The following is a 226,068-nucleotide window of genomic DNA, read 5'->3' on the forward strand; positions in this document are numbered from 1 at the left end:
GATTCGATTCTTGGAAAGTTTTGACTATTTTTGACTTGCATTAAAGCTGATCGATGGGGGCTCAGGTTGCATCATCCTTCATAAGAGAAACCCAGCTGCAGGAACAGCTGCTTCTTCAGTGATGTGGTGCTTCAACAGGCAGGTCTGGAGACCACACAGGGATTTAAACATGTGCAAAATCTAACCTCCGAGGGTATCCCTGTCAGCCCTCTCTGAAGTGATGCATAACGAAGTTACGCATGAGAACAAGGCACCCCCAACCCCAATAGCTCCTGTATCCTTGGACTCTACCAGACAGAGTCACTAATTGGGTCTGTGGGTCTTCTCTTCATGACAACGACTCGTAGGGAGATGAGGTGAGAGCTGAGACTCGAGCCATGGACTTCCATACAGGCAGGGAAGTGGGGGCTTCAATTACCCACAGGACTGACTGGGGGGGGGGAACCCCTCAAAACTTCTCTTCTGGGTTTTCAGCCGTACATCTAGGAGCGGGCACTCGCAAGGCTCTGGTTTTGTTTCCACCAGCCCAATAACGCGTGATGGAAATGTTCCTGCGAGAGCCAGGTAAGAGTATTTCCCTTCCGGTTCCTAATATCCCACTACATTGCCATAACACCTTGTTTCCTGTGTTCACTTGCTTTTCTAAAGAGCCCCAAAGGGGGGTGAACAAAAGCCTTTGCCCGCTTGGACTCCCTTTCCCTCTCGTGTGATGCTTCAGCACAGCTTTGAACGAGGCTCCGGTATCAGCCCCCAGGGATGTTGCAGGCTCTGTAGCGCAGTGCCTGAGTCATACGCTAAAAATAGCTGGGAAAATGTCAGCCTAGCCAAAGTCATCGGCTGATTAACAATGAAGTTTCATGGTTCCAGCTACCTCCAGATATGCTCCTGATCTTAACAATATATCTGAGGGTTTTTAAAATATCTAAAAAAGAAATTACGAGTACAGACATTATATTTAATGGGGAAAAAGAAGTTAGAGGTAATGCAGAAACAGCTTGCCCTATCCTTACCAGGGAGGTACGTGATCAACACAGTGATTAGGTAGCAAAGGGCTAGAGGGACTGTCCGGCTGGGAGCACAGCGTGGCCCTTCCAGCAAGAAAAATGAGAAGGAAATTAAAAACTGAGCAGGACTGAAGATGAAGCAAATCTTTGGTCCTCAGAGGCGATGCGGTACTGTGGCCATGGTCTCCCATGGGAGTAGAAGGTGGTCTGAGGACAACCAGAGGCCAGGCTCTGGGACATGGTGGAGGAGCAGCCGCCGCGGTGCCGGTCCCCAGCCCTGGGAGCTGGGTGGGCACAGGCGGGTGGGAAGCCCCCGCGTCAGGAGGAGTTGGGCTCGCCCAAGGGGGCAGCTCTGCTTTACAAAGACAGATCCAGTCAGTCTCCCTCCGGCACCGGCGTGCAGTGTCATCGCAGTGCTTGCGGGTGAGCGGCCGGTCTCTGGGCTGTGGTTAGACATGGGAGCTCGGCCAGAGGCGCTGATGGAGGCCGGAGAGAACACCCCAGCGCCAGAAATGTCTGTCTGCTGCAAGGGCTGAGGCCATATCTGAAAGGGCGTCTGGCAACGGCTCCTTCAAGAGCCTTGGAAAATAAGTAAGATGAAACTAATAGCTCTAAAAGCGAAGGTGTGCGGGGGCCGCAATGCTGCAGCAGCACCTTGTGACAGCCCCGTGTCCCTTGGGCCAGGCACACCCAGTGGCTCCCAGTCCCAACGTGGTGCAGACAGAGGCGCCGGGGAACAGAGCTGCAAGACCTCATCTGGAGATACGGGGGAATGAATCGACAGCGAGCACACTGGGCACCGGTGCCTGACAGCTATTGCCGGGCAGTGAACGCTTTGCTGGGTGAGTTACCTGTTCAGGTATGAATTCTGGAAAAGTCTTTGCTCCTGTTTGCTGATTTCTTACACAGGGGCTCAACCAAAGGCTGCTGCCCGCATGGTCAAGGGGAGAAGATGCTCGGACGTAACCAAGCTGTTAGAAACGGTGAGGACAAGGGTGGTGACACCGACACCCTGTCCAGTAACCAGTTTGCTTTGCGTGCTGGGGAGGGAGAGTTATTTCACTGCAGTAAAATTGCATCCCATCACATCCCCCTGTAAGCTCATCACCAGTACGGTGCCCAGGGTAGTTGTACTGGGAGTCGGGACCATAACAAAAAAGCATGAATGGGCACACTGCCCCTGCGTTCCGTCTTTAAGTCATCCTGTCAAGTAAATGAGCTTTCCTACAGTTTCTTTTCAGGCAGCGAGTGTGTTAAGTTACATGAAAAGACGTCTACCTAGGGTGAATAGATAAGCAAAACTGCCGTTAATGGCAAGGGAGGGAGGGGGGAAGCTTTTAACCTGAAATTTCTGAGGAGCTTTCCCTCAAAAGAGGAAGGAGATGCGACTCCCCGCCAGACCTCATCACGCTTGATGCAGCACAGCAGGATGCTTTCTGCAGGCACACACTGCAAATACCTTTCCCACCTCAGAAGTCATCACCTTCCCCCTGCACGTCGCAGCTCTGGTGGGCCCGTGAGGGTGAAACCACGTAAAAGAAACAGTGCTGGAATGTGGTCAGGCCTGCGAGAGGCCCTGGTGCCTCCGTGGCACGGATGTACCTCTGCGTCCAGCCAAGCACATGCTGACGGGAGAGGTTCTGGCACCCCCAGCGTTGCTCCCAGTGCTCCCCCCGTAAAGGCAGACCCACGGCACGAGCCAGTGGGTGGGAGGGCTGCGCTGCACCCATCAGGCAGGGGGGCACGTTTGCCACCCCATGCTGCTGCAGGGGTGTCCCGGCAGGGTTGCAAGTGTGGGTCCATGCCTTGAGCTGATGGCTCTGCGGGGACGTCCTCTGCCCCCACCACGGGAGCTGCTTCTTCCTCCTGAGCTCGCTGCCTCACTCCTATTAAATTTAAGGTTGCTGACGCATGGAGGAGCTACCTTCTTGTCAGCTTGCTGAGCCTCAGGGACAAACCAGCACTGCCTCCAGGGCGGATGCTCAGCTGCATGGCGTGCGAAACAGTGAGGACGTGCAACTTGCTCTGCTGGGTCCCTCCTCTGCCAGGTGAAGGTTTCCATTTCTTGCAGAGGAAGCCTGGCTCCTCTCTAAAAGCACCTCCCTCCCGGTGCATGGCAAAAAGCTTTATGTGCCCCGGTGAGGGAAGGTGGCAGAGGTTGCTTGACCCTGTTCTGGGATTTTAAATCTGTACCCCTTGTTCACAGTGCCATAGAAAGGTATATTTTCATAAGTGGAGTGCCCCCCCACTTTTCTAGCTCCTCTCCGGGCCTGGCTGCTATCGGAGTTTAAAGAGAGGTGAGAGAGCGGCTATACGCTTCCCAAAGAGGGGGCAGAGACTGCTTGGAGCACTCCGAAATGCAGATCTGCCGGAGCAAGGGCAAGGCTGGGGCTCGGGATCGAGCAGTACAGGAAAGCCTGTGGAAGTGAGCCGGCTGATATCTGAGCGAAGGCAATTATTAGGAAGAGGTTTGAATGTTCAAAGAGATGAAATGTTTAAATTTTTCACTGATGCTGCTTACCACTGAATTGTATGCTATGAAAAAGCAACTGTGACTGCCAAGGGACATGTAAATAAGTATTCTTCTGTGACCTCTGAGCTTTAGTAGATGCATTTTTTATAAGCTGAATAAATGCAAATTAGCAATAATGTGTACCTGATTTGGCAGTCCTTCCTCTTGCGCTGAGGACAACGGAGACGCAGCAGCTAACGGGGTATGCTCATCTATGCTAGGAGAGGCCTCTTCCTTCTCAATAATCAAAGAATAATTTTTTTTCGTGCCATCTTGGTGTGGTAATGTGCTTTCACCATCTAGCAGTCTTCCCCTGCACTGTAGCCCCATCTGTCATCCCTCATAAATAAGTTTGAAAGATGCGCTTGGTGAAGCAGGCAGTACAGCTTTATCAAATAAATATTTCAGGGGCACAGATAATGAAGTGGAGGGAGGCAGGGGGAAAGAAAATCGCCTCCACGATGGGCCTCGCTGTTCTGGCCATTGCCGGATCACCTTCCAGCTGAACATGTGGGTGAACATCTGGAAACAAACATGTGGGTACCTTGGCAGCATAAAGGGAGACTGGTCAAGCTGGGATGCGTGGAAACAAAATACCAAGTCATTAAATACAGATTCTGATAGTCCAGAGGCACATCTGAAATTCATCAGCACAAGTCTGCGGACGTGCTGATCTGCACCAGGTGAAAGCCGCTGTCCTCTTGCCCCTGGTGTCACTCCAGTTTCACCCTCATTTCACTGGCAATTGATGGAAAACCCCCAAGCCTCCAAATTATCCCTGCTGCCATGTTCCTTAACTAAGATGCAGCCACTAAAGTATCATTTGAAAATATTTATAATAGCAATCATTTTTTAATTTTGTCCTTCTGCAAAGCACAGATCAACACATGAAAATTGAGGTAGGTTATGGGAGGTTGTGGATTTATACTGAGATATTTGTATCTGGAGTATAACCTTACTCGGGGGGGGGGGGAGAAGGAGTTCCCTAATCCAGATCAGTATAATCCGCTTTCAGATTCATGCTTGATTAAAGCAAAATTATTCTTAAATAAATGTGTCTGAACATGGAATTATTTTGGAATGATTACACAGGTTATTCATTACATTAGAGTTTTGATCTTTGAACAAATTACCCAGATTCCACTGAATTTTATTTTATTTTTTCCCCCACCTATTTTTCTCCCCCTCCTTCTCCAATTACTTTGATACTCAGCCACCAACGAGCACACGGGAAATGCCGAGAGACTGACTTGCAGCCAGCTCATGAAAACCTCGCCAGGTCGGATCAATTTTTCTTTAGCACTGTTGTTTTTCCTGCTTTTTGGAACTAGCACTGGGCACTTTATCAAGACTATCTGAAGGTAAATGCCTCTCTGCAATCAGCTGGGTTTGGGTTTGGTTTTTTTTACGGGAAAGGTAGAGGAAAGAGGTGTGTAACTATTTTGCATGTTCTCCACCTGTGACTGGACCTCCTGTTTCTTGTATCTGTTAAATGCTGTGGGCTGCCTGCGTTACCCTCTCGTTATCCTGATGAGGGCCCGCACAGAAGAGCGCTCTTGAGGCCCTTCTGCATTAGGAAAGCACATTTCTGCATCTTCCGAGACAACTCTAAGCTTAAACAGAATTTCCCTTGTTGATGATCCCCTATTACAGGAAATTACCGACGAGGGTGGTGGTAATTCACGGATCCCTTCAGTGTTGCTCTCGCTCTGGTTCGTGTTTGGCGCCTGAAGACGTGAGAAGTTACCTTTTTATTTTGAGGCACACTTAACACGCTCACAAATCCGACTCAAGGGTGTCGGGTACTTTTGCAGGCACAAGCAGAGGGGTTGGGATTTCAAGCAAGTGGCAAAGCCGTGTTCAAGAGACAGTGCATTTAGTGCTGCGGCCAGCTAAACTGTTGAAACTTGCAGGGTTGGCTCCAAAAGACGTTTTCGACTGCATCATCGGTTTTTAGAAAAACAATCAGAATGAGAAGAAAACACTATAAAAATGTAGATGGGCAAGAAAGCCTGTGACTGCTTTGCTGAAACATGCATACAACAACAGGGCCTTTGGTTACCCAAAATTCGTCTGTGTATGTGTTTGTGGGAGCCTGTCTTCATCTTCTACAGCAATTTCCTTCTGTCTCAAGAGTTTGCTTCCTTTTTTTTTTTACCTTGCTGGCTTTTTTTTTTTTTTTAGGGAAAAATAAAATCAGTCTGATCAAGACACACATGACTTTCCAGTCTCTGAAAAGCTCTGTGTCTGTTCTTGCCTTGAGAGCAATTACACTTCATCTTTCAGAGCAAACCACAAATAAAATAAGTCATGAAGCTGTACAGAGAATAAAAAGTATTCCTGACTGCTTCTCTCAGATTTCAACAAACTGACTTCTGAGGTTTTTTCATTTTTTATATATATATACACGCACACATTTTGAAATATGTTAGGACTGTAGCTACTTTAATGATTATTTTATGTAAAATGGAATCAATCTTTTCTTCTCTGAGGCTGTCGTGTCAGATTACCTTCAATACTTTTCAACCCAAAGTTGTCTGACTAACTTCCTTGATTTCCCACAACTGGTTTTCATGGCTGCAGAAATCTCACTTCTGTGCATAGATAAGCTGTCGGAAAAACTGAGTTCTGAGATATAAAATAGTTATTTCTCCTAAATTACTTGTTGTAAAATTTTGGAGAACAAATGCTCGAGCCTCTATCCCACCTCACAAAACTGATATATGCAATGACACAGACTTTGATCTTTATGTGGAAGCCATCTGTGCTCCCATAGGAAAACAAAAATGACAATGTTTTATGGTTGTTGTTATTTTCAACCCTAATTTTCTGTTGCCTGCAGCTGCTAATTTGTAGAGAGCTGCGAGCTGCGGACTTCTGAGATAGTTGCTGCACACGAATGCTTCCAAGCGGGGAAGCGAGGTGGTGTGCGCTTCCCTGCCCACGCAAACACCAGGCTCGTGACATGGGCTGGGATATAAGCAGCACCACCATCATCTCCCAGGGTCGGAGTCATGGAGAAGGTAAAGATGCTTTAGAAACAAAACCGAATGTAGGGGTTGTGCATTAGCCATGTTTGTGATCTATTTGTTTATTTATTTATTATCGTCTTCTGATTTTATTTTATTTGGCAACTTCTGCAAGGGAACAATACCAAAGTCATCAGCAGGGGTTTCAAAGCTGTTAATAATGCACATGCATACAGTATACATAATAAGTTAATTCTACAGAGAAACTAATGGAGTTTATCAGTGGGAGACCTTTAGAATTGTACGGAGAGAGTTATTTCAGAGTTTCTAGCTGGTAAAAATGTTCACTTGTTAAAAGGCTGTGGCCTGTTGTTAATAGAAAATTTTCATGTTTTGTACCTCAACTTGTTTCAGCCTTGGAATTGGTTTAAGATAGATTATGAGTTACTTAGAAAAGATTTTTTCTTTTTGTAGATTGGTCTGCTTAGGGACTGACTGCTCTGTATAATTCATAGCTGAAGTTTTATGGGATAATGTTTCCAAAAAAGATGTTATATTTTCAAAAATACACTTAACTACTCAGCATAGCTGCAGACTAAGTAACGCCTCTGGTGCTCTACCTGTTGTGAAACAATTTCATAGTTAGTCATACCTAGAAAAATTAATGAAAGTGGTGAAAGTGGCTTCCTGTTGTGGTTATGTGCCACTAACAACTCTGCTTCTGGGATGCTGGGTAGAAAAAAAACCACCGAAGCAGCCTTTTTGTTTGTTTTAATAGAGCATATAATACTACTTTAAATACTTTAAACCCTGCTTAACAGGTAGCTGAGCAGCCAGCTTACATCAGAGGCTGTTGCCCTGATTCCAGTGGTGCTCCCAGGACAGTACAGTATTTGGTTACCTCGCTGGTATAAATCCAGACCTCATACTGACCTAGGACTGGTACAGGGCTTGTACAGGCACAAAACAAAATTGGGTGACCCACAGCTGTATTGGCATCAACAGTAACCTTGCCTAAGAACACACACATTGGCTTATGCTTTTTCTATGATAAATTACCATTTTTCTTATTACTTAACATTCCTTTCCACATTACCTCCAGCCCCTATATGATAAGGCGATGTACAGGTGAAGTTTGTCGCACCTGTCTCTCCGTAGGCAATTTTCAGAATCCCCATTCATCACCTAAAATAACCACAAGTGTGTGCTGCCTTTGGGGATGCAGTTCAATAATATGGTACTTGTAACTTAGGGCTCTGTGCTGGATCAGATCCTTTGGAATATCTGACTCTTCAAATCTTGTCCAAACCCTGTGACTGATTAACTTTGACAGGCTTGGGGCTGGATCAAGTATTTTGTCGTTTGGAGCCAGCACAGGGCTGGCATTACTACCGTGCTCTGACTAATTTGATGGTGATATGATCCTGTGTGGATCAGATTGGTACCACTGCGTGGGCTGGTAGTGCCAGACCCGGAGTTACTGATCTGCGGAGCGCAGCTCCTGAGTTAGGCTCACATTAATTACAAGCTGCATCTCGCAGGCAAGAATGGTCCGCACGGAGGGAGCTGCCTGTGAACAGCCTCGGGTCTCCACGGGGTACAGCCCCACGATCTGCCACGTGGAGAAACAGCTCCTGAACCGGGCAGAGGATTTCTGACGCTTCTGCGTGCTGTTTCAACGTCTTCTGGTTGTATAGGAAGGCAAAGCGAGGTGAGGTAATGCAGTGCATTCTGATGTGGGTGCAAGAGTAAATTGGCCCAGAAAACTGAGAAAATCTCTTAATTTGCATGTTTTTGATGTTGTGTGCGGAAATGTTGTTTGAGATGTTACGGGTATCTGGTTTCCTTCTGTGCCTTTATTGGAGGGTTAAGTGACACGTGCATTGCAAACTAAAAAATAAGTTAACGAGTTAAGTGAAGAGCTTGAATTCCTTTTTGTTCCATTTCATGTGCGTACACATCCAGTCATGATGGAGAAGTTGGAAAATAATGCAGTGATAGACAGTGGCACTCTGGGGATGCTGTGGGCATATGCATTCACTAGCCAAAGTACCAAGAGATTTGCCTTCATCTGAAGTTGAAAGCCACAGCCCCAAAGACACCACCCCTGACAAAAGGGCGTTGCCTAGAGGAGATAGAAAAGGAGACATTATTTCTATATTTATATATAATTTTCTCTTCTTTTTCCTTCAACCTTAAACCGCTTCTTTCTGCATTCTCCTTCTTCCATTTCTCTCATCCTTTCACTTTCATTTGACCATAGCAGAGAATGGGGTGAAGAATGATGCACCTTCCTCTCTTAGCCCCTGGCAGAGATTACCAGAATGGCTCAAAGGCACAGGTTTGCCCTGAAGTCCAATGTTATCAAGCAATGACTTATGAAGGGGTCACCAGTGACAGCAAATATTTTGCGTATTTGCATTCAGAGAGGGTATGGTGGGGTTTTGCTGGGTTTAACAGTGCTTTTGCTGTTTCCACATACGTGTATGGGAGTAGCTACCCTGGTGCTTTATACTAATATATTTCGATCCAGTGCCACAAAAAAGGGAAAGCCTGCCTTTGCCTCGGGGGGCGGGGGGGAACTGTGGGAAGACATTAGGACCTTCATGGATGCCTGGAAAGCAGGCAAGTACGGAGCTGGATTAACCTGGAGCCTCTGCAGTTTACAGCCACTTAGGCTAGGCTAGCTCGGGCTCAAAACACCTCTTGTACCAGAGCTAGGGCTGGCTGTGTGATGGGTGGTAAGGAGGCTGGCGAGGCTGGCCGAGCGCCCGGGCTAGCGCTGCAGCTGCTACAAGTAGGCATTTTGTGTGGAGACAGAAACTCTGATCCCAGATTCTCAGCAGCTGCTTGGTGGGCAGCCAGGAGAGGGATGGAGGGAGAGCAGCAGCCAGGAGCCTGCCAAAGAGCTGCTTTTGTCCACACTGCTAAATTTGGGTGTGACTTGCTGTGGCTTAATTACCAAAGAAACCCAAATGAAGACAAGCTCCCTGTAGCTTTTACCATGCAGCAGCTGCGCTGCATCAGCAGGCCTTTGCCACCGTGAAAAATAATAGTGGGAGCTGGTTTTTCCTGGGGTGGCAGGGTAAGGCAGCAAAGACTAAAGCTGTGCAGGTTATAAGCAGAAAAAAAAATTACAGATATTAGCATTTTAATCGGATATTACCTTAAAATAAGAGCTTTAATTTTACCTTGGAGGTACCTCAGTTAGATCAGTAGCATATGTGGCTCAGAAGTCTCCCAATTATTTCCGTCTTACATGTGAACTTTGATCTTCCTGTTTGTCTCAGTTTTCTGAGACATCTAAAACTGCAAGTTCCTCCAAAGTGTTGTAATTCAGGACTGTTGGAAATTCCATCATGGGAATATGACCATAGTATGTATACTGACAAATTCCTTTAAAAATAAAATTAGTGAATGGTTCACTAGATATTGACTGTCACCCTTCATTATTGGCAAATGCCTGTTATACATTATATATAAATACATGCATGTAGATTAATAAAATGTATCTATATTTACAAATGTTCACATTATTTCAGTGTGGGTTTTTTTTCCTTTGCATGAGTTATTACAATTTTCATGAGCCCAAAATCCTTACCACAAACAAAGCTGTTTGTGGGGATTTTTTTTTTCCTCCTCCTCTTGAAGTGTAATGTGTAAAATTAAACTTTAAATCCATCTGCAAGGTTCTATAGATACAGCGTAAGTTGCAGTGGCAAGCAGGGTGGCAGTTCAGCTGAGAGTACCTATCATCTATGCTAGATTTCTGTAAGGGTTAAGGACAGATTTGGCTATGTGTAGTAAAAAACACAGGCATGATCTTCTCTGCTGCAGGCAGATTTAATTTCTGTGGTGTCCTAAAGGCCTTCTCTAGAAAAAGAAAAACAAAACAAAAAACTGACTCTAACACAAATTTCCATCCCAAAAAAATAAGAAGTAAAGCTCTTCATACAGAGATACTTCTTCCTGATGATTTCTAACATCTGATACGTCACCCTTTAAACTGCAGTAAAAAATGTACGAGGGTTTTTGGAACAAAACCAATTTTAAAACTTCTGACTTGTTTAACAGATAGAGATTTCATTTTTGATACAGATCAACTTTTACATATCCTTTCTGCTACATCAGGGTGAGCAGAGAAAAGATGTCAGAATTACTATAGGACATTTAAAAAAACCTACACAAATCACTACAAATGCTGTTGTCAAGACCATCTTGGACATAATAGTCCATGTGAATTGCAAATCAAATGAACAGCAAAATAAAATATTAATTGTAGTGAAAGCTCTTGGCGTAGTCCATGTTGTAGTCCAGGTTGTAATCCAATTGCCATAGCTCTGTATGTTCATAACTTGTCAGGTACGTGTGACTTTCTCAACAGATTTCTTTTTAGAGCTGATATTTTCCATGACTGCTCTCAGTGACTGTTTTCCAGCAAAAGAGGAAAAAATGAAGAAATTCCTCTTCTCATTTTTTGAGGTCTGCACCACTGGTAATATCCACCTGAAAATGATCTGAACCGTAATTTTCTACAGAAACCTACTGCTAATACAGGTAGTCGACTGCAAGATTTGATTTACTGTAGGTAGTTTTTCCTCGGCAGTGGGATGGAGGGGAAATTGTTATAAATGACTGAAGAATCATTTTTTCGGTATTCCTGAGGGGCAGCTTATTCTTGCTGGCACCTCCTGGGCCCTTATCCCTCACTCCAAATTCTTCCCATACAGCTCCATCAGCCCAGGGAGTATAGAGCAGCTCCTTCCATAGGAGCCATTAGCACAAGACATAATAATCACGAACAAACACATGAAGTGATTCCCCAGCCCACAACAGCCATTTCTTCCAGGGAGAAAGGGAGGTGTGAGTTGTTGAATTCTGCAATACACCACTAGGTTTGCATTTTTTTATTTTCAATAACTTGCGCAATAAAATGTGCATGCTAGGAACGTGTTCCTTGGCCAGCAAGGAGCTGTGCAGAAACTGCATCAACTGTCTTGGTTTCTACATTCGTTTGGGTAGACACCCTTATTTGAGCTGTTCACTACGGATGTATTGTAGTACCAAAATAAACTGCTAATCTCTTCTGCCTACAGGGAGAAGACGTGGTTGGAAGAAGGTAAAGAGGACCCTAATGAAGAAATACCAAATTTTACAGGCTGGGACTAGAGAGGTGAGAATTGCCAGATTAAACAAAAAGTCTGAGGGGTTGTGACTAGATCCACTCCCTAACGTTCACTGAAGCAGGGTAACAGCTCCCCGTAGTGACCACTGCAACTCCAGCCGTGGGTGCTAAGCTGATGAGGCAGCATGCGTGGGGCCAGGTTTATTTCAACTCATTTCCCCTCAGCTACTGCCTTGGAGGGGAGTAGGTTAAATCCAGTCACTGAATGGAGATGGAATAGGTCTGAACTTCAAGTTAGGGACAGAGGGCAGTTGGGTTTTCTCATTTGTTTGTTTTGAGAGGAATGCTTCTTCACAAAATTGTTTCATACCTTTTCCTATGGTAATCAAAGACTTTTTATCTCCCTTCACCTAAATAGCCTCTTCCAAATTTCCTAAGAATTAAAGATTTATTATGAGTCTCGTGGACATCACATTGTCTTACACTGAGGACCACCTCATCCCAAAGTAATAGGTGTGCATTTCAAAGCATGCCACACACCTGCCCCTTTGGCCACACTCTTTGGTGAACACAGAAATGTATGCTTTCTTTTTTGATCTACAAAACCAGTAATAATAATTATAACAAAAACTTGCATGCTTTTTTCTTCTTTTAGGTTTCAGAGAGTTCAACGCACAACATAGTCTTGTAAGCTTATGATTTCATGTAGGCAACAGTGCTCTAAGAAACTGAAAGTTTTCTCAACGTTATTCAGGTCAGTGTTTCTTTACATGGATCATTCAGGAAGCTAGGACAAACCAATTCATGTATTTGGTTTTGTGAGGGTGTGTGGATCAACTGCTATGGCAAACCCAGCCTCCTGGGTTACACCAAGTACAATGACATTATTGATGGGGGATTTTAATGTGTTCAGCTGGAACTGATGTGATGTTTTCAAAGAAAGTCAGCTGTTCACATGCAGTGGCTTAACTCATTTTGGTGTTGTCAATGTTATTTTCAATAAGCAGGAAAGTAACTGGTAAACAGTTTATTACATGTCATTTAGATGCCAAATTAAGCATATTTTATCAGCATTTCAGGAACCATCAGTTCCTTTAAGATATATAACAGAAATTTAAAGTACCAATTCAGATACCAGCTGCCACACAATAAACTATTAAGCATTTAGTAACATAAAGCAAGATTCCTCCATGCTGTACCTTCACTGATTGCACTAGAGTTGTATTAGAAATTTATTTGGTGTATGCTGCATATTCTTATATTTTCACAAATAAATAGATATTATTATATTTTATAAGTAGAGGACATCTCAGAGGCTCTTAAAAAGAAACAGACAAAAATAAAAAAGGTAAAATGAAACCAAAATACACAATAATTTGTGAAATACTTAGGGTATAGTTGAACAATCACTACCTTATTTACCCTGTTGGTTTTGTTTTTTTTTTTTAAAAAGGTCCTGGTAAGATCATCAAGGAGTTCAATCTAAAAATTATGTCCCCCATTTGACCCATATTCAAAAGACTATTGTACATGTGGCACTGCATCAGAAATAAGTATCAAAGATAACTTGTTTTCTGCAGAGCCTGTTCAACAAAAGAGACATTAGTAGAAATTTATATTAACCTCCTCTTCATAAAACAAAAAAACCCCAACACCCCCCAAAATAAACCCCCCTCATCCCCATTTATACTCTGTCTCTGAACAGATACACCCACAAATGATGTTACCATCTCTATGCCAGCACTTGCCAAATCAACATCTTTGTTGACTCCCTCCATAATCACATCAAATTATTTGGTAAAGGGTAAGGGCCATCACAATTAAACAGAAGAAATGCCCTGAGGAGAAGGACTTGGGGGTATTGATTGATGAGAAGCTCAACATGAGGCAGCAGTGTGCGCTTGCAGCCCAGAAAGCCAACCGTGTCCTGGGCTCCATCAAAAGAGGTGTGACCAGCAGGTCGAGGGAGGTGATCCTGCCCCTCTACTCCGCTCTTGTGAGACCCCACCTGGAGTACTGCGTCCAGCTCTGGGGGCCCCAGTACAGGAGAGACATGGAGCTGTTGGAGCGAGTCCAGAGGAGGGCCACGAAGCTGATCAGAGGGCTGGAGCACCTCTCCTATGAGGACAGGCTGAGAGAGTTGGGATTGTTCAGCCTGGAGAAAAGGCGGCTCTGGGGAGATCTGATTGCGGCTTTCCAGTACCTGAAGGGGCCTACAGGAAAGATGGTGAGGGACTGTTTATCAGGGAGTGTAGTGACAGGACAAGGGGTAATGGGTTCAAGCTGAAGGAGGGTCGATTTAGATTAGAGGTTAGAAAGAAATTCTTTACTGTTAGAGTGGTGAGGCACTGGAACAGGTTGCCCAGAGAGGTTGTGGATGCCCCATCCCTGGAAGTGTTTAAGACCAGGTTGGATGGGGTTTTGGCGGAGGGTGTCCCTGCCCGCAGCAGGGGGGTTGGAACTAGATGATCTTTAAGGTCCCTTCCAACCCAAACCATTCCATGATTCTATGATTCTATCTCTGAGCCAGTTCTCAGGCTTCTGTTTTCAGCAACCAGAAACATTGCTGGAAACCCCAGCCTAATGGTGAGAAAAGCACCAGAATAAACTAACTACAAATTAAATTAACTTTGGAAATCATTCAATACACAAATGAGTAAACAGACAGACCAGGACCCTGGCTTTTCCCCATGTTTCCACAGGTCTAAGGTAGGTTCAGTCTCCATCTCGAATGGTATGTTTCTTCGATAAATAATTTCAAATCAGATTTGCGCTATTTTAGCATAACATAGATAACAAAAACAATGCACAGAAAAGCTAGGAATGTCATCAGAGGGTAAACAACATTTATTCTGAATTTAAGGATAAACAAACCTGACCAGTTTATGAATGGGCAAAGTTAGTTAAGTCTTATGACACATAATAAAGTATGTAAATTCAAGTATTTAGCATAAGTAATTAACAAAGAGGTTCTGGGGTAAGTAATTACTCAGTATTAACACTCTTAAGTCCAGCATTTCTCGTTTGTCCAACATAAGTTATGTTGTCCCTCAAGAAATCTGTCATCTCCAACTGGTACAAGTTATTAATGACAAGAGCCTGTAATGAAACCATCAAAATCTTTAAAAGAAACCCCAGTCCTTGCCAGTGATTTTCTTCAAACTTTCTCGCTCCTGTCATGCTGAAGCAGCGGTGCCAATGAAGCTGCTTGCCGAGCTGGTTCAGTGACTTCTCATCTGCCTGACTGCTGGTGGCTCCTCAAGGTGCTAGCAGGAAGGTGCAAGATGAAGTTGGATTGCTGAATCTGAGAGAAAGGGGCAGATCGTGCCATTACCAAGATGTATACCTCCCTTTTTTTTTTTTTTGTTCCCCTAGCACCTCACTGAAGTATGGTAACAGTGCCTTTTTCAGGGCACTGTGGCATTTAAAATATCAGCTGCTGTCAAATGTTTGTTGGCTTTCCACTTATGATAGTAACGTTACTCAGCTGTGTGAATCTCCTAAGGCATATTCAAAAGGGCTGTTGTTTTTCTTTTCAGTTTTATGATTGTCAGCTTTGTTTTGTTGTAGGAAATGTTAATGACTTCTTTGGAGTTTTAATTCTTCAGCTTTTTATATTTTTGTTCCACTGGAAGATAGGAGATATTAAAATTTTTATATTTTTATAATGATGTAGTTCCCACATTTAAAAAGAACAAGCTTTGTCAATTAGTTAGACCTAACAAACTATGGACTAGTTAGTCCATTGCCGAACTTTGTTACAATAACAGAATGATTAATCTGGTACAATATTAACAAGTAGTTACAGGATGAGAATATAATTGTATTTTATCTTGAACGGTTGCTATATGGTCTCATGGAAGTAGGTAATGTCAAACAAAGCTGCTTTTTTTTTTTTTTGGCAGGGTAAAAGCTTTGGTCAATAGAGATAGTAGAGTTGGTATCATACGTCTGGATTTTGCCAAAGCAATTTTAATTGTAAAGATGGATCATATATGGAATTAACTTGGTCATAATGGCTGGGTATAAAAAGAACCCACAGAGAGATTTCAGAACAAGGGGATAACAGTGAGTGGGATGTTTTGTAGCAGTCCATATGTAATTTTAAAATTCTACATGATCAATACTGTGCTAAAGGATCTTTACTGACAGTGTTTCCAAATGACATAGGGATTGACAAGATGATAAATACTGGTGTAAGGTCACTGCTATATCAGGACCCAGATCATTCTACTACTGCCCAGAGCTTATGCTCATAAACCAGGTATAAGGCAGAGTGCCAGTTATACCTAAAATAGTGGTGACTGCTTTAGAAAGCTCTTCCTGCGTGAAGATTTTGGATAAAATGCTCAGTGTGTTCCCAGTGCAATGCTATGTCAGAAAAGGATGATTCAGAGTGTCTCCAAAGTAGCAAAGACCTTGCTTCTAACAAAACAAAAATTGGTAAAGCTCTGTTAAAATACCACTACCAATTCTGATACCTATGCTTTGGAATTTATCAAAGTTCAAAGGATAGTATAGACATGACATGACAGGAGAGCTGGAAACTCTGAGTCTTATGAACTCACACCTCATGAAGCAAGGTAGGTCACAAACTGACGTGTGGGTTGTGGGCAAGCAGCTGCCTCACTTGTGAAGAGCCTGGTACACCAACAGTGCTTTAGAAAGAGTAAAGTAGTCATTATGATACCTAAGGATAGTTAAATATAACATCTTTATCTTATAACATGTCACAACAACCCCAGGCAACGCTACAGGCTTGGGGCAGAGTGGATGGAAAGCTGCCTGGAGGAAAAGGACCTGGGGGTGCTGGTTGACAGCCAGCTGAATACAAGCCAGCAGTGTGCCCAGGTGGCCAAGAAGGCCAACAGCATCCAGGCTTGTATCAGAAATAGTGTGGCCAGCAGGACTAGGGAAGTGATTGTCCCCCTGTACTCGGCTCTGGTGAGGCCGCACATTGAGTACTGGGTTCAGTTTTGGGCCCCTCACTACAAGAAGGACATTGAGGTGCTGGAGCTTGTCCAGAGAAGGGCAACAAAGCTGGTGAAGGGACTGGAGCACAAGTCTTAACGAGGAGCGGCTGAGGGAACTGGGGTTGTTTGGCCTGGAGAAGAGGAGGCTGAGGGGAGACCTTATTGCTCTCTGCAGCTACCTGAAAGGAGGCTGTAGTGAGGTGGGTGTTGGTCTCTTCTCCCAAGCAACAAGCAATAGGACAAGAGGAAATGGCCTCAAATTGCTCCAGGGGAGGTTTAGGTTGGATATTAGGAAAAATTTCTTCACTGACAGGGTGGTCAGACATTGGAACAGGCTCCCCAGAGAGGTGGTGGAGTCACCATCCCTGGAGGTGTTCAAAAAGCACGTAGACATGGTCTAGTAGACATGGTGGTGTTGGGTTGATGGTTGGACTTGATGATCCTAGAGGTCTTTTCCAACCTTAAAGATTCTATGATTCTATGATTTGCTGGAAAGCAGGGAACTGGTTTTTATCAACCTCCAAAAAGCTGTCCCTTTGTCATGGGAGACTGCCAGAATCTCACACAAGACTGGCCTAAAAAAGCTGTCATTCACAAGGAGAGAAAAAGTAGTAAGTGGCATATTCAAGAAGAGCTGTCACAATTATAAGGAAGTGCAAAAAAATGCATCATAGAATATGAAACTGTTTTATTTAACCTTCCTTGGAAATGTAGGTTCCTCATTCAGACTGAAAGCTTGCAGTTTGTTTGTCCTGAATTTGACAGTCTTCCCAGGCAATGAAAATGTTCTGGGAAGAGAAACAGGCAACTGGATATTATCTTTAAAGTTGATGTTTCCTGTCAGATACGCAAACATAAAGAATTCAGCTGTAACAGACCTCCTGGTAGGTAGGTAGCTTTAGGAAAAGCCTCTTGTCGAATATGGATAAATTAGAGAGTCACTGTCGAAAGCTCCTGGCAGAGGGTCAGGTGTTCTCCCTGCTGCCTTGCTGCATACCTGAGACCGTTCAAAGCTGACACTGCTCTTCTGTTCCACCTCTGGTGCACCAGGCTGCAAAACGAGCCGCTAGAGCTCAGTGAAGATCCACCCTGCTGCTCTGTAGGTACCCGGAAGAAATGCCGGACATTTCCCTTCTAAGAATCACCACATTGATAGGAACAGAATGCCCTGCTGCTAGCCTGTTATTTTGAAATCACCTTTAACTCCAGTTAAATTAAAGCAGAAACCAGTACATGTTTTCATTTATGGCACACAAAACAGGCAAGAAAGGTCACAGAAAGGAAAATGGTTTAAAAAAAAGGATGAGATTTTTTTCTTCTGCAAAGCAGCAAATCCAAAAATCTTCTGTCAGCATCCTTTTAATGGGGTGCAGGTGCTTATCTAGCCTATGCATTAGGTCACACTTTGTCCTCCTAAATCACTTTCATGCTGGTAAACATGCCCCCACCTTTTGTTGCAAATTCCTGGGGCTTGTTTGGAATTCTTTCGGATTTCTTCTCTCTCCTTGACCTTGAAATATTTTGTTTCCAGATTCCCTTAAGAGACATTTTGACATTGTCCTCCCGGGATAGTAAATGATATTTCTGGTGGCCTGGTACTGAATAGCTGCCTCAATCCTACAGAAATTAACTCTTTCCTACCAGGTAGGTTGTGTTCCAGTTCGGAGTAAAGACTTGACACGCGTTGGATCTTACACTTCATACAAAATGTACATCATACAGCAGGCGCGTGACACAAATGGGACTCATGTATGCAATCAATCCATTAACGGCTTTTGAGACTAGACTCAAGGAGTATGAAATTATTCTGGGACAATAAAGGGCTTGAGAGTGACTAACCTTGGTCCTGCCTTTGAAGGATAAAGTGGGGAACCGCAGGTAGCGGATGCTGTGATTTGATTACTTTTGTTCACAGACTCACTGGATGACGCAAAGCAAGAATTACTTTGATTCAGTTTGCTCACCTGCAAAAGTGCTCATAATATGTACTTGCAGGGGCATGATAAAAAGCGACATTATTTTTGAATGCTTTGAATTTATTCAATACAGAGTGTTATGGGCATATAAACACTAAGGTTTGTGGCACTTGACCACACACTGAGAAATCTCAGATACTTTTTTCCCCCACTTTCTGTTTCATCCCACGTCACACCTAAAGCAATGTCCTCAAGTCTTTTAAAGCTTTAGTACTATTTATAAAACAAAACACTTCTCACAAAAATCTAAACACCCACCTCTCCATGTATAAATAAGGTATTCATTTACTGCAGCTGAAGGCTCTAAGCTTCTAGATAATGCTGGCTAGGTGCTTCTCCATGCTAAGGTAAGTCCTCATGTAGGACCTATACAGGTATTGTTCCAACCTGAACAATGTACGCATGTCTCAAAGATAATTTTTGACATCCCGATATTTTATCTTTACTCCTAGTGGACTGAATGGCTGTCCTGAACTGCTAGAAAATGCAAGTTGGCTGCATCTAAAAAAGAGGTCCGTTGTGAGAAGGTCTTTTGGGGAATAAATGGTAAAATGTCTGCTTTATTTCATCTTTTTCCTGCTTGAGTACTGTTATTGTCCATTCGCCTGATGACATTGCACGGAATGGTTGTCCTTCTAGAATCATGTTTATTTTCTTCCCTGAGAGGTTTGTAATACAGCATTATAAGAAATAACTGCTTAGTTTGTATTGGTATCTGCTCCTGATTTCTTTGTTTTTCAAAATTGAATGGCATATGTTGAAGTTTTAAATCTAATGGCATAGAGATCTTTAAACAGTCCCATTCAGTGTTAAAACCACACTGAGGTTCCAACCTGATAAGTTTTTTCAACAAAACAAGTTGTGTTAATTACTCCTTTATTTGCATCTAAGATTTTTTTAAATTCTTATTGTAACTCACAGACCAGAAGTTCTTTATTTTGTTCCCAAACTACATGATGAAAGAGAAACTTTTTGATGGAGCACTAACATCTGAAAAAATACACAGACAACCATTTTACACGAGGGATAAAAATATGTGATGGGCATACAGGAGAAAATATTTGCATTGGCTTCAACAAAAAGGTCAGCCATGATAGAACACCAACTATTCTTCACTACTGTGAAAGCAGTAATCAAATCAAGTTTCCATTTTAAAATGCCTTGATACTGTCTACAACACAGCAACAAAAAGACACAATATAACCTCATTTTAAATGCCGTTTACTTGAGTGATGACATTTTATTTCTTTCCAGTTTTATTCAAATGTTCTGGAACACTTAATGGAAAATAAATAGGAAGGATGTTAGAAATTATGCTTTTGGTGTTCTTTATGCCATTAATATATGTCGCCCTACTTGCATCTAAACCTGGCTAATTGGTACTAATAAGGCCTGGGAGCTGATTTCAGTGCTTACAGTTTTACATGCATAACTGTCTGTGCCCCCTATTGAAAAGCAAATTAGGAATGGGAAGCAGCAGCAGTTCTCAGCCTCTGATAATGCTCTTTGCCTTCTTGAGTTCAACTGCACTGTTCACAAAGAAAATGAACTCCATCACCGGCTCTGACTGCAGCAGCGTATCATCTGGTTATTCCTTCCTAAAATGTCGGTGTGGCTTTAGTAGTTCTACCGCAGGTTGTTGGCAGTGATGATATCACTAGTGCGTAATGCCATCAGTATGCCTATGACAACACAGGGGCGTTGAGGAGCCTTGTATGTGTGTGTGTGACATCCTGCCTTTACTAAAGGAAGTTACTAGGAATTTTTGCCACTACTTTTAGCCAGGCTAGGATTTAACTTTCAATCTACTTGGCATGAAGGTTTTAACTAGAGCTGATTTAAAAAAACCACAAAAACAAAAAACTGAAATTTCTTCTCAAAGCTATAAGAAATGCGCTTGTTCAGAGATTTTCTTTAAAAATACTACCCCCTCCCAAAATCTTCCAGTTAAAAGGACAAGGTCATTTCGACAATACTAAAATTCAAAATAACCTGATTCTATGATAAATTCGGAAAGGGGGAAGAAGCTCTTGTGCCTTCCCATTTAGATCAGAGTCTCCTGCCTTCATGACAATGACGAATATTCCCCATGGTGCAGTGGGACCGACAGCAATACTATCCATTTTTAAGCATTCATCAGAGACGGTCACTTCCCTCTCCTGAACTTCTTACCTACACAGTACCGGCCGCATGACCGCTGCCTCAGACGAAGAGTCATTTCTCCCGTGACTGCGTGTCCATCTCCACCCGACGAGCGCCGGGTATCCAGCTCCACGCCAGCACCAGGTGATGAAAGGCTAAACACAACTGTAAAGCTACGGCCTGCGCGTGAAATGATTGTGCTTGGAACACGGTTTTAATATTTTCTTTGGGGTTTAATTTACTCTTCTCAACAACTTGAATAAACCAAAGAGAAGTATCTGGTCAGAGTAAGAGTTTTCTGACTAAAGGGAGGCCAGCGACTCAAACTTGGAAATCAAAATAGTGTTCAGAGCTGCCGAATGTGTTTTCAGCACAAATCCAAAAACATAGTCCCATGCTAGCTACTATGAATAAAATTAACTCTATTCCAGCCCAAATCAGCACACTGCTATACCCCCCGAGTGTGCTTGGCGTACCTGCCGAATATACCAGTTTACTTTATGGTTTTTCGGGCCTCAAAAGTTGCCCCCGACCTCCGGTAGCAAGGCACGACGTGCCCTTCAGCAGCACCGCCGAACTTCCAAAGCAGCGCTGGGCCCGGCGGCGAAGGGGCACGTCAGGAGGGGCTGCGGAACGACGGCAGTCCCACGGCCTCCCGCGGAGAGCTTCCCTCAAAGCCGAGCCCAGAGCCCGCTCTTTCTTTCAACACCCAGTTTTACAAAGTTCCCTGCGCCGCGGGAGAAGGCGGGCGGTTAAGAAGGGGACGTAGCGCTCTCTCTCTCTCCCCAGTGACCCTGCAGAATAATGCCCCAGGGATCAGCGATGGCTGCTGAAGGGACAAACCGGAGGCACGCGGGGGGGGGCGGCCACACCCCCGCCCCCAGCAGGTAGGCCCGGCCGCGGTAACGGCCGCGCTGAGGAAACTGCCGCTGCGGCGCGCACGCTGCAGCCCCGCCCCCTCCCCCCCCGCCAGCGCGCGGCGGCCCCGCCCCACCGTGCGCGCAGGTGCAGGGAGCGCGGAGCGCGCGCCCACCGCCCCCCCTCCCCCCCCCCCCGCCGCACCCGGCGGGCAGAGCGAGGGGTGGCGCGCGGGTGCCCGGCGATTCCCGCCGGCTTTGTGCGGGGAAAAGGGAGCGCGCGGCGGGCTGCGGGGCGTCACCGCCGGCGGGTGACGGAGCCGGGCCGGCCGCTGATGTCACTGCTGCCCTCGGCGCTGCGGCGGGTGCTGCCGGGGCCGCCGCCCCTGGCCGCTGCGGCCGCCCCTCCGCGCCCGGCGGTGGGCGGGTAGGCGGCGGGAGCCGCGGGGACATGCGGCTGCCGCCCCTCCGCCCTGCGCCCGCCGGTGCCCGCGGAGCTGCGCTGTCCGCCGCGGCGGCCGGGTATGGTGGCGTCTGATGCGGACGGTGCGTGCGTGAGTCACCGCGCCCCGCAGCCAGCCGGCCGGTCGGGCCGGCCTTTGTGTGCGCCGGGAGCATGTGGGTGAACCCCGAGGAGGTGCTGCTGGCGAACGCCCTGTGGGTGACGGAGCGGGCCAACCCCTACTTCATCCTCCAGAGGAGGAAGGGGCACGGAGGCGATGGCGGCGGCGGGGGACTGGCGGGTAAGGGCGGCGGCCGGGGTCCCGGGGAGGGCGGGGCGGGGCCGCGTTTCGCGCCGCTTACCTCAGCGGCTCCCCCGGGGTGGCGGTGGGTCCCCGCCGGCCGGGCGGGATAACGGCCCTGGGGGAGCGACACTCGCGCAACCGCCGTGGGGCTGCGGGGGACCCTCCCCCGCTCCTCGCCGCCTTCCCGGGCGGTGCGGGGACCCCTCGCCGTGCCGGGGGCAACCCAGCGCCCCTGCCGCGGCCGAGGGCCGAGGGCGGCGGCTGATGCCTCGCCCGGCGCTGTAAGGCGGTGAGGGGCCTTGGGCGCCGCGTCGGTGTTTCGGTGCGGGGCCGTGTGGATTACGCTAAGGTTCCCCTGAGGATTTACGCACTGTAAAGCTTTGCGCGGGTGATCACCGGTGTCGGATGCCTTCATACGTCAGGGTGTGACTTGCCCAGGTTCTCGGAGGATTTTATTTTTGAACCTCTAATGCGTGCTGTTTAAAATGAGACCAAGATGTCACTTGCAAACACATACCATGAGAACGGATTTGCTTTGGCTTCTCCGTATTCTTCGGGGTGTCCTTGTAAAGTATGATCCCTGAACGCTTTGTTTTCAACTGCTGGTAACTGGAGACGCTTTTGTACACGTTTGGGTCACGCGCATCTTGGTCTCTGTAATGCCGTGCATACACGTTTGTCGAGACCTTTCATCATTTTTAGGCAACATGTATGCATCTCTATGAACTTGGAGATACAGAACCTGATGGCGTTACCACCGGTCCTTCTTGAATTGCCAGAAAATAGTCAAACTCGTTCTCTGAAAAGCTGTGGTTTCTTCCTTACCCACTTGCATTGCAACCAGTACCTCAGGTTAATCAAAATAAACATTTGCTCTACATCTATGTTTGGTTCAAGATACTGTGCATATTTACCAGGAGATCAAGTGTTTCTTCAGCCTTTGAATGCTCTATGGACTTGTAAACAATTTATAATCTAAACCAACGCACCACCGTAAAGTGTGTTTTCATGTAGGCTCTTGAGATCTTCAGTCTTCTTCAATGTTGTTTTTTTGATAAACCACCTCATTCTTGCGTGGAGAGGGACCAGCAGCTACTCCACATTGGCTGTATATTTTATTTTTTTTTTACTCTTAAATCATGGACAGTGTTGGCAAATCCATAAAAAGTATGTCTTGTCTTAAAAGTTCACCCCTGCTGTGTATACCGAGAAATTCTTTGCAGACTCTTCTTTTGTGGATTACCTCCTGGTCTCTTAAGGGTTTCTTCCTCTATATTACTATAGGCAGTCTGACAAGGCATTCTTGTACCTTTCTGACTTTGTTATCTTTGAATTGGAGATAGTTTAAGATCCCCAGCCAATTTTCCAAATGTTTCTCGGTTATTGGGGAAACATTTTGGGAATTTGGGGTTTTCTCTTCAACCTGTTTGCACAGTGCAAACACAGCCTTCTTAAGTTGTATGTATAATAGTCTGATACCATTGTACAGAGGGAGAGATCACTTTTGAAGATTTAGTCCTTGAGTGGGAGTAGGATTCATAAATGTGCGTTCCTTTTTTTGTGAAGGTCAGATAAGCCACCAGCGTTTGGTAGGAGTTCAGAATACAGAAGTAGTTCTGTCTTTGTTTCAGCATTTTTTCCCACTTGGAATTTAAGTTTTTGTGCACTGTATCCATTATTTTAGTATGTGAATGCAGTCCATATAGTGAATATGAATTAGAATGCAAATGTTCTATGCGTATTTTGAAAACTCTTTCCGTGTAGCTTTTATTAGCACCTGTGCTTTGTGTGGAATTGCAGCTGCTGTGGCATGGAGGTAGTAGCAACAAGTAGCTAAACAATTTTTAGGGGTTTTGTTTGTTTGTATGGAGAAGGGCTGGAAAAAAGTTGTAGCTTTTTTGAGTGTGTTGCCAAAACCATAACTAAACAAGCACCCATTACTAGGACGCAGAAAGCTATCAGTGCTGGTAGTATTTAAAGGGCTGTATGGGAACTTGTCAGACCTTGCCATTTTAGCACATGGGTTTTTGACACAGTGGTCAACAAAAGGTGGGAAAGGAAGGAAGAAAGAAAGGGACATAGAGTGTCCAGGCCACTCCCAGCTTGGTAGGCACCGTAATAAGTGGAATTTATGATTATTTGTTTTTCATGGAAATACTGGAATTTTACACCAGTTGTTTTAACAGCTGTGGTCTGCCCATTGAGGGCCAAGGCAGGTGAAGGAAGCCAGTGGATTGTTCTTGGTAGGTAAGACTGGTTAAAAGCAAGGTATTGAGGGACCTAGCTGATCCTGAGGGTTCAGAATAAATAAATCTGCTGAAATGGTCAACAGGGTACATTGTCTGCAATAACGATAGCATTTGGGATGACCCTGTGGAAGTCCGATAGATGATAACGATACAGCGCTCATGACAGAGCTGAAGAGTATCTGGTCAAAAGCAAAGAAACAACAAAAAGGAGAACCTTCTGTGGGTTTTGGGTTTGGGTTTTTTGGTTTCTTGTTTTGTTTGTTTTTTCCCTTAATTGCCCTTTCCGTAGTGACTTAATGCTGAAATTTGCTCAGATATAATCTAAAAAGTTATCCACTCATGAATGTGGTATAAAATTTGGCCTGGTTGCTCTGTGGGAAACCAGATGATGTGTCCTTGAAGTCGACTGGAGATACTGTATGCAAGATTTTTCACTGTGGTGGGAGTGGTCTGAATTTATATACGCAAGAGAGGATGTAAATATAACTGTCACTTTTTTGTGATCTACCTTCTGCTGACTTGTACTCCCTCATTATTGACTCTTGAAGTCATTTGTCTTAAATTATAGAATGACAACTGACTTTCAAATTGGTGAAACTATGGGCTTGATGACACGAGAGGGCTTCGCTATGTAACTTAAACAGTCGTCAGACAATGAGAAGCATTGGTTCTCTGGCGTTGCCCTCAAATCTAGGTTTGCTGTGAAACTAACCAGTCAGCAAACTGATGACAGTTAAGTGTAATGCCCCTGTCTCCATCTGCAAACATGGCAAAGTTCGAAGAACTTTAGTTGGAGCCACACAGTAACACGGTTGTGTTGGCATGGCTGAAGGAAGAGATAGAGTGCTTTCCCGTGGGTGAATGGGGATGAGGGGAGAAGGCTGGGGACAGACCTCTTCAGGCAGCACTGTGGCTGGGTGCTATGACTGTGAAAATGTGGCTGAAGGCTGATGGCCACCCTCAAAGTGGCTGCCAGGGTCTCCGTGTTACCTGTCTTCTATCACTTACTACCATCCTGTGGACGGAGGTTACCATCACCAGAACAAAGTCCAGAAGACCAGATCTTTTAGGTGTTTTGACGCGTTTCAGTCTAAAAACAAATCCTTTATACAGCCTTGAGGGTGGGTGAAAGTAAGTCTCAGTAGCTTTACGTTGAAGCAGAAGAGCAGTACTTGCATGATCTGCTCTCCTGGATCCACTCTGAGTACACCAACCCGTTGCAGAAAAAGGAGTATCAGTTGCTTTGGAGGAAGGGGTGAAATATCAGCCCTTTCTGCACTGATTCTCTCCTCTTGGCCTCAATTTATGTAACTTAGTTGAACAGAGAAAGCTCTCATTTAAATACTCGTTTGAACACTGGAGATGGAGACTTTTTTTTGCACTTATTTTAATATTGGATTGTAACAAGTTAGGAGCATGATGATCCTCTTGTTATGTGTTGGGGTAGCGCCTAATTAGTGAGTCCCTAGAAGTCATCTCTGCTAACAAAATGTGTCTTTTAATAGTTTACTTTAGCAATACAGCTTTCTACTAAGCAGTGTGGATCCATTTTTATACTGAATTAAGGCCTGGACTCTTTTAAATTATTGTGTCTGTGTCAGTACCAGTCACATCAGTGCGGCTTTCCTTTGTAAGCCTGTCTTAATTGAAGGGTTGTTTGGGTTTTGTTTTACTTTTTAACAAAAGAAAAATGAGAAAGACTTATAAATTGGATCTTCATAGCTGTTCTGCAAACTCACATTATCTTGCATCACTGCATTAATCTTCCAGGACAAGACAAAAAAAAAAAAGTACTTTTCTACTTTAGAAGTATTTAATGGTTGATGAGCTTTCCCCATAATGAAATTATTTCATGCCTTGCACATAATGCCATGCCTGTATTTTGCTTCTGTGTGACCCTCACTCAAGAGTTTAATTTTCCTTTTGTTCACCAACAGGGGGAAGAAGTCTTTTCTTTCCTCTTACTAGGTTGGTGTGTTTTGGGTTGTTTTTTTTTTTTCAAGGTACCGGATGTTTTTAACCCTCTCTCCTTCACACCTATTCTGCTTCCTGCTTGTCAGCTCCCTTCCCTGGGCAGCCTGGTAGTTTGGCTGTATGAAACACTTCCTTCTCCAGAGGAAGCAGAGAACATGAACCCACATCTCTCCCATCATTTGGGCACTGTGCCCTGTATGACTGCGTTGCTTACATGGATGTAAGGATCTTGATCGTGTCATAAAGTTTATAAATAACTGAAAGGCTCATGGTTTTGTGTTATTAAGTATATCTTGCATTCTGATGCAACAAATAGGTTAAAAAATGTCTCTAACTGCTTTCTGCTATACTGTGGTAACGCTTGCCAAGCTCTTTTATTTGGAAACAATATTGCAAGGAATTAGTGAGACTAATAGTTGACGGCAGAGCAAGGTATTCACTTGGAGCTTACAGAAGAGAGGCTGAGGGTGTGGTACGATTAGCTTGTGACGGCTGTGCTCCTTCTGCGCGTGCACATCTGGGTGTGAAGTGGAGATGAAAGGTTTTTGTAAGATCTCCTTGAATCCCAAAGCAAATAAATTGTTCTTAGTTTGCAAGAACTGTTTTTAGGAGTGAATTATTTTGCGGATAGGGTATTTATGCTTACAGCTGGGACAGTGCAGGTGTGAGAGATTCAGTATGAATTTGTAAGTCCATGCGATGTTGCCAAAGATGATTCAAACGCTTAAGCAGAAGAGAGCAGATGGAAATTTGCTGACTTCTGGTGATAAAAGGAATTGATGAAGTACTATCTTTCTCCCCAGATATTTTTGCAGGAGGGGTTATCATGTAATTTCCACACTGGAAAGGCAGAAAGGAGAGGTTCTGAGCTTGGCTGGCTGATGGAAGCCTTCAATGTCAAATCTAATATAATTTTTCATACTGTGACAGTGTTCTAACTCAGAATACTTTCTGCAGCTTTGCTGGACAACACAATTAGTAGCTCAAATTCGGAGATAAGATTCTACCTTGCTCTCAACCTCTTAATTCGGAGAGTTGAGGAAGAGGTTGCTTGAAAACTTGTTTATACTTAAAATTTAGAAAAGCTTTTGGCCAGTGTATCATCTGCCTGATGACAGGATGGTACATGCTTTAACAGACTTGACACCTTCTGTGCTTGTTAACTCAAGCAGTTAGGATTTTGCATGTCATACTTGGTAAACTTGAGTAGAAAGCATGTGCTTTCTGATACTTGAAATACAGTGTTTATCAAAATGCATGCAATTAGCATAACTGACATGAGTGGTCAGCCTGTCCATCAGCTTTCCATGTTCATTTTGGCTCATGGGGTGGAAACTAGTCTCCTCTGTTCTGCTCTGTCGTTTGGTGTTACACCAAATCTGCTCAGATGCTGCTGAGCTTCTCGTTAGGATCTGCTGTGGGTGTGTTAGCTTCTTCACACTAGTGGATTTCCACTTCAAGAGGACATGCAGATGTCTGGGATTGAACTGCTGGCTGAGTCTCCAGATTGACTCACCAGTCTTTCTGTTGATGCTTTTGTGGGTGCTTAATTGGAAGGTGTCTCATTTCCTGCCTAAAGCTCCTCTTGATCTCCGGTTCTTACATGCAATGCAGTGTTTGCACAGATACAGTGCCTGAGATGTTACTTGGTGTAGCTCTGGTTTCTGCACTGTAATGCTTCTTGGTCAAAGGCTTTCGCTGATGTTACTTCATCTTTTACGCTTTGAGTGGTGTGACCCATCAAGGCCTCTGAGCTGTCATTTGCCATTTTTGCCTTCTGACATAGTGTTATTGCTTGGTACATGGAATTCAAGGATGGCCTGCTATTTGTCCCAAGATCTCTGTTTGTATGAAACCCTGCTGGAAGTGTCACACGGGATCACAATATAGAAAGCAGTAAACGTCTAGGCCTCTTAGTAATTTTCTGCATTATACCAGAGTTTGTATTGCTTACAGGGTTTTTGGTATTACTCTCTGGTCCCACACTGAAAGGTATAGCCAAAGTAGCACTTCTTCGCATCAGTTTCCATATTTCCATCCCTCCACGGTCCAGTTATGTATCCTTGTAAGAACAGGTCATATTTCACAGAGGTTTGGGCCCTTGACTGTTTCAGTAGTTCAGAGTTCTGTAGAATTAAAAAAGGTTCCACAAGGTAGGCCGATATATACTCTCAAATGCTTTTAAAAGTTAATTAAAGCATAAGTATGCTCATGTGATTGTTCTTCTTGTAAATATTTGGTATAGGCAGAATCCATTCAGCTTTCCCTGTTCTTCCCTAACATTTGTGACCTCTACTTTTTTTTTCCTTCATAGTATCACAATGTGTGTGGCTTTTTCCTGTAATAGACAGGAGTTGTTGCTGCCACTGACTTTGCTAAAGTATGGTGATACAAGGTGTAGCATTTGACTGAAATCTTGCTTTTCGTTAGCTCTTTGATCGCTAATCATACTTTTGATGTCAGATTAATGTTGATATTCAGTAATCTATGTTTGCATTTTGCCTTTAAATCTGGTGCTGAGGTGGGCTTAGGTTCTAGAGGACTTCTTCAAAATCTTTCCATCTGTTTTCTTTTCAAAAGAAAGGTTGTAAGTATCTTCTAGGCCCGATTTCTGATTGATCTTTTTTTTTTTTTCCCCCTGAAGTTTCCCGTTAGGGATGTATGAATTCCTGCTACAGCAGCAGTCTTTGTTTCAGCTAGGAAGTTCTTAATGGGTTTTTTTGGTTCTTTCCTCACAGTCCTGTCCTGGGCTTTCCCTCTGTGTTTTCCAGTATTTTGTTAGCCAAAGTTCTTGGGATTTTCTGTTCAGCATAATTTCTTTCCCTGGTAAAGTGCCTCCTCTGATAGCTTAATGAAATCTGATCTATCTGCCGGTATTCAGCTGTGCTTCAGAACTGTTCCTTAGTTCAAGCTGAATTTAGCGTGCACACTTCCGTTCTCCATTTGTACCATGGATTTTGTTACTAGATGCAGTTTACAATTGGTTTTCTTAGTTTAGCGGTGGTGGTTGTTGGTTGTTTTGTTTGTTATTTTTCTTCAATTGCTCATACTTACTTGATTTGTTCTTTAATCTTATATAGTTTATCTGAATCTTTTGTTGATACAGAAGTAGTTGATTAAAGTTTTACTCTTGGATGAAATCTGTTTAATTTGCTTATGCTATTCTGAGAGAATGGGCTATTTAAAAATAATTCGTTTTGAGTGAAATTCAGTGACTTCCCTGCTGTTTTGGTCAATGGTACTTGATCATGCTCTTTCTAAGTGTGGTTGTTTGTTTGTTTGGGCTGTGTGGGTTTTGGTTTTGGTTTTTCGGGTTGCGTTGTTTTGTTTTACAAACTTATGAGTAAATGTTTGTATCATACCTTCAAGGCATTTGTTAATTCCACCTGTAGTCTTCTCACTGTTTCTCCATCATTTCCTATAGTCTGATGTGATTGACATTTATTTTCTTCAGGTGTGTGACAGATATTTGGACAAAAACCCAAACAAATAATTTCCTCTGTGTTGTAAGCCTTCGCATACCTGTAACTGTCTAGCGTGTCGTGTCAGTGCTCATCTCCCTACTCAGCCTTTTCCTGCTTTTGTTGGGTTTTGTTTCAGGTCAAGTCTAGTGAGTTTGTTTCTGGGAACTGATTGTTTGGATGTGTTATTGTGTGAGTTCCTGCACCTGGACATTTCATCATCTGCAAACTGGGCCTCAGTGGAAATAGAGGCGATTCCTTTGCTGTGTGTGTATGTATCTATATGTAGCGATATAGATTGTAATGCACATTTTGGTTTCCTCTCTGTTGAAGACAAAAACAGCAAAGTTTTACAACCCTAAAATATTTTAAATGTGGCTTGGTAGATAACACTGACAAATGTGGTTACATCTTATTAGGATCCTTCAGCTTAGCAGATGAGGTTACAAAAAGTTACAAAGGCTGAAAGTCTAAACCCAGTCAGATTTAGGTTTAAGATACAGATTTTTACAGGTATGGTCATGAGTTGTTTGGACACCTTGACTAGTACTGTGATAGATGTTCAGCTGCTGATCGCTTTTAAATTAAGATATTTGGAAGATAATCTAATTCAATCGCAATTGTTAAACTTGAAGGGGGGGATGAAAGCTTTATCCTTTGTTACTGCTTTATGCTGCAGTAGTCAAGCCAGATCATCCCATTAGACCTTCCTGAGCTTTTTTTTCTTTTAAAGATTAGTGGTTAGGTTTTCAGTCTTCTCTCACTTGTACTCATCAGCCTGAAGACCGAAAAAGCAAATACTGTTTTTGCTGCTTGTCTTGCTAAATGTCAGCAGAGCGACAGTACTTCCTCAAACTCAATTTCCCTGAACGTGTTTGAAAACTTGTCTGCAAAGGAAACAGTGGCTGGGCAAATCAGTGCTCTGTGAAACTGCATTGGTAGAAAGAGCAACGAAGGCAGGTGTTGGGGAAGACTTCACAAATCTTAGGCCTTAATTTCAGAGGAATAATTAGTTTTTCTTGATACCACATTTCATGTCCATATAAACCAATACTATATAAACCACGTAGGAAGACAGTTATCAAATAAGTATTTAGAGGTTGTTTTGCTTTCATTTATATGAATGAACACCTATAAAACAAAACTGTATAACCCTTCATAATGTTCCAAGGGTGGTGTTCACAATGAAGAGGTTATTTTCATACATTGATGAATACTGTTACCAGGATTGGAAGCTTAAGGTTGTAACTATTTTTGAGTGGTGTATAATATTTACTATCCATTTAGGTTCTCCAATGAAATGAAATCAAATAGAATTGACACACACAGACACGCACGCTCCCTTTAAAAGGATTTGTCCATAGTATTACCTACGGAGTTCAGATTGTTGCTCTATGCTGAGTTTTGACAGACAAGTTCTTGGATGACCTCATCCTGTAATACTGAATGAGAGCGCTAATCACATAAACACGTGGACTGCCTTGAGAAAGAATGGAAGAGTAATGATTCATTATAGTTACTAGGAAAAACAATAGCTTGTACTGTACATTTTAGCTATGTGTTGTTATGAGCTATTGTGTTTATAGTCCAGGAAGCAACATTTAAACTATAGGAAGAGTTTGTTCATTCTCCAGGAAATCAACATACAACTGAATGCTCAGGGTGCAAATATGACTTAAGTTGATGCTATTGATTGAGGCTTTCTCAGAAATCAGCTGACATCTACAATCCAAATAGGTCCCTTGGCTGTTTCAGGTTTATGACAGGAGTTCATCATGTGTCCATCTTGTCTTAGTGGAAAGAGAAGGGGTCATCGGCACACTTCGAGTATTGGGAACCCTTTAAGCAGTGTGTGTTTCATTCAGTGTTGGAATGTCACAATGCCTGTTTTGAAAAAGTCTTACTAATGACACATGTGATATTGCAAGTTTTCCTAGTTGCGTTGTCGAGCTCATACACAAATAGGCTGCTGACATCCATGGGACTATTTGAGTGATAGCTCGTGAGCATGACTCCAAGAGTCGCAGTCTGACCTGTATTAAATCTTAGCTCTTTTGGAGGGTGTACTTCTGTATTTCCTACACTTGCTAAAATGATGTATGCTGTTTGTTCAGGCATTTTAAAGATAAAATCTCTTCACAGAAGGTGTCATGAGACACTGTCAGGCTGTAGGTTATATGAGCGCGGAGCTGGGAGAAGGATGTGACAGGGCAGGGCTCTGTTCTCAGGAGCCAAGTGAATAACACATACTTGTCTGGCAAACTGGAGGAGGGCAGGGTGTCCCTGGGCAGCAGTATCAAGCACAACAGTGGCACCAGCTGCAGAGTGACCTCCTTCCAGCTCTAGGCAAGGTTAGATGCAAGTTGCCTGTGACACTGAAGAATGGATGTATCACTGGCGTGTGCTGAAAGCACCTTGTGCCTGAGGACTGCATGATTAAAGCTGCATGGGAAGTGGCACTGATATTGCCCTGAGCTTTTTGATAGTGTTTGCTGTGCAACAAAGCCACGGCTGCTGGTAATTTTTAAGTTCTGAAGTATCGTTATTTATTATCATTCATAAACAGTAAATAAATTGGCTTCAGTGTTTTAATAAGGTGCGCTAGAGGTAATATATAATCCAGGTCTTCGCTCTTGAATATGTAATCCAATTGAGTTTGAGAAGCCTGTGTATTTTAGCAGATGAAACACCACAGACCCACAGACGTAAGATTGCTGTCAGGGGAACTGTAGAAAGGTGATGAAGACTACATGATCTTTGTATGTGTTTTATTTAAATCAAAGCGTGACTTTTTGTGGAAAAGGGTTACTGTTTGTCAGTAAGAAAATCCTTTTGTAATAAGAAAGATTGTTCATGTCTAAGGTGCATGAACTTGGTTTTCCTTTAAAACCACCAGTAATTGGTGTTTTTTCCAAGAAACTTGCAAATTCTCATGAAAGATAAAGAAATAATCACTAGTTATATTTTAAAAGAAAGGAAGAGGGAGAAATATTCCTGCAGCAAAGATCTGTGCCGTGGATATCCAAACAGCTGAGAATATTGTGACTTATTACAAGTATTTGAGTCCATATACTCTAAAGTGTGTGTGTTTTCAGTGGTAGTAACTTACAATATACCAAGTTGATTTTACTGTAGGTGATCCCTTGATTTCATTACCATTTGTGGGCAATTTGCAATCAATCTGAACTGTAGGACATCTGGAATGCTGGTCTCCAAAGAGCAGAGAGTGCAGTGGTGCTTGGAAGCATCTTAACTGGCTGAATCAATTGGCTTAGTTTTCAAATCAAGACCTACCTTTCTGGAAAATACCCTTTGGTCAGATAGAAATCATTTGGCTTAAAGGAGATCTGTGTTATGCAGGAGGTCAGGCTTCATGTAGTCATAATCTCTTCTAGCAAAAAAAAAGTCAGAAAATTTGTTGTTAATGTAAGGATACAGGTACAGTACATCGTAATTTAGTGCATGAATACAGACTACTAATCTATATACTTTGTGCAATGATTATGGGCTCCCCCCTCCAGCTTACAACTAAATGTGAGGCACAGTGATGTAAAATGTAGTATGATTTCTTCCTTCAGCATAAATTACATCATGTAGCTGAACCCCTTTCCAGTAATACCCTCTAGTGCATTGTATGTCCTTCCAGTAATATGATGCAAGAGCAATTGCCCAGGCCCCCTAGCCAGTTGTGGCTTTGTATTCCCTGGTTTCAGACATTACGTTTCACTGCTGTTCCTCTGCTAATACCTATATTTTACAGAAAAGAAAGAAAATACTGAACAATTTTCTGGGCCTTTGCTTTAGAATTCAAGTTTGTAAAAGAGGAAGCTGACTTTATTCGGAAAGCTGTATCAGACAAAATGAAGACATTATCCCTCCCTTTTCCCCTCCTGCCCTCACATTTAGGTATGGTCACTTTAGACGTTTAGCATGTGTGTCTGATGGGACTGTTCCTCTGTATAAGGTTACTTGTGCTTGTGTGCCTTCAGGATGGGGGCTGTCATCGGTTAGCCGGACTCTAATCCCACAAATTTTAACGTGTGCTTTAAACCTTTGCTCGTGAGAACTGCTTGCTTGAACAAGGGCTTGCAGATTTAGTATTCTTACATTGGGAATTCTTTCCCTTATTTCACTATGTAATCAGAAACCTGATGAAATAATGGGGAAAAAAATTGCAATCGGTATAGTCGCGTGATTTGATGCCAGGGTAATTCACTGGCTTTTGGCCAAGGACCAGTCTAATCTAAGGAATATGATTGTTTGTTGCCTGTTCTGTTTCTATAGAAACTTTTGGTTACTTATTTCTTAATCATGTCTCAAAAGGTACGTGCTATATGAAGAATTAATGAACAGTAGTAAAATAATTTTAAAAAAATTATTATGATCACTTCATGTAGAAATTCCTCAGAGAGATTACCAGTTTGAATTGCTGTGATTTCATTCTGGTTGCATCACATGTCTGTATTACAAAAAAACAAAACCAAAAACCCCCCATCCAAATCAAAAAAATCCAACACTGACCTACACTGCAAATTGGAACAGATCCTGAAGGACAGCAGTCAGGGCTAGTTGTATGATTGCAAGAGTAAATATTAATTGGCTTTAATGTATATAAGTACACATAAATTATTTTTTAAATATCACATGTATCATCTATCAAAACGGTTATTATATAAGCAAAATTTTACTGATAAACTGTCTGTTGCAATTATCTTGGTAAGATAGACTTTGAATTTCTGTGGGGTCATCTGAAGTTCTGTGAATTTTCTTCCTTTAACCTCACTGCATGGATATTTCTACAACCTGTTTCCGTTGCTGAAAAGGCAGTGGGCAACTCCCACTTACTGCACCAGTGGAAAGTATTCTTTCTTTTCCTTACCTACCTCCCATCTGTTGTTTCAGTGCTGGCTAGTTGTTTCTGTTGTGGGGTGGGGTTTTTTTATAGCTGTCTCCACATTTCTTGAATACACTGCTCTGTCCTACATTGTGTCTGTTTGGTGGGGCAGGAGGATGTTCCTCTCCTATCTCCAGTACCTCAGGGAGAAGGAGGTAGGATGGGAAGCTCCTCTAAACTTGATGTTGCTGCACTAGTCAATAGGTTTGTTCTGGCTCTCTGGCCTTAGCTGTGTATCCCAGTTTTTACAGCTGCAACGCCCTCCTATAACTAGAGGCAGAATTGGTAGATAGGGCCACCCACACACCAACAGATTTGGAAATATAGCAGGAGGAAAGAAACAAGCATATTTTTAAAGATTACAGGGACTTAACAGTGTAGCTGTACCTCAGAGAAGACTACGTTTGGCCAGCAAACAACTTCATTTAGGTATGACATCATGCCTATTGCATATTTAGTACTGTCAGTAGACATGTGAAGCTGTAAAGCATGAGGAATCTTTGGCGTAAGCCCTACTACATGTTTGCAGCAAACCCGGATGATTAACGCAGTGTAGCGTCTGGCTTGGTCTGCACTCCAGTTGAGCAATACTCTTGAGCTCAGTCGTAGCTGTGAAATGTGCCCACATGTGCTTTCTGGACCAGGGCCATACTGGTTTTGTGAAGCTAGAATGGAGAGTATATGTAACAGAAAAAATGTTTAAAAGAACATTATAACATACTGCAGTCTGCTGAGTTTGAAAGTATCTGGGAGGGCTGGTGGAGGATTCATCAGAGGCAGCTTGTCAGTGTACACCAGTAATCAAAATGCAGGAGAGAAGAGGGTTTAAGATGGCAACAGGAACAACTAAAGCTAGCTAGACTAATGAACAGTGGGATATTTTACATTAACATTTTGTGTTCATATCCTATAATCAGCAGACAGCTCTTTAACACTGCTTGCTAACAAATGACCTGTTGTTGTGTCCATACTTGTTTCTTGTCTATTTCAGAATTCTTGGATTAAAAAATGGTGGTTATTAATGCATCAGGCAGGAAGAGATTACATTTGATCTGGCATGTGAAGATCTGTATAAAACAAAATGCAAATAAAAAACAAAATAGGGGGACACAAAATCACTGATAGGGAGGGTATTTCCAAATATCAGTTTCAGTTCAGATTTAAGAGATCTACTAAGATGGAAAATGGGTAGTGCTTTTATATCTTTGTGATGCATAAAGCAAATCTGAAAGAAGAACAGTGAGGGAAGCAGTCTTCTGTACCAGTTATGACAGTGCAGAATGAGGAACTAATAAAACTATGACAGTAAAAGATTAAAACAGCCACTTGAAAGGAGAAGAGGATTTTAACAGGAGTGTTTTAGAATGATCTTTTGCTACATGCAGTTTATTTCAGCTGTTAAAAACCCCCTAATTTCTACCCCAATAAATTTTGCAGAACAAAAAAATCTTTGAAATTTCATCCATCTGTTTTCAATATGTGAATTTGCTGAGAACTTCAACATGAGAATTTAAATCTGACATCTCTGCAGGGGAGATGAAAATTCTTTGTGGAGTTGAAAAGGGTGAAAAATTACATCTTTTAAAAATAAATAGGGCTTCTTGTGGGAGAGAGTTTGGGTGGGTCAGAGTTTTGTTTTGTATGTAATTTCTTATTAAAATAGGATCTACAATTTATGGAAACACAGTTAGGAATTATTGTTAGCATTTGGTATGCAACTGCTGATGGCCCCTTCAGTAGCAAAGAATTTTCAAAGCTACTTTGGGAAAACAGTATGGCTTTGTCTTTCATCAGTATCCTTTCCATGGAAAAAAAATGCTTGACTGTTAGGCATTTTGATCCTTTCTACCCTAAGGAATCAGACTATTAAGTAGCATAATTATTTTTTCTGGAAGTCTTAGTTTTTCCTAGCTGACATTAGAGTTTTGAACCCTTTTAGGGTATATTGGCCAGGGTTTTTTGTTCGTATTGTGGTGGTGGATTTTTGTTCGTGTCTGTCCATCCCCCCGTCCCCAGGGCTCCAACAGTATATGAAACACAGAAAATAACTAAATAACTTTGTTTTGTAAAACAGCTACCTTCTGCTTTGCTTCAATTTATTTGCCTTTATGCTAGAATCAATGTATATTTAAGAGTCGAAGTCTTGCTGAAACTGAAGATTTTTCCCCATTGAGTCACTTTCCCTCTTTAGAACATGAGGCAAGAAGTGTGGGGATGAATACGAAGGTTTGCATTTTTCTGTGGAGGGTGAAATGGAAGGAGGGGGCTGTGGAGTCCTCTCCTGTGGGACATTGGGTGATCCATCACTGTGTATTCATCAGAATTTCCTGTTCCTTAGGTCTCCTTGTGGGTACTCTTGATGTCGTGTTGGACTCTAGTGCCAGAGTGGCACCATATCGAATCCTTTACCAAGCACCAGACTCGTTGGTCTATTGGACTATCGCCTGTGGTAAGGATAAACATGCCAGCATGTGGATTTTTAGTCTTCCTGGATACTGATAACTAATAGAGCATCCTGCCTGCTGAGCACAGTCAGGACAAATAAATGGGTCAGGATGAAAACCTGCTCTAGTGGTTAAATTAAGGAGCTCCAGAGCTGCTAATATTCCAGACCTTGAATGCCAGCATGTATGTGTTATGCACAGAAATGGCCATGGAGCAGGGACAGAAACCTCTGTTATTTCCTATCCTTCATCTCCCAAAAATGTTCCCAGACAAGCAGTCTAGTATCCATCCCTCCTCCTTACATGATGTCTTCCATGCCCATGGCTCACTCCTACAGCACTTCTAAAGTGCAGCACTCTGGGTAATGGGGTATCTCTAAAGAGTATAGTAGGAGAAATACCTGGGTTATAGCCACCAAATTACCCAGACAGGGCACCTGGCTTCCCTTGAAATGGAAACTGGGAAGGTAGTGCAACTCTAGCTCTCACCTGAGTACTGAATATTTGTGTGGCATTACACCATTTCAGGCACGGAGCACACCATAAGCTGAGCGTACCATTTGGAGGAGGGGAAGGAGTGATTAGTAGCCCACTGTGTGCATTGTAGCTATTTTTCCTTTTATTTCCTGTGAGTCTTGAGGACTCTTATTCCAAAGTGCAGTGGTTTACCTGTTAAATGCTTTTTTTTCCCCCTTCCCTGAAAGTTAGAGATATTGCTTAATTTACCTAAAAGGCCAATGGTGGCACAATGGTGAATGCTTCTAATATGCTAAGATAGGCAACAACTTGCCAGTAGTAGAGTTAAAATAGACCTGTAGATTAAAACATCGCAGCAAAAGTGTTTTTTAATCCTGAGTCAACAAAGCAAAAAGAAAGTTCTAGACTGTGATGATAAATTTGAGAACTGGGGTGTAGGTTTTGGCCTTATTGCGTGATCTGCTGTAGGTGAGACTGGGAGAGTAAGCAGTAAGATAATGGAGACAAAAAGCAATGGAAACAATGAGATGGGTTGTTACAGGTTGAAAATAATCAACCAAAGCTGTTTCATAAGAAGTGGTGAAAAATAATTGATGAACTGCAACAAGAAATAGATAGCTTTAAGAAATAGTTCATGATGATAGTGTGTCTGCACCGCTTGTCACTGCTCTTCAAGAGATGAGCAATTTTTCTGATGACAGTCCAGTTTATATATATATTTATAGCTCATGTATTTCATCATTGCTTCTTACAGCAGTGTAAAAGCCAGAAGAAATAAATTAGTCTTCAGACCACCTCCTGAGTTCCAGAAAGGGCTGGTTGCATCCAGTAGTTTTAAAGAGAAGCAGCAGTGGCAATCACCTGTGGTTCTGAAATATTGGTTACATATGCAGGCTGTTCTGTGACGTGATTTATGTATCCATACCACAACTAGAATTGTGAAATTCCCCTAGAAGTTGCACAGAATGTTGCATTCTGTTGCTTTCATTGGAGTTGTGTAAAACTCCAACGGTATACTGTAGAAAGAATATTTTCCGCCATCATTAATTGCTGAACAACAAGGAGAATGATTGGTATGTATTTAAGATGGTTGCGTTGAGTTCTTCTACAAATCATGGAAACACTTATGTGCAGACATGTGACAATTTGTGCCTGGAGTAAAGCTGAAGAACTTACTAGCAACAGCTTGTTGTAATTTAACCTCTTTCTAATGGCTGCTTCACATGAGCCCCTTCGCTTTGTTGGGTTCTGTAGGCATTAGTTGGCAGGTAGGTACGTTTACTTGCTAGTTCTGAGTAAAATGAGACAAATCTGTGATTTGAACAAAAAGATGACATAGCATTGATGCTATTTCCTACCTGGATTGAGATACTTTTAATCAAGCTTCAGGTACAGATGTTCCTATGTGAACACGTAATGTTTTGTTTATTTACTTCCTTAAAAGTCCTGGTTTTGACATAATTCTCTCAACATCCTTTTTTGGGGGGAACAATTTTTTTGTGAGTGCTTCCTTCAGGATGGACACATTGATCCTGAAGGGCACCAACAACTTTGTTCTGCAAGATGTTAAGAACAGGGTCAAAATGGAAGTTATATTTATTACGATCCATCCCAAGTAAAATAGAAGCAAAAAAATTTGCATATATAAACTAGTTCATACGAGAAGCTTTTTCATCCCTGTTCTGTACTACTTTACAGACTACATGTATGCTGATTCCGCAGTATCAAAGATATCTCACTTGACCCCTTTTGGTCTCCTAAGCAAACTAGGGTCATTGAAGTTTAGTTTATTCTTTCATCATTAAAAGTAAACCACCTCTGACAACCCTCTTTCCCTAAAAGATACAGCTTGCTTAGAGATCTTTCAGCACTCTTCTTTTGAGGAAGAGACATTGCAATAGACTTAGCCGGAAAACGATCCTTTTCAGCTTTTACTCTTGAAATCTTATCACTGTTTCATAATTTATAGATGTATATAACAGTGAAGAATTAGGAAACAATGGCAGAATATACAGCTGTTGGGGTTTTTTGTTAGTTCCTAACAGATGCAGGTGATAGCTCTGCTAACTCTTTAATGTGACATTGGGCAACTTGGTGTCGTTATTGTGATTAGAATTCTAAATGTAGGGGGTTTTGCTCATGATAGTGACATAAGTAGCTTGTGCTTCTCACAGAATAATCTTGAAGATTGTGACCTATTTATTATGAAATTAAAGACTATGGGAGAAAATTTTGGAATTTCCAGGGACACAGCATCTGGTGAAATATTGCATCTCTAGTTACTGGCGAGTTTTATTAGAGTCTTTTGTTTATGATTAAGAGGGCATTGACATTGGTGAATTATTTATTATGTGACTTTTTGGGGTTGTTTTTTTATATACAGGTTGCTCAAGGAAGGAAATCACTGAACACTGGGAATGGCTTGAACAGAATTTGTTGCAAACTCTTTCAATCTTTGAAAATGAGAATGACATAAATACATTTGTCAGAGGAAAAATACAGGTAGTTAAATATATTATTATAAATGTTGTTAATGATAAATGTGACTGTGGAAGGAAAACTGACAGGAATTCTAAATAAATTTGAACTGGTACTCCCCAGGCTGCTCCACCTTTTTGAAGGAAAACCAGATTCTAAGTAGCAACGTGTGTAAAATCTGGGGAAACTAGGTTTAGCGCACATAACTAGCAGCAGTGTCATTAAAAAAGAAATAATATATATTTAAAAATATATAGGCAGGGCTTCAAACATTATATGTCCTAAAATTAACTGCACTGTTGCTTCTGTCTTAAACTTTGACAGTTTTCTATGTAACTGCTTTTCCAGTGCAAAGCTCTAATATTTTTTTTAATGCACTTACAATGTCTCCTTACCCTCTTCTGTGCAGTTAAATCCTGTAGTGTTAGTGCTTACACTTCACAGAGGTGTTAGGAGTTGCTAGTTGGTTGATTGTTTTTTGTTTGCTTGGGTTTTGGTTGTGGGGGTTTTTGTTGGTTTGACTAGAATTTTTTTTGCTCCTTATAGGAGATATAGTAGCTGTCCTGGTAAAAAGTACTTTATCCATACTAAGAATTATCAAAAAATAAATATTTTGGTAAAAGATTGTTTGTAAGCAAAATTACTGTACTTATTTGGTATGTATTCTAAGCATTGGCTTTGTCTCGTTCCTCCTCTTTCATGTAGTAAGTCAACTGTTTTAAGAATCCCCTAGTTGTTTGTGTTTTACTAGGTAAGGTATCATCAGGTATGAGGGCTATAGATGATCATGGAAACCCCTTCTGTGAGAAGACATCTGTCCCGTGAATTGTAATCCTTTAAGGGAATCGTTACTTTTTAGAGTTGGACAAATATTAAATGTGAATGATGGTTCACTGTCTTATACTCTGTTTTCCTTGTAAATGGAGCAATTTGAAGGCAAGAAGTAACTTTCCTTTTTATCACTTTAATATAGAAGACAATAGAGAAGATTTATAAGAGATTGGGAAAATAAGTGAGTAGACCAGAACTTCCATATAGAATAGAAGGAACTGTAGTCTTTGAGGCATCAAAAAGCAGCTTTTCACCAGAATGCTGCCACTTCAAATTTGATGAAGGTATTCTGCACCTGAAAGTGTGAATGATTTTTCCATCCTGCCAGTTAATCTAATAGGAGATATTTCTTTATTTTCCTCTTGCTCTTTTCTTTTGCTCAAGATCCACTAAGAGGGGTCATAAAAGTTGTTTGATATTTTCCCTAATAAATAACAGAGTCATTTTTCCTTTGACTTTTTTTTCCTTCTTTTTAGAAGAAAATTTTCTGGTGAAATCCTATCCCTGTCTCCAGGGAGCATATTTACATGGAAGGGGAAAATTTTACAACTTATAGGTGCTTCACAGAGTTGTTAGCAGTATTTGAATTAGTTTGGTTAATTTAAAACAGGATTCTGGCAAGTGGTTGGTGTTTGGTTGCTTTTGACATAGGCATGGTAGGGAGCAAGGTCATCAGAAGGACAGCCTTGAATAAAGTAAATAACTATATAAGTAAAAGAATGAGTAGAAGAATAAGGGGTAATTAAAAGACTTTCTTGACATTGCAGTAACTGTTGTGGCCTCTGGCCCAGACAGCAATGGTAATAAGGATATCTGATACCCTACGGCAACTAACATGCTATGTACTTCTTTCACTCCCTACTAGGGCATCATCGCCGAGTACAACAAAATCAATGGCATCAAGGAGGATGATGATACAGAAAAATTTAAGGAAGCCATAGTGAAATTTCACAAGCTATTTGGGATGCCGGAAGAAGAGAAATTAGTGAACTACTACTCCTGCAGTTACTGGAAAGGGAAGGTTCCCCGTCAGGGCTGGGTGTATCTCAGCATTAATCACCTTTGCTTTTATTCTTTCCTCATGGGCAGGGAAGGTATGTTTTACAGTGGGATGGTGGTCTGTGCATCTTAAAAATTGTTAGGAAATCTTTTGTAGTTTGTTACTGTTCACCTGCTGAACTGCTGAGGGTGCAGAGACGCTGCTGAAGAAAAGAGGAGCAGGGAGCAATTCCCTGATTTGTCACACTGCTTAACTGTGAGCTTGTTCCATTGTTTGTTTTGTATTTCTCAAAGTAGTTATCTGTAAAACAATTGTTTTAGAGGCATGGTTCGCTTCAGGGACTCTGCCCAAAAGGGAATAGGGATGAGATCCCACCAGTTTTGGCTGCTTTTGCTCTTATACACTCCTCCAGTACTACTCTGGCAGACTTTGCAACCTCAAATGCCACATTTACTCTTGCACAACACCAGAGCATCACAAAGGGCTCAGAGGAGACCCAGGATCAAGAACTACATAGTGTGGATGCAACCAGCCTGCTCTAGCAGGGTGGAGGTGGGCAAGTCTGCAGTACTTGGTTATGGGCAATGGATCAGTCCCGGGTCTTTCTATTTAGCTGTGTAGACATACTCTAGTGAATGACTGGAACTTTTTTTTTTTTTTTTGACAAAAAGACATAAAGGTATAGTCCCTGTTTTAAGGACAATATCCTAACCTGTAGCTGTATTGGAATTAAAGCCAAGGATCTGTCATTACCGTAATATTTGAAACTTTTTAATGTATAAAAATAACGCAAGTCTCTCTGATGTGTTTAGACTATGTTTCTTTGCTTCCGTAGGAAAAGAGGACATCAGAGTCTGAGCAAGTGCTGTGGCAATGATAAGTTTTTTTTAGCCCACCTAGCTTTGTAATGCTGTTGTGTGGTTTTCCTTACAGAAATAAATGATATGTAAACCCTTTTATCTGCTATTTGTCAGGTGATCATAGTTAGTACAAGCTGGGTCTGTTTATGCTGTCCTCCCAACTTTTCAAGATGTGAGAGAATTTCAACTGAATACATTTTATAGGAAGAGGAAGATGAATGGTTTTGATTATGCTAATTTTTGTACTGACTCGTTTTTTCTGTTTGCTTCTGTTCAGCAAAGTTAGTTATCCGCTGGGTCGATATCACTCAACTTGAGAAGAATGCTACACTGCTCTTCCCTGATATGATCAAAGTGAGCACAAGGTCAAGTGAGCATTTCTTCTCAGTATTCCTTAATATCAGTGAGACATTTAAACTAATGGAACAGCTTGCCAATATAGCTATGCGACAGCTTTTGGACAATGAAGGATTTGAACAAGACAGGTCATTACCCAAGCTGAAAAAGAAATCCCCCAAAAAAGTATCTGCACTAAAACGGTAGGTAGCACTGGCTCTTAGTCATTTGTTTCTCCTCAGTCCTTTTACTTGCAGCATTTTGTCCAAAAGTTTTGTAATGTTGATGCCATTTACTGTTACTCCAAAAGGAGTGATTGATTCCAGCAGTGGCAAAATGTGAATAATTATTTAAATATAATTACTTGGTCTGCTGTTGAAATAGGAAAGGGAAAATATTTGAACATGAACATGTTAAAAAAACAAAAAAAGAAACATACTTGAGCCAAATTCTCATTTATTCAGAAGCTCTTTAGCATATCTCTTAGGTATCTGTTCTAAGGCCCTTTTATGTTACCAGGGAAAGGTAATAAAGCGATTTAAGTGTTATTAATAAATGTGCCTAACGTTCATAGTTGGTCCTATAACTGGAATTGAAAAATTACTCTAGATGATGAATTCTATCTAGAACTTATTTTAGGTAACAGATGCAAAAAATGACATAAAATTCTAAGGGATGAAAAATTATCTGGAAAATATTTCTTCTTCTTTCATAGATATCATACTACAATTTTGTAGTTTCTTGTTAATTTTTCATTATTTTATATGTTGATCATGTTAGTGAATCATACAGAATTGTAACCAGTGCTTTTTTTATATTTCTCATTACTTAATGACATCTGACATGCATTATATCACTTAGGTTTGTCTTTCTAACTATTCAATGTTTTGTACTGAATGCATTATCAAGACTAAGTCTTGAAATTGTTAACAAACTCTAGCCCTCAGGATTCTATCATGTTAATAAATGAGCATCAAAGCATCATCTTTGGTGTAATATTACATGGGGTCATGTGTTGTTTAATAATAAATGGATTCACTGCGTATATTCTCAGAAAGTAGGACTGAATGTGAAAAGATCACCTAGCTTGTCCCCTCTGAGAAGTCAGGATTGATGTATCAAAGTCATTCGTGGCAGAATTTTTTTTTCATGTATCCAGCACCGGAGACTGTACGTCCCTGTATGCAAACTATTATTTCCATTGTTTTGTTGTACACTCAGTACTTAACTGAGTTGTACGTTGCCAGTAACTTGCAATGATTGGTATAAAATATATCTTTAAATGTATTATGTATTTTTTAAAACAAGAAAAGCTTTCTGTGGTTTTTTTGTAGGGATCTTGATGCCAGAGCAAAGAGTGAGAGATACCGTGCATTGTTCCGACTTCCTAAGGATGAGAAATTAGATGGGCACACAGACTGTACTCTCTGGACTCCATTCAACAAAATGCATATTTTGGGTCAGATGTTTGTTTCTACAAACTACATTTGCTTTACTAGTAAAGAGGAGAACTTGTGCAGCCTTATTATCCCTCTTCGAGAGGTAAATATTTGTATTTGTAAATTTATAGGACAAATAATAAAGCAATATCCTATTGGAAATTGCATCCTAGCTTTGATGTTTTTTTCATTATTGGGGAAAAAACTCTTTTCATCCCTTTAATTTCTTGTGTGTATACTATTCTGATGTATTCTAAGTAATATTTAATGACTGTGTATTTTAGTTCAAAGTTCCTTTTACTAAAATTCACGGGGAATTTTCTCTGTCAGTTTTTACAACCCTCATGAGTCCTTCTGGTCCCCTAATTTAAATTCTGTTTTACAGCCCCATGGTACATTTTTTGTGCCTCATAGGGAGGGACGGATGATAAAACTTCCTAGACTGATGAGCAGAACTTTTATTAAAGAGTCTGTCAGATAAGATTTGCTTTTGTCAGATGTAAAAAGATTCATAATCCTAAGGATTTGAATTGTCTTTTCACACAGACTTGCAATCATTTATTCCTGTATATGGAAAATATTTGTCAGCACTTTTAGAAATTGGTGTGCTTTCCTTTTTAAAGCTGGCTGCTTAAAGTAGATGTTCAGTAAAAAGAATTTAAGTTTGATGCAATTAAAAAAAATTATGTTGGGGAGGCTTTTTATGATTGACTTGATTTGCGGGTTAATGGAAAAATGTGTAAAGTAAGTCTCGGAAATAGTAGCAAAGCTGATGTAACCAAGGACAGTTTGGCTAGACTGCAGAACCATGGAATATTTCAAGGCACTCTTTTCCCCCACAAATCATTAAGAGTAAAACCAAATGGTATTTGTTTGGAAACTTTGAAGTACAGCTTCTCCACAGCGTGTTGCAATAACTGGTTATTTGAGAAGAGACATTCGATTATGGTTGCACTGTTTGGAACTCCAAGGGAACAACGGTCCTCCAGGTAAAGTGGTGGAGGAGGAGAACAAAGTTTGCATTAACAGGACCTCTTTTCAGCAACTGCTTTTGATAACCACAGCCACAGCAGCATGGGATTCAAAGCAGCTCTCAAGCTTTAAGGGAAAGAAACAGCTGAAGAAACACTTTTTAGCTAATATCAATATGCTATTAGTGAAGGTCTTTTAAGGTAATGAATAACTAATAGATTTTTAGTTAACAGAAAAATAAAAGCAGGTTGGAAGGATAGAGAAGGGATTTAGCAGCTGAGCTGTTCATTGCAGTCTTTAAATACATCTTCAAAGAAAACGTTGTGTGAAAAATGGTTATCCTATCCTTTTAGCTAGAGAGATATTAATATTAGAGCACTAATATCTTACCATTGATCTCTATTTTTAAAAGGGTTAAAAAAAAAGAGCAAAAGTAAAGGTCCTAGTAAATCGAAATATGCCCTCTTCTATTCTGAAAGCAGTAAGACAGTTTTCATTACCTAGGAAATTGTTTAAAGTCATAAAAGCAGTGGTTAAAAGTACTTACAATTGTGATTTGTGTTTTTTTCAATGTATGAACTGCACAAGCTTGATTAACTGGTTTATTTGGTTTCCAGGTTAATAGTTGGTAATGTTTCAAACACACAGCTGTTCTATAATTCATCCACAGTGTATGACTTATCCCTGAGATTTCTTTGCGTTGAGGTGCTTTACCAAAAGCTCAGGGAACTAGTGCCCTGTACTCAGTGGATTGTGGTGTGAGTACTGTTTACAGGTTGGAGTTCAGTTGGATTAGTGACCATTTCACTAACACCTGAAGGCCAAACAGAAACCTCCACCTCACAGGGTTCAGTGTTTCCCTTTGTGGCAGGTTTCTGTGTACCATGAAAATACAGTTGCAGTAACTGTTGTTATCACAGTATGCAGCTATAATATAGTAGAACAGAAGTGTTATTCCAAAAAAGGCTTATTCACATATATTGGCAATAACAAGTAAGCAAAAGTCTCTGTTGATTCAGCCTGTACTGGTCTTGGGAAGCAGGAGAAGGACTCGAAGGTCCTACAAAAAAGCTCATAGATCTGCATCCCACAGAAGAAATTTTGCTTTACTAATTCTTTTAAAATAAAGCCTAAGTAAAATAAACTAAGCAGTGCAAAGTAGTTTTGCTGGAGAATGTACTGAAGCCAGTTGTTGGAGGGATGACGGTCTTTGTCTTTCAGACTTCTAAGTCCTTGTATCTAAATCTTGTTTTTTCTGCAGAGGGATGTCCATAGTGATTCAATATAAGGGGAAGGAGCATGAGTTTATTGTATTAAGATGGTTTCTTAGACCAAGTTACTTGACTGATTAAAGATCTTAAGCTATAGCTACTGTTTCTCCCTAGGTGACAATAGTTGAAAAGGCAGACAGCTCCAGTGTGTTGCCCAGCCCGTTATCAATCAGCACAAAAAACAGAATGACGTTCCTCTTTGCCAACTTGAAAGATAGAGACTTTCTTGTACAGAGGATCTCAGACTTTCTGCAACAAACCACTTCAAAAATATACTTGGAAAAAAATACTTCTGGAAGCTATATCAGCTCAGATGATGAGGTATGGGGAGAAACATAAATTGTTTACTAAAAGAAGGGAATTTTAATTGGGGTTTGGAGAAAGAAGCCAGGAAAAAACTTTTAAGGTTTTGTAAAGCTAAACCTTTGTACACAGAAATGTTACCCTTTTTGTATTTATGTCTTTAGCTTCCTTAAGTTGAACAGTTAAAATGTTACAATTAGGATATCAATTTTTTTCATGTTAGACCTAAGAGAAATCACCATTGCTGTGGAAGAGCTACTCTTAGTTCCTGCTGCCACATTCTGAAATTACAATGTATCTTGTTGGAAAATGTCATAGTTAACTAACTGATTAATGGAGTAATACTGTTTAATATCTATTGACTTGTACAAGTCAAAATAAAATTGTGGAATTTTAATAATTTAAGAGTTTCATATCAACTGATAATTTCCTCTATTCAAGACTTTAGCTGCTAAATCTTATCCTTTGACTCTTCAGAAAGCAATGTCTGAGCCCAGCAAGTGTGCATGTGCACTGCTAGCAACCTTTGGAACATTTGAACTAACAAAAAACCCCAACCCTGTCCTGGACATCAGATGGCCCTATTCTGAAGCACCTCCCTATTTACCTATGCAAAGTAAATGATTCTTAAAAGATATGATTAGATAAACTTTTCTCATGCACTTTGAATATCAAGGCTTCTGCTGAATTCCTAGGTTTTATGTATGAAATGTGAGTGCTTCATATCACAACCTCATCAGACCTGTTAAACCCAGCAAAATTTAGCAGTTCAGATCTCAAAGCAGAAAAGGTTTTTGTGGTGTATCATTTTGGTTTTATGTACGTAGATCTCAAATTCCAAATCTGTACTAAGCCATGCCTTAGTATTGCGCTGACTACCCCTACCCTGTTTGCCACATAAATCTTAAAAGTCAGTTTTTTACTTGCTGCTTTGATGGTGAGGTATAATTAGTGTGTTGTCGTAGTTGTGTACCAGAGCACATATGCATATATTTGTATAATGTTGAAACTTTGTCTTGCCTTTTGCCCAAAATGGATCTACGTATTCTACCTACTGAATTAGAAACACAAATTGCAAGTATTATTATTAAATTAATGACATGACTACAAATTTCAATTTCAGGTGTTTGGTGTGAACTGCTATATGAGATCTTACTGTGATAAATTTTCAAAGCTGTATGGAAGTCAGAAAATCCTTTTCCTTCAAAATATTTTTCTTCCAAATCATAATCTGTCAGAGCTGAATTTTCTGCAGAACTTTTTTTTTTTTTGAGGGGAACAAAATAATTTATTTTGTGTATGTCTGTGTAAACATCTATACAGATATAAATGTGTGTGTATGTGTACACACACACATAAGTATATGTTATATATAAATCTTACTTTCTAGACAGTCAAGGAGCTGCCTGGGGAGTCAACAGTCCTATGATTTTGACAGGAGACCAAGGGAGCTGGTTTAATTGCTTGAGGCTACTTAAATAGCAATTCTAATGACAAGATTTGATTAAGTGTGGGGGGAAACTATTGATAAACTGGAAACAATTTCATTTTTCTATACTGGTTTAATCTCTGCTGTCATATGCTCAGCCTGTGAACGTACCTGGGTGATTTAATTTGCTCAGTTTTTCTTAGCTGTCAGTGTGTATAAATTTTGAAGTAAAATGAAGTAAAAAGTCCAGACTCTGGCTCAGCCCCATGTCTGTATTGCTTGTGATGGCTTTCTACAGGTGTTTACAAGATCAAGTAGTTTAATTTCTGCCAGCCCTCATAAAAGCCTCAGCTCTGAGTCAGAGGGAGAGCGACAGTTCAATCTCAATGACAATGGCATTCCAACAGCAACTCAAGCTTTAATGACAATGTATCGGCGGAGGTCACCTGAGGAGTTCAACCCCAAGCTGGTAAAAAACACCTTGGATTGTTGTACCTTACTGAACAAGTTGTTAAATTATGTTGTCTTTCAAATACATGTTTCTGACCAGGAAGAGTTTCATTCTGCCACAGACAGTTAAGAGGCAGTATTTTTTACAGAAATAAAGCATTGAACATGCTGTCGTTTTACCAATACTACCAACTTCATTAAAAAGCAAAGTTGGATGTAAATGAAAGAGGGTTGTATGCCTTCTCTTAAGTACACCTGCTTCAATGATACTCTTTTAACAGCACCTAGGAAATGGGAGGAGGCAGCCCATTAAGAGGAGAATTGGACTGTAGCCAAGTTATTCCTTGCTCCCTCAAAAAGTTAGGACATTGCAGGCTTTTTAGCACGTAGCATTTCAGTGGGGCAGAGTGTTAGAAAGAGAAGCTGTATCTTTATGCCTGCCTGCCTTTGGTTTTAGGCTAAAGAGTTTTTGAAGGAACAGGCCTGGAAGATTCACTTTGCTGAATATGGCCAAGGAGTCTGTATGTACCGTACCGAGAAAACCAGAGACCTTGTGCTGAAGGGCATTCCAGAAAGCATGAGAGGGGAACTTTGGCTACTATTTTCAGGTAGGTATTCATTCGAACATGACTGTGGTATATAAGCAAAAGCGGGAGGGAAGAAGGAGTGTCAAGGATGTTTAAAGGTGCAGATAGTAAGCATCCAAAAATGTTTGGAGCAAGTAAGGCTGTGGTTGTTAGCAGGTGCCAGACTGGTTTAAACGAGAGTTCTGTTTAGACCAGTAAATACCCTTTCTCAAACAGGCTCAGATAATTAGGGAAGAATATAAAAAAAGCAGAATGCACACTCTGTTACCAGAAGCCAGCAGTCTAGGGGCTTCTAGATGTTCAACAAACACCAGCAGGCCTACTTCCCATTTGTTTAATCATTTCTGTATCCAATTAAGCTTCTGGCCTTCATAGCAAGTTGTTGTAAGGAATTCCAAAGTTTAAGTGTGTTGCATGGAATGATTATTTTTTTTTAATAATTTAAAAAAAAAGTTACTTTATCATTTTATTAGGTGCCCCCAGTATGTGAAAAATGGTGAGAAAATATTTCTGTCCGTCTTCTGTGCCATCAAGGATTCTCTAGATCTGTGTCCCCTTAGGCTTTTTTTCAAAGTTGAAGAACTTTATTCATTTTATTACTGGCTATATGTAAATCAGTCCATGCTTCAGGCTTTCTTCATAACCTTTCACTCAATGTATGCCTTTTCTAGCTCTGCCTCTCCCTGAGATAGTTGCCACAGCTACCCACACCATTTAGGATATGAGCACACCAGGGACTTTATATGATGAACTAATGATGCTTTCTGGTTTGTTTTCTATTTCTTCGCTAATAATGCTTAATCTTGTACATCTTCTCTTTGCTGGTGGGCATTAAAAAATGTTTTCAGAAAATATACACAGGAATGCACAGATCTGTCTTGTGTCTGATCGATAGCTAGTTTGGACCAATTTTCATGGTGTATGTATGATTAGTATTTTCCATGTGCATTGCTTTGTGCTACTGACACTTGATTTCCTGTGCTGATGAAATTTTAATTTCCAGAGAAGTTTTAAAGTCAGCAGTGAAATCTCATAGCAACTCTGTGAGCAGGCAGTAGTATCCCTGAGACAGGCGAACTGCCCTGCCTAAGAGGACAGAGTCATTTTCAGAAGCAGGAATAAAGCTCAGGAGTTCCTGTCTCCTGCTTTTGGCTGAGATATCATGCTTTTTGCAACCAAGCATTAATCTACTCCCTCCTCAGGGCAAGTAGCTTTCTCAGAGGCATGTTTTGAGTTATTTATGATAATCAAACCCACAGCTAGCTGCAGAGAGAGCTCATGAAACCATGTGACTGCACAGCCGGCTTGCTTTTCATGCCTCCTGTTTCTTTCTGGCTGAAAGAAAGAGAGGCTTTATCTTTTTCCTTTATTTTTTTTTAACCTCATTATAAAATGCCTCTAGAGGAGAAGACAAGGGGTGATACGTCAATCACCTAAGCACCTAATCACCTTTACAAAATAACATTTCATATTTGCTTTCAAAGTGCTTCTTGGTGATATTCAAGATGAAAGGGCAGCAGAAGATCATCATGTTGGGATACTGTAACTGCTAAACCTCGCTTTTTTTCTTCTGATTTTAATACTGTTCTCCCACCCCCAGGAGCCATTAATGAAATGGCCACTCATCCTGGCTATTATGAGGACCTAGTGGAGAAATCGATGGGGAAGTATAATCTTGCTACAGAAGAGATAGAGAGGGATCTGCACCGTTCCCTTCCAGAACACCCCGCATTCCAGAATGAGATGGGTATTGCTGCTCTAAGGAGAGTCTTGACTGCTTATGCTTTTAGAAATCCAAACATAGGATATTGTCAGGTAACTGAAATATCTTGGCGCTCCTTCATTTTCTGGAATTCTAGTTCTTTCCTTATACTCCTATTTCTTCAGTCACGTACACGAGTATTTGGCTGCGTGAAGTACACCCATACACGTATAATGCGGTAAGGGAAAGCCTCAATGCTGCAGAATTATGGTAATGCTGAGGTCAGGGGGATTTGACACAAGGACCTACTCTAACAGAAATATTAGCAGTGCGTGCTGAGAGATGTGCATAGTTTTCTGTAAGTATATTTTCTGCCCATGAATCTAGAGACTGGACAGAGGATAACAACAGAGCTCGCCCTGAAGCGTATCTACAGAAAATGACAAATGGACCCTGAAGAAAGGTTCTTTTCTTCTAAGCAAGAAAAAAACAACCAAACAAAACCAACAAACTTTAATTTTTCAGCCTTAAAGTTTTGCCTACTTATTCAAAGTATTAGTAGTAATAACCCTCCAGAATGTCCTTTACTTTTTTCAATGATACCATTCAATCATTCAAAACAAAACTTAAGAAAAAATAATAATAAAGCACCCCAGAAGATATCTTACACTGTGCATTACAAACAGGTGTTGGTAGAATTAATGCTGACCAGTTCATGGTTTTGGAGTTCTTATGCCTGTGATTCAGGTCACTTTAGTTTCTGGTCCCAAATCGTTCTTTCTTGCTATGTAACTTTATCACCTGGGCCCTTTTTTTGCCTTCTTACCTATTTTTGCAAAAAGGATAAGTTCATGAGTATTAAGAAGCCTGATTAATGTCTGACTGTTAAGATTCCTAGATACAACACGAGTAATTGAAAGTGCAAGCAATTCAAACAGATACCATCATAAATTATTTAATAACAAATACAATACTAAGCAATAGCTACAAAACCTTTTTGTAAAGGTTGTTTAATGGAGGAACAGTAGAAATACACTGTAATTCTGATTCCTAAAGCTGTCACAGAAATTGTTAATAGCCTTGGGACTTGGTTCATGGCATTCAGAATGCCAATTCACAGTTACAGTGAGAATTCAGAATTCAGGCACTAAAGTATTTCATACAGGGTAGACAAGAAAAAAAGGAATAGCATGGACTTTGACAGAATTGTAACATTGTTCTGAGTTTCAGTTGAAACCTTAGTTGCTGTTTCAAACAGGTAATGATCAAGCTGGCGTCTTAAAATGTTACAGGGTCTGAAATGAGAAGCTAATTCCTTAGGAGGCAAACTGAGAAGAACATGTTTCTGAAATGCTGCATTTCTTCAGACTAACAGGCCCGGTCAAAGGCTGTAAGCGAACAATTCAGAGGCCATTGTACACTGCTGCGATATTTGAAATGGAGTGAAACAGGCCATAAAAAAACCTGTCGTGTACACAGTCAAACATGGAGAGTAAGCAACAGCAAGAGGCTTTTGTTTCACCGTGCTCTGGTTGTTCGTGACTGACACAGTTACAGGCATTTGCCTCAGCTCACAGATGCTGTGTTTGACCTTGTCACAGGAGCAGAGAGCATGGGGAGCTCAGACTGCCACTGCAAGGAGTGGTGCAGCAGCGGCCATCAGTTGTGCCGTAGGAGGCGTTTTGTCTGCATCAGACCCAGATTACCCAAGAGCACCTATTGGCAGAATATCAGTGGCAGTGTAACTGGATGCTTGCAGACCTGAGTAGGCCCTCAATTATGAAAAGAAATCTTGATAAATTTTTTCTTAAAGAAAAAAAACCCAAACCAATAACCTAACAATTTTTTGTGGTTTATTTGAGGCTTTCTTAAGCCTGCATTTAAGCACTGGGAAAACACTACCTGCTGTTTTTATGGGAAAATACTTGAACAGTTTGAGGTTTGCAGGGAAAGATGCAGCTAATTTCCTAACCATAGTAACCACTTACCTGCCCAGTTACTGTGCTAGATATTGAATAAATGGGTCTAGCAATTTATATTTGTCTTTCTTTTAGGCTATGAATATTGTCACTTCAGTACTCCTTCTTTATGCAAAAGAAGAGGAAGCTTTCTGGCTGCTGGTGGCTCTGTGTGAACGTATGCTACCTGACTACTACAACACAAGAGTTGTTGGTATGTTATGGGGAAATTTTCTAAAATGACAGTACAAAAATTAGCCAAATTAATTGGTATTGTTTGTACTGAAACAAGCGTATGTGTAGATGTATGTGTGGCATAGATACAGCTGTGAATGCTAGTGGCAAGACAAGTTCCTCAGAGGCACAGAAGCATTCCCCGAACAGACATTGTGATAGTTAATAGTTTTTCACTTACTTAGGATTAGATGGCATTCTAAAGTGGACTTAAAAAAAGTAAATAAAAGAGAGATGGGAGGCTAAAATTTGAATTTTGGATGATCCAATTATCTAATTAAGGTAAGATGGAAACAGGAGCTTTGGCAATTTGCAGTAGAAGTCTTTGTGCCTATTTTACCTCTGATTTGAAAGGGCACGACTATCTGAAATCTATTGCTGTCAGGTGACAGTTTCCTTGTGTGTGTGTGAAAGTGAGTGGGTCTTCAGTTTATCATGGAAACTGTCTTTAGTGTAGCTCACACATGCTTGAGATACTCATTCAGCCTTAGATATTATTCTCCCTGCCTGCTTAAGACACTGATGTTATGGCATGGATGTGTATAACACACAGTTCTCTTGAAATAAATCTGAAGCCATCATATAGCTTCTGTAAGTGCTAGACCAAATTGACCCTTTGTTAGCTCATATGAAGTGTATAATTAAAACAAACAAACAAAAAAACTTATTACAGTTGAACTTGTATGCACAGCTCAGTAGTGGAACAGAATTTGTTATTTATCTGAAAGAAAATGTGTGTAAGCATCATGTAGAATATTCTCAGGTTTTGTATTTTATATCTAGAATATATGTATATATATTTTTCTCCCCTAAATGGTGATGTGGTCAGTTGCTTCTGATTTAATGGACATCCGACGTTAATTTATTTTCAACAGGAGCATTGGTGGATCAGGGTGTCTTCGAAGAACTGGCTCGTGACTATGTTCCACAGCTTTATGACTGCATGCAGGACTTGGGTGTAATATCCACCATTTCCCTGTCCTGGTTCCTCACTCTTTTCCTCAGTGTAATGCCATTTGAAAGTGCAGTGGTGGTTGTGGATTGTTTCTTCTGTGAAGGAATAAAGGTGATATTTCAGTTAGCGCTCGCTGTCCTCGATACTAATGTAGACAAGCTGCTTATCTGTAAAGATGATGGAGAAGCCATGACAGTCTTGGGAAGGTATTTATTACAGAAAATAAAGTCTCTTCAGTTTATTTTTCTCTTTGCTTACTTTTCTGATTTGTGGTGTTCTGTGTTGAAATGCTCAGTTTAAACCAGTACAACAGATGTAAATCTTTTACACACTTATAGTCCCCTTTCACCCATATAAGGTACTCTTTACATTATCTTAAAATAATGTTAAGTGACCAACAAGATATAAATTCTTCTTTCAAGACATTCAAATAAACTTCCCAAACCTGGTAATAGCAACTTATTTGGTTGATTATTTTAGTTAATTAAATAGGTTTTGTTACCTCATCTTTCACCTGTTACCTTTTAAATGCTGCTAAGAAAAAGCCTTGATCTCTAGGGAGATTGTTTTGGGAATGGACTAAACAGAACTCAGAAGAATTAGGTAGGCTCTTGAATGAATAGATTTCAGTGAAACAGGAGGCTGATAAATAGACTGGATTGAGTCATTTAATACAAACTAATGCTGCTGAGTGTAACCTCTAATTTCCTCGTGTTTGGTAGTAGTGTTTAGTTTTCAAGATGCTGCTGAAACTTTGGAAATTTTTTTCCTAGTAAGTTTCATTAGCATAGCTTTACTGAAGTCTGGTTTTAATTTCTTTGGAATTAAAGACAACTATGGTTGTGGTTCCTCTGAAGTAAGCCCTAGTGCTTGCTGAGGATTTAAGTGTTCTGCAGCTGCAGGGTAGAAGACAGATGATCTGCGGGGGCTGCATGGGTGCGAGGAACAAGCCCTTAAAGCCCCTTGCAGCGAGGCTGGGCAGTAGTAGGACAGAGGGTATGTAGACTGAAGCACACAGACCCTTGTTCCCATGGTGTCGTAATTCCCTTAGCATATTTAAACAGCCAGAAGCAACAAACCTGTTCGGTAAGCCCCTCATTTGTGGCTGGCTATATTTGAGCTATTTGTAGATAAGGATAATGAATTACCAGGGTTACCTCAGCCCTCTTTGAGAAAAAGCAGTGTTAGGATTTGTCAAATTACTGATGTCAAAATTTATTTATTTCATTAGTAGAGAGTGGCTTGATCATTTTTACATTTAATAATCCATATGTAACCCTTATTCTATTAAGCCTCAGAAGGGAGGGTGTACAAATGAATCTTGGGCTTCTCTTTTTCTTCTTTTTTTTTTTTCCCCTCACCAGATATTTGGACAGCGTAACTAATAAGGACAGCACTCTTCCACCCATTCCTCATCTTCACTCACTGCTCAGTGATGATGTAGAGCCTTATCCTGAGGTGGATATCTTCCGACTGATCAAGTCTTCCTATGAGGTAGGATGGGATTTCTTAACAGGAACTTGCCAACCCACACTAGTTCTGCTTTACAGAGGAATTTGATACTCTATAGTCTGGCTTTGCTTGGAACTGAAAGAACATAAAAGAAATTACAGACTCATCTCAGAAGTCTGATATGGGTCAGGGGAGAAGCGTTAGTCTTTCTTTTTCTTTTAACCAAAGCTTTTAATTGGAGCTGTTTGTATAGAAGTCTGCAGCATCAAAGGTGAGCAGCCCACAACCGAAAAGTTATTTACAAACAAAAGGCTGAACTTGTAATTCAAAAAAGGTTAATTCTCATCTAAGCTTTTTCATGCTTTTCCAAACTGAAATATTAGTGAAATCTATATGATTTCAGAAGACCTTTCTATTATCAGTGGAACTTTGGGTTTTTTACCTTTGTGGTTTGGTGGTTTTGGGGGGTGGGTTTGTTTGTTTGTTTTGTTTGTTTTTGGTTTTGTTTTGGTTTTTTTTTTAAGCAAGTGCTGATTATGGCCATGGACCACTAGCTTCTGTATTATCACCAACGCTAAAAAAAATTTCAGGTGAAAGGAGCTGGTAATAACTAATATCTGTAAAGCACAGGCCAAAGCCTACAAGAAGCCTGAGATTTGCAAACCAATTTCACTGCCCTTAAATTTTAAAAATAATCCATCAGTTAAAATACCCCTAATGATTACACTGACATTAATTTTTTTTAATAAAAAATAAAGAATAACTTTCAATAGTTGTTCTCCTTAATTTCCTTTATTCCTTCTGTTGACATGCAGGGTAAATTAGTATTTTTAGTTCAAGATGTAGGTTCATACTTGGCAATATGACAGCTGTTTCAGAGGCACTTCCTATGTCCCTAAAACCTCCTTGCTGTAGTAACATGATATGTATTTAACAAGGAAGTAGGTAGTCCTTAGTGTGTTCTATGCTGAAGGGCAAACTGACTCAAGTTAGATGTATTGTTCTTCTCCTTCACACAATGTTAGAATGGTGAGAAGGACAGTTCTGTGAAATTCTATTTCCCTTGTATTTTTCTGATTTCCTCATCATGAAGACAGTTTGCAGTGGCTTAACTGCTTTTAGATGAATAACCTGACTCCATGCAGAGACAGTCTGTCATTTTGGGGCTTATGCAGCACAGAACCTTGTAGCTCCTTCTAGATAAATAGTCAGCTGTACTCCAGTATAATTAGGCAAAGCAAATAGGATGGGGAGTGCAGAACTGTGAGGAAAGCAGGAGTTGGTTGCGAAGAGAGAATTCGTTTCAGGAGAGTCGTCATTGTTGGTTGATTTGATTATCAAAAAAACCCCCCAACAATTCAATAGTAAACTATCTTGATAAGACTTCATGGCTTCTATTACTCAATGAGTGTTACGTTCCTCCATTAGTTGTGTGTTGTTATTCCTAAGAGGTTTTCCCCCAGGATGCTTCTGTAGTATATGCAGGAGCTCCCTGAGACTGTTATGTGCATTGTAAAAAACAAACAAACAAAAAACCCTTCTGAAAATAAGACTTGGGCACTTTAGAGAATCTCCTTCCTAATGGAGTTGCATTCTTGATGCTTGGTATCAGATCTTCATGAACATAAGGACTGCTATACTGTCTCAGCTGTTGGAGATCCAGTTAGTCTAAATATCTTCTCTCTCTGTAGCAATTAACAGATATTCCAGGCCAAGCTCAAACTAAACCCTGCATAAGGAATTATGAAACAATCTATTCATAGAGATTTGCCAAGCAAGAAATTTCTGACTACTGAGATTATGGTTTGAAATGTCAGGATTTGTAACTTGATAAAGATCTTTTGAATTAGATGAAAATAAGTTATTGGGAAAAATAAAATCTAGTTATATATTCCTAAAGTCTTCATAACTTTGTCATGTGTTAGAAAAATACCTTAACAGCAGTTTTTTAAATAAACCATTTATGGTATGTCACATAATTAAATTAATTTCTCATATACATTAAAGGCAAGCTAAGTATTCCAAATATTAATACACAGACTATCCTGCACTTCTTTTCTCTTTTAAGAAATTTGGAAGTATCCGAGCAGATTTAATTGAACAAATGAGATTCAAACAAAGGCTGAAAGTTATCCAAACCCTTGAAGATACTACAAAGCGCAATGTGGTAAGTACTGAAATAATGTTCTTTGCAAAGATTAAGGTCAGTCAGTTTCTGAAATTTAAGTTAGCTTTTCAATGAGACACGGATTTCAAATCCGTAAACTCTTAATATTATGTTTCAAAAGGTACGAACTATCGTGACAGAGACTTCTTTTACTATCGATGAACTGGAGGAACTGTACGCTCTTTTCAAGGTAAAGGCAAGTGAAGATAAGATCATGTGCCTGCAGGAAATGCAAATGTTTATTTTTGATATGGGACTGTGTCTTTTCTAAAGACCAAGGTTGAGTCTGTGAATTACTTATTGTCAGGTATCTTAATACAAAATTGAATTAGCTGCTGTGCTATGGAATACACACACAAAAAACCCCAAAACCAAACCTCAAACAGTTTTTAAAAGCTCAGGAAACAAGTAATTCACTAAATTATTTGTCCATGGTAAAAAATGAATATATGGATGAAAACTATTATCATGAGAAAGCGAATAGATAGAGGCTTTTGATCAGTCTTTAGAAACTTACATATATGTGTCTCTACCTGACCCAAGTTTTGGAATTTAGCACAGAAAGACCTTTATTCTATTATCTTAGACAGTTAATGCTTCCATATTGTAATAGCTGATTTTTGCCATTGTTAAGGATTTAATGTATTACATGGAAACTTAGTGTCACAAAGTGATGTGTCTTTCTAAGTTGATTATAGAGCAATACCATTAGATCCACAAATTTAAAGGTGAGCAGTTAAAATGCTTTAGCTTCACCTTCATGCACGGTGCCTTAAAACAAGGTATTTTATTCCTCTGTTTTGTTATAACAGAGATTTTTTTGATATACCATGAAGAATTTCTTTCCTCTCAATTTCCCATCTGTAATGTCAAGTCTTACAATTGTCCAAATCCTGCAGTGCCTTCTTTCAGTCTTCTATGGAATCGAGACAGTCTCAGACATCCACCCCAGTGGATCACTGTGCAGTGCTGGGATCTCTTTCTCTAAGCTTCTGAATCGTTTTGAATTAGATTCCACCAAAATCAGCTCCAGAACTTTCACTGACTTCAGTCAGACAGAAAGAGTAGGATTTTGCATGGTATTTTTGAGACTACACAGTTCAACAAAAAATATTTCAAATAAATAGCTATTTTCGTATGCTCTGAAGTTAAAGATTTCATGAGCGTCCATCCCCTTTCTGACTTGACTCTGTGATGAGGTTGAAGGGGGTGACTAAGCACAACAAGCCAGTGTATATATGCAAGTCACAGCTGCTTGCTGCTCTGTTCAAAACAGGTATTTCATGTTTCATCTGCCAGAAAAAGTTTTGCTTTATCTTCTTTTGTAGAGGGATGTCTTTCTGTGGTGGGTACAGGAGAAACATCTTGCAGCATTGCAAGGTCTAGGTAGATGGAAATACGTCTGCTAGTCTTGTGTGGTTTTAATAATGTATGTGTATGAGTTGTTTGGATTTTTTTTTTTATCATTGATAGCAACAAGTTGTTTGCAGAGGTGATGACAATCTCACAGCATTTGCCTTCTGTTCAGGCAGAACATCTGACTAGCTGCTACTGGGGAGGAAACAGCAATGCTATTGACCGGCATGATCCCAGCCTGCCTTATCTGGAGCAGTACCGTATTGACTTTGAGCAGTTCAAAGGGATGTTCGCTCTCCTCTTCCCTTGGGCGTGTGGAACTCATTCAGATGTATTAGCTGCGCGCTTATTCAGGCTTCTTGATGAAAATGGAGACTTGCTCATCAACTTCCGTGAATTCGTGTCTGGGCTAAGTAAGGAGAATTCACAGTACTCTTAAAATAATCTGACCAAAACAGTTTGTTTCTAAAGGAGACCCAGTCCTTCGGAAACACAGATGTTATATTAGCTATCAGATGTAATGAGTTTGATGTATACCAATTTGCATAAGTCACCTTTGTTTTAAGAGCTGTTCATACTACTGTTCAGTTCATTTTATCATGCCTGTCACATTGATTCCCACTGGGGTTCATGCTGGTCTCAGTAGGAGCATCCACATTAACCAGTGGTATATCACACTGGGAGAAGGACCGCACATGAACTACACATCCATTAGCATCTGAGGATTTCTCTGACCGCTAACTCTCAACACGAAAAATTACCTGCAACTTGTGTGCTTAATGGTGCGATTACTTCTAATTTAAGTATTTCCTTTGGGAAAGTCTTCTGTATGTTCTGTAGTGTTCCTCTCTGTGACACTGCATTTTGTTATCTACTCCTTAAATTTTCCCTGAAAGTTAGAATCATAGAATAGTTTGGATCGGAAAATACCTTTAAGATAATTGAGTCCAATGGTTAACATAGCACTGCCAAGTCCACCACTAAACCATGTCCCTAAGCACCACATCTACGCGTCTCTTTAAATACCTCCAGGGATGGCAACTCCACCACTTCCCTGGGCAGCCTGTTCCAGTGCTTGACAACCCATTCAGTGAGGAAATTTTTCCTAACATCCAATCTAAACCTCCCCTGGCACAACTTGAGGCCATTTTCTCTTGTCCTATTGCTTGTTACTTGGGAGAAGAGACCAACACCCACCTCACCACAACCTCCTTTCAGGTGTTTGTAGAGAGCAATAAGGTCTCCCCTCAGCCTCCTTTTCTCCAGGCTAAACAACCCCAGTTCCCTCAGCTGCTCCTCGTAAGAACTCTTCCCCAGACCCTTCGCCAGCTGTGTTGCCCTTCTTTGGGCACACTCCAGCACCTCAATGTCTGTCTTGTAGTGAGGGGCCCAAAACTGAACCCAGTACTCGAGGTGCAGCCTCACCAGTGCCAAGTACAGGGGGATGATCACTTCCCTGGTCCTGTTGGCCACACTGTTGCTGATACAAGCCAGGAATACACTTCCCACTGACCGAAGTCTGCTGGCACCCCGCATACATGTGTCCCTGTGTGAGGGGAAGGTATCTCACCTCACGGTATGTATGCAGTGAGAAGTACTACCTGTATTACTTCTGAAATCAATAACCAAGGTGGCAGACTGAGAGAGAGAGCAGGATCGAAGTCACCTGAAAAGGAGAAAGTGGAGGTGCAGGTCAGATAGGGAGGCTGAATGTCGTTAATGGCAAGCTTTCAAGACATGAAAGTCAATATTGCAACAAAGGGAGTGTGCAAGCCCCAGGATTAACGTGGAGAAGCAAAGATGAGGCCGGAGCTAGCCACTCCTTTTTTTGAATATAGCAGGAATTATTCCCTCTAAGTGACCAACATCTCACCATCTAGCATGTGTTATTTCATGGCAACCTGATGTTTCCTTCAGCTTTACATTTTGATCCTTTTTCAGAGAAAAAGATTTCCCAATCTGGCTTTCAGCAACTCTTTGTAATGGTATTTTTAAGCATTAAGGCTCCAAATGCAGCCTGCATTAAAACCCCTGTACAGCAATGCTAACGCCTGTTCTCTCACAGTGCAAAATAGCTATGTGACAGTAAAACTGATTGCACATCTCCCCTTTGCACCTCCCAAAAAACCAGTCCTTCCTATGATGCAGTTCTGAATTGTATTTGAGGGACTGTTTACCAGGTAATGCTTAATGGCCTTTTTGAGACATGGCCCATGGATTAACTACTCTTGCTGCTTACAGGATGCTGTTAATCTCAATCAACCAGTTATTGCTTGAGACAGCATGTTTTAGAACCAATAATGAGTAATAAGAACAAGGAACAGTGTTGAGCACTGCGAACGGAAATGAATGTAAAATGCACAAATGTGGCTATAAGCCAACATGACTGAACTAAAATCTTCAATGGGCTAAACAATCAAAATTACCCATTCTGCAAAACCACATTTTTTTTCAGAAACTAAGCCCAACATGGCATAGCTTGGAAACTTTTTTTTTTAAAAAAGAAAACCCTCCCAAGCCCTTTTTTGTTTAAGCATATGAATGGTAGCAAGGACAACACAGCAAAAACAACATGGGTTTTTTTGAGCATATTTTACCATGCCCCAGGAATTTTTAAAATTCCACAAACATCAGCTGCTTCAGTCTGCCTCACCTAAATGAGGAATATCTTCTGTTGGAGCAAGATGCATCTGCTCAACAGGGGCCTGTGTCACCTTTTCCTTGTGGCTATCTGGAAAGCGTGGTCAGAGGATGGGCATTCTGGAGGTGACCTCTCTCTCCTTACTGTGTCCGAACAGCAGTATTGGACTCTGGCCCTGGTTATTCAAGTCTAGCTTTCCTAAAGGAAGCGTCCTATTCAAGTAGTTCTCAGAGGGTGGTGGTTGATGGCTGAAGTGGCCATGGCACCTGGAGCATTTCCATTTCACATCTCTCTCTTTCAATGGCCTTATTCCATGTATCCATAAGGATTTGTTCCCTCGAAGCCTCTCTTTGATGCTACTGACTCCTTCCAGGAGCTCCATGAAGAGGAGGTAAAAAGGGGTGCTGTGTCCCTTCGCATGGGCTCACGGCCCATTTTCTGTGTCAGCATTAAATTGTTGGGATATGAGAGCACTGTAATTGTAACTGGGAATCTCCATTTCCTTTCATAGCCCCTGCAGCAAATAGCTCAAGAACTTCCTACTTCAGGTGCCTCTAGGGCCTCAGCTGAGTAAAGATGGAACAACCTGGCGTGTTCTTCTGTACATTTACTCTGTGTCATGTTACTGTAAGTTCAAATAAAGGAGTGATCTTGTTGGGCTTGCTCTAGGAGTTGTGCTGCTCAGAAAGGGTTTATGAGCTGTTTGGGGTATTCATGAAGCAGCCCACCTGCTCCATCATACCACACTGGATTATAGCATGTCAGTTGTTGACTCAGGATCCCAGTGAGCTAGAGAAATTTCCACACAGACTCAGTGCCCCCCCGCCTCCTATCATGTTTTTGCAATACCCCTTTCTCAGCATGCAGCTCTTCTACCTCTCCAGTGACTGCTGCTGACTACAGCACTCGCCACAGCCTCATGCAAAAGTTGGCACTGTGAAAACTCTGTCTCAAGGAGTACCTGAGTGGTTTTTTGTTTTTTCTGAGAATAGCTTTTCTCCAAGCACAGGTTGCAGGAGGATATTCAGAAAGCAGAGTGTTAGCCTCACCATTCTTCCGATCCTTTCACGGAGCTAAATGTTGTACAAACCCTCCGCACCCACCTGTGTTCAAGAGAGCACCAACTGAAGCCAATGCTTTTACGTCACTACTAAGTTTTATATTGACAGAATAAAGTTCTAACCTGTTTAATTACTTTGTTAATGGCCTCAAAGAAGACAGGGGGAAAACTGTGCACATATGATGTTATGCCCAGGAAAGACTTTGACACCTGCATAGCGTTGACAGAAGAACAGTCAGAGCGGGGGCTCAGGGAAGGTTGTTCCTTGTACTTCCATGAAAAGAGGTGTGGTAGTCAGAGCAGGTGTGTGTGAGGACTGGTTGCAGTGTGAAGGTGACAGCTTTCACTGTTCCTGTTTTAGGTGGAAGGATTCAAAGGATGTAGTCACGCTGTCTTCCAAGCACAGTTTCTTCTCTCACCACGAAGTACATTTAAAACTTCTGGATAAAAACTGGCGGTGCATCATCTAAGACTTGTTGAAATTTGTTGGAGGTTTTAGGCCCTGTGACTCCAGAATGCCAGGAAGGAAGTATTTCTGGTTGGGACTAAGAATGGTCATGCTACCTCCCCAGTGCTGTTCACAGGCCCTCAGCAGGGTCATCTGCTTTGCTGTTCAGGGATGCAGGGGCCATGCAGGAGGCCACTGAATTCTCTGATCCCTGTACTGCAGCATGCAGGTCAAAATGGTGGCCTGAGCTAAGCTATCCACCCATGCAAAGGTCCCCCCTGACTCTCCATAATAGGGGCACATCTACCAGAGTTCCTTTCTTCTGTTGTCTTTATGAATGTAACCTAATTTTTTTTTTATTGTTTTATCTATCAATCCTCAGATCTTGGGTAGCCCACTGCAGCTGTCAGGCAGCTCCTGCACATTGGCAGTAGGCTGTTCTTCCCTTGGTAAAACTTTCTGACGTCTCCAGGGCGAGACCCAGAGGGTTGTATCTGAGAGACTCCAATAACATCTTTGATAGACTTGTCCTGCATTGTGTTGTCTTCATTCACGTATGTTTTGAGGGAAAAAGGGCCTGGCGTTAGGAAGCACACGCAGATTCATCTCAGGCAAAAAGCAGTAGACGGTTGAGCTTTTTCAGTTCTCTTCACATCTGGGGACAGGGAGAGGAACAAGCCTCCATGTATCACCAGATATCCTGTGCCCTGGATCCTATTTTGGTGAATGCATCCGTAGCCGTTGCTGGACCCCATCCTGTGCTTTGGTTATTTCACATCGCCTTTAGCAGCTGGGCACTTCACGTGGTACCTGGGTGCATAACCTAAGGCATAGTTTCACCAGAAGAGAAAGAGTTATCTGTACAGTCTGGTACACCAGACAGGAACATAAGGAGGTTTTGTGTTTAAAAAGGACCAAGTTGAAAGCAAAATGGCTAATGTAAGTGTGCTCAATTCTTTGGCCCAGCGTCTGTATTTACTGTAATCTTAAGCTTTACAGTAGACTCTGATTGTTAGTATTTGCCAAACCACACTTTGCATAGCAGAGTTGATAAGGTAGCCTGTAAGGTAAAATAAATCTCTGTATGACCTAATTAATGAAGGTTAATTCATTTATGAATTACATGTTATAACAAATTTATGAAGAAGTCTGATTATCAGTTATTTCAGTACTTTAAAATTAGCTAATATCCATTTAATTAATTGGAAGGAGGGGCTACAATAGACTGCTTGAATTTCATATAGCTAATTGTAGTGTAGACCAGAAAGGAATAGGGGTTGAGGTGGATAAATCACTAGAAAGTATTGCCTGAACATCAGCTTAGCGTGTGGCTAAGCTGTGATAAATGCTGTTTACTTGAATTTCTCTCTTTTTTTTTTCTTTTTTTCTTTTTTTTTTGTAAATATCTTATTCTTCTAAATCATGTGATGTTGTTATTGGATTCTCAGATCAGAAAGTTTGAAGTTGACATAAAAAGGTCTTAACTTTCAGCTGGAGGCCTTTCTGAGTGGTAACATGATGATCGTAGATTATTTTTGAGTGTTATAAAATAGACATTTAATGAAGGTTGAAGTACAAAGTTCAGGGTAAGGTGGTCTGTGTTCTCTTCTATTTCTGCAGCAGACCATATGATCTTAGAAGTCAAGTGACTGCCTTATGATCTCAGGCTGTAAAGGGAGTACAGTGCTTCCCAGAGTGAATGTAGCAGCTTCTAAAACAAAATGTTGTAGCAATAATAAATAGAATGGCATTGAATGCTAAGTATTAACATACTGTATATAATGCTGTTTAGGTGCAGCATGCCATGGAGATCTCACAGAGAAGCTGAAGCTGCTGTATAAAATGCATGTTTTGCCCGGTAAGTAAATGATGTTAGAATAGCTGTCATCTTATTGAGAACAGAAATTTGGAGCAGAGTTGTTTATGACTAGGTTTCCCAATTAAGAATTAATTTCTGGGAATTACTGTAGCTGTTTAGGCAGCAGTAAAATAAGAGACCTTCTACCATAACCAGACACGGATTTGGAAAGTCTGAAAGCACCCATCCAGCCCTCTATTGCTCCAGCCACTAACAGGCCCTTTATACGTCTCTTGCCTGTTTAGCTCGGGTTGGTGACTTCCTCCATGCATAACAAATACAGCGTTCTTCAGCATTTGTTACTGTAACAGACTTTATTTAACAGTGAAGCTAGCTTAAAATGTTCCTGGGTGCCCTGGCTACTCGTTTCTGTCCCCAGGCTTTCTTCTCGGTTTCCCCTCTGGGCTGATACGCCTGTTTGGAGAGGGAAGCTCCAGATCATTTCATAGATGTGTTTTCCAGGGAGCTGTACAAACTGTTGGACTCAGCTTAGTGAGAAAGGCAGTTTAGGGTGGAGAGGGAATGGAAACGTCTCAAAACAGTTTTGCCTCTGAAGAAAATGATATCCTGGAACTATATCCTCTCTGGCTTGTCACACGTGTGCCATAAAGAGCCTATTGCTGTCCTCACTGAATCTGCGATTTAAGGATGTTGCAACTATTTGGGTAGTTTAATTCTTGTGCACATTTACATCCTCTGGTAAAGATCTCTAAAAGCTTTGAGAGGACATTCACCTTCATGTGCTTTGAACATGTGCCCCTGATTGCTCCCAGCTGGCTTTGCTGGAGATAGGCTTGAGTGAGTCACTAATTTAACTGGAAAAAAAATACAATTTTATTGAGCTATAACAGAAGACATCCATTTTTAAGATCGCAGCTTCTGGTATTCAGGGACTAGTAAGCTCATAGCAAATCATGACAGACTGTCTCCAGCTAGGAAAGGGTTCATACCTTGCTTAGGACACGCTGAGCTGCATGGAAGAAAGTAATGGAAGCAGGTGTGGGAAGATGGGCAAGCTGGCCTCTGAAGGCAAACAGCTACTTGTTTGTTAGACAGTATTGGCTATCGGGGAGGAGGCAGTACAGGTCCAGTTGTTCATCTCCTGTGAACTGAAAAGAGATGATCCCTAACCCATCACAATCTCACACTTTTACTGCTAGAAACTGACGTTCTAAGTGAATCAATTGAAATGTGTTCTAGTTTTTAATTAAAGGGTGGAACTGTTAATGAAGTAATTTTATTATATTGCTTAGATCCATCCCCTGAGCAAGAAGAGCCAGACTCTGCTTTTGAAGCTACTCAGTACTTTTTTGAAGACATCACACCAGAATGTACACACGGTAGGCATCTTTTGTCTCAGGCATGAAAAGATGAGGTAATACATTTTAAACATCATGTCATTTTAGGAAGCTACATTTTTATTAGATTGAACTTTGTAAGTGAAGTATTCTCTGTAAAAAGAACAACATGGTCTTTGTAGATACCTTGATATCCTTAGCGGTGCAGGTGTGTGTACACTAAGAACTCCCCTGGATTGCGCATTGCACAAGTACCCTCAGAATAATGTCATCAGCATGTTGCAATAGAAGTAATTTTGTGATAAGTGCAGCATATATGCCTTGATGGAGAATGAGAATAAATATATTTGCTTTCCAGATATACTTGGATCGGAACTTAAAATATTCTAAAAAATGGAAGCCAAAAGATACATCAAAATGTAGTTCAGCAGTTTGAAATCTTTTTGTGCCCTAATGAGAACCTGGGTCTCATTGCTGTTGTCTTAAATTGCATTCTCTTTCTGGAGATATTTGATATTACGTTTCTCTCTGATTCAAGAAAAATATCACCCATCCTTTAGATTACAGGGGGAAGGAAGGTTGTAAACTAGAGATGGCAATTTTGAGTCCTGATAGACAAAAGAAGATGCACTAATATAATCGCCAAACATATATCATGCTAGAAGCTGTTTGTGTTGTGGTGACACAGGCTAATCATTGCACTACACAAACCAACCCTAATATGGTCCCTGTCTTAATATTTATATTACTAATCATATGGAATTTGTCAGCAGATTTAAGAATAAGCAAAAGTCCTCATTTAGTCCTATCCTTTTTACTCAGCATTTTCTGCAGCGTCAACATTTTCTTTATTTTGCACTGTACACATGAAAACTATGTATGTATCTAAAACCACACTGATCTCTCTCTCCCCCTGCCCCTCCACTTCCTAGTTGTTGGCCTAGACAGCAGGAACAAACAAGGAGTAGATGATGGGTTTGTTACAGTGAGTCTGAAAACAGACAAAGGTATGCATGGCGTCTCCATTTGAATTACATCTTTCATTTCTTGTAAAGATGCTGCTTTTGAAAATGGAAAAAAAAAAGTATTAACGTAAGGTTTCTTCATGGACTTTTCCTGCATCTCTGGGTAATTTGTTTGCAACAGGCAAGAAGAGCTCACAAGAGAATCGAAATTATCTGAGAATGTGGAACCAAGAGAATAAATCCAAAGCAAAAAACACAAAGGACTTGCCCAAACTGAATCAGGTACTTCTGATGACACTTATTTTTCATTAACTTTAAACTTTCTTCACATACCTATAAATATTCAATACATCAACACTGAATAAAGGTTTTATTTTGAGGCAGATACTTTTACTGGAGCACTAGTCAGCTGACTACAGAAGTTAGTTGTTTTCAACATACTGTAACTGGCGTTAGCTCCCAAAACGTACTAAAAATAAGATACACACATTAGGAATGACAACATTATTTTGATCTCTAGACAAAGGGTGATAGACACTGAATATCACCAGTTAGCTCACAATGTCTGATACACATTACCTGAAAGAAGCATTTTATGTTTTGTGATTTATACTGTCGGTCTCATTCCCCTTAGAGCCATAGCTGCTGAGGAGGAGACCCATTGGGACAGCTGTTTCCTCCAGAGCGTATAGGGAAGGTTTATTCCCTGGAGAACAATGCTTCTTACTTAAGGCAGCCCTAAGTAAATATCCTTCCTATTTAATTTGTGAGTTTTGAATTGCATCCAACTAAGTTACCACTGTCAATTAAAAGAGTGCTGCAGGTCTCTTATTTCATTTTTCATTACTTCTCATCAGTTTTATCGGACCCCTAGTTACACTGAGCATCGTTCCTACAAGAAAATCCACCAAAATGAATGCCAAGTGTCTCGCTGCTCACCCTCTGTTGCCCTCCTGTGGCTGCAGAGAAATAAATTTGTCATATGTTGGAGGAAACATCCAGCAGTTTGTTCTAAATAGCTTTGAGAGAGGCAACACATCTGGCTGCCTAGTCATAGAAAATGCTTTCTGGACTGCACCTAGATTATATCCAGTTTCAGTTTAATCGCATAAACTGTTGCATCATACCTCCATTCCAGACTTTTTAAACTGATTTGGTAGATCTCAGTCTGATTTGTTTCTCACTCTCTCATTCATGTTTCCTCCCTCTGTGTTTAGGGGCAATTCATTGAACTGTGCAAGACAATGTACAATATGTTTAGTGAAGACCCCAATGAACAAGATCTGTACCATGCGACCGCTGCTGTGACAAGCTTGCTTTTGGAGATAGGCGAGGTTGGTAAGCTCTTCAGTGTGCAGCCCACGAAAGAGACAGACAGCAGCAGTAACAATTGCAGCAAAACTATTCAGAGCGAGCTGTTTCAGAAGAAGGAGCACCAGCAGTACCCCCTTGAGCAGCACAAGCCGTTCCAAAGCAGCCTCATCACCAACGATGAGGAGGCTGTTTGCAGTGACAGCACCCTGGGCATGCAGATGGAAGACATTAAGCTCGAAGACTCTTCTCCCAGGGACAACGGAGCCGGTTCTTCCATGCTCATTTCCGATGACGATACAAAAGATGACAGTTCGATGTCCTCCTACTCAGTACTGAGTGCAGGTTCACATGAAGAAGAGAAGCTGCACTGCGAGGACATCGGTGAAGACACCGTTTTGGTACGGAGCAACCACACCACTTCTCTTCGCAGAAGCACGAGCATTGACAGAGACTGGGCCATTACCTTTGAACAATTTTTAGCCTCCCTCTTGACTGAGCCAGCGCTGGTTAGGTACTTCGACAAGCCTGTGTCCATGATGGCCAGGATTACTAATGCTAAAAACGTAAGGATGATGGGTAAACCAATAACTTCAGCCAGTGACTATGAAATCTCTACTATGTCGGGATAAAAGGCAGTCGGGTTTTTTTATTTATTTTTTTTATTCCGTATTTATTAGTACCTGGCACAGGCCCTGGTATTTTCAAAACATGATTGTTTTCACTAATGTGAAAATGTTGGGGTGCAAACTTAACTATCTTGAAGTATAATCACTCTTTCTGTGGGAAATGTTACACAAATGCAAATTTTATTCAAAATACTGAAAAAAAAATAACAGTTGTCAGTGAAGTGTGTGTATTATTAACCTTGCTGTCAATATAAAATGGTAAAGATTAGTTCTTAATCTCTAAATGTAAACTTAATGCCAATATTTATGTGCATTTTTAAAATAGACATATATAGAGATCTGATTCTTGGGGGGAAAAAAATGAACAAAACAGGAAGTACCTAAAATTTAAAGGGACACTCCCAACCTGAATAGGACCGCAGGTGAAATTAAGTTCCAGGCAACATCCCTGAAGGATAATTTTATTTCATAGATTTTTTTTTTTCCCCCAAAGAGGATAAAGTGTTTTAATATATGATTCAGTTTTATTTTTCTGAATCTATGAAAGATCAATTCAGTGACACCTGCCTGGCTCCTAACTTCCTCTGTCTGAGACTGGTATGCTCAGATAAAAGCGAGAAGTCCACCTCAAGCCGAGCTGGCACAGGAGGCGTATGCGGTTAGATGTGATGATTTCTGCTCCGACAGAAGGCAGAGCCCATTTGCCTTTCCCTGGCTTTTGCCTTTCCTCTGGCTGCGCCAAACCCAGCAGAGAGAAAAGCCCTTTCCCAGCTGCGGCCACCAAGGAAAGGTCTCCACCATGACCCTGCCTGGAACTGTGTTCCCAACCAGTGGACTTGGAAGCTTTGCTGATCTGCTCCAAAGACAGCATATGCAGGTCCCAGAACAGATTGGTAGAATCTCTTTTTAAAAATTGAAAGCTGTTTTTAAAAGTTAAAAAAAAAAATATATATATATATATACACTTCTAAGGCTGGATTTACAGCATATATAGCTTAGCTCTTAAAACTAACCTTTACCACCAACCTATTATATCCTTGTTAGATTAAGAAAATAAAAATCTGTATTGCATAAGTCTTCATTTACAACAGTGTAAAGTAGCAGTAATGAAAAAAATCTGCAAGATAATGTAACTGAATGTTTAAGTCTTACTGAGAACACTGTCACTTTATATAAAATGAATAGTATCCTGTATCAGCTTACTGAATAATATGTTAAAATGAAAACTGGAGCACCTGCACTTTGAATCCTTGCTTCTTTTATACAGATATTCAGGATTTTTTTTTTTAAATTTTGTTAGCTGTTTTTTAATTGATATTTGTTCGGTTCAGGATCATGCCTACATGCCTAATCTTTATTTGCTGTTTTGAGAATATTTTCTGTAGAATACTGTTGATTTTTTTTTATACTCCTGTATATTGCATTCATGTAACTTGCAGATTTTTTAGCAGAAGCTATGTTTAATTCTTTTGTTTTAAAAGAATGCTTTTAAACTGTCAGATGATGTGGTTTTTAACCACAAATAGGTAATGTGAACAAATAAAGTACACTCTGCACAGATTTGATTTTTAACTATTAAAGTCATGCTAGAGGGAAAAGTAGGTGATTGTGTTTTATTACATAGACAAATTACTTTGGATCTTCAACACCAGGTTTCAGAACAAAACCATTTGTTGTTTCCAGGCCTGGTTTTGTTTAACACTCAGACATGTTTAATTCCAGCTGCAACAAGCAACCCACACGAGCTTCTCTCACGCTACCCCATTTCATTAAATCATGTTCCCTTTTATGCTCACGTTTGGTGACAACAGTTGTTACAACTTTTTAAGACCCCCAGATATTTTATGACCCGTCTATGCTTTGCTCGGTGGGCATGCTTTTAAGGCTTTAAATATTAGAATGTGAGCTGAGATGCCAGCCTCAAAACCACGGCAGTGACAGGACAGACATAGATGTGCTGTATTCAGGGAATTATATTTTTGAAACTTACCATCTATTTGTGTGTATATAAAGTTAATTTGCAAAACATGGCTGTTAATTTCTTAGCACCCCTCATATATCCCTTGTCTCAGTTTACTGATGACTTTTTTTTTCTTTTGTTGAGAGTAGAGTTCTCTCCTTTATAATTTAGCCATATGTAGGCTACATATAGCGCTATGAAAAAGCAGTATAGTCTTTCTGCAGATGAGTCTATGCAGATCAGTTCACATATGTATCAAATAATGATACTCATTTGAAGCCATAATCACCATTTTGAAGGACATGACTTTGTTTTACCTTAAGATGCCACGGCCAGAGCAGGGTGCTTTATTGTAATGCCTGGCAGCTAAGTAAGTCATCACAGAAGTCTTCAACTCTAAGGTTTAACATCCTTAAGCAGACTGTTGACCTCTTTTAAGTTTGCAGATCCCTAAAATACTTCTCTTTTAGGTGTCTGCCATGGTAAAATGCATTTAAGCCTATCAGCAGCCTTCCACACACCCTAGAAATGCACAGACCACAGATGAAGACGGTTTCTTTATCTTAAAAGGGCTTGCTGGCTTTGCTCCACACCCCACCCGCAGGGCTGTGGGTACAAGGTATCACGAAAATGACTTTGCTGTTACAACTCCTGTAACAAGAAGAGGCATCCACAAGTGGATCCCTGGTGTAACAGGAGCCGTTGTACAAGGCAACTGCTGTTTGTTTTGCCCCAGTAGCCTTCCCGATCACATCAACAAAGCTCCTAAGTGTAGGCCAGGTCATCTTTAAGAATAGATTTGCTATAGGTAGCAGCCAGGTGAGCTAATTTTCTCCAGAGTTTTTTTGGGTGAGGCTGCTCACCTGATTAGGGCCACACCAAATGGCCACCTGGCAGTCGCCTGTTTGACGATAAGATCTGCTGTGACCTGTTCTTCGGTAGCTGAGTGGGAGTTGATGAGAGGAAAGCTACAGAAGAGTTCAACTGACCAGCAGGGAGTGATGCAAAACCTTTGAGAAAACGTGAGTGAATGTTTTTTAAAAAGTCTCCTCTGTGTTTGTAGGCATGCTATGCAAGCAAGTTGGTATGGGTTTGGAAGTGCTTATGTCTTGTGCTTTGTATGCTTTGTGATAGAGTCTCTTTAATCTGTGAGCTGTAGAGTTGTTTAGTTTAGTTAGGGCTGTTAGTCTCCCAGCTGGAGGAAAAAAAAGGAAGTTCTTTTTGGAGCTGAAATCTGTGACCGGACACTGACATGTACTGCTTTTCTAGCTTGGTAGGAGCCTGGGGGCAGCAGAGTGCTGCCTGTCTGCCAGGGACAGACAGCAGATGATGGAGGAGTGGGAGGTTATTTTATAGAGATTTCTCTATTTAAAACCAAAAAGCTATAAAGAAACATTCTTCTTGAGTTTTCTTCCAATCTGTCTTTCAATTTATTCAGATGCTATTGGTATATGTAACTTCAGTGGTACTTATTTCCTTCTTACAGCTCCTGAATTCTAAGTGCTAGAGCCAAGGGCTGTGTTTGAGATTTGTGAAGGTTTGTGTTACATGATTTTTGGGCAAGCAGACAGAAAGCTTGTTATGAGATGTACTAAACCTACTGAAAAATAGACATCAAAACTGTTGTAAAGAGAAGAGCACCTTAGGGGTTCTTCTCCAGTGATGCTGGAGCTTCTGTTATAGTAGATGTCATATGTCCAGTGTTGTGTCATTAATTAAGATGGCAGAGGCTGGTATGGTATATATGGTGTGGTATGTAAGGGGACTGTGGGAGAGGAAGGGACTGGCCTTAAAGCAGCTATTCAAGCAAAGAGATGGTGCTTTTGCTTGGAAAGCTGTGCAGCCAGCTCTGGTTCCTCAGCTGGGTGCTCTCCGACCTTCTGGATCCCTCCTGTTGCAGGGTCTTTGTTACTAATCTTTAATTTCACAGTAGCATTTTGAAACTGTGATAATTGGGTCTCTCGACAGTAAGCGTTGATACAGAAACCAACAAGAAACTAAAAAATACTTGATGCTCTTGTAAGAAAGTTGTCCTAGTTGGGCTTAGACCAAAACATCTGGGAAAATGAGACAATCCTGAGGAGCAGCATACAGGTTGGTAGGTTAGCTCAGCATATGGTGGAGCGTGCCTTAGTGTCCTGGCCTTTTGCGTAGCTAGAGCACAAGGTTCCAGCACCTGGGGTCTTCCTTCAGACCCTGGCATGTGGGAGAAGGTTGGTCTGTGACTAGAGCTCACCAGTTTAGATAGCGCACTGAGCATAATATTATAGCAAGAATGAAAGTGAAGCGGTTGCATCTATTAGCATTATCCTCTGGTTGGAAGAAAACATTGCTTTTATGCTATTTCTTTCCACTAGAAGAGAGTCCTGAGTCAAATGTTATGTACTTCAAGCAGCGATTGTGACTTTTAATGTTTATTTAAATCGCTGATTTATGCAGTAGTGAAAATATAAATTAACCTGACAGCAAATAATTAGACCAAAACTGTGACAGTGAACATTACACTGGAATATGGCTAATAATAGAAATGTGTGAGACACGCAGATATTGGCAGCGTCACTGTGTCAGAGGGTGTCAGTGCTGGGAATACAAGGGATGAAATACAGGAAGTTAGTCCTAACTGCAGGGCAAGATGCTCCCAGTAAACGGTGGCAGATAATGTCTCAAAGCATGTCACATCAGAAGATGGTTTAACTCTGGTTCTTCTCTTTCTGTGGTACTCAATATCTCAATTTAAACTTCCTGAATAGCTGCTTCCTTGTCCCATTTTCTAAAATAACTGGTATTTGCATAACTGGCCAACTTGACACTTGGGGTTTGGAGGAGTGGGATGTTTCTGTAGTGCAGGGCCTGTTCTATGCTTCTAAAGAAATAAAAATTGTTGCAGGTGAGATCTTGTAGTTCTCATGTAGTGGCACTTTGGTATGTTAATAGAAGCGTTTGGTCTCCAAAATTCAGGAGTGGAAACAAAGGCTACCTGAGAAATACAAATAGAACTGAAAAACCAAGTAAATTATTTAACATAGCTTGCATCGAGATGAAGGCATGGTGGAAGATACAGAGCTAAAAGTATTTTCTTGGTTAAAAAAAAAAAAAAAAGGCATTAAAACATATCAGAGTTTCTCTTTCTTTCTCCAGAGCTCTTTTCCAACTCCCAACTTTGTTTCTGGAGTTTTGCTCTCCTGAACAAAAATACTTGTACTTCAAGTTAACTCCATGAGTTAACTTCCAGGTTCTTCAAACAAAATTTTTGTTGGTTTTTGGGGGGTTTTGCTTGGATTTGACTGGTTTCCGGTTTGGTTGAGCTTTTTTGTTGGGTTGGTTTCTCTGGGATTTTAAAGTTTAAAACAGAGCTTCTTTTAAAGTGAGAATTTCAAGAGCAACTGAAATAAAGCAGTAACAAATCTTTACTGCTTGCAGCAGAGTATGGCAGCCTATCTGTGTGATCTTCCCTTACATTCTATAATCAAAACTCTGGTCCATCACTGAAGCGAGCGATGCAGTGCTCTTGCTAAAGAAAGTCTGCAAAACTACCCTCTACCTCCTTCCAGCCCAATGTGCTTTTCATACACACTGTATATCAAGAAAGCGAGGTCTACCTTCTGTGGTATGGACCAAAAGAACTCGAAAAAAGGGATGCCACCACCTTCCACGTTGGGTGTAGAGCAAAGTGAGAGGACAGCTGGAGAAGCCCCTCAGCTGGCAGAGCAGGAAGCCTTTCCTTGGACTGTGCAATGAGCTGTAGCTGCAGTTTCAGTTAGGAGGAACGGGTTGACAAAGGTTGGGGGAGTTAGGGAGTGTTAAAGGCCACAAATTCATAATGTGTGTCGATCTCGGACTTTCCCGTTGCACAACTTCCTGTTACAACAGAAGTAAAGTTTCAGGTGGATTTGCATTTAAGCATGTTCTTCTATGGTATCAGGCTAATCTTAAGTTAAAACCACACTTTTTCTATGGATCTCACAGATTTCAATCTTGTACCTTTCTTCTGGTGTTAGTTAAGGTACATATCTTGGATGAAGATTTAAAAACTAGAAAACGCGTGTGAGCCAGCTAGCCTCTGTGTCAGCTGTTGTAGTGTTTTCCAATTCCGCTTCTATACACACAGCAAATCTGGGCTACAGCGTTATTTCCTAATAATGCCTTTCCGAGGCACAACACAAGCCCCGTACAAGAACCACAGAGACCTCTAAACAAGTTTTTGGAGCTGGAGTGGGGGAGGGCAGGGGGGGAAACAACCACCAAAACAAAAAAGCAGATAGGATAAAGCTTTCTCTCATATCATGGTGCATGTGCATAAACTGAGAGCATGGCTATCTGGAAATTGTTACTTTTTCTAGCAGGCCGTAACACACTAATGTTGACAACATTTTGGAATTACTCGTTCTTTATTAGCTACCATTGTAAACACCTCTTTCTATTACACAGACATCACAGTTTACATTATTGCTTTTATATTGTGGTAAACAGAAATTTCTATTAGTATGCAGCTATCTAAGCACAGTGTGATAAGAAGAAACTGCCCACAAGCTGTCTTGGGCTGGTTTTGTTGGGTTGGTTTTTTTTTTCTTACCTAGAGAAAGACACTATATAGACTGGCACAAGAAACATTAGTCCAAAGATTGATCACCATGGTACTACAGCAACACAAGACAAGTTTGACAGAAACAAACACCAGGTTACATCTTTACCACGTGTTCACAAGCAGTATTTTCAAGAATACTGAGTGCTGAACTCCCACCTAACTAAATACAAACATTTTCATCATGACAATTCTTGAAGCAAGACTAACCAATATTATTTTTTTTTTGGTAAAATGTTTGTTATTTAAACTAGGATGGAAAATGAATGCTCGGGGCTTTGTGTCTGTGCTTTTTTTTTTTGTTTGTTTGCATTTCTTTTGTTTTTCAGAGACTGAAAATCCAAAACTATTTATCCGAGGTGCTTAAATTGGCCCCTTTTCCCATTGTCCTTTAGGACAAAATGCCCTATTCTTTACAGGGCTGTATCGAATGACAGAAGCACAACCAGTTTAAAAACACTATCAGTTTCTTCCTTCCTAAGTAGCACTGTCTTCAAATCACTTTCCAATCCAGTTGGTTACTTATGAAGCAATGTCTTTAGTTATTGAAAGACTAGATTTTACTTTTGCTTGTGGTAAACTACTTCTCTTCAGATTAATTTGTTCATGGAGTGGCACCATGTTTCAAGCAAACACTAAACAACAGAAGTGGAGGTAGTTTGTTAAGCGGTTGCTACAGGAACAACAACAAATTTAGAGAACCACCTTGTTGTCTTCAGTTTCAGGGTTTTTTTCTAAAATTACTATTGCATATAAGCTTTCACATAGTGAATGCTTTAAAGAGGCAGCAAGTTAGAAAACTAACAGTACTTGCAAATTCTAATGAGATAATACATATTTTAAAACATGACAGTTAATAAATAATGAGAGAACTTACCAAGGTTTAAGAGCTCTTAGATTAAACCATGAGCAACAAATTCTGATGTTAAACAAACTGATTACATCAGCTTGCAGAAAGGTGCCCTACCTCCATTTTGAATCTTCCATAACCTTAGGATTGTCACCCTACAACAGTTAGTATAAAATACCACTGACTAGTAAAACATTGTTCTTCCCTAAATACAGTTTTACCTTTTTCCATGTATTTTCTAGCTACCACCATAACACAATTAGCTTACCACTGGTGCAAAACAAGGACACCCAGTACTAGTCTACATACAGTGAGTGACTCTGAGGCAGGACTGGGCTACTTGATAGTACAAAACTACATGCAAATTCTAACCGGTTACTGGGAAGGTGTATTGGAGCCTAACATAAACATTCACCTTAATTACTACATGCAAACTTACGAATTCCCGTATACCTCACTCATCTGATGATGGTTTACTTTTTTCCTTGTATACTGCCACAGTTTATGCCCAGCTCACACTTTGACTTTAAAAAAAAAAAAAAAGGTAATGAAGATGCATCTCACATTGGGCTCAATCTACATTCTACACTAAAATGTCTCAGGTGTGTGACAGGAAATCTGAAACTTGATGGTTGGGCTTTAAAAGCCCCAGCAGTAGTTCAATCTCAGTCTCTAGCAAACATAGAGCCAGCCGAGTGAAAGTTTCAAGGCTGGAAAGAAGAGGGTGTAGATTATTTTTGCAATAACAATAAAAAAAAAAAAGTTGCAGACTCTAGCACAGGGGCTGCTTTAGAGAGATGGCTCAAGTAATTTTGTTACTTGCTAGCAAGCAGTAGATGAAAATAAAGAATTGAATCTTCTTCCCTGCTGCTGCTAAACGTATCGGGGTCACTTCTGAAATTCAAGAAGTCCGTCTCACATTGCTTGCAAAGGAGATCTACAAGCAACAGCAAAAATTATTAATGAAGGAAGACAAACATGACAGAAGCAGGGGCGAGAAATAACAGACAACCAACCTCTCAGCCACTGGGAGAGAGTCCACTTTCCACTTCCCCAGATTTTAGGAATGTCCAGTATCTACAGGGGTCAGAGAAACAGAGCTCCACCGCAGGACCTGAGTCCCAGAACACTCTCCACAGGATCTCTGCTTTTTCAGTGGTGAGAACTACATGACCCAAGTACCCGGGAGCAGCAAATAGCAGGCTTCCTGTGGTCAGCTGCGTATCTAACCTGGTCAGTTTAGCTGTTCAGCTTACAAGCCACAGCATAACTGTAAACACTCTCCCTATGAGCATCTTCACATTACTTTTTTTTTTTTTTGTAGAGTAGCATCAACCCAACACAGATGAGATGAACCTTTCTCTGCCCTGCACACGTTAAGAATTGTTTAACTCTCATCTATACCTAAGGTATCGTAAAAACAAAAACAGAACTGTGTTATCTCCTACATCTATACTGTCTACCCTGATCAGGAGCTTTCCCACAATTAAGAGATCACCAACATTTAAGCAACTGGGTGGATACAGTGCAAGAAGTCACTAGTTACACAATACAGACTCAGAATTACCGAGGTGGGAAGGCACCTCGGGAGATCACCTAGTCCAACCCCCTGCCCAAAGCAGGGCCACCTAAAGCAGGCTGCTTAGGACCATGGCCAGTTGGGGTTTGATTATCTCCAAGGAGACATAGTATTACATATTACAATAATGCATTTAATACTTATGTAGTGTAACATCACAAATTACAAAAAGGGAGTTGTCTTTTTTTCTTCTTGTGTTCAATACTTGTATTCTTCAGGAATTTCTTCATGATTAGTCATTGACTAGAAATTAACTAATTTACCTGAGATGACTTAAAAAAAAAAAGGCATGAAAGCCACCGTGTGCTATTTAGGTATATACCGAAAGAGTCTTTCCCAAGTAACTCAAGCTTCTAAGGCTACGATCTGGTTACCGAATCAAAATAAAACACTGATTGAATAAAGCAGAAGGCACTTATTTAATAGTAGGTTTTAGAAAATTAAGTGATGGTTATACCAAATCTGTTTAAAGTTGCTTTAAGCAATAATTAGTCACAATATAGATATGAAGTCCTATTGACTAGATTGTCTGAGGATGCTAAGATTAAGGAACACATTGCAGTTGCATCCCTTCCATGGAAAATACATCTTTGTTAGAGACTTGTACTCAGGTGTGAATTTGTTTTCACAAAATAGGGACTGCAGCTGCAATAAAGTTTTTTAATGAGTGAACTTTATAAAAGGACTAAACTAACTCTCTTGTACATCCCACTGAGAACACCCCATTAGCTGCTAAAAGAAAGGGCTGACAACAGATACAAAGTCAAGCAGCCTGAGCAGCTGAAGTCAGATTAGAAAGGACTGAAAATTTTTACAGGAGAAATATTTTCAGAAGGACTAGCTTTAGTCTGAGGACCTGATCCTCACAATAATGATTTGTAGTGGTGGTTCTTTGTTTGCAAACTAAGCTTTTTTCCAAGCATAGGAATTTGCTGGTACAAATCCATAGATAAAAAATACCCCCAACTTCCTTAGCCAGAAGTAATTTCTAGTAAGTACGTCAGTATGTTGATAGATTAAGCCTCTTCTCCAAAATCATAAGTGACTAATACACCCCCTTCGTGGACCTCTCCGTTAGACAGAAAGTTAACATTGATGAGTGAATGATCAACTAAATGTACAGAACAAGAACGCAAAAAGTCTAAAACCAGAGTAATTTCAACTAAAAGAACTTCTTAAAAGACAATTAACAGTCAAACCTATTCATGGAAAACATGATGCGGCATAAATACCTGCTTCATGTTCCTGCACCAAGAAGTAGGAAAGAAATGGTGAAAGTGAGTGATCCAGAGGCTCTTGAGATTTCTGGGTGGTTTTTGTGTTGGTTTGTTGGTTGTTTTTTCTTTTTTTGTTTTTTTCTTAAAAAAGCAGTCCTTTGGAGAATAGCATATAAAGACCTGTAAACAGAGGTTGATTGTCCAAGCTTTCTTAACTGAATTTTGATTTTTTTTAAAATGTAAAAAAAAAAAAAAAAAGTTCTATTGTTAAACAGTTTTTGGTGAAACATGCAAAACTTCCATCCAAATGCATAATTCCATTTTTGATGCAGAACCTCATAGACTGCAGAGGAGTTAAGGTTTCTTTGTCTTTTGTAAGGTTAGTATCACATCACAATCCAGTAGAAGTCCCTTAATTTTTTCATGGAATTTCTCTCTGTACTGGTTGAAGTGCATAATGCTTTCTGGTTCTTCTTCAAACCAGAACTTGTCAAACTCATAAACCAGATAACCTGTGAAGAAAATAAAATATAGATCTGCAAAAATGACCTACACAATTTTTGGACTTGATCTAGCTAGACCTAGATTGATCTTTAGACCCTATTCAATCCCTTAAAACAGGACCCATCCTGGTCAACAGCAAGCTTTTGGACACTGTACTAATGAATAAAAAATAATCTGCAAATACCAAGTTTTCAGACTGCAGTGTCTAATATATAGAAAACCACCCAAATTTATCCCTTAAATGTACATTTCTGCAGCATCAGGTGCATTTCCAACATCTGATCCAGAAGATAAACAGCTTGCTCTGGCTTATGAGAACAGAGTGGAAACGCACTCCAAAAACCCTAAACTCTATGTTGTAGGCCTCCCCCCGGTAGTCTGTACTAAAGAAGCTACAGATACTTACAGTAAAACTGATGGAAGTGCTCCATCTGCGGCAATCCAGAGACCACATTGTACAGATGAGACTTTAAAGCACCATTCTTAAGTAAACTGTATGCCATTTCTGTCAGATTGATTCCAACTATTGCATAAGAGTATCTGCAACACCAATCATAGGTCATGTTTTACCTTATGGATCAAAGGACTTAAAAGCTTCCCTGAAACAGTCACTTTTTCATATGACACCTGTTGACAAGCTGACTCCAGCCTGCAGGCCACTCTTCCCATTCCCTGGTGCATCCAACTGTGTAAGAGTGATTTAAAAATGCTAGTTTCCTATGTGATAGTATGGCAAATGCCTCCTTGAGGCAATATGTGATGCTAAGGCTAATTAACATAGACCTCAATTTCTGCATTTGAAGTCATTAAATCTGCTGGAATATTAAAAATTGGATATCAAAAACATTGTTATGATATAAACGGAATGGCCATCTCGACCTGTTCTTCAAGCTGAAAAAAAAATAAATCTGTTTTTCTGTTGCATGGTATAGAAAGCACCACAATGAAATTCTTAAAGGACTGTTAAGTGTTTCTGGGGGAAGGGAAAAAAAAGGATTAATTCATGTCAATTATATGAGAGTACTTAATTGATCTAAATGTCTTGGATATCCTATTCATGCCCTAGTTGCACAAGGTACTATTATTTACAATTGAAGTCATGAAAGCCTCCTGTTCTTGGTAGGTGATTAACTGGGGACTAGATGGATCAGATGATATACACAGGTTTACCAGCTTTCCTCTTCATCTGGCTGGTTTTAGAGCATATTTCCCTGTCAAATGAGCTAAATATTTTAATATGCAGAGTTTTCAAAAATGAAGTTAAAGTTAACAACAACAAAATATCTATTTGTATATACTTATTACAGAACAGAAACCTAGCCAAAAAAAAAGGGATCTTAAGAGATCTATACCATCCCAACACAGGATCAGTAAGAAGGTGAAAAATACATATTCATTTCTAAATCTAATCTAAACCTATTACAAATAAAGCTAACTATGATGTTAGGTGTTCACTGTGTTAACCAAAGCCAATATTTTGCAACATTTTTATCCCAACAAGTCTATTCTGGGGAAAAAAAAAAAAAAAAAGCTGCACACGGTTCCCAGCCTGAAATTGATTTCTGTGTTGTTTCTCACACCTTTCTACTTTGGCTCTTTTTTTCATCCGTTAACGGAAAAAAAAACCCACAGATATTTTCCTCTCTATTTTCAGGACACATACTTGGCAGTCTTCACATGAGCTCTTACACAGAACAAGCCAGAAAAAGGTCATATAGTGACTTACCCCAGCTTTGGGTGGTTTGAATGAGAAAGGATCTGGCGAGCTTCATCGGTGTAATGCTTACTAAAATACCTGTCAGTGTAAAACAGGATCTTTCATTAACTTTTTAAGTTTACATTAAAAAAAAGTGATCAACATCAAAATGTGTTCACCTTTAAACTAACACTGAATACTACTCTGTACTGAAAAATGGCACAAAATGAAAACCAAGGAAAAGGTAGCAAATTAAGTTATATTCAGCATGAACTAATACAGTAAAAAAAATCACTGTGATCTGAACATCAAATATGATGTTCACCCAAGTCCACAAACTAGCTTAACAAAGTTATGCAAACTTGCCTATTTTTCATTACAGTAATTAATTCAGGAATTTTAAAAGCTTTTGACAAGTTACTTTCTAAGTTATAACCTATCAAATCTATCGTACAACAAAAAAGTAAAGTGTCTTGGGTAACTTTCTGTTCCTCCTCTCGCTTGTTGGGCTCTACCCAACCACTCATTTACAGATGTGCAGCCACTAGAAATGTTGACTTATTTAGAAAATACTGTTTTTCACTGTACAGAATCCGCCATTTCTATTTGCTTCTATTTGGTCTTTATTAGAAATAGCACTAACTAGATAAAATACGTAGATATTGAAAGTAAGTTACAACGGAAATGAAATACATCTTTTTCACTTACACCAGATTCACTAACCCCAGCAGGCCCATTCCTCTGAAGTCTGTTTTGGGATCATCACCTTGGAAGCCAATGTCACACCACTGCTTGGTGATTCTGGCCTTCAGATTCTCATGAGGCATCAGCAAATTCCAAAGCTGCACAAATATGCTTCCATGTTATGCACAGCTGCTAAAGTATTCCACGTCACATCATTCAGAACGCTTGCTGCTGTACATTAGAAACCATTCCCCAAGGAACAGGATACAATCTGCGTGCTGTTCTTTTCTGTTAGCGGCAATCTGGAGTCACACTACAATGGCTTATTTCAGCAATTATGAAAATTATTACATTTACCATTAAATGTGTTAATTTCCCTTCACGGACAAAGCCAGTGTATCAATATTAAAGAAACAAAGACTTGTTTCACTTCAGAAAATAATTTATGCATCATTTTCTGATAGGACAGCTACAAACTGAAATACAAATTCTCGATGAATGCTTAACGCATCAATGTTGGGATCTGCATAGCAAGTTGAGACAATTATGAAATGCTGAGAAAATGACATGCTAATATATTTGCACAGCAGAAGCTATTTAAAAAAGCCTCAAGCAGTGTTATATTATTTGCTTGCTATTCTTTACTGTTACCTAAAATACATTACTGATAGTTTTTAATCTTCCAGCATTAAACTATCCTCTTTGACACTGACCAGGTTGCAGTAATAAGAAAACACATAGTGTCTTCTTTACTTACTAATTATTGGTTTACAAAGTTAGATATGTGCATAAGGTTAAATATCTTTTTAATTATAACCTGTTGCAAAATTATTTTGATACTAATGTGTTGTTATGTCTGATTTCACACAAAATAATCCCAGTGCAAGTAACTAGTTTACTAATATGTTTTGCTTTGATGTTATATTTTAATGTGTTAAGCAGTTCACAAGTAGAAAAGAAGCTTAAATAGGCTAGCTGGTAAGAATACTACCAGTAAATTCAGTTTATTCAAGCTGTTGGACTTGGAGGGGAAAAAACAAACAAACAGCTTTTGTATTTAAAAGATTATTTTCACCTCAATTAACCGTTCCTCATGTTCTTCATTATCTGAATCATATGGGACCTTCCTCAGATTTTCCACATTTGAATAAAGTTTTTTATAACCTGATATCTGCAGTAACGATATATGCAGATTGGTCTTAAACCTGAAATAATAACAAAACACCACTCAGAAGCTATTAAAAGAGGCACAGTTAGCCATAAATTCTTGCTTGAACTACCAGAGAAGACCTTTCTTATGTCAATGCAATGCAAACAATAGAAGTAGGAAGTGCTTTATGTTTATCTTTCAAACCACAGCATACTGGTTAAGTATACTGCTATATGGATCTTATTTCTACTTAAAAAAACCTCTAGCCAATTCCAGTGCTGCACAGACAGGCTCTATTCGCTTAAATTATGGAAGAAAAAAACCAAACTTGGCTGAAATCTGTGATGACACAAGAAAACTCCATGTATCATCCTGACCTCTGTACCTTCACCTACCCCCAAACTTTCTGCAAGTCTTAGAGTGAAACTTTATAGCTTCAAAGAAGCATTTCATTGAACTATAAAATTTTGACTATTCACAATTTTTTCTCTCAGTTGCTCATAATTACTGACACAGATGAATGCAAACATGAATCAGGCATTACTATACTCTCTTAAATATATCTAAGCAATTACATAGTTCATGTAATCAACCTATGCAATAATCATATTACTTAGAAATACGGAGTAACAGAAGGGACTTGCAAGATAGAGATGCAATTATCCCAAATACATGTCAATTAAAACTCTGCAATTTATTTTCTAGAACTGAAGAGGACATAACCATACCTCATTTTCTAATTTCATTCTAAAGATGTGTCAATGGACTAAATATTGTATCAGATTAAGCAACCGGAAGAACATGCCAAGAAGTTAGAATTATCTGCCATGAAAAGCTTAAGTTTGGGCTGCAAACATACCCTGTATCCTTCTGTTCAATTTTCTTTTCTTTCATTACATCTCTGACGCACTTCTCCACTTCAGTTTCCTCAACATCTACAGCATTTCTTAAAACCTAGAAGTTAACACAGTAAAAGTCTTCATGAGTAATGCAGAAATCTATCATCTACTTTGTTCTTATTTCTCAGCTTCTGTATACCTGTCATGTCTGTATTCTTTACTATAAAAGGAGAACAGTCAATTTATTGCAAATGTTTACAATAAATGGGCTCAAACTGCATATAAAGTATCTACAATAATTACATAAACGCATAATTTGTAACTTTGTCAGACTGTAAACAACGTTTACACAGGAGTCCCATAAAGAATAAATAAAAAACTGGAGAGTTGCTTAGTCTAGGTTCTTGTTTGCTTTCAAATGCTGAACTGAAACGTGTTCTTCCTAATCACAGAATCATAGAATGGTTTGGGTTGGAAGGGACCTTAAAGATCCATTTGAAACAAACACAGCTATGGAGAAGCAAAAGTAATAAAACTTCAATAAGGAAATAATGCTTCAGAATTAAGAGACAGTGAACTAACAAAGTTGAGGTTTCAATGCTGGGGTGAAATGAATTTAATGTAAGACACTGCTATTCTGCAGTCTTTCTTCTAGAGTAAAGGGCAAACACTAGTAATGGTAACTATACGCTGCCCACCTAAAATCACTGCACAACAATTTAACTTTGTCTTCTAAACTTATGGTCACAATGCATTCTTTAATACAATTCATGCTAACAGCAAAGCAGCTTCATTTCAGTAAAGGAAAAGGTTAACTCTTAAAACTGAACATTAATATATTTGATAGAATCGTTTAAGAGATGCTAGAAGACCCACTCATACTGTGCTCTACTGCAACAAAGATGCTTGTGGCAGTTACTAATTCTCTCTCAACATCATATTGCAGCGATCAGCTAGAAAAAGGGAGAACACAGTCACCTCACTGTCTAAAGAGGAAAAGTTTTGTTCAAGATCTACACGTTTGAGGGTTTAAATTGTTAGCTTATGTCTAACTGCTACAGACCAACTGGAATGAGCTTGTCAGTTAAACGTCTACCTCCAAAGTTGCATTACATTTTTTCAACAATTCCAGACACTATTTTATACACTGCATTTAATTGCTTTATCTGTATCATTTATCTATATCACACTTCCAGTTTCTACAGAAACAGCAAGAGACTCTTGTGACAGACAGAACTGAGCCTCTCCAACAACAGCAGCTCTGTATAATGACTTCTCTGACTTGCTGCTAATGGAAACAAAGATTTGAAGGGACATGGGGTTATTTTTGAGAAACCCTAGCATACAGAACCCAAAATGCTGTTCTCTCCTCTCTGCCTTTTATTCCTCTGCTTTCCTCCACCCTCAAAAAGTAAGCGCATGTGTTCTTCTCTGGGATCTGTCTCTGAAAGAAGGTTTTATTACAGTTTAATCTCTAGTATCTTTTACCTTATTCTTTGATGATTCCAGTGAATGTTCTGCAACAGAAAAAGAGTAAATGTCACAGCTAAATTGAACTGAAATGTTTTAAATAATTGACAATAGGCGTTCTTGTGACATGCAGGTATTATGAAATCTTGCATCCCTTTTATAAACGTAATTAATCAAAAATTACTCAAAATCAACAGGCATCAGGTAACAAAGTCTTAATTGACAATTTTTTGTATAATCCTCGAGTACAATGCTGAAAATACTCAGATTTTTTTAAAACATTGATCAATTACATATACAAATTCGAAAAGGTGTCAAGACAAAAATATGATTCTTGATATTTTTCCATTCTTAGACATGTTTTTGTATTTATTACTGATGAATAAGGAAGCAAAGTCGCTTCCTCAAGCTATGGTTAAAATGGAAAGCACTATAAGCAGTTTCTTAAATTACTATTTTAGACCAGAATTCTGCATCAAGCAGAACTGTGCATTTAATCACTCTCCCTCCCCCCAATAATGCGTTCATGTCTGTTCTGTGTGGCTTTTTTAGTAACAGGAAGGTAAAAACATACACAAAGCAGTAGTGGGAAGACTCTGGGGGAAAAACAGATGATTTCTGATTCACTTTTTGAAGCTACCTGGAATTACCTTTGCAAGCAGGCAAGGAAACTAGATCTGGCATTCCGATTTAGAATTCTCATAAAATAGCCAGGAAGAGGGGCAGGTGAAAGCATGACCTAGGGGCTGCGCACCGCTGTCGGGCCAGGTACTGGTTTCCAACGATTGCTTTTCACGACGTTGCTAAAGATGTAAGCCAGTCCCCCAGGGGAAGGTTTAGCATTCTTCATTACCTATGCTCAGCGTCCGCTGCGCCCCTGCCTTCGAGCCGTCAAAGATACGCTGCAGTTCGCATTTCTGAGTCAGCAGCCTCAAGATCCACTTCAGCCAAAACCGAAAATAGTTGCTGTACAGGAACCCCCAGAAGTACACCAACATCTTCTGCGTGAAGAAAGCCCCGCGCTAGCAGGAGCGGCGCGGCGGCGGCAGCCCCCTGCGTGACCGGCCTCCCCGCCCCGATCCCGCCGGCACCGCTCCTGAGGGCGGCTCCCCTCACCCGGCCCCACCACCACCCACCCCAGGCCGGGTCCCCCTCAGCCCCGCGCCCCCCTCAGGAGCCGTTAACGGTCAGCGCCCCCGCGAGACCGGGCAGCCGTTGGGCTGCGGCCGGTACGCCCCCCCAGTGCGTGTCCCCGCACACCGCGGTGAGGGGAGCGGACACCTGCCCCGGCAGCGCCGAGCGCGGCCGCTCCGCGCCCACCGTGGCAGCAACCTAGCGACGCCCAGCCGCCCCCCGCATCTTCCCGCCGGAAGCCGCCTTCCCCGACCTGGAAGTGATCGCGGCGGACTAGACGGAAGTGCTGGTTGGGAGGAGTCTTTCACTGTCCCGGTGGCTGTTACCGGCCGCTCCGGGGTGGACGAGCGCTCCCCTTTCCCTGGCTGTCACGACGTGGCTGCCCGCCCCGCTGGGAGCCGGAGGGAGGCCCGGGCAGGGCAGCCGCTGGCGGGTGTAGCTGCCTTCCCTCTGCAAGCGCCATTCCCGGGCGAGGGGCGATGGGAGAGCCGGCAGCCAAGCGCTGGCTTGCGCCGGTGCCTTGCAAAATACAGTCGGGGATCGCTTGTGCTCGTTTTAAGTGTGTACTTGCAGACTTGTTGCTTGCCTCCGCTGTAGCTGAAGGCAACGCTAATCCGAAAAAACGTTCTGAATTTAGTTGGGCTAGATGCTTTTAAAGAGGGGTGTTTGCCATGGATCCTGGTTTGCCATTGCTGAACGGAGGTTCAGCCCAAGGGTTTGGTTTAGTTCGGTCAGTACTTCCATTGTATTGTAATTAACGATTATTTCAGTAAACATGGGCTGAACAGTTCCATTGAGGACAGCGGAAGGAATTCCTATTCCTCTAAATTGTATGCAAAATTTGGAGGGTGGAAAGGGAGCTGACAGACTTGCTTGACCGCATTCTGGTACATTTTTTAATGTGAGGAAATTGAAGTACCTTTTGCACAGAATCAAAAGCCACACAGCAGGTCTGGTGGCCTGTGACCCACAGAGGTGGGTCAGAGGGTGGACCAACACATTTAGCACCCTCCCTGTGGATTTTTAGGCTTGTAGGGGTGCAGAGTTTCATGTGGGGAAACCACTGATGTGTGAACTTCCATTGTTAGCAGATCTGATTCCTACTTTTAAAAACTATGAGGAGAGATGGTGCACGTTAAGAGGCAGCAGGTGATAATTTTTTTCAGTGTAACTTCTTAAGTGAGTAATCTGACTTAATTGGAATGCTACTGGAAAAAAAACAAACCAATATTTCTTTCTATTAAAAAGTAATCTTACTTGGTGACAGGATGGCATGATGGTTCAGTCACATTACCTACATAGAAGTCAGTCCGAGGTAGCCAAAAACCAGAAAATACCTTGGAAAAATATCAAAGATCCAGTGCCTAGAAACTGATAAAAGAAACTGGAAGAAAGACATTTGTCTGCGTTGCAGGACTTGGGTAAGCTACAGCTCCCACCCAGCCTGTATGGGAAACAACTCTTGAGCAAATAATCCACATCAGGGGGGAAAAAAAAAAAAAGATTGCGCTACACCTCCCATCTGAGGAGTTGGCAGAGCACTGCTGCTGCGGTATTTAAACAAAGCTAGGCTGAAAGTCTGTCGTTGGGAGATTCTTGGCTACAGCAGCAGTGAGGTGTTAGTTTGATGTTGGGAAGGCGGAGGAGTTGTAACAACATGAAGAAATGGAAGGGTGGTCAGGTCCTTCTTAGTCTTTCTGCCTGCGTGTGCATTGCTCTGAGATGGTTCATTAGGAGCATGAGCTAGTGGAATTAACTTAGAAGTCCAGCAGGTACACCCATAAAGTGTGGGTCTGTGCAAACATCGAGAGAAGTTTGTAGCTGATGAGACTTTTGTTGATGTACACCAAAATAAAACCTTCCTATTGCTTCAAGAGTTTCACTTTCCATTGTGTCTTTTTATTCATTAAATCACTTCATATCGATATGAATATTTTTTTCTGTTATTTATCCTTCAATAGAAGTTCCTTTTTGTATGAATTGTTAAGAACCAAAGCAACTTCTACTATGGGTTTGGGAATTTGTTCCACTTCCTATTTTGGTTTATGACAATCTTAAACTTTACCATAACAATAAATACGCACAGGGCAGGATTGTTGTTTTCTCAGTCAGTTCTCTGCTTCCAGTCTCCAGGACTGATGTGTAGAGCATCCGGTGTTGACAGTACATGGCAACATACTTCTCTGTGTTATAATTAGACTTGTTGAGGTAAGCTTGAAAATTTTTAAGGTCTTGGTTTAAAGCACTTCTGAAATGTGAGGGTTTAAAAGATGCAAGTTTTAATTAGCCTGTACTCTTTTTTGTTCATACAATGTTTCTTTACTTAAATCTGTATTTTAAAGTAAATTCTGCAACCAGTTACATTATTAAAGCATACATAATTTTGACATTTTTTCCCACAGCTTTCTATAACTTGTTAGTAAAAAGGTATAGAGCTTATCTACTGTAAATAAGGCAAGAGATAAAGGTGATTATATCAAACTCAGTAATTTCAGGTGTGTTAATTTCTCCTTAGGTTCCAAATTTGATCATCTTTTTCAATGTATAACAAGCAAGTGTAAACACTTGACTTAAAGCCTCATCGGGTTCTTTACAGAACCAAGTGATCCAGCAGTGAGCGTGTTTGATTTTACACAGACGTTAGTACTTCAATCATGCAAGATGCTTCTGTATCATTGTGTTTGGTCAATTCATAAATTATATTAGGAGAGTCAAAAATATAAAGTAGTAGCTTAAGAATGAAAATGTTCCAGCTTCCTCTTTGTGTGTTCAGTAGTTGCCTTCCAGTATTGCCTTCAGAGAGATTTTGGTTGAAGGAAAGATAATGACCTACTGTTTACTTTTTTAAATCGCATTTCTCACGTGATAGCAGGGCAAATAAAAGCCGACTTTAACAAGCAATATCAGTTGGATCTCTACGCAGTCAGAAAACTTTCCATGGCAGCGACTATTACCTATTGTTACTGGTAGTTATTCTTTGTCTACCCTTGTAGATGAAGGACAGCTGCAACCCACATGCAAAATAAACCATTACTTGCTTCACCCATGGGCCTGTATTTTGTCAAATATTTATTTTAATCTTTCTTATCTCTAATCTTGCTTGCACACAGATGTGTGAAAATGGTATTGAAAATGTGAGACAATCATCTTAGCAAGAGAAGACATTCAGTTACCAAGCACGAGGACAAGCCTAGAAACTCTTTCTTGCAGGTAAGCCGCCTTGATGGAACTAGTCCATTGAATGACTTGCCTAGTGAAGTATTTGAGGTTACTCAGCAACATGTTCTATGCAGTATTTTTAAAGATGATCGGTTTGCCAAAAATGCAGGAAGTCTGCCACTGGGAGGTAAAACTGGTCTGAAACATTTAAACCCTCCCCAGAAAGCCCTGCACATCTTATTCCAGTTGTACATAGTCCTTGAGCATATGAAATAACTTATGAAGAGATATTAGAAAAGCATGAAGCAAGAGGGCCTATCTGCAAGTAGGTCCCAAGGCAGTGGAGGTTCATGACATTTTCAGTGATTATTTTGATGGGTTTTTTTGAGGAACAGTTCTTGCACTAAGCTCATTGTAAGCTAATGTGCTAGTCTAAGAAGTCAGCATTAAGTAAATGATCACTACAACTCATCATGGCTGAGTAACTGCATCTGCATGAGAGTCAGCCTTAATAAATAACATCTAATGCATTCAAGTGGCAGTCTCCACAGATGTTCCCTGTACAGTGTGTAGGTTTGTTATTAGTTTCTGGAAATACGTGATGGGTTTGTGGGGTTTTTTTCTTACTGGCTCTGAAAATAAGCTAAAATTAGGTATGTGTTAGATTTCTGTTATTCTTATCTTCAGTAGCCCTCCTGCTTGACCACATCATTTACATGTTCACTTTGGCTTTGCAACAGATAAAACACCGGCCAGTCAATTAAAAGGCATTTTAGTCATTACATGTGGCAAATTTAATGTTTATTTGTTCCTCTTAGTTCTAAATCTCTGTTTTACTGCACACGTGCCAAAATCTGCATTGATCCTCCCTGAAAAGTAGCGCCTTGAGCTTTTAGTTTGTTAACTTGGGGAGGGGAACAGTGATGAAGAGGCAAAAGCGTAAGAGGATTGAGTCATCATCACATTGGTTAATACGAACAATTACAAATACATATTCAAAGTGTAGCTTAAAGAAGATTTGTCAGTAAAAATATCAAAGTTACAGTCAGAAACAGAAGGAATAGGGAAGTTTAGAGTGAATTGGTACAGACCAGGAATAGTGAGGTCTAGCTGGAGGTTTCACTGTGATTCATGGAGCCATACTCAGATTTTTAATTCTCCATTTCTATTCTGATGCAGGCTACTAGTAGTCTCCTGCATTATTAATGAATAATAACATTTATAATTCAAATTAATTAGTAAACAGAGAAGTAAACCCATCCATATCATCGTTCAGATGTGGGAAGGTTACACTAACCTTGCAAGAGCAGCAAAGTGCAACTTGGGGAGTCTAACTTTCAAAAAAGGACTCAGTTATACTGGTGGTAATGTGAAGAGTGGCACGTAAAGGCAGCATTCACGTTAGGACTCCAGCCTTGTAGGGTTTTACACAACACTATTCCAAAAGATTTAGGATTTTGGTATAAGATGAGATGCAGTTGTTAAGTAAACAAATGGAGAAAAGGAGGGAAGAGAAATTGTATTAATAATACCAAATTATATAAAATACTATATCCTTTGGGTAGATAAAGTACTAAGTTATATATGCTAGTAGTAAGGAAATAGGTAACAGATTAGCTAGCCATCAGCTTACTGCTTTTGTCAGCTGACCAAGACCAGTATGATTTCTGAAGTTGTCCTTTATATCTTTGCAACACAGAACGGGAAAGTGTATTTTCTTTATCACAGGTGTGAAATGGGGGGGTAGATTTGTGAGCAGGTAGCGAACCTGTTGAAGTGAAAGCCATCAGCTGCTTGCTGATCACATAGGAAAAGGCAGGCCTTTTTTCTCATAAAACATAGGTGGTTCTGCTATAACTATGTCCCTGTAACAGATTCTGAGAAGCTCAGTAAATAAGATTTCCTTTCCCTTTTAAACTGTGTTCTAGAAGATGTATTCTCTAAACGGTGACTAATTTTTCATCTGCTTATGGGTCGCTGAGGACCTAAAAAGGAAAAGAGGTGTGCCTGCCATAGCGGGGAGGCACAGGTGTGAAGTGGGGCACGATGGCAGAAGTAAAGTACCTTTATCAGTGTACATTAGAATTTCGTCAGGTTAGATTTTGCAGCTGCGTTCTCTACTTTTTCTTTAAAGATGAACTGAAAGGCTTTGTTTCTTTATCTGTGCTGAACGCATGTATTAATTGTACACTACAGCTTGGCTTCCTGATACAATCTTATAAGCCATACGCAAACAAATGCGCCATTAGCTTTAAATGAACAAAATAGTCCTAACCATTATGATGTTGTGACTTGGGCTAAACAGTCCCTGCCTAAGTGCTGAGCCGAGACGGTTTTTGCTGTAAAAATACTGGCCGCAATCCAGAGGTTTTTCACTTTGGGTCCTAGCTTTGCAGCGGGAATTGGCGTGGGCGCTCGTTCACGAGACCAGCGTCTCCCGTGGGAAGGCCCGGCGGCGGGAGGAGCGGGTGCCACCGCTGCACCCTGCGCGTCCCTCCCGACGGGCGCCCGCACCCCGTGCAACGCCGCGGTGAAGTGGGAGGACGCGCGGCGCTGCCTCGCGTGGAAGTGGGGGGCCGGGGCAGCGGGGGAGGGCATACCCCGGCCCCTTTGTGCGCAGGGGACGGGTGGGCGGGCTGACACGCCCGGCCGGCAGTTGCCCGGGCGGCGGAGCCGAGGCTGGGCGAGGAGGCGCGGCGGGGGACGTGCGGGCGGGCAGCGCCCCGCCGGGAGATGCGGCTCCGGCACGGCCCGCTCCTGACGGTGCTGTGCCTCGGCGGCGCCTTCCCCCTGCTGTGGTACGCGGCGTGGCAGGGCAGCCAAGGTGAGAGCGGGCACCGGCCGCGGGGGGCGAGGCGAGGTCCCGTCCCGGCTGGCCGGGGCGCACAGGGCGGGCGGCTCGGGGGCACCTGCTGCCTGCCTCCCTCCCTCCCGCCGGGCCGTCGGGGCACCGCGGCGCTGGGCTCCCTTCACCCGACCGCGCCCGACGGCCGGGATCCGCCCGCCTGTAACGGCGGGGCGGCGGCACCGAGGGGAACGGGACCGTCCCGGCGAGCGGCAGCGGGGAGGTCGGGGCGCGGGAGGTGTCGGGTCGCCCCATCCCCTCCCGGAGCTCCGGCCCCCCGCGGAAGGAGAGCCGGTAACGGCTGCGCTGCCGGCGTGGGGCGCAGAGCCGGTGCTCAGCCTCCCGGGTCGGGGCGTTAGTCTGGGGCGGGGGGCTGCCCCGCAAACGCCCCCGCCAGCCCTCGGCTCGGCGCCCGCTTGGCTCTCACGGCAGCGGGAGCGCTGCGGAACCGGGCGCGCCTGGGAGGCTTGGCCCCGGTAGGGTTAAGGTTAAGGGTGCGGGTCTCGCCTGTTCCCCAGGGTCACGGCTTACGCGTGCCGAGTTACAAGCTTGTGTAACAGCTTACAAGGTTGGATCCTTGGGGCAAACCTCTCCGATTAAAAAAACCACCCCAAATCTGAGAAATAATTTAATAAAAGGTGCTATCAACTATTCCTGCATTAGGATGGAAAGAACAAATCTAAAGGTGATTGCCATAGCCGTCACTTTTTAAGTGTTCTTCTTTTGAACATTGCTCTGGGAGGACAAAGTAGCATTATCCATTCTGCAGTTGTATTTGTGCCTCATGTACAGTCGCTTTTCCATATGTATGTTTCCAGCACCGGAATGCGATGTTCAATCCAGAAAAAAAATACCTGAGGTTTTATATTTTGATTTCTAAATTGAAAATTACATAATATCTTTTTAATAGGTTATGTAGGTGGCGTGTGCTGGCTAGATCTACAGAAAGGCATGTCTAAGATTCTCTGAGCCTACATAGGAAAGACAAAACTGATGCTATTTTCTGACAAATCACTTAGAAGATCTCTCCAAATAGTACCTCTGAGGCCTGCAGACGTGGCTTCTTATGTGACTGGGGTGACAGAGACAGAGTGGATCTTTAAGTGCTTCCTGTGTGCACCTTTACAAAAGGTCTGGTCTTATCTGTGCAGAAGAATTAGAATAAGCCAATTTGTAATTTCTGGGATGAACACAGAGCTCTGACAAGCTGTTTGTTTATTTATATGAATTGTTTCTGTCACAAATAGAAGTGGTGGTTGAGATCTTGGCCCCGCAACGGGATATTGAGTGGAGTCAAGGCAGTGCCGATCCTCCCGCTTCTATCATTTCTTGTCAGCTCTATGGTTGATTATCTTACAGCACTTGTCACTTTGCTCAGTGGCAATCCTGCTAGGAGTGGGGAAGGAGAAACAGAAGTAAAAGCAGGGTGTGTCTTAAGAAACTAAGATCCGAGAGATGATAGACTGAAAGCGTTTGTCCCATCCGCAGTTACCACCCCTATCACCATGTTATCTTGTGACTTGGATTTTGTGACTCCTCGTTGCTGAAATTCTGTTTTCATTCTGCTTTCTTTTTGGCCTTTCTTTGCTGGCGTTCCATGCTGGGGTGTTCTGCTATGGGTTTTCTTTGTTGTTGTTAGGGTTTTTTTAAGGGGGGGGGGAGAGTGGTAATATGTATGTCGTGATATATATGTATATGTGTTGTTTTAACTTTTCCCTTTCCGCAGTTGTCTCCTTTTCCACAGTAAAGAGACTAATTCCTCTTGGGTGGTATCATTTTCCTGATTATTATTATTATTAGCACCTGTTTTCTTTACAAGCTTTTCACCATTACAAATGTAAATATGTAGCGTTCAGAGGCACATCCTCTCTTAAGCTTGGTAAATCTCACAAATATGTAAATAAAAGAGTTGATACTATAACTAAAGGAGGAGGTAACACCATGTGGTGAATGACTTTGCATTACGTTTATTTTGCTGGAAAGATAGTCTTTGCTCCTGAGTGGGGTTAGAAGACAGAAGCCTTCTACCCATCAAAAAAACCCCAGGAACAGCCCTATGCTGTTACCTTTTTCCACAGAGAGACGCATTGGGAGCAAACCCACTAATCCTCTATTGTTGTCACAGAGTATTTAAGAAGGTGGTTCAAAACTAATCCTTTTCTCTGCAAACGGGCAGATACCTCTGCTTAGATATTGTTAAACCTCTCTTCTTCCCTTCCGCACTGCTGAGCTTGCCTCTCCGTGGACATGCCTAGAGCACGGCAGGAGTCCCCACTTTTCTCACATCTCAAAGTACGATGTTTGTTTTCTTTCCTAATGCCCTTTTCACTTATCCCACCTGTTACTGAGAGGTCAAGTCCTGTCTCAGCTTGTCAGCTCCCATCTCTTCCACTTATTTGTCACATGTTCCTCTCTGGCTTGTTTTCTTCCATACATTTGTTAAATGTCCACAGTTTCCTTCTCTGCTTTGCCCATTAAAACAGGTAGGCTGCTCATCATCTTTGACTACAGCGTATCGCACTAAGCAGCAGTAGGCTGTAGTACTCCCTCCGGTTTCTATCTGGTTATTGTTTCTTGGATTGTAGTGATATTGGGATAGCAAATAATCTTTTTTTGTTTGTTGTACAACTAGGACAGGGCATACTAGCTCAAGACTAGTGGTCTTAAGAACTTCCATGATATGGAAAGTATATAATAGCCCTGTAAAATACTGTTCAGTTTGTCTGCAGTTTCAGACCCTTCAGCCTTTGAAGAGTAAATTGGGTATTGGTTCTGTCCCAATTTCTGTGCAAATGAAAATCAGTAGCTTAAGCCAGCAACCTTTAAACGCCTTATACTAAGGGGCTAGCTAGCTTGAGAGATTTGAGTTGAATCAATGACAGCAGTAAATTGGCTGTTTGGCTTGTAACTACTTGGTGCAGCCCGAGTGTTGACTTGCAGTTGTGAGATCTAACTTGAGTACGGGTAACTTGAACTGGCAGGGAAGATGCTCCTGCATCACTCGTGCACTTAAAAATGAAAGTTCAGAATCTACCAAAGTCGCTAGACTTCAGCTATTGTGGATAATGTTATATACATTTCAACTATCTTTACAAAGATGTTTTCATAGTCACTTTTTCCATTGCTTTATAAATATAAGCAGAGGTTTCATTTTAAATAGGTCGATATTTTTTGCGGTTAAAAAAGAAAAGAGATAAAAGTAATTACAGAGAAAATTGGTAATCACCAGATCTTCATCAAAGCCTGATACTGTCTAAACTTGCATGGTGATTCCTTCAACATCCTCTAGAGTGCTTGCAAACGCAGGCTGCTATTAGGAAGTAATCAGATGGACTGCTGTAGCAATACCTGTTCCACGTCCTGCATGGTTTTGCTGTGAGCTTTTTGGTCCCTCCCCAGGCCCCAAGCAAAACCCGTCTGAAGCAAACAGTTTGCATCTGGGGATAGGAAAGGCTGTTGTCAGGATGATGCAGATGTTCCTACTGTTGTGCAACTGAGTTACAGTCCACTTAATTCACCTGACCAGAAGTGTTTACTCTCATATAGATTTGTAGTTATGGAAAGTAGTATACAACTTAAAATATATAGGGATTTTCCCACACAGTTTTAGCTGCTGTTTTCCATGTAAATATTAATCAATGAGAAGTATTACAGGTATACAAAAATATGAAAGTAAATGTAAGGAGGTAGCAAATCTTGAAAAACAGCAAAAGAGAAGGCAAGAGCATATTATAAACTTGTTATGAACTTACATAAAGTTTCTCCAGAGGAAAGACTGTTCCTTTGGTGTCTTGGCTGAGCAGGAATGAATTTTTTTAGAAGTCACAGCAATGAGGTAAATCAGATCACCTCACATGGCAGCACTTCTTCATGTTGCTTGTAGGAGTTACAAGATTAGATCTCTTTGCTTTGTAACATATTGCTGCCTTTTTCACCTAAATTTGTGGGATCGTTTATTCAAGTAAATTAAAACTAAGCTATGTCTGGAAATAAGGAGAAAGTGATGCTAAAATACGATGTCACAAGGACCTACGCATGTTAATATATACGTGTTGATAAACTGGGGTTTCTTTAGTTATTCCTTTGAGGTGGGGTGAAGAAGAGAGAAACTGCACTTAGTTGCATTCACAGAAGTACACTTAGGGTTTATAAAATTGTTTAAGGTATTAGACTTTTCATTATTTCACAAAACTTTTTATCAGGAAAGGGGGTACAAAGGGTTAAAAAGGTATTTCTGATGAAAGTCTTTTTTTTTTTTATTTTTTAAAGCTGAAATATAGTAATCTACATGCTAGCCCAAACAGCTGATTACACATTTCTTTTATTTCCAGTAATCTGCCTACGGTGTGATGCTTTGCTTCGGCTGGCCAAGCCCCGCTCCTGCTGTGCTCCCAAGCGCAGGTCCCAGGAGATTCTGTCATTTGTGATGGAGTTCTTTGCAGGTTTCCTGCCCAGACCCCACTGGCACGTTCTGGCTCAAAGCTTCAATTAATAGTGGCAAACTGACAGATTTGATAAGGAGCCTTGAATTACACCATTCTCATTTCAGCCAATACAGCTTATCCAGATTTATGAACATGCAGAAGCCAATTTTCCTGCCTTCTCTAGGCCTGTTAGGCTGTGTTTAACCACCATTTTCCCCAGTTGACTCGTAGGCTACATCTTCCCTCCTTGCCTTCACGCATACGTTTCCTTCCAGTGGAACTGAGAGCGTACAGAGGTTATTGCCCATCCAGGTTTTGCCCCAACAGGCAGTCAGGCATGTGGCCGAAATGCACGGCATGGTGACGGAAGAGTTTCTCCAGCCCACTGGTTGCTTACTTAATTTCTTTGCGTAGTCCTGCATTTAGGTATTAAAAAAACACCCATACAACAACCTCAAATGAGACTTAAGACTTAGTATTTACTGATCCCAAATTTTATATCAAAATTCATATCCAAGACTTACAAAAGCTCTATAGTTTTACTGGCTCCTAAATGTGTAATTTACTGAACTAAGAGTCTGCTGCTTCTTGCAATTACTTCAGGTGGAATAGTGGCTGCCTTGTCCTCAAAAGTAGAGGAACTGAGTCATAAATCCTATAAAGATTCAGGTACAAAATGAGACTAGTTACTGTTGGGTTTCGTAGAGAAAGGGACAGGGAACATTTCAGACCTCTCTTTGTTTGCTGTGCAGTCTCTCATCACAACTTGTACTTAAACAAGTGTAAACATATGACCTTCACGCTTTCCTAATGTTGTACGCTGAGTCTCGATGAACAAAGTTTTATCCAGAAATATTTTAGTTAGTGGCTAGGCATTTAATTAAATGTGTGTATAAATGAGTGGTTGTTGCTACGTCAGGCAGAACAGTAAAAATTTCAAATACTAACCAGAACGAAGCAATAATCATTGCTTGAAGTGAATGAGTACTTTTTATTTATCTGATAAAGGCCATATTCAAATCAGAATTTTCCACTGCTATTAAGAACATATATCGTGTTATTAACATTACTATGCTAAAACCGAAATATACTAATTATGGGAAAACAGCATGCAATATCCGTTCAATTTATACATTTTTCCCCTTATTTTAATACTATTGCTGTCCTATATAGTGATGTTCTGACTGAATGTCTTAAGATCGCTTTTCACTACATTCTACTACAGGAAAAGACTCAGATCTAAAATGAGGATTGTTTACCAACATTTAAGAAAATATTATTAGAACTTAAGTTGTATTTTCTTTGAAACATGTTTGCTTATCTGTTTTCAGTTAGATACAGTATGTAAACGGTTCAGTAAAAAGTATTCTATGCCAAACTCAATAGCGAGTCCACGTTCATCACACAATTGAATGTGTTTTTCAAATTCAGTTATTAACTTTGATCTGCCTTTAAGTTTGTAAGGTGCTTGTTTGTTTTAATATGGAAAGCAATTCTGATTCTCTTCCTAGTGTATCCTCTAGGATATCCTCCACAGAGGAACCCTAACTTCCCCCTGCAAATTGCTGGCACACTGTTTTTCTGTGATGTCACTGGGTTAACGCGGTGTCGTCCCCCCCCGGCCACCACTGTCTGGAAGCTCCAGATGTGGATACTGTTAAAGACGAGTAGAGGCACTGGCAGAACACACTGCCGCCTGGTTCCTCTGCTTGCTTACACGCCTACGTAGAGAGCTATAAAAACGTGGGGAGAGAGTCCTCGCTGCACGTTAAGCCCCGTGCTTTGGCTTACCAAGCCTGCACGTTTGATACTGCTGCGTCACAGCTGGGCAAAGGTTTCAGCCAGCCGGCTGAGAATTGTGCCTGGCTGAAATTAATCTTTGCCTCCTCCTCGTAGCCTCCGCCATAGCAGTAGCCCTGCAGGCCAGTTGCCATCAGAGCAGGGACAGGACAGATGAGTGGAAACAATTAGAAGCTTCTTAACCTGCTCACTTAACCTTCCCTGTTCAGGTGTGTAAAATGAACCAACCTCAGCACTGACTGACTTCAGAGGCTCCTGCAGATTTAAGTTAGGCATTAAGACATGCTGTGGCCCTTGCACTCGAAGGTACCCCAGTTCTGACGAACGTTAAACATAATGGGTGAATGTACCCAGCGCAGGTGAAGCGGCTTCTGACTTTATGGTAGTTTTTCTTGGCTGTCTAACCCGTTGGGAGACACAAATAATTCTGTGCCTTAATCCTATAAACAAAATATTTAAAGATCATGCACAAATTCAGGAAGGTGTCCTTACCTGGAAAGGTGCTTAAATACCCTAAGACTTTAGCAAATTGTTGAATTTAAGTGTTTGCGTAAGAACTGGCTGTTCTGAACTAAGACAGAGGCATTGTTTGGGGGATTTTTTTTTTCCCCTCCTTACTCTGAGAGAACAAAATCTGAGCTTGCAAAGCATGTAACGAGATTGAGAAAGGTCTCTCTATTTTAGATCTGTTACAGGAAGATAACAAACCGCCACAGTTGTTAGTGCAGCGCATGCCTCAATGGTTTCATATGCTTCATTAACCTGAACAGCTAGCAGTGGTTCCAAGCATGGAGTATGACAAGATCTTTTGCAGTTAGTGTGCTTATAAGCACACTAACTTTCTTTTAAGGAGGGCAGTAACCAAAATTCAGTTTCTAAAAGAAAGCATCGTTAGATGCAATAAACAGTGTGGCTTGTAATCAAGAGATAGGAACAAGAGTCACTGCTAGACTTTGGGGTGTTTTCTTTCCTCTTTCTACCACTCCCAATTTTCCTTTTCTTTTTTCTTTGAATGCTAGAGATAGTGATGAATTGTTCCTCAGCTCTTAGATATTGCCAGAAATCAATTGTTAATAAAACTGGAAGCATTTATGATAATAGGAAGTTTGCATGCATGGAGCTAAGAGAAATAATCGACTTTCAGAATGAGTATTTGCTTTAGAGATTAGTATTGTTTCTAAACGGTTTCAGTTTCTGGTGCGGAAAGTTATATATAAATATATGTGTCTACTAGGAGATAACACAAGATTGCATTTAAAGCCATTTTAAGCATTGCCATCTCAGAATTACAGTAGCCATGAGTATATGTGACAACGCGTAGTAAAGAGTCAGAGGAAATGTTGTAGTAGAGCTGAAAATTCGTTGCAAAAGCTTTGAGCGCTATCGCTGAGTCCGGTTGGTTGTTGGGGTTTTTTTGTCCCCTGGCTTGTAGCCAGCGTAACCCCGTGGAAATTTCCTGGTGGGGTTTCCTTAGCCCAGCAGAGCGATTCCCCTTCAGCTCGCCAAGGGGAAAAGCAGCCTTTGCCTTCATTTACTTTGCGTAGTTTTGCCATAGGTCCTCATCTCCCTATTTTCCGGTTTTATCCTGACGCTCCCCGTTGGTGATAGAACCATTGGTGAACAAGGCGTTGCCAAGGCAGGCTGTGGCTGGGGACAGGCAGTGTTTCACCGTACAGCCGCAGCTCCTTTCTGCTGGCCCTCCTTGCCAGAGCGAGCTCTGTTTGTGAAAACGCCACGTCTGCTTCTTCCCAAGCAAGCTGTTGCAAGCAGCTGGTTTAGTTCTGCGTAGATCCTTAGAGACTTAAAGAGCAACGCTTTCCACACACGCACACCCCCCCAAAACCCATTTAAACTTAATGACCATTTAAATATTTAGAGTATTTAGCTTCATAACGCTTCCAATTTTATCTTCTTAGCTTGCTACAATTATATCAGTAATACTGGTCATGGCAGTGCCTTACTGCGCAGCAAAATACAAAAAGTTCAGTACTGCTTTCCAAACAACGCGTTTTTTGCCAAAGGTTTACTAACAGTTAATATTGCTCATTTACATATAGGCTCTAATAACACTTAGAACATTTCACTTCTGTTTCAAACTGTACACGTTTATAATAACAAAGTCATTCTTCGGTAAGGGTGAGTGAATACTGCATTGCTTTTGTCAAACCCTTGCTTCCCCAGCTGTCAAAATCGAATGAGATAAGCAATTGCTAAGAGTCTCGTTCTACTAACCGAACAGAGGCTTCAGTTCCGAAAGACTCAAACATGTGGTTTCCCTCTTCTGCCCTGAAGAAAGACATAAAGCCAATTACGAACGCCAGCTTCTTTGGGTGTGCTCAGTGATAGCCAACCTTTTATTTGCCAGAGGCATCTATGGTATTTTAGTAGGCTCACCTGTAAGTAAGCAAATAAAACTACAATTACTTGGCGCTTGCCAAAATGTCAGCCCGGGAGCGACACCGGTAGTTTTGAGTCACACTGACGCTGGATAGCTGCAGCAATTGTAAAGACAGGGACTCCAATGTTGTTATACATCTGCAATTTCTGTACTGATTCCTCCTATAATTTAGTTGTTGAGGGGAATTTTAGTTTGGTTTAGCAAAATCTTATGCTGTTACAGCACTGGAAATGTCAATGGAACAACACTTTCCAGCATTTAATTATGAAACACCTCCATTACAAAAGGATTGATTCCCTTTTCAGAAGCAGTAAGTTGCATCCTGTGATAACGTATATTAAGTTGCATCCTGTGCTAATGTGTATTTATTGTAAGATTGTGGTAAAACCTCCACTTTTTCTTGGCTCTTGATGCTATCTAACTCCTAATAAAGGCAACTGGAATTAAAGGTGCACATCCATTACTGTATCTTTAGTTTATACCTCTGAATTTGTCTTGGAATTGCAAGATAAATCTCCACTGTGTTTCCACGTATTGATGCTCTATTTGGAATCACTTTCTTGCTATGAAAACTGTACGATTAATGTCTGTCAGTCACCTAAATCAGTTTAAACCTTCTGTTTCCTTTTTATTTATATACATTCTAAAGCAAAAAGCTAAAGGTTGGATTATGGCATTGGAAACACAGCTGCAAAAGAAAAGCATAAACCAGGAAAGTGTATTCCTACACGGCAGTTGCTGAAAGGCTTTTTCCTTGGGTGCTCCAATAATTTAGCTCATTTGGGGTTCTAGCTCTGTGGCCTGATGTCTCATGACAGATTTGTATTGGAAATCTATTTTAACCTTTCCCCTGAAGTTGTTAAAAGATGGACTCTCCATCTGTTTCTTCATTTGACCTTCTGTTTATTTATTTATTCATTCTCTGATTTTTTAGGGGTTTTTTTTTTAGGGGAGCCTACTTCAGTAAAGTAGGACTTTCATGTTGTACGCAGCTGAATAATCCAGTTTTCCCCTCCCTTCAACAACGCTAAATTTACATTCACAGCTGCGTACTACGGAATACTCCTAGATATGAACGCCTTTCTTACAAGTTGAAACATTTTTAAGACTGTTAGAAAATTTTAGGAAGCATTCATTTTATGGGCATTTTACTAAACGAACTTTAAATTTTTAATGAGACCCATAATAATAATACTGATCACATGTTTACTTCTTTTTTCTAGCTACTTTCTTCCGAGAAGTTTTAAACTTTGGGGTCTTCCAGTCATACATTTATTAATTAAATTAAGGACTTGTGTTTACTGCAAATACAAAAACCTGTTTATCTAAAATGCAAATTAATTCCAGTTTGAAATTCCTCTGCAAGTCCTCACAAATTTGTAGTACCTTTGCATTTTGCTCTTAGTCTCTTTTACAGGCTAGAATCCCTGGGAATTCACTTTTGCTGGGAGACAATGGTGGGTCCCACAAAATGAGTCCTGCCAAGGATGGGACTCAGCCCAGTCCACAAATAGAACGGGAGAAGTGTCTAAATAACAGTATTTAACTAAAAAAACCCCTAAACCCAACAATAAAAAAGCCGCATTATAAAACATTTTTAAATGAGGTAGAAGCGCCCTCCTGCCCTCTACTTTCTTTACTTCCTATTGCAAAGTGAGTGACGTTATGGAAGTGTTGCCTTATATTAATTTTAATAAGCCTAACAATCTTTATTCACGTGGCAGTGAGGCAGTGGAGGCACCGACAGGTACGAGTCTCGTATCTCATCTGTGATGAGAACTTCTGACGGTATTTGCTGCTGAGGAAAGTGGATCTTTTGTAAACATCACATTGACGGTATTTGAGAATACTGTGCAGAACGGCAGAGGTGTCTGATAACCATGTCTGAGGGTACAGTGTTTCTAATATCGATATGATTGTAGAGTATTTCATCAAAGGCGGGCTACATATTATGAAGGTATCCTTCAATCCAGAGCACAGTTTTAGTTGTTGTCTAATTAAATACATCCACGAGTTCAAATAACCATCTTTACTAATAGTTCCTAATATAGTCCAGGCACTTTTTAACTCATAGATGAAGACCGAATACCTTAAGATCTGTATTTTACTCTTAATAGTGTTTTATACAAAAGGCAAGCCATTATGTAATTACACTCTTCAACGCGATAAAGGTCAGCAGGATTTGTCACTTAGTGAAAAATGCTGTTGGCTTTACTGGGTGGCACCTTCCCCTGCAACTCGTAGTCTTTCACCAACTTTTTCCTTATTATGGATGTCATATTCTTATTCTTGTCTTCAATTGCAAGCCTTTACCCAGCTGTGCTCCCAAAACTCTTCTTCTTAATACTCTCCCAGATTTCTTCATTCTATGAATAAACTTTGAGTGGCCTATTTTATTATTGTTTACACACTTCTGGTCACGTCTTCTAGACTGTCTCCTATTCTTAAATTTTCTCTTTATTCCCCTCTTTGAAAAGAAATTACATTCTCGTTGCAGGAAATGACTTAGACATGTACCAAAGCCAGCTTCTGGAACTTCGGCAAAGACTACTGTATGCTGAAAAGGAAAATAAAAAAAGATCGCATGAATTGAGCAGTGCCCTAGATGAAATCAAACGTGTAGTTGCGAGAAGAATGAACTCGACAAGAAATCATACAGGTTTGTGTGTATAAAAATGTACTGTGTTAATGCTTCGAAGTTTTGCGTGCTCGTGTTTCTTTATTACTGATGTGGGGAGAAAAATCATTGATTTGATTATATTAGCATTAGGTAGAAGCTTCTACTTTAAAAAAAGGGTGGGGAAGTAACCTGTAACCCCTCTTTATATAGGATTGGTTAGTAACTAAACAAGTAAGGAGAGGAAAAAAAAAAAAAGGGGGATACAATAAACTGCGGTGGTGTCAGCGTGGCAAAGGTGTACATATTGCTGACAGAATTTGTTACAGTGCTTATCCCTCTCTTGCTGCCAATTACAGAGCACTGAATAAGCTATTTTTACCAGCTTTTATTATGCCATTACACCCTGATAAATATTAGGGCTTGGCTACCCTGGAAGGCAGGTACACACCTCCTCAGATGTTCCATAGTCCTGGTCCCCCTCCTGTCCAGGTGGAGTGACTTTTGGGGGGGACGTTTTGGCCATGGGTACTCTGCCATCCTGCCAGTGGACCCCAGGCACCGCGGTGCACGTGGTGGGTGCGCAGTCTCATCTCAGCAGGCAGATCACATACAGCTGGGTGCTGGCCTGAACCCAGGAGTTGAGAAGCCCCATGAGGACTTGCTGGCTCGATACAGCCTAAGAATGTTCCCTCTAGAATTTAGTTTTATCTTGCAAGTAGTTCGTTAATAATCCCAAGGAAATGTGGACGCTAATTAAAACCTTTGGGGGGGTTTCTCTGTTTGCTTTTTTTTTTTTTTTTTTTTTTTTAGAGGGACACCAACATACAATTAAGTTTACTCTAGTGATCTGGCTTCTTCCCATTGTTTAATTAAACTTCTTACTTATTTAAAAAATATATTAGATCCTTGCCTTACAGACGGGTGTACATCCCCATCTATCTGCACGCTGTAGCTGCATACAATAAATGAGACAGTTTGTTTCTGTCCCCTAAAAGAAACGATGTAGTAGTGCTGGATCTGCCTTCCTCCCTGTTCAGACTGGAAGAGCTCCTTCCCCGGGGAGAGAAGGAAACCTAGAAGGGGCATCTCTGCGCTGGAGGCGTTCCACAACACATCCCAACTTCTCAAGGAGTCTGGATGCTACTGAAAACTACTTTTTAAAAAGCCATATTTGCATTCGGCGCAGCGGGCTGGTGTCAGATTAAATTAGGGAATTAAGCAGGACTGTTAGAGGGGAAGAAGGAGCAAGGTGCATTCCTGCTTTGTGTAGTCACCTTTGTTTCTTATCCTGTTCTTCCCTGGCTGCTCTTGTCCGTTTATTCCATATTAATTCAGTGGGACTGTTCAGATGCGTATAAACAAATGCTTGAGTGTTGGCGGGGTTGTGGCCTTACACGCTTTAGAACAGAGCCCATGTTGTCAGCCCCCAGTAGCCCCACATATGGGGGACAGAGTTACTGCCTAAGGCACGTGATAGCAGTAGAGGAGCCTGCATGTTCCCCTTCCCTCTGCTTTTCATTCTTATCGGAGCCAGCGGAATATCAGAAAGTATTAAAGCTGTCAATTCACAGGATTCCAAGCAGAAGTTTCTGAAAATCACTGAATAGTTTTCTTTTTATTTTTACCTGCTCTTCTGCTTCCCAAGCCACCAAGTTTTACTGCACAACAAAAAAATGAAAAGGTTTATTGTACACAATAAAACTAAAGTCCCTTGCCCGACCCTTGGACAGGTACTACTTCTGAATAAAAATGGAAATCCTCGAAAAGTTACGAAGGTGGTTTAAAAAAAAAAAAATTCTATGCAGCAAAATTCCGATATATCTAATGGCAAAGCAGAGTGGGAGGAGTTGTGGGTGTCTCTTTCATACAGAAATGTCTGGACACATATATATGTGTTTGGGTTTTTCTTTTCTTTTTTTTTTTAAAAATGTTTTCTGTAGAGTGGGAAATCTCTGTCAAGTCCTAATATTCAGTGGGAATATCTTTTGGAAGTTGAAAAACTTTAAACGAATATTGCCCATTCAGTAAGCCTCTGTCTTCCTTGATCTAAGCTGAATGAATAAAGCTGATGAGGGTCATTTTTAAGACCTGTTTTAAGTAACTTTGAACAGTAGTAAATCTGAGGAGTTATCTTAGATGCATTCCTTAGGAAAATTAACTTTCCATCTAAGTCAATAAGCCTTCTGTTGCTTTGCTGACTCTGAAGCTGGGAAGGCTGTTAACATGATTTTGTTGGCTAAAACTAATTGAGGTGTGTTCTGATATCACAACGTGCCCCAGCACCAGCCTCTTTGCACAGCTGATAAAGTATTTGGAGGAGGCACCCAGTGAAGTATGAATTACCTTAGATAAACTCACAGGAGCTCTATTTTTGGGGGTTTTTTTTCAGGACAAAAATACATACACATTGTCAGTAGCTAGCAGGGTACAGAAAAATTCGTAAAGATTTTAGAATTAAGTTGTTCATGTTTTTAATAAAGTTCTTTTAAAGAATTTTTACCACCACTGGAACATTCAGGAATGTTTCTATCAAGGAAGAGAAATTAGTAAATTAATGGTATCTGGATTTTACATGACTTTTTTTTTAAAAAAAGGATTATTTTTATAAAGTCATACTTGAGATATTTAAACATGAATAAATATTCTAATTATTTTAATCTTTATTTTAAGCTAGTAAAGAAAAACATAAATACTCCCTAATTTTCTCTTCACTGCTACAGTCTTTTGTTTCTCGACTATTTTCTAAAGGCCCGGATCTGGTTATCCTTTTAGCCATAGGACTTTTTATAACCTGAGAACTTCTGTTTGAGCCCTGAAAACCACCTTGGGTTACGTTTTGGGGAAAGCATTTAACTTTGTTAAGTAAGTTATTAATCAGAATCTATGTTTCTTTTCATTTAAAAAGTTCCTTGCCAACTGTGGAAGAAAAAAACCCCAACAAACCACCAACCAGTTTTTTCCCCTGCTGCTTTTAAAATAACTACTTATTGTGTTTGAAGATGGCTCAACCCAGCAATGTTTAGGCACGGAGAAATGTAGGCAGAATTCCCAGGGTGTTCAGGCTTGGAGCTTGGCAGGGGTGGGGACGGACGGACAGATGGACTGGACTGGGCAATTCTCAGTTTAATACTGCAGGAGGCTAATATATATGACATGTAATCACTTCTGAGGATAAGTTCTGACTGAATAACCTTGTGTGTGGTAATCTGCTAGTATTCAGCTGAGGAAAACAGTTGAAATAATAGGCTTCACTGCTGGCTTTTTATTTTATCTGTATATGTGGGTTTATTGTTTCTTTAAGATGATATGAAGTGGAAAGCGTTAAACCTCACCAGAAAACTGCCCATGCATCTTACAAACATGTACTACTATCTACCTCACCTTCGAGAATACGAAGATGCCATTTTTCCAAATGTTATTTTTGGGCAACAGAGAACCGGAGGTAGGAAATAAAATTTGGCTTTTATTTTCTATATGTTTGTATTTTATATTAAGTTCTGGCAATGAAGCATAACTCAAAGTTCAGAGTGGGTTTTCTCCCTAAACTTTATAATGTTGTCAAACTGAAAAAATTTTAATGGGGATGGCAAAAGCACTTTTACCACTCGCATCCCAATTTCAAGTCTTTACCCCAAAGTATGCTGATAAACCTCTTCAAATATCAACAAAAATAGCCATAATTGAAAAACAATATTATTTTTGGTTTTAGCCATATATTCATATGGCTAAGATGCGTTAGCTGACCTTTTTTTCTCACAAAATTAGCATGAATGTGGAAGCAAAGGAAAATTTATAATGCACTCAGTTTTGCTAAAGTTAGAAGCAAATGGAAAGGTGATGTGATCATTTAGAGGATATTAATAAATCTTCAATGTAACTTTTTCATCCACATGAGAAATCAGCTGACGTGCACAAATTATAATGAATTCCAATGAACTCTAATACAAATTATAAAGTTACATCATCTCCTAACTGTCATGTGATAGGTAAAAAGAACATTGAAAAGCAGCAAGCAAACAAGGAACTAGTCAACCATTTTGCTGGGTTTTGTATTTTGTTGAAATTTTGACTTTTTTCTAGGGTCATTTTATATAAAGAAACATTGGCAGCGCTTTTGATTTAGCTAAAGAACCAACTTGGCCATGCCCGTGACAATGGATAACTTCCTACAGTCTTCTCACTAGTAGGTGTAGTTGTAGCAGTGTTATCTAGTGATGCAGTTCTCACTGGAGTTACCCATAGGTCAGGGTCAGTCAAAAATGATTTGCCAGAGACCCTTAGAAAACCACGTACATTCACAAGCAAGGAAAAAAAAAAAAAAAAAAAAAAAGGAGGAAGGAAAGTAATAAGTAATACCAGAATGCTCCATGTTTATTTTTCATTTATTTGCACATGAAAATCACAATAGCAAGACCGCACTTTAACAAGTACAGGTTGACCTTCAGCGTGTAAAACCAAACAAAACCCCAGTGGTTGAGCAGGTTATGTGCTGGGAAGGAACGTTGGAACTTCAGCATTTTTGAGGTGACGCTGGCACGGATGATGAAGTCTGGAGCAAGTCACTAACTGCACCTGCTCCTTTCCTTCAAAGTCTGCTGCTTCCTTACCAGCCTCATGAGGCTTTGGTCAATAGGAATCTTCTGCAAGGACTAAGAATTCCACAGGTTTACTGAGCTGTATTAGGTCACTGATTTAGGTAATGCCCATACCAATGAATAAAGACATCCTGCTTACAACCTGCTTACAATCTAATGATGTAATATAGCACAGGTTTGCTACTAGTGGAGTCTTTGCCAGAGGCGATTTCAGTTCCTTTCTTAATAACAATAGCATGTAAGTTCCTTTCTTCTTCTTATTGATAATATCAAAGCCATGGATTCCTATCAATTACACCACTGAGACTTTTTTTTTGGTTTGGTTTTTTTTTTTTTTTTTGAGTTACACAGCACTCGCCTCCTGTGAGAACTTGCTGGTTAAGCAGTGTTGGTTTAACTCTTACTACCAAGATCTCTGATTCCATACCAAGAGCTAGCGCTAATTTTGCAATACCCACTTTTGAAACTAAGTAGCAGATAACCTACATGTTTGCCAGAGGTAGTACTATCTCCAGGTTCTCAAGTATATCCGGTCTACACAGCTATTAACACAGACACAGGTCTCTAACCTAAACTTAGGTGGAGGTATCTCCTCTTCCATGTAGTAAGGCAAATACTATCGCAGTCACCAAGTAAACCAGCGAATATTCATGGTTATAATTATTTTCTAACACGACAGTCCCATTCAGGTGTTCTCATGGTCACATCAAATCAAAATTAAAATGTAATTTCAGTTTCCCTTTACCTGAGGTGAAATTATGTGGCTTGTGGACTTCTTTCTTTGCAGTCTCACTGGTGATGGGTATTCCTACTGTGAAAAGGGAAAAACAACATTATCTGATTAGTACGCTGCATTCCCTGTTATACGAACTTCCTGAAGAACAAAAGAATGACTGCGTAATAATCATCTTTGTAGCAGAGGTAAGTTTGCGTGGAAAGGTGCGGTATGCTGATAAAAAGGCAATATAGAAATTTGTATCTTAGTGTCATGGCATAGGAGATGCTGCAAAATGCTTCAGCCAGGCCTTTGGGAGGAATTTCTTCAGGGCTGGAGGAGATGGTGAGCAATTAGTGCCTCATTCTTCATATGTGGAAAAAACCCCCATAACTCAGATGACTGAAGGGGAAAAAGTCTTATTACATTTACAAACAGAGCTGTTGCAGTCAGATTTTCAAGTAAAACCATAAGAACTCATTATTTATCTCTGAAAGTAAAGTACTCCAAGAATGGAAAGTAAATCTTCCACAGAAAAGTTCCACAGAACCTGGAAAAAGTAAACTTAGTCTAACAAAAGTACAGATTATTTATCTGCCATTTTGACATCATATATCTTGCAAAGTACCTTGGCATGCTGGAGCCTTGCCCTCTGCATGCATATTGCCATTTCTTGTGAAAAAGAAAACTGTTCAGACATGAACGTTCCGTGTTTAGGAAAGTAAACAGTGCTCAAGGTAAAGTCTTACGGGTAAATTATTTTTTTCTCATTCCAAAATGTCTTGATTACATTGGAAAAAGGCTACCAAAGGGAATTGGTGAAAGTTACTTGCAGGTAAGAAGACTGTGCAATTATTCAATTGCACTTAATATTTATTCTTCATATTTCTTTGTCCTTCCATAAACAACATTAAATTTCATACACATATCCATTAACAGTTTGCTTTTTTTGTTCGATCATCGCTTACAGCAGCTTTTGCAACTGTCATGCTGTCAAACAGAACATAGTTCACTTTACTGAGTTAGGTCATGACTTCACTTCTCTGTTTGGATCACTGCAATAAGTAGATAGGCCCAGTTTTACTGGTTGTAGTTCCTCTTGAGCTTACTTTTCAGGAGCTGAACTTATTTTACAGTTGCGTATTTCCCCCTGAAGAGCCCTGGCAGTGATGAGCTTTGCCTTGCTGCCATTCAGCAAAACCTTCTCTTACAGGGCTTCAGAGACGTCTTGGAGTTTTTAAGGGTTAATTTGTGAGTAGTACAGTTTCCCCCGGTGGACAGTCCTAAAGTGGCACTTTCAACAAAGAGTAGCTTGGGTTGTAGTAGCAGTCCATTTCAGCTAATTTAGGATTAAATTGTAATTGTTGTGAGAGCCAGTCTCTCCCCTTCCTCCTGTCCCCAAAGCCACGTGCTGGCACCTTCCAGTTCTCAGGCACGCAGGTTGATCATGCTGATAGGAGAAGTGATAAGAACACGTAATTATGAGAGGAGGGCAGGTTTGTTTGCTGATCACAAATCTACACCTTCCTTTTTCCCCAGAAAGCTTCAGCAGATCAAGTTAGATGTTTACATCATGGGTTAACTCAGAGTAACTTACTGACTGAAAGTGAGCCGGAAAGTTGTTGGTATTTTTTTTTACCACAAATCACATCTTTTTTACATATTACAAAATTTAAGCTATAGCTGGTAACAATTATTGGTGGATTTAAAAGAAAAATCTGAACTGCTAAGAGAGTTATCGCTTTGGAAATCACATCCATAAAACTTAGCACTGTTTAATGTCATTAACAGATGTTTTCCACGCTAAAACTGTTATTTTTATGGAACAGCAATAATGAAGAAGTATGTCCTCAAAATTTCCAGACTAAGAGCCATAAGTTTGTTATATTAGGAAGAAACTTTAAATAAAAATTTTAAGTATTGCTAGCTTTAGAAGATTTCGCTTAGGTGACTTTTCTCAACAGCCTCAGGCCTCTCTTGTGATTTTTGGATGATTAACCTGAGACGGCTGTTTTTACTGACAGTTACAGGACTCTGCTTTTCTAGCATAACTGAAAGCTGAAAGTGGAACAGAATTTTGTGCAGAAAATGGCTTGGCCTCCTGCCGGAGCAGTGAAAAAACCCAAAATGCAGAAACCATTGCTAAAGATCGTTCAGTTCTACTTTCAATTACATTGAAAGTTCAGTTGCCTTGAAAACCTCATACCGTCCTTTAGTAGAAATGCTGTTATAACATATTGCTTTTGTTTGGAATGAAAAGAATTAGAGACTAAAAATGAAGTGTTTGCATGTAAATATTCCCTGCAAAATGTTGCTTAATACAAAAATGGGTGACTTGAAATGAAACTCCCCCTCTTTTCTTCAGGTGAATGCAGAATATGTTAACAGCGTTGCAGAAAGTGTTAAAACCAGGTAAGTCCTATAAAGTGTAACACCAAACAGCTAGTAAACATGTTTTGAGCTTTTATGGAAAGAACTGGAGCATTTCAGCAATAAATTACAACTCTACCGTACTGAAATGGAACTGCTAAGAAATGAGGGAAAGGCGTGCTCTTAATATGTGTATCGTAACACACTGTGAAATTGAGAACAGAAAGATGGATATCAGTTTATTTTCCTTTTCTTATTTCATAAATAATGCTTTAACTAATCAGGCGAGGTCTCAGCTTAAGCCTTTGATAAATATTTACTTGAACTGAAGTCTTTTTCCCATGAAATTAATGATGCAATTCAAGGTACCTGAGACTACGTGTATTAGGTCCCCACTGACTTCACAGCCCTGCAATGTAGTCTGCTGTCTGTCGTGGTTTCTGGGTGGCTTTGTTTCCTCGTTTGCCTCTGTTTCACGAAGGCAATGGAATTTGGACAGCAATTGGACTATATTTATAATGTTAAATACTATTATATGATGGGAAACATGAGATGGGTATCCTTTGCTGTGCCAAATTAATGTAAGAGCTATCAAATGAAGGCTTGGTTCCCACTGCAGTTTTGCTTGCTATCATCTTTCTTTCCCGTAGATGTTTACAGCATTGTGTGCATGTTAAAAACCTTAGAGCAGCTTGTGATGCACTTAATTTTTAATGTTAGTGTTTTTTCATTAATTATAGAAAATGGGGAACTCAGTTCTGAGAACATCTATTAAAAACTGAAGAATAGAGGGGTTTTCAAGTATTCTGGAGGAAAAGGGAGACTTGATCCCCAAAGTTGATTACACATTTTTTCGGTGACTTTGAAAATGGAAAATGTAATCCTTGGAGCAGAAACTAGACCTAGACACCCTGTACCACTCCAGGCCAGTATCATTTTGGCTAGACTGTAGAATTAGAATTAGAGCAAGCGTAAGGAAGCTAGGTGCTCTCATGCAAGGGGAATAGTTGTGTGTAGGTCAACACAACACAATAGTTGTGTGTAGTGGATTTGGTTGTGAATTACTGCTGCGTTTTGGCAGCCATCTCAGGATTGCGAGTAAACATCTATAGATGCAGGAGGGGCAGGATTTCTGAGACACACTTCAGTGTTTTCTGTGACTTTGATGAGTTACAGTCCTGCCTGTTCTGATGGTTGTCAAAGACCCCTTCTTGGTTCCTAATTTGCATTCTATGTGACTTAGTTTCTTTGCTGGAGTTGTGAATTCCACTTATGGAAGAACAGACCTAACTCTGGGGAGCTGCTGTCTGTGGTTGCCCTCAAAAGTCTTTTTGAGGAACGGGGTCTCACTAAGCTTCTCTTCACAGTTTCCCCCAAGAAATCCAGTCTGGAGTCCTAGAGGTTATTTCTCCACCTGCTTCTTATTATCCAGATCTTTCCAACCTGAAGAAAACATTTGGGGATTCGGAGGACAGAGTAAGGTAAGATAGCTTTATAAAACCTAAGAACTTCTGCTAAGAGTATGAAGTGGAAAATGCTGCAAAAGTCAGCGTCATTTGAGCTGATAATGTTTTTGTATTTCAGACCTAATGGACCTCAAGTGTACTTTTTAAAAACTTATTACACAAGGGGATCTTGAGAAAAGCTATGCTGCACATCAGCTTCAGGGTGAGAGCCAAGGCTTCTCCTTTGGGTCTTGACTCTAGGCATGCCACAGGTTTTAAACCAGATGGATAATGCCAAGGGGTGACAGGCTAGATGGTATGGTCATATATATATATGAAAATGTTTTACATGACAGATAAGGAAGAGGCTCTGTGAAGACACAAAAGAAACCCCATGCGGCCCCTTAGCTAACTAGTAACAGCTACTGTGGGTTTAATTAATGGTCTAACTTTTGGTGATCATGGACTTTTTATGCTACTGTTAATAATATATCCTAACCGGTGATTTCATTCACTCGTGTGCCACAAATTCACCGAGACAGAGACTACAACCTAACAAAATTACTTAATTGTAAGTGATTTTCTTTTGATAACAAGAACTAATTTATCAGAAGCTACCCCAACAATGCAGCAAGAGAGCTGCCGTACTGAGAGTTTAGGTTGAAGGAAATCAGCAAGTGTATGTATGCATGTATATTGGTTTATAGATAAACCAACTATCTTTCAGAGCATAGACGAGTTTACATACTTATACTTAAGTTTCAGATTTGATTAGATTTGAATCAGATACACTTTTATGTTAATTCAATACAGATAAATGGTTCTCTGGTCTTTTAGCATTGATTATCAAACATCAGCTTCATCCTCTTGTAAAATAAAAGACTGTGCTTTGTAGAAAAAAGTCTGTGTTTACATTTAAACCGGAAGAAGTAGTTTATTGACCTGTTTTCTGTGCTGCTCATCAGTAAAAGCACTTAATTTTAGATCTTCAAATAATCATTGTGTGTTGATCTCTACTGTTTATAATATAATGAATAGAATCTTTAAGTCATTTGACATGAATATACTTCTTAGACATTTTGTTTCAGGCTGCATTGATACAGATTAAAAATTTTTGCTTAGTTAACATTAACTTTTATAGGAAAATCAAATTATTTACAAATGTTTACACTGATTATAGAGGAATTTTTATTCACTTAACAATGAGTTAGAATACTCAACCTTACAATTTTACTGTAGAGGAAAAAACTGCAGAGCATTAGAAGTGCTTTTATTAGAGAAATAACCCTTGCAACCCCCCAAAAAAGCTTATCAGAATTTGCTGCTTATGTTTAGGTGGAGAACTAAACAGAATTTGGATTATAGCTTTTTAATGCTATATGCCCAACATAAGGGAACATTTTATTTACAGGTATGTTCACGTTATCATTAAGTAGCTGCAATACATCTATACTGATTATTAGCTTTGGCAATTTTAATTTGTTTCAAAGGCCTCAATAAAAACAGCAATCTATTGTCATTCTCTGTGTATTTTGCCTGTGCTCTTTACAAGCATCCGAATATTTCTGTATTTATATACCTGTTGCAGCCAGGTGCTATTTGATTAAACCCATCTGTACCTTCCTGTCATTTTTGAGGTTGAATAACAAGGTAACTGAAGCATGAAACCTGTATTTGATTAGGTTAAAGTCAAAAGTTTGATGTGTTTTCATTTGGTGCAGCAAGGCAGAATAGTGGTGGGAGGTCCAGGTTATAGCTCATGTCACAGTGAACCAAAAAACCCTTACAGACAGTGATACTGGAGACAAGGTTGAACTGCAGGTTGGTACAGATCCTAAATTCTCCAGAGGATTTAGAGTGTTAGACTTAGGTTTAGCCATCATTCTAGATTTGTGCTAATTTGCACTCCATAAAGATGGCAATCACCACCAGAGATTCCCAAAATTTATCATGACTGTTCAATAATGAAACAGACCTATAAAATTTCACGTAGCTCACGAATGTCAACAGTTTTAAAAAGAGTTTGGAACAGCATTTTGCTTAGTTCTTAAAGTTTTCCTGGGTCTTCTCCTGCTTGAACAGGCCCCGGACTCTGTGTCGCGTAAGTACATCACAAGATTCCCAGAAGCAGAAGAGAAGACCGCAGGAGCAGGCATCTCATACCATTCTTGTCAGCATTTAACACAAATGCCTTTGAGCTGGGCTACTCAAGAGTCTACTCTCTGTTCTCAAATTTGGCATAGGCGCTCAGGAGACAGGTGGACAAAGAGAAGTGTTGTCTACTGAACACTTTAGGTTTACTGGAGAATTTTCCTGTGACTTTCATATATATATTTTAAGAACTCTAGCCAAGTTTACGAAGTGCACTAGAGCACTGAGGCATGGGAAACACGGTGAAAGCAAATGTTAAGCATAATGCCAGACGCTTAATGTCCCTTTCTGTTATAAAGTTCTCCAAGCATTCATGTTTGCATGGAAATGACTTATGTATTTGCGCTTTTAAAGAAATTTGAGAATATGTGTTTTCTCATCTGGGACATTAATATAAGGACTGAACTGCATCATTCAGAGCAAAGCCTGGATTGTGATGGTCTGGTGATAGTTATGGCTGCATTCAGAATTTTCTTAGAAAGGAGCTATGCTTTCCTCATATCCTTATCTAGTATATCCACTTCTTCATGTGTGTGTCCAGCCTGCAGCTGCTTCTCTAGCACAGATGCTGGTTGGCCCAGAAAATTCTCCATAGAGTACAGCTGAAAAGAAGGAAGACATGCTGCCATAAAGATAGTTATCATCTACCTCCATTTGGAAGCCTTATACTGAAGGAAAGCAAATAACCTAAAAATCCCTTTCCTCAGCCTGATGCAAAGATTTGCCTCAGAAATCTGAGGGAAAATTTGAAATAGATTAGATTTTATTTACTGTTTTGTCAGAAATAGTATCATTTGGGTGACCAATACTAACTTCTGAGTTTTGAGAGAAGATAAGCATACATAATTAGTCTTGATGTCTACAGAACAGTTGATGTCATGAGTCAGGCAAGATCTTTGCTGAATAAACACATAAACGCTCATGCTAGGATATTGCTGAATCAGGATTTAAGCAAGTAACTTTGTGAAGTCCATTGAAGCTAATGGGGTTACACTGGATGAACCTTACCCACTGATCAAACATAATCTTTGAAGACAGACAACAAATCCCATCAGTCATCTCATCTTTTCTACTTGAGGCATCTCTTCTACTTTGCCTTTCTTTTTTCTTTTTTTTTTTTTTTTTCCCCTTTTTTTTTCCCCCTGAACCAGCCTCTGCTCCTTTCAGGCTTTTTTGTGAAGTTTTCTTAATCAGTAAAAAACTAAGAGAACTTTGAAATACTTGTTTCCACTTTTACTGTACTTCCTGGAGTCCACCAGAGCTCCTTGAGACATTTGTAATAACATCAGAGACAAGATAATGGCATCTTAACATAATGATAAAAGCAGGCATTCAAATCCCAACCTAGTAGTGAGGACATGCATATTTTTCTTTGTGTCCCTGTAGACTTAGTTCATTCTGAAGGAATTAAACATTTCAAATCTGAAAGCATCTTTGAGAAACTCAGGTACAGCAGTTTTTGGGAAGAGTTTTCTATTAGCAGTCAGATGAACTAAAAATAAAACATTAAATAAATCTTTTGGTTATCTTCAGTTAAAATCTGTTATAAACTTTAAATTTAGTTCTATGCTTTTTTTCACCTCATGAGTTTTTTCCTTGTGGAGGCTGGGGGAGCTTTGTATATTTATATATAACAAATGTATATACTGGTAATACATATTGCCAGCAGCACTTATCTTTACACCATTATTACAGTTTCTCTAGTGGTTTTAAGGCCTGAGCAATAGCTCAGTGAAGTCATTAGGACTCTTTATATTGATTTTTTTTTTCTTCCCTCCCTACTAGACTCTAGGTCAAGCCTGTTACTTGACCTAGAGTTCCTCAAAGGAATAACTTACATGAAAGTGCATTTTTAGCTGAAATTTTCTTTATGCTCGTACAAAAAAAAAAAAAGGATCTTTAGGGAATGAACTATTGCAGGTTTGTTTTCTGTGGAAAATGAGAGAATAAGATTTTTCAGCTTAAGTCTTCACATATTCACCGAACGGTGATTCAAAATATTAAAATACCCTAATATAATTTAGAAAGGAAGATACTTTCCTGTCTGATGCCTACACTTGCATTGTATGCTACCACTTTTTTGTTGCTTCTTCATTTTTACTTCTCTTAGATAGATAACCCACATAAGAAGAACGAATGGAAACCCATTTATTGTCTGTCATTTAGGGAATTTACATAGCCTTGCTATTGTGCATGTATCTTTTTTCATCTCGAAGCACTGATGAGTGAAGGGAAATTAGCTGCGATCAGGTGTTCTGCTGGCCTTCTCGTGGCAATGGGGCAAATGGACTAAACAGTTCATATCTTAAACTTCCTGATCCAGCTGTGTACAGCCACTGCATAATCTCCTTTGGTCAATAAGAGCATATGAAAAACAAGTGGCTGTTAAGCTGAAGCCAGAAAAATTCAAATTAGAATTTGGGTACCACGTACTAAATGTTCAGGGTAATTACGCATAGTATAACCCACTGGAAGAGAACTGGTACTGAAATCTCTAAGCAATGACAGATGCTCTTCAAGACGATGTGCTTTAGTTGAACACAAATTACGGGGCTCAGTACAGGGTTAAATAAAAAACTTTTAAGGTTCTGCGCTACATAGGGTATCAAACTACATTCTCCAATATTCACTTTTAACTGTCGGCTTCAGAAAAGACTGTTTCAGACTTCTCACTATGCAAAACTACTTTCAGTTCATAACCACACTCACACGCACTTTGCATCACAGCCTCTGTATTTTTTCATCTTTACTACTTTTGTACGCTTTCTTCTAGTGTTTCTTGATATGGTGGTCTCACTAGATTTTTGAGATACTCCTCTCTGCCTTTCATTCTTTTTTGGGTGCCCCTCAATTTCTCTTTAAGGATTCTCTGAAACTTTCTTTGATTCCTTGCCCTTCTCCCTTTACATCTAGGATAATCCTCTTAGCTCATTTAATTTCATGCACGATTTCTTGTAAGTTGATGTTTTGGGGTTTGGGGTTTTTTAGTTGTTCTGCATAACTGTCACCTCAACTCAGTCCCCAGATCTCAGAATCTGTTAATAAGCATTCATCTCGATCAGTTTGTCTCCATCTATCTATTTTTCATTATCTTACCATCAGCAAAAGCTGACAGGGTCAAAACAGATCTCTTAATCTTGTCTTTCAGACTTCATTCTACTTCCTCCTGGGTTGACTGTTGACAACACATTTCTACGCCCACCAGCCCTACACTTATAGTAATGGCCAAATGCAGCTAAAAGCTGTGGGTCTGCTCTCTCATGCTCTTGCTGCTGACTCTGCACTGAGTCAGTTGAGGACACAAAACCAGAAGGAAACCATGCGCGCTTTTTTTTTTTTTTTTTCTCATAGCATTAATTTTCTACCTATTTAGCTTTCTGAATCAGATTCCAGCCCCACCAGGCAAGCGCCAGGGCCAATGAAGCACAGCAGTTAGTGCAAATTAACTGTATCATTGCACTGCACCCCAACAATGTTTTCCTGAAGGCTTACTCTCCTCTTCCTGTGTTTTTCATACCCATATGGAATTCAAACCCTGAATTACTTCCTCTGTAATTATTTCTGGAATCCATTTACTTCCTTTGTGTCATTACCTCTAAACTCCTTGTTTGAACTCGTTATCCTCAGCTTTAGTAACTGGAACAGCTTCTGGCTTCTAAGTTCCCCCATTCTTCTCTGAACGCCATGCAAAAATGCAACCAAGGCCTTTCCCATTTCCTTGATGGATGTCAGTCCCCTTTTCCGAGCATCCTTTAGCTGGTGCTACAGCTGTATTCAGTGTCAGCCTTTACAACACCTTGAAAGCTCCATGTATTCCTGTCCTTCAGTGTGCTTCACAGCATGTTCCTTCTTTCATGACTAGTATTCCCTGAAACAACTTGCTTTCTACTAGGGTCTCAGTATCTCAGTCACCTTTTAGGTACAACAAAGTCTGCCCAGGCTACTCTACGGAGGTTTTAACCATCTGCTTTAGACGCCTCTCTTTTCAAACAATTTGCGCTTGCTGCTTATCAGTGCTTATGCAACTTCAGTACAAACCGTCTGCTCTCTTCTTCCTTAATCTCTATCTTTTTGCTGAATGTTTTCTTTTAAGTGAGATCTCTTTAGGGTAGGGAGTCCTCCTTTCTCAGAAAAGTGAGGAGGACTCATGGTGTTATAGTCACTCACGTAAATAAATATGTAATGAATTATACTGAGAGAGAGATATATGTGGAAGCTAAATACCAGTAGTGTAGTTTGGCACATCTTCAGCACACACTGTACAGCAGTCAAATCCAATGCAGTTATCACTTATGTGTGGCAACATCACCACCACTTGCCTTCTGGATTTTTGTTGCCTTTTTTTTTTCCCCCCAGCTGGAGGATGATATTGTAGCCAAACCTGATTATATTCAAAGTATAAAAAACTTTGCTGCTAAACAGTCCCAGGAGTGGATGATTCTCGAATTCTCCCAGCTTGGATTTATTGGTAAGTATTAAAACTTCAGCAGGGTCAATTGGATTTGGAGCTGTGTATGTCAAGTAGGTCTCGCTCGAATTACATTTCAAAGCACAGAAGGACTTGCATATCAAAACTTCCTTGGTTCTTCAGGAAAGCTCCCACTGAAAGTCTTTTACTTTCTGCGCTCTTTAAAACTGTCTTTTTAATGCAGAGTGTCCTCAGCATAGGATCTAGTAGCTGGGTTCCCATAAGAAGCAAATTGTTCAACCTCGGGGCACTATGTGCCCCTGTAGCATGTAGTCATCTTCTCAAGAATGGAATTTGAACAATCTATAAAAAAATCTGCTTCCTTTGTGGAGCAGAATGTGCATCATTGGAAAGGTTTTTTATTATTTTTAGTAGTAAGTTTCTTTTTATATTTTGTCTTTGGTTCTAATACAACTTACTTGTGGAAACACCTTATTAGTGTTAGGTCAAACAAAGAAATGTAACAAAATCTGCTAATACAAATAACAGGAGAACTAAATGAACAGCGATAGTATTTTAAAAGCAACAATTTTCATATCTAGGTCTTAATTTAAAGATAGTATAGTATTGCCAGTGAAATTGCACGCTCAGCATTTTGAGGAATTATTCAGACTTCATTTCATCTGACACACCGATAGAGGTGACTGGCAGATTTGGGTTTGGAACTAGGATATAATGGCGTGCTTTATTAGTCAACTGGTTGACTGCATGAGACTATCTCCAGGTGCGGACTGGAAATCTTTTCAAAATCCCCACAAGCTGGAGCAAATCTCCAAAGCTGGGAGTCTGTGATGAAATTTCCACTAAATAACAAAATTACATCCATGTGTTTAAGGCTGGAGTAAACATAAAGCTGGTGATTTTTGCACAGCAATAAAAATATCTGAATATGCAACTTCTTGTCTTGCTTTCAGGAAAATTGTTTAAATCAGAAGACCTGCCACTCATAGTGGAATTTTTTCTCATGTTCTATAAAGATAAGCCTATAGACTGGCTTATAGACCACCTGCTCTGGGTTAAAGTGTGCAATCCAGAAAAGAATGCAGTAAGTATGTCTATGAATTTATGACCATAAGTAATATTTAAACAGTTTCAGTGACAAAATTATTTATTTTCAACAAGCGGAACAGAAATCTCTCAAACCTGACTTACTTTGGAATTTGTGGGGACAGATCTGCATAGAGCGGCACGGTGTTTGAGCCCGTTAGGGCATTTGGAGAGGCCTGACTCACAGAAATTCAGATTTTCCACACCATCAGCCTCCACTGGCTCAGAACATGGACAGGACAAGCTCACATCTGCCTGCAGCTGGTCACATAGGCAACCCTGCAGCACCAACAATGAAGAAAAATTTGAATATGTAAACCTATGTGGACTATGGCTTCTCGTAACCTTCTGCTGACCTTCTAATATAAAAGTCAGTAAAGCATACAATTTTATAATCACAGTTGTTTTGAATTTGTTTCCTTTCTTTTAGGAAGTAGAACATAAGTGTTTTGCTCTAAATCTTTTACTAACTGGGAAATAAGTTGACTGCCTGAAAAAAAAAATGCAGGGAAACGTGTAGATCGAACGATCTAAATGATACTTTTCACTCAAAATGAAAGAAACAGTTGTGTTGAATTGCAAAAAGTGCCATTTCTGGCACTACAGGTGAGCCCAATGATATGTTAAGTATTTCTTTATGTCCTTTTGCATTCTTTCTCTCACCGGTCTTTGGTGCTGGTCACTACTCACACTCTTCTTGTATAACAGACTGTGCCACAGAGGACTGACCAGAGTTTCTGCTCCTTCTTGGTTTTTAAAGTTCAAGAGTTGTATTTGATTAGTGTAGCCAGTCCCCACTCCAGGTGTTTGCACATGTTGTTTTTGTGTTGATAAGGAAGAAGAGACAGATAGGAGTTGTGCAGAGCAGGAGCGTGATGGAAGCGGAACAAACAAGTTTTACCGTGTAGCAGAGGCAACTCCTGGGGATAGCGGAAGGTCTCTGGTTTTACACTTAGTAATGCCACTGAGGAGTCTCGATTCCCACTGCATACAGATAGGAGTAAGCTTTGAAATCCTACCCCATGGGTTAGGCTGGCTCATAGGAGTTAGAGTGAGCCTCAAGTACCTCTAATTTACGTTCTTGCCTGCCTGTGATAACAGAGTAAAAAACAGATACTATTATGTTAACATCACCCATTCCAGATCTGTCTAACGCGTGCCAACTTCCATCTGATAGATTAAACATTTTGTTTTCTAAGTGACCGTTCTAGCTTCTAAGACCTGATTCATACCTGAACCGAAGCCGTGTTCCTGAAAGGCAGGCGGCTCGCGCGAGCCCGCTCCGGCCAAGCCAGTGCAGAGTGGTGTCACCAAGTTTCTAGTGAGTTTCACTTCTGCTATTGCAATTTCAATTGCTGTGGGTAGGAAAAACCTGCTGAGACAAGTCAGTCTCACGCTGCCCTTGTGTGGGAATGACCAGTGGCAAGACCTACGGGGACCGTTCATGAGATGCAAAAATGGAGGCTGAAAGAAGGACAGAGATCCCAGCTGCTGCTGCTCCTCTGCTTGACAGTGGACGTCCCTAGAGGCGCCAGAGAAGGCAAGCCGACAGAAATCCTCACGCTTTCCCCTTTCCGAGCAACTAAGAGTGTCACTAAGTGATTGCACACTGTGCATCACGGGAGGGTCAATGAGGCACCTGCTCATGGCGTTTACGTGCCATGCTGTGGTGTGGTGATGGGTGTTGGGCACATGTTCTCAGCCTGGGCTGAGTATTAACATACCAAGATTGAGCTACATCTGCTCACTGAGCTGGAAAAGACAGTTTGTGATGATGATAGCCATTGGATCTCTGCGTGGTTCAGAAACTTCGTCGTGTTTACCTCCTGTGAACCATCATCCAGCTCTGGGGTCCCCAGTACAAAAAGAGATGGGGACCTATTCGGGCAGGTGCAGAGGAGGGCCATGAAGATGATAAGAGGGCTGGAGCACCTCTCCTATGAAGACAGGCTGAGAGAGTTGAGGTGGTTCAGCCTGGAGAGGAGAAGGCTCTGGAAAGACCATATTACAGCCTTCCAGTACTTAAAGGGGGCTTATAAGAAAGACGGAAAGACGGGCACTGGAACAGGTTGCCTGGAGAAGTTGTGGATGCCCCATTCCCAGAAGTGTTCAAGACCAGGTTGGATGGGGCTTTGGGCAACGTGGTCTAGTGGAGGGTGTCCCTGCCCATGGCAGGGGGTTGGGACTAGGTGAACTTTAAGGTTCTTTCCAACCCAAACCATTCTGTGATTCTGTGATCATATGCAGCGGCATGAATCTCTCAATGTAGTGGGGACTAGCAGGCTGCAGAGATGAGAGCCCTGACTCAGTGAGGAGCTTTATCTCAGTTTCTGCACAAATGACCCCACCAGACCTGTGCTATGGATTATTCTCAGGTGCTACCATAAGTATTGCTGCCGTAGCATAAAAGGAGACATGCTAGAGACTGCATTATTGTAGGGGATGAACCGCAAACCCTGTCAGAAGAAAGATTACAAATTTATGCTCTTATAATGATTTTTTTTCTAGCAAAACTGTAGTGTGCTGTTCAAAGAAACAGCTGCCAATAAATCAATTTGCATGTATTGTGTTTTTACATTGTTTTGCTGAACATCTGCTGTGGACAAACATAAAAATACTTAGTTCTTTTTATAGCCTTCCAGGTGGTTTTGAACTTTTAATTAGCACTAAGGTGGAAAACATCAATCCCCCATGAGTTTCAGTGTTTAAGCCAGCTGAGTGAAGACTTTATCACTTCCAGCTTTAGAAAGAATTGATGTAGTTTATGTAACATTTTTCTTGTATAGAACTGAAAGCACTTGATTGAAGAGGTAAACATGTTATCCTCTCAAATCTAAAGATGTGAGACCTGGGATACAGAGAAGTTAAATGATCTTCCAAACTCATACAATAATTCTGTGGCAGAACCAAGAGTAGAACCTAGGGGGTCTCATTTTAGCTCTTTGCTCTGTTCTGTGCCTTGATGCTTCATTATGTGTCATTAATTACTGTAGCACGTTTGCTTCATTGTATCAAACTATGATGCTCTTTAGATATAGAGCAAAAATTACATTTAAAGAAGTAATTTGCTATCATTCAAAAAAATCAAGAAACTCAGAAATTACTACCAATTACGGTTATTTAATTCCCTGGTAGATGTCATGTCACAAAGTGTACTAAGATGGACAAGCAGGATTCAAATACAGTATCGAAGGGCTGCATGTAATTACAAGATAAAAAATACGTAACTTACCCTATAATGTAGTGCATTATAAGCCTCTCAAACATAGCAGAAAGAGCCAAAATGCTAAAAACTGAAATATAACCAGAATCTATCTCAAGAAGGTCAGTTTTGGTCAAAATAGTTTAATTAGAATGATATGGCAAGGCAAATTAAATTAAATTTGCCAGAAATAGTTAAAAAAATCAATCAGTTTCAGGTTCGAGATCCATTTTTGTCACTCTGAAGTGTGATTGATGGTATACAGTGCAAAAATCCCTGAATTAGCGGTGGTTGAGCCTTTAAATCTACATAGCACCACACATGGAATTATGATTTCAGGTCTAGAAACAGTGTATTTGAAATAAGGTGACTGTTAATCTAAGGATTACTCATTCAAATATGGATAAAAAACCGGGACCCATACCCTCAACTACATCATGAACTCCCTTTTACTTTCTTTCCAGATACACTGTGAAAATGAAAAGGCAAAGTTACGTATCCGTGCTAAACCATCTCTCTTTCAGCATGTGGGAATTTATTCATCATTGGCTGGGAAGATACAGAATTTGAAAGTAAGGATAAGAAATTAATGCCATATTTCTAAATTATAGGCTTGTGTTCTGACTTGTTTCTCAAATCAGTTTCAAGCATTGCATCTTTGGCATTAGATGGCATTTCCATATGCAAGAACTTTGGTTTGCAGATTTTGGGGAGAATATTGATCTGGCATCTAAACTGCAGATGGGAAACACTGCTTCTGCACAAACATCTTTGAATCTCTAATCTGAACACTTGTACCGGTCATAGGAGCATTTAATGGCCTGTAGGAACCCTCTTCACAGCACAAGGTTTCATTGTGATGAAATAGATTGTATATTTTTTGACACTAAGGTAATGATTTTCTAGAATAGCTTCCTGTAGTAACTCAAGATATTTGAGCATTTCTTTTTCACTGTATGAGTGAAATTACATTTCTTTATATCCAACAGGATAAAGATTTTGGCAAAAATGGGCTACATAAAGCACATAATAATCCACCTGCAAAAGTGTATACAAGCCTAAGAATTTACCAGCAATATACCTTGGAAAATGTTTATAAAGGAAAAGACTGTTTTTGGGCTTCAGCTCCAGTAGCAGGGGACTACATCAGGTTCACCTTTTTGAATCCACTAAAAGTTGAAAAGTAAGTATTACATGATATGGAATATGGAACCTGCATATACCCAGTTTGGAAATGACTGTTCAAAATCACCAGTGCTCAACTGTTTGCATAAACCATAGCTTCATTACTGACAAAAAATCCAGGATTTGCTATTTATTTGCTCCCCTTCTTGAATTCCCCTCCTGAAATACATTTCTTCCTTGGCAGTTAGAGAGCTGCTTAATTTTTTTCCCCTTTTATTTCTTTGGTTAAATATTTTAAATTCTCTTATGATAATTCTCAAAGGAATTTGTTTGTAACTAATGAATTTCATCAATGGAGTCAGTGAAAGGTTGATTTCTATAGTTGTCAACAGAAAGGCTGTTTGCATGATGGCAAGTCAAAGGCCATGTCCCAGACCAGACACTTACCAGTGTAGGTGAAAGCAAAGAGAAAATATCACTATTTTGGGGAAATAATGAAGAGTGAAATAATAAAGGTGGGATTCAGTTGAAAATTCAGACTTGAATGTAGGTGTTTACAGTAGACACATCTACATAAGGTAGGTCTGTAAGCTCCTACTGTACATGAGAGAGATCTACTTTATACGGTTAGTGGCAGCTAGACAGCTATTCATCTCCTTCTCTGTTTGGTCACCTGAGTCAGTTGCTAAGTTTCATTGACTGTACTGAGTGTATCTCCATTGCCTGTAACGAGAGCTTGAACGTTTGGGTCACAGCCGGACTTCTAACTCCACGTGTTTGGACCTACAGCCAAGTCCCACCTTGAATGTTTTTCTCATTCTAAATGATGAAACTATCTTATCTGGTTTCACATTGTTCAACTTGGGCATCTTTGAAAGGAAGAGACACGTGTAGCTTAAGATAGAGAAGTGTTTTTCAGAAGTACTTACTCTATGAACAATACAAATTGAGGTTGGCGCCAAAAGAAGCAGTCCTGCCTGGTTCAGCAAAGTTTCTTCTCTCTGTGTCAGATTGGAGAACAGATCTGAGTTAAAACTAACCTAGCAAGAAATATGGTTCAAGGAGAGTGTCTCTGATGCAAATTACCATATCTCTGTAATGATATTCAGAGAGAAAACTCCTTCACTGTTGTTACACTTCCTCCCCAAACTGGTCGCAAAACTAAGAAACTTCCGTTTTTGCAAAGACTGTAGATTTTTCATTTATGTAAAAGAAAATTTTCATTTAAGAAAGCAAGTCTATATCTCCATCTAGTGAACTGCACTAAATGACAGTTGTTATAATAAACACTGGTGTTCTTTGATCAATGCTGTTAATTAACTGGCTTATGCTTTGGGAAACTTGAGTAGGCTATATTTTTGCATTTTCCTGTTACTGGGGAGCTGTACTGGATGAAGCTAACTTACAGATGGTATTGCCTAATGGCTGGTCCCAGCCCCATCACTTTGCTAGCCTGTGAAAATGTATAGTTAATCTGATAATATTTGAAACTTCCCTTCAAAACTGGAAAGAATTACTTCCCTAGGACTATTCTAAAGTATAAAATACCTGAAAATAATACGCCTTTATCATCAGGTACTTCTTCAGAAGCGGAAACATGGAGCACCCTGGTGATAAACTGTTTAACACTACCGTGGAAGTGTTGCCAGCTGATGTAAGTCTTTTATTTCCAACTGTAATACACAGTGCTATTTCATTTTATAGAATGACGTTCAGCATAAAATGTGATGCCCTAGAAAATATTTCTGGAGATTTTTTTTTTTTACAGGAAATGCTAAGAAAAGAACTGATTGACCATGGAAGTAAACTTAACTACCCAGCAACCAAAGATGGATATTTAAAAATAGGTAAATTGTTTATTGTCACTCCAAAACCAGAAATTTTGTTCTTATGTATAAAATGTTTTTGCATTTGAGAATGTAATTAACTCTGTAATAAATACAACATTCCAAGGTGAACTAGTAAGAAGAAGAAACCTTTTATGCTACTGCATACTATAGTATATGGTGTTTGACCAATGACTATCCTATTTTGTTTTAAATACTGAAGAACCCTACCAGCAGTGGCAAAGCTAAAATATCTAATTAGAAGAACAACTAATCACAGTCTCTGCAAGGTCTTAATAGCATTATTGATTCCAGTTTGGATTTTGCAGCCTTAGCTGAAGACAAGCATTTCTTATGATTATGACAACATGAATTGGTGCTCCAACCTGAAATGAAGCATAATGCAGTGCACCTTCCCCCTTCTTGTCCCCACCTTTGTCGCTTTCTTCTGTCTCTTCTACCGCGTAATTGCTCTTTTCTCCCAATGAACCACCTTCACCTCACCGGCACTTCTTGATTGCTTTGATTTGCACCTCTCGCCCACCTCCTTGTGGCTGTTTTGCTCTAATTAGAGATCCAAACCGAAATGCTGTCAGCTCACTGTTGCATGTGCAAGTTGATAGGAAATGAATATCGTACATGGGATGCACATTTTTCATTTGTCTGCAGTGATTTTATGCCAGCTTAACAAGGATAGTTAAAAAGCACTGAACTATTGAAGAAATGTGTCAGAATTGGTCCATGATTCCTAATATATCTTTTTAGAAATAATCACACTTCTCAGAAAAGCTTTTTTAGATTATTTAATGTGATCACGTGTGCCCTATGTATATGGTCACTACTAACATATTTAGATTTATTTTTTAACATTTGTAGCTACAGGTTCCTAATTTTTTGTATTCTTCTCCAGCTCCTAGTTGCTGAAGGAATGAATCCTTCTTCTTGTTTATAGCTTTATCTTTCAGTTGTTATTGTTTGACCTTTTCTGAAAGATTTTTTTTCCCTAATGTTGTATTCCTGCAGTTAATTTATACTTTAGAGCTTTTGCCTAAGTTCACTTGGAAGCGTATTTCATTCTAATACACATTTGTACAGGTCTTGTTTTATTTTTTATTTAGGGGCTTTTGAAAATGGAATTGCAGAAGGCACTATCAATCAGTCAATAGGAAAAATACAGGCTATTCGTTTATCGGTCAATTCTGATTCTCCTGTATGGGCAATACTTAGTGAGGTAAGCATGTTAAAGCATTTTAATTAAGACTTTATTAAATCAGTTTCAGTTCTTCCTACCATATAGTATTATAATCATTAATTTTTATTTAATTTTTGATGGAATTTTGTGTGGAAATACTCACACAAGTTTAGAATTATGTTAATTATTCAGGGGAGAAGTTAAATTCATAGAAAAAGTGCTGGAAATGTTCAAATGGGATGATTCTCCAGTTTTACAGTGCTGTCAGTATAACCACTAGGATTTGGGTCATCATAAACAACCAAAGGAGACAGGGAGGTTTTTCTAGCTTTTTCCAATCACCATGTTGGATATTAATTGTAATATGCAAACATTTTCAGATGAACATGTGATTTTTTTTTTTATTCTTCAAGCTTCTCCCAAGTGTCTGAATGTGCATGAACCCATAAGTAGAAAATATTCAGTATAAGTCACTGAAAAGAATTGCTACAGCCTTAAACTATAGCCATAGCTGGAAGGAAGGAAAAGCTACTGTCTTAGGCAATGCTTCTGCAGATTTTAAAAAATAATATATTTTGTTTTTTTCAGGTACTTATCAAGACATCTGAAAACTGAAAAAAAAACCAACCATTTTTGATGTGTGGCTTGTTACAGATTGTTTGAAAACTAGGCTAACAGCAACAAAAAAATGGCTGGGTAAAAAGAACAAATCCAAACCCATTTAATTCTTAATACTGTGTATTAGGAAAGAGTTGAGGTAACTATTAAATCTTTATATAAAGAATATTAAAAGCTATAAAGAACCCCGTGATATTAGTAATTTCTATAAAATGTTCTCAAGTAAGGTGCCATATGTAAAAATCTCACCTTAGCTTGGCAACATTCAATATATAATATTATTAACAATTGATACGATACAATTGTTACAGGCTGTCTCAGGGACTAAAGCATAAAAGTATGAGAAGTTTCACCAAAACTAAAAATATGGACATTTTTGAAAAATATTAAGGACAGTTTTCAACTCCACTAAGAACACTGGTCAGTTCTGGAGGGAAAGGAGAACTGAAGGAAAAGTCAGTATTCATTGCACATATTTAGAGCAGCCCATCTCTCAAACTTAACAAAGTGTGTTTCAGCCTTAATATAGTGTTAGTTATGTTTAATACTTTTTTGAATGGGAAGTGCCTACAAGTTACCATTTGAGTAACTTGAAAGCTAAACAGGTGGTGTTTGGAGGATTGTAAAACTCTGCAGTGAATTATGCATTGAATTTACTACAGGAAATAATATGTATAACTATATTTTTGTAGAAAGAAAATCTATTTAAATAAAAATTTGGATCCTATAATTTGATAATCAGTATGTACTGATACTTAAATCCTGGTCACAAGGCAAAACTCAACATAAATTTGAAAATAAAAGGTAAACCACAATAGTCTCATTTGAAATGTTTTTGGGAAATGACAATCCACCTTGGACATCTACCCGTTAACGTGCAGAATTCCTGTATCACTTCCTTAGCACTTGAAGCACGACTCATTCTCCTGCATGTCCACTGCATCCTAACAGCAGACAGCGAGAAATAAGCTGCACTGTACACTTTTGCATGGATTTGTATTAAATGGGTTAAATTAGTGTAGGATTGTATTCCTAATGCAGGAGTATTTTTATTTAGAGTAAGATGAAATTTATTTTCTTATATTAAAAAAGTCCAGAAGGGTGTTTTTTAAAGACCACCTCTAATAATATTTTGATAATTTACAGTATTGTTTATATACTGTGGTGCTATATATGTGTGTGTGTAGATATATATACACGTACATACATAGACATGTATTTCTTGGACCAAATATTGCAGCCTTCATTAGGTTAAGAGTTTAATGCAGGTTAAGAATTAATGCAGTAATCCAAGTGCTTAGATATACACAGAGGGACACCTTTATGCATCAGCACTTACAGTAAAAAGAAGGGTTGAGCACAACGGAGACCAGCAGATCGTTAAAAAGCAGTGGCTAATACTGAAGCTGGGGAAAGAAGGGAAATAAAGTGGCTCTGCATCAAACTACCTGGCATGAGAAGGGCGGAGCTGCCTCCCTTCGACCCTGCTCAGAATCGCCTTCCAGATCTTCTTTTTTCTTGCTGATACAGGAGTCTCAGATGTGTAGTCATGAAAATTTGTACTAGGGAAAAAAACACAACTTAGATTACATTAAGGGAAGACAAAATTGAGTGCTATTAAGTCATTCTCTCTCTTAACCTGAAGTGCTTTAGCATCTCTGGGGAAAAACAAAGAAACTGAAGTGAATAGGACCCTTTACCCAAAAAGGCAAAGCAACAGATAACCTACAGAACACTTGTTTTTGGGTGGGTTTTATTTTTTTTCCCCAGAGCTTTAGAAACTTGCATGGGTATGAAAATTATTAAAGTGCAGGTCTTCTCCTGACGCCTTTGTTCAGTTCTTAGCATATCATAGCTCTGAGTACTCTCACTGAAATCGCATCATGTCATGGGGACAATCTTCATCTTCAGGATCTTGTCAAACACTTCAGAATGGCAAGTTCTTGTTTCACCTGCCATTAAAAGATGAAAGAAATAGAAATCAAAGTAGAAAGATAATTTCTTGTAGAACATTTTATTAATTGAGGGATCTAGTAAAAAACTTAAAATTGTCTTTTGCCATTGCTTTCACTGCAAGAGAGTCACAAGTTGGGAGCAGTGTCTGCATCCAGGCTGCCTTACACCCACTTGTTACAGGGACGAGTCACTGGAAGAAGGAAATTATTAGTCAATGAAAACACGGAAAATACTAAGGTAATGGTTTTTGTTACCAAAAGCTCTTATTTTTCACAGTGAAATTAGATTTCACGCTGAGTGTTGAAGCGTAAGTTCAAAAAGCTCATCAGAATACCTGAAATTATATTAGGAAGTGTCTGGACTTTTTGTAAATACAATTTTTCATTCTGCGCTGCCAGCTTTGTGCTTCATTCATTCTGTTTCTATTTTTACATATTTTACATAACCATTGTAATCACAGAATACGCTTCCCATCACTTTGATGTAAACAAGGTTTTAAATGTTGACATAGTAAATAATGAATCCTTGCCGATGCACCGTTAAAGTAAAATTTTGCTTAGTCCTGATTCTTCCCTGTGCTTTGTGGAGCACAGCGGTTTCTTGCACAGTAGAACCACAGCTTCGCTAGAAAACTGAAGGAACCGTGGGAGAGGAACTCTGGATTTTCACTGAAAAAGAGATGGATTGTGAGCGTTACAGCCTCTGGAAGTTTAAGAAAAGGGAGTGTAATGGCAGTACGCTTGTGTACTTTTGCATGTTAATAGAGTGAATTAGCTGGGTTTGTTCGTAACAGTCTCTGTTAGGCAAGGAGCAGTTACAGAACACATGCAGCTTGCTCTCCACCCTGCAAGCGAGGTCCTGCCTGTGGTTTTCCATTTAATAACTCCTACGTGCTGAACCTGCACATGCCTTCGCATGCCGGGGCTCTGAGGCCAGTTTAAAGGCTGCGAAGAGGCCTCCTCCTGGGAAGCTTCAGTTCAGGCAACAGATCCAGGGGATAAGGAACATCCTCTAACTTTACGGGAGACTGGTTTTTGCAGTGTAGGCATTGCGATTGTAACTTCCAAACCCAAAGGCAGTAAGCGTAAGTCAAAAAACAACTAGGAAAGGAGTTTTGGATTCCATACCAGATCACCAAGCTCCTTCAATAGGAAATTTTACTTCAGTACTTTCATGTGGTTTAAAACATAAGTCTCAAAAATATTGACTACCTCAGGCTCTTTGTACATGTACGTAATCAGCTTAAATGTCTGCGTGGGGAGAAAGAACATTTTTCAAGCTAATTCAGTATTAACGACAGCTCGTTCAACCCATTTTGATTTTCACTGGAGCACAGTTATTTATTTCTCTGAACGGTGTGTCTCCGTTCTTGTCTTAAATCTTTTGAGTGACTTTTGAAAGGGGAATGCTAACACTTGTCTTCAATACAAAAGGCAGTTATGAACTTTACTGATTTTTTAAAATGTTTTTATTACCACTAATTAGGTAGGCCCCTAATCTCATCAGTGTCACTATGACTTTTTGCACAGCTTAATACAAGCACACACCTACTGCAAATGTTAATGGATGCTAAACGTACCCTGAGAAGAGACTAGACTCTTAAGAGGAATATCTCTTAAAATTAATTAGGAAATATTTAATCCAAATTTGAAGATGTACTTGCTTATTGAATTGAAAATCTTCTCTCACATGTTTGAGGAAGTAAGTGGATGGTGTCCCAGACACAAGGTTCCCAGTTTTCCCCGTTTGCTTTTTCTATTACTCGTAAGTCACACATTTGTTAGCTGTATTACTGGTTGCACAAACTAATTGTCTCGCAGTGGTTTGGGTTGTGGGATTTTTTTTAAACTATTCTTTATTTCTTTAAATGTAAGATTCCAGATAAATCTTTCATAGATGCTTTACAATGAACGGTAAGAATATTAACAACTAATTCTGCAGTAAGCAGAAATCTTTAATTCTGTGATCACTTCTAAAAGGATGTATGTGTATTTCAAGCTGCGAGGATAGTTTTCATCTGTCTTTGTTTCACGATGGATTGCTCAAGAACATTCTTTAATTATTTTTTTAGCTAGAGATGTCTAAAGATTGAAATTTCTGTAGGGCTGCAGTACCATTTCTCAAAAGTACATTAAATAAGGATTTTAAATAAGGCATATCAGATCTTTCTGATCATCATTAGAATCATAGAATCGGATGATTGAGAAATGGTACCGTAGCTTGTGCGTTAGTTTACAATGACCTTGTAATACTTGAAAGGCAGAATACCACAAAAATAAATATGAGCATTTGGATTTACAATTCATATTATACATTCTAATGGTAACTCCATCTGAGTCAACAAACTAACCTGTGGTAGACATAAACCAAATGGAGAAATCTATAAAAATTATCTAAGTTATAAATTATTTTAGATGGGAGGAAGCTTAATGGTGTATAGGCCATAATTGCCATGTCTGAAAGACAGTTTTCCCAACAGGGTAAGAATCAAATAACATAAAACAGATTCTTGTGACCTGAGCGCTGCCTGAGAGGGGCTTAGAGTTACGAGAAAAAAGTACCACTTATGGCTATCAACATTGCTGGTATTTCCTTCCTTCTTTTCTTTCACAGACCCCAGTTTCATAGGCAATAGAAAGAAAAGCTCTGCATGTGTGCCTTAGTAAGAATTTCTTGGGCAGTGAAATCTGCCTGCGTTTGAGGGGATGGCTGATACTGCAGTGACACATGCCCTTGGCTGTGTAGGAGTGTACTTCTCAAAAGCAGACTTGAGTGAAGGGCTGCAGATGCACCCTTCAAAGAGATTCCACAGTAAGAATGAAAGACAGTGGCTGCAGTTGGATGGTTCATCTCACAAATACTGGTGTGATGGTTGGTGTCCAGAACCAACATTGAGCATGAAATGAGGGTGACAACCCTTACAGCCTTTGGCTAGGAGGAAGGCTTTGATGATGTGAGTCCTCAAGTGACACAATGTCACGTGCAAACATACCAAACCCTGACCCAGTTTGTCAGCAGCTGGGCAGCTACAAGAGCTGTGTTCCTCACGATCCCTGAAGGAATTGCTTGTCTCAGCCCTCTCCCATGCATTTCAAGTATCAGTTCCACGGATAACATTTTAAATGCTTAGAAATTGTACTCTGTACAACTTGGGCTGGGCCAGAAAGCTCCTCAGGGCAGTAACCCCGTACCTGCTGCGTTCAGTAGGCCTGGGTGAGGCTCAAAAAATTAGGAATTGATGCAATAGCTGCTCCACTTAGCCATCCCTCCAGTGTAGATTGGATTGCTAGACTGCACCTCCAATTGCAATAAAGAGCTTTGTTAATTTGAGCTAAATTGCTCCAATTAGCAATGGAAAAGCCACCATGTCTGTATTTGTGCTTATTGCTGACCACAGGTGTGTGGAGAATGATGATGCCTGTGGCCGTGATGTATCTAAAAAAACTCCACGCTGGAGCGCACACTGACGCACGTCAAACCCAACGTAATTAATTGGCAACTTTTCCTCAAGGAGAGGCAGACCGTTTAGCTCCAGGACCGGGGCAGATTCTGCCGGCAGCGCCTCACCGAGCCTGGGCGCCGAATGGCATCGCCGCGGCGAAGCCCAGGGGCGGCCTGGGAAGGGGCTGCCGGCCGATTGGCTGGGGCACCACGTGCGGGGAGGCTGTCATCGGCGGGCCGAGCCGCGATTGGCGCACGACGCACGGAGGGCGCCCTCGATTGGCGCGGCTACCTGCCCGCCGTCCGCGCCCACACGCACTCCGCGGCGGCTCGTTGAGGTCGCGATTCGCGCGCGGATTGGGCAGGGCTCCGCCTGCCGCGCCTTGATTGGCTGGAGCGGAGCGGCAGCACCTGCTCCTCGGCGCCCGCATCCCTGGGAGCGTCGGGGGGGGGGGGTGGTGCGCATGCGTAGCCGGTGATGCCCTGAGAAAAGCGGCCGGGACCGGCTAGCGGGGCGCGGAGGGGATTTCGCCGTTGGTAATCTGCCCGCCACCGCGGGGCGGGGTGGGCTGGGCTGGGCTGGGCTGTGCCTGCTCCTGCGACCGCCGCCGCCTCCTCTCGCTCCCCCCCATGGGGGCTGGCCGTGGGTGCTCTTTGCGTGGCAGTGTTTGATAACGGGGGGGGGGGAGGGTTGAAGCGGCGGCTGCCCGGGCCCGCGGTGGCGGCGGGAGGGTGCGTGTCGGGCACCTGCAGCTCCCGCCCTCTCTCCGCCGCGCCGCAGGTGCGAGGGCGGGTCTCCGCTGGCGTTCTGCGTGTGGCGGGGAGGAGAGGTCAGCAGCTCCCCTGCTTCACACACACCCTCACCTCCCGCGGGGCTTCCGCGCGCCCCGGCCGTTACTGGCCGTTAGGCCTCCCGCGGCGGGAGGGCTGGAAGCGCGAACCTGGGCTGTGGCGTCTCCGGTTTGCCCGCCCCTCCCGGCCGGCCGCGGGGCTCCTGAGGGCGGTTTCGGGGAGTGGGGGGACCAGCCGCGGGGCGGGTTTCGGGGCCCGGCCCCACGCATGAGGAGAGCCGCCCCGCAGGAGGAGCGCGGCCGCCGTGGCTACGCGCGGTTGCGCGGCGGTGGCCGCGGGGGTTGCTTCTGCCGCGGCCGTCCTCCCTTCTGGTCTTCTGAAAAGCGGTCTCCGTGTAAAATGCGGGAACAGGCTTCGTTTTGGGCACTGCCCGAACACCGAGTCGCTGCTTTACTCAAACTTTTTTCTTTTTTTTTTTTAATTGAAAAATAACCTTTTCCTGGAGGTTCTACTCAAGCAACAAACGAGCTTGAAAAAGCACCTGCATGAGTACCACATTGTGGCTTGAGTCATTGCTAAATTACGCATTTAGTGTTCATTTCAGTACAGTGTTTTTAACACTTCAGCAAAAGACGGGAAAGTACAAATTTCACACAAAATAAAGGAAAAATAAAAAGTTGTGTAAGAATCCTTGGGTGTTTTTCATGGAGCAGTTTCAGCTGGGTGCTGTCTTTGGTCAGGTTGATGCCGATGCAGCTATGTGAAGGAGGAATAAGGCACAACGTGGTTATGGGTGTTTGGCTGTAGGAGAAGCCCATGGGTTAGTGCTGGATGCAGGAGCTTTAGACCCCCTAGTGAGAAAGGGAGTAAGAGTGCCATTAACAGCCTTTCTGCTTGAGAGTGCAGAAATGTGAGAGTTTCATGAAAAAGGCATACCCTCCTTCAAAGTCTAAGGAAAAGTTGGTAATAATCTAAAAGATCCTGACCTCTATTTAGATCTGCATCAAATGGAATATGGAGGAGACCATGGTGCAGAGGTGTGAAGATTGACATACTGTGCAACAATCTGTAGCGATCAAATCATTCAGGTGGGAAGGGACCCCAGGAGGTCTCTACTTCAACCAGCTGCTCGTGGTGGGGTCAGCTTTGAGGCTAGTTCAGGTTGCTCAGAGCTTTATCTGGTTGGTCTTGGAAAACCCTAAGGACTGAGACCAGGCAGCCTGTACCACTGCTTGCCTGCCCTCATGGGGGGGAAAAAAAGTCTTAATATCCAGTCAGAATATTCTTTCAGTTTGTCTGTTGTCTTTCCTAAATACTGGTACATGTCTCTGAAGCAGTGGTTTGTTACTTTACGTGCAATATTATGCTGATGTTGCAGCGCTGTTGCAGGTCCCCAGAGCATGCTTTGTAATAGTACTGCTGCCTCAACTGTCTTTTCTGATGTGCGGAAGTGCTGTAGTTATGCATGTTCCCATGGTAAAGAGTGACTAAGCTATATAAAAATTAAGTTTGAAATTACAGGTCTGAAGTTATATATATTGACAGAATTGTCAATGTGTTTATCTAAAGAAAGCTGAATATAAGCTGCCCATCCCAAAAGGAATAATTAGGAATCCCATTTTTGGAGGTGTAATTATTACTGGATAAATTTCTGTGACTTAACTTCTATAATTACAGCTTTTCAGAGTGAAGAATGACTATCCAGTTCTCTCATGGACCATATTATAGCTGTATCGCATTCCTACTCGAAATTACTGTCAAGATGTATGGTTTTGCAGTTACTTACTTGCTGTAACTCCCTGAAAGATGGTTTGGAAGTCACTGGTCTTTGGTGTTTAGGCCAAGACTGCTAGTAAACGTGTTCAGCGTTTGTGTGAGTGCTGTAGACTGGCATGACTTGTTTTGTTCTGCTGAGAAACTTTTAGCAGTGGGGATTCTTTTGGCTTGCTTTTATGGTCACCTTGAGGAAAGACTAAGAAAAGTTTTTCATAGGTCTTCATGTGTTAATTAACAAAGGTCAGTAGATTTTAAAGATGATTAAATATGTAGTGTGAAGTTCTATTTTGAGACCAGAACCTCTTTGGCTTAGTTGAAAGATTTATTTTACTTTCTAAGATTGTAGTGCTCACAGAGCTCACAAACGTAGAAGATGTAACGGTCTTGTTTGAAACTATCTTTGCCTGGTAATTGAGTGATAACTGTAATTGTTCTTGATAATGTATTTCAGTGTTTATGGGATTATTTTAAATTGGGATTGGTCAAAAAAGTATGCCTTCTCAAAGGGAAAAGTAAGAGATATAGTTGAAGGCTGAAAGAAATTAGGAATGTTCTAGGTTAGGATCAGGGAGTAGCGATAAGACTCGGCATGAATGGATAGCATCAGGAGTTTTGGAAGGGAACTGTGTGGAAAGGTGAGTATTAGTCTGATTTCTTGGGTGCTCTTGCTAGTCTGCGTATGGAACAAAAGCGGATGGGGCTAATTACAGTAAAATTATAGCTATGTAAGTGAAAGGCGTTTTGGATCATACACCTGAAATATATTGACAAAGAAAGATGTATCTCTTCAACTGCTTTAGGAGGAGGACACCACCTGCATGACAAACTAGCTAAAGTAAAGTAGGCAAGTTTTGTGCTAAAAAAGCAAGTCTAATACCTGATTAATATATGCCACTTTAGTTAAGAACTAAGGAGTCCCGGAAGGTATTGATATGAAATTCTTCAACTCTTTGTCCTAACACAATGATAAAGAACAAGAAAATGGGGGTGGTAAAACTAAGCGCGATAGCCTCCAGACAAAGGTGTTCAAAAGTACACCATAAGATTGAATGTTCACAAGATAAAATAATCTTGCCCTGAAGATTTGGTCATTCAGTTTAAGTTCTAGAATTGGCTGATTAACAGTAGTAGTTCTTAACTAAAATTTAAATAAAATAAAATACAAAAAGCCTGGTAAAATTTGCAGATAACTTTTGAGATGTATCACTGTTAACTGAGAAAAGAAGGAACCATAAACTTACCAACCTCAAGCAAAATACACAGCAGGGTGAAAAGTCCTGCGAAGAATGGCATGGATTGTGGATAATAGTGGAGGAGAAGAAAAAAAAAAAAGTAACATTATTAATGTAGTTTTGTGGAAAATAGGTGTTTGTCCCAAGAAGGGAGGCTTTTGATGGTTTCCTATTATTGACATAGTACTAGCATGTGAAACACTTCTTAATGATACTTCTGGGTTTTGGCTCTAAATATAATCAGTGCAGTCAATATTAAATTAATAGATCTTAAAAGGAATAAGGAAAAATAATTAGTTTTTCTTTTGGACATTTGTAGTACATTCATACTGGGCTGTGGGGTTTTTTAGCCCTGATACTGTTTGATCTCTGTATGTGTTGCTTGATAGAACTTGCAGGTGTTATAAATTGAATGATAAATAATTCTTAGTGCAATTCTAATGTTTGAATTGCTTAGCAAATCTGATAAAGCCAGGAGGAAAGAAAGACTCGCGCTTCCAGTATAAGGTGGTATCTTGAATTGCTGGGATATTTAGGATTGTAGTGGTAAACAGTTTAATCTCTAAAGAGCAATGATGTAACTAAGAGGGTGACTGCTTTCTCAGGTGCAGAAAGCACCTCAGTAGCAGAATATTTAGTATGACTAGTAGTGACTAAAAGTAACACAAGGTTTGAAAATGTCTTACAATAGCAAACTAAATATCAGTATTTGTATTTCTCTTTAATGTTTTCTGAAACAATCTCACACTTTCTTTTGACACTTACAGCTGGAGTTGATACAAACTCTGCACTCATCTAAATGTAGACAGTGGAAGAAGAGCCAAATACAAATGAGTAAATCTGGCAACTGACAATAATGCATCCTAAATCTATCAATTTTATTTTCTCTAATGAAAGAGATGTTACTTTTTGCTACACTGTAGAGACTGATTCAATTTGATTACTTGTTCAGATTGTTAAGGAATGAGAAATATAGAAGCAGTCCTGCTTAGTTCTTAAAAGCACATATATACTGCAATCAAATTCTTGCTAGGTTTGTGGCCAGGCAAGATAAGGGAACAAGCTACAAGCACTTCCATAGGGATGACAGAAAGGGAAAAAGAGTCTGAGTCAGGTCTGCGTAGTAAGAAATGCTTCAAATTAAAATATAGCACTTTACTAAAATACTGTAGTGACAATATTTATGATCTTTATTTCTTATTATTTTAATGTGGTTTTTTTCTCTTATAGATAAAATCTGGGGAAAAATTGAAATACTATTGATAATACCCTTGCAATGATATTTAAAATTTAAAAATTTCAGTTCTTCAGATAACCAGCATGCACTTGCAGTGGGACTGGCTTTGCTTGAGTGTCCTGATAATTAGCTCAGTGACTGCAGAAATTGAAAATGAAGAAACTCTGGATGCAGATGTCAAAGTGGAGGATTTTGACAAGCAGTCTGAAGAAGCTGATGTTGACAGAGAGAAATCTTCCTTAGAGGTAAGATCACAGAAGTCTTTAGTTAAAGCTTGTTTAATTATAAGATACATAGTTATAACTAGTAAAGAAATTGGTGGACAAACGGATTTAAAAAAGAGCAGGTTCACACGCAGTTGACAACTGCTATACATGTAGGACAAGCTTAATGAATGATTCTGCTCTGCTGAAGTGTTACACCAGATCTCCTGCCTGTGGTGGATAGTCATGAAGTCTGTGCTTCAGAGCTAGCCTGTGTTTCAGAGCACATCCAGAACCTTTTATTGCAAGTCCTAACATGCCGTTTCTAGAGAAGAGAGCAGAGAGTTTCTTTTCTGTCTTTTAGGTTGTGTACCAGACTCCAAAGCCAACTGGAGAAGTGTATTTTACAGAAACCTTTGATGGAGTATTGGCTGGGTAAGTTTATGCCATAAAATTTTAAACTTTTACTTTCGGCAGTTTAATTTATAGTGGCAGGACTTATTTTGTATTCATTTTTCTGCTAGTATCTTTATAAAATTAATTTTTACAGGGGTTAGAATTGGGAAGGCTGGTAATGGTTGCTCCAAATACATCATAATATTAAGCTGGACAGTTAACATTTCAGGCATGTTGCTATTTTTTGTGTTTTAAGGAAGCTTTTAATAAACTCTGGGTTCATGTGCATTAAGAAAAATAATATAATTTAAAGATTTAGCCAGTTGACTTTAGCTAGCTGTAAGGTGAAGTGCATAGCCATTACACTGCAATAGCAAACTCTTTCTTCCTCTTCGCATGCACTTAGGTATGTGTAAGGCAGCAGCACCTTCAGCATTATAGATAAATCCTCTATTGGGGAAGGCTTTTTTAGCAGATTTTTTTTAAAATTAATTTATTGTATTGCTTCCCATACTCAATAAGAATTAGATATTTATGACACTACTGAAGTGTTCCTTGGCAGTTTGATCTTACTGCATTGAAATTTTAGAAGAATCTTCAGGTTTATCTCAACAACTCTTCAGCCAGAAATTTGTGTCTTGTCTGTATCTTCCAAGTTTTCTTCCAACAGTATGGCGGTGTAAGGTGTAACTGCTCCTGGGTGATTAGTGTTGCTCAATGAAAAGCCGTGCATTGTGAGCTATAGTCAGTTGCCACCAATGTGCTGTCAATAAGAATGAATATAATCTATTACTTTCTATTTCTGGAGTAGACTTACTATTTTTAGTTGGAAAACAACTTGGCTTTTAGTCCTCTTTCTGGCTCAGATGTAAAGAGTGTAGAATATTAAGGAAAAAAAAATAGTACCATAGAATCATAGGATGGTTTGGGTTGGAAGCGACCTCAAAGATCATCTAGTTCCAACCATGTAAATGTGGTATCATGAAAAAAGGTGTTTTCATACATTATAAAATTGATGGAAGAAAAACTAATACTCTTGCCTCTGAAGAGCCAGAGAGAGGTGAAAGGAGATGTAACATGATACATTCATGGTAATATGTAAAACTGCCTGGTTTTTACTTCCTGTGAGAAGACTGAGACCCAACTACTGTGTGAGTGAGGTTATACCATCATAAGACATGTATGTTTGTTGACAATGCACAATTTAAACTGTAAACAAAATAACATGGTAGTAGGCACCAGTAACTTTTGTAAGATTGAATATTACTCCATTTTTCCAATTGTTTCTAAACTGATCTTTTGTTCAGTGGCCTGATGTTCCCTGTAACTCTGCACTAGTCTGTTATTACTCACATTCTTTCATATTTTCTTATTTTTGTTATGTATTTAGACCAATATAGAAGGAAAGTAAGTTAACAAGTTCCTGTCTTCAGTGTATCACTTGTCTTAATGATATGTCACTTCTAAATGTTAAGTGCAATACAAAAGCAGTATCGATGATGACAGGAAAAATGATTAAATAGAAGAGGTGATAATAGTTGTTAACAAAAAAAAAAAAACCAAAACCCAAAAAACAAAACTGAAAACCTTGATTGACAAATGCAAAAACTTAACAGGGATTCTGGAATGTTATCATTCATCCCAATTTCTAGCTTCATGAGATCTGTTCAAAGATTAGTTTGTCTTCCTACTAATTCTAATATTCAAAGCTTTAGCTCCAGTGCTTGGGATTTTTTGATCTAGCTGTACATAATTTACATAAGAAGAATAAGTATGGAACTAAGATGTATGAGAGAGTAAACAGCATGTTGCCTTTCTTACTGAAAATAGGGGGGGAAAGTACATATAAATTGATGAGGTAAATCGCCAGAATAGAGTAGCTGTTTTGAGAATGGGCCTTGAAAATCTTCTGTATGACTTTCAAAGGTGTTTTATTTCGTCCTTGGTCTTTCTCCTGATAGACCAAGGACCTAGTCTGCCATTTATAGTATGAACCTTTTCCATCATCTCTGTTAACAGTGAACAAATCTGACTGAAATTCAAGCAGAAAAGATATTCATCCCCGAAATACTCCATGCAGAGGATAGTTCAGAATGAATGAAAATAGTTCTTCACAGAATTAATTATGAGAATGTAGTACTGTATTTGATACAATGAAAAGTTCAGCAATGCTGTTGGCTTAAGATACTCCTGTGCATGGCTCAGGATAGAACCACTGTATGACCAGATGAGGGTGGACAGCCATTTTTTCCTTATTTTTCTTTTTTTTTTCCCCTCTCCTCCAAGTGAACACTTTGTGTGTTGAGTATGTGCATATCTTTTTGGTAACGTCAATTTGATAAGCTGTTTGCCCTGTTCATAGTATCACAGAGATCGAGAGTTTGTTTGCCCTGTTGGGATCCCTTATATGCAATACATCTGGAATCTGTTCAGTGCATAATTGCATTTACCGTTTGGACACTTTTACCTCTTCCTTTCGTCCTCTGCTATGCGTGTGTACTGTTAGGTAGTGTGAAGGTTTCTTTGGGTGATTTTTTTTTTTCTTTCATTATCATATTGAAGGTTTTACACTTGAACCTTGCTATTTTCCATGTATTTTTGACATTATATACTTATGTAATATTCCTACATTCTGCCAAACTCAACTTGTATATAAAACTGAAATTTATTCAGAATAATTGAATTACTTTAGAGTTATAATTGTATATTCATTTACATTCTTAGGAAGTATTTTGAAATGCTATATTAATATAGTCTGTTTTAATTTTTCTTCTCATGTTCTTCGAACTACTCAGATCTATGATGCTGACTGCCAAAATCATTATTGCAGGTTCACACCCTAGCAGCGAAAGCTGGTTTTCCTGTGCTTGTTAAATAATACAGCTTTGCATAGATAGTTTGATGACTAGTACGCTTTTTGTTTTAGGTGGGTGTTGTCTAAAACCAAGAAAGAAGACACAGATGATGACATTGCTAAATATGATGGTAAGCAGTTTTAATGCTTACTTCCACTGTATAGTTTCTGATGTTCTGTTGCTCTTCATGAAATAACAACCCCTTACACTGAACTTAGCTTTGAAAACCTAGATGGCATAGGTCAAAAAATGTTAGTTTGTGTAATGATTGTTATCCTGAAACTGAGATGTGAGATGTTGTTCGTTGGGTTACTTAGTGTGAAGATAATATTTTTGTCTTCCCAACATTCTATTGTAATGAATGATACTAGAATACCCTCTGGCATCTGAATATTCAGTATTGATTGTGATAGTTCTCAAGAAGCACTATTCATAAACAATCTTCTCTGAAATCGTGTCACAGAGATGTACCACTTCAATTTCAGTTGTTAAACAAGTTTCTAAAGCAGTATGTTCCATGTTGCTGTGTCTGTCCTACTGATTCATGGGTTGGTCTCCCAGTCTAGCCTCTGAAACAAAAAAGTTAAACTGAATGAGGTTTTTCTTTAAAATACTTTTTCAGATTCTCTGTACTTGAATTGTAGGATTCTCCACTGGTTCTTGTGCAGTTTATTCTTACAGTGGTCTAAAAAAAATGGGAAAGTAATAATGAAAAAGTTGTTTTGATAGTTTTTTATCATTGGAGTTTGCACTTGACTTATAAATTACTAGGCTAGAATTGCCTGCTTGAATGTAATTTTAAACTGTTTGACAGATGTGTGATCTGTGGCAAAAATTTTGCAACCTGATTTTTTTTCATTCAAGAGAAAGTGGGAAGAACAGAAGAAGTTTCTGCCGCAAAAGAAAAGTATTTTGCTACTGCTCTTATGTCAAATGAAATCAATTAGTGTTAATAGAAAGTGGTAAGCAGATGTAATTTGTAGGACTTTGGTGTGCAAAACAGTACAGAACAGATGTTTTTAGGTTTAGCAGTTGCCAGAAATAACTGGTAAAAATAAAGAAGTTGCAGAGGAGATATCCATACAGATGAGATGCTTATAAGAACTGACATCTCTCTGATTACTTGACCTCGTATTAGATAGAAATTGTCTCTAATGTCAAAACAGTCATATTTGCTTAAAGTCACTCAGACAATTAAACATTAAGTCTGTGGTGAAGAGACTTGTTTGAACTATTTTCCAATTTTTTTTTTTTTTGGTCGTCTTGTTTTGCCTGGCATTGTCTTAGTTTCCAGGAAGGAACACTATTGAAGAGGAGGGAATTTTCCTCTCTCCTGTTTAGCAGACTAGAAGAAACTAGGGAATTGTTGTTGACATCCATATCTGTCCTTCCTTAATGACCTTTCACAAATTGCACTTCAGTTGAATAAAAGTAAATAGCTGTTTTGTTTGGATTTCACAGTTTATGAATCTTCTCTGAGACACGTTTTGAAGAACTCACTATGTTTTCTTTCTTCATGTTGACACAGGCTTTTTTCAATATTAAATTGAATTGTAAAAGTAGTCTTTCTTCTGTGCTGTTTTAATTTCTGGAAAAAAAATCGGTGAATCTTGTGCTGTTAATATCTGAGAAAATAGAACTGCCCCTTTAGAAATCTAGTTCTTTAGATATTGCCCACATGTGTAATCAACTGAATTTTTCCTCAAACTTGGAGAATTTATATAATCCTTTATTTTTAAAGCTCGAGGATTGTTTGTCATTAAGATCAAATCTGATAATTCTTGAAAAGATTTTGAAGGGAGGGAAGCTTCATCTCCCATATGATTAGATTTGACCTGAAAGATTCTAATTCTGTGTAAACAGGAGAGGAAGAACCATGCAGGTATCTAGCTGGCACAAAGCCTTGTGGCTAATGTTTTTTATGTGACGGTGGTGGGAATAAATTTAAAATCTGGAGAAATAATCTAGGCTAGCATTATCTTAATTGGCTAGAACTAATACCTTTTTGGTGAAATGGGACAGTGGGTTTTCTGCGTAGAGCTATGCATTCCTAAGGTGTGGGCATCTCTTTAATTATCTGCTAATTTCTTAAGGCTGAAATGGATTTTTACAATAAATATCATTAAATATGAACCAGAGCTTTGAAACAGTCTCTACGTTAGCAATGCAAGCATTAGACTTGAATAAATGATGTCTAAAATATATTGATTGTTTCATACAATATTGCAATTAAACAGAAATCCAGTGGATATTCACACATTACAGATTCGTGCAATAAATGATTAAATTTTGTGATGTAAAAACATTTTATGTTAAATGTGTACGTTTTTCTATTAAATTTAATTGGGTTATGGTAAGGATGCGGTTCTTTCCTACTTTGGAGTCCCTGACTGGCTGCTTTTTTAGTTGGAAAATTCTGTTTCACACATAAAGTTATCATAATCTCAGCTTTATTTCTTTTGGCTATAACAGTTATGAAACTGGGATTTTTACTGCTGTAGAAACAGTTACTTGGGGAGAGAAAAAAGAAAAAGCTTGTCACTTGTTGTTGTTAAAATTACTTGCACTCTTTTTCCCTAAGCTTCCTTTCCTCCTCGTGGTCTGAGCCAGAACACTGGGTTCAATGAATCTTTGGCATGACACAGTTTTTATTTTATCATCTAACTGTGGAGCTGGAATTCTAGTGTTTTCTAATTCTTGAAAAGTGCTGGTTAAAACATTCTGTCACTGATTTGATAGAAAGATGTGAGCAGCAAATTTGGGTACTGTGAATGTTTTGGGTTTTTTTTATTTGAGTGCTGTAGAGTAATTAGTTTGGAGAATTGTAAGTTGGACTTGAGTAATGTTCTGTATCCATGGTAGAATTACCAGTAATGAATTGGATGATTATTGCTTTAACTTCTTTGACATCAGATGTCAAGAATTATTCCGTACTTGGACAACTAGTCTTTATTTGGTGTTAACCCTTTGCTTTCAACAAGGCCATGATTTCTTTACTTCAGCCTACATTTTTTTCAAAGACTCCGTGTGTGTATGTTCTAGGAAGATGGGAAGTAGAAGAGCTGAAAGAAAACACAGTGCCTGGAGACAGAGGATTAGTGTTAAAATCAGTGGCAAAGCATCATGCAATATCAGCTATGCTAACAAAGGCATTTACTTTCAATAATAAACCTTTGATTGTTCAGTAAGTAATCCCTCAGATTTTTTACTTAATATTTATTATTATTAAAATCTTTAAATCAAGAAAGTGATGTGAATCCCCGTAGAAAAATACTGACTTCCATAGAGCACTGACCTATCATATCCAGAGTTATCAGAACTATGAATGATATCAGAAGTATGAATGATTTAATAATCAAGTAAGATTGTAGTGCGGGTGTTAAGAAGTGATATTTAAACTCTTTTGAAATATTTTTGGACAGAAATCTAATATTTTGCAAAATTGTTGAAAAAGCAAATTAATTTTCAGTCTTACTCTAAAAGATCTAAATCATATGTAGTTCAAGTATAGTGTTTTCCATTTACAGAATACTGCATAGCTCCATAAAAGCAACTTGTATCTTGAATGCATTATAGCACTTAGTGATGATGAGCACCATGGCAATATGACTACTGTTTTCTGATATTCAGACTTGCTGTGTTGTACTTACAGACATATCCAGATAACTGCTCTGGCTATATTCATTGGGTCATACGGGCAATTTCAAAGATGGCACAAACTTTCTAGAACCCTTGACCATTTCTACTTCACTTTGATGTTTGTGTGTTGGTTGATACCACCTGGAAACCATTCTTTACTGGTGATACCAACTGTAGCAATTGCTACTGTGATGTGTTTTGACTGACATCGCTGCTGTATTAGCTAGTGTGGCAATTAAAACCTTTTGGTCCTGTAGAAGTGTTTTGACAGTAGTGACTAATAGACAGTCTTAATGTATTCATAATTAGAACTGCAGATTAGAAGTTAATATCTATTTGTCTGATACTTGGAATGTTTTTTTTAACTTGTTCTTTGCCCAGATACGAAGTGAATTTTCAAGAAGGCATTGACTGTGGTGGTGCATATATTAAACTTCTCTCCAGTAGTGATGACCTGAATCTGGTAGGTCCTCTTACTTAACATTTGCTATCAGTTGTTCGTTTGAGGAATGCATAATTGTTCTCGTGAAATGTCAATAAGAAATTAATTCCTAATGCATTCTAAATTCTTAAAAGCTTCCCAAATGCTTAAGCAGAAGATTGGGTAAGATAATATACATATAACTTATTATATATACACAAAACCTTTGGAGTTGTGCATTTTTACTGGTGGAATATTTGATATGTAGTTCTTGTTATAATTTCCATTTATTTTAACAAAACTTGTAGGTAGTCTAAAACTTAAAGTAAGTTGTTAAGATCTATATTCACACAAGAAATCTCGAAATGTGAATTTTGGAAGGTTAGAATGAAGAGTTTGCTGTGTTTAACATACTCTTAGTTCTGCACGAGTGATGTCTTATATCCAGGACAAAGGACTTTTGTATCTATTTGTCTGACTTTCTGCAATAATAGAAGCCATAGAATCTCAACTTGTAACTTGTGAAGCAGTTGGGTTTTTTTACTGCATGGCATGCAACATGGCATCTTAGGGCCACAACTCGGATTTAGAAACTGAAAGTGGTGGAGAATCTCTGTTCACATGAAAAGGTCTGAACGATCAGGTGTGAAAAATTAAGTGCCTTAGTCTGTTGGATCACTTTGTAGATTGTTTCTCAATATATTGACGTGAACTTGCCTGCCCTTTCCAAACTTGTCTGCAAAACTATTACTATGCCAACGCAATCACGTATGCAGATGGGAGGTGGTGCTTTTAGCAGCAGTTACAGAATAGGATTGTGCATTTGGACAGACTTGGAATGACCAGGGTGGATTCAAAATGTTACATCATGAGCTATGAGGAACTTGCGTTGACTCAGCAGTACAAACATGAAGCAATAAGGGTACTTCCAATCCTGAAGCAGGTTGCTGTGGCCACTTAAAGTCTGACTACCCTAGCTGTTACAGGTTTGTGGCTAATTGGTGTTGTTGAGCCAACGTTCAGTAGTATAGTGACAGAAATTTGCGAGACAGAGTTACAACCTGTATAGGCTATAGAAGTTGTTGGGTTTGAGATGCATCAGGCTATAGCAGTTACTCACCAAGTTTTGGTAAGCTAGAAAGGCAAGCTCATGGAAAAAACAGGGAATAGTCTAGAAAAACCTTGTAACAGGAATGTGGGCAGAATTCATTGTTTCCTCTGTGGGTAAAAATTTTCATCTGTGCTTTCATCCCCGATACATCTCTGTCTACTGCTGCTGCCTTGACCCATGAGGCCATAACCTTGACTTTCAAGTACTGAGAACAGCAGTGAAGTGTGATGCCCTGTGTATGTGCAAAATGAAGACAAGATTGCTCAGGGCAGGCTCAAGACATTGCTTGACCTGACCCGCAAACCAGCGGTCAGGAAGAGCTGCTTAACAGTGGGACCCTTCATGAGAGATAAGGGATAATGCGTACCTCTGCAGGAGTCTAGGAGACGGCAACAGGCATAAGAAGTTGCTTGTAAGCATTTCTAAGATATATTAATAAAAGCTTTAGTGCAACTTCCTAGTAGTGCTCTTCCTTTTTCCTAAAATTTATATGCCGTTGTGTGTTTTATGCTCAAGTAACTTGAGTACTAATAGGTAAGTATTAAAAATACAGACTGCAGGAAAGCAAGTAGAGGCATGACATCTTTCGTAATGGGAAGATGTGTAAATGGTAGTAAAACTGAAAAGTTTGACATTTTAAAAGAAGGTGTGAGACCAAGCTATTCAGCTCACACGAAACTGTAATTCTCCAGTATCTGTCATCTTACTAGGAGGTAAACCAGTAGACCGCAAATGCAAAATTTGCCTGTTTATGGCCTGGCTCTCAATTAATCCTGTACTGGTTTTGGAGTTTCACTGGCTGTGTGATGAGGTAACTTAAGAGTCTATGTTCTCTTTTTCTTGGTTTTTTAACTTTAAAATTGGGCATGTCTCAATGCTGTACATATGCTTATAGTCAGTTAATTATTGTTAATTTTTGGCAGTGACATTTTCCTAAGACTGTTGAATGTTGTAGAAGGGGCCAAACTTAAAATGCATGCACTTCTGTAATGCATAAAGTGAAAATGTTTTACTTTGCATTCAAAAAGTTTAAAAATACAGACTAATTTCAAACAATACATTTATGTCAGAATATGTCTTTCAAGAAGAAAACTTTCAAGAATCAAGTGGTCATCTTCCTTCAAGCAATTGCTTAAGAATATAAGGCAGCATGTTACTGTGTATCCCAAATACAAAAATCATATCAATAGTTGAAAATAACTGACATATCTAAACAGCTTACTGCAACATACTCTGAAATAGAATAACTATATCTGATATTTTCAGGGTCGTTTGCTGTTATTTAATGTAGAGCAAGACGACTGATAAAATACTGGATAATAATATCCTGGGTTTTATCTTTATTGAAAAAGAAAATTGATACGAAGAACAGTAACTAGTTCCCTTCCATCTTTTAATGTAATGTTTGTAGAAGGCTATAGATATTTGGGTGTTTTAATTTGTGACAGGCATTTCCACTTTAACATAAGGGTACGGTCTAAATAAATGTATTCATCTTCCCTTGAAGAGGCTTAAGTGATCTCTACAGTTAGTTGGTTCCCTGAGAACAGAGAGCACCCAGCAACTCAAGAGGACTGCTCAATTCCTTTCATCATTTACCCTACCAGTTTTCATTTACCTTTGACAAAAAGGTAACTATGCTGCATGCCACAGCATCAAGGAGAAGAAGTACCCACAATGATTTCATAAAATGTACGGTATAACACATGCTCAGCTTTCTTGCTTCTGCAGGAATACTTTTTTGACAAAACACCTTATACTATTATGTTTGGACCAGATAAATGTGGAGAAGATTACAAACTACACTTTATCTTCAGACATAAGAATCCTCAAACTGGAGAATATGATGAAAAACATGCAAAACGTCCTGACGTAGACCTAAAAAAATTCTACTTGGACAAGAAGACGCATCTATATACTCTTGGTATTGTTTAATTCTTATAGGTTTAAATTGGAAAGAGGAGATTAAAAATGTATTTCTGTCCACTGAAGCTTTGTATTTGAGTCTGCTTTTTTGTTTGTAATAGTCTGTTAATTCTGCGGGGTGGTTGCTTAATCATTTGGGCTGAAGTGGTTTAATGAGTGGACTTAAATGATTTAATGTCTGAGCTTAACTGCAGGACATAAAAGTGGCTTTGAAATGCTGCTGTTTAGTATTCAATTACAGGAAAAAACATATCAGCCCTGGCCAGACTTTAGCGTGAAGAATTGATTAATGCTCTCGGTACTTACTATGATAAAAATATTTTTGTTAAAGATATTAAAAACCCCACAACCATCCAATATTCTAGGAAGGCATCGGAGTTCACAGGAATTCAGTTAAATCTGCAGCATGCTGCACACAACTCTCCTCCACAGGTTAAAAGTTCTCATTAACATCTGCATGTGCAGCAGTGTGCATAAACAGATGTTACCGCAGTCTCTGAATGAATATGGGCTGGTTTTAATTCATGTGACATCTCTTTCTGTACCAATGAACAGTATAGCAGAGATGAAAGTTTAATTCCTTAGTTCTTTTTTCCCCCTTTTTCTAATTTCTGAGGAAGAATAAATAAGCAGAGAAGAATGGGCTAATCTGTGGCATACTGCAAATCCAGCAAAATTGACTGCACTTTGGAACTTCCATTGAATAATAATGGAAGGCAGGTTCAAGTGCTGTGGTCAAACTTACTGTTCTTTAAAATAAATTACCGAAGCGTGCCATAGCATACTTTCACTGTTAGATAGCAGGAGTAAGTGAAACCAAACACACTTCCTGTGGTAAAGGAATGCATGTGTTCCTGTATTTGGGCTGCTCATTAGAAATTATGATTAAAGATATTTAAACTCGAATTGTTATAATTGTTTAAATAGACTCCATAGAGCTATATGATTCTAATACATTATGTGACTGACAACGTAAGTTTAAACATCAATTCTTTGTATTGTATCTAAAGTGATACGGGGGGTTAATTTTTGTATTTATGGATATCTTAATACTATTGAAAACTTAGTCTGCAAGAGCTTCATTAGATATTGGCAAACTGTCATTGCAAGACTGTTACCCAGTGTAATAGGTGTTTTCATCACCTATTTTTATAAAATTGTCATAAAGGTGGAATAGTATTTAATTTGAATTAATCTTTGTTGTGTTGAACGGACATTTGAATATACTTGTTAAGCACTTATAAATGTGCTCACTGGTTATTAGAAATGGATCTGGATACGTCATCTTTTACTGAGTCTGATACTGCTCAGCTCTGTGACCATGGCTTCTCAGTTACTTATGCTTGCTAAAATACTTTAACATTCGAAGAGAAATTTCTGTATTCGCAGTCTGGCATTTGAGGGAAATGGCTGTCAGATTTGAATCAGAAAATACTGCTTTGATGATCCTTCGACCGTGTTACTGACACAGTTATTGTGTTTCCATGCTTTCAGGGGTGAAATTGTAATTTGGTAGCAGGGATGCCTTTTGGGGCAAAGGTTTGTCTTTCTTTGTCTGTGTTTTAAAAAAAAACAAAACAGAATTTTGACCAAGTGGTAGGTTTTTGAAAAATCTCTTAGAATGTGCTTGGATGTGTTTCAGCAATTGAATTTGCTAGAGGTTTCATTCTGGAGGCCTGATACTGGTCCTACATCCCCACAGTAGCAACTTAAATGTTTTGTGTCCAGATCCAGTACCTGGGTGGGGAGTCTGTCTCCTGCTGTGCTAGTGAGGATCCTGTTTGCCGTTATTTGTCTAAGTCTGTGCTTATTATATAGGTTTCAGTTAAAGATATTTGTAAAATGAATGCTTCCCTTATTTCTTTAATACAAATTTCTTCAATTTAGTGCTAAAACCAGATGATACATTTGAAATGTTAATTGACCAATCGGTTGTCAGTAAAGGAAGTCTTCTTGAGGATATGGTTCCTCCAGTAAACCCTCCCAAAGAAATAGAGGATCCTAGTGATAAGAAGCCTGATGATTGGGATGAGAGACCAAAGATACCTGATCCAAACGCTGTTAAACCAGATGACTGGTAAGGAGAACATTTTTATCTGTACAATACCTTTTACATGCAGGTTTTTCATTTGAAAGATTTGACTGGTTTTATTTTGTTTTTTGGTAATGACAGTTAGGAGATGTTTCACTACTAAAAGCTCTGAAGTTTGAAAACATAATTGAGCTGGGTACAAGGATCTGGTCATCATCTAAGAAAAGAAATAATTGTGCTTTTTGTTGATTTTTACCCTCCATGGTTGCAATTAATAACTAAGATTACTATACCTGAAAGATTAGGGAGAGGAGGGGATTTTCTACCATATGGTCTTAATTTGCATTCAATGATTTCAACTTCCTTCTGTGTGAACTACTGTTCACATGGCAATGCAGGAAGAGGAGAAAAAATCTGAATGGGAAGACCTGCCAGTTGATGGCAGCAATTTCTGGGCTAAGTAGTACTTTGAAACAATGTAAATATAATTCAAATATTTATAAACAGGTGGATGTCAGATTCTCATGATCAGTGTGTCTAATTCTGTTGTGCTTTTGAAAATAATCCCTTTCATGCCAGTTACAGTCCTCTGAACAGAACATTGGTTCAATGTTAGGCTGCTGCGTTTTCTAACGTAAGTCTGTAATTGAAGGGATGAAGACGAGCCTTCCAAAATAGCAGATCCTGATGCTGTTAAGCCCGAGGGATGGCTTGATGATGAACCACAGTATGTTCCAGACCCTAATGCAAAAAAACCAAAGGACTGGTAAGAACTTGATCAATAAGTGCAGGTTGTTAATGTGTCCTGTAGATGAGCCTGCCTATTCTTTGTGGCAAATCATGAGTTGTGGATCAGTAGTCAATCCAAATGTCATTGTCTTTTGAGGTACTAAGTTGGAATATGTAAGGTATGGCCAAATATCAGTTGTTTTGGGGGGGCTACTTTTAGAAAAACATGAACATGTTAATTGCCTCTTGTTTCCTGAAGATACATAAACAAAGACTATGAAGGACCCCTTTGAAAGAATTTGCTACAATGTTAAACCATGAAACAGTTTAAGTTGATAACTTGAAATCATCATGTAGTCTCAAAGGGATCTCTCAGCATCTTATGGAGAAGTGTTTCAGGCTGTCTGAAGATGCAGGAATATAATTGTGTTCAGTCATGCTGTGGTAGTTATGAACATGTGATCTTTTAAAAAAAAGGGTGTAGCACTCCTTAAAAAAAAGTGTTTATACTGGTTGGGTAAAGTTCTGTGAGCTGGTCAAAATTCTGAGGCTGTTAAAGCAAAATGTGTATGGACCCTAACTTTAGACTGACTGCTAGTTTTCAGACCAGTCTGATCTCAAATCAGTTGTTTGGGGTTTTGGGTTTTTTTCTGTAGGGATGAAGAAATGGATGGGGAGTGGGAAGCCCCTCAGATCCCTAATCCAAAGTGCGAGACTGCACCTGGTTGTGGACACTGGGTGCGTCCCATGAAGAACAACCCAAACTATAAAGGAAAATGGAAAGCACCTATGATAGATAATCCTAACTATCAGGTAATAGCAATATTATAGGTTGTTGTAAAAAGGTACAGAGTTCAAGTCAAGGTAGTATATTTGTCTAGGCCTTTTTACAGTTTATTCATATTTTAGAATGAGTCTGTATACCCTCTCTAAACATTTTGAGCTTGTTTGTATTTAATTTGTGCTTTTTTTTTTTAATAGTGGAAAATAGAAATGCTTCCTGTATTAAAACAATTCCTCTGTTAAAAGTTGCTTTTGCTATGATTTGCACTGGTACCACTTATTTAATGTGCACTGAATTACATTATCATTTAATGAAATATTTCTTTCTTTTGTTGGGGTTTTAAGTGTGGGTCTTTTAAATGAACTTTTTTTTAATTAAAAAATGAAACCTTTCAGTAATCAGTTCAATTTTAGTGGAAGCATCAATTTTGGATAATTAAATTCCCCTCCTCCCCTCCAGATAAAAGAGGTAATCAGTTGGATATTAGAGAGAGTTACTTTGTATTAATTATGGCTGGGGAGTACTTGAAGCTTATTTCTTAGAGCTTAAGATCCTAAGCACGTTTGTAAACAAAATTTGGCTCTAATTTGAACAGGTATCATCAGGCCGAATGTTCCTTCCGTAAAATTTTCCCTAACAATTCTGGTTACAGTATCTGTCAATTTATTTTTTTATACTGGAAGGGACCATGTGCATCATGGGCTGTAGTTCCCCTGCAGTCTTAGGCCACCAAAGAATAGATGCTTATCTCGGAAGATGTCGTCACTGGCCACAAAATACTGACCAGTGCCCTTACAAAAATGTATTTGCTATATTGATGAACAAAAGCCAAAATTATATATTGAATAAGGAGAGACTAGAGGAAGAAGTAATACAAATGTCTTATTTTCCTGCAGTATTAGGAAATTTTTTTCCTAGACTTACTCTAGGAAGTTTACAAAGACTGTGCTTGGAATCACCAGTACCAGGAAGAGTGGAGATACTTTGTACAGTCAGTTACTACTGTAACCCTATATGGACAAAAAAAATTATTTTAAGTGGTCTGCCCTAAGCCAGAAAATTGAGACCTGTCTGCCAAAATCCTATAGGCTATTTCCAATTCTGGTTTTATGTAGGTTAAACTCTACTGCTTGTCTTTTTAAATAATGCATTTGAAATAGTTGGGAAGTTCTAATGATTTTAAAATTTGTTTCACAGTTTGTTTTTCAGTGAGGTATAGGTAGTGGCATTACTTTTTTTTTTTTTCTTTAAAAGGGTATCTGGAGCCCTCGGAAAATACCGAACCCAGACTATTTTGAAGATCTTCACCCGTTCAAGATGACTACTGTCAGTGCTATTGGTTTAGAACTCTGGTCTATGACGTCTGATATCTACTTTGATAATTTCATTGTATGTTCAGAAAAAGAAGTAGCAGATCGTTGGGCAGCAGATGGCTGGGGCTTGAAGAAATTAGTAGCAAGTGCTAACGAGGTATAAACTTTACTATGTTCTTGATAGCCAAAAGTAGTGAGGAAGATGTGCTGTTGGAAGCATTTTGTGTCAGTTAATGCTGACAGAATATTAATTTGCTTGCAATTAATAATCGTGCTGAGTAACTATGATACTTGTAGTTTGGCTTTTTACCTTTCCCAGATCAATATCCTCTTGAAATTAAAAGGATACAACATTTTTACCTAAACACATAGCAAGAAATTGGCTTCATTATAGTTATTGTCTTCTGCTGTTCACAGTGCTACTAGAAATTCAGTACCTGTCAGCAGATGGAAGCTGAGTTACACTCAAAGACTTCTTTTTTTTTTTTTTTTCTTCATTTGTGGCTAACTTGATTATATATGTTCTTTAGATGTTTCCCATGAGGAATGGATAAATAGTCCTGTGGTTTTTTCTGTTTAACAATTTTAGGCCTTTGGCTGCTTAGATGCGTATTACACAGCTCTGAAAATAGTGCATGTATGTTTATGGAGCTGCATCTGTTCTGTTTCTGTGTGTGCATTCGCATTTTGTTGCTATACTGCACTTTGCCAGCCGCCAGTTTTTTCTAAATCTCTTTCCTATGCTGTGGGATGAACTTGTCCTGACATATGGGATTGTGAGCCCCTCTAGTGGCTGCCTTTACTGACTACAGTTTCTTTCTAACAGTCCTATATTTTCTTTGAGTGGCAAGAGTAGGCCTGCAGTTGTGGGAAAGAAACGATGGTGGCCAATTCCTGACAGCTTCTGTTTAGCACAGGATGAGCAAGTAGCAACAGCATATCTGCCCATGCAATTAGGAAAGCCACCTCCTCCCACAACCTTGCCCTTTCTGAAATGTTTGGGTTTATGTCTGGACCTGCATCTATACCTGTACACACAATAGCAAAAAATATTCCCTTGAGTCCCTTCTCTCCTCTGTGCCTCTCAAACATTCTGCTTTAGTTGTTGATGTACCTTTTCCAGAGGTCTTGCTGCACCAGGCACTTGTCTACCTACCTCTGCTGTAGAAGTCAGAACTGGGCTGGGTGGACAATTTACTCCCTCAATAATTGGCTGTCAAAGGAGAGAACGTGGTAGGACAGGTGAAGCAAGACATTGCTCTTCAGGAGGCTGGCTGCTGCTCTGAGGTTCTTGATGCTTTGGGAGCTTTCAGCTGAGTTAGCACAGCATGGGGAAAAAACCAGAGTAGCTCCAAATGTCGCTTTACAAAATTGAGTAGTGGCCAGTCGAGTATGTTTGGAGTATCAGGTTGGTTCCTTCTTTCTTAACACCTGCTATTTATTTGCAAACTGTTGTTACTTCACTAGTATTGAAATCCAATATTGTTTTAGTCATTAAAAAGCAAACGTAAAGAAGGGCTTTATTTGGGCAACATAAAGTTTAAAATACATACAGTACACTTGCTAAACTTATTGAAGTGTTGAGAGGGATGCAAATGCAATTTTTTTTAATTTTTTTTTAATATAGCCTGGTATGTTTAGTCAACTGGTGACTGCTGCAGAAGACCACCCATGGCTCTGGGTTCTTTACATCTTGACTTTAGCTCTCCCTGTTGGTCTAGGTGTGTTGTTCTGCTGGCCAGCAAAGGTTAGAGAAATTTACTATACTTTTATTTGGTTTTATTCTTAATACTTTATTTGAAAACTCTTAGCATCTGTGCAACAATATGCACTTTTCAGGTGCCATTGATGTTACTTAGCTTACAGTGGCTGTTGTGTTTAATTCTTAATTTGAGTTTAAATGTAAATTGATTTTAAATTTGTTGTAGAAAACAGATGAAGATATTGACCTAAAAAAAATGGATGTATCTAAGTCAATTACAAAGGGAGAACTAAAACAAGAGAGAGAGGAGTTAGAAGATGATGAAATAGAATTAGAAGAAAAAGAAAACGAAGACACTGTTGAATGTGGTAAGATGAGCAAGCCAGCTTGCAGTTTGGTTAAATATAAAGACATGAATAGAACTAGTTCATGCATTGCATTGCCAATAATGACAACCAGTTACCTTAAAATATGCAAAACCTGCCTTGCCCTGAGTCATCTTTTTCTCTTTGATAACCTTCGGTGAGTGGCATTCCATGGCTAATAGCTTGTTGATAAACACAAGCAGAAAGTAAGGCTCTCCTCAGTATTTTTTCACTTTCAAGAAATTAACATGCTTCTGACAGGTTTTTTTTTGTTTGTAGACAGTGATGCATATTTTCTCCCTTCTAAATATTCATATATTGAACACATTTTAATGGTTCAGGTATATGTACTTGAAGTGGTTAGTCACATTGTTGTCTTTAAAATATGTCTGGAATAGCTTTAAGTCTTTAACGTAACTTTTTCTGCTTACTCCTCTTTGGTAGGGTTGTACCTTGACCTATTCTGTTGGTCACTGATTTTAGTAACTCTTGTTTAAAGCCTGACAACACAGTAGACTTGAAATACTGAGGCCTGCTTCCTTTGCGTTGCTTTCTAGCAGTGCATTGCGTGCCTGCAGAGCTCCGTCCTGCTGCCCCAAGGGAGAAATCAATGATTCAGTAGGTTGAGCTATACTTTGGCATCTAAGGATAAAATCATCTTGTGTTGCTGTATCAAAGATTACTGCTACTATTCAACTATGGCTTTGATGTTCTGTTAGCATTTCCCTGAGTCTATAGTAACGAATAAAAAGCAAATCACCTAACTCACAGTGTATTATCTTGACTTCCTGTGAGAAAATCCTTAGCCTCAGACCTCTGCAAGATTCTGCCTCTTCCTTGGTAGGAAAAAGAAAGTGATAAGTGACTGGCATGAAAAGTTAGAAACCTAACAGATATTTGTGGGTTGTTTTTTTTCTTAGTACTGAGATCACTTTGTATTACTGACTGAAACTTTGTGGGTTTTGTCTGTCTCTGCACTATGTTTGCTGAGTGTTGATGGCTTCTGCCTATATTGAGTACATGGTTAGCACAATGCTCGCCACGCCAAACTTAGTCCATCTGCCTTACCATTTGACAGCCTTACCTAGTCATTTAATTATTTTAGTTGTGCTACGTGTATTTTTCACACTAGCATAAATTGTAGGTACAGCATTTCAGCATTGTATCTTCCTACGTTTTCCTTTTGATCTTACCCTACTGTACCTGGTCTTTGCTCCTGAATTACAGAATCTGGGGGTTTTTTACCCAGTCTTGATGCACATCATAAATAATGTTTTTGTACCTGATATGCTACTGTTGCAAAGCTGTCTGAGATACCTGAATTCCAATATTCTTCTGTTAAGTCAGTTAATTTAGTTAATTACAACACATCACTTAATAATATGTTAAAGTTTGTGTTTGAATGTTAGAAATAAGGTCCAGGCAATCGCAGAGGAACACTGTTTAGCTCCTAAAACCTTTTTAAAGAATTCCACTTGGAACAGCTGTTCGTGATGTTTCAAAAGTAGATTCAATTTTAGACCTTTACTTCTAGTTACTAAACCGAACACAGCAAAACTAACATAGTTAGCTTTTGTATGACTGTTCCAAGGTTTTCAAGTAAATTCTGGGCTTCAGAGGGAAGGGTTGTACTTTGCTGTCATATGACTTCCTGGTTTCTCTTTCTTTAAGAAGAATTGCTTGGCTTCCCGCCACCTTTCACATTTGCAGATTGAAATCTTCCCTTTCTGTCACTCTTTTGCCTCTTCATCTCTGAAAGCATTAGAGAATTTGTCTTCTGCCACCTCCTGCTGATTCTTTTTGCTACAGAGAGAAGAGAAATGGAGGAGACAAAAAGAGAGTTTATAAAGGAGACAAAGAAGATGGGAAGTGAGGCTCTTCCTTCAGGTACTGAGAAAGGGAAGTAACTTGGGTCAGGACTTGAAAATGGTCTTTCCTTTCTGTTTTTTCCCCTCTGCTTCCTTGTTGATTATAGAACTTCAAGCTGGGGGATGCCAGCTTTCATCAGATATGGATATGAGTTTCCTCTGAGACTTCTCAGTATGGTATCTGTAGTCATAAATATTTTCTGCTAGTTTTTTTGGATCCTAATAATTTTTACAATTCCTTTATAGTCATTATCTGCTACTTTGTTTTCTGGAGTTGAAGGTAATGGGGTTTGAGCTGTGGAATGACTTGAGATCCACGTTTTTGTCATGAGGCTGTTAGAAAAAGCATGGCACAATAGCAAATTTCAGAAACAGTTGTAGATGTCTTTGGCTCCAGTGAGAATGAGTTGCTGGCAGAGTGCTTCTTGAAGGGCACTGTCCATGGGATTTACCATTTTGGTTTGTTCTATGTTAATTTTTTTGGCATTGCTAAAGGATGAGATGTTCTTGACTTGTCTACTCATCTGCTTTGTCTCCTTGCTTTACTTGCCCTCTAGAAAAATATTCCAAGAAGTAAAAGAATGTTGCCAAGAAATGGAATTTCAGGGGCACAGTCTGAACCTTATTTCTGACGTTATACATTTATTTATATGAAATACTGTTTAAATTAATATTAGACTAAATTAAAATTAATAATTTTAAATACTATAGTTGTCCAATTCTGGCTTTTACTACTTCTGATGTCCAAAGTGTTTTGGTTTGGTTTTTCCCCTCTATTGAAATTAGTACTTATGGGAGGTGCTGGATTTGGACAATTTAAAATTTCTAATCTCTTCATTAGAATATGAGCAGAGGCTTTGTGAATCTTTACTAAGCTCTTCTGTTACAGGTTTATTTTTAGAACAGAAATCTTCGTCTACATCTATCTTAAACTATGATCTCCATTTTTTTTGTCTTATTTCTCCTTTTGGTAACAATAGTAGAGACATATTGTAGATGTGTATCAGGTATATTTACAGATGGGAAAACTAATTTCTTAGAGCTTTGCTAATTGTTATGAACTGTTTAGTTCAACTTACAGCTGTACTGTAGGCAAAGCTTTTTGGTACTCCTACAGAAGTCTCAAATATTGTAATAAATTAGGGTTTTCTAGATATTCATCACCAAGAATCAGGAGAGTTGCATCTTCTGTGTGACTAGCATCTGAATTTATATGATTACTTTTGCTTCAGTTTTACTGAGCTGAAACAGTAAGAATTGGGGAGTGGGGGTTGGCTTTTGGTTTTGTTTTTTTTTTAACACTGAAGTAGTGCTTACGAGATGCAGGCATGACCTGACAAGGATAGAACTGAGCACTGCTTTGTTACTGTTTTTAACTGAGCCACTGGCAGACTGTTAAGTTGTAGAATGCCATCTTATATCCTTTCTATCAGATTTAGATAGGATTTCTTGTTTACTCTTGATAGACAGTATTGCAAAGGGTACTCAATATCTAGAAATTCTCACTTCAAGACCTCAGTTTGAAAGTGAAGGAAGAGACTTGCTAAACTCCAGTAACTTTTATTTGAATCGTGCTGTGGTTGCTGAGGTTTAGCTCTTATAATGAGCACAGATACCTAAAATGCAGGCATGGGAGTGCCAGCTTCTAAGTACTGAAGCCCCAAGAGGAAATCAAAACAGTAGGGTGCCTGGCCTCCTTCACAAAATATGCAGAATATAGAGAGTTGGTTACCCTAGAAGGGCAACTTACATGCTGATCAGAGAGCAGCCTAGAATTCACAGTATTTGGTGCACTTTAGTGCAGTGACATGACCTCAGTAAGAACATAGAAACTGCTTCTGTGTTGCTTAGCATATTGTTTGTCCAGGGAATTCTGGAGAGTAAAAAGGTGCTTTTTTTAGATGATTTTTTTTCCCCTCCAGTCCCTGTCAGTTCAAAGATCAAACTGACACCAGGTCTCATAGAAAGCTTACTGCTTTTTGTGAATAGTTTTATCCTAGTAGTGCAAGCTGGACATACTTTGAGTGAGCTGAGGGGAATACAATGTTTTTCTGACTAGATTCTGCATTGCAATAATGCATACGAAGGGGTAAGCACAGAGCTGCTTATCCCTCAACTAAAATAGTATGCTAAAAGAATTCCCTACTGAAAAGAGGATGTAGCGGCATCCCCCATGGTGTATGACTGCTAACTGCAATATTGTACTTTGCTATCTAAGTCAGAATTTAGTCAGATTTGGGATGCCTGAGTTGTCCTATTTTGGACTCTGGTCTCAAAACTGTCTAATACAATATTTAGATTTAAGGACTTCCCTAAAGGAAGCTAACTTAAGGTCGTCATTTTAGTCGGTCACTTACAAGTCTGAAAAGAGTATGTGCTATTGTGAAAAGAGGTTAGGCTGAAGCTGTTAAAATTGGTTATTAAATCTGATAGTGATAAATTTCTACTAATTCATGAGAATACAACTCTCTGTATCACAGAGATGTTTTTATGTGTTATTGTAAACAAGCAGTTCATTCTAAAACTGAAATTGGCTTCTTTTCCTTACTAGTGTGTCTGGATATAGTGCACTTTTAATATAGTTCTATTTGCAAAGTAAAATTAATTTCTTCTGCAGAAGATGAGGGTGAAGGTGCTGAAGATATTGATGACGAAGAAAATGAAGTTGCAGATGGAAGTCAAGAAGAAGGTGATAAATCAAATAAATCTGGTTCAGAAGATGAAGTAAGTTTGATTATTTTATCATCCCCCCCATTTTCTCTTGTCTGACATTGCACTTCTAAGTCCAGTTACCTACAACATGAGTTTTTCTTCTGTTGAGGCATAAAACAAATCATGAGGTGGGGTTGTGTTTTTATGAGAGTTTGTCACCTCAAATGCTCTCTATAGGTTGGTGAAACATGTCTCTTCGTATGTAATTTTGGCTAGGGGGTGATACTTATTGTAAAATACAGGTATAGTATAGAAGTGATCATGTGGGTCTCTAAACGTGAAACGTTTTTACAGGTGTATAGTTTTTAACAGGTTATTAAATGAATTGCAAGTCTTGAAAATTTGGATGTTGCAGTAGATGTCAGTCTCTTTTTATCGTGCTACTTAATTGATGGAACATGTGCTTCTAACTGAATAACCTTTCAGTGAGACCTAGAAAAACCTTAAGCTTTGTTTTCTTTTTTTTTTTTTTATTCCAAAATAAGGTTTTAAGCAAAATGACCATACTGGTTTTGAATTCAGCACCTGCAGTTTCATTTTTCTTGTGCAGATTAATGCAGTCAACAGATAATCTAGAAAATGTTTTTCAGAAAATAACATTGTAGAATGGAATTTGTGTGTGCATTTCTTACTTGTCAACTACTCATTATCTTTTCATTTAGGAACTCTGGTATGTCTGAAGCGCTTTAGATCCACGCACAGTATTTCTGTTGGCCATTTTGTAGTTGTCACTCCCTGAATGAGTCCCTTCCCAGATTAAGGGAATTCTTTAACGTTAACTCCTTTTCTTATAAAACTCCTCTAGGAAACTGTACCCAGCATGAGGTTACATTGTTTCAGCACTGAAATTCTTCATTAATTATTCCTTATTCAGTACTTCCTCTTGTTCCTGCAAGAACGTGTTGGTGTTTTTCCTTGTACATTTACCTACAAATACAGTATCTGATGAATAACAAGACCTGAATTTAAGAATAGCTGGTTCTATTTGTAGCTCTCCAAAGGTGGCAACTAGGATGTTTTAAGTGCTTCTTGCTTAAGAAGTGGAAATTAAAGTTAGCATAAGATGCACTTCAAGGAAGTTGCTAAATTCATTAAAAAGTCACCAATTTTAAACCAGTGAGCAAATGGGCAAAACCAAATTTCTGACATCATTTTGGGTGAACAAATCCCTTTCTTCTGAACGTAGAAAGGAAAAAATCTTCTAACCACTTTATTTTTAGGTGAGTATTGGGGGGGAAAAAATGTCATATCACTTAAGTGATGCATTTAGTGATAATATGATCGGGGTATTGGGAGGAGTTTTCAATAATGCCAGTTTCAATAATTAAAGAATTAAAATTGGTTTAAAATTATAATGCTGAATTTTTCATCTTTTTTTTTTTTCAGATGAAAGAAGCTGATGAAAGCACAGGTTCTGGCGATGGTCCACTGAAATCAGTGCGCAAAAGAAGAGTACGAAAGGACTGAGTTACTTCCAGCTAGTATTTGTAGGTCTAGATAATAGTAATTTTTGTTATGCCCCTTCAGTGGGCCTGACAACATGCAAGTTCCTGAGATTTGAAGGAAAAGGGGGACTCATTGCTACTTAACCACCTCCTATTTTAATTCTTTAACCTCTTTTAACCTTCCCAAACTTCCTTGATTTCCTTTTTTAAGGAGCAATACTATCTGTGAGGAGTTAGCTGATGTTGCAAATTCAGAATAAAAGTGAACTTACAAGTTGGTCAGCTGATTTTAAGGTGAAGATTCTTAATTGAAGATTATTCTATGATTCCTAGAAATTAGTACTAGTTGGAGATAAACTTATTTAAATATTTTTTAAAACATGAATAAATTATATTTTTGCAGCTCTAGCACAGAATTAGCTGTTTACACTTTTCAGCTAGAAGAGGATGACAGTATAGATGTAGCATCTATAGCAGTTCACGTTGCTATGAGAAAAGGTATTTTTTTTCTGTGCAGAGCTGAATGCAATAATTGTTTTTGTATGATGATTTAGTGCTAGCAACAATTTTTATTGTAAATTATTTATTTTAGTTGATCTTGTTACATGAGTGGTTACCTGTTCACTTCAGGCATTGGTTACAGTAATTTATTTTTAAGAGATATTTTAAAATAGAATACTCATAGAACAAGTGGTAATTTATGTGACTTGTTTTAATTTTGAATGCAGATATCAAATCTGCAAAAGTGATATACAGATGATTTTTTCAAACTTTCATAGTTCTCATGTTCCAAGCCAGAGTAGTATGACCTCTGTGTATAGAATACTTGCTAAGTGTACATTGCCTCCTAAAAATATTTAATAATTCTTGCTTAACATGAAATTTATTAATATAGATAAGAATTTTTGATGGCTTAAGTTTTTTACAGATGTGAGTAACTGGGCATTCTCATAGTTTAAATAAACTGCATATTGTAAAAGAAACTTTGTTTTATTAAAGTTCAGCTGTATATTAAAACAAACAATAAACTGCAGTCACCAGAAACCTCATGCTGCTTGGCAGCTGCCTGTAATATTAGTAGGATGTAAAATGCCAGCAAAAGCAGTCATACATTAAAACCAAGTCAAAATACGTTAATTCATAAGGAACCTAACAGATTTCCTTGTGCCTAGCAAGAAGCTAGTTCTCTTAAAAAGGAAGTATTTTCACAGCAAATCAAGTCAGCAGAGATTCTGTGCAAGTCTCTAACAAGTGAATGCTTAATTAACCCTAATGAAGAAGCCAGCGTCTAAGTGCTTGCGTTGAAGTGTTCAAAAGTTAATTATATTGGACTCTATTTTGCGTGACCTACATGGAAAGGCCTCTGTTTTTTTGTTTGGGTTTTTTTTTTAAATGCAAGTTCGCTCTTTCTTTAGGGTCTACATGCAAAAGGTAAGAAGCAAAGACTCCAGTTTCTTCCTCCTGCCTGTCTTTTCAGCAGTAGATGTTGTTACCAATGTGGTATCCTGCTAGTAATAGCTACTGTGAGCTGTTAGGGAGCATTTCAGCACTCCTTTTGAACGGATCTTTTCTGTACCTGTTAAAAGTCCTTTGGAATTGTTACAGCATTTGGGTGTTAGGTGTGGGTTGGGAGTTGGTTTTTGTTGGTTTTGGGATGTTTTGTTTTTGTTTGGTGGGATCTAGTTACTCCAGGGATTGGTTACCCCACAGAGAATGCTAGTCTTCCCTTAGGGTTTGAACTTAAGGTTCCCATGAAGTCTCAATTCATGTCCTATCAACATGTCTGTTTGTACCTCACTTCAGTAAATAAGCCATTTATTATGCGTAAAATGGTCTTGTGAGGCCATGACTTAAGGGTACTGTTTGCGGTAATACTGATGCTAAGGCGTATCTCGCTTTAATACTGGCTTAATGACTTCGATTACCTGGAACCTGGAGATGGAAGACATCCTTCTGCACATCAGCTTACTTGGATCTAGTCTTACGCTAGTAATTAAGGGAGAAATATCAGCTTTGGGGATTTGAGACTGTAGATCTAGAAAGCCAGGTAAGAGAACCCCTCTCCGTTGACACTTGCAACATGGAGATTTCAGCCACAGTTCCTGCACATAGTTCACTTATACCTGTTCAGATATTTCAGGAAAAATACTTGATCTTGCTATCACAGCTGCTTGGAAGTGCTTTGAAATTAACAAACTAATGATAATCCCATTCCAGGATGCCTTGCTATTAAAACTGCCCATGACCTTCATAAGTATCAGGCCTCAGCAGCCTGCACTCCCACAGGCTACATTGTAGCTTCGTAAAAGTGGCCTTAGTGAGGACACCAAATCCCTGACTGTGAACTTTCTATATTCAGGGGAGGCTAAGTAGGACTATGGCCTTTTTATTTAATTACAACTGAAGCTACTCCTCAGTTAGCTTCTACCTTCATGAAGGTATTGTGAAGTAGTAATTCTGGTTTCTGTCTCATATAGAGCTCATTACCTGGGTAGGAAAAGGTAAAATCTTTTCTATTCTAACTTGGCTCAAAGCTCTCCCATGTGGAGAGGTGCCAGTTTTGGCATTGACAGCACTGGATGCAGTCTACCAATCCTTTTTGCTTTAGCCAGAACAGAACAGTATACAGAAATGTAAGATTCATGGGTGAAAATACCACCTGAGTCAGGAACTGGAAGCTTGCTGAAAATAGATTAATTAAGCCTGGGTTTAATCTTAATACTTGCTGATTACATCTAGTCTTTCAGAAACTTCAGCTATGTAGAAACAATTAAGATGATAGTTACAAGAGGTTTTAGGGTTTACAAATGTTAAACCAAACTAATGGAGACAAATCAAAAGTGTTTATTTAGTGTAAAGTCAGAAATACAACATCTTTAAAATGTTCATAAGTTAAATGAAGGCCACAATAGTGGGATGTAAAATGGCATATAGATGAAATGACTACTATATACACACTGATGGATAAAATACCACTATCCAATCTTACAATACAAAACCATGATTTTAAGATAACTTGATCTCGGGAAATTGCTGAAGTCTAACAAGCGCATGCTCTGTTACCACTTGATCTCCTACAGTGCAGATGGAGATGTGCAGTGACGTGGCTGGAATGCAATGCAATCTTTAGAAGTCAAGTGCTTGGTGGGATTGTTATGTTGATTTTTTTTTTTTAATGCTCAAACCCTGGCCTAACCATGTGATCTCCTCTACCTGCTAGCAATTCTTCAATGAATTTAGCATTCAAGATAGGCAGTAAAGTGAGAGAGTAGTCCACAGAAGATTCAAAATTATTTTTAATGTTTACAGGACCCCATGACCCAAATAGTATCAGCCATTTGAGCCTTGGTGGATAAAACTTTTTTCATCATCAGGTTTCTTGACTCAGACTTGTAAACAGCCCTCGAGACCAATCTATTAGTGCTGTGTTTGCAATCGTTTGATGCTCCACTGAGCGCTGTACAGCCATCGTAAATGGGGAGAAATAGGAGACCCCCTTTGGGACAGGGGAACCTCACAATCTCAGCTTACACTTGATACACAGTAGTGCTTAGCTGCCAAGAAACTTGAGGTTTGAGAGGGATTTATTCTACTATTACATCCACTCATTCAGTTCCTGCAGCTTTATTTTATAGAATTCATCACAGCGAGGCTGAAAGAGATCCTTGAACTAGTGGTTTCCTTTTGTTAAAAGGTAAAGTACAGTGGCTTCATTACTGAAGAGGTTCTAGGTAACATCCATAAATAAGACTGCAATGCTGCAGTATGGCAAGATGAAACAGATGCAACCGAGTACTGCTAAAACTTACATCGTCGTTTGTTTTCAGCTTCTGCTCTCCCTTAATACTGATTACACTAGACATGCTGCTTCTGTGGGCAGTGCTCAAGACCTGTAATGGGGGCTGAGATCGTTTACAAACCCTGCTAACTAACAGCCAAGCCAGTAAAAAACAGGGCATCTTGACACTAGGCATCACTTAGAGCAGCTCAGATTTGAGGGGCAAAAGCCACCCTTGTTCCACTGTGGTTTTCTGCCTTAGATGTTTGCGTGCAGTGCCTCAAAGAGGTCCTTCACAAGCTCAGGCACTGGGGCAGGAAAATGGTTGCACTAAGGCCTGAAGCAAAGACAAGTTTGGCACTTCAGGAGGAAAGTAAAAGGTGGCAAGGAATGACTTGTTCTCAGTTCCTCACTGCAGATTGTTCACAATGAGCATGAGGAACACTTGGCTACCTGTTTCTGTAAAGCTTATTACTCTGTTTTTTATTTAACTCCTCATCACACAACTGAAAAACTTCTGGAAGATCATACATTGTGATGCTGTGCCTGATCATTCTTTGAGGAAACTGAGTGAAAATGGTTTGAAGCGTACATCTCTCAAACTACAACAACTCTGATACTGCATCAATTTGGTAGTTCCCTGATTAAGTTGTTTGTCCTTGGTCCTCTTCCCTTACCCTCCTCCTTCCCAAAAAATCTTAAGTGTTTTTCTATATCTAAGCCCTGCAAATAATGTCATACTGTTATTACTTCATAGAGATTCCTAACTGGTTTATAGGGTTTTGTTTAAAGTTGCCTTGCAGAGCTAAGGACAGTAATATATAGTAATCTAAATATATTTGAGGTGAAAAAGGTGATGCAATTAGACTCTGAATATTTTTTCAAATGAGGTTTCAACACAATATAACAACTGTATTATTTTGCTAGTCAAGAAACTACCCTAAGACCTCAAAGAGCGCCAACAGACTTTTGTTTAACCTGACAAACTGAATCCAATTTTTAACAAGATATGCTCGTTTTTAAAACAAAGATGAAAGGTTAGTAAGTCTCTACACTACATTTGCACATTGCTTAATCTTAACAATACACAAACTTATGTCTCCTGTTCATGATAATGTTCCTAATTCTGTTTGTCACCAAAGTTTATAATCTTCAGGTATCCAGTAAAGCCACAAACTAAGGTACTTTAGCTCATGTAGCCTATGCCAATTAAAACAAAAAAGACAGCAGCAATACAATGACATCATCTGTGAGTCAACCCTTACTTCCTTTTGCTTTTAGTGTCAGTTGTTTGGAAAACACTAGACGCTGACATCAGATTTTCTATATACTGTCCAAGAACTTGGTTTTCTGATTTCAGTTTCAAGTTTTCTTCCTTAACAGCATCTACTCGTGCTGAGAGATCTGCGAAGGTGACATTGTAAGAAAAATATTAGACACTATTACATACAACAAAAAATGTTCTATGTGCCTACATCAAACTATTCACACTTTTATGGCAATGTTTCCCGTGTTAAGGGATTATAAAACCCTGTGCCACTCAAGTTTTATCTAAAGGCCTTTTTTCCTATATTATTTTGTAGTACGGTATTTTGACAAACTTGTTCCATGAACTTACGGTTTGTCTGTATTTCTTTTCTTGAATTTTTGAATTAAGCTATTGCAAACTAAATTATTTAGAAACAAAAGTTCAATGATGACCAGACTGAAAGATGTATGGCAACTAAGCTTGGGAAGGTTAGCTTTATCACATCTTCTGCTTGATGTGTACTATAAGTCTCACATAAACATTATGTTGCATAAAGAGAAAAAAAATAGTTGAGACCTTGCTTATGTACGTTCAACTGCAAAAGTGACATACTTCTGGACACTTTGACTAAGGTAGGGCAGAAAAGTAAGGTTCTCTTCTTTTGCTTGTTATTGTGCACTTGTAATAAATCTGATGTGTCAAACTGCTAACCTTCAAGTGTGTGCTGCAGTTCCAAAACTTGGTTAATAAGCCGTGTTTTCTCTTCTAATTCCACCTGATTTTCAGCCTCAACAGCTGCAATAAATCATATGGGTTTTAATACAACCGCTGTAATAGCTGGAAATTATATTAAGTAGAAAAAATAACAATGGAGCACAAGAACATTAAGAACTTATACCATCCATGTCGGCATTCATCATTGTAGAATGGGCTCTTTCCACTTTTGGAGGGAGTATTCCTGAGAGATGCTCTGCTTAAAAGATGAAAAAGAGACAACACTGAGGCAACCGTTAATGTAACTGCCTTTATATTTATATTTTAGATACAGTTCTCTAATTGCTGTTGAAAAGCCAGCACTTAAGCCTAAGGCAAAACAACTTTTTTTTAACATTCTTTAATTACTTTCCCTAGAGCCTTACGTGGTACGTAAATATGATTCTTCAAGTAACTATGCTTCAGTTGACAAAAATAACTGATCTACATTACTGTCTAATGCATAAAATAACCCTGGGTTTCAATGATGCATTTGCTGCCTTCTCAGCGCCGATCTTTCTGGAAGTGGCTATTACAGAAGCAGAAGGGGCCCCTTCCCTTCCCTGGCCGCTCCTCTTCGCCGTTATCACGGGCAACAGTGTCACGGCCTGCAGGACGCAGGGACGTGCGTGTTTGCTTCGGGTGCCCCGCCACCCCACCTCCGCATCCCTGCCCTTCGCCGTAAGGCGGAACGGGAACGGTTAACGGCAGCGCTCGGGCGCCGGACGCGCTGCCGGGAAGCGCCGCCCGGTAGAAGCGACAGCACTGCAGAGCGCTTCCGCGCAGGACCCTCCGGGGGCCGCCGGCACCTCCGCGGCCCTACCCGCGCAGCCCGCTCTACGCACTCCCCCGCGACCGGACCGGCTCCGCGGCCTAGAGCATCCTCCCGACAGCCCCCCGGGCCCGGCCGCTCCGCTCCGCCTCCTCACCTGGCGCCGCGGCCGCCGCCTCCCTGCGGGCTGCGCCCCGCGCCCTGGCCCGGCTGTGCGCCTCCCCGCTCTGCGCCTGCGCCGCCGCCTGGGCACCTGGCCCTGCGCGCGCACGGGGCCGCGCCCGCCCTAGCCAATGGGCGCGGCGGGGCGGGGCGGGGGAGGAACATCCCCCCCGCCGTCCGCCCCCGTGGCGCGCTGTGTCTGTCTTGTGGCGCGGTGCTGCTCGCGCGGCCGGTTGCCTGTAGCAGTGCAGGGCTGCGCTGGGCAGGAAGGGGCTCCCGCGCGCACAACGGCCGGGCCTCGCGCCCCCTCCCCTCAGGCCGGTCCCCGCCCTGCCGCGAGCGGTGCAGGCGAGGCGGCTGAGGGGGTGCGGAGCCAGGGAGCCCGGGAGCCCTCTCGCGTCCGGGATAGCTTGTCCCGCCTCCCTCACGCGTTTTCTTAGTCGTACGTGGTCCTTTCCCCTTAAATCCCACTGAATTGTCGATAAAATAATGGAAGTAACCAGTAAGTACGCTATTAAGTTAATACCAGCGTTTTTCTGATAAATCCGTTCTGTGCTCATATACTAGTGCAGGTATTTAGAGCTGTGGTCCTCAACGAGGGGTTGCTTGCTCTGTGTTGCATTCAGAAGAAATTAGGAAAAGGCAGGTGTTCTCCAGTGTGTAACTCCTTCAACTGTAGGTAGGTTGGCAAAGCCTGAGGAAAGCTAGAGAAAACCAAGTGTGTGTGTGTGGTTGCAGTTAACTATCAGGTGCTCGTACCTGGAGCTCAGAGAGTTGTTTTCCCTGCCAGAGTCCAGCAGTGTTTACCTGCTCCAGTTTACCTGGTGAAACTGCTTCTGGCAGATCGATAAGCTACCTGCACAGCAGTGTCCAGATTAAGAAACCTGTGATTTAGCTCCTTGCTTCTGGGTCTTAAAGCATTAGCGATCACATCACACGGAAACCTTAGGTAACTTTGCATAGTTGCTCTCATCTAGTAGCTCTAAAGCAATACTCTTGTTTCTGTGGTCTTTCCCTGGAGGTGATAACCCTTGCAGAACATGCTGCACAGGGTACTTGCTCCCTTCGGACCTCACAGGACAGTCTATGAACCACAGTAAAGACAACACGCTAGACCTGAGTGAATTTCAGGGGCTTCACTGAAGTGACTGCACTGGATGGCCTGTAGTATCTTTATAGGTACTACATAGCTTGAACCATAGTTGCAGTGAAATATATCCATATTTGTATGTTGCAGGAATATGTACAGTTATAAATAAATAATTTGATGCTGTGTAAATAGGAAGATAAAGGCATTTGGGAAGTCTGCCCTCTACTGTATTTTTAATACACTTCAGAAAGTATGCATTTCTAGTATCTACATCTTCTGAGTGCCTCCACAATATTACTAGCATTGTGTTAGTAACTTTTTTTAACCTCGCAATCAGATAAATTCAGATTAGACTGAATGCTGGTCAAGTTATGAAAACATATTTTTAATTAGAGTCCTGCAGTCTGTTTGTAGTGGAAAATGTCCCTGTTATTTTCAGTTCCATTAACTGGTTTACTTAAAAGTATATCACCTTCTCTACAAAAGGTATTTTTTAACCCAATAATTCTCCTTAATCCCTGCAAACAGTCCTCTCGGGTGGTAGCTGGGCTTTAGGAGCTTGTTAGTAACTCTCTTTGTTGCTGTTTTTAAAATGACAGGTGCTTCTCACCTTGTTATGATCTTGTTTGCTGCACTTGCTATGTGGCAAGCCTAGTAATCCACAGGTTCTCTTCATTCTTTCTAGCAAGACAGTCTCCAGCACTTTGATTAATGGGGAAAAACTATGACCAGAATCTGCAGTTGGATACAGATGGATGGAGGGCTTGTTTACCTGATGAAGAACTTGCTGTGTTTTATACTATAAGGTGGTGGGGGACATGATTGCAGAAATTCCACTTTGCTTGCTGCATTACATTTGCAGTTTATTGTCTAAACTATCCCAAAATGAGCCAAGTGGGAAAATCCTTGACATTAAATTATGAGGCAGAATGGAAACCAGACATACTGGCTCCTATGCTGTCATAGCCAAAACAGAGTAGTAATGGCAAGAGTTGCTGGTTTACCTACTGTTTCCATTTTTGGTACGTATACTGTTGAGGGTTCATTCTACTTTGCACGGTTGTGGTTTCCGACCGTAGTATTTCCTTTTGATTCTTAACTCTGATGTTTGCGCTTGAGCACCAGGCTGAAACTCCTTTTCAGAAGTCAACCCGTGTGAGGTTTTTTGGGTTTCCTTTAGAGAAAATTGTCTTTATCTGAGCCTCTGCCATTAGCACTGCAGAGGGGCAGTCAGCAGAGAACCGATGGTGTCTTTAGTCTACATAGTGCTGTGTGTTACTAGGTTAGTGTTAAACAGTTGCACAGATGCTTCCTTAGGTTTGCACCCCAGTATACTCAGACATACTGGATCTCACACAATGCATTTTCCTACTGTAAGTGCTCAATATGAATCCCTTACCTTAGTATCTGAGATCGTGCAGCTGGCCAGTGCTCCTGAGGTCCAACGTTTAGAAGCTGTTTCTGTGTGACCTGGCTATGTCCCAGCTCTATCATGGCAAAATCCAGGCATGTTACTGTTTTTTCTTTGCCTGTCCTTCATCTCTTGATTTCCAAGGGCAGTATACCTAAGTGCTGAGCCAGCAGGGAGCAACCCCGCTGCGCACAGCCCAGGGATCAAGACTGTTGGATTGATGCCACCGGGTGCAAATTCCAGAGAGAGCACCTAGCTCATCTTGCTTTCCCTTAAAAAGTTTTGGCTTCCTAACCCTCCCTCCATTTTCCAGTGCAAAGAAGCCAACCCCAGGATTCTAAATATTTGATGCATTACGAGATACAAACAAACAACACAAACCCAACACACCACAGAAGAAAACCCACAGCCCAAAGTATTTTTATGAGAAATCAACCAAAACAACAGAAGCTTAGCTTATCACATGACTTACTTGTTTGTTTTTCAAATTCCTTACCTCTCCTGTCTTGCATTGGGTAATATATCATCAATTCCAGTTGTTGTGCACTTTGTATTTGAAGCTTTGGGGGATTTAGAGTATACCCCAAACAATAAGATTCCTTTCATAATGCAGAGAAATGCAGAGCGTGTCCCAGGGAAGGCACACCTATGCATGCATGTAGAGTAACCAAATAGTACCTTGCATTTTAGGGGTGTGCTTGGTGTCCCTTTGACTGGAGGAGGCTAATTCAAGCCCTGATATAACAGTTCTTTCTTTTATCAGCCTGTAGTATTTTGCTAACTTGCATGATAGAAAGTGTCATTTCTTTGTTCTTTAAGTTGTTAGAAGGGCAAGTCTTGTCTGGGGACTGTTCCTAGGAGAACCTGAAACAATCCTCCTAAAGAATGGCTTCTGCTTGACAGAGATCTGACAGCATTTACTTCTCTGTGGTTTCCCCACTCACTGGGAGGAGCAAAATTAATGGGGTAAATACTAATTACATGCAAGTGTGAGCAAATCAGTCAACTTTGCTATGTGGCTGTTTACTTTGAGTCTTTAGACCATGTAGCAGAAGGCTGAAAGACTAGGCACAACCTCTGTTCCCAGAGCTTTTTTTTTTTACTTTTGTTTACAAACTTACTGTGTCCTACTTTAGAGAACAAGTACCTTATTAAGAAAATTAAATAATATTCATAAATGCTGGAAATTGATTGCTTTCTCCTGTGGAGCAGCATAACAACTCTGCAGTTTAAAAGAAGAAATAAGAAGATTCTCTTTATTACTGGAAATTCTTGGACACTGCCCTAAGTAATGTTCCACCGTTTGGTTTATTAAACTGTTTTTATGCTACACACTAAATCCCTTCAGGTAAGTGGATTTTCTGACTGAAGAGTTATAAAGAGAGCTTGTAATTTTTAACAATGTGTTGGAGCTCCTGAAGTCAAAACTGACTTGGATGTAACTAAGAGCAGGTGCTAATCCCTTATTAATTAATTTTATATTTTCTAAGGCATTTGGTTAAAGCAGGGGAGGCATTCGTAATGTTGTCATCTATATTAAACATATAGGAACAACAGGTTTCACTTTACAAATGCAATTATCTATACTTACTTGTATCCTAAGTTCCAATTAAGCTTTCCTAAAACTAGCTGACGTTGTGGGCAAAAGGAATTAATTTATTCAGTTTCACTGAAAGAGCATTTTTTACTTAAAATAGCAACAATCTCCCTAGGATATAAAGCATCACTAATAGTTTACCTGAATGCATGTATGTGTACAGTTACAAAACTATAGGAGATAATTTTATTGTTCTGGACTCAGATTCTAAGTCATTGCTGCTAATGACAAACGTTTTCAGATTTTTTTATTTCTAAAACTCGAGTGTACATCCTGTTTTTTCCATGGTATGCAATGCAAACCAACAAGCCTTTCACTTCCTTTTTGGCAACGTTACAGGCGCTAGAGGTGCCTGTGTAAGCTGACTGATGACAGAGGCTTCACTGTTCACCACTAGAATAGAAATGTATTCTCCTTTTCATTAACAGAAGAAGGCATTGTATATATTTCTGAGATGAGTTTGCTGTTTGAACTGTGCTCTTTTCTCCTTTAACTAATTATTGCCACAAAGAAAAAGACAAAAAGGAATACAAATGGCTTAATTTTTTTTCTTAGCAAAGGTAGCTCACCAGACTCCTTACATCAAATCTTCATCATTTTGTTTCTCTGTGGAAACGACAGACTCTGAGAAGTCTTTTTCAAGTGATGTTGCTTTACACCAGATTTCTTTGCAGTTCTTGTTACTCTTTTTTGAGTAACCTCAAAAGGCTTTTGTAGCCTTGTGCACCTCCTTGTGCAAATTTACAAATACAGACTTCTGTCAGATGCAGAATTTGAGTAGTTCTTTGTTTGCACTTTTCCCAACCAAATCAAATTGTACAAAATGAGCAGCTATTTTGGCTTACAGTGGTCTAACTATTGTCTGTGTCCTTACTTATTGTGTGTGTGTTGGTAATGCCTTAGGCCCTGAATGAGACTGGGACCTCATCAGATCACGTAACCTGTGAGCATACAGTTGGGAAAAAAAAATCAGTCTCTTTAGAAAATCTACAAAAAGAAAGCCTTAGAAAGTCATATTTTTTTCTTTAACCCTGAAGAGGCCTGCCTTCTAACGTAACTGCATCCTATCTTTTGCAAGATTGTGCATGAGTGCAGATGTTCTCATTTCTTCTCTGACTACTAAAATGAATTTTTAAATAGACTGAGCAACTGAACTCTTTGCCGCTCTAGGCTGTGAATACCAACATATATGACATAATGTTGGGCTGTTAACAGTTTGATCCTCCTTGTAATCATCTACTATAGGTTTGTCACCAAATTTTGTGAAGGACTTTTTAGCAAGGTTCCTTAAAGCTTTGCTGGTAACTTAGTGAGATGAAAAACTGTTTTGCCTTTCTGTAAATTAGGCCTAAACGTTTAGAGGCTTGTATCTGCTTTTTGAAAAGAGGGGTTAATGTGAGAAATGTAGTCCTTAATGTTGGCTTTCTGGAAAGTGTATTTGAAAAAAAGAGTAAGAGAACTTTTAGGTTCTTTACAATGAAGAAAGAGAGCCTTGATTTACTTGTAGAACATTGATCAGAAGAACAATACAGAAATTTTTGCAGCTGTAGGGCAGGATCTCACTGTTTTGTTTTATTATTGGTTTAATTTCCTCTGGTTTTGTTTGAGTAGGTAATTTTTTTGAGGGAACTTCATCAAGTGCTATGAGTTTCTAAATCAAAGGGTATTAAAGGTGAAAATATTTTCACAAATGCTGTTAATGAATGCTTTCCTTGATTTCATATGCTTTTGATATTGCTATTAAATTACTTACCGAGAAGTTTCTATCTTGCTACCATTTTGTGTTCATCTTGATTTACATGGAAGTGATTTATTTTTAATACCTATGTACTTAACAAATAGAGAAACGCTGCTGTTTTGAAAGAGCAACAGCTATTAAATATTCCTGCACTGCACGCAGTTAATCAGGCTCAGTAACCCCTGTTGCTTTGCCACAATGGCTTTTCACTGTACTAAAGAAACTTTGATATGAAGACTGTATTCTGATTATACTTCAAATTGTATGTACATAGCATGTTGTTCTACTTGTCTGTTTAGTATCTCTTCCAGTACATTTTAAGAAATGGGGGGGGAAGCCTTATGCAATTACAAACATACTAGATTTCATTAAACCCAGTGCATCTTTGTGATCCTACTTAAAATTTAATCATGGAACACTTGCTTGTAAAACATCAGGTCATCCTCAGGCAAAGTTCACTTACGATCTTCATATTGCAAGTCTAGTTTTCTTACTCCTTGCTTGAACTTGCTGTTGTCCATCCTAAGGAATCTTTTTTTCTCTCACCACGTAAAACTTTTATCCTTCCTGCTCTTCTGGAATTAATATTCTTCTCCAGCCTTACAGTTACAGCTGTGAGGTCCGTTCTGTTAGTTTCTGTGCTCCAGAGTTACTGTAATTAGTCTTAACTTCAGCTGGGAGAGATAAGGAAAACTGTTTCCTACAAAGTATATGATAGTCTCTTCCTAGTTTAGGAGTAGGTTAGGAATTTTATTATACCTTTCTAGCCTCCAGGTATTGCCCTCTGGCAGAACAAATGGACCAGGGTTGTCATGTTCACCATGAATCTTACTATGTTCTCCCTCTATGCCCTCAAGCTAAAAGCTTGCCTGAAAATGTGACTTATTTTCAGTTACTCTGAATTTCTCTCTCTACTTTTGCGTGATTGTCCCCACCTCTCACTACTAGGAGAAAAGCTCTGATGTTGGTAGCAGATCTTGCATAAAGAAGTCTAGTTTATGGTCCTCTTTGTGTTGTGAACATGAGCTTTCTTTGACCTTGGGTGTGTTACTGCAGTCAAGAATCTAGTAAATTTAAGTGCTCAGTTTCTGAGGTGCAGCAGAGTCTTATTTGCACTGTTGCTGAGCAGCTGCTTTTATATCAGTGACATCTGTCAGGGCTTGGCATTGGTGAGTATACTTTGGTATCTGGTGCCAGTTGGTGCTTGAATGAGAGAGTTTTTAACTTTGTGCCTCTGTTTTCTCACATGTATTAACATTTTCCATGCTGCAAGGGTGCTGAGTATAGAGTAACAGAGGAGGCTAGTGGGTGTTTGCCTTCTAAAGCAAGCAACCTGACATCTTCCAAAGACTAAGCAAGCAGTATGGCAAAACCACCCATGCAGAATTGTGGAGTCATCCCTAACTCATCTACTTCTGGATGCCTTGCAAAGACTGGACAATCTTGCCACTGTATGCTACCCCTCATCTGTTCTTGCCATGTTATCAGCAATGCAGCAAGTCATGAAACAGTGTCATAGGAGACCTTTCCTGTACTGTTCTACACCTTGCTCCAGAGAAAGTCAGATTCACTCTCAGGAGAACCCTTCATCACTGCACAACTTGGGCCAACGTCTGCCAGTTTATCTTATTGTAAATAGTTCGGGTCAACCACATCTTGATGTCGTTAGGCTATATGCTGTATAAATGAGGTGCATTCAAACATCTAGTTCAGCGCCATCACACTAATACAAAATTGCTAGAAAATTGTGTTCTAAAAATAAGATGAACTCCATGTTGTGGTTTTTTTCAATATAGGAGGTAAAGATAGCATGTATAATAATATTCTGTACTGTAAAAAAAAAAGGGGGGGGAGAGGGAGAATAGGACTTGTATTATTCATTAATAAGCAATCCATATTTCTAGCTAGTGTAAATTATCACAGCTCTATGGCAGCCATGCTGACATGATCAAGTCGATACGCTGGCCATACCTTTCTAAATAATTTATTATCAATTCATATTAACTCACTTCATTTTTCTAGTGTGTAGAACTATCCTACTTCCCATTCCAAATAATTTTTATTCCATAGGCTAGAAGGGGGGAGGGAGAAGGGGGAGGCAGTCTTTGCTTTATAGTTTCTTTTAAAACAATTAAATGCTTAATAGTGGGGATTTAAATGGATCAGCTTATTTCCATTACCAATTAATTTGCATTGCTTCTTGTGAGCTCTCATTAGAGTATGTCAAAGAGATTATCGTTCCATATTCAGGAGGAAAGGCAAGCATTACCTGTATTTTCTTTGATTGTAGTAACTACTGAGTTAACGTTTCTGTAACTTTTTCTTTCTGAACAGTGAAAGGCTATATGTGCTCAGATAACAAACATATATCACCATATGCTATTATGTGAAAACTGTGGTAACCTCCATAACCCCAAAATCTCAATTCATAACTAATCACAAGGCTTATTCAGCTACACAACTAGAAAAGTTTACTTGAGAGCATTGGCTAAAAATACATTGTACCTGGTAATTAGGATCTACAGATTCGTGTGTTCACCCAATACTGTTATTCAGCCCATGGAATTTGTATTGTATCAGTAGATTACTGTAGTTTCTTACCTGAATCATCTGCCAAAGAAATGTTGGTGAAAGTGCCATCCTCCTCATCCAAAGGTAATTCCATTTTGCTTCCTTTTTTCAAAGTTTTTGAGACGTGCGTTAAGCATGGCAGTTGTCAGCCATTTTTCAGTGCGCACGTGACTTCTCTGGTTAAATCTTTAATGAGTCCAACACACAGGTGTTATCGGATACTCTTGGCAACTACACACATCTTACTCTGTGTGGTATCTCATCTGAACCTTGAGCTCTTTCCCGGAAGTTGTTAAGCTAGAAGGTTTCTGTGTTCTAACTGCTTTGGCAGAGACGTGCTGAGTAAACACTGTTATTGCAGGCTCTTTCTGTGAAAGAACTGTGTATTCACCCTCATTGGTTTTCTTGTGGTGGTGGTTGTTCTTGATTTTCTCTAGGGCTGTGTATGTTTTTTTGTTGGAGGGTTTTTTGATAGAGAAATGAGGGAAAGTAACTTAGTCTTCAAAAAATATTATTTACAGTTCAAGCAAACGCAATGGATGGATTTGGGAGCAGCGAATTTAAAATGTAATCTTCAAATACTTTGGAATGTGAGTAACTTTACTTACATGAACAGTTGCATCAAAACCAATCTGGTAACGTGAACAAGTGAAGTTCTATAAGTGAACGTGTGACGTTCTGTGATAGTAGATGAGAGGAAGGAAGAGAAATTGAGTTCAAAGAAAGCCTCACTTTAATCTTCTTGTTTTGCTTCTTAAAGAAATTGGACATAGTTTGAACATATAAACTAGAAATTCACCTAAAACTACTTACCTCTTTAGAAATAGGTTTCTTTTGTACTCCTGGAATAGAATGTTTTCTTGCAATTAATTTAAAAGTATAAATGGCCCTGGTCTTGATTAAAGGCATTATAGTGAATACTGAAACCACTTCATCTTCAGGGGGTTGCATGTTCAGAATCTACCCGTCTTTTAATTTTTTAATTTGTATTTGGAAAAAGGCTGTAAGTTCAGGATGTTGACAAATATTTTTTTCTTAATTGTAATTAGGAACCTCTCTGAAGTCTCACTAAAAATTGAATCTTGGTTTTGTGAATCACCGTCCAACTATAGAATGAGAGTTCTCAGAATTTACGGTTTGCCTTTCGCACTTTTAGACATAATCTTGATTTGTACTCCTGAGACAGCTTCTCTGTACAAAGGTAAATGCACGTATCTTTGCAGGACAAAGGGCCAAAGACACTAAGCATCAGAATTGGTGCACCTTACAGACATGATAAATGTAATGCTGCTGTTTGTTTTTTTTCTTTAGATCCTTTAACTGCTTAGTTTTATTTAAGCTTTTCTGTTGGTGTCAGTGAAGTTACTGACAGCTGCCTTCAGAGATGACTGAAAACCAAGCACATCTTGCATTTTCAGAATTGTGTTGAGAGTTACTCGGTTTTGCTTCACATTGATCAGAATTAGTTCAAAATTTATCTTATTGGTCTTGAGTAATCTGTGTAAAGAGACTTACTGGTTTCATTCCAAATACTTCAGTATCACAAGGTGGGGGGGGAGGGGAGGGAGTGTCTGGATCAGTTGGGTTTTATTTCTTCTTTGTGATGCAACAGCATTACTTCAAAGCTATGATGATGATAAAGCTAGAAAACGTTTTGATCTTTTGTCTTTATTATGTCTTTTATTGTTCTCAGACATGTTATATACAGTAGAAGCATTTCAACAACTCAGTTTGGAAGGGCAGATCCTAAAAACACATGCAATTATATAATCTGCTACTTCTGAATTTTGTGTAATCATATATCTGTGGAACAAACGGTTTTATCTTGTCTGAACTGTGTAGCCCTCATCTAAAAGGTTTAATTAACTTTTCTTGCCTGTGTCAATATTGTTCTATTATATTGGCCATACGGGTTCCCTCTGGTAGATACAATTTCCATGTAAATGATTAGCTGGTTTTTTGGTTTTTTTAGGCAGACTCTGACAGTAGCCTAGTGAATATGGATATTGTGCAGTTGTTACTCATTCCTAGATCAAAGCCATTAGTGAAAGTGATGCAGAGTAAAAGCTGTATTTTAATAAAAGCCAATAAGAAAGACTCCTCAGGGTGAAGGAGAGTATGATTCAGGGAGGAGTTTGGCTGCCTCATGTGAGGTGGACTGATCCCTGCAACTTCTGGAGTCAGGCTCTTGCCTTTGTGCCAAGTGCATTCCACTCCATGTAGCACCAAGGAGCAGGTTACCAGAGGAGTTATTCTTCCTGCCCTACAGAGTCAAGGCTCCAAGGCTCGAAATTAAGGCTGCTCTGCAAGTGTTTTAGAGCTCATTAAAGCTCCCTTTGAAAGAAAGGCCTTGGGACAGATTGCTTGCTTTGTTTCCTCTATCAGTGCCTCTACCTCTGAAGAACGAGAGAGCAGAAAGTATAGATACATGTGTTTGGATGCATGTATCATCTAGTTATATGCACATGTATAAAAACAAAGACCAACGTGGGACTGTGGAGCTCTACTGTTTTACAGAAGGCCTTTGCTTTTCATAAGGACCCGGGAATCGGTTAGGTTTGTGGGAGACCTACGCAGTTTGTTCATTGAAATGGAGACGCATTTACCAACAGAGAGAGGGATGGGGTTTAACTAAGAGGACTTTACAGACGTGATCTTGTTTATTTCTTGCCCAAAAGATTTTTCATATTTAAACATATACCTGTGTTCTATAATTTTAATGGCACTGTAGAATTTTATCTGTAGCTTGTTTTGCTTTTGTCAGTGCTGTGGTGAGAAACATTTTCTTTGGCGGTGGCCTGATACTTTATTAGTGAAATAAGGTATTTGGATAAGAGATGCCGTCTAAATGTGAAGTAGAAGTACCCATTTCTTGCTGTCATCATGTTTGTTTTATAAGGAAGAACAGAAAGGAGCAACAGCAGACAGAGGAACTCTGACCTGCTTAGAAGAAAGCTGCATAATAGAATTAACTGTCAGAGCACAATGAGTTTAGCTATTTCCATGTGTGAATTATTTTCACTGGAGTAATGGGCATTAATGTAAAAGTTAATTTGGTTATAAAATATCAGTTCATCTTTCTGAGGGTTTCATTACTAAGTTGAACAGAGGTTGTGGAGTACCTAGCAGCTGTCTGGCTGCCTTTTAAAATAGGTGGCATAGGTAGGAGAAATGTGGGGACAGCCTCTCCTACAGCCACCCCTGTGAGCCTTTTGTTTGACTTTGTAACAATAGCATCAATTGATGTAGCCACGTGCTAGCCCAGTTTTGATGAGTACCGATAACAAGCACATTAGCAGATCGCTGTCTGGATATGATGGTCATGAGAGCAGTAGATAAATACCCAAGAATGTCTTCAGGTTTGGTACTGAAATGATTCTCCAAGCTCAGGATTTTGTAGTTGGTCAGGCACCTTTGTGTCAAGTACACAATTACAGAAGAGTTTAGGTCCTTAGATTTAAGACATCGTAGCTAAACCTGCCTGGTAGTAGGTTCATGTTTTTATTACTGTAAATACCATGTAACTATTTCCTAATTAAAATGATTTAATAGTGACCTGAAAAGGAAGTTGGCTCAAAGTTAAGTACAGATGTATGGAACGTTTTAGCTAAACCACAGCATGTGCTGTGACTCTATTTATACTAACAGCATAACAGTGCTTATAGCGTGATTGAGGTGACTTCAATACCACTCATTTTTTTGTAGGGTTCAGCCTTGCACTTATGAACTGAGCTATAACATCAAAACGTTCAACAGCCCTTTTCACCTGCTTCCCTGGTTTCCTGTTACAGTACTAATTTGTTATCTCTGGGACTCCACAGCTGCAGTGCCTTTTGGAAACACTTTTCAGTGGCTCTGTTTCAAATATTTTTCTAACTTGGAAAGGCAAGAGGGAAGAGTGGGGTCGGAGACAGGAGGTAAGTCACTTGAGAGGTGTTTTTGCTGTTGGCATCACCTGGCAAAACCTCGCTGACCTCTTGTTCCAAAGGTGTAATTGTACAGAGATGCCTGATCTTGCTTTGATACTTTCTGAGTATCAAAAATAGAAAAGATTTTTTTTGTAAAGTCAGAAAAACACTCAAGTAAAAGAAAGTTTCTGTTGGTTTCAAAAAATACTGGGACACAGTCAGAGTCCTCTGAATAGGTTAGATCCTTGTTGCAACACAGGTGTAATGGCTGATCTTCCATCAGGTTGCACTGTACAATCTTAGTGCATTCATCTGCTTTTGTTATACAGTGGTTTGATCAAAAGTCTGATCTGAAGACAAGTTTTGCAAATGTGGATGTATACGATGTAAGCAACACTATATTAAGTAAGCCACTAAAGGATTCTGAAACAGGAAAACTGTTTTGCATTCTTAGGAGATATTGTATCCTTCTGCTTTTAGTCAACGCATTTGAAAACAAAACAAAAAATATTCCTTTTGATTTGTATTTTTTCAAGTAAGACAATGAGCTCTGAGTACAGAGTAGAATCCAGCTCTGACTGTACAATTGGGTAATATACATTTGTATAAATTTGCCAGTACTTTCTAGCATATAACAAAGTGGAATTAATTTTCTTACACAAAACATAAAAATGCATCCAATGTATCAGTTTCACACTGTATATAAAACGCAGTGTTTTAAAAATATGTGCCTTCTTAGGAAATGACAGCTGCCAGTGCATTTCTGTTTTAATGAACTTTGACAGAAAGGAACTGTGGCACGTGTGTAGTGCATGCTAATAAAGCAGTAATCATGCTAGTAAATTCATAGGATGTTCAAAGCTAGTCTGACTGACACTGTATGACAGTAACCTACTTGCAGAACAACAGTTTACTAAGGTGGTGACAGAAGTGTATTGTGTCATTCACAGATTTAACCTGTAGACCGAGGTATATTTATACTTGTCACTAAGTCTCCTAGGTGTATATTCTCTTCCTCTGCTTCCCTCATCACTCACCACTTACCAATTTAAGATACTTCCAGGCCACATTGTGGCTGAGATAGTGTATCTCAAAATTTGCAAGACTTTGAAGGCATGTTATGCAAATGAGCATAATTATTTGCAAATGCTGCTTCTGAAGCTGCATCCAAAACCAGCCACCTGGAAACCATCCACAATGACTGCCCACTTACATTCATAGCCACTCACTTATTACATTTAATTTTGATAAATGCATACATATTGTGCTTTTCTGCATGAGTAGCGTTTTTTTTTTTAAATTTGGATCTGAACCTCTGCTGTCTGAAAATGAGTGACTTATTCATAACATCTGGTATGTATGTCTTAAAATAGATCCACTTTCCTTCACACTTGTCCATTCTACTCTCAGATTTCCTGTCATGCGTCTGTCTAGACTTGGAGAACATTTGCCCACTAAATAAAAAAAAAAAAAATACTGCTTCAGACTACTTCAAATACTCCTTAACGTTTGGTTCTATTATGATTCCTGTAAAACCAGCCAGTGACTGGGCAATGGGTGAGCCCATCTATATTTTACTAGTGTGTGCTCTTCCATTTTTCTCTCCTTTCTCTTTCATCTAATATATCTTCTCATAATTCTTAACTAGGTGATTCGGCATGTGCAGCGTGCAGCAGAACAGGACTCTTCACTGGACTTTGGAATGATCAATCTGCTTTTCCCTTTGAATGAAAGCCCATTCTGCTTCACTCCATTGATCTATAATTCTAGAGATGGCAGTAATTCAGGAACAGCATTGGCTCAATTTCTACATCTCTAATAATTTTTCATTGTGTTCATTAAAGATACTGGGAAATTATTGGTCAGTTCACTGGAGAGTACCAGTGTAGAAAATGACAAGACACCATTTATTCCTTTCATCACTCTGTAGTCATACTAAATGTTTTCTCCACCTCTTTGTAATACAGGGATGCAGAGAGTTTGGCAGTGCGTACCCTGTCCCAGGGTACGTGTTCCTTATGCATTTGACAGTGTTCTCTAATGTGTCTGACCCCTAGCATCCTTCTAATGTGAATGTGACCAGTTAGAACATAGCAACTCCTCCTCCTTCTTGGTCCTTCCTAGAGTCCTCCAGGTCTGTCACCAGCTAACCTGTGTGGTTCTTCTGTTCCACAGTGCAGTTAAATGCAAAACACTTCAGACTTTAAATGTGTAGTCATTAAAATTGTCATTGTTAAATGGATGGGGGAGGTTTAATCAAATCAAAGTTTGTTGATTAACCAACAGTTAAATTATTACATTATTAATAGATTTTACTTTGCAAGAGGACTGCAAAAATGGGTGGATCTCAATGCGACCATAGAAGCTTCCTGCCCAACAGTTCAGATGTTGAGATAGCTAGTTCGGGTAATTCAGCAGTCTAGCTCTAGCAACACAGATTTCAGTGCTGGCTTCAGAATTACTGCTAGCTTCAGGAGCAGAGTAAGTTAGCTTTCGTGAGCTCTTTGCTGCAGTGGCAAGACGGATACTGGTATGCAGTCCAACAGTATGTCAGCCCACCAGCTCTTCTGTGTCTTCTCTCTGAATCTTAGCACTTAACAGAGAAAAATAGGGGAGATATTTTAAAGTATTTTGCCATTTCAAACCTTTTTTGAAAAATCAAATGTGATCTCTTCATGACCTGAATTCTGCCTAGTTTGGGCTTGATCAGCTTCATTTCAAGTACTGCCTGGGATGCCTGCTGTTGCTACAGGCTTTGAAAGGGAGGGTCATGCCAAACTGCATGCACTGCTCTTGTATATTTTTGCACCAAGGGAGTTTTTCGTTCACATGGTATTTTGGCTTGTTCATAGCTCTGTAGTGTGCAACTGGTGAAGAGGACTGGGTCCAGAGTACCAGGCAGAATTCTAAAACCTTGACAGTTTATTAGCTAAAACAAACTTGGCGTTTGTCACTTTCTCTGCTGCTGCGTGCCCTGTGGTCTGTCACCTATCTGAAACGCTCGCCAAAGTGCCTAAACAGGGTGCTGCACTTTGCCTGCTGAGCTGCCAGTGGAGCACTCTGCAGAATAAGGTGTCAGTCAGCAGTCAGATACTAAAAGGCTGGCAATGAGAAAGACAAAGTCTATGCATGTATATAAGCCCTATACTTTAATAAATATTATTGATGTTTGCGTATGGATGCACCATTTGAAGGTCTTGCATTTTCTGTTGTCACATACCTGGTTTCTAGAACTCTGAGAAATCCCCAGTGGAATGTAATCATGTGACATGTTTGCTCAATCATTTGTGTCTTGCTTATTCTTGGATGTTGTCTATTTAAGCTGCAGCTATGCTGGCTTTTCTTTAGCGCAAGTCTCCCAGAAGGTTATTGTTGATGGCATCTGTGGCCGAAGCTAGTCTGGAGAGATGAATTATTTAAGGTGACTAATGCTTTTAATGGAGTTGATGATCAATAATGCTTATAATAATACAATAGCAGAGAAATCTCAGTTGAGAGAGACCTCATGTTTCTGGAGGAGGAAGGGATCTTTGGGCACATTTTTGCCCCTATAAAATGGGCTATTTACCAGTGACTTTAATAGAATTGTGCCCAGATCTTAGCTTTATCATGACTCTTACAATAGTTTGTGTTTCCTTAAAAAAAAAAAAAAATAAAATCTTAGACTATGTGAGAATTTTTTTTTTTAAATGCAAGACTTGTGATAAGGAATGAAAGCTTAAAAGAATGATACCTGTGAACCCTGGCAGAAGCTGAACACAAATGAGAAGTATTTGAATGTATTAAGGAAAAATCCTGTTACTTTAATTCCTTGAGTCACAACACTTAAATGGTGGAGGATTTTGTTCTCATATCTCACTTTATAAAAATGTTTTATCGGGGTGGGGTTTTTTTATTCAGGAGTTTTAAAAAAAGTTTTGATACTGTGGAAGTTATTACAAGGTATTATCTTGAGTGAGGGTTTCCAGTTTTGATTTGGGAAAGCTGAAAGTAGAAGGGGAAAAGAGAAAACAGTAAGTGTGTAGTGAACAAACTCAATTTCCAAGCCAAGTAAACTATTTAAGAAGGAAAGAATGAAGCTGTGACAGTAATGCCAAACCCAAAGATTCAAAAATGCTACTCTGTAAATGGTTCAGCCTCAAAAAATAATAAATATTGGGAGTGTTTTATTAGCCTTTGCATTCTTTAGCCATGAGCATTAATGTTTCTAACATCTCTTCAGGCCCAAGCAAATCTTTTTTTTTTTTTTTTTTTTTTTTTTTTTTTTTTTTTTAAATAGAGCATCAAAGCTAAGATGTTATGAAAGCATATCAGTTCAAGAGCTGAGATGGGAAGAAATATACCATTATGTTAACACAGTCCAGGATAAAATTGCAAGAGTTGTAACAATATCTTGTTTAGTGAGAACCAGCTGCAAGGTCCATGCAACAGTAACAGTACATATTGTATGTGAATGTCTGTTATCAAAAAATTCACCAAAAGCCAAGAAACAGGCTGGTCTCAGGTGTTGCCAGTCTAGTGATGGAATTATCTGGCATGGGCCAAAAAGTGGACTAGGTGAAGCAGCAGCAAGAAGTCTTCCTCCATCTGTGCCCCAGTTGAAGTTTCTGTATAACGTGGGATGGACCGGAAAGCTGTTTTCTTGTAGTGAAAAGCCGGGGACAATGGCGGTAACGGCATCTGTTAGCTTCCTGTGCTGTTGGTCTCCTCTGTTTCACTGGAAAAGATGCAGTTTTACCCACTGAGGAGAATGAAGAATTGCTTTCTAATTATACTATCATGAGTTTTGTCCTTTGGGAATGAAATGCAGTAACTTCAGAGGTGGCATCCAGTGGAACAACTTCAGATAGAAAGTGAAGATTGAGTCTGCATGTACAAGAAATTAATGGATAGAACAGCTTTCGTAAGATCCATGAATTCTTTGTAAAAAAGGCTTATTAGTTCTCTACATCCAGCTAGTGTATGAAGTGCCAGATCCTGACTACTCAGTTTCTCCTTTGACAAATTCTGTGGAAGAATTGTGGTTAAAACAACAACAACAACAAAAACCCCACCTAAGCAACCTCTCAGTATGTGACTCAACAGTACTTTTCTCATTAGTCAGATCAAACTGTCAGAGGGTGTACTTGCCTTAAAAAGGGAAAAAGCAGCATGTTTTTTTCTTAATATTCTTTTCACAGAAGGTCCCCTTCATCTTTGATTTTCCCAATAGACTTCAGTCCCTCTCCTTGTATTAGTTCCTAGTGGAGCGGTAGTTCCACACTCCAGCAGTGTTCTGAATCAATAGCCAGTCTTCAGTGATGAGTTTGACATTCATTAATGCTAATTATTCGTGCTCTGTGTGTTGTATACTTTGCATGTGTATGGAAACCAGATCTCTATGGCTATTTTGTTTGATTAGCTGAGAGTGCTACCTACATGTTTTCTAAAATCTGTTGGTTTATATGCAAATTGTCCTCTCTACTGAAAGCAGGGAAGATATTGCCAAGCCATTTTGCAATGTCCCTAAATGTGGGGACATTTCTAGTGTCTAGAAGTGTGCTTATTGTCATTCAGAGTGGGGCTGGGTCCAGGGACTACTGCATAAAGTGTTAAATTTAATAAATATTTCCATCTCTAGGTCCAAGGCAAACATGGCATGAGATGTGTGGGGTTTGAGGGTAATAACTTTTAGATAAGATTTTAAACAATTATTATTTTTGCTAAATTTTGATCTCTTATAGTTGCTTTGATTTCTAATTTTGTTAATTATGGTTTATCTAGCTTCAGTCTTTCACCTGATATTTAATGACCTTACATAGGCTGTATCTATTTACATCTAGAAATAGCAGGCAAAAATTCTGTTACTTTTCTCTTCAGGTATGTCTAAAACTTTGTAAAAATTACTAAAATCATTCTTAGTCTCTTACAAAAGCAAACCAGCAAGCTCACTTTTTGTTTTAAACTATGGTACAATTGTTCTGTAGTATTTAGAACAAAATGTGGCCCGTGGTTTGCAAGGTCTCTTCCAAGATGGACCTTACAAAGGAATCAACTAAAGGATGCAATACCAGACTTCACTCCTCCAGAAGAGATTTTCCTGCTGTATTCTGAACAGAAGAGCGTTGATGTCTGATCCAAAGGAGGGCAGTGTTTTCTTTTTTTTTTTTTAAAGGGAAGTGTTTCTTTCAGTTTGTTTGAAAAAGAAGTCTGATTGAGAGACTTTTCAAGCTGTTTTTTTTTTAATTGAAGTCGCTGTGACAGTTGTTGCTTGGGTCAGCAGAGAGCATGGTCAGCTTCCAATTACCAGCAGCTAACAGAGAAATACATTTTACTAAATCATTGCCCTGATATAGTTATTGATTTTAAATTATGAATGAGGCAATCAGTATTTTCATATGCTCACAGAGCAGCTCACAAAGGTGAGTTAAGCTAACACATTCTGCAACGTAGTAGTGGCATACTAGGAATGTATCTATCATCAGTTACTACAGACTAGTTTGGGAAAGTCCAAGGGTAGTTCAGTTGCATTTCATTCTGCTAAATATACCTAATATTTATGTAAAGTTTCTGTAAGTATTATTAATTATTTTTTCAGAATGTATTTCTGAGTAGACTAGAAAGTGGAACTAAAAAAACCTATTAAAGCTCCTGGTTTTGGAGGGAATATTTGCTTGATTCTAGGAGTGCCAGAGTAATAAAACTCAGCAACGAATTCTTACACATGCAGACCAAGGAAGTCAAACCTCAGCATTTCTAGTTCTGCTTTTTGTTGTTGTTCATCCCTAATTTTAGTACTTTCATGCTGTGAATCTATTATCCACAGCACACATCCCTAATTTAAATCAGTTTTGTGTGATGAGGCTCAAGTAAGCAATGCAATTTACATCTGTGCACACATTTCAAAAGCTAGGCCTTGGGATAGATGAATAAATAATAGGAATTCAAGCTCTTCTGGTGGCTAAGCAATAAGCATAGCAGCTAAGAAGGTGTTACTCCAATGATGGTAGGACACAAAAAGCCAAGTTTCTGTGTAAAGCCACGATCATTTACTTGCTGTAGTGCACTAGTGTCACTGAGTCACATCAAGAGCACGCGTTACAAGAGGTAATTTAGTGGAGATGCACACACTCGCTTTCTCCCTCTGTCTGTCTCAGTGTGTATACTGAGGCAAAACATTCAACATCCAACAACTCATTGTCTTTATATCTGTACTCATGGTAAAGTTGTTACAGTTGTATGTAGATCATCACTGTTTGTTCACGTTGGATCACTACATACAGGACTGCACTGTGTTGCAGGCTTGAGGCAACCTAGCAGCTATTTTCCGGTAGCTCAAGTGTGTGGTCATTTGTTAAAGATGAGGTAAGTAATGTACAAATCTCTTAAATGCCATGATTTTAACATAGTTTTCCTGTGACCTCTTTTAGGAGGGCATGCACTTTCTTTGTATGCTGGCAGTTACACTCTATGGACATTCACTAGCTAGGTATTACGTGTAATATAGCAATAGGACTTATCTTTTAGAAATAATTTTAGTGATATTTGGAGTCTTATGTCAAGTCACTTTGGACAGTGTAATTAAAAGGGTGCTCTTTACAATTTTCTTCCTTTTCTGGAAAAGCAGTAGCATGATAAAGTTAATATTATATCTGGTAAGAGTGTGTTTAGAACAGAGCTCAGTAACCGGACTGATTATGTTAGAGAGCCACCCTTTCTAACTTGGCACAGTAGCTCAGTAAGAGAAAGGCATGCTGAAGAGCACTGGATACTTCTGCTTGTTCTTGGTGGCTTGAGAATAGGCAATGGCAAGGGAAGACTAGTGACAGCTAGGGAGATATGTCTTGGAAAGCCACACAACATTTCATCTGAGAAAAGAAAGAAGAATGCTGAAGTTAGCAAGGGATTTGAAAAGAACTCATGTGGATTTACAGAACTTTGGTACAATTTCTGTGATGGGAAACATTTGATTGGTAGGTCTTCCAAAGCTTATTGAGAAATGTCAGTTGACTTTGAATTGATTCCTGAACTAATATGCCTTAGTAGATAAGATGTGAAGTCATGGACAAAGCAATATGCTTAGTAGCTGGCTAGTTTCTTCCTGTAGCAAAAGATAGAACGGATGAATAAAGAATACTGGTGATATTAAAAAGTTGCATAAACTTTAAAGAACATTAGAAACATGCAAGAAGGTGTAGTCATGCAGCATGCTTTCTTTTGAGCATAAACAGTCAAGAGACAATCGTTAATTCTCTTTGTACAATAGACCTCTTTCCAGAGGGGGCTTTTGAATAGAATTGTGGAAATAATAATCAGCAAATTCAATATGAATGTCTAAAACCAAGATTGGACATTTTATCTATATGATATTTTCCTAAATGTACCCAAACTAGATAGTTAAAAATCACAAAGAGAAGCTGTGTTGATATCACCGATGATCTCCCATACCTCAAACTCTACCGGTTTTATTCAGATTTCATCGTGTTGTACAAGGTGCTTTACAAAACAAGCTGATACTGTGATCCCCATTTAACAGAAAGGGATAGAGAGAATGCCTCCTTAAGATGAAGTCTGGCAGCAGAACTGGCAACTTATCGTGAATTTCCTGTGTCCTAGTCAGTACTAAATCCATTATGAAACACATTCTCAGAAGAAATATTATTTCTGAGGAGAGATTAGAGCAATTTTATGGCTTTACCTTGGCAAAGCCCCATGCTTCTGGATATTTGGACTAAGTAAATAGCAAGGATGGAGGACAGTTATATGGAGTGGTATGCTAGAAGTAAAGGGATGAAATTTAAAGGGATAAAATTTAATTCACATCAGGTTGTTTTGACTACAGAACAACTGTGGTCAGGTTATAACAAGTGTGTAAACCTGCTGGATCACCAGAAACTCTGAGAACCAGGCTGGATAAAATGCTAGGAAGCATGCTTTTGGGGAGAGCCGGACTGGGTTGCATAACTGGGTGTATTAAATTCATTCATGTGGAACAAAGAATAAAGAAAAGCTCTGCAGATGGACAGGTGAGATGCTTACCTCAAATACTTGAACTCATGAGACACGGGGGGGGGGGGGGGGGAGGAGGAGGAGGGGTGTAATGCTGAGTTTCCCCATACCATAGTTGCCTTCATAGTAAAACTTACCTCTGGATTTAAGCTGGAGTGCAGTAATTTGTGAGGTTCTTGCTTACAACTATGCCAACAGACCTGACAAAGTGCTTTTTCCTAATTTTTTAACTCTAAAATATTTTTTGTTTCTGCTGAAATATATTTTTAATAACATTTTGCCAGAAATGCTACCTAGAAATATGATGTTGTCCTTTAGAAATGAGAGAGTGTACCAGCACAATTTACATAGATGTAGTCCTCCCTCCTTACAAATATGACTCGAGCTAACTGGCAGCTCCTCAGGCTCTGCCCTGCAGAATTGTCTCAAAGAAACTGTGAACCTCTTTAGTTTTATTATTGTTTATATTTATGTTGTGTACCTGATCCTGAGCCACAGATGAGGAGTTCACTGCATTTGATGCTGTACAAGTACAGAACAAAAAGATCACTGCTCCAAAGAGTTTGCAATTAAGACAAACTAAAAAGAGAAGGAAACATGAGGAAATAGTGGGATAATGCTGGCAATGTGCCAGGCAGTATTTTCAGCACACTGCCAGTCTAACTATTGTCTAAGTTTTTCTTTAGGTCATCAATGGAAAGAGGGTTCTGAGGGGAACTGTGGAGAAAGATAATAGGGTAATATTGCCAGTATGTTGCAACTATATTTAGGGATCTCCTGATCACCAAGGGAAGCATGGCAGAAAGCTCAGGCATGTAACAATTAGGCATGCAAGCTTGCATCACAGCATGGTCAGAATGGAGCATCTCAATAAGGCACAAGAAGATGAGGGAGGAAGAGAACTGGGAAGCCTTAGGAGTCAAAATGAGTGACTTGAGTTTGTAGTAGAGAAGCAGCTGCTATTTGAAAACTGCAAGGAGAGAGATGGCCTAGTCAAAAGAATAAGCTAAGAGAAATCATCTTTGCAGTTGTATTTTGAATGAAATAAGACAGACAAGATTGCATCTGTCAAGGCCAAAGAGAAGGATGTTGTGGTAAGCAAGATGAGAATCAGAGTTTCAGCTGTGTGGATGGATAAGAAAAGTCATGGCTTTGATATGTTGTACAGAAAGAATGTACCAGATACACAGGTAGTCTGCTTGTGCTGAACAAATTAACTTCTAATGGAAAGTACAGGTCATCTGTCTCAAGCAGGTGTTTATTAAAACGGTTATCAAACTGTTCATTTGAGAGGAAGTGGGAGGAAGGGTGAAAAGACAGATGAAAGAGGTAAACAGTAAACTGTAACAAGGTTTTTCAAAGCACTGCTTTCGTATGGCAGCATACTGCAGCCAGAGTCTGTCTGCATAAGTCTGATTATAAGGTCAAAGTCGGTCTTTTTCTTCACTGTTTCAGTGTTGCTCAAATCAGCCACCTTAGTACTGTAACCTTGCATAAGTGTTGTGTGTCCACCCTTACAGGTGATGATTCTTAAAAGGTAAACTGAAACATAAGGGCCTGCAGGACTCAATAAATACACTGTTGTCTCACACACCAGCAGAGCAGCTGACTGGGCTTAAATTATGAACCTAGCCCTGTTTACTGATTTATGGGTTTTCACCAGCCCTGCGTTGCACTGACAGTAACCACTTACTAGTCAAGTTTGACTTGATTCTCCTTCCTTAACTGATAACAATGTTTGAGTCTTTAAGTGTTATTTGCTGAAAGATGGCATTAGCTGGAGTAACAAGTTCATAATTTTCTCCCAGTTCATTCAGAAGTAAACCAGTTTGTTAGAGTTAAGACTACAGACAGAATCTGGCAAACAAGTGGCCACAGAATTTGCTACTCTCTGGAAATTCTAAGGGTGAAAATTGCACCTTTTCTTCTTCTTATGTTTAGTCCCTGGAATAAAGCTTTATTGTATATTAATTTATATGGTTAAAAAGATACATAATTCTGTCTCAATATTATACTTCACAGATAAAATTAAATCGTAGCTGAGTCATTACCATGTTGTGTTATCAGGGATCTTTCTCATATGTTCCCCAAACAATCTTTTCTATGGATTAAAATGTTAGTTTGTGTGAAGGCTAGCTTGTAGCTGAGAGAACTTTCTTGCAATACTTCCCCATGAAATCTTCTTGAGAGTTAATGTGAGGGAAGGATGCTGGCTGCTCCAGAGAAGACGATGTATTGATAGCTACTCCTTTTACTTGGTTGGATGCTGAAAATAAGTCCATAATTAGTAAAAATGCAGTTGCATGTATTGAGGTTTTAGAAATACAAGAGAACAATGTCGAGACCTGGGGACCTTTTGGGTAGAGTGACTTAGCTACTTAAAAAAAAAAAAAAAAAAAAAAAAAAAAGGGTTCAGGGTTGTTGTACAGGGAAGCAAGACATGGTTCTGAATAAAAGTGTCACTTCTGTTCTTGAAGAGCACTATGTGATGTAAGGAGAGGGAGGAGTACAGAGAAAGCTGCATGGTGAGAAATGAAGGAGTTAGGGGTGGAAAACAGTAATGTCAGTTGTGTTCTGAGCTATTTCAGTCACTTCAGCACTGTCTTTCAGCTACAATGTTTTCCTAACAGTGAGGTACCTGCTGTTGCTTCTAACTTCTGTGGCACGCTGGCATCACGCCTAGCATCTTGCAGTCCTTTTTCCAGGAAACAGTTTGACAGCTGAACCTATCACAGAGACTAGTAGTCCTGTGTCCTTTTACAGGAAATTTCTAGTTTTCCCAGGACATGTTCAATTTTTCTGGTTGTTATCATTTCTAGCATCTGCTGCTGAAACAAATTAGCTTAGGGAACAAAAGAGTACAGGTCTTGAAACTAACTTTAATAAATGCCCATGGCTGCTTCGTGAAACTTCTTGCGCTGCCTTTATGAGGAGTTCTGTATATACACACTACTCCCCAAATGTAGATGGATAATTTGCAAAGGAGATAGATGGGAGTCATTCAGGCTGACTAAATTGAGTAAAATGATGGTGTTTGATTCTCTTGTTCCCACAGCTGCAGGGACAAACAGCCTTTTGCCTCATGTTACTTATTCCGTTGTTCATGGCAGTCAGGGAAATCCATAACCCATGTGATTTCATGTGAGGAAAGACTGCCCTGGAAGGCCTACTCAGTCACTGTCTGCAGAACACTTCTTGGCTTTCAAAAGTCATATCTGCTGCAATAATGTGGTGTCCTGCTTAAAGGTTTATAACTTTTTCTCTGTTTAGGATGCTCAAAAATCATCTAACTTGCCGTGTAAGGTTACAGATGACATGATACCTCTCTTCTGTTACCACTATCTGGTTAAGATTTCACAATCCAAGGAGGCAGACAAGGTCTTCTGCAATTATTAGAGAAATTAAAATTCCTTTCCTGTCAATTGTGTTACAGCAGAAGAATGCGCTGTTCTGAATTATCTTCAAGAATCTCAAGATCCTATATTTTGCCTAGGTAGCTTATGGAAGGAAAAAATATTAAACATTCATCAGGTGAAATAACGTTTGTTTGGTTAATATAATCCATTTCTTCTTGAGTGGCACATTAATTTCAGCCATAGTTCCAACACTACTTGAGAGACTTGAATAACATTTAACTCTTACGTTATCTTGGGGTCATTTTATACCTGGGTCTCATAATTCAATAAAAATTTCAATAGGAATAGCAATTACAAATGTACTTGAATTACAGCTTCCGCTTTGTGAAGTTACTGGAACAGGCATCTGCCTCAGGAACAAGGATTTGCTATTCGTTACTCATTACCAGAGAGATGTTCCTTTTTTACCTAAAGAACTTAAAAACATTCCCACACATGTATTATAAATACGTGTTGGTTTATTGCCAATTAAAGTACTCAGCATATATTGTTACAGCACAATTGTTTGCCTACAGAAACATAGTACAAAAATGCAATTGTTGTTATTGACCACATAGTAAGGTCTGTATGTCAAAATGTGGGTTGGACCAATGTTGAGCACTTTTGAAAATCCAGTTTGAACTTAATTATTCCTTCTCATGTCTATAGTATTTATTTCTTTTGCCAGGAAGTGTCAAAACAGGTTCAGGAGTCTCCCTTCCACTGCCTGGTCTATGCTCTAAAAATGCAGTTTGGTTACAAAATAACTCATTTCCCCTGTCTGAGATGACAGGCCAGCTGTTTCCAGAGATGCACAATCTCTTGCACTGAATGACATTTAACCCATGGAAAAATGACCTTTTTTTTTATGATCAATATTGACCTATGATTTTAAAAAAAAATTTATTTAAAGAGGTGCATCAGTGGTTGTTCTGTTTTGGTTTTTCCAGTACTGATCATAGGATGGAGTAACACTGATATTCACAAAACAATAATTTGGGTGCAGCTTTTCAATAGATACAAATCCAGAGATCCACACTGTGTGTTATACACACATGCTCAAGTCCTTAAGACCTAGTACAAAGAAGAAACAAAAACATCAGTGTGCTTGCTTGTTGAAATGTTCGCTAAGTTTTTTAAGTGTTCCTGCATTCAGGGGGACATAGTCATAGCTGATAACCTTCTGCAAACATGAGTACAGCAGATGAATTATTTATATCCTGCTTTGTTTGACGTAACAGTAATAAGGCTAATTGTGTAGTAATATAACGGTTTTCTTTAAGACCTGTTTTGGGCAGAGGGGAACACTCAGGACGTCCTATGCTTGCCTTCAAAGTCTATGTATTTAAGTCTGTTAGTTCCAATTAGTCCTGTTAATTTCAGAAAAACCTGGTGAGGTGGCCCAGTCTCTCCCATCTTCTGCGGCAATGAAGTTTTGGGAGAGGAGCAGCACCCCTTCTCCTCTCAGGTGGTGAATGTTCACTTGTTAACAATAGTTCTAGTTCACACAGCAGTACATGGAGTTATTTCTTCCTCTTTAGTTTTCATGCTTCCTCTTTAGTTTAATTTATTTAGGCAACAGAATAAAAGGAGCTTGAAGACCACGCTGTTGAGTGGAAATGAATGATCAGAGATGAAAGATCTGGATCCTAGGTAAGTAGCAAAGTTCTCAAGGGATCAGTTCTTCCCCCATTCCTTTCAATTGTATCCCACTTGACTTAGGGGCAGTACTTGTGCCAGAAAATACAGAGTATAGCCTGAAACCTCAGCATTATTCCCTTTGCTGTAAAGCTGTTCAAAGCAAGAGCAGTTGTTCTTTAGTCTGATTGTGATTCAGCATCAAATGACAAAAGTAGTTTCTGTTTCTCTCGTCCCACCTCCATCCTGGCAGATAAGGAATAGCCCAAGATTTTTTCCCCTCAGTCTACAGTCTGCCAGGCCCTTGGGTGCTCTTTTAAACCCACCCCAAAGTCATGATCCAGTTAGATCAAAGCTGGAGAGATCAGAGAATGGGCAGGTAGAATGAGAAGTTATACTCCATGCAAAGATGTTTGGTATCTATTTTAGCAGCACTACTTCTGCTGGTGTAAACTGTAGTGTTAGCCTACTGCTGACTGTTACAGGTCTTTGTTGGCTTACTATATTAGAGTCGTGGTGGCAAATGTTTTTGTTTCTTTTCTTTTAATCTGTGCTACTGTGGAAGAGGAATGCTTCCTAGAGATTGAAAGATTTGGAAATTAGAACAGAAATTCAAACTGTATCCATGAAAAAAAAATGTAGTATATGTATAAGTTTGGGCAAGGTCATTAATGGGCTTTGTGCTCTTTTCCTTTTCTCCTATTATCTATCTAGCTCATCTGTTTAGACTGTTAGTCCTTCTCTGAAGAACTGTTTGTTATTGTGTATTTGTAAAATACCAATTTTAGTTGGGGTTAATCTATCCTGTTACTGATCTCTGTTCTCATTTAATGTTCAGTTGCTTTTCCTGTTTCAGTACTTATCAAATGCTCACTTGCATTTTTTAAAAAAATCTTTACATTTTCAAGAGAATATCTTAAGTTTTGATTATCATATATTAACAAAGTTTGAATATGCGTTTCTTCAGTATCTCATTTCCTTGACAATAGACAACAGACTTTGTTTTAAAAGACAGGTGTCTATTATAATTTTGAGGGCTATAGCACAATACTGTAAATCAGACTTTACCTGGAAAGGATCTATCCATTATTGTGTGACTGTCAGATTTTCAAGAAATGTAGAAAAAGCCACCTACTTGCCCACATTTTCCATTTGCAAATGTTTAGATTATGACATTTTTTGGTGCTTTAAAATGAAATCGAACTGAGTGGTTATTCTTTTTGGGAATAGATGGTAAATTTTCAGACCCCTAATCATTTGATTTAGTATTTCAAAGTACAAAATAGAAGCCTACCTAGCTGCTTATCCAAAGATGTGGGCCAGCTGCCTGCATCCTGAATTTAATGTTGCTGATGACTTTCCTAATTATCTTCTGCATTCCCTCCTGAATAACACACAATGCTCATCAGCATGTTTTCACCATCCAGGAATTTGTGTGCTTCCTCATTCTGTTGCATAGTCTTTTTTTCTTTCTTAGGATGATCTTTTTTAGAATGGATGTTTCTCTGTTTTACAAGATCCTGATCTGCTTGCAATCATGCAACCCAGCTAGCTGCATTGTTCAAGATACAGTGATTCTAACTTGCTTTCGGCCTACCTGTGGAGACTAGTTTTGGAAGATAAATAATATTATCTTGATTTCTTTTCACCATTCATATTCTAAACAGAAAAAATTAGGAATTTTTCCTCAAGGTGAAGTTTCCCAAAACTGGAAAGGTTATAGATCAACATAAGTGGATGATTGTGTGTACCAATCTAGCAGAATATTTAAAGTAGTTATATTGAAGCTGATCTTATTATGGCTTGGTATTACAAAGAACAGTAGGAAGATGTTGTGGATGTTGTCTGTTATCAGCTGTTGGCTTTAGTAGGTTATGGTGACTTCTGTTTTTTGTTGAACTACATAAATTAGGTCTTCATCATGGGGGAGCATCCAGAAAGTTCTTACGTATAATTGTTTACCTTTGTTTTAAAAAAAAAAAAAAAATCTACATTCTGTAGAGGCAGACAAGCAAGGAGAGCAGTGCAGAAGTTTCTGTCAAAGTGTCTATTTGAGTGCCTGCTGAGGAGAAAAGCTATTTAAACTACATGATTTTGTTGATGCAGAAGAAATGGGTGAAGATTGGAAATGAAGTTATTGTTAGTTAGAGCACAGAGTTTTGGTTTGACAGCATTTTTGTGCTCACTTAGAAACCTGCTATAGAGGGTACAAGGCAAAGAAAAGCATCTGAGTGAAGAACATTTACTTTATAGAAAATTTGTCTTGGATCCTATGGCTCTTTTCAAGAGACGAACAGATATGACTTTTGCTCTAGATTTGTTTGTTTACCAATTATTAATGCTTCAGTAGTCTATAGCCTTGGTACTAACTGTTGATCAGTGTACCTTTGGCCACTGGAGATCATGGCAGCTCAAATCAAAGAAGTGAGTTCATTCTGATCACTGTATGCTAGGACACTGAAATACTTTGGCTTATTTTCTCTGAATAATATTCCTCTTATTTCCTTGGAAATAACAACAGGTGGGGTACATAATCTGCTACCATCTTTGATTAAACAAACAATTTTCTTTTCCAACAAATTATGCCTACGAGAATGGTTTAAACGTGTGGAACATGCATTACTTTTATTTCACTTATTTTTATTCGTAACATCTACTCAAATATATTCTGATCACACTGAAATTATTTATGCTTATGTAAGTAACAAAAGAAAACTTGCACATTTACAAAGGAAGTGTGATAACTTGGTAACTTTACAATTTGCTTTTGTTATTTTATTTGCCTGCCTGTGACTTTCACATGAGCAGCATGCTTCTAAAACGCTTACTTGCAGATGTCACTTTAAATATTGTTTTCCAAGAGTTTATTTTTCTTAGAAAACAGATGTCTGTAATTATCTTTTTTGACCTTCGAGACTTATCAAAGTCAAATAGGTAATCATCCAATCAGATGGGCTATCATTATCAGAAGAAAAGTAATTATAATCTGAATATGTTTGAACATGATTATTACAAGCCTTAAACAGTTACACTTCTGATTGGGGCAGAACTAAAGACATTATCACTTCATAATTCACATGATGTAACTTCACTTATCCTTGTAATTTTGGAATATGAAGAGCTAAATTTACTGAACAGTGTAGTTCTTCAAGCTTGAAAAAAAAATGTAATACCCTCTCTAAAGCCAGAAGAAGGATCCTCAACATCTTTATACTGAAATTAAGGAAAACTGTATTTAAGAACATGAGAACCAAAACACAGTATTAGAGAAATCTCTGAAAGGGCTGAGGAGTACACCATGTATTTGTGTATGAAAATGCATTTGGAAGGAAATGTTTAACTACTCTGGATCCAATTTAACAAAGCACTGAGTCTCCTTGGCTCTAAGCATTTCTATCATCAGCTCTGTGTCTCCTGGGATGAGGCCCAAGGCTAGTCTATCTCCTTCAGTGCATATCTTCTCGTACTTAGGGGAGCGGGAGTTGACGTATCCTTTGCTGAGCACGGCCTGAAAGGCATAGCAAGTACTTGAGCTGTCCTTGGCTGAGATCAGTGACATGATGGCCATGCTGCTCTGGAGGCGCTGGCAAGTTCACCATGGACTGGAACCCACTGAGGCAGGAGCTGCTGCTGTGGGAGATGAAATTACACTGCTGTAACCCCTCTAAGTACAGCTGCAGGGAAAGATGGAAGCAGATTTTAATCTCATTCATGGCAGTTTTGAAAATTGTGCAGATAGGGGAAATGTGTTCTTTAAAATGGGAAATTGTAGTAATGTGAAAAAAATGCAGTGAAACAGGAAAAGATGTTGATAATTGGAGGATGGAGGAAAGAAGGGGAGAAGAATTCTTAAATATCCAGGGTTGCCCATGGTAGATATTTTGATTGCTGGGATGAGATGCTTTTACCTGATCTGACAGGTAAAAGCACAAAGCTCAGAAGTTACACTAACTTCATAGAGAAAAAATTATTTTAAAAGAAGAATCCTGAAGGGATTGTACCTCCTGAAGTTTGTGTGGGTCTGAACACCAATGTGATTGTGTTCAGTTGCTGAATATTCCTGCCCTGCAAGAAATAACTGTGATGATTGACCACAAATTGTGACCTAGCAGAGCTAGTACCAGCTGATAGAAAAATGCTCATCAGAGGATAGTCAAGATTCTGCTTGGTGTATTTCAGCACTATGCTGTATGTTCAAATGAGGTGGAACAGAATAGTCTGAGACCTTCTGCTTAGGAATTAGAATGTTTTTCCCCAAAATAACAAAGACACAAGTTCTGTTATACTGATCCTGCACAAAATGGGTGTGTGGAGTAAGGGCTGGCTAATTAAGCCGTTTCAAAGAGGGCAGAAGCTTTTCAGATCACCGAGGAAATCTGTCAGAATAATCTAACTGCACCGTTGGCCATTTCCTGGGCCTTGCACATACTTGGGAAAAATTATCAGCATTAGATTCTCCCTGGACCACTTGAAAATCAAATCATTTTGAAAGATGAGGAAATAGATTCTTTCACAGCAGGATACGGCCTGTGGCAATATGAATGGGGTTTGGTTTTTTGCTTGAGACATGCTTCATGGCTTCATAGAGACTCAGAAGGGGTCTCTTTACACCTAGGAGATGTCTTAGTGCTTACCACACCTTTAAAGAGGAATCAATACTCTCACCGATGATTTAGAATAACCTGAAGGCTACCAATCTGTAATTAAAGCAAAAGAAGTGGCAGTTATTCTGTAAGAGAGAAACTACTTTAGTCATAATGAGTGAGACAAGAATTTGCTTGGAAGAAGGGGGGTCAGGAGGGTGGAAATTCTGCAGAACTAACTCCCCCAAAACTCACAGCTCTGCAGATTTTTAAAGGGCTCCATTCCCATTACAGAAGGTTTATCTGTAAGCTTACCCATATTTCAAAACCATTGCGTAGGCTGGATGAAAAAGGGAAACCATTCCAGGAGTCAACAGCATGATTTAACATTTTTCAGAACTGAAAAGGGAGTTTGTGGATCTTTCAGCTCCCCCATGTTTCAGAGTCCTTTTGATGTTGGACTCCACTTTCAGACCTTACCAGCTGACATAGGACACAAATGATGTTGCTAGCTTGCTACAGGAGAGATCTAAACTCTCCATGGAGAAATTACTTCCACTATCTGAAAAGTACAGCAGTGATTAAACCTACAGAACTTTTCCACCAGTAGCTGTATGAAGGAAAGTTTGTAGGCAGGAGATGAAGTGCATCACTGTGATGAGGACTTTGGATTCAGGAGTTCTCAGGACATGCTGTCGCATGATTGGAAAATTAGTGTTGTGACGTTGCTGCTGTGCTTAAGTCTAGGCATAAGCAAAATAATGCTGCTGGTGTCTGTAGACAGTGTTGCAAGTGGTTTGTTATCTTTCCATGCAGGAGAGCAGGGAATTGGCTGTTCAGTGAAAAACGTGGCTGCTGATAAAAGCATGGTTGTCATTTTTTCCTCCTTGCTTGTCAGAAATGGAAATAGCCTCATCCCCTAGAAGGGGGAACACAGAGACCGGAATTAGTCTCTAGTGCAGTTAAAAGCTTCCATGATACTAGAATAATGCATGATTTGCAATTTTAGTTTCTAGTAATGAACTAGAACAGAATGTTCATATTCTAGTCTGGCCACTCCACATCAGAGATGAACTAGAAACACCATCTCCTGATTTGATAAAAGAAAATTGGGAGAGAACTAATTAAAAAAAAGCTCTAGAGTGACCCGGACAAGATGAAAATCAATTTGGGTTTTTGTCATGAAAATGTTGTGATAAAAATTAGGTAAATCATTCCTTGAGTCAGTTGTTGAATTGCTTATTTTTGTCCTTGCTGGGCTAAGTCACTCTCAGAACTGACATTTGGGACCCAGCCCGGGGAGTGTGTCTGATATCCCAGCCAGTCACAGATGAAATTATCGGGCATCCAAAGCCATGTTTTGCTTGGGCCTTATGGAATTAGTTCCTTTTAGCAGTAAGAGAAGTGACATAGTAGAAGCTGTTACCTGTGGTAGCATGATCTTCATGGTGAAGAACTGTGGAAACTCCAACACAGATGATGAGAGATTTCTCTGTTGCTGATTGCTAATGTAGAGTCTAAGGCGTTGAACTAGACATGTGAGTGACTGTATTTCAGAAGCAGAAAGTGAGCTAGTTAGAGCACAGGATTGATTAAAAGGCAGGCAAGGATTTCTGAACAACTGTTTTTTGTTTCTAGTACGTTCAGAGAATCACAATTTTATATATATATATATATTTGTAGCAGAGAAATCTGTCTTGCCAAAGAAATATTCAACTTGTATCATCATGTTGCTCTTGCAGTGGCCTTATGAAGCAATATATTGTGGTTTGGCCCAGGGTAAAGGGGCAGAATGTGTTTAATCAACCAGCTTCCTCTGGTTTATTTTTCTGAATTTGCAGTGATCTTTAATTTGTTTTACTAATGACATCACTTAAGAAGTGCAACCTGGTATAAGCTTGGTGAGTGAGATATTTTCAGGATTTATCCCAGGATTGCTAAAAGATTCAATCAGTAAAGCTTGGCTGTGCCTTCTAACTTCTTTCCTGTCTATACATCAGTTTACTTCAAAGACAGTCTGTAAAATTCTTGGGTGATAAGGAGTCTCCCCAGACATCTCACTCTTCACAAACAACTGAAAGCCATGTTAACAATTTATTATATCATGAAGAATTCCCTTCTTCTGCACTATCAATTTTCCAGCAACTTAATTCCTTGATCAAGATAGTCAAAACTAGATGGGACATCTCCTTTCAAAAACACATTCATAAATTCTTCTTACATCATCTTTACAGAGTTTCTTGAGCTAAAAAAAAAAATCTATTTTACAGCTTTATTACCCTTCAGCAATTAAAACAATGCCTTAAGACAACTTTCTAATTGTTGATTATTTCCCTTTTGTCTTATTCAGAGCTTTTTCACATTTCTTTCAAGACCATAAATATTTAGATTAACAAAGAAAACATTTGGGTTATGATTGAGTGGATGGAAATTATTTTACTGACAGTTCTTTATTATTATTTATTTATTGTTAACAAGCTCAATACCTGTTCCTACCTTTCAGGCATTTTAAATGTGCAATTTCTTCCCTTCCCTCTTGCTTTTAATTTATTGAATTAAATCACAGAAATCTTTTTGCAAAGACTCACCTTGACAACTCATTGCAGCCTGTGGCTTTTGTTACTGTTCTGCCTCACTCCATGCCCATAAATTCATTTACCTGAACTGAGCTTCATCTTGCTGGAGGAATCAGTCTTTCCTTTCCCTCGATTTCATTGTCTTACATGATGGGTTACAGCTGCTTAGCAAGGATTTTTTTCCACAAAAAGATATTTTAATCTGGTCTGAAAGATTCCACTGTCTTTATCATCTTCCCTGCTCCTTCTTGCCCCCAGAGCTACTTGTGGCCAAACATTTCCTTTTGGAAGAGGGAGTCCTGGGCATATCGGGAAAGTAACTTTAGAGATTTACTAGAAACAGCACTATAATTAGAAGTGACTCCTGTTTTGAATATATTATACTACAGGTGGCTGCTGAACTTCTCTATATGGTCCATTCTCTAAACTACTTACATTACAAGTTATGCAAATGAAATAACTGATATCCCCTCTTTTTTTTTTAATGTTAATAGTTTGGAGCCCTGAGCTGTGACAGCACATTGCTGTTTGTAGACAGCCAAGTGTATTCATGGAGCTCAGTTAGTTGAATAATAAAACTAGTATGTGTCTCCCACTTCAAAAGCATTCATTCCTTGGAGCCAGTGGCATCTGCCTCACAGAGCCAGCCCTTACAAGCAGTAGTAGGGCTTGAAGTGTCTGGATAGTGCACATGTTGTCCTCTAACTTAGAATAATGTAATGTCTTTAATTTAAAATAATCTAAGATTCAAACTGAAATTTAGATTCACCAACAATGGAATTCCTACAAAATTATTTAATCACCAAGAGAATAGTATTCCATGCTCAAAATTTTCAGCAGCTAAAAGCAGCAGAAATTTTGTGAGCTAGCTTCTCTGGAGAAGGTTACTTGGAGAACATTGAGGATACAGGTTTCCAGCGATGTTGCACATATATATGATTATATGTTGGTGTACGTTAAAACAGAATTTGTCCTACAGTTTTTGTAATATAACTCTTATACAAAACAATTGGTGTTCTCTGAGAAAGTTACTTTTGAGTTCTTATTTACCATACATTTACTTCGCTTCAGGGTTTTCTTATGAACTACCTAACCTAATCTTGAAACATGTCCTTCAAAAAAATTAAGCCCCTTTTCCCTTTCATTCCTCTATTGTCTATCCTGTTTTCCGTTTCTTTCTTGGAACTTAGCCCACTGTACTTGTGCATAAAACATAGATAGTCTACTTCCATGAGAATCTTAAATTAGGGGTGCCTTTACATTTGTGTTGGTCAGATTATGAATGCAATTATCACCCCCACTTGCTGGGATTTTTGTTCAAATCATGGATTGCTCTGAGTGACAAACTGACTTCCTCTTGGATGAAATTAAGTCAGTTGGGCACCAGGACCACACTTCAATATACTCCAAACGCTAATGGGCATTCGGTCTATTGAATCGACCAGAACTAGTGTTCTGCCCAGACCAGGGAGAGACAGAGAGGGTGCAGGATTCTTTCTGGATCTCAGTAAGAAAGGCCTGACAACAAATGGCTGAATAAAAGAGCTGTTTTAATAAGGTAGAATAAAAAGAAGAATATAGAGAGTGAGTAAATCTTACGCCCTTCAGATGCTGGGAACCCCACATTTGTGCATCTGGAGGGACCCTGGATGGGTTTCTCCCATGGCATGCTGCATAGATTCTGTCTGTGGAGAGGTTCCTCTTCCTGCTCATGCCATGGTGCCTCTTCTGTTGTGGACCTGGCAGAACCACATATCTTCTCCTGACAGGCTGGGATGTTATCTCTATTACAACATCCACCAGCACACAGCACAGGCTGGCATGGGGCACTCCATCATTACTGAGGCTACTCATGCTAATGTACAGGCTTCTCAAGCCTGAAGTACAAGGCCCAAAAGAGCAGACATGGCTTGCTCAAGATCACTGACTCCTTGAATATAATGCCTTCTGCAAGGCCCCCAACACAGTTACTACAAAGTAAAAATGCTCAGAAATGTGTATGAGGTAGCTGTCAGATTCTTAGTGCCAAATCTTTCATTTTACAAGTATGTTCCCATCAGTGCATGCTACTACATAACATAGGCAATAGCCTTGATGTATTAAAAAGGAACTATAGTTCTCATTTCTGGTTTTGCACAGACATTATAGAATCATGCATCCTAAAAACTTTCTTGTCTCATCAAAAACCAGTAATTTGTCTTGGGATGAGCAGCAGGGATTACAGCAGTTGTATTTACATTGGATGCCTTTAGCTTTATCAGAAGTGAGAGCTGATTTTGCAATTTTTTTTTAATCTGCTTTCATCCAAAGTTATTGACCTTTCTGTCATTTGCTGAAATTAATCAAAATTTACTAATTCTGGGTGGATTTTTTGTTGTCATAAGAGAGAGATTCTTTTTCACCTTTCCTTCTAATTCTAGCATTGACTTGACACTGTGCATGTCTACTCCTACTATTGCAGAATTCTTTACTCTGTTTTAAACAACCCCAGTAGCTTTCCTAAGGAATCTGAACTCACTTAATTAAGCAGCTTATCTAATCCTGCTTTGAAAGTTCATCTGTTCTGCATCACAGCTAATCTTGAAACTTGGCATACAACTATGCACAATTTATTTTGCATTATCATGCTGTATTCTTCAGAAAGTATGACAGGAAGGTTAGTGTTCATGTAAAAGTGACTGGATGTGTTTTCAAAGCACAAAAACCTGAGAACTATTAATCATCTAACTTTGGCTCAAGGAAATCCCTGAGCTTCAAACAGTTTATGAATATGGCAAGTATATACTGATACTCTTCCTATATATACTGTATTGGTTGCTGTTGGGGATACCGCATACTGGGCTGGATGGACTTTTTGTTAGCTTCTCTGTAGTTGTTCTAATGTATTTTATCAAAAAAATCTGTATCCAAATTTGAAAAGAAGCTATTTATAGCATGCTATAGATAGTATATCACTTATACTACTATTGAAGTAATAGCAAGTAGATAAAAAGACAGTGTTAATTTTCTTAAATGATGATAGCTTGGTTTACTGGAACAAAGGATTCTGTTAGTTCATTAGATATCCTGTAGCTTCCAGCAGTTCTCTTTAACTGGATCTGGATGTTTGTAGCCTCATAAGCACAGACAGCACTTCTAAAAGAGGAATTCAGTTGAATCAGGATTGATACGTGTATCTTGGTTCAAATCCCACAGTCTCACTTAAAACGTGGGCTCTGGTTTTAAGTGTGCTTGTATCATTACATCCTCATGCTTCCAGACAGCTTCATCTTTCACTAATGGCACAGAATATCTTCTTTTGTGACCAAGTTTGTGACAACAGGATTTGAACCTCTGTTACATATTCTAGTATCAATAGCCTTGTCTTTTGCGTGATATTTACTGACAGCTCTTCAACTTAATAAGGATTAAGAAGCTGTTTCAAGGAGGCTCTTGTTGCCCTAATATGTGTAGCTGACAAATAAAACAATCAGTTGCTTTGGAATAATTTTCAGCTTTGAGAATGATGAATATTTAGTAAATAGTTAGCATTAATAAATCCAACATTTAGTTGTTCAAAATAAAAGTATTTTTTCATAATAAAATATAAAGATGTAAGGACTCTAATTAAATTATTTTTTAAAATATTCTTTAAAATTACTACATTGAGCATACTGTTTCTATTGACACTCATTTGTGAGAATAATTTTATGTATATATCTGCCATACTCTATCCACACACAACTATTTTGGAATAAAGCTATTATGACTGCAAAGTCAAGTATTCAAAATGAAAGAGTGTCATAATTAACACCTTATTTAACCTGTTTAATTTTCTCCTTGTTGTATTTTCCATTGTGGCATATAATTTAAATATTGTATTCTGTTGGTTTGGGTTTTTTTTTCCTATTTGTCTGTCTTGGTGTCTAGCATGGGCAGTGTTAAATGGAAATAAGTCTGTGCATCAAAAGACAGATCTGTAATCTGGAAGGTACAGGTAACACTGACAATGCTATAAGGATTCCAGTTTTGATAGACCATGACCTAAATGTGTGCCCAGCCTACCTAGAGGATTTGTACAATTTGTACACTGAACCCTCTGTGGCTGTTTAACCTACCCAGTAGGGTTATGGAAGTGCTTATTGTGATACAGCCACACGCTCCTTTTGCTATCAAGACTTATTGAGGTGGTTGGTTGGGTTTTTTTAAAATGTTTTGCCTATTGGTTTGTTCAGTATGTAACCTGAGGCCTTCCTTACAGATGTGCGTCCGTAACATGCCAGAGTGTTGCATAAGCATAGGAGTTTATATTAGAGAATGTTAGGGAGGTTGCTTGTCAGGGGCAGTTGCTGTGCAAGGTTCCCATGTGTGAATGAAAGGAGGCCTTAATACTATTTTTAAAAAAAGAGCAATGGAATGTAGCAGCAGTTCTGATGCAATGTCTTTGTAATAATAATTTTTTAAGAGAGTTGATTGCAGTGGGTTTTTACTTAAGCTAGATAGGAATTAGGAATTTTGCACTTCTACAAATAATACCAAATGCAAGAGATCTCTTGAGAGCTTGAGAACTTACAAAGTATTAGTGACTTAATCATCTTAGCAGCTGGTATGCTAAAAGGAAATTATTTTTCAAATTACTTTTCCAAGATTGTGTTCTTAAACATTTAAATGTAGAAGCACACATGAGGAACAAGGTAAGTGTAAATAATCCCAGTCACTTTAGTAAGTGATACATGTATATATGTGCTCAGAAAAATGTATGTCAGAACTGGACTTGAAAATGGTGTCTTACAGTACAAAGAGGAGTGAGGATTAAGTTCCTGCTGATAGCCAAGGAGGTTTCTTGATAGGCCTTGCATTGATGTGTGCCATAGCCATATTTCCATCTCCAGCGCTGTCCCTCTTCCTTTCCCCATGCCCAGTTTCTGTCCTAGACACTGCCACCGCACCATGATAGCCACTATCCTGGTACCACAGAGAAACTGGGTGCTGGGAGTCTGTGTTTGTTACTGAGAGGAATGGCTGCCAAGCTGCAGGAGAGCAGGACACTGGCATGGCAAGAAGGTGCAGGGCTTATTCTTGATATCGTTGCAGAAATCCGCAGAAAAGTGTTTGTAATAAGATGATTAGAAAGAACTGTTTGAATAAGGCTTTTAAAAATTATTTTAATTTGGGATCAACTTTTTTAGTGGATCTGAACTGCAGTTATCTCTCCGAATTACACAGTATGCCACATTTACTTGAATTGTTTTTCTTTAAATATAAACCTTATTAACAACAAAGAATGTTTTAAAGTTCTAGTGAATATAAGCCATTGTTGCATTTTGGAAGGGAAGTAATAATGAGGTACTTCAGCTCTGCTTGTGTTGGACAGGTCTTCTAAACATTCACTGCTAGTGTTGGCTCTATGTGTTCACTAATTGTTTTGGGGAGGTAGATTGTTTTCAGGAGACCTTTCAACATGCATAAGTGAGCAGAAGGGATCACTGTTTCTCAATTAGAAATTTCTTCTGATGAAATTTACATGATAAAAGAAACTTGAAGTACTATGAAATGTAATGGTTAGGGTTTGGGTAGGTGTTTTTTTTTTAACCTAGAGGCATTTCTCAACTTCAGTGTTCTATTAAACTACATGAACTGTTTTGTTCCTCTTTGGGAAGAGCTGTACTTCTGTTACTAGTAGAGATTGCAGTGTACTTAGGCTATAAACTCTTTGAGAAGGAATGAAAGCAAATTACAGTATTTAAAGCAGTGCAAGTATGAAAAAAGAAACTGAGGGTCTGGAAATATTTTATATTTGTGTACCAGCTCTTTTCCCAGCATCCACGGGGTTACAATAATGCATTACAGACTCGCAGTATCCTCATAAATTGTGTATTACTACCTCCATTTTATTGATGGGGAGCTGAGATACAGAAATACTTGCGGTTTCTCAATTCATGCAGTAAGCCAGTAAAAGACAATGGAAATAGTATCCCCCTTTTTTGAATCCTAATTGTGTTTGAAGGAAAAGAAAAAAGTTTTTTTTCTCTCATAAATGAAAATGGAGGGGATGAAGCAAAAAAATGGAAGGGATCTCTGGCAATCGTAAAGTTCATCCCTATTAAGAGTTCCACTCTGTTTATGTCAGTCTTCAAATATGTTTGTTTAACCTGTTCTCTGGTGACAAATATACCACAACCTCTCCAGGTGATAAATTTCAATGTCTCGCTGTGCTTATTAAAAAAGTTTTCTGCAATTTAAATCTATTACTTCTTGCTCATGATGGGCATGGAGAACAAATTACTCCTTTCCTTTGAAAACTGTGACCATACTCCTTGGTCTTCCTGTCTGGAGATTAAACAATTGCAGTTCTTTTGATCTTTCACTGTAGGTCCTGTTTTCTAACCCTCCGATTGTTCTCATTGCTCACTGCTGCTCTCTCCAGTTATTGACATCATTCTTGAAACGTGGTGCCAAAACCAAGGCACTGCACTCAGGGCTGATGCCTTAATAGTACTGAATAAAGCAGAAAGATTACTTCACTCGTCTCACAGAGCAATTTCCTGTTACACACCAAATATGATGTTTGCCTTTTCCCCCACAGAATGACCCTGCTGATTCATATTGCTTGTCCTGTGTTGGAGGTCTGTTTTTCTGCAGAAATGCTACCCTACCACTGGGACCCCAGCCCACCTTACATTTGTCATACATGTGAGTAGGGGCCTTCCCCATCTTACTATTGCATTGTGCCTCTTCCTCAGTGGGAGCACTTGAAAGACATTTGGTTTGCTGTTTTAGAACTGGGCTGTCTCATCCTTTCCAGGCTGGATATATTGACGTAACAGGAACGTAAAACTCGGACACCATCCAAGCCATTGCTACTGCAGACAACACCATAAAACAATTACTTTTCTAAATTCTTCAAATGTAAGTTATCCATCTTGCCTACACTGTTGATTGGAAGATCATTCCAGGACCTCAGTGACCACCTGAGGGTGGTTCAAATATTTGTTCTAATGTCCAGTTTAACTGTATTCACTTGTTGTCATAGCAGAACATCCTCTGTGGATACCTGTGCAAAGAGCAACTCTGTCCCCTCTTTTGCTAGGCCCTGTAAGCCAAGACATTTCAGTCTCCTTCCACATGCTGTGATTGTCAGGGTCATCTCTGGCTGCACTGCATGTTTTACTTCTATTTTCCTGGACTAGGGTAACTGTGAGAAAGAGAAAAGGACAGCCTGTGGCATCTGGCAGGTGATGAACAGGTGTTGCGTTTTATCTGATCATCTTCACCGTTTTCATCTGTTCTCTTCAAAACATTTTTAATGAAATTTTACTCAGATCTTCCCTCTGCCCATTTGTCAGAGCCGCCCCGCTCCTGCGGCTCCTACCCGTGCGCCGCATCAGTTCCTCTGGGGCAGGAGGGAGGCGGGATGGGGCCGGGCCGGGCCTCACCTCACCGGCGAGCTCCGCGCAGTGCCGCCGCCCGGCCCCTAGGTGGTGGGCCTGCTGCAGGCCGCGGCGGGCGGGAGGCGGTGTGCCGGTTGCCTTGCGCCTTCCCCCACGCCGGGCGGCTGACGGCGCTTGGAGGGGAGACACAGCAGCCCGGGAAGGAGGCGGCGGCCGCCGGGTCAACCCTCCGCGGGCAGATCTGCGCGCAGGCTCGGGCGCTGCCCTTGCCCTGCCGGTGACAGCTCCGGCCTGGCAGGAGAAGCCTGCCCCGCTCCTCCCGCGGCGGCTGCTGCTGCGGCCGGCGGTGGTGCCGGGGGCGGGCGCAGGGCGCAGGCACCGCGGTAGCTGCGGCATTGTGCAGGGAGGCGTCGAGCAGCGCCGAGGGGGGAAGGGGGGCGAGCCCAGCTTGTTTGGGGCCCGCGCTGTCCCTGGAGTCCGGCTCTGGCGGGAGTGGAGGGGAAAAGCCTCTGCTTGCTGCGGCTGGCCGGGAGCGGCGGGCGTTGAAGGTGAAGAACATTTTGCAGCTCTTATACAGGCCGTTGTTTCAACTGCTGTGACCCTCCCGCAGGCTGAAGCTACAGGGGTAGTGGTTGTCCAGATCTGGTACTTGAGCTCCCAGGCCTGGTCCTGTCCTGCGAAGAAAATACAGTCAGTGACAGAGAGTTTTCCTGACGTTACTGGTGCATTACTTTCTGTTCTGGGGATCATGTCTTTAATGCACTAGCAATGTCCTCAAAAGCTTGCTATAGAATGGTAAGAGAGTTTCCACCCTGGGCTTGTAGCAGGTAGGTGATAGCCGTAGCTGTGAACACGCTGGAGTTCACTGATCCAAGTATAAGCTTACACGTTTCCAAAGCTGAGATATGAAATATAGACATATTTGCAGGCGCCCTTCTCTTAAACCCCCCCTACAGCTGTAGGCCGGTAGTTGAACTACACGATAAAACGGCTCGTTCTCGTCCTGAGCGGGGCAGGCAGCCTGGTGCTGGAGCACGGCCGGGCACAGGAGCGCACCCCGGTCCTGCGGAGTCCACTCCTCAGATTAGATGCGTCTCTCGGCGTGCCTGTGTCTTCTCAAGTTTGGTTTCTTCTTGTGTTTGGGGTGTTAAAGCGCTCTGCGGTATCGTGTCCCAGTGGCACACGGTGCGTTTAAAGAGGGCGTTGATTTTGGGCAACGACGTAGGTAGTTCCCTCAGCGGCGGCGGTGCGCGGGGAGCAGGCGAGGCGCGCAGCTCCGGGCGGCTCGGTGCGCACTGCCCCGGGACCGGCGTCCTGGTGGGGACCGGCGCTCGGCCGACTGGCGGAAGCCTTCCAGCTGTAGCGCAGTAGCTCTAACCACAGGGCTCGTCCCGTGGAAGCGGGCAGCCCGCGCCCGGCCAACGGTCTTTCCCGCCGTGCGCTCCTTCCAGCCGCCTCATCGCAATCCGCGCTTCGCCGCTCCGGCGGTGGTGGCCCCACGGTCCGCGGCAGGAGGGAGCGCGGAGCTGGCTGGAGCGCCGGTGGGAACCGGTGCGAGGCATGGTGCGGAGATGGAGACGGCGGGTTTGGCCGGAACGGGCCTGCTGGTGATCTAAGGGTGAAAAGGCTGGAAGTGCCTGTATTGCTTTCCCCCATGCACTGAATGGGTGTGCTGGGTGTAAACACATTCGACAGGATTTCGACTTGAGTTAATGCAAGTGCTGAAATAATCAAAAGACTCTGACTTAGGAAGGAGATAGAAAAGAAGTCATCACTGATAAGCCAGACTTCTGGTATGCATGGTACTGCTCCAGGTTCTCCATTAATTTCCTAACAGTCTTGTTAGTCAGACCATCAGTTTTGGAAAAGGGGTTGTTAGAGGGGTTATGGCTCCATCTGCATTAGCAAGTAGCGTGATGCAGTGGGAGTGAATCTGTACATTGAATCTAGCTGGTGCTGAGGACCACGCTATACGCATTTCAGGATGCTTTGCTTTGTACTAGCTCTAGTCTGGAGCAGTGGACTGCATGTCCGGTAATGGCTGGAACGCATCTTCCAGTTTAGCTTCATTTGAAAGTAATCCAGCTTCAAACTGCTCCATAGTATGAACCAACCAGGATGAAAAAAAACCAGGAGAAACTGCTTCAAAGGCCCACTCCTCATACAAACTGAAATGGCAATGCAGATGCACTCTGTACATGTTTTATTTTAATACATCCTCATATAGTCCTACAACCCTGTCGTGGTTTAGCCCCGGCTGGCAGCTAAGCACCACGTGGCGACTTGCTCACTTCCCCCCAGCAGGATGGAGGAGAGAACTGGAAGAGTGAAAGTGAGAAAACTTGTGGGTTGAGATAAAAATAGTTTAATAGGACAAACACAAAAGGAAAATAGTAATAATAACAACAATATATGGAAAACAAGTGATGAACAGCACAGGTTTTTTACCACCTGAAGTCAATAGTGCGCAAGACTCCCAGCTGCCCAGCCTGCCAGCCCACAGAGGCAAGCAAAACAAGGAATTTATTCCCCACTTCCTGTCGGCAGGCAGGTGTTCAGCCATCTCCAGGAAAACAGGGCTCAATCACACGTAACAGTTACTTGGGAAGACAAATGCCATCACACTGAAGTTGATGCTGTGCAAGACCCCCAGCTGCCATGCAGGACCCCTAGCTGCAAATGGAACGTGACGTGGTATGGTATGGAATATCCCTTCGGTCAGTTTGGGACAGCTGTCCTGGCTGTGTCCCCTCCCAGCTTCTTGGGTGCCCCCCCACCTTCTCGTTAGCAGGGCAGTGTGAGAAGCTGAAAAGTCCTTGACTACTTGGCAACAACTAAAAACATCAGTGTGTTATCAACATTATTCTCATCCTAAATCCAAAACATGGCACTACACCAGCTATGAGAAAGAAAATTAACTCTATCCCTGCTGAAACCAGGACAAACCCTCACTCACTTTTAGTACCATTTATGTAATTCACCTGTTCCATGAAGTTTAGAGGGACTGCTGGCCCAAGCCTTGGTACTCACCTGTGATAGAACAAGAGCTTTCAAAGAACAGCATGTGTCTTTGTGGATTTCAGAAGGGCAGATAACTGCAGCTCTTTGCAAACCTGAGATCAAGACCAGGTAGTGGTTATTTTAAGTGACAAGAGTAAGAATTTTCAGAGGACTCCATATAAAATATACCACATCTTTTTTTTTTTCTTTATTCCCTCAGTGTCAGGTTGAAAAAAAGAAAGCAGAAAGTAAGCAAGGTATAGGCCTGCCTTTTAAAGTTCACAGAATCTCATTCTATCACTCTTCCTCGTGCTGAGCAGCATTATAACAACAGTACCTACAGAATCTACCTCAATTAAACAGTATCTGTACAATTACCATTCAAAATTTGGAAATTTTAATGTGAGTACCCAGGTTGAGCACACCTGATCCCTGCTATAAGGACAAACAACAAACAGTCATGCATTCGCATTCTGTGCTGGGGTGAAGAGGTAAGTTATTCTACAACATCTGCATTCAACAGGGGATGCTTACAGTTGACTGTTGGATTTCTGTATTTGAAACTAGAACTGGCCAGTGGAATTACCACTGAATCACAGAAAGCAGAGATGGAAAAGCTCAGTTAGATCATCTAGCCTTTCTCCTTCCTGGTGTAGGATTATTGTGTACCAGATACTTCAGTGCTTTTTCCAGTGTAGTTTTAAAAGTCTCCAGGGATATGCCTGTGTCTCTTCCTTCAGGCAAATATTCCATAACCTTCTGTACTTCACCGTTAGAAATCTTTTCCTGAGATTTGACCTAAATTTCTCCTTTCTTAAGTACATTCCATTTGCTGAAGATTTATTACCTTGAACCATTCTAAGTAATTCTAGTCACTCTTTGATATTGACATCTCTAACAAGCTGTGTTCTTTCTTAATGCTTTGTCCCTTAATCAGAACAGCTATCCATGCTTAGCCTGTGTCTATACAATCTTACACCACCTCCACTTCGGGCTGTAAGCTAGTAAGGATTTTTGCTATATTCATTGCACTTCCATCTTATGTTCATTTTCTTGAGAGTGACTTTTATGAGAATGACTTTTTCATGATTAACATGCCCGAAATTGCAGTTTTTCTCTGAAGGAAAATTGTAAAAATGCTGTCATTGGGCACTATGGTTATTATCTTTCAAAGATGTACAGATAGGAATAAAAGATTATCTCTAATTACCAGGCCTGCAAATTTAGCCAGGAACTGTCTCCCACACCATGCTAATACATTACGATTTCAGGGCAAGTTAAAAACTGTTCATGATGCAAAAGGAGTGTAAAAAAAAAAATAAAAATCTTTCCTACTCTGCTGTGCCAAAACTGCAGTAATTTTACTTTGCTACGAACAAAACCTAACAGAGGAAAAGAGTTAGCCAAGTCCAAATTTTCTGTGAATGTATGGTGAACGGTTCTGTAGAATTTGAAGGTAACAAAGAAAATCATACTTTCAAGCAGAAATCCTTGTCATGATCACCGCTGGGATGTTTTCTCCAGGAATGACTTGGGGGAAAGGAACGCAGGGATGTTGGAGATGAGGGGTGTTTTGAAAGTTGCAAATTTCTTATTTTAAAACTCTAGCTTTTACAAGCTTTTAACTGTCAGCTTTCTGGGAGAAGGGGTAAGAGGCCCCAAACCTGCAACTGCATTTCTTTTTCATGAAGGTTGGATTTAGTGATCAAATCACATTTGTTGAAATAAGATACTCATTATTTTTCTGAAGCCTGACAACACTGTTGATGATTTTTCCTAGACTGTCTGGAAAGACTTGCTGGTACACGTATAAATCTTGATAGAAATTTACCTTTTGTTCCTTTGTTAAAAATGAGAAACTCCCTGGTTTGTATCATGCTTCCAAAAAAAATAAGATTAAAGGATTTTGTTGCTTTCCCCAAGTGCTTAAAAGACAGTTTGCTGACTGATAGATTGCTGACTGGTCAGAGTTTTGCAGCTTGTCTTTAGTCAGGAGTGGACTCTTGTTTCGCACCCACAAATAAAACAGGAGAAGTTTTTAACTGGAACTGAGCTACCGTGTTTGTAAACATAAAAGAACTTAGTTGCTATTAAAAAATCCCAGTGATTACTGAGCAGGCAGAGGAACATGGAGAATATACAAGTAAAGCAGGTAAATAGAATCCTTGCTGAAACAGCTAGATGATGAATTTGCAACTTTAATTATATTGATAGCAAAATGGGAGTGGGGCATATTTTTATGTGTCAAGACTGAAGTAAGGACCTTTTGTGTTTTAGGCTTGTGTTTGTAGACCTTTTCCTATACCATGGCTTCTCCCATATAAATTACCTAAACATCTGATGGAAAGATGTAAAGAAGATGGAGCCAGACTTGTCAGTAGTATCCAGTGACAGGACAAGAGGCAATGGGCTCAAATTTAAATACAAGAAATTCCATTTAAACATAAAAAAGGGCTTTTTCACTGTGAGGGTGACCAAGTACTGGCACAGGTTGCCCAGAAAGGTTGTGGAGTCTCCATCCTTAGAGATATTCAAAACCCAACTGAACATACCTCTGAGCCACCGGCTTGGAGTGAGTAATCTTCAGAGGTATCTCCTGACCTCAACTATTCTGTGATTTAATTGGCAAAGTACCAGTCTGGCACCAACAGAGTGGTAATAACACGACAACATCCTTTGAGTTTACATGCTCAATTGTTAGTGCTTTGTAACATTAGGTATATAAGAGCCTAAACATTTTTGTTCATATATTAAGTTTGTTCATAATTAGGAGCCTAAAAATTCTCCTCTAGCAAATCCTGTAACTAAATCACTGGGAGCTGCAAATTGCGCAAAATGAGGTGGTCAGCTGAGCTTGCTCATGGTCAAGAAAACATTCAGAATGAAAAGTCAAGATTAGAATTTTATTTGAGGTGTGTGAGCCCATCCTTGAAGGTGGAAAAATGGAAATGTGGAATAATCTTAAAGATGACTAATAAGGAATTAAGTTTCAGAAAGTTATCAGAAATTGAAAAGGCAGAACAAAGAAACAGGCACTCCAGCTGTGTATGTTTATGCTTATACAGCCTGTCCTGCTACTTCACCACTTTGCTTACTCGTCATTGACACCAGGTCACAATGAGTGCAAAATGCTACCAAAATGGCATTGTTCATGTGTGCGCTTTTCACTGGGCAACCTGTGTGACTCTCATAAATTACAACCACCTTTACAGCAGTCAGAATTGGGCTCTTGTTTTGGGCAGAGCACATCTTCTTCCAGTTCTCTTCCAAGTATGTTTCTTTGTGTACACTTGTGTGTACACCTTTGAGTGCCTCAAGCATTTGGGTTTGTGTTCTTTTTTTTTTTTTTTCATTGCTATAGAATGTTCATGCCCTTCCTATCCTTGTGTTCCACCGTGGTGTGCCTTTCTCATGCCTCCATTCTTCTTTCCTCTCCCAGTTGCCTTAGCTTAAAGTGGATATTAGATTGGGTATTAGGAAAAACTTCACCGAAAGGGTTGTCGAGTACTGGAACAGGCTGCCCAGGGAAGTGGTTGAGTCACCATCCCTGGAGGTATTTAAAACATGCGTAGATGTGGTGCTTAGGGACATGGTTTAGTGGTGGAATTGGCAGTGCTAGGTTAATAGTTGCACTTGATGATCTTAAACTAAAATGATTCTATGATTCTGTGAAACTTACACAGTCTGTTTAGGGCTCTGAGATCTCACCCCAAGTGTTCTTGTTGCCACTTTGAAATCATGCAGAGTAGAATATGTGTAATAGAGAGAAGCATTCGAAGGTGTAAAGTTGATCTACCGATAACCAAGCTCTTTGAGAATATTTTTTCCTTGTATGTTCTCCAATAGCAAAGATGGTTTAATGTTTACCACTTTCCTCCCCATCCATCTGCTCATTGCTCATTCATCCCTCTTTTTACCACAACTTACCACCCCTTGCTTCCCTCTTTTGCCAGTGTTAATGGGATCAGCTGGAATGGGATCAGTGAAATGAATCAGGATAAACAGAGTAGGCAAGGCAAACAGCGGAGGGCAATTTCTTAAGCCTATTTTAGCGCCAAAGCCAGTATAATGCAAAACTACAGCCTGAGAAGTGAGGAGGATGCAATGCCCCCCTGGTGGTGCCATAAGAGGCAGAGAAAAGCCAATGTGTATGCTGTACAGGCAATGCTAGTGCAAAAGAAAAGTACAGCATGAAAGCTGGAGTGTTAGAGGCATGTTTACACCCATGGGGAGAGTGCAAACAGTGAGCCTGACAGGATTCCCATACAGCTACATATTATGGCACAAAAAACCGTCATGGCTTTGGAATGATGATTTCATTTGCTTTTCTGACTGTGCTTCTCTACCCAGGAAGGAAGGAAGACAAAAAAAGAAAAAAGGGATATAAACACCAAACCCGATTAACATCTTTTTTTATATTCCCAGAGTATAAAATCCATTCTGATAATATGTGCTGTTCTCCTAATCACTTGGGCACTTCTGATACTTTCATTTACTGTTACTAGACATTGCACATGGATGCAGCTGATATGGATGCTCTGCCCAAGAGCCCTGATTGTATATGCCATGGGTTTATGGGGCACTTTGTATTCTCCTCCTTTTGCAGAAAGTTCTGTTTGTGAAGCCTCACAAACAGAGGGAGACCTCTGTTCTATACCACCAGTGAAGCTCAGCATCCTGTAAGAGAAAACCCAGGGTGATTTCGTTTGGCATAGGATTCTTTCACATGAGCCGTATCTACCTGTCTCTACAGGTTGAGTCTACGGTTCCATATATACATATATAATACAGTTTTACTATCTGAATGCTATAATTCTGTAATCCTAACATGATGTAAGGGTAAGAATGCAAATTTTGTTGTCCCTAACTCCATCACAGATTTTTCTGTTGTTTTGAGCAAAATGTTCAATGCATCTGCTATTGCTTTCTTTAGGTATAAATTTGGTTTGAAGATACAGAGTTCATCAGCACATAAGTGTTCTGTGATCTTAGTGCTACATAACTGCAAAACATTGTTTGGCAATTTGCACCACCTGTGTATACCTGATGTCCCTGAGTATCAAACACCTCCGGATACCGTTGAGGTTTATGATGAACCTCGATGACTGGCAGCAAGGATTCTGTGTTTTAAAAGATAAACTCCTGCACTGCAGGTGAAGCTCACAGGAGCTAGCAAATTAAAAAAAAGCGTCTTAATCTCCGGTTGCTGTCACTATCAGTTCCATGGCTTCATAATGCAGCTTGCTGCGGCGGATGCAGTGCCTGCTGTCAGTCAGGGAAAGAGCAGCGTGCGTGTTGGGCGGCCTCAGAGCAGCACAGTAGTGGGTTGCACAGAGCAGCAGTGAGGGCCATGGAAGGAAGCTTTCTTCCCTTCAAATAAATGGACTTGGGGGAAGGAGGAGGGAGGCCGAAATACCCTTTTAGTATCCTTTTAGTATCTCTGTTGGTACAGAGAAGGGGGGTCGGGATTGTTGCTCTCTCTTAACTTTTACTACAAGAGTGTGGGAGCCTCCTTGGGGGGTGTCCACGTAGCAAAGCCTGGGGGTTACTGTCTGGGCAGGAAGGTGCTGCTCATCCTGCTCTCAGCAGCCCTTAGCAGCTGGTTGTAATTATTCACTGCAGCTTCAGAGGAAGTTTCTGGCTGTGGGGAGTGTGCAATGCTTGGCTGCAGATCCGCTGCTTTTAAGGGTTACAATGGAGATGGAGGGAGTAAAAACAGTGGCACAGAATGAAAGGGAGGGTGTAAGCCTAATTATCCCCCACTTGAACTGGCTGCCTTGTTGAATCATTACATATTTCTGAAAGTCCCTTGATAGATGTATATCCCAAATGAAGTCAGATGAGGGAAAGGCCATATTCAGATGCCAGGAACTCCTGCCACACAGGACTAAAACTTTAGTAACAAAAAACCCTCTAAAACTATCTGGAAAACTATTATTTATTTTACTACTCTCTACCAAAAAAAAAAAATTAGACTGATTTATGTCTCTTGGAAAGAAAAATTACATTGAGCTGACATATTGCAATGACTATTTTTGGTCTTACCATTTAAAATTATGGAGTTATAAATAGAGCAGTGCAAAATGCAGCTATTTTGATTCTCACTGGGGTTCACGCAAACATTTTCTTTGGTTTCAATCATTGGATTCAGCCCTCCACTCAATGCTGATTCTGCTCTGAATGCAGAGGATTCCTTATTTTTTATTTTTAAACAGCCAAATCAATTTGGAGTTAGAGTTTTTGTTGACTCTTGACCTTAAGCTATGTATTCTTCTAACATCACCTAGTAATTGTCTCAAGCTCGCCAAAAGAATTGCAAAAATTTCTGTGAAAGCAGCTATAGTCCTGGTTTTGCAATGAAACCCAAAATGAGGCAAGTTTTGTCTGGCACTGGACGTTGTAACAAAAACTCTGGTTATAAATCTCAGGAAAAGAACATTTGTAATGGAAGTGGCCAGTGAATCCTAAATAGCAACAGAATGTGTTGCTATGAAATGTGTATACCTAGAGGGGAAGAAAATGATCCCACTCTTGATAGAAAAGCAGCCGCTTACTCGGAGCTATTCTCAGATGTCAGAGTCACTCATCAACTCCCTGGTCTGTGGTTGCATCCTTCTAAGTTTTGGCCCCTCCAGGCAACTGTGATTTATATCTTTAGCAGATGAAGCAGCCAAGGTGCATAGTAGAGAAAAGATGTAAAAGTGAGCAAGATTGTCTGTTGTGCTGGATTATATTTGGGGGTATTGCAGAACTGTGACTTGGCTGTGGGTTGTTCTTGGTTTTTTTCTTTTACTCTATTTCTCAGATGCAGACACTTCTTGGGGCCATCCAGATGAGTTATGTCATGAAGAGTCTGATTAATTCAGGTGTTGCCTAATCACATCAGCAGTTCTATCAAACAATTTCTGTGCTTCATACCTCATACTTTAGTGCTGTATGTGGATACTACATGTAGCTAGGCAGTTACAGCTGATTCAAATCTTAGGGACAACTCAAGGTTATTATGGCTGCTTTACTACCAGTAGCAGATATTAAAACTAGGATGCTTTGGACCAGCTTCTCAGATGCATTTTTCTGTTTAAAATATGAGATTTCTTCATTCAACAGTATCTAACACCATGAAAGAGTACCAGAATTCATAGTATGAATTACAGTATGCCTCAGTGGCAATCATAGCTTTTGGGTAGCTTTTATTTTTTATTCCCTAATTTACTTACAAATTCTCACTAATAATTTCCCCAAGTAGAATTAGGAGGATAAAGAAAATAGCTTTCACTGTCTTTAAAATTTCTTGCCAGTTTTTAAAGAGCTTGAAATTTTAACATAAATAATGATTACTGTTGAATGAAGACTATTTTTCTGAACCCTGAAAATCTAGTGCCTTGAGTAAAACCAATGACTGTGGTGTAGTTAGGACACTGAGCTGGTGACCCTTCAAACCACAAAGCTAAGGTGCAGCTTGTGTGGAAGTACCTGTATTTATACAGACTTCCTAGAGAGGTGGTGGATGCCCCAAGCCTGTCAGCATTTAAGAGGCATTTGGACAATGCGCTTAATAACATGCTTTAACTTTTGGTCAGCCCTGAAGCCATCAGACAGTTGGGCTAGATGATCGTTGTAGGTCTCTTCCAACTGAAATATTTTATCCTATGAAACAAACTCGATTGCTCCTGTTTTCATCCTACAACTGATTGCCTTAAACTGCTTTTTTTAATGGCTGTAAAAGAGCCCGCTGCTAGAAAAAGTTATGACACTAAAAGTATTGTGAGCACCTCTGTAAAGATTTGCACAGCAAATGGTGACCAACCTTTTAAAGCACCTGTATTACATGAGCAATTCACACAGCACTTGAGATCAGATTCACAGAGCCACGATGCTCTTCAAAGCTAGTTAAAGTATCTTCAGGCCTTTAAGGCAAAGTACTAAGAATTTCTGGATATGCTTTTGGGCATCTTTTTGTATTCCAACATCAAGGAAATACACAATGCATCAATGGTATTTCTAGTTCAAAGTCGTCGTGTGCCTCAGTGTTTAATGCATTTAGCCTTACAGGTCTTTTGTTGAGACAAGTGTGGAGTTATGAGTTGAGCATTTAGAGGTCTGTGATGGGGAGATGGATTTAATCAAAGTCGTGCCTAACTATTATGCCATTGTTTCTCACTTTCACTCAAACAATAAATATGTAAGAAAGAGTATTATGTACTGCTGATGGACCAAAGTCTACTTTAATTTACTTAGTTTAAAACTAGATATTTTTATATGTATAAAAAATATGTAAGAATAGCTTCACTGCTTTCAGTAGAATTACTCCAGAAAATCCTAAGTCCAAAGCCCATTTTGTCTCCCGACGTTTCTTAAGGTTGTCCTAGATCCTGTCTCCTTATCCAGACCAAGAACTTGCCGCTCTTCCCATCTGATCGTGCATTAGGTTTCTGTGGAAATCAGGCTGTAGAGGGAGAAGGCTGATGTCAATATGAAGGCAAGGTTTGGTCAAGACCTAGGAACTCAGGAGTACTCAGACATCTCTCAGTTTATATATAGTCAGGTTAGCTGTGCAGATGGCAGGGAAAGAGAGATCTGTAGCTCATAAATCTGTATTTACTTAGGTGAATAAATAGCCTAATTGTTGGAGATAAAGAACTGTATGTTCACATCAGAGTAACAAGGCCTTTTTTGTGGCAGGAGCATAAGTGTGACTTCATGTGCTTATCTCAGGCATGTAGTATTATTGACAGTTTGACCCAGAGACATCACTTGTGGTGGGTTTTTTGCCATGAAAAAAATATAATATTTAATAGCATTTCCCAAACAGTAAAAATCCAAAGGTACATATTTATTAGCTGATACATTGCAAGAAATTAACTCAAAACTGACATTATTTTTGAGTAATGAAAGCTCAGAAAAATACCTGACACTACATAAACTCCCTGGCACCCAAGAGCTTAAAGAGAAGATGGATGTTTTTCCCAACTTGAAGAAAAAAAAAAATGCTTCTGGGCTGAAACTTTTCTACTAGAACACATTCTTAAGGCCAGCTTTTAAACCTGTAAAAATAGGGGGTTACTGTAAATGGAGGAAATGATGGCTTTTTAACTATAGGAATAGTATGGATGCTGACAGAGGTTTATAGTATCTGGAGATGGGGGGGGGTTGTTTGCATTAAGCATAAATGTAATAATTTGAAGATACAGGAGAAATTCTGCTTTTAATGGTGGGAGTAAGTAATACTGAAGAAATGGTCTGAATTTATTTTATGTAATACCTTTTTTAACAACAATGTCTATTAAAGACATCTGCTGAAAGTCTGTAATGCTGATTTAATAGGGAGAAAAAATAACAAAGTCCTTTAGCAATCCTGTCTTCAGTTTAATATTATGGACTGTTAAAAGAGGGTTTATGTGTGCAACACTATTAACTGAAATTCTACTCAAATTGAAATCAGGCCCACAAAACTTGCTTTTCTTCAGTACATACTAGGCTTTTAAAACAAGTATTTAAAACTATAAAAATAAATTAATATATTTGTACTTTCTTTAGGATTTTTAAAGGCAATCAGACCAGGCAGAGAAATATTTCTAAAAACCTATACTCTCGCTTACAGTATGTGACCTCTCTAGCAATGTTGAAGTGCAACAAAAAAAATCAACTTCCAATACCAAGTCATTACTATAACTAGAGAAAGAAAATCCACCTCCAAAGTGACTGAATTACAATTTGTAATAAAACACCCAATATTTTATACTGGCTTTGTCAGGGCTGAAAAATACGTGTTTAGTTATGAGAGAGATTGGGGGCAGAGGGAGGTGGGAACAGAATCCTGAAGATCATGGTCTGGAAGAAAGGTTCCTTACAGGAATTAAATACTGAGTTTAAATTAATCACTTTGTTGCCTAACTATGGTTGATGTTGTTGCAATTTTTTCAAAACTTAAATTATAAAGATTAAAGTAATAAAACACATTGTATTTTTATCACTCAAATTTGGAGAGGCCTCATGTTTTCCATGCCTGTAGCCTTGATGATTCTTTTGGCAGCTCTGCCAGTGATAAAAGGAATAACTCACCACTGTTAGGGAATTTGGCTGTTTCATCACTGACATGAGAGGCCAGCATAACTCCATGGTGATTGCTGTCTAAATGACTTATGTAGTTTCTTCATACACTTTTTGATTGAAGAGTGATAACTCAGGCAATGAGTTATTTGGCATCAGCCTCTGAGACAATCTGTTTTCTTTTTATAAATCCTACGGCACCTTTCAGCCACCCATTTTTAAATAAGACTATGGTGGATTAGGTTCTAATGTGCCTGGTGGATTTAGCCAAAGGATGGTTAAATTAGATTTTGCTGTCATTCTCTGGCTTTATTTCTTTTTTGTTGTTAAATGATAGTTCTTGAAGTAGTATTGAGAAAATGAGAGGTGGGCTAAATGACTGTCTTTATATTACAACATAGGAGTATGACAGGGCATTTCACTCCTGCTGGTAGAGGCACTGTCTCTTTCCAAAAGCAGACTGCATTGTCCAAGAACCCAGAGAGAAAAAAATACTAACACCATCCATAGTCTTGGATGCAGAAGGCGTATCCAAGAGGAGGGAAAAGAATAATTTTTTAAAATCTACAAATGAAAAATTTTCTACAACAAATCACAGCTCAGAATACCTTTATCAGAGATTTAGATATACACTACCATTGTGCAAGGTAGAAAGTTGTTGTACGTTAGAGTTAGTATACCACAGGCTGAATTACACTGTGAATCTGACGAGATTTCATGCAGGCTTTTGGATGGAAACAGAAGCAGTTTCCTTGCTGAGTAACAAAGATGGTTAGATTTACTAGAGTTTTATTTGCAGGGTTCTCCACATAACACAATGACTGTGGAGTGCTAAATATAATCTGAAGAGCTGCAGAGGCAATGGGTGCTTTAGACATCCCCTTTGTTCATGTGTGCTGTACGCATGGTGTTACTGCTTTTATTAAACCAGTTATATTTCACAGAAAAAGTTGCAGCTAATACTTGTGTTAAACCAGTCAACCTCTTGTGTTTCTCTAGCTTTTTCTTCACCTTGGCTCTATTTTTTAGAGCAGTAAGTGAAAGGTGTGAGTGAGTTTTACAGTATCTGTACTACAGTAATGCACAGGGCTCCAGTCAGAATCTGTAGTCTTTTGTGGCAGATGTTGTGTAAAAAAATATAAGGACGTTGTTCCTCTTTGAAAGCGTGTATAACATAAGAACCATCTGAATCAGGCATGTGTCTTGATTTGGGTCACAAGAGACAACACACCATCTTTTTCAGTTCCATTTAAACTTTGAAATGACAGTGCATCATTGTATGGTTACTTTCAAAGAATTCTAACTATGCAAAGTATTTGTTGAAGAAGAAGAAGAAAAAAAGAAATGATACATAAGGTGAAAAAGACAATCCGCTGTCCTTACTGAGGAAGTTCAGTGAATGTCACCTGGGTTCATTCATATCAGAGGCTCGGGTTTGAATCTAAGAGTTAGTCACCCAAAGCAAGTGAGAAGAGGATTATGACAGATGAGGGGTTCTTCACTTCTCTCTCACTCTTATTTTTATCCGTTTCTAATTTTTTCTCCTTCATGTGTATTTATAGGTTTTAATTTGTGTTTCCTCATTGTTCAGGAAGTGTTCTTTCATGGAAAAGAGGGACTCACTGTCTTCCTCACTGTCTAGAAACAGACTGTTAACTCTTTGATTCTAAGCAGCATCCCAGAATTCATGGCGACGGGTGAAGCTGGGCTGCTGCCTTTCCCAAAATGTAGGGCATGTCTGAGACACAAAGCTGCCTGCTATACTCGAGTGGGCAGTACTGAGAGCACCTCCTGTGGATAAGAAGACACCGTACATTTTGAGGAGTGGAGTTCAGGAGCAGTCCATTGGTGTGCAACCATCCTACTCATAGTACTGTTTCAGTGACTGCTCCATTGATGCCATGCTTGCCTGCATTGTGCTTACAGTAGATCCTGCCTTCTATTCCATTTGTATTCTGTCCACGTGAGGGTTGCATGTAGGTCCACGCTTTCAGATCTGAATTTGCTGTCTGTGATTCTAACATTCAGATTTATTGATGTTTGATT

At 39.8% G+C, this 226,068-nt stretch overlaps 5 protein-coding genes across 15 annotated transcripts; 3 read left to right on the forward strand and 2 right to left on the reverse strand.

Moving 5' to 3' along the window:
• Window positions 1-21,786: 21,786 nt before the first annotated feature.
• Window positions 21,787-71,384, forward strand: TBC1D9 (TBC1 domain family member 9). Of its 2 annotated transcripts, XM_054824640.1 has the most exons (21): window positions 21,787-22,301; window positions 37,221-37,331; window positions 40,187-40,305; window positions 41,978-42,206; window positions 43,250-43,511; window positions 44,643-44,850; window positions 47,105-47,311; window positions 49,021-49,191; window positions 49,630-49,780; window positions 51,360-51,574; window positions 53,516-53,633; window positions 54,529-54,814; window positions 55,973-56,102; window positions 58,129-58,227; window positions 58,349-58,417; window positions 59,756-59,996; window positions 65,525-65,590; window positions 66,844-66,930; window positions 67,821-67,895; window positions 68,035-68,135; window positions 69,071-71,384. In XM_054824640.1, exons 1-21 carry the CDS (start codon window positions 22,175-22,177, stop codon window positions 69,794-69,796), a joined length of 3,798 nt encoding a protein of 1,265 aa, XP_054680615.1. In that variant the 5' UTR covers window positions 21,787-22,174; the 3' UTR covers window positions 69,797-71,384. The 2 variants fall into 2 exon arrangements, with proteins under 2 accessions (XP_054680615.1, XP_054680616.1); XM_054824641.1 differs by lacking the exon at window positions 67,821-67,895.
• A 4,738-nt stretch (window positions 71,385-76,122) lies between these two features.
• ELMOD2 (ELMO domain containing 2) lies at window positions 76,123-87,712 on the reverse strand. 4 transcript variants are annotated; one of them, XM_054824896.1, is made up of 9 exons: window positions 87,645-87,712; window positions 87,178-87,325; window positions 86,343-86,371; window positions 84,875-84,969; window positions 83,941-84,070; window positions 82,890-83,023; window positions 82,212-82,280; window positions 80,892-81,025; window positions 76,123-80,493 (listed from the first exon to the last, which is right to left on the reverse strand). In XM_054824896.1, exons 2-9 carry the CDS (start codon window positions 87,320-87,322, stop codon window positions 80,336-80,338), a joined length of 894 nt encoding a protein of 297 aa, XP_054680871.1. In that variant the 5' UTR covers window positions 87,323-87,325; window positions 87,645-87,712; the 3' UTR covers window positions 76,123-80,335. The 4 variants fall into 4 exon arrangements, with proteins under 4 accessions (XP_054680871.1, XP_054680872.1, XP_054680873.1 ...); XM_054824897.1 differs by having other exon boundaries at window positions 87,606-87,702; XM_054824898.1 differs by having other exon boundaries at window positions 87,657-87,701.
• Window positions 87,713-93,277: 5,565 nt separating this feature from the next.
• On the forward strand, window positions 93,278-130,406 carry MGAT4D (MGAT4 family member D). The gene is made up of 15 exons (XM_054824290.1): window positions 93,278-93,441; window positions 104,582-104,743; window positions 108,006-108,146; window positions 110,087-110,220; window positions 112,380-112,426; window positions 113,752-113,865; window positions 115,165-115,240; window positions 120,337-120,448; window positions 121,363-121,493; window positions 125,162-125,269; window positions 125,687-125,880; window positions 127,398-127,476; window positions 127,591-127,669; window positions 128,767-128,879; window positions 129,429-130,406. Exons 1-15 carry the CDS (start codon window positions 93,351-93,353, stop codon window positions 129,453-129,455), a joined length of 1,608 nt encoding a protein of 535 aa, XP_054680265.1. The 5' UTR covers window positions 93,278-93,350; the 3' UTR covers window positions 129,456-130,406.
• Window positions 130,407-137,505: 7,099 nt separating this feature from the next.
• On the forward strand, window positions 137,506-164,822 carry CLGN (calmegin). Of its 4 annotated transcripts, XM_054825541.1 has the most exons (16): window positions 137,506-138,058; window positions 139,959-140,137; window positions 140,460-140,530; window positions 143,418-143,476; window positions 146,389-146,530; window positions 147,367-147,448; window positions 150,249-150,441; window positions 152,331-152,520; window positions 153,128-153,241; window positions 153,861-154,017; window positions 155,243-155,458; window positions 156,929-157,048; window positions 157,230-157,371; window positions 159,178-159,255; window positions 161,854-161,960; window positions 163,335-164,822. In XM_054825541.1, exons 2-16 carry the CDS (start codon window positions 139,976-139,978, stop codon window positions 163,413-163,415), a joined length of 1,914 nt encoding a protein of 637 aa, XP_054681516.1. In that variant the 5' UTR covers window positions 137,506-138,058; window positions 139,959-139,975; the 3' UTR covers window positions 163,416-164,822. The 4 variants fall into 4 exon arrangements, with proteins under 4 accessions (XP_054681516.1, XP_054681515.1, XP_054681518.1 ...); XM_054825540.1 differs by lacking the exon at window positions 137,506-138,058 and having other exon boundaries at window positions 138,797-140,137; XM_054825543.1 differs by lacking the exons at window positions 137,506-138,058; window positions 159,178-159,255 and having other exon boundaries at window positions 138,797-140,137; window positions 161,857-161,960; window positions 163,335-164,821.
• Window positions 164,823-166,221: 1,399 nt separating this feature from the next.
• Window positions 166,222-178,679, reverse strand: SCOC (short coiled-coil protein). Of its 4 annotated transcripts, none has more exons than XM_054825084.1 (4): window positions 178,545-178,679; window positions 169,319-169,390; window positions 169,132-169,215; window positions 166,222-168,575 (listed from the first exon to the last, which is right to left on the reverse strand). In XM_054825084.1, the coding sequence occupies exons 1-4, from the start codon at window positions 178,606-178,608 to the stop codon at window positions 168,433-168,435; spliced, it is 363 nt and encodes a 120-aa protein (XP_054681059.1). In that variant the 5' UTR covers window positions 178,609-178,679; the 3' UTR covers window positions 166,222-168,432. The 4 variants fall into 4 exon arrangements, with proteins under 4 accessions (XP_054681059.1, XP_054681058.1, XP_054681056.1 ...); XM_054825083.1 differs by having other exon boundaries at window positions 169,319-169,393; window positions 178,545-178,623; XM_054825081.1 differs by lacking the exon at window positions 178,545-178,679 and adding an exon at window positions 170,103-170,317 and having other exon boundaries at window positions 169,319-169,393.
• Window positions 178,680-226,068: the final 47,389 nt, after the last annotated feature.

The sequence above is a fragment of the Grus americana genome, chromosome 4, assembly GCF_028858705.1.
Source record: "Grus americana isolate bGruAme1 chromosome 4, bGruAme1.mat, whole genome shotgun sequence".
NCBI classification, from domain to species: domain Eukaryota; kingdom Metazoa; phylum Chordata; class Aves; order Gruiformes; family Gruidae; genus Grus; species Grus americana.

What these genes read in the sequence shown, in the direction of transcription:
- TBC1D9 (XM_054824640.1), top strand. Translation starts at nt 22,175, where the DNA reads ATGTGGGTGAACCCCGAGGAGGTGCTGCTGGCGAACGCCCTGTGGGTG. An exon ending in CTATTGGACTATCGCCTGTG is followed by an intron (nt 37,332 to 40,186) that starts GTAAGGATAAAC and finishes TTTTATATACAG; the next exon opens with GTTGCTCAAGGAAGGAAATC. An exon ending in TTATTATCCCTCTTCGAGAG is followed by an intron (nt 44,851 to 47,104) that starts GTAAATATTTGT and finishes GTTTCTCCCTAG; the next exon opens with GTGACAATAGTTGAAAAGGC.
- SCOC (XM_054825083.1), bottom strand. Translation starts at nt 178,608, where the DNA reads ATGGAATTACCTTTGGATGAGGAGGATGGCACTTTCACCAACATTTCT. An exon ending in TTCTTTGGCAGATGATTCAG is followed by an intron (nt 169,394 to 178,544) that starts GTAAGAAACTAC and finishes TCATCTTTTAAG; the next exon opens with CAGAGCATCTCTCAGGAATA. An exon ending in GATGAATGCCGACATGGATG is followed by an intron (nt 169,216 to 169,318) that starts GTATAAGTTCTT and finishes GATTTATTGCAG; the next exon opens with CTGTTGAGGCTGAAAATCAG.
- ELMOD2 (XM_054824896.1), bottom strand. Translation starts at nt 87,322, where the DNA reads ATGTTGGTGTACTTCTGGGGGTTCCTGTACAGCAACTATTTTCGGTTT. An exon ending in ATGAGGAACGGTTAATTGAG is followed by an intron (nt 83,024 to 83,940) that starts GTGAAAATAATC and finishes ATATTTGTGCAG; the next exon opens with CTTTGGAATTTGCTGATGCC. An exon ending in CTGGGGTTAGTGAATCTGGT is followed by an intron (nt 82,281 to 82,889) that starts GTAAGTGAAAAA and finishes TTACACTGACAG; the next exon opens with GTATTTTAGTAAGCATTACA.
- MGAT4D (XM_054824290.1), top strand. Translation starts at nt 93,351, where the DNA reads ATGCGGCTCCGGCACGGCCCGCTCCTGACGGTGCTGTGCCTCGGCGGC. An exon ending in GGCGTGGCAGGGCAGCCAAG is followed by an intron (nt 93,442 to 104,581) that starts GTGAGAGCGGGC and finishes TTCTCGTTGCAG; the next exon opens with GAAATGACTTAGACATGTAC. An exon ending in GATTCGGAGGACAGAGTAAG is followed by an intron (nt 113,866 to 115,164) that starts GTAAGATAGCTT and finishes GCTTATGTTTAG; the next exon opens with GTGGAGAACTAAACAGAATT.
- CLGN (XM_054825541.1), top strand. Translation starts at nt 139,976, where the DNA reads ATGCACTTGCAGTGGGACTGGCTTTGCTTGAGTGTCCTGATAATTAGC. An exon ending in GCAAAAAAACCAAAGGACTG is followed by an intron (nt 153,242 to 153,860) that starts GTAAGAACTTGA and finishes TTTTTTCTGTAG; the next exon opens with GGATGAAGAAATGGATGGGG. An exon ending in TGTTCTGCTGGCCAGCAAAG is followed by an intron (nt 157,049 to 157,229) that starts GTTAGAGAAATT and finishes AATTTGTTGTAG; the next exon opens with AAAACAGATGAAGATATTGA.